The sequence below is a fragment of the Narcine bancroftii genome, chromosome 1 (genome assembly GCF_036971445.1).
Source record: "Narcine bancroftii isolate sNarBan1 chromosome 1, sNarBan1.hap1, whole genome shotgun sequence".
Lineage (NCBI taxonomy): Eukaryota > Metazoa > Chordata > Chondrichthyes > Torpediniformes > Narcinidae > Narcine > Narcine bancroftii.
In genome coordinates, this window is record NC_091469.1 from 120279199 (window position 1) to 120567556 (window position 288358).

Genomic DNA, 288358 nt, shown 5'->3' on the forward strand with positions numbered 1-288358 from the left:
TCCAAAACTTTGTCTCCAGAGTAGTGATTCTGAGCACGCTGTATTTCATACTTGTAACTTTATTAAAGGTAGATTACAAGATAGTGGCAAAATTGTTGGCAAATAGATTGTAAAACTTTTAACTGAAATTAATAAATATGGACCAAACTTGGTTTATTAAAAAAGAAAATCTGCAGATGATGCTACTCGGTTAATGAGTTATTCATCTAATATTTAAGCATTGCAGTAGCTTTAGATGCAGAAAAAGCATTCGACAGAGTCGAATGGGACTTGTTTAAATCACTTGTTAAATTTGGGTTAGGATCAACATTTATAAATTGGACAAAGGCGTTATATATTGAACCAAGAGCTAGAGTGGTAATGAACGGACAAATTTCAGATTATTTTCAATTAATGAGATCAACAAGACTGACATTGTCGCCAGCTCTGTTTGTATTAGTAATAGAACCATTGGCTGACTTAATTAAACAGATTTTAATATTAAAGATCTTAAAATAGGTGAAAGGTAACAAACACTAAGTAACGCACACACACACACACATTTAGAATTAGTTATTTTATATAAAAATAAAATATGTTTTAATTTTAAACTATATCTAGTGTATTCTCTATCTTTTCATTCTTTTGCTTTTTCTTTTAATCTCTTCTATCTGGGAGGGAAGGGGTGAAAATTGTTGAAAAAAGCATGTATTAATTTTGGTATATTTATTATATTTGTATGATTTTTAATACATGTAGCAATTAAATAATTTTTTTTAAAATGAAGCAAAGATATGTGACCAATGTTTCACGCCTGAGCCCTTTGTCAAGGTATAAACAAAAAGCAGCCAGGTGCCAGGATAAAATCATGAGTGGAGGGGCAGGGGGAGGAGTACAGGCCCACAGGCAAGAGGGCAGGAGAAAAAAGCTTGGAAGTGATGGGGAAAGGAGATGGCTTTCTGTATGGACATGAAGGGGGGGGGGGTAAGGAGCTAGAGAAAAGGAGGTGGGGTTAGGGAAAGAGGGAGATGGAAAAGGGGCCTAATGGAAACCAGAGAGATAGATGTTAATACGATTTGGTTGGAGAATGCCCAGACAATGTTTAGTGTAACTCCAATTTGCGGGTGCCCTCTTTTTGGCAGTGCATGAGGCCATGGACAGACATATCATTGGGCATTGAATTGAAATTGTTGGCCACTGAGAGGTCCCCGCTATTGCAGCAGACAGAGCAAAGGTAATCAACAAAACTCTGTCCCTGTTTGCATCTAGTGATACTCTCCAATGTAGAGGAAGCTACTATGGGAGCACCTGATGCAGTAGATAGAATACTTGCACATTTCAAAATTAATTATTTTAAAGTAGCTTCAAGATTAGAAGCTGCTCTTGGAAAATTGAGACTCCAATGTTTAATAGCTTGACATTAAGTGACTTTTCTTTCTATCTTGTAGACGGGGCATACCAGCTGAACCACTCTTTGTTGGCTATTGTGATTATGAATACCAGGGTTGCAAGGAATTCAATTGAATGCAGAATCCCTCTTGGTACAAGACATCAATGTTTTACCTTGATGGATTATTGAAACAAATTTTTATGTGGAGAATTGTTTTTTTTGATTAAGAATGAATGTTTGATTTTTAATTAAGATTGGCAAATATTGTACAATAAAGTTCAATATTTTTATTATCTAAAATACATTACCCGCTTTCTGGACCTTTCATTTTTATTCTTTCCAGCAATGTGGTAGAATGTTGTCAGCTTGAATTTACATGGCCTAAATGATCAACATTGGTGTTCAAATTTTACATTTGAAATGTTAACTTTTTTTTATTGAGCTTTCTACAATGAAAAAAATGTGAAAACCAACAATTTGGAATGCACTGCAGAAATGGTTTCTTTAATTAAATATGCATAATAAAATTTTATACCTTGATGCTTGGTGCTTAATGAGCATTATTCTTGGGCATTTTGTCCAAATGGTCTTTTGTCAGAATACTAAATAAGCATTTGGATCTAAAGGTGTTTTAGGACCATTTAACTGGGATAAATTAATATGGCATCTTTCTACTTTGTTACAAATCATGCTTTTTGCAGGGTGGTAATGGCAAATACCATGACTCTATGTCAAGTTTTCTTATTCAGGATTATTTTATTGTCATGTGATAAAACAGAAAATGTAATATTACATGAAATTTCCTTTACTCAGCTGTAAGGCAGATAGTGGCCATTACTATTGCCCTGTGCTTCTTTCAGAAAGAGAAGCAAAAGAATCCCTTCAGAGTCGGTGTATGTGGATTTGTCGCCAGCACTTATGCAGCCTCTGTAGCTGCACAGACCCATGTTGTATGTATTGGCAACCCAAGCTCCAGATCCAAACCTCCAATATGATGAGGAAGTCTTCAGCACCTGAGGCCCTCTGCATCCTCTCAAATCTTGGTTCCAATACATGGCTCCCATAAGCCAGTCTCCTACAGCCTGTAGCCTATGTGGGTCCTTTGACTGCAAGTCACCCACAGCCTGTGTGGGTCCTTCAGCTGCTAAGCCCCTCATAAGTCTGCTGCAATGGTCATAGTCCTGTTGGGTAGACTCCCATGCTTCTCAGTGGGAAGTATCTCTCCCCATTTCTGGTGCCCTCACCAGTCTGCTGCTCTTCCAGAGACTGCACAGACACTGCCATTTTGGGGACATACTCTGCAGTTGCAGGATTTGTAATACAGAGAGCTCCTTTATAGGTTACTCAGCCATTGCCTTTTCCTCAAGGACTGCCTCTGGTAGTCAATTTATTGTTGATTGCAGTGGATACTCCCACTCCACAAGAGATACTCACCCTAATGCATATTTTGGTCTCAGGAAGCCTTTTTCCTGAGATGAATATATCAAAACCCTCTGGAATGGATTTTTTTGCCACACTTTTCCTTACTGGTAGACTTGAAGAATCATCGTGTGATTGATTGCAGCACTTTTAAGTGAGCTGCATTCATCGCCCCACAATGATCATCACCCACCTGACCAGTCTCCAACCAAGCACCTGCCCGTTCCGGTGGTTATGCAAGCTGTTCCCTCTCATATCAGCCCAATGACATCAAACGTGCAATAAACCACCACGTAGGGATCCTGGTTGCAGTGCATGCTCATAAGCTACCCCCAAATTGGCTTAAAATTGTGAAGGCTGAGTTTGATCACATGCAGGAACTGAGGATAGTCCATAGATCTGACAGCTGCTGGGCATCACTGCTGAATATGGTCCTGAAGAAGTCTGCAGGTGATTGGCAGTGGTGTGGCGATTACTGTGGACTAGACTGATACAACATCCCAAATTTACAGCATTTCTCAGCAAATCTCAGTAAATGGGTAAGTCGGCTCAGTGTGTGCCCATTATCAGATTCTGGTTGAACCTGCAGATGTTTCTAAAAGGCACATTTGAATTTCTGTGATGGCTTTTTGGTTTATGAAACACAGCTCGGAAACTTTCCAGTGATTTATGGACCACATCCTCTCTGGTCTCAGTTTCATTTATACTTTTGTTCAAGTGAGTTACAAAGCAGTTTAAAGTGGAAGTTGGATTATGGGCACAGTCCTGCTTGCCATGTCAGCATTCTAAAGTCTCCAGACACATGAGATCCAGACTTAGAATTTTTTCTCTTCCAGATTCTCGTTCCGATCACGTCCACCTGGACTTGTTCGGTCTGCTGCCACCAATAAGAGTGTACACTTATTTACTCACGTGTGAGAACCAAGCTATCAGATGGCAGGAGGCCATTCCTGTTTCCAATATCTCTGGGAGGAGAGTCACTCAGGCGATCACTAACCATTGATTCCAGCCTTCGGTGTTGGTTTATGATGGCCCTTACAAGATCTTATAAAACCAACCTAAAGGTTTTGTCATCTGGTGGAACAGGAAGACTGACACTGTTTTGATTGACCATTGGAAGCCAGCATATGTTGTTCAGTTGTTTACATCACAACTCGTACCAAAGAAATCACAGGATATCATCCAAACTGATCACCCATTATCTGCATTATGGTACCGGACTAAGCCACCAGACCGTTATGCAATGGGACAGATCTAGACAGCTGCCACTTTGCACGACTCAGAGGTTGGGGGTGGGGGGGGGGTGGTTGGGCTGTCATGCCTGTATGCCTGCATAAGATTTTATTGTCTGGCATGCAAATTTCCCTTTTCTTCAAAAGGTAATTCTATACAGTGATGACCATCAACATGTTCAATAGATTTTGAAAGTAAACCCAGAAACTGCTTATCCTTCAAAGGTTCTTGAATATCTTTGTAACATTCAGGAATATCAATTTTATTTAACTGTTATTCCCGTAGATCATTAAGTTTGACAACTAAAATTCATTTGACATTTACATTTGATGACTCCTGATCATTATTAATTTTTCCTCCCAATAGTCCATAAATTGTCCATCTAAGCAACATTCTAAAGGCATAAGGTCCATTATTTTGACTCCTTATTAATTCTAAGGGTTCAAGTGCTTTTTGTACATCTAATCCAATTAACATCTCAATTTTGGCATCAATCTTGGGTAAGCAAATGACTTTTAGATGATCCCACGGTTTGATTTCATCCTAATATGGAATATTCTCCTTATTCACAGGAATAGTCTTCTGAGTATATACACTTGGAAGATCACAAAATTCATTGCTATTTAATCCAGCAATCTCTAAACCTGAAATTATATTAGTTTCAATGTTCCTTTCATCATTCACCGTCTTCAGCAAGATCTGAGATCTTTTACTATGAAGATTGTTTATTAATTAATTCAACAGTACAAAATGATGCAGTACTGCCTGGCACAAGTCTTCAGTATGAAAATTCTTTTTTTAGCCTTAACCTGTACAGGTACATGATCCTTTATCCGGAAAGCTCCAAAATCCGGCAAGTGGGGACCAACGGTCGGGGGAGGCGGCTGAGGGACCGCGGTCGGGTGAGACGACCAGGCAGTTGAGGGACCAGCGGTTGGGCGGCTGAGGGCCTGCAGTCAGGAGAGACCCCGGGCGGCGAGGGATCAGTGGTCGGGGGAGACATTTGGGCGGCCGAGGGACAGGTGGCTGGGTGGCCGAGGGAACACGGTAGGGGGAAGTGGCCGAGGGACTGCAGTTGGGGGAGGCGGCTGGGCTGCCGAGGAACCAGCGGTTGGGGAGACGGCAGCACAATTCGGGTGGGCTTTCTGAAATTAGGAAAAATCCAAAATTTGGAACACATTGTCCCCCAAGGGTTCCGTATAAAGGATCGTGTACAGGAACTATTGAGAGACCCTTGTCACTGGCCCCAGTAAGACTTTGTCTGAACCAAAGCTGAGGCATTCTCTTTGACTGTTTTTAGTCTTGGATTCAGATTGTTTGACTTCCTTCTCAACTTTACTTCATTGAGTATGTAGTAACATGGGATGTTTTAAACTGCGTATATCACAAATGAGTCGCTTGTTACAAGTTTTGCTGTTGTGACCTTTACACAAGCAACCAAAACATATTCCATTCTTTAAAAAGCTTTCAACTGGCCTTTATCACCAATTGTGAACATTTTTCTAAAGCATACTGATATTTGCAATTAAAACAGCTTTCCTGAACAGCCTGATCTTTTTCCATAGTTTCCTTGTTTTATCTTGTGCTTGTATTTGACACAGCCGAGATAGGTAAACTGGTTGACCGTTTTGAGTTTTGTGTGCCCGATGGAGATGTGGGGGGGCTGGTAGTCATGGTGGGGAGCTGGCTGATGGAGGACCTCAGTTTTCTTCAGGCTGACTTCCAGGCCAAACATTTTGGCAGTTTCCGCAAAGCAGGACGTCAAGCGCTGAAGAGCTGGCTCTGAATGGGCAACTAAAGCGGCATCATCTGCAAAGAGTAGTTCACGGACAAGTTTCTCTTGTGTCTTGGTGTGAGCTTGCAGGCGCCTCAGATTGAAGAGACTGCCATCCGTGCGGTACCGGATGTAAACAGCGTCTTCATTGTTGGGGTCTTTCATGGCTTGGTTCAGCATCATGCTGAAGAAGATTGAAAAGAGGGTTGGTGCGAGAACACAGCCTTGCTTCACGCCATTGTTAATGGAGAAGGGTTCAGAGAGCTCATTGCTGTATCTGACCCGACCTTGTTGGTTTTCGTGCAGTTGGATAATCATGTTGAGGAACTTTGGGGGACATCCGATGCGCTCTAGTATTTGCCAAAGCCCTTTCCTGCTCACGGTGTCGAAGGCTTTGGTGAGGTCAACAAAGGTGATGTAGAGTCCTTTGTTTTGTTCTCTGCACTTTTCTTGGAGCTGTCTGAGGGCAAAGACCATGTCAGTGGTTCCTCTATTTGCGCGAAAGCCGCACTGTGATTCTGGGAGAATATTCTCGGCGACACTAGGTATTATTCTATTTAGTAGAATCCTAGCGAAGATTTTGCCTGCAATGGAGAGCAACGTGATTCCCCTGTAGTTTGAGCAGTCTGATTTCTCGCCTTTGTTTTTGTACAGGGTGATGATGGTGGCATCACGAAGATCCTGAGGCAGTTTACCTTGGTCCCAACAAAGCTTGAAAAACTCATGCAGTTTGGCATGCAGAGTTTTGCCGCCAGCCTTCCAGACTGCACCATTTCATCAGATGCAAGGATCGACAATGAGATAGACAACAGACTCGCCAAGGCAAATAGCGCCTTTGGAAGACTACACAAAAGAGTCTGGAAAAACAACCAACTGAAAAACCTCACAAAGATAAGCGTATACAGAGCCGTTGTCATACCCACACTCCTGTTCGGCTCCGAATCATGGGTCCTCTACCGGCACCACCTACGGCTCCTAGAACGCTTCCACCAGCGTTGTCTCCGCTCCATCCTCAACATCCATTGGAGCGCTTACACCCCTAACGTCGAAGTACTCGAGATGGCAGAGGTCGACAGCATCGAGTCCACGCTGCTGAAGATCCAGCTGCGCTGGATGGGTCACGTCTCCAGAATGGAGGACCATCGCCTTCCCAAGATCGTGTTATATGGCGAGCTCTCCACTGGCCACCGTGACAGAGTTGCACCAAAGAAAAGGTACAAGGACTGCCTAAAGAAATCTCTTGGTGCCTGCCACATTGACCACCGCCAGTGGGCTGATAACGCCTCAAACCGTGCATCTTGGCGCCTCACAGTTTGGCGGGCAGCAACCTCCTTTGAAGAAGACCGCAGAGCCCACCTCACTGACAAAAGGCAAAGGAGGAAAAACCCAACACCCAACCCCAACCAACCAATTTTCCCTTGCAACCGCTGCAATCGTGTCTGCCTGTCCCGCATCGGACTTGTCAGCCACAAACGAGCCTGCAGCTGACGTGGACTTTTTACCCCCTCCATAAATCTTCGTCCGCGAAGCCAAGCCAAAGAGAAGAGATTTGACACAGCAGTAACAAAGGTACTTCCCTTTGATTTCTGTTGAGACAATGATTTAGACTTCTTTACATCCTTAGGAAGTATTGAAGTAGCCTTAATATTTCCCAATACTGGTATGGTATAAACATATACGTGCCATTCCAAATATTGAACAACATCCACAAAAATGTCATCCCTTCCAGAAATCATTTTAAGCTCTGCAACTTTGGTTCTCCATAAGTCCTCAGCTTATAAGGAAATTTGTGGACAATAATCAACAAATTAACAAGCAAATTCAGCTCTTACAAATGTACACTACTACCATATAACAATTACAGTATGGAAACAGGCCATCTCAGCCCCTATTAGTCTGCACCAATTTAAGTGATCTCCTTGAGTCCCACTTGCCTGCACCCTGCCCATACCCTCCAATCCCCTCACATCCATGCAGCTATCCAACTTTTCCTTAAATGACAAAATTGACCCTGCTGCAACCACCTCTTCCAGAAGGTCATTCCACTCAGCCACCACTCTGAGTGAAGAAGCTCCTTCTCATGTTACTTCTAAACTTTTGCCCCCATAACCCTTAACTCATAACCCGTTCGTCCAATCTCACCTACCCTCAAGGGGAAAAGTCTATTCACATCTACTCAATCTATCCCCCTCATAATTTTAAATACCTCTATCAAATCCCCCCTCAACCTTCTACGCTCCAATGAATAAAGACCCAGTTTACTCAATCTTTGTATTCTAGATACTGCAATCTTGGCAACATTTTAGTAAATTTTCTTTGCACCATCTCTACATTATTCTTCCTAATTTGGGGACCAGAATTGCACAGTATTCCAAATTTGACCTCCCCAATGCCTTGAATAGTCTCAACATCACTTCCCAACACCTATATTCTATGCTTTTATTTATAAAGGCCAGCATACCAAAAGCATTCTTTACTATTCTAACCACATGAAATTCCACTTTCAAAGAATGATGAACCGTTATTCCAAGATCTCTCTGTTCCTCTGCATCCCTCAATGCCGTCCCCTTCACTGCATAAGTCATATTTTGATTACTCTTCCCAAAATGAAGCACTTTACACTTATCTACATTAAACTCCATCTGCCATCTTCCAGCCCACTCTTCTAAACAGTCAAAATCCTTCTGCAGTCCCTGAAAACCATATTCACTATCCACAACTCCCCCTATTTTTGAATCGTCTGCATATTTACTAACCCAATTTACCACCCCATCATCCAAATCATTGATGTAAATGTTAAACAACAAGGGAGCCAACACTGATCCCTGAGGCACACTGCTCATCACCGGCCTCTATCCTGACACAGTTATCCACCATGACTCTCTGGCATCTACCTTCTAGCCACTGTTGAACCCATCTGACTATCTCAACATTAATACCTAGCACCTGAACCTTTCTTACCAACCTATGTGGAACCTTATTGAGGCCTTACTGAAATCCTTCTATGTGGAACCTTATCGAAGGCCTTACTGAAATCAATATAGAATACATCTACTGTTCTACCCTCATCAACCTTTCTAGTCATCTCCTCAAAAAATTCAACAAGATTTGTCAAACATCACCTTTCCTGCACAAACCCATGTTGGGTATCCCTGATCAGTCCCTCCTTCCTAAGAATACTTTCCATTAGTTTACCGACCACTGATGTCAAATTTACTGGCCTATAATTGCTTTTTTAACACAGGAACCACATTTGCGATACGCCAATCTACCTCCCATTGCTTGTAAAGCCTTTGCATCCTCTGATTTATTGCTGGCCAAGAAAGAATCTTGTCTATGTCGGCCCTTGCAATTTTCCGTTCATCCCCATAATGATGACGCAATAATTCTTTTGCTCTTTTAAAACCTTGACGATATATTGGCAACTTTTGACTAATTCCTTCACCTATCCTCCAGCATACTGTTCCAGGTATTGCAGATGATCATTGGCGATTTTAATCACACCTTCAATGTGATGTTCAAAGAAATTTAGGAATATCAGATATTGTAATGGATCTCCATTTAAAAACAGGAATTTTCTTCTTAGGTAGACCATATGAACCTTGTTGCTGCACTAACATAGCAGAAATTTCATTTTGTTTTGCTATGAGTGATACTATATTGTCTTGTCCACCATGGCTTGCGACTAGTTGTCTTGTCGTGAATGGAGCTTGTTGAACTTGAACTGGTGCCATAAGTGTAGGACCTTGGTAAGTGAGCTGTTACGAGCCCAGAGGACCCCAAAACCCAGCAGCAATAGATATTCACTAAGACAAATGGTTACTTAAACAAAAGTTGCTTTTAATTATCTTTAAACATGAAAGCAGGATCAAACTTTAACTTAACACTATTAACTTAACTAACCTAACTTAACCCTCTTCTAATTCTAAGCGCACGTGTATGCAAGTTTAGAAAAGTTCTTTAATTCACAGTCCAATCTCACTTTTTGCTCTTCCAGGTTCACTAGTTGCAGGCAATTCTTATACTGTGCACAGAATTTAACATTTATGAATTCCACCAGGCTTTGGTGCTTGAAAGGTAAATGGTTAATGCTAAGGATGGTTCTTGTTGGTTTTCAGAGAGAGATTTGTTGTTCCCGGACACAAACTGATCCCTTTTAATCAGCCACATCAGTGTCTTTCTGAAGAAACTTGCCCCCTCAGAGTTTTCCAGATGATAAACTCTTTCTTTCAGGTCACCACAGAGTTCCTTTCTGTTTCTCTTATTTCAAATGAAACATTAGGCAGCCAGTCCTCTCCTCTTGTATGGACCACAAGGGCCTTGACCAGGCTGAACTAAGCACTCACAACCCATCTGCAAAATGGGGTTTTCCACAAACTTGCCAGCTTGTCCTGTTCCAGTCCCAGCTGCTGCTGCTGACTGTGGAACTGCAGAACTGAATTCTCGCTCTCTCTCTGAGAAAAGCCTATTTTACTCTCTCTGCTTGGAAAACCACATGACCCTCTTAGGACAGCAAGCTGCACTCCAGACAGCCTGTGACCCTGAATTATTCCTCTGATCTCTTTCATCTGATGCTTTTCAAAACAACAATCCATCAGTGAAGTCTCTTGGACATTCTCCAAAGTTTTTGCAAAAGCCCCCAGGAGCTGCTCTGTCTGGCTTGAACAGAGCTCTGGTATTTTAAGTGAGGTTTTGAAGTGTTTGTATGTGAACTTCACTAAAAAAACTTGCCCCAATACATCTCCCCAAAACATATCTATATACAATACAAATACAACATAATTTGTCACAAAGCGATGGCATTGGCGGAGATCCTTGACCTGTCGCTGGTTCTTCAGCAACACAAAGAGACATCAATAGTTGCGCATGATCAACTTGCATGGTTGAACCTGGTTGAAATGCTCTTCTTTCAGGAAGATTCATAAATTGTGTGCTCGGAAAGGATAGAAAGTCACTAGCCCTTTCCACAGGGTTGGTCATTGACATTTGAGCACTAGTAGTGCCACCCGTGGCTCCTTGCTCGAGTACACTCGATTTTGTGGCTGTGGTAACCATTGACCTGCTGGAATGTTAGATGATATCCCTTTGGGCATTTCACTTTGAGTGATAGACCTTGCAGAAGCCCAAGCTAATGCTTTTACTCTGGCCATATTCTTAGCACGTTGTTCCTCAAGATCTACATTTTTCTTTTATCTATTCAATAATCTTTTTTGTTCTTCACTAACCATTTGTAACTTCAATTGTTGAATCTTCATTTCAGCTTCCATATTTTCCAGAGCATGTCTTTTCTCCAACTACTCATGTTATGTCTCGATACTAGATAAGTCTGCTAACAACTTAGCATGCATAGCAGATACGTATCAGTTTTTATATTTTGTGCTAATTTTTTTTCATAATCTACCTTCCCTCTATTGCACTCTCCATGGTTTTTTTGTTGCTTTTTTAAAAAAGGTTTCCCAATCTTATTTCCCACTAATGTTGGTGATTTTGTATACATGAACTTTTAGTTTGATGCCTTCCTTTATTTCCTTAGATATCCAAGGCTGTTACTGTCCTTGCTTTTAATTGGAACATACTTTTGTTGAGTACTGTATATAAAAAAAATCTCAGTCATCCTCAAGATCCAGGGTGGTAGATTTATGATGGAGATGAGGAAGAACTGCTTTTCATAGAGGTAGAATTTGCTGCCCATTGTATCAGTGGAGGCGACCTCAGAAATGTATTTAAGACAAGGTTGGATAGATTTTTATATAGTAGGGGAATTAAATGAAATGTGGAAAAGGCAGGTAGATGGAGACGAGCCTTGCCTCAGTTCAGCCATGATCTCATTAAAAGGCAGAGTAGGCTCGATAGGCCGGATGGCCTACTCCTGCTCCTAGTTTCCTAAATGAATACTTCTAGATTGCAGCTTCTATAATCAAAAAAAAAATCAACAAGTACAATGAAGACTACTTTGCTGGCTCGCAAAACTTGTTTTAAACAGACATGCCACTTCTTGGCTGTTTGAGAGAGAATTTTCAGTTATTCAATTAGAATTTTGGTCACAAGCAAAACTAAACCACTTTATGCATTTCTTTTCTAGGGTATAAGGCCTAGGGTATCTATCTCCAGGATCCATTGTGCAAATCAGTTAATTTAGAATATTTTTATCAATGCAGGTCACTATCAGTTAAACAAGTGTTTTTTTATTATTTGTCCAGTTCATTCACATTGTGGTATACAGGGAGGAAATTGAAAGGCAAAGTCTTTGTCAAATATATTTTGCTTCTCTTTTAAACTCCAAATGGATTGTTTCCATTCAGGTTTCTTGTGGCAGAACTACATCACATTTAGGAACTACTTGGACAAGTAGTTCTTTGTCGTACTTTGGGGTGAAACGTTAGCACAATCCTATTTATAGAGCCTGCAACCTGGATTCAAATCTGATGCTGTCTAAGAAATGTGTATGTTCTCCCTGTGCCAGCATGGGTTTACTCTGACCCTTCAAAACATACAGGGGTGACAGGTTAATTGGGGAATTTCGGGCTGTTACCATTCTGTATGTCTAAAATTTTAAAATAAATTTAATGACAGACATGCACATCTATTATCCTGAAAATAACACCTAATAGCAAGTAAATTCATATATAAAGACAGTTCTACAGCACAGAAACAGGCCCTTCAGCACAACTTGTCCATACTGACCAAGCCAGTTTCATTTGCCTGTTCTTGGCCCATATCCCTCTAAACCCTTCCTATCCATAAGTATACTTGTCTAAATGTTTCTTTTTTATCAAATGTTCCAATGGTCTCTGCTTCTGTCATTTCCTAACAACTTCTATCGGATAGAACATGCGTCCCTCGTGACCTTTCTAATTCTTTCCCCTTGAATGTATTTCAGTCAGGACTAACTTCCCATACTTACACCTTAGATGGAATAGGGAAAAAGGACAGGCAGAGACAAGAGAGTGGGAATGAGTTGGAATATTAAAGCTCAGTCAACTTAAGGACTGAATGGACATGTTCCTCAAGTACTTACTCAATCCCTGCCCAAGTCTAGAATATTTACATCCAGAGGAAATAATTCACCACTAACACCAAGAACTGTTCACTGATATAGTGACCATGTTGCAAGCATGACCCCTTCCCTGGTGATTAATTTCCATGAGTACTACCCTCTTTCAACTAAAATAGATAACATTGCAGGCAGTGTGATAGTAAAGTTCAAATAAATGTTAATCAATGAAGAATTCTTTGATGACAAGGGCAAAGTTATTCATAGAAGTATAAAACAGTACTTTATAAATATTGTAATAATGTTTAAGTAGTTGAATTCAAAAGAGAATGGACCGATGTGCAAGGACCATTTAAAATACCATGGATAGCTGCATGACTGAACAGCTCATATAGTGACGATAGAAACTACTTCTCTGGATGCAAATATTCTTCTTTGGCTTGGCTTCGCGGACGAAGATTTATGGAGGGGGTAAAAAGTCCACGTCAGCTGCAGGCTCGTTTGTGGCTGACAAGTCCGATGCGGGACAGGCAGACATGATTGCAGTGGTTGCAAGGGAAAATTGGTTGGTTGGAGTTGGGTGTTGGGTTTTTCCTCCTTTGCCTTTTGTCAGTGAGGTGGGCTCTGCGGTCTTCTTCAAAGGAGGTTGCTGCCCGCCAAACTGTGAGGCGCCAAGATGCACGGTTTGAGGCGTTATCAGCCCACTGGCGGTGGTCAATGTGGCAGGTGTAAGGTAAAAACATCATGAGATGGGACCGGAGAAGGAGTCACCCAGTACTAAGGAGTAACAGAATGCAGATGTGACCTTGTACACTCAAGATAAGCTTTGCACTAACAAGAATGATGAGCAGCAGACTAACAGAGAAGGGTAGCAACAGTTTATTCATTGGACAATGTCATGGTATGATAATTTACTAAGTACGTATCCTGAGGTATAAAAAAACACCATTTTGCTGATAACGGCAGAATGCATTCTCCGACTAACATGTTTAGTCGCAAGTGTTACAATCCGGTAATAAAGAACAAAGAACCCTGATTTCGACTCAGCCTGGTGTTTGTCTCACTCATTCATGAACAAAGCAGACCTAACACAGGCACCAAGAGATTTCTTTAGGCAGTCCTTGTACCTTTTCTTTGGTGCACCTCTGTCACGGTGGCCAGTGGAGAGCTCGCCATATAACACGATCTTGGGAAGGCGATGGTCCTCCATTCTGGAGACGTGACCCATCCAGCGCAGCTGGATCTTCAGCAGCGTGGACTCGATGCTGTCGACCTCTGCCATCTCGAGTACTTCGACGTTAGGGGTGTAAGCGCTCCAATGGATGTTGAGGATGGAGCGGAGACAACGCTGGTGGAAGCGTTCTAGGAGCCGTAGGTGGTGCCGGTAGAGGACCCATGATTCGGAGCCGAACAGGAGTGTGGGTATGACAACGGCTCTGTATACGCTTATCTTTGTGAGGTTTTTCAGTTGGTTGTTTTTAAACCTTCTACATAGAGAGGAGCGAGAGAGAGAGCTGGAATTCTGTGCCAAAGCTAGTAATTGATGCATGGCAATTGTTCATTTTAAATCTGATCCAGAAATAACTAGTTAACAAGATAGCAGGATGAAGGGCAAGCATCTGGTTCCTGATTAGAGGAAGATCAGTGGAATTTGACTACTAGGTTTAAAATCTGCTGCTTCATGTGATCTGTAGCTTTTGTGACAGCAGTCATCGAAAAATATCAAAATTCCCAATCTCACCATTACATGCCTTCATAAATAGCACAAAGAGAAGAAGAAACAGTTGCCCACTTACCTTTTTTCCTAAACTTTCCATCAAATTCTGGAATTTAAAACAGTTATTGCAACACCAAAGCGCTAAGTTATAGAACATGTTTGGCATAGCAAAAAGAATCCAGGAGATGGCAATACACAAAAGTGTTGGAGAAACTCAAAGTAACACAGCATTCATAGGAAGTAAAAGGCAATCAATATTTCGGGTCTGAGCCCTTCAATGGCTCAGGTACATATGAGCCATCCAGGAGGTTGCTCTTCATACCCTTAGAGTCCAAATGAGCAAAAAAACCTGAAATTCATGACCTTTTCCACTGTAATACATTTAAGTGTATAATTAAAATTGTACTTGGGTTTGAAATTAGACATTTACAACAATGTCTGAATTTTAATTAAATGGCATACAAACAGCCACAAAATAAATTTGGTGCTAATAGCATTGGATCAATCGATTAACTCAGGAATGTACTGAATCTTTCTGCCTCATGATTCCTCCTTTTTTGTTTTGTTTTTAGATTTTTATTTAAAAATTTTCCATACCTGTCATGATTCCTGACAGTACATTTTCCAACCAGGGTTTCCTTAACAGTTGATGATAATCTCAGTTAACATGATTATTGAATCATAGGTCTTTGCCTAAGGGCTGATCAATATACTCTGAAATTCTGTTCCAAGATGATTTTTCTCTTTTCCAATGGGATTTGAGGAATATCCCACAGACATTACTGAGTCAGTGTTCTGTGATACTGCAATTATTATGATCCAATATGAAATTGTACTTTTACAGTATAATTTACAGTTTCAACCTTTTATTCATCAGTTAATCAGTTTCTCCATTTGAGCAGACCTTAAATGCCACCCATCATCTTGTTGAAAAGTGTGCTTTGGTCCTGTGGACTCATCCGCTCATAGCTGGAGAGCTCCAAAGTGAAAGTAGCGTTTCCAGAGGTCAAAGTGCGAAGAATAGTTGAGTAACCCTGCACCAATCAAAAGGAATAGATTTGTTATTAATTGCAGCCATCTTAATAGCGTGCAAACAGTGAGCTATAGAACATGGAGCAAAATGCTTTAACATTTGAAATCATATATTTGATCAGTACTCAATTTATTTTTTTCATAATTAGGCAAGCTTACTAATGAGGCATAAATATACGAAGAAGAGACCATAAAAACGCTGAAGTGCAAGTTTCTCTCTCTATAGATACTGTCCTGACCTTCAGTTTCTACTCTTGCTTGGAACTGTTTGTGCTGCTTTGTGGGCTTGGTTGTAGTGCGAGGTTGGGATATGTGCTAGATATTAATGGGTGTATACCTTATTGGACAGTGTTCAAGAGGATAACAAAAATTTTGGATCCATCCAAGAGATACACAATATAGTTGAATTAAACAAAGTCTGCAGATCGGGTGCAATCCACAAATGTACTGGAGAAACTCAGCAGGTCATGCAGCATCTATACAAAGCAAAGGGGAACAATGTTAAGGGCCCAGGCCTGAAACATTGATTACTTTTTGCTTCCTCTGGTAGCTGTGTGACCTGCTGAATTTCTCCAGCACGTTTGAGTATTGTACAATATAGTTGAGTAGCCCTCCATGACAATTCTCGCCATTGTCTTTTGCATCCAATCTCATGATCTGCAGGTACAAGGCACAGGATGGAGTCTGGTTTATGCATGCAGCCAGTAGGGTATATGCCACCAGAATGAGAGGGTGTCCTACAACCCCAAATTGCTCTTCTGCAGCTGCACATCCTTTTGGCTACGATGATGTTTGGATTTGGGTGCTGCACCACCTCAAATGCTCACAGAATTACTTTTGTCACCTGTTAATCAAGGCTGATAAATAGCTTCCAATAATTTGGGAATTTGACAAGCAACCCCCATAAAGATTTTTTTTAAAAAGGTGACAAGTCAGTACAGCTAAACAGAGACAAAGGATTAAAGTGAATAGAGACAGAATGCTCAGATAATGCAGGCTGAACTTTAGCCTGAGACAGAACCAAGAACAAATGCACTGACGTGCAATACTGTTTACAAAACCAATGGAAAGCACAGGATCAAATGAAAAGATACTGGTTAGGCAATTGTCTGATAGAGCATTAGGTAGAAGACAGTGATAAATGTGTAAATGCCTGCTCAGATGGGACATGTAGCTGTATTTCCTGTATGAAAACCACAATCACTTCTAAGTCAATGGAAGAACCGTTGAGCCTTTATCACGCATGCATTTTGAGGTCAGACCACTAAGTGCTATTCTGTTGTTTAACAGTATGTACTTAGTTCAAAGGTCCAATCAGACTTTATTCTCGGAGACGATCAGTGCAGGCAATTGTGCACAAATTATTCCAACGAGTTAACAGTGGAAAACTGGGGCCACTGATAACTGCATTTCTGATTAACTAGTTCTGCTCTTTCTTAAACGGCACAAAATCTTTGATTACAATAGGATTCTGTGTGGAAGATCCCTTAAGGTTGCCGTGCTGTAAAAGAATGCAGTAAGACTATATAAAAGAAGTATGGACATCCTGTTTCTTGCCAGCCTGTCTCTACAGATACCACAAGGGAGGGAATATGTTGTAAAAACAGGAATTGCCAGTTGTGTGAAACTTATAGGGTTTCACACAGACCCCGGCTTGAAAAATGGGATGTTCTGTATGCTTTGAGTGGGGATCAGTTTAGAGAACGCTACTGAACTCTTTCTTTGTCCCCCTCGCTCCCGTGAGCATTAACAAGACTGAAAAAAGGAAACTGTTGTATGCTTAATTGGTTTTGCTATTTATTTTAAAACAGCATGGGCTGACTTTCACAGTGCAGGTTGATAGGGTAACCAAGGCTTATTGGACAGTGTAAAACTTTGGTAAAAAAAACCTTCAAATAACATAGGAACAATAAATCAGTAAATAAGTTTAGTTATATCAATATTCCCTCTTGTCTGACAGTGTACAGAGGCCATTGGCCTTCATGAGTTGGGGGATTGAGTTCAACAGTTATGAGTGAATGTTGCAGTTCTATAAAACTCTGGTTAGACCACACTTGGAATATTATGTTCAGTTCTGGTTACCTCATTATAGGAAGGGATGTGGAGACGGTGCAGAGAATATTTAGGATAATGCAGCCTGGATTGGAGAACGAGACTTATGAGGCAAGGTTACCAGAGCTAGGGTTTTCCTATTTGGAATAAAGAAGGATGAGAGTTGATTTAATAGATGTCTAAAAGATTAGGAGAGGCATAGATAGGGTTGGGAGCCAGCACCTCTTTAGTGGGATGACAGTAGCAAAAATCAGAGGACTTCTGTTTAAAGGTAAGGGAAAGAAAGTTCAGGGGAGATGTCAGTGGTAAGCTTTTTTTTCTATAAACGGAGTGGTGGGTGCCTGGATTGGATTGTCAGGGATAGTAGTGGAGGCTGTTACAATAGGGTCTCTTAGACAGGCACATGGTAGCAAGAGGAATAGGAGAGGTTGGGAAGGTTTTAGATTATTGAGTAGGTTTAAAAAATGTAGGTCATACAACATTGGGGGCTGAAGGGCCTGAACTGTGCTGTAATGTTCTATGTCTAATAAAATGTGAACTTCCTCAAAACTAGTTAACATGGTCATGCACACAGATGGATTTTTCTCCCAGTGTGACAATGAAATATTGCTGCAGAAAGCTTCAAGAAAATTAGACCAACAGTAAACTTATTTAGTCTCTTCCTAGTTTTGGTTTAAAATTTGACAAGTCCCTTCAATATTTAGCTCTGCTTATAACTTACCATCGTTTCTGCAAGTGGCACAGATGCTAATACAACTCTGTTTTCTAGCCGGTTTTGAATTTCTTGGATGGTTCCTCTTCGCTGAGCCAGATCTGCCAGCACGACACTCAGGTGATTCTCATTTACAGTGATTTCCAGGTTCATCACAGGCTCAAGCACCTGGATTCTAGACTTCTTTAATGCCTGGATGCAAATAAAACAGTGTTACATCGATCAATTGCAAAATCAGGCACTGGAAGTAGAAAAATATCTTGCTGAGTAGACATGGAAACTTGGGGGTCTTCATTTAACCAATCTGATTGAAGGATTTTAAAACTAACAGTACAATTACTGAAAAGAAAGGGTAAAACAGATTGTGAACAAATTGGGTTTAGAGAGATGGGCCAAATGCAGGCAGATAGGCCTTTCTATGTTGTACAAGATACAGATTATCGCCCCAGGAAAAAGATTGTATTGAAAGTTTAAAGGATAAAGGAACATAAAAGTCAATAACTATTCCTATTATTGATATAAAATCTCCAATCAATAAAGCCTAAAAGAATGAAAGTTCACACATGTAACAGTTGACTTCCAGTGCAAAAGAAGTTGAATGGCAGTAATTAATATGTGTGGGAGATCGAAGTGGAAAAAATGTGATCCTCTTTTTGCAAATTTGATTCTACCTATCATGGCTTTCAATACAAACATTAGGTACAGCCGAAGTAAAGCTGATGGTGAAGGGATACTGCAATCGGGGGATATTGGATTTTGTCCAATTATTTCCACCTCAATGGAAATTCTTGTACCATTTACACATTGCTATCATTTAATTTTGTGGACAAGATAAAAATAATCTTGTGACTACCACCATCAACTCAATGTCTTTAAAAACTATAATGCAGGCACATTGAATAAACAAGAGTACTTTGAGCTGCAATGAAAGAAAAAGATTTTGATTAAAATGGTGAGAAACCACTGTACAAATAGATTTGTGTGAACTTGTGCAGAAATCACATACATTTTATGTGATACAGACAGCCAATTTACGTTGGAGTCAAAAAACTGTAGGTCAGGCAGCATCTCTGCAGAGGGAGGGACGGTCAACATTTCTGGTTGAGACCCTATAATCTCGAGCCCTGATGCAGGGTTTGGACCTGAAATGTTGACCATTCCTCCATAGATGCTGTCTGAACCATTGGATTCCACCAGCAAATTGTTTTTTTGCTGCAGTTTACTGCATTTGCAGTTCCTCGTATCATCAAAAATAATACGTTAGGCTTTGGTGTAAATGATTTGGTGTGCAAGAGAAAGGAAGTCTTGCTGCCAGTTTTGCAACAAGTTCCCTTTTCACCCTATTTGTGAAATCTTCAGGCTTTAAAGTTTTATTTGACAAAGATGTGGCTCGCCCATGCTGAAATTAGAATCTCAGCTTGTGAAGCGGCCAGTTTTTTTCCTAATGGACAAAGGAATGGGACAAAACTTTGTGACTCTCAGGTACTCAGAGCAGCTGGTTTCACGGCGGCACCACAGCAGTTATGAAGCAGGTTGATCTTAAGGAGAAACCAGTTCTTCACAAGTCATTTTAAGTCTTGAACAATAAAACATTCTCCAAGGATCATCAGACAACTTTCACTATGGATTAAAATCTCTGTAATTATTTACTGCTGTAACAGCTGCTATTAACAATTATTCAAGATATTTTAAATTCTAACATTGAAGCTTGGTTTGCAGATGTTCATTCCTAATACAGAAATCTACACTTACATATATGCAGTCTAGAGGACTGAGCATGAACTTAATCTTAGAATTGTGCAAGCTTTGTAAACATAATCATTGTCCAGTTTCCCATGACACCTTCATATTGTGCCACGAAAACCAACAAGGTCGGGTTAGATACAGCAATGAGCTCTCTGAACCCTTCTCCATTAACAATGGCATGAAGCAAGGCTGTGTTCTCGCACCAACCCTCTTTTCAATCTTCTTCAGCATGATGCTGAACCAAGCCATGAAAGACCTCAACAATGAAGACGCTGTTTACATCCGGTACTGCACGGATGGCAGTCTCTTCAATCTGAGGCGCCTGCAAGCTCACACCAAGACACAAGAGAAACTTGTCCGTGAACTACTCTTTGCAGACGATGCTGCTTTAGTTGCCCATTCAGAGCCAGCTCTTCAGCGCTTGACGTCCTGTTTTGCGGAAACTGCCAAAATGTTTGGCCTGGAAGTCAGCCTGAAGAAAACTGAGGTCCTCCATCAGCCAGCTCCCCACCATGACTACCAGCCCCCCCCACATCTCCATCGGGCACACAAAACTCAAAACGGTCAACCAGTTTACCTATCTCGGCTGCACCATTTCATCAGATGCAAGGATCAACAACGAGATAGACAACAGACTCGCCAAGGCAAATAGCGCCTTTGGAAGACTACATAAAAGAGTCTGGAAAAACAACCAACTGAAAAACCTCACAAAGATAAGCGTATACAGATCCGTTGTCATACCCACACTCCTGTTCGGCTCTGAATCATGGGTCCTCTACCAGCATCACCTACGGCTCCTAGAACGCTTCCACCAACGTTGTCTACGCTCCATCCTCAACATTCATTGAAGCGCTTTCATCCCTAACGTCAAAGTACTCGAGATGGCAGAGGTCGACAGCATCAAGTCCATGCTGCTGAAGATCCAGCTGCACTGGGTGGGTCACGTCTCCAGAATGGAGGACCATCGCCTTCCCAAGATCGTGTTATATGGCGAGCTCTCCACTGGCCACCGTGACAGAGGTGCACCAAAGAAAAGGTACAACGACAGCCTAAAGGAATCTCTTGGTGCCTGCCACATTGACCACCGTCAGTGAGCTGATATCGCCTCAAACCGTGCATCTTGGCGCCTCACAGTTTGGCGGGCAGCAACCTCCTTTGAAGAAGACTGCAGAGCCCACCTCACTGACATAAGGCAAAGGAGGAAAAACCCAACACCCAACCCCAACCAACCAATTTTCCCCTGCAACCGCTGCAACCGTGTCTGCCTGTCCCGCATCGGACTTGTCAACCACAAACGAGCCTGCAGCTGACGTGGACATTTACCCCCTCCATAAATCTTCGTCCGCGAAGCCAAGCCAAAGAATAACACATCAACATTTTGATGACATGAACCAGGCAGAAAATGGAGGTGGTTCTCACTTCTTTCCTGCAATTAGAGTCTCAACAGGAACGTCAGAATATTCAGCACTAATGTTGAAAGGTGCAGCCACAACAATTAGGAAGTGTGTCGCTAACCAGATGGAGAACAATTTAGCAACTCAATCCATTACCTCAAAAGAAAAACAGAAGGCCCCATCAAACTGCTGTGTAAAATGGGATTTACTGGGCAATTTGCACGGTGAGCACCCCAGTTATGCAGCAGCTTGAAAGGGTCCAATCAGGCCCCTGATCTACCTCAGAGGTAGTCAGGGAACCCAGTAAAACTTATCTAGGTCTCAGCTGATTTGTAAAGGAAAATAGCCAACCCGTTTATTCTGGTGACATCAGGACTTGCATGTGTGCTTCACTGTGGCAGCCACCATCTGAATATCCTTCCCATTTCCCATTTGGACTTTTGATTCTTAACTTTCAGCAGCACTTCTATTGAATATGTGATGCACCATTCACCGTGTCATTCCCCCTTAAATTGGTGGGTTGGCAATTTAATGGGTAGATCCCCCTGTGATCCCCCTGTGTCCTAGCAGCGTCTTTGTCCCAGGAGGGCTACCCAGGTGCAGCAATTTGCAAGGTGCTAGACACTCCCTTCATCCTTCTCTACCCACTGTGCACTGTGGATTAGTCTGAAACCCATGCAGACATGGGGAGAATGTACTAAATCCTTATACAGACGGCACAGGATTTGAACCCCAGGCGCTGGCGCTGTAACAGAGATACACTAACCGCTATGCTATCCGTGCTACCCCAAATTTTTTATTATGTTTATTATTTTCCTCAATTGTCTAAATGAAACAACTGAGATAGATTTAAATCATTAAATTTGCAATTATAAAGAAACAGTTGGAAAGGGCTTTGAGCAGACCAGCTTTAGTTGCCTTAAGCCTTGAAAATATTGGAAACTGTGCAGCAATAAAATATTTTTGTGGCCTTGGAACAGGGTAAGAATATATAAAATGCCATTGAGACCCCTCACCTTTCAGTGCATGTGGATTACTAATAGATTTGACTCAAAAATGGTTCAATAGTCATGAATGATATCAAAGTTATTGTTACAAGCCCAAAGGACCCCAAAACCCAGCAGCAATAGATATTCACCACAACAAATGGTTACTTAAACAAAAGTTGTTTTTAATTATCTTTAAACATGAAAACAGAATCATACTTTAACTTATCTCTATTAACTTAACTAAACCCAACTTAACCCCCTTCTAATTCTAAGCGCACGTGTATGTGATGTGTGTGTAAATGTAAGAAAAGGTCTTTGGTTCACAGTTCAATCTCACGTCTCATTCTTCCAAGTTCTCTGGTTGCAGGCAATTCATATACTGTGCACAGAATTTAACGTGTATAAAGTTCACCAGGCTTTGGTGCTCGAAAGGTAAATGTTTACCGCTCAGGAAGGTTCTTTGGAGGTTTGCAGAGAGAGATTTGTTGTTCCAACATTTCTACAACTGAGGTGACACGATTAGTCACCTCAATGTCTTGCTTTTTTTAAATAAAAATAATTTTTTATTTTTCACACTGTGAACCATATCAACCAAAATATGTACAAATGTTTCTCATTAAATATACACAGTGGCATTTTCTTCCTTTTTCCCCCCCTTTCCCTCCCTCCCCTCTTCCCACCTCCCTCCAAAACCCAAAAATATTCAACATATACAACACAATAAAACCATCTTCACACAAAAGAAGATAAACAAGAAAAATGCATCATCTATTTGTTACACACTGAATCAAGTTGTTTTATCTTCTTATCAGTTTAGGGGATGGAGGTCCGAGGCAAGCCCTCTCTGTTATGTTCCATGTACGGTTCCCAAATTTGTTCAAACAATGTGACTTTATTTTTTAAATTATATGTTATTTTTTCCAATGGAATACATTTATTCATTTCCATTTACCATTGCTGTAATCTCAGGCTCTCTTCTGATTTCCAAGTTGACATTATACATTTTTTTGCTACAGCTAAGGTTATCATAATAAATCTTTTTTGCACTTCATCCAGTTTGAGGCCTATTTCTTTACTTCTTATATTACTTAGAAGAAAGATCTCTGGATTTTTTGGTATGTTGTTTTGTGTGATTTTATTTAATACCTGATTTAGATTTTCCCAAAACTTTTTCACTTTCTCACATGCCCAAATTGCATGTACTGTTCCCGTTTCCTTCTTACAGCAAAAACATCTATCTGATAATGCTGGATCCCATTTATTTAACTTTTGGGGTGTGATATATAGCCTGTGTAACCAATTATATTGCATCATGCGTAACCTCATGTTTATTGTATTCTTCATAGTTCCAGAGCATAACTTTTCTCATACTTCATTTTTTTATCTTAATGTTTAAATCCTTTTCCCACTTTTGTTTAGGTTTATAGTTTATTTCATCATTTTCCTTATCTAGCAGCTTAATGTACATGTTCGTTATAAATCTTTTAATTATCATTATGTCTGTAATCACATATTCAAAGCTGCTTCCTTCTGGTAATCTCAATCTGTTTCCCAATTTATCCTTTAAATAAGCTTTCAGTTGATGGTATGCAAACATTATACCATGAGTTATTCCATATTTGTACTTCAACTGTTCAAATGTTAATAAATTATTTCCCAAAAAACAATTTTCTATTCTTTTGATTCCTTTTCTCTCGTAATACTTTTGCTTTGTTTTCATTATGTTCTTCTCCACCTTATACGTTTGTAATGCTTTGTATTCTCTCTTTTTTGTTATATCATCCCTTTTTACTAGTTCCTTTTCTGTACTTACTATCTCCCTTTCCAACTGTTCTATTTCCAGATTGTAGTCCTTTTTCACCTTAGTTACATAGCTTATTATCTGCCCTCTAATGAAGGCTTTCATTGTGTCCCATAATATAAATTTGTCTTTCACTGATTCTGTGTTTATTTCAAAATATGTTTTAATTTGGCATTCAATAAACTCTCTAAATTCCTGCCCTTTAACATGTTCTTGGTGGAATGTCCTCCAGTTCTATTGCTAATAACAGGGGTGAATGATCTGATAGTAGTCTAGGTTTATACTCAGTTTTTCTAACTCTCCCTTCAATATGGGCCGACAACAGAAACATATCAATCCTTGAGTATGTTTTATGCCTACTCGAATAATATGAATATTCCTTCTCTCTTGGGTGTTACCTCCTCCATATATCCATGTTTCATTTCCTGCATTGATTTAACCATAAATTTGGCTACTTTATTCTTTTTGCTTGTCTTTTGTCCAGTTTCATCCAACATTGGATCCAAATTAAGGTTAAAATCCCCTCCTATCAATATATTTCCTTGTGTGTCTTCAAAAATCTTCAAAAAAATATCCTGCAGAAACTTTTGATCCTCCTCATTAGGTGCATATATATTGAGCAAGTTCCAAAATTCTCTGACACTTTATCATTACATACCTCCCTGCTGGATCTATTATTTCTTCCTCTATTTTGATTGGTACATTTTTGTTAACTAATATGGCTACACCTCTAGTTTTTGAATTATATGATGCTGTTGCTCCGTGTCCTACCCAGTCTCTCTTTAATTTGTTATGCTCCACTTCAGTTAGATGCGTTTCCTGCACAAATGCTATATCTATTTTTTCTTTCTTCAGTAAATTTAGTAGCTTCTTCCTTTGAATTTGGTTATGTATTCCGTTAATGTTTATACTCATATAGTTCAACATGGCCATCTTATATCTTGTTTACACCTCTTTTCCACTTCCTCGCCACCTCCATCCCCCTTTTTCCAATTTTCATCTCTTAGTTTTCCCTTATTAAACTCAACGTATGACACATTTAAAGCATAAAATACTCCCAACAATTCCCACACTCAATAATACCTTAACCCCAAATGCTCCCCCCCCCCCCCTCTGAGTTGCCCCTTATCCCTTGCCAGTCAAGCACAACTCCCCTTTCCATTTGGATTGCAATTTTGCTCAACTGATTTTGCAGTGACAGTTATTCCCTCTCCCCCCCCAGAAAACACTTTTTTAAAAACACATGTAACAAAGCTCTCTCTCTTTTTTCTCCCCTTCCTTCCTTCCCTTCACTTTTCCCTCTTTAGTTCTTTACATATACATTGTTTTTACATCTTTATATATACTTTATCGCCGTTCTTCATTCTTGTTACATCTCTTCTGTCCTGCAAATGTTTTGTGAACTCTTGTGCTTCCTCCGGATCTGAGAACAGTCTCCTTTGTTCCCCGGGATTAAATATTTTAGCCATGGCTGGATGTCTTAACATGAATTTATAACCTTTTTTCCATAAAATAGTTTTCGCTGTATTAAACTCCTTCCTCCTCTTTAAGAGTGCAAAACTTATGTCTGGGTAAAAATATATTTTTTGACCCTTGTATTCCAATGGCTTATTATCTTCTCTAACTTTATTCCTTGCCCGCTCCAGTATATTTTCTCTTGTCGTATATCTCAAAAATTTTACTAAGATGGATCTTGGTTTTTGATGTGTCTGCGGTTTCGGAGCTAGTGCTCTGTGTGCCCTTTCTATTTCCATTTCTTCCTGCATTTCTGTCATTCCCAGGACCTTCGGGGTCCATCTTTTTATAAATTGCTTCATGTCTGTGCCTTCTTTACCCTCCTTCAGGCCCATTATTTTTATGTTGTTTCACCTGCTATAATTTTCCAACGTATTAATTTTCTGTGATAACAACTCTTGTGTCTCTTTAATTTTTTTGTCACTTTCTTCCAATTTTTCTCTCAAGTCATTTACTTCAATTTCTACAGCCGTTTCCCGCTCTTCCACATTCTCTACTCTTTTCCCTATTTCTGTCATGACCAGTTCTAAACTTTGCATTTTATCTTCTGCTCTTTTCATTTTTCTTTTAATTCCACTAAATTCTAATGATAACCATTCTTTTAATGATCTTATTTGTTCTTCAAAAAAGGCTTTATCTATATCCTGTCCATCAGTTTTACCTTCTATTTCTCTGTGAAGATCTTGGTCTTCTTCCTCTTCTTCTGTGTCTGTACCTGTGTTTGTGTTTCTTCTGTTTTTCCTGATGAGCTGCTTATATCTCTTTGTCAGGCCTCTTGCTGTTGGTCCTCCCCTCCTGGGCTGCCCATCTGTCGGGCCTCCTGCCGTTGGACCTCTTGTCAGACGCCCCTCCGTCTTTCTCCCTCGTCTGTTTCCTTGCTCCCTCCCCTGCCACCATCCTCATCCTCCAGCTGAGTACCCTGGTGTCAGGTGTCCCTCAGCTGGTCACGCTGTGACTGCCCGCTCCTCTGCTGAGTGCCCCTCCTGTCTGTGTCTTCTTTTTCCTTTGATTGCGCAGTTGTGCACTTTTCTTTGGCTCCGAGAGCCATTTTTGAAGTCCACCGGTCAGGAGGTTGCGACTCCGCAGGGCAGGCACCAACCTTGGAGATCAGGCACTCCTCGCCACCATAGCTCCCTGTTCCTTTGTGCAGGTAAGGCCTTCTTCCTTCTCCGGTGGCTTTTCTTTTTTTTTCAGTTGTTTTTACTTTCTCCTTCATGGGTGCCATCTTCTTTCTCTTCTCTGTAACTTTATCTTCTATTTCTTATATTTTATTTTTGTTGTGCTTTGTCTTTTCCTAACTTTTTTTCTGGAGAGGGCTGGTTTTACCCAACCGGGTAAAACCAGGTGACTCCTCCACCTCAATGTCTTGCTGATGAAACTTGCCCCATCAGGGTTCTCCAGATGATAACCTCTTTCTTTCAGGCTACCACAGAGTTCCTTTCTGTTCCGCTTATTTCAAGAGAAACATTAGACAGATAGCACTTCCAGCCATCCGCCGCTCTGGAGCTTTTCTTCAGTTCCAACAAGCTTCCTGGCTTGCACTGTTCAGCTGCTTTCAGTGTCACACGCACTAGCTGAGAGAGCTTATTTCATCTCTCTCTCTCTCCAAATGAGACTGCTAGAAAGCCCATGTGACTCTCTCACTTGCCACAAAACCCACCACCTTTTTCAGCAAACCACAGGAGTTATCCTTCTGCTCCCGTCTGTTGTTTTAGGTAAACAAACCCCAGGTGTGACCTTTCTGTGATCACTCTGTAGATACTTGCAAACAGCCAGTGTCTCCAGTCCAAAACAAGGGTCAATTCATTTTATGACATCATTTAAATTAGCACCTACTTGTGAAATGTGCATAGCATTCTCCATAGTTTCTGTGAAGTCCACTGAATATGAATTCTTCAGTATTTCAAATAAGATCAGTTTTAAAATGTGTGTATGTATGTAATCTACTCTAATTTTACCAAATTTTATCCCAATATTTATCTACATTACATTATCAATAAAATAAACAGTGCATGTATGTGATGTTTCCAAAGAAAAAAAAAGAATCAAAATTTATTGTCATGAACAGGTCTTAAAATTTGTTGTTTTGCGGCAGCATCACGGTGCAAATGTTACATTTAAAAATAAATTAGTCCAAAAATACGAGAAAGTGAGGTAGTGTCTCTAGTTCATTAACCTTTCAGAATGTTGATGGCAGAGGGGAAGAAACTGTCTTTGTGGATGCTCATCTTCAGACTCCTGTACCTCCTTTCCAACAGTAGAGTGTGAAGAGGATGCTTGAGGATAAAGACGGCTTTCTTAAGACACTGCATCTTGTAGATGTCCTTGATGGAGTGAAGACACATGCCCATGATGGCACTGGCCAAGTTCACAACTCTCTCTAGTCTTTTCCTGTCCTGTGCTTTGGCACCTCCATACCAGATAATGATGCAACCAGTCAAAATGCTCTCCATGGTACTCCTGCAGAAATTTACAAGTCTTTGGTGACATTACTAAATCTCTTCAGACTCCTCATGAAGTATAGCTGCCAGTGATAGAGGCCCTAGGACAGATCCTCAGAGATGTTGTTACCCAGGAACTTAAAGCTCTTAACCCTTTCCACTGCTTACCAATCAATGAGGACTGAATCATGTCCTCCTGATTTTCCCTTCCTGAAGTCCACAATCAGCTCCTTGGTTTTGCTAAAGTCGAATGCAAAGTTGTTGTGCAGCACCACTCAATTAACTGATCTGTCTTCCTCCTGTACGCTACATTATTGCCGTCTGTATTCTATTGATGACCATAGTGTCATCGGCAAATTTGTAGATAGCATCGGAATTGCGTCTGGCCATACAGTCACGGGTATATCACGAGTAGAGCAGTGGGCTAAGCACACATCCTTGAGGGATGCCTGTGTTGAGACATTTCCAATTCATACTGACTGTGGTCTACCAATGAGGAAGTCGAGGATCAAGTTGTAGAGGCCCAGGCTTTGGAGCTTGCTGACCAGCACTGAGGGTAGGATGGTGTTGAAAGCTGATGTACGTGTTGCTGTAGTCTAGGTGATCCAACGCTGAGTGGAAAGCCAGTGATATTGCATCTGCTGTGAAGCAATTGTGATGGTAGGCAAACTTTACTTGGGTGTGAATTAATTCTGGCTAAGACCAACCTATCAAAGTTAAGTGGTAATTATAAACTACCCATCTATATTGATATTGTTGGAGCTGCTCAATCAACTAACAAACCCATGCAGCTATCTGTTGGTATCCACAAAAGCAACCGGATTAATTTCTCAAGGCTTTACCTTCTGCATGCAACGTGAAACACACGCAGAGATCATTGCCATCGATGTTCCAGGATGTACACTTAGAGACTGTAGGGTAACCGCCACATCCTGAACTGGGAACTGCAACAGAGGACCTACAAAAATCAGAAATAAAGAGACTTAAATGTCACCACTTCAAGGTTTAGACTTTGTCATTGAAATTTATAAATCCACATATTGCACAAGGATGAAACTTATCTGGCACCTTGAAGGCATGAGTTTTCGATTCCATTTTCTATAGCATGTTGAGTTTCTGTAGAAATTTGTTCCATTATGTGATCAGAAATCTCAATTACAGGTGTTGTCTTTGGCCCTTCTCCAAGCCGTGGATGGACTAAAAGCTCAGTTGTTACCAGGTTACGTTTATCCCTGATTGTTCTGTCAAGAGTATCTGAAAGAATAAACAATTACACAGTGTTTATGCCTGCAGTAATTGTTATAAAAGCAATGAAAAGTGGAAAGATAAGTGGACCAATGTGTGCACCCAAGACCAACATTGCCCGCCTGGAGACTTCAGTTCCAATCAGATGGCCAAGCTGGACAAACCACTCATTCAACATCAGACTCCAAATTAGAGGTTCTATTCCACACGCTGACAGGCAAATGGAAGAAAATAGTTAAGGATATGCTCAAAGTTGCATGAAGGAAATGCGACCAAAGGCTCCAGGAATTATCTGGCCCGTGACTGCTCAGTGAGGAGAAAGAGTATTTGGGATGGTATTGAGAACCTCAAGTTCATGCCTCAAGAGCTTGAGAGTCAAAAGAAGCACACCAGCTCGCAAATTATCCATCCATTTACTCCTTCGGCCACATCTGTGGAAGAGACTGCAGTTCCCACATTGATTTATAAATCCGCATAACTAGTAGAGAAATAGTGGCGGCGGAGTCGATTGTATTATTTAAGAAAAGGTTGGACAGGTCTATGGATGAGAAGAAGATGGAGGGTTATGGGCTTTGTGCAGGGAGGTGGGACTAGAGAGGGGTCTTTGGTTCGGTGCGGACTAGAAGGGCCTAATGGCCTGTTTCCGTGCTGTAAATTGTTATGTTATTTCATAAGCTATCTTAGACTGTGCAAAGCTAGAGAGGAAACAATTTATCTTCAACCCCAAGGAACTTAATAAACAAAGGAGTACACAGGAAAGTTTAACAATCAGAATTGACATTAAACAATAAGATAATATCTACCAGTGATACTGAAAGAAAAGTGATATTGGTCTGGACACCAAAGAAACTTCTCTTCAAACATTAACACCAAATTGAGAAAGAAGGTGAGGCCTCAGTTCAACAATTTATTCAGAAGAGAATAGTGCTGATGTATCAGCTTGGATTATGTACTTAATTCTCTGAAGCAAGGTCTTAGATATTCTTCCATCTTATTTTGATTGAGTTTAAAATAATATGTTGTGATTTTTACAGCACTGAGATTTCTGGAGTTTTTTTGCAGAATGCAAATTTCTGGGCTTCAATTACTGCCATTGACAGACTGCTTAGTACTTCTGTTTAACCCACTGCTCTGCACCCACGACTATGTGGTTAGACTCAATTCAAATGCCATCCACATATTTACCAATGACACCACAGTTGTCGCCAGGATAAGAGACAGCAATGAGGAATCGTACAGGAGTGAGATAGATCAGCTGGTTGAATAGTGCTACAGCAACCACCTTGCACTCAATGTTAGCAAAACTAAGGAACCGATTGTAGGCCTCAGGAAGGGGAAATCAGGAGAACACGAACCAGTCCTCATCAAGTGATCAGCAATGGAAAAGGTTAAGAACTCCAAATTCCTGGCTGTCAACATCTCTAATGATCTATCATGGAGCCTCCACGTCGATGCAATCACAACTAAGGCTCGCCAGCAGCTATACTTCACGAGGAATATGGGTTGGTATTGTTGGTGTAGCGGTTAGCGCTACGCCTTTACAGCACCAGTGATCGGGATTGGGGTTAAAATTCCATGCTGTCTCTAAGGAGTTTGTACATTCTCTCCATGTCTGCATGAATTTTCCCCGGGGGATCCATTTTCCCACCCACCATTCAAAATGTACCACGGATGTAGGTTAATTGGATGTAAATTGGGTGCCACTGACTCGTGGGCCAAAATGGCCCGTTAGCAAATTTTTTTTATTATTTTTTTTTAAAAACAGGTGGACCATGGAGACATTTTAGCTGGATGCATCACTGTCTGGCATGGAGATGCCAATGAACAGGACAGGAAAATACTAGAGAGAGTTGTGAACTTGGTCAGCACCATCGTGGGCATCAGTTTTCATTCATAAGAGGCAGTGTCCCAAGAAATCAGCCTCTATCCTCAAAGACCCTCACCACTCAGAACGTGCTCTCTTCACAATGTTACCATCAGGAGGGAGATGCAAGTGCCTGAAAAAAAAAACCACCCAATGGAATTGTAATAGAGGAGATAATTTGGGAGAATTTTGTAATATTAGAGTAGGTTACCACATTTTAAAACATATTATTTGAAATAGTGAAGAATTCATATTCAGGAACTTTACAGAAACTAGGGAGAATACTAAGCACATTTCACACGTAGGTGCTAATGGAAATGATGTCATGAAATTAATAGACCATTGTTTGGATTGGAGACAGGCTGGTTGGTTGAATAACTACAAGGGTTCTAACCTTACTACAAAGTGCTCACAGAAAGGTCACTCCTGGGTTTTGTTTACCTAAGACAACAGCTTGACCAAGAAGGACAACTCCTGTTGTTTGCTGAAGAAGGTGGGGGGTTTTTGCAAGTGAGAGAGTCACATGGGCTTTCTGGCAGTGGGAGTGAGTGAGAGAGAGAGAGAGAGAGAGAGAGAGAGAGAGAGAGAAAAAGAGAGAGAGAGAGAGAAAGAGAGAAAGGTGAGACAAGCTCTCTCAGCTAGTGTGTGTGACACTGAAAGAGAGTGGACAGTCACGACTGAAACAAACCAGGAGAAGCTGGTTGGAAACAGAAAGCGGCAGATGGCTGGAAGTGATATCTGTCTGATGTTTCTCTTGGAATAAGTAGAACAGAAAGGAACTCTGGTAGCCTGAAACAAAGTGGTTATCATCTGGAGAACCCTGATGGGGAAAGTTTCATCAGTGAGACGTTGAGGTGATTAATGGTGTTGTAGAAATCCTGGAACAACAAACTTCCCTGAGCGGTAAACATTTACCTTTCAAGCACCAAAGCCTGGTGAACTTTATACATGTTAAATTATGTGCACAGTATAAGAATTACCCGCAACCATTGAACTTGGAAGAATGAGAAATGAGATTAAACTGTGAACCAAAGAACTTTTCTTAAATTTTCACACACATAATACATGTGTGCTTAGAATTAGAAGGGGGTTAATTTGAGTTAGTTAAGTTAATAGAGATAAGTTAGTTTGATTCTGTTTTCATGTTTAAAGATAATTAAAAACTACTTTTGTTTAAATAACCCTGTATTGTGGTGCATATCCATTGCTGCTGGGTTTTGGGGTCCTCTGGGCTCTTAACAGTACAAAAACAGCTTCCTCCCTTCTGCCATCAGATGTCTCAATGGACAATGAACCACAGACACTACCTCACTTTCTCTTTTTTAATTATTAAAAATGTAATTAATAGCAATATTTTCACCTATAATGTTGCCACAAAACAACAAATTTCGTGACATGTTCATGACAATAAATTATGAAATTCTGACAAAGATGGATATAGTCATACAGTGTGGAAACAGGACCAAAATGTCCCACCCACATTAGCCCCACCAGCTTGTGTTGGGCCCATATCCCTCTTAATACAACCTATCCATCAATCTGTCAAAATTTTTCTTAAACGTCAGCATAGTACCTGCATCAACCCCCTCCTCTGGCAACACGTTCCATACCTTCTGTGTAAAAAATGTGCTGGGTTCTTAATTTCTGCTGGAGTTTGCCTGCAGAATAACTGGGGAACTAAAATAAATACAGACCATTCAACTGAAAACTTCTGGAGAATTGAATTACCTCTTTCTGCCACATTTTGAATGTTTGAAACAAACAATTGGCCGTTGGGTGTTTTACTGGTCGCCACAAGCAATAATACCACAGTTATTTCTGATGTGTGATATATCACACATCAGTTATATCTCCATTCACTTCCTGTATAAAATACCAAAAACAAACAGGGCCACATGAAACAAACAGATTTTCTGTCTGTTTGAACAACTAAACTTTTATTAATAGATATAATTTAGAATAAGTAACCAGTGATATTAAATTGCTTAAATATTATAGTGCAATAAGATCTTACCACTCGAGTTGGAAGACTCTATTATAGTTTCTCTATAGGCCACCTGGAGGGGTCCAAGATATGTCTCAATTCCATATTCTCTCTTGATTCGATCATGGATTATCTCAATGTGCAGTTCTCCCATTCCACATAAAATTGTCTATCAGCATGACAGATAACAGTTTTATATTTCAGATGGACAAACAGAGTTTCAGAACAAATCCATCATAATATTAAATGAAGCTCATACAAATTCACATCTTTAAATAGCTTATATTTGTTCTCTTGCAATGAATTAAGTTATCTGTATAAGTAGAAGGATTGGTTATCACTATTCTAATACTTATCAGTTTTGGCAACATTCTTAACTTTACATGAAACTGTTAACTCCATTTGGAAAAAAAAAATCAGCCTTTTCAACTAAGTAGTACAACATAAAGTCAAAATGGTAGGGAAAAGGAGACAATGCATGGATTTCCAACTTGCCATATACATTCATTTCAAGATTCTCAAAAGGACAAGTCTCTTTCGAAAGAGAATGAGAAGTTCAGACAAATAGGGACATAGTTTGCACCCTCCAAGTTGTCAGTTCAAATAACTGATGTAAAGTGAACATTCAATACCACACATTTTCATGTTCATTTTACAAGACCATATTCATGTAAATTTTCTTTTATGGGAGTAGGTCAAATTCAACACCTCTGGAGAATTAACCATTCACACGAGGAAACCAGCTTGTTATATAACAGAAGTACAGAACTTAAAGATAAGCACATCTTTAAAAAATAAACAAGTTTGAGTTTTTCTCCAGACAACGTGGCACACACGATACACAGCACATGGTAATCACATAGATACATACAAATGTAAATATATATACAAATATAAACTTATGATTGATGAGCAGATTTAAAATTTACCTGACCAGAATTTGAATCAATCTTCACCTTTAAACTGGGATCTTCCCGCTGGAGGCAGGCAAGAGCACGGTCCAGATCTATTGCAAATACAAGTTAACAAATATCAATTCGAAATATAACAAGAAAACTAAGTACTACAAATAGAGTCTCCTTACTTGACAATAAAACAGAGTTATACAGTAAAAGAACTTTGTACAACACCTGCTTGCTTTGCCATTGACGGTGGCTCAATTGTACAAAAGAAGACGGGTTCTGGAATTTCAACCGTAGCCAGCACTGGTCCCACTTGCTCAATGTGCCTCTTCCCAGAGCCCACTCGTGCTCGATGGGCTGCAGATGCTGCCATCGACTTTGATGAAACTAGAGTGTCACCAGTTGCTGTCTGCAAAAATAAAAGTAATGTAGATACTTCATATGCTGTTTAGTATGGTCCCTGCTTGTGATGGGCAATAGAGACTCAGTTCATACTCACAAACTGAGCTGTTGCTACCACCTTCCCACCTTCTCAATATTAATTTTTTTCCATTGTCTCAGTAAAAGTCAGGGGGAAAACTTCTAATCTAAGGGAAAGGTTAAAGATTGTTTTTAAACTCCAGTAAATCAATAAAGGGCTATTCTAACATTACTAGTTACTTGGGTCAAATGTATACACATTTAAATGGTATGCCATTTGGAGATCAAGTCTGACAAGAAATCCCGAGGATAAAGCTCAGAAAAATATATTTCAATTCATACTTAATCTTTCTTTTGCCACAAATCATTCCTCTGCAATGAGAAGTGTCATCAAATCTTCATTTCTCTTCTAAAATGCCTTCTACTCCTGATTTGACCACAGTAACAGCAAAGAACCATCCCTCCACACCCCCACGTCCCCAGGTGATCCTATCCTGTCCATATCAGAGGATGAGGAGAGTGAATCCAAGGAAAGCATTCAGTCCAGAATACCTGGCCGAGTATTAAGAATCTGTGCTGACCAACTTAACAGACTTCTTCAACATCTCACTCCGGCAAGGCGTGATTCCCACCTGTTTCAAACAGGCATAAATCAACCGATGCCCTTGAAGAGTGCAGTAACCTGCCTTAATGACTATCGACCAGTAGTACTTTTATCAATAGTGATGGAATTGTTTTGAAGGGTGGCTTTGAAGCATATCAGCTCCTGTCTGAGTGGCAACTTGAATACGTACCAGTTCCCTAACATACCAACAAGTCTATGGCAGATGCCATTTCACTGGTTCTACACAAAGCCCTGGAACACATGGACAGCAAAGATGCATCAAAATGCTCTTTATCGATATAGTTCAGCTTCTAACACCATAATCCCAAAATTGATCAGCAACTCCAAGACCTGGGACTTTCAACAACCCACTGTGTAATTAGATCATGGATTTCCTCACCTCCAGACTACAATTAGAAAGGATTGGTAAGAACATCTCCTCCACAATCTCCATCCGTACTGGAGGACCAGAGGGCTGTGTTCTTATCTCTCGGCTCTACTCACTTTTCACCTATGACTGTGTGATTCAGTATTACAATACCATCTATAAATTTGCCGCAATACCACAGTAGTGGGTTGTATAAAGAAAGATGATGAGTCAGCATAGAGGATGGAGATTGAAAACTTGGCTGAATGGTGCACCAACAACAACCTTACAATCAATGTCACCAAACCTAAGGAGCTGATTGTTGACTTCAGGAAGGGAAAACCAGAGATAAACTATCCAATGATCATTGGGGGATCAGAGGAGGAAAGGGTGAGCAAATTTAAGTTCTTGGCAATTACTATCTCGGAGGATCTTTCCCAGACCCAACACACTAATGGGATGGTGAAGAAAGCACATAGTGCCTCTACTTCCTCAGAGGTTTGGAATGACACCTGGCAAATTTCTACAGATGTGTAGTGGAAAGTATGTTGACAGGCTGCCTCACTGTCTGGTATGGAGACACCATTATCCCTGAGCGTAAAGCCCTCCAAAAGGTGATGGACATAGCCCAGGACTTCACAGGCAAAACTCTCCCCACTATTGAGAACGCCGCCATCGGGAAAGAGGTATAGATGTGACAATTCTCGCTCCACCAGGTTCAGGAACAGCTGGTACCCTTTCACCATCAGAATCCTCAACAACAAATTCAATCAGGGACTCATTTAAGGACTCTTACTTGTACACTTTATTGATTTTATTTATTCTCTCATTATTGCTGTTTGTTTACATTCATTATCAGTTTACAGATTTTTGTTTACATGTGTACGTTGTGTAGTTTTTTTTGCATTACCATTAAGTGGTAATTCCGCCTTGCCCGCAGGGAAAAGGATCTCAGCATTGCATGTGATCTCAGTAGAATCATAGAACATTACAGAACAGAAACATGCCCCTTTGGCCCTTCTAGTCTGTGCCGATCCATTTTTTTGCCTAGTCCCACTGAGCAGCTCCTGAACATCATCCATGCCTCTCCATCTACGTACCTGTCCAAATACTTCTTAAATGTTAAATTGAGCCCACATTCACCACTTCAGCTGGCAGCTTGTTCCACACTCCCACCACTCTCTGTAAGAAGAAATTCCCCCTCATGTTCCCCTAAACTTTTTCCCTTTCACCCTTAACCCATGTTGTTTTGATAGGTTTTAAAAATTGCAGATGTTTATAGCACTGAGTCCCACCCCTTCACTTACAGTTTCTATTCTGTGTCCAATGGGACCAAATGTACTCTGACAATAAATCTGAAAATGTGTTCATAGAGTTTTGGAAGAACATGGTACTGAACTAATCTCATCAATCCCTCATTGCTACCCGAGGTGATATTCACATCAAGTTCAAACTGGAATGAAAACAAGAAGTACACTAATAATGCAGGGTCTCAACATGAAATGATCTCCATTGTTATCCTTCCACATTTGTTGATCAATCTGTTGAGTTCTTCCTGAAGTTTGCTTTTACTCCACATTCTAGTATCTGCAAGCTCTTGAACCTTCAATATTATTCTGAAAGCTATCCAATTGCAATTGAAAATCCACAAGATTTTATTTTCAGTGGTAACAACAGATTTATCTCCTTTCAATAATCAATACATAGGCTCAAATCATGTTGAGTGAACAAAAGCAACTGTTTCATAAAGCTAAATAATGTTAAACATTGTGAAACAAAACAGTCAATAAAAAACAATTAATGTTCATCAGACTTGGGAAAACTGTAAAAATGCAGAAGATAAAGGCGGAAGAGAACTGAAGAAGGTGTTCATTAGCATACCTAAATTAATGACCAACTTCGCTGGATCAATTAATCTTTTCCCATTCCAATTTGTTACTCAATGTGCTCCTCTCTCTTTTCCTATTGTGTCTGCTGAGAATTTCCAGCATTACCTCTTCATTTCAAATTTTAGCAGCGTTTTTCATTTGTATTCGAGAAAATGGAATACACACCTGTTTGAGACCCACAGTTAGCGCAATGTTTCCAGCTTGTAGTGCAGAGATCTCAATTTGCTGATCCGCAAAAGGCAGTAAGAGACGGCTCATTCGTTCTCTAAGCAGAAAAGAGAAAAAAAAATCAAAAAACAATGGAAAATATTAGCTTTCAGAAACCACGCCTGTGATTTTTAAACCCACTGGTGAAGTCTGCTAATTATTGCATGCAATTAAGTACTATTCTACAATTGATGGACAGTTTAACAAATATAATTTAACATAATTATTTTTCAGAAGGCTCAAGAACCAGAGAATAAAAAATGAAGATGTTTAGCAAAACAACTCGGAGCAACATAAGCAAAATCTTTTTATATGCATCGCTGGGGGCAATAGTAGGGGAACTTTCCATGTAATATTAATAACTTTCATTCATATGAAGGTACTAACAGATACACCATGGTAAAGTCTTGATGAAGGGCTCAAGCCTGAAACATTGGTGATGTATCTTTCTTTTTCTTTTCTTTGGCTTGGCTTCGCGGACGAAGATTTATGGAGGGGTAAAGTCCACGTCAGCTGCAGGCTCGTTTGTGGCTCACAAGTCCGATGCAGGACAGGCAGACACGGTTGCAGCAGTTGCAAGGGAAAATTGGTTGGTTGGGGTTGGGTTTTTCCTCCTTTGTCTTTTGACAGTGAGGTGAGCTCTGCGGTCTTCTTCAAAGGAGGTTGCTGCCCGTCGAACTGTGAGGCGCCAAGATGCACGGTTTGAGGCGATATCAGCCCACTGGCGGTGGTCAATGTGGCAGGCACCAAGAGCTTTCTTTAGGCAGTCCTTGTACCTTTTCTTTGGTGCACCTCTGTCTCGGTGGCCAGTGGAGAGCTCGCCATATAACACGATCTTGGGAAGGCGATGATCCTCCATTCTGGAGACGTGACCTACCCAGCGCAGTTGGATCTTCAGCAGCGTGGATTCGATGCTGTCGGCCTCTGCCATCTGGCGTACTTCAATGTTGGTGATGAAGTCGCTCCAATGAATGTTGAGGATGGAGCAGAAACAACGCTGGTGGAAGCGTTCTAGGAGCCGTAGGTGATGCCGGTAAAGGACCCATGATTCAGAGCCGAACAGGAATGTGGGTATGACAACGGCTCTGTATATGCTAATCTTTGTGAGGTTTTTCAGTTGGTTGTTTTTCCAGACTCTTTTGTGTAGTCTTCCAAAAGTGCTATTTGCCTTGGCGAGTCTGTTGTCTATCTCGTTGTCGATCCTTGCATCTGATGAAATGGTGCAGCCGAGATAGGTAAACTGGTTGACCGTTTTGAATTTTGTGTAGCCGATGGAGATGTGGGGGGGCTGGTAGTCATGGTGGGGAGCTGGCTGATGGAGGACCTCAGTTTTCTTCAGGCTGACTTCCAGGCCAAACATTTTGGCAGTTTCCGCAAAACAGGACGTCAAGCGCTGAAGAGCTGGCTCTGAATGGGCAACTAAAGCAGCATCGTCTGCAAAGAGTAGTTCACGGACGTTGCTCTTGTGTCTTGGTGTGAGGTTGCAGGCGCCTCAGATTGAAGAGACTGCCATCCATGCGGTACCGGATGTAAACAGCGTCTTCATGGTTGAGGTCTTTCGTGGCTTGTTTCAGCATCATGCTGAAGAAGATTGAAAAGAGGGTTGGTGCGAGAACACAGCCTTGCTTCACACCATTGTTAATGGAGAAGGGTTCAGAGAGCTCATTGCTGTATCTGACCCGACCTTGTTGGTTTTCGTGCAGTTGGATAACCATGTCGTACAGTTGGATAACCATGTTGAGACATATAAGGCAATTGAACAACTGAAAAGTGGCAAAGCAGCAGGTATGGATGGAATCCCCCCCAGAGGTCTGGAAGGCTGGCAGCAAAACTCTGCATGCCAAACTGCATGAGCTTTTCAAGCTCTGCTGGGACCAAGGAAAGCTGCCTCAGGACCTTCGTGATGCCATCATCATCACCCTGTACAAAAACAAAGACGAGAAATCAGACTGCTCAAACTACAGGGGAATCACGCTGCTCTCCATTGCAAGCAAAATCTTCGCTAGGATTGTCCTAAATAGAATAATACCTAGTGTCGCCGAAAATGTTCTCCCAGAATCACAGAGCGGCTTTCGCGCAAACAGAGGAACTACTGACATGGTCTTTGCCCTCGGACAGCTCCAAGAAAAGTGCAGAGAACAAAACAAAGGACTCTACATCACCTTTGTTGACCTCACCAAAGCCTTCGACACCGTGAGTAGAAAAGGGCTTTGGCAAATACTAAAGCGCCTCGGATGCCCCCCAAAGATGTATCTTTACCGTTGCTATATAAAGGCACTGTTTGATCTGCTGAGTTTCTCCAGCATTTGTGTGTTTTTTTCGATATACCTTGGCAATCGGTTCAGAGAAGCATGTTCAAGTAAAAGAATTTGAGTGAAGTCATTAATTAGCAGGTTTCAAGAAGTCTCAAAAACAGGTAAAAGAGGTAAATAGGTCTTGTGAGAAGGCTCTACATTCAGCGGGGCCTCAGCAGCTGAAGACATGGCCCTGATGACAAAGTGATTAAATATAGGAATACAAGCGCCCATAACTGGAAGGTTGCATACACTGTATCCTGCGGGGTTGTTGCATTTGAAAAAGAGTGGGAGGAGGAAGAGAAAGAGAGAAAGAAAAAAAGCCTCTTAAACTTCGAAAATTTAAAAAACAATACATTGCTTTAACTGAGAAAAGGTAAGCGTCAGCAAACATAGAAGTATTGAGAAAACAGGGGTTAATGAGAAAAACAATATGGATGCAGAGTTTCAAATTACAAACTTACACAAGTATAAAAAGGCTACGCAAGATATTTTTCTGTGGTTAAGTGTGCAAATAATAAATGCACAGATGAACTCGATATGGATGCAGAGTTTCAAATTACAAACTTACACGAATATAAAAAGGCTACGCAAGATATTTTTCTGTGGTTAAGTGTGCAAATAAATGCACAGATGAACTCTTCAGCAGCTGATGAGTTAAGAAAATGACCAAGCCAGACGTTTTGGAAATTTAGGTAAACAATCTCAAAACTAGCATAGGTTCGAGGTTCAAAAGTCAATCTAAAAATGAATGTGTTACAAAATCTTCAGTTTTAGACATTTCTTCTGGTTTAGTATGCTCATTTATCTGTATTGCTGGGTAGAAGGTCATTAAATATATACGCACGTGCTATTTTTATTGACGTTATATACAGCTGACTGAGGTTTCAAAGTCCCAGAGTAGATACGGAGAAATACCAAAGGCCCACGCTGTTTATCATGAATAACTTTAAAGGCAAGAGCGCACAGGTCACTCCCATAATAATGACTGAAATTAAAATGGAATAGATATCAACACAAGAAAATCTTTAAAACAATTTACAGTTGCTTTCATTGCATTAAAATATACTTGAGAAATTAATTCATAAAACAAGTCAAAATGACACCGGACAAAGCAAAATTATGCAGTTGCAATGTGACATTTCCTGCAGCAGACAAAATTTGCAGGAGGAAAATTGACCTTTCTGCTCAATGGCCAGTTCGTCAGCACCAATTCATCAAAACCAGCATGCAGCTTGTTATCTAAATTGTTTTTCACAAACACAAGAACATGATATTGTAATATGATGCAATCAACTGCAAGATTTGATAATCATATCTTATTTTCCTCCTAACAAAGCATTTAACTGTCACATTCTGCTTGTGGATTAAGTCCACTGGCAAAACTTAACATTAACCAGAGATGTTAACAAGGAACAATAATTTCCAATCATATAGCACCTTTAACATAGTAAAAGCATTCCAGTCCTCTTCACAAAAGAATACCGAATAAAATGCAACTACTTACCAACATATTCTAGATCCGTTTTCTTGGATTTGAGGGTTGGTAATATGATACCATTTTTCAAGAAAAGAGGGAGAGAAACAAGGGAATTTTTGACCAGTTAGCCTGACTTTAGTGGTGGGGTAAATCCTGGAGACATAATTTAAAGCTGTAATTGCTATGCATATGGAGAAGAATGACAGGATTACTCCAGGTCAGTGTAGATTTAAGAAAGGGAACTTGAGTTTGACAAATCTAGAATTTTTTTGAGAATGTAACAATAGAAAGGGAGCGCTGCCACTGGTGTGGACCTGGGAGAGCAGAGAGTGGAGACACAGCACAGTTCCAAAGCGGTCAATCACCCAGTCCTAAAGCCAGTACAGGCATTAGGAGCTGACGGTGTTTTTGAACTAATATCTTGCAACCGTGGGTCTGTGCCCAAGTTGGTAGTGCCTGTGCTCGGCAGCAGCCATGAGGGGTTGCAGACTCTGGGGAGTAGAGGACCAGTGCATGGTACTACATAAAACAGGGAGAACACCTCTCCACCCCATTGAGGAGAAGCAGAGGAAACGACCCTACAGAACGGTGACCATGGCAGCGGACCAGCTCAGCAGCTGAAGGTTGCGTACAAGCTACGGGCGACTTGGGGTTTGGGGACCCGCTCAGGCTGCGGACTGCTGGAGACTGCTTCATGGGGACCACATATATGAGCCAGGATTCGAAAGAGTGCTGAAGGCAAGAAGTCTTCCCCACTCCCCCCCACCCCCATCCCCAGGGTCTTGGTGTTGAAGGCTTCCTGATTGCGTCGAAGATTTGGATCTGGAGCTTGGGTTGTCAATGGATCAAACAGGAGACTGTGTGCTTGCAGAGGTTGTGGTAGCGCCGGAGGTGAATCCACAGACACCCAGTGACTCTCACTTGCTTCTCGTTCTCTTGCACTGTCAGGGAAACTGGGTGACATTTATGGTGACTCTTTCTCTGGCAGACAGAAGGCAATTTTGTGTACTATTACATGTTCTATACTATGACAAATAAAAGAATCTTAAAACTAACCAATAGACTGAACATTTGAACCAGTTGATGAGGTGTATTTGGACTTTCAAAAGGCTTTTACAAGGTCTTGCTCAACAGATTGACATGCAAAATTAAAGTATGTGGTATTGGAAAATGGTTCTCAACCTTTTTTCCCTCCACACACATACCACCTTAAGTAATCCCTTACTAACCATGGAGCACCTAAGGTACTCAGTGGTTAGTAAGGGATTATTTAAATTGGATACATGAGTGGAAAAAATGTTGAGAACCACTGGTAGAGGAGTTAATATATTGACTTGGATAGAAAACTGGATGGCAGGGAGGAAGCAGACTGATAATGGGTCCTTTTTGGATTGGCAGAAAGTAACTAGTGGGGTATCATAAGGTTCATTGTTGGAATTCTAGCTTCTTACAATTCTTTCCCTAGATCATATTGTATTTAATATCTCTACATTTGTAGGAGACATTTAGCTGGGTGGCAGTTGAGTTGTGAAGAAAATTCCTCATGGCTGTAGGGGGGCTTAAACAGATTAGTAGTATGGAAAAGTGTAGGGAAATACAGTGTAATGTAGAAAAAATGTTCTTTGGGAAAGCACCTTATATGAATGATTGCAAATTAGGAGGTTAGAAGAAAGGGAAGATGCAACGAGACCTGGGTGTAATTGAAGGTTGAAATCCAGGTACAGCAGATGGTGAAGAATGCTAATGGCATGTTGACCTTTAAAGTGAGGTTTTGAATATAAACAGTGTGGTTTTCAACCTTTTTTAAAAAAAAACACTCATATACCACTTTAAGCAATCCCCTACTAACTACAGAGCAACTATGGCATAGGTGCTCTGTGGTTAGTAAAGGATTACTTAAGGTCAGAGGTGTCAAATTCAAATTCAGAGGGCCAAAATTAAAAACTTGGACTAAGTCGTGGGCCAAACTAAATATTTATTGAAAATTTTCAACAACATCTGCATGTTTTCTCTTCTTTCAACAGATGTAATGTTAAACTTTTTCTTATTAAAATAAATGTTTAATAATAGTTTTGGTTAAACTCTTTCCAGAAGAAGCATTAACAAATGACAAATAAAATATTCAATAATATTTCTCCATAGCCTTTAAGCTCCTTTTAAATTTTTTTTTTCCACAAGCCAATAAGTCAAAAAAATAACAACTTGCATCAATGACAAACAGGTTTGTCTTTTAAAATGATGAACATATAGTTTGCCTCCCATCTCTCTTGAAAGGTCCTGTTTTCTGTCTTTCGTTTGGCCATTTTTCGTAAGGGGTTTATTACATGTGAGTTGGGTGACAGGTCGCAGATGCTAATGAGAGTAAAGAGAGGAGGTGGGGTCGATTAGCGGGCTGAGGGGCTGGCGCCAATGCATTTGCAAAGCATTCTGGGATTTGTAGTATTAGCTGTGCATGCGCTATATTGGCGCGGCAGCCAGCGGGCCAGCTCTAATACATATTTGATATGATCTTGCGGGCCAAATATAATTATATCACGGGCCAAATTTGGCCCGCGGGCCTGAGTTTGACATGTGTGCTTAAAGTAGTATGTGAGTGGGAATAAAAGGTTGAGAACCACTGATATATTGAATGGAGGTCTCACTGCAGTTATATAGGGCTAACATAACAATTTATCAGAACCTGCAGGCAACTCGTTATTGAATAAAAAACACAATTAGTTCAAACAATCATTTTTTACAAACTAAGTTCTATGATTTACAGAAGACCAAAACAAATGGTAGATGCCAGAAATCTTATGCAAAACTAACAAAAATGCAGGAAACATTCCATAGTTCTGGTGAAGGGTCTTTGACACGAAGCCTTAACCCTTTTTCTCTTCCAGATCTTCCCTCTCTTCTGTTAAATCCACACATATTCGAGGCCCTTGAAGAAGGACCCTCACACCAAGCATTAAGACACAGCATTTGCATTCCTCCTCGAGCATGATTTTCATTTTAGTTTAATAGTACTAGTGTGAAGTTATGCTGCTGCATTCTTAAAAACCAAAATACTCACATAAAGTCACGCTGGCATTCATTTGGGGCGGGCAGGTACATTGTGATGGCATCCATTAACAGCTGCACGCCTTTATTTTTCAGTGCACTCCCACACAAAACCGGTACTGCCCTTTGTGCTAGCGTGACTCGGCGGATCGCTGCATTTAACTAAATTTAAAATATACAAGGTCAGTTCTCACCCTCACATTCTGGTTTCTTACTTTTAGTTTATCCATTAGAATATTGCAAATTCAAGATAAATAGACAAATAATTAACATTAATCTGGAGTAAAACACAAAAGTCTCCAGACACCATGGTTGAAATAAAAAACACAATCTACCTATTACCTCCTCCCTTTGAGACTGTGCTCCTCCCCACCCCCCAACCATTTTGGTTGGGCGTCTGTCTATATTTATTCATACCTTGATGAAGGGCTCAATGTTAGTTATGTATCTTTACCTTTGTTCTGTACCCTGTTTGACCCAATAACACTATGTATTTTTACTAATAAATTAATCTTTTAGTTTTCTGATTCATTAAAATACAGAACAACCAAATTTACTTTGATTCAATTTTCTAAATGTAACTGATCAATCTGCATCTTCCAGGGGAATTCACTCAGAATATTGATGTTTATTGATCTCAACCAGATCTTATTGACCTGACTTAATGTGTGGCCTTGAGTTACTAATACTCAGATGGCATGTGTTTCCTTCGCTGCAGAATGGCATTGTTGGATGAGGATCTTTCATTTACAAGGTTAAATCAAAGGCCAGGGTTTGATCACTCAGGCCAATGCAGAATAGACAAAGTTCTAGCTTTGCCAGGGATGTCCACATGTGAGAGAAAATGAAAAGGTGCAACACTAATTCACTGATCATGTGTTGCATTGAAGCATCCTTAGGATGTGAAAGGCACCATGTAAATATTTTTCCTTTTCCCTTTGTGAAGGAGGCATGGTAAAGTTCCATTTTGACAGGACTTTGTTGATGGAGTAAAACCAGCCTACCTTTCCCAAATGCACAGCCTTACAATATCTAGACTGAAGCCTTGCCTTTCATTTGTTCTCTAAGTGACGGCCAATACTGGCATAATCTACAAATAGGATTAAGAAACTCACATTTTCAGCTGAAACAGCATCCATGTTCTCACTTAATGTTTCCAAAACCAATTCTGCAAATTCATCATCCAAATCTGCTACCTGCATAGAAATCAGCACCCATCACATCCACGTCAAATAAATGCACTTTAAATTTTCTGGAACTTTTACATCTTCAAAGTAAAAAAATTAAAAAAAAGAAATCTATCAAGTTGCCTTCCAGGAAACAACAAGGATAGTTGCCATGGTCATACCATGATAAACATCTGAATCATTAATAATGTAGAAACAAACAAGTGTATTTTTTATTAATGTGTGGAAAAGATAACACCTTGTTACTGACAATTCAAGTTTACTATTCTGGCCAAGAATACAATTCATATTCTGAAGTCAATAATGCCAAAAGTAAGTCCAGATTCCTTAGCAGTTTGCCTAACTTATCCTTTTTTTCTTTCACCTTCAGTCCAACCATTTTAATTGGTTTGGAGGTGGAGCATTCAGCAATAACAAATGGATTGGGTTTTTTTGGCTATAGCCCCCTTAGGACTCTGCTCAAGGTGTATGGGCCCTCTTCCCTGTGAAGCAGTCAAGTTTAATTACTTTCTTCCATACTTCTCTCCTACCATCTATATAAAAAAACATTAAAAATATTTGTTATGTTAGATGAAAAGAAAACAAGGCTTTTACCCTGAGTGTAACAACTGTGGCCCCTGATTTCAGACCATAGGGACAAATAGGAAATAATTCTTATTGAACATGTAGGAAAGAAGAAAACATGAACATACAGATTACAAAAAAATTAAAGATTCTTAGAGGTTTGTACTCAAAAGTCATCAGGGAATCTTAAGAATAAACTCAAGGATATGAAAACTTAATAAAATAACTTTAAAAATTAATTCTTATAAAATGAAAATGTAAGTAAGATCCTTGAGCTTGATGTCCCTGTGAAAGGTTTTTGATGTCACAAATGGGATAGTCGTGATATCAAATCTGTTCCTGGATTTTGTCGAGGGCACTACCTTGCTGAATCCACATTCAACTAAGAATATTGAGGGAAAGGCAATTAAAATTTTTTTCGGCCTCTTCCCATAATTTTTGAAATCTTTTTGGCAGATCACTCTTAACCCAAAAAACATTTTTAAATTGATTGAACTTATAGCGTGCAAATATATCACTTTGAAGATCAAACAATCTTTCTTGAATTTCAAACATCAATTGATCATCAAATATCCAATATAAGATATTGAGGATTGTTTTTTTTAAATTTTATTTATCATTTACATCAGTGCAAAATATAAATTCAATAATACAGAAGTTATAACACAAAATTATACAATTAAAAAAGATTTCTCGCCCAACTCTCCTCCCCCCCAAAAGAAAAAAAAGCACATCTACTGCTACATATATATTATTAAGATATATAATATTTATTGACTTTTTTATAATTTCTAATTAAGAGGGGTGGGTAAGATGGAAGATGTGGATGGAATTTTATTCATAAAATCAATATATGGTTCCAAAATTTTATAAAAGTTTTCAATTAAATCCCTTAAACTATATGTAATTTTTTTCTGAAGGTATATAATTCTGCATTTCAATATTGCACCTCATTCTCAGTTTTCCATGCTACCGCTATACATTTATTTGTAGTTACTACTGCAATATTTAAAAATTTTCCTTGATATTTATCCAATTTCAGTTTTATATCTTTTTCATATATATTCCCAAGTAAAAATATTCTTGGATCTTTTTGTATCTTTATCTTCATAATTTGTCCTAACAATACATTCAAATTGTTCTACTTTCTCACAAGACCATACCGAAAGCAAAACAAGTCCTTATTTCCTTGTACATCGAAACAGTTATCCGGATAATTAGAATGAAGTCCATTCAATTTATGTGGAATATAATTGATGAAGAAAATTATGTTGAACCATTTGATATCTAGCATTAACTGTATTTTTAACACTTTCTTGATACAGTTTTGACCATATTTCCTCCTGAATTTGTATATTTAAATCTTTCCTCCATCATAATTTTGATTTATATAAATCTTATTTCCTTTTAATTTCTTGTAATTTATATACATATTAGTAATAAATTACTTAATAATAATAAATGTATGTTATTATATTTTCAAATTGACTTTGTTTGGAGACTCAAATATGTTCCTAATTTCTTTTTTAAATATGATTTTAATTGGTAATATACAAAAATTGCATTGATTTGTATATTATATTTATCTTTTAATTGTTCAAAAGCTAATCTCAAAAAACAATCTTTTATCCTCTGTATACCTTTACTATACCAATTATCAAATAAAGAATTATTTAAAGTGAAAGGAATAAATTGATTTTGTTTTAATTTTTAATCCTTCTCTCCATATGAATCCCATTCCATACTTTCAATTTATGTTTTAAAATTGATACTTCCATTTTTCATATAAACAATTCATTATTCCATTTATACAAAATTTGTTCTGGGATAGTTTCTCCAATTTTATTCATTTCAATCTGACCCCAAGCTGTTTTCTCACCCACTTGGTAATAGGAAGGCAAAAATCTTAATTGAGCTGCTTTAGAATAATTTTTAAAATTCGGTAATCTTAGTCCTTCCTGATCAAATTTCTATGTTTATTTTTCAAGACCAATTCTTGAAATTTTACATTTCCAAACAAATTCTTGTATAGTTTTATTCAAACTTTGAAAAAATATTTCTGGTACATGAATGGGTAATGATTGAAATAAATATTGTAATCTTGGAAAAATATTCACCTTAATACAATTCACCCATCCTATTATCATTATTGGTAAATGTTTCAATCTTCTATCTTTTTTAATAGTGGCAAAAAACTAATTTTTATGCTCTTTATTACTTACCTCATATCCCAAATTTCTTTATCAATTCTAATTATTTCTGCTAATGGCTCTATTGCTAATGTAAATAAAAAGGTGACAATGGACAACCTTATCAAGAGGACCTTTCTAACAAAATTTTTTTTTATATTTATTTGTCTATTCGTAACCACTTTTGCTTTTGGCTGATCATATAATGCTTTTATCCAATTTACAAAAGTATTTGGAATCCCAAAAGCATTAAGTGTTTTAAACAAAAAATCCCATTCCAATCTATCAAATGCTTTCTCTGCACCTAACACAACTGCTAAAATTGGTATCTTTCTATTTTGTGCTACATTTATCAAACTTAAAAATGTAACTATATTATCTGCCACTCTTCTATTTTTAATAAATCCAGTTTGATCCATATTTATTAATTTAAGTAAACGTTTAAATAAACGATTAGCCAATAATTTTGATACAATTTTATAATCTGTATTCAATCATGATATAGGTCTGTATGAAGAAGATTGTAAATAATCTTTCCTTTTATTCAAAATTACTGTTATTAATGCTGTTTTAAAAGATTCTGGTAGGTCATGCACCCCTTTCATTTGGTCCAATATCCCATTAATATAGGTACTAATAACTCCTTAAAATCTTTATAACATTCTGGTGGAAAACCATTTTCACCTGGTGTTTTATTATTCTGTAATGACATCAAGGTCTCATAGACTTCTATTTCACAACAGGTAATTTAACTTGTCGCAAATAATCTTATTTTATTATCATCTTTCAAAGATTCTGATTGATAAAGATTGGCATAGAATTCTTTAAAAATTATCATTTATTTCCTACATTTTATAGTTAATTTGATGATTATTTATCTCAGTGGCAATTATTGTCCTAGAAACTTGCTCTGCCTTTAATGAACATGCTAGTACTTTATGAGCCCTTTCACCTAATTCATAATATTTTTGTCACGATCTCATTATATCTCTCTCCATTCTGTAAGTTTGTATAGTATTAAATCTTAATTTTTTTTATTCTAACAATATCCTTTTCTCATTTTTTGCACTAGTATTTCCTTCTTTAATTTCATTATTTATTTTCCAACTGATCCACTTTTCATATATTCCTTCTTTACTTTGTTACGAGCCCAAAGGACCCCAAAACCCAGCAGCAATAGACATTCACCAAGACAAGTAGTTTTTAAAACAGAAGTTGTTTTTAATCAACTTTAAACATGAAAACAGAATAAAACTTTAACTTATCTCTATACTTAATCCAAATTAACCCCCTTCTAATTCTAAGCACACGTGTATGTAATGTGTGAGTAAATTTAAGAAAAGTTCTTAAATTCACAGTTCAATCTCACTTCTCCTTCTTCCAAGTTCTCTGGATGCAGGCATTTCTTATACTGTGCACAGAATTTAACATGTATAAAGTTCACCAGGCTTTAGTGCTCGAAAGATAAATGTTTACCGCTCAGGAAGGTTCTTGTAGAGTTTGCAGAGAGAGATTTGTTGTTTTAAGATTTCCACAGCTGAGGTACCACCATTAGTCTCCTCAATGTCTTGCTGATGAAACTTGCCCTTTCAGGGTTTTCCAGATGGTAGCCTCTTTCTTTCAGGCTACCAGAGTTCCTTTCTGATCCACTTATTCCAAGAGAAACATCAGACAGATAGCACTTCCACCCATCCACTGCTCTGGAACTTTCTGTTTCCAACCAGCTCTTCTCCATATGAATTCTTCTCCATATTCCACTAACCTCATTAAATCTATTGCTATTTTAGTTACTTTATTTTTCATAATTTTATCTCTTGATCTAGCTAAGTTAGGGTCTAAAGTAAAATTAAAATCTCCACCAATATGATTTTCCATTTTATGCATTTGATAATTGCATCTCTTCCATCAGCTCATTTCCATTCCAGAATACGACACAAGCACTGTTCTCTTGAAGACTGGATTCATCCAACTGTAAAGAGGATTTATTGGACTGTAATGAAATGACAAATCATTTTTCAATGTACGTTTTTCATGTCATCAATTCTTCCAAAAACAGTGGAATTACTCAGAATAATTCCCTGAATAGTTTCTTTAGGATTTATGTCAGATATTATTATGAACATGGAAAGCAACATAAGTGACTCAGTGATGTTATGAGCATTTCCACTTTTAGCAATCAATTCAATTATTGAATTATCTAATTTCTGTGACGTTTCAATAATCATCTATTTGCGCAATGGCCTTCTCTTGAAATTATCTGAAAGTGTTTTGAAGTATTCCAAGGGTTTATCTTTCTGCTTTATGTACAGTCTCTAAATGTTGTTTTATTTTGCTTGGCCTCATGCTTTTGTTTGAAAATGAATACAAACAAATCAATCACTTTGTCAGTGAAGGGTTTTGCAGAGATGTAAAAACAATAGGTATTCCACTAAATTCTGCCGACACTTTTTTTTGCTGAGGAATTCATGGGTAAAATCATTTCTGAAAGTAACAAAACATTGACTGTGTAGGTCCTTCCGATATTAGACATCCCAAAATACATTTCACATATCTGTGTTGATGATGCACCATTCTTCTTCCCACCTGCCAAAATGACTGGTGAAATCATGCAAGATCCTTATCATTTCATCTGGAGCTCACAAATTAAGCTAGTTTAAAGAACATCAATGTATAAACCTCCAGGAAAAGAAGAAAAAAATGACTCCGAATGGATCTCAAGCTGTACATTGACTGTAGATATGACATGCAAATGCAATTCATTATCATTTTCTTTTAACATACCGTAATGACGTTACCAGAATTAAGGCTGCATATTCTTCAAGTGTGTGTGTGTGAATTTTCTTTCCTTACCTGGAACTGTATAGTTACTCTTGATAATGGGGCTCAAATTTTGTCATGGTTTGTACTTAAACCATAGAACACTACAGCAAAGAAAAAGGTCTTTCAGCTGGTGTGTACCAAACTATTATTCTGCCTCTATTCCATGAAATTCCATGTTCCCCCACCAAGAGCAGCATTAGTGCTCAGATGTTGCACCAAGCATAGCAATTAGTGTTTATCTCATCCAAGAAATGTGCTCAAGTCAAATGTGGGACTCAAATCCAAAGTTTTCCAATTCAACACCTGACACCAAGATTCCCAAATACATTTTGGAAATTAACACAAAACATTTGAATTTTGTAGTACACCAAATTTCCATGCAAATTAAAGTAAGAAAGCTAATTTTAGCTGCTAATTAGAATCATGATCTACCTTTGACATCAGCTTGTTTACTGCTCCAATCCCATATCCCTCAATGCCTCAAATTCTAGCAATATCCAACTTGAATATACTTTTCAATTAAATGTTCACAAACTTCTGGTATATAGAATGAAAAAAAGTTATGAATAAAGTAAATGTTCCTTTTGACAGCAGGAAAGCAAGACTGCATATATTATTCCAAATCTGTCATTTAAACTGCAGCAAGATAGAATTTCAAATTTCTGGAAAGGACAATTGACCATATGCAAATATTTGTAAACTAAATTTGTGATGCTCAAGAGAACAACATTTAAAAGTTTTATCACTATGAACACCCAGGGACAGAATCAGTTTCTCAAACTGAGTAAGAAATTTGAGAACTAGTTCAACCACACAGCCTTTATCTTTTTTTTTAAACACAGCTTCCTTTATATTGTCAGTAGATTTTGTATACCAGTTTCGTTTTTCTTGCCTAACTGAATATATAAATGCTGAGTTTCAATCTAATGCATTGCCCACCATACCCACTAATGTTCACATCTCCCCACAAGCAAATTCATAAATCACAATTTTTTTAACCTCCAGTTAAAATAAGGATTTGCATCCTTTGCCATTTTATTAAATCAGGATTTTGTACTTTTACACCATCAGCAGTAAAAACTATTCAGGTCAAAGCAGATCACTTGATTGACATCTCATTCACCTCTCCCCCCCCCACCCCCCCCCCCCTCAACATTCCTTGTCTCTGTCACTGCTAAACCAAACTTGTAAAGTGTCCCATCTCCAAAATTCAATCCTCAGGCTACACTGACACCAACTGTCGAACATCTGACATCCACCACTAAGGTAAAGGACAGCAGAAACATGGAAACAGCAACAGCTCCAAATCACATACCATCCTGACTTGTAAATATACTGCTATTCTCTCATCAATATTAGACCTAAATCCTGGTGTTCCCTACCCAACACCATCACCTTCTCAGGGCATTTAGGAATGGGCAATAATTGCTGGCCTTACCAGTGAAGTCAAGATCCTGAAAATTTTATAAAGATAACATCTACTAATGGCTAATTAAAATTAAATAATGTCAATAACACTTCTACATTTAATTATATATGGACATAGTGCAAGTTCTTAAGTGCTTTAAATATTTACTTTAAAACTTTACTTGTTCAATGAGGTTATATCTCGCATCTCTAGCTTCCTTCAATAGTTCATGGCCATCTGTTGATGTCAAAGGATTTCGGATGAAGTCTGTGCCATCGTCATCATCAGTGGAGTTTGGGGACCAAATAACCTTTTCATTTGTGACTACATCAACTACTCCCTTAAATGTCTTCCCTGTTCCAATGGGAAGCTGAAATTAAAGACAAAATAAATATTGCAAAAAGCATCACAATATCATCAGCGACAAATCAAATTCTTCTTAATGCCTAAAACTAATTTTCTGCAAATCAAGGTTAAAGCAAACACACGAATAAGTGTAACATAGAAAGCATAATGAAAAATCTTGGTATGTACTCAATATATAAAACTGACACAATATTTTCTTTAAAAAGCTATTAAGAGAACCGAACAGATTTTCCACAACAAATTAATAGGAGAAAGATCAACCCATATCCTTTTGTCATAGTGCAAATTCCTGGAATTTACTCTGGTAATCCAACATTCACTCATGAAAATTACCTGTTAATTTGCTCATACTGTTGGATTTAAGAAGCATAATATTTTAATTTGATTCCTTCCTCTAACTCAATGATATTATCAAGATAGCATATGTACAAAATAAGTAAGTACATAAATATTTAATCACTGCAGAGATTATTTAGTCATTGAAGTGCAAAAAACTAAAATTAAACTCCCACACATATTTCCAGTATAGGATCCAAAATATTTCTGAGCACATCTTAAGGCAAAAGTCAGAAAGAAAAACAGAAACACACAAATGAAAAAAAAATGCAGACAAAACAGTTGCATTTTATATACAGTTAATAATGAAATTTTCTGATAAAATTAAGATCATTTATTTTCAATTAAATCGTTAAAGAGGGTACTGCATTGTAAAATCTATTATAGAATTTAAAAATATTACTGCTGCAGCTTCAACTAAAGGAGACAATACACAGATTATTGCTAAATACAGTATAGTGTTCCCTATTCAATGGTATCTACCATTTACTTCTCAAGAGAGCCCCCTGGAGAGTGAATGGCAAGTTGTAGCAGAATGAAATCCTAACATCAATTTTTAAATTTTTTTTTACACTAAACCATACTGACCAAAATACATGCAGACATTTTCCTCTTGAATATATAGTGTCATTTTCTCCCCTTTCCCCCCCTCCCTTCCCTCCCTCCCTCTCCCCCTTCCCATTTATTCAAAGCTCAATCTATAAGATACATTAAACCCGTTAAACAATGTCGTCACTTAATAAAATTAAACAAGAAATTTTTGACCTTTACTTTTATATACTGACATCAATTCAAGTTACAACTTACCTGTAGCAAAAGTGGCTCAACTTTCAGCTTCTCTTTAATGCTCTCAATGGAGTAGGAAAAACTGCAAGTCAAAATAACCTATATAATTATCTTCCCATCAAAAAAATGATTGAAGACCCATTCCATCCAGCACAGAGTATCTTTGACCTACAACTATCAAGAATAGATAGTATTTTATATAGATATGAAATGTGTGTGTGTGTGTGTGTGTGTGTGTGTGTGTGTGTGTGTGTGTGTGTGTGTGTGTGTGTGTGTGTGTGTGTGTGTGTGTCTCTCTCTCTCTCTCTCTCTCTCTATCTATAAAATACACACACATATATACGGGTTTGTGTGTGTCAGACACAGAAAGAGAGAGATAGGCAGACACATATCCAACACGTATAGTGCCATGCATATACTTGTGATTTTATATATATATGTTCAACTAAAATATTTTGAATATTTTCTGGACCAATGACATTTGTTAGGAATGAGGAATACATTAAAGGCTTTTCAGAGAAAGTATGTCACTGCCTATCTATGCCAATAACCCTTTTAAGGTTGTTAAGAATCAGTTTACAATATCATCTGTATTATCTACAAGATTTGTTAATATTCTATTTTATTCTCATGTACCCATGTAACATTTATATGAAGAAACTATTAATAATAAAAAACATTGAATAAAAAACACCAGTTTACTTACCTAGAAATTATAGTCACCAAAACCCACAAACATGTACTTCAGGAAAATGTTCTTAATTTATTAAAACCATTTAACAGACATTACCCAGATGGTCACCTTTCTCTATTTCATTAGTTGGTCATATTAATTCTATTAAAATGATTATTTTATCCAAACTTTTATACCTTTTTATGCAATTCCAGTCTTTTTTTCCCTTAACTTTATTATATCTTCCTATATTTGGCAAAACAAACAACCTTGGCTAAATAAGTTTCATTTGCAGAGATCTAAAGGAATGAAGTCTTGGCTTTGCTGAATTTTAGATACTATTACTGGGCAATCAATATACATTTTATCTTGTTTTATATTCAATATTTTAATAGATTGGACCGCCAAGTTTGGGTCTTTTTGGAATTGAAGTCGGCTGAGTTTTCCGTTTTATCCTTTTTAGAAATAGTACAATACTCGCCATCCCTTGACTCAGTGCAGGCATGGCTCTATGCTACTAGTACTAGAGACACTAATTAATTGCTCCAAACCCTTTAACAGTGCATATCTTACCAACAATTTCTCCAGTGCTGTTCCATGGGTCTAGGCCTGGAGTGAGGCAGGTTGGTCCCAAGATGGGAAAGAAGTTGGTTCATGTATACATGGCTTTATAGTGCTGGAGGGCTGGGCTGGGGTTGGGGGGAAGGGGGGGTGTCAGATCCACCCCAGGTAATTTACAGGGATCAATGGCTCAGTTCCAGCAAGGTTAAGCCAATTACAACAGCCAATGGCCCAAGGCCAAGTAATAGGCAGGCTGGGACTCCAGCACAGGTAATTTGCAGGGAGCCAATGGCTCGGTGCCATCAAGGTTAAACTGATTACAAAGGCCAATGGCCCAAGGCTAAGCACAAAGGGATTTAAATTGGCCACCGGTAAGGTGTTCACTAATGGGCAGAGCGGGGCCAAACTTTGATTGGCAAATAGTGGGTCTTCCAACCAATTAGTGGGCAGTGCTGTCACGCAACAGCCACAACCCTTTACAATAGTGGTGAAATGGTAATTCTTCAGATTATGCCTGTCGTATAGTACCTTTTTCACACACCAATACGCTTTTAATTCACGTTTTAAAGATGATGCACAGTGGTATAATACATTTTTCAGGGAAACAAGAGTTTATAGTTAGCATTGGAAACCGTGGCCCATTGAATTTCAAGTATGGTGGAAACAGGATCCCTGTGAATTTCAAGTGAGTGCAAGTAATAGGACCGCAGTTTAGTTCCAAAGGTAACAGCCCAATTAGTGAAGGAAACATGTGAATGGGGTTCTCAAAGAGTTTGGAGGGAGTTCTGTAAAAGTCCCTTTTCAACCATTTGCCAAACAATTAGCGGTTTGCAGAGTTTTCTTGTATCCCTTGCAAGTGGACAGGGAATGAAAACCACACAGGAGACTGTAGATGCTGTAATCTATATCAAAATACAATTTACTGGATGAACTCAGCAGGTTAAGTATCAGTGGGAAAAAATAATTGTTGACGTTTCAAAATGATGTTTCTATCATGACTCAAGTCTCAACACCAAAAGACTTGTACTCCTTCAATTGGCAAACTGATTATCAAGGAGCCTAAATTTAAAAAAGGCCAATGGAAAAAAAAAAATTGTTGAAGCCTGTCCCTTGGCTTCATTTTTTCTTTGAAATTGGTTTTTAAATTCACATTTTTTTATATATTGTTTTCAGTTTCTTTTATAATTCCATTATATGCACATTATTTTAAAAGTTATACTTTTATCAAATTTTCCACCTTTTTAAATTGAAAGTCTACCAAAGCTAACGACACACAGCTCGATCCTGTGGTGGTCGGTCGTCATCAGGAGATCAGGAGTTAGATTGTTGGTGGGGGGGGGGGTGGGGGGGAGTGACAGATAGGGATAGGTAGGATCAGCAAGGTCACGGGGAGGGGGAGGGACGGATGGCAGGGGCTAAGATCAGCAGGCAAAGCGAGGACATTGGAACTCCTCTTCATAGTGCCCAGAGCTTTATATCTAGATCATCAAGACTAATCTAGTGCATTTGGTATACTCGCTGTGTCCTCCTCAATGTCAGTGAGGTGAAACACAGATTGGGTGACTATTTTGCCGAACACCTGAGCTGTTTGTGGTCTACATTGGACTTTCCTGAAGCCACCCATCTTAAATCCCCCAATCATTCCTACAGTGACATGCACGTCCTCGTCCTCATCTGCTGTCAGGGCAATGCTAAAGATTCTGGACACCCTTGAACCCCATAGCATGAACAGTGATTTATCTAGAGCTCCAGTGGTGCAATCGGTTAGCACGCGGTACTTATACAACAGTGATTTATCTAATTTTAGAAACCACTACTTGATACCATAGTTTCCATCTCTTCTTTACCTACTCTTGTAGCTATTTTGTCTCTCTCACTTTCTTTCTTTTCTTTCCCCAATCCCCTTCCTAACGATTTCTCTCTTTACCACACCTTCTGCCTAAACTCTATTATCTCTGGGCTCTTCCCCTAGCATTTTTCCCCCTTTATAACAAATCTCAGTTGTTTGCTGCACTGAGACCTGGCTAAGAGTGAACACACCAGATGCTGAAAATCTGACCTGAGGATTTCACCATTCAGAGACTGGAATGGATTCTGGCAAAGAGAAGGGAGGGGATGGGGTGCATGAGTTTTTCAGTTAATACCAGGTGATGAATAGATATTGGAGACATGCTGACTTCCAGCTCCACTGCTGTAGAGCAAATCTTGATTACCCTGAGATTTCTCATCAAAGTTTATATTCCTCCAATGTCGATTGGCTGCATGATGTGGTAAACAAGAAACAAACTACAAATCATAGGTGGTGACTTTATCCAAGCCTTGATCAAAAAAACCCTGCACAATTATCACCAGCATGTAAACTGCTGCATCAGAGATCCCAGCACACTGTTACACCAAGATAAGGAAAGTCTATCGTTCTTTCGAGACCATATTTTGGCAAGTCTGATCACCTAGCTATGTTTCTTCACCTTCATACATACAGACAAAGCCTAAAAAAGAGAGGCTCCAGATATCAGGACAGCTGGAAGATGGTTGTGGCTGAAGAAGCAACAGGTCTGCCTCGTGTCAGTAGTCTGGGAGGTGTTCAATAACTCATCTGAGGACATGAATGATTACATCAAGGCTGATATAGGCTTTATCAAAACAGTTGTGGACGAGTGTGTTTCTCCCACCCCCCAAATCATTCCATCATTCAGGGATTTCCCCAACCAGAGTCCCTGGATGACCAATAAAATCCAGAACCAGCTGAGAGCCAGATCACAGGCATTTAAAATCAGGAAATCAAGATCACTACAGAAGGAGATGGTATGACCTACAAAAAGCCATCTCCCAGGCAAATAAGAGATTCCGGATGAGAATGGAAACAATGAAGGATTGTTGACATTCCTCGCTGAGGAGCTGGCAGAATCAATGGGCCAAACATATGCATTTTGTGCCAATGATTACATGTTATCTTCTTACTGTAGCTACTCAAAATATCTTACCTGGCTCTGGGCTTATCCATCTTGTTTAAGAAACATATACGAGGTACATGATGCTTGTCTGCCTGTCTCCATACTGTCAGGGTTTGCGCCTGAAACAGAAACATCCCCAATATATTTAATTAATAAATCACCGTGTGCTCCATTTATCAGATTTGAACAAGATCTGAACAGCAAGAGTTGCTACACATTTGGTATCTATTACACTTTTGCTTCAATAAAAACATTCCTCTTATCTGCAAGGACCTTCTTGGGATCACAGTTAGTGCAACAATATTATGCCAGTGATCTGTCTGTAAGAAGCTTATATGTTCTCCCTGTAACCTGCATTGGTTTTCTCCGGGTGCTCTAGTTTCCTCCCACCTTCCAAAAACGTACAAGATTATTAGGTTAATTGGGTGTAATTGGGCAGCATGGGTTTCAATGCCAGGATCAGCATTAACTGTAATGTAAACAAATAAAATATAAAAATAAACTGAGCAAGTCTCACTTTCACTCAGTTTAATTTTAATCCCTTCATAAATACATAGCGAAGTTGCAAATGAAGATAATGCTGTTGCATTTTAGTGCAGTTGTCAACCAGTTTAAATACTTTCAGTATTCAAATAATCAAATACACAAACTTTACAATTTAATAACACTCTAAATTTCATTTCCTGTTATTAGCTAATCCTAGCAAACTAAAAAAAAAATGCATTTTCCACAGTACACTAATTGGTCATATAAAAGTTGGATCTTTTAAAAGATTATATAAAACATTAGAGAAAGAATAGCATGGTGATCAAGACTGAAATAAAATATTTTAAGGTACAGTACTTGACAGTTAATAAGATATTTGATAAAGTATATAATGTATTTTAGTGGTTAAAATGTATTTCATGCTCACCAGTGGTCTGCTTGATAGTTTTCTTGTATAACATTTTTATGCTGTCTCCTAGCAACATCTTTGTTTCAGGGTCATAACTAGTTTTCTCTGCTTGCTTGGGAGGTAAGAGTTTAATTTTTGTTCTACAGAATGGACAGTAAGAGAATCTTCTAACATTTTCTATTGATTGTTTAACAACTTATAATAACTCTAACAATGTTTAATATCATTTAATAGATTTTGGGAAACTCAACTTTAGTACAAATTTGTTTGAACAAGTCATAGACAACAACATTCTCTTAGCATCCAAGAGACTATAATGGAAAGTAGTCACTACATGTTTGACACAAGGAAGAAAGAGGGGAATGAGTTTGGCTGAGAAGAACAGAAAGTGGAAGCAAAATGGATGAAGTGAAGTAACAGAAAGTTTTAAAAATCACTAATAGACTTGTATTTCACCTAATGGCCATGAGTATATTGTATTGCCTTGAAGAGAAAGTTAAATAAAGGGTTGAAAGAGAAGTGCTGGAATAGGCAAGCTATTTTACTGACTTTAAGCTGTTACTATCAAGACAAGGACTACATGAACCATGCATTTTATGAAATGAAATGACAGAGCATGTCCAAATTTGGCAAGGATAAGAAATTATTCTGTGCTGAGAATGCAGAGTCTAGAAAGGAATTATGGCCTAAGCTATTCTGTGGTGCACTTGTGCACCAACCCCAGCAAACTCAGATGACATTTGCTTCTTAAGGAAATATTACACACCTCTACACCAGCAGAAGCATCAAATACCGCCACTGCTCCATCAAGAACACGTAAAGAGCGTTCAACTTCGATTGTAAAATCCACATGTCCTGACAAAGTAAAAGATCCATTAAATATTCATTTACATTTAAACAATCTAGAAAACAATTTACTGAAGTGAGTTTTTGAAATGTGAATGGACATTATAATTTTTAAAGCATCAGCTGAATCCAATAGACACCCTCTCCATCACATATTTCTTTTATTTTTTAAAATCTTATTAGATATATAACAAGGTAACAGGCCCTTCTAGCCCACATCACCCAAATATATCAATGTGCCCAATTAACCTACTAACCTAGCATGTCTTTGGAACGTGGGAGGAAATGGAAAAATTTTTCCTGCCAAACCAACTGAATTTTTTTGAGGAACCCACAAGTAGGCTAGACAAAGGACATGTAGTGGATGTTGTCTATTTGGACTTTCAAAAGGCCTTTGAAAAGGTGCCGCACATAAAGCTGTTTCACAAAATGAGAGCCAATAAAAATTACAGGAAAGATACTTAAATGAATTGAGCACTGGCTGGTTGGCAGGAAACAGAGTGGAATAAAGGGATCCTATTCTGATTGGATACTGATAACCAGTGGTGTACTGCAGGGGCCAGTGTTGGGGCCACTTCGTTGTACATTATATGTTCATGATTTGGATTGTAGAATAAATGCCTTTGAGACTAAGCAAGCATAGGTGGAGGTGCAAGTAGTGAGGAGGAAATGGAGAGGCTGCAGAGACATAGAAATAGAAATGCTTCTATGAGGTTCCCCTCCCCCCCCATTCTTTTGAATACCAAGGAATGCAGTCCAAGAGCCATCAAACATTCCTCATATGCTAGGAAATGAGCATGACCAAAGAAGTGCCAAATGAAATACAATCTTGGAAAGTGTATGGTCATGAACTTTGGTAAAAGGAATAAAAGGGCACATTATTTTTTGGATGGGAAGATGATTCAAAATGAGGACCTGTAAAGGAACTTGGGAGTTAAAGTTAACCCTCAGGTTGAGTCAGTGATGAAGAAGGCGAATGCAATGTTACCATTTGTATCTAAAGGAATAAGATACAAGAGCAAAATTGTGATGTTAAGACTTTATACAACACTGGAGAGGCCTCACAGAACACAGGGTACAGTTTTGGGCTCCTTCTTTAAGGAGGGATGTGCTGGCATTGGAGAGGGCTCAAAGAAGATCCACAAGAATAATTCCTAGAATGAATGGATTGGTATATGAGGAATGTTTGACAGATCTTGGGCTGTACTCCTTCGAGTTCAAAAGAATGAGGGGAACTTCGTAGAAGCATTTTGAATGTTGAAAGGCTCGAACAGAGGAAATATGGAAAAGTGGCTTTCCTATGATAGAGGAGTCAAAGATAAGTAGGCACAACTTCAGAAATGAAGGGTGCCCATTTAAAACAGAGATGTGGAGAAATTTCTTTAGTCAGAGAGGTGAATCTCTGGAACTTGCTGCCATGGGCAGCTGTGGAGGCCAGGTCATTGGGTGCATTTAAAGCAGCGATTGATAGGTGTATGAATAGTCAGGATAGCAAAAGTTATGAAGAAAAGGTAGGGGAGTGGGAGAATAGATCAGTTCATGATGGAATGGTAGAGTCGACTTGACAGCCAAATAGCCTACTTTTGCTCCTTTATCTTATGATCTTATGGAAACCAGACCTCCTGGAGGAAACCCACACTGACAAGGGGAGAACATACAAACTCCTTATTGAAGGCAGCAGATACAAAATACCTGAATGATAATTATCAATCTTTTGGAAAATGGATGTGCATTTATTTAAATAACTAGGTTCTTAACTACCTCCTTTTACTTGGTATTAATGACTCAGTCATATGATCTTGAGTGCTTGAGGATGCTTTATTCACCTGGTGTATCTATCAAATTGATCCGATGGGTCTTCCAGTCAAAGGTGACTGCAGCTGATTGGATGGTAATCCCACGCTCCCGCTCCTGTGTCATGAAATCAGTCACTGTGTCACCATCATCAACATCTGGTTAAAAAATAAATAAAAAGGGCCTGCATATCAGAAAGATTAATTGGACAAATACTAACAACTCCAAAGACAATGGAAGAGAATAGGTAGGTATATATTACCAAGCAGTAATGTGATAAAATAGAACTATTTTTTTTCTAATCTCTCAATGAGAGATCCAAATCTAATTATAAGCTCTCGGTGTCAAGATCAAATATTTTAACATCGGATCGGTGAGTTTCATGGTCTGTCTAACTTAACTGAGCATTAGATAGTTTAACTCTGTTGGGCTACCAGATCATTCAAAGTTATTACTGAAGGCTCACAGGAGATGAAAGGTACAAGTATTTTCCACCATTTCCATTGGTAAACATGCACCAGTTTCATCAGTTCTTCAGTACCACATGAGAAGCAAAACATCACAGCAGCACAACACAGAGGACATATGAAACACAGGAACCATTTGAACAATAAAAAGCTCAAAATGACTGCTCTTAATATTTTCAATTGTTCCTGTACTTCGACCAGTATATAACTAAGGAAGATGACCAAAATGAGAGAATGGGCTAGCTAAGTCCATACAAATAGGAACCAACGTCATGATTTAAAAAGTGTAATCAACAGCAAGCTAAAAGATTATTGACTTTTAAAATTATATTTTAAATTCCATACATGCAGTAACTACAATCACTGTGATATATAAAAAAAAATTGTTGGGGAGGGAGAGAGGGAGGGGGAGGGGGAGAGAGAGAGAGAGATGTCATGCAGTACAACTCATCAGTTCTAACAGAAACACACAGAGGAGAATTCTGCAGCGCTAGAGGGACAGAAAAGCCATCACTACAAATTTAATCCCATTATTTGAATGTACAGGTGCCAAATTTGTAACGTAAGATATTTATTTCCTAAATTATAATTTTTTTCAAAGGAATACAAATTTGAATTTCAGCATGCCACCTTGACACAAATAAATATATTTCCTATCTCTGAGGGCTTGGCCATGCTAAGGAGCTGAGCAGTTGTGCTTTGAAGAGCTCTCCACAAAAAAGTATTAAATAGATGCTTAGAACGCTCAAAATCAGAATTTTAGCATCAAAGATGGATGAAACAAGTGCCAAATGACCAAGGCAACTAAAATCAAAAAGTAAAGAAACAGCAGTTCAGCCAGGAACATCGAGTGAAAGCCCAATGAGGAGTGACTCAGCTGGGGCCTTGGGACCGGGTGAACCCAGCATAGCTGGGGGGGGGGGGTCGGGGGTCGGCATAACATATAACTAACACCCTGAACAAAATGGAAATTTTATGCACTCATTTCACAAATATGGAATCAGTGATGAGAGACATATCGGAAAAGGTAACGGAAATCAAAGAAGACATGGAAGACTTAATGGAACTAATTACTCATTCGGCTGAGCTGGGCAAAAGACAGGCTAAAGGCACTGGAAGAAAAATCAAAAACTTGGGACACAGAAAAAAAAAGGATTGATGGACAAGATCGATCATATGGAAATTTTCAGCAGACATAACAATGTAAGAATCATTGGACTGAGAGAAGGAATAGAGGGAAAAGACCCAGTGAGTTTCTTTGAAATATGGATCCCACAAATGCTGGGAAAAAAACAAGTTAAATGCAAAGCTGCAAATTGAAAGGGCTCACTGAACCCTCAGGCCCAGAAGAACTGGTAAACACAAACCATGACCAGTCCTGATAAGACTTTTAAGTTACTGAGAGAGAGGTGTGATCTTGGGAGCAGCATATGAATATTTAAAAAATAATAATGGCCCATTAGTGGTGGGCAATGCAAAAGTATGTTTTTCCAGGACTTTAGCCCTGTCTTGGTTAATCAAAGAAAGGAATTTGACAAGGTAAAGAGACAACTCTAAAAACTTTAAATATTCAATAATTTATCCAGCAACGCTGAGGATGGATGTCTCAAAAGGCAATTAACGAATTTTCAAGAATAAAGAAGTGGAAGAATTTTTAAGCAAGCTGTGAAAAGATTAAAGTCGCCAGCTGAAAGGACTTAAAAGACCATTTCTAAATGGGGTGCATCTTTTATTTATATTTAGTAGTACTTAACCGTCTTGTTTTCACTGATAAAAGAAAAACTATTGTGGTTTATATGAAGAGCTCTAAAAAATATATAAAGGTGATAAGGAATGTAGCAAGACGGGACTCCAATTTAGGGGGGGGGGGGGTCGGGGGTGGGGAAGATGGCACTGAGAGAGGAGTGGTTTTAAAAGATGGTGCTAAAGGGAGGGTTTCTTTTTCAGAAGAAGAATCTATGATCTTTTATCACGGACTTCCAGGTACTATTGACAATGTCACCATCAGAACTAGGGATGTGTGTGTGTGCTTCTTAAAGGAGAAATGTAAGAGTTGAAAATTTCTCTTAAATGGGAATTATTACAACAGTATTTAAAAAATTGGAAGGAGGAAAAGGGCCACGACAGACGTAAGAAATTAAAAGTGGATATAATCTTTCTGCAGCAAATATATCTTACCAAATTGGAACATGATGAATTAAAAAGAGGATGGGTGGGACAAATAATGTTGTCTTCCTTTGGTTCAAAGGCAGGAGGGGTGGTGGTTCTAATTAATAAAAATACACCAGTATTAATAGAAAATGCTTCAATTGATCAAGCTGGAGGGTATGTAAAGGGCTCACCAGACCCTCAGGCCCAGAAGAACTGGTAAACACAAACCATGACCAGTCCTGATAAGACTTTTAAGTTACTGGGAGAGAGGTGCGATCTTGGGAGCTGTAAAATTTATGGAAAAGCATGGACATTTATGAATATTTATGCTCCAAATTATGACAATGAAGCCTTTATAAGGGATATCTTCCTAGAAACAGCAGAGGAAAGACCAAATATATTGGTTGGAGATTTTAATTTTTGCTTGGACCCAATACTAGATAAATTGGCAAAAATCACAATTTCATATATGAAAGATCTACATCTAATCAACGTATGGAGGGAATTAAATCCCACAGAGAGACACTGCTCTTTTTACTCAAGGCTTCATTACCTACATACAAGGATTGACTTACCGTAAATATTCATGCATGTGTTCCATGTATAACACGACCCCCTTCCATCCCTCATCTGCCTGAGTTGCACTGCTGTCTCTCACGACCCCCTTCCCCTCACCCGCCTGAGTTGCGCTGGCGTCTCTCCACCCACTCACCCGAGTCACGCTGCCGTCTCTCATATCCCCCCCTCCCCTCACCTGCCAAGTTGCGCTGGCGTCTCCCTGGCCCGAGTCGCGAGTTGCAGAAATAAAAAAATTTTTTTACTCCCATGTATAATGCGACCCCCCCCCCCCCCCCTATTTTTTGAGGGGAAAAAGGTGGAACATTTTTTCACATTATACTTGAATATTTACGGTATTGTTAATGTCTGCTCAGTTACAAAGTAGAGTGATAAAAACAGAATACCAGTGAGGGTTCTACCAGACCACTCTCCATTAATAGTAACTATAGCAATAATAGAAAAACAAGACAATATATACAGATGGTGTCACTACATTGCTTAAAAGAACAGAATTCTGCAAATTTATAAAGATAGAAATATTCTGTGAACAAATCTGCCATCTACTAATAATAGCTTTCTGATATGTTGCACGCTCAAAGCATATTTAAGGGGACAAATTATATCCTATACAAAGAATCTTAAGAAGGACATGTGGCAGAAGTAAACAGTTTGGAGAAAGATATTAAAGAATTAGAAAAAAAAAATCAAAGAACAGGACTACAAGAAGAATACAGATTACTGGAGTAAAAAGCTAAGATACAATACAATCATATAGGACAGAAAAAGCTATATTACAAAGAATAATACTATGAGTTAGGTGAACTGGCACAAAGTTTTAGCTTGGCAGATTAAAACATAAGAGTCATAAAGAATGATAAATACTGTAAAACAAAGACAGATACCCTAGTATACAAGCAAAAATAAATTAATGACATGTTTAGACAATATTACACAAAATTATACATTTTAGAATTACTAGGAGATGAAAATGAAAAGGAAGAATTTTTGTTGAGTGTCAAACTTCCAAAACTAGAAGAGAGAGAAAGAACAGAATTAGATACTCCCTTCAAAATAGAATAAATCAAAAATACCCTGGGCACCCTACAGGCTATTAAATCACTCGGGGAGGATGGATTTCCACCTGAATTTTATAGACAATTCAAAGAATTATTAATGCCCCTATTAATGGATGTCCTGGACCAAGCAGTGGAAATACAGACCCTCCATGAATCATTCTTAGCCACGATTATTACAGAATTCTCAAAAAATAGGGATGCACTAAAAACTTTGCTATACAGACCAATATCCCTGTTAAATGCTGATTATAAGATACCAGCGAAAGCATTGGCTAATTGTTAGGACAATACGTAGGAAGGCATTCCTCAAATAGTCCAGGAAGATTATTTAATATAATACACATGGATATATCTGAACAAAATCTAAGTATTACAGTCTCCTGAGAAGAATAAAAAGCATTTGGAATAGACCTTTTTATTTAAAACACTGGAAAAAAATTGATCTAGCAGAAGATTTATAAATTGGATAAAACTTTATACCATAAACAGCAAGCTAAAATAACAGCAAACAATCAGATGGTGGTGTTCCCCTTGAGTAGATCGAGCAGACAGGGATGCCTCCTGACCCCAGCACTTTTTATTTTAGCGATTGAACAGAGATAATAAGAAGGGATTTAGATATAAAAGGCTTCAAAGTTGGGCAAGAAGAACACAAAATCAGTCTATTCGCTGATTATATGCTATTTCACCTATCAGACCCAGCTAAATCTTTGGAAAAATGACAACACCAGAAAAATATGGAAGAATATCAAGATACAAAATAAATATTGATAAAAGTGAGATAATGCCATAAACACATTTTAAACATGAAAGATACCAAAAAGGAAGTAAATTTAAATGGAAGACAGATGGAATAAAATATCTGGGGATAGCAACTGACAATAACTTGCAAAATCTATACAAACTAAATTATGTTCCACTTCTTGGGAAGATAGAAAGAGACCTACAGAAATGGAGATATTTACCAATTACTTTAATGGGAAGGGTTAACTGCATCCAAATGAAAGTGATGCCAAGACTGCAATACTTTTTCCAATTGCTGCCTACTCCATTACCTAAAAACATTTTAAACTGCTAAACAACCTTATTAAACAGCTCCTATGGAATACTGATGTACCAAGAATTGCATTGGAAAGACATGGGACTGCGGGCTGGGAGGACTTAGACACCCAGATTTTTTTTTTTAAATTACCTCGCTGCACAGGCTAGATTTCTCACAGCCTTCTTCACTGAAGACAACCCCCCAATCTTGGGTTCAAATGGGAATGTACTCAATGGAGGAGGGGGAAGCAAAGGATTTTATCAAGAGAGCGTCAAATCACTAAAGAAAAAGACAGATAATCCCATTTTAATACATATGATAGAACATGGCAACAAATTAATGAATGTATAGGAAAAAAGTAGGGATATCAATAAAAGCACCATTGTGTAATGTGTTATTGCCTATGAACATGGGCAATGGAATATTAAATTTGTGTTATGACAAAGACACAATTAAGGACTGATACACGGAAGGAACTCGTGTCCTTTGAACAATTAAAACACAAATACTGAGTGGCCAATAGGACCTTCTGTTTTATCCAGCTTGGATTGAAAGATGGGGACCACCTGAAATTAGTGAAACTGAATGAAGGGTCTGAATGGGGAATACACTCAAATTTATAACAAAAATGTACTATGCTCTCCAGAGCAAAATTGCAAAACCAGAGTTGCAGAGGTCAAGGGAAAGAGGGGAGTCAGACTTGGGTGTGGTGATTTCAACAAACAACCTGGTCAGATTGGTTTAAGGATGACATGATGACACTTATAAATGCAAGATATGGATTGGTTCAGTACAATTTTTTTTACACACCAATTTATGTATTGCAATCACTTGGAAGTCTGACTCACTCTGCTTATAGCTCGATGGACTGCAGAAATGAACAGCTGTATATTTATGGGGAAAAAAAAAATCACATATAACTTAAAGAACAAATATGACACTTTTGTAAAGCTCTGGCAGCCATATCTGGACCACATAGGGGCCCAAATACAAAATAAAAAGGAAAACAAATTATAAAAGTAACTATTATACATACAAAAATGTAGTTTCTACATTTGTACTTTATATATTTAAAATATATGTAAGCTCTGACAGTGAACGGATCTGTATGTTTGGGGTGGGGGGGAAGGGAGGGACTGTTTTGTTTGTTGTGTTAGTAAGAAAAAGTTTAATATATTGTATATTTAAAATGTTACTATGTATAAAAATCAAGAATATTTTTAAAAAGATAGATTTCCAAGTAATTGCAATAGATTTTCTTGCTACCACTAATGGTATTTTAACAAATTTCAATTTATAAATTGATAGTTTCAATTTAGGATTTGTACATTCAGTATTTCCTAATGAAAATAAATTGGGATTTAGCAGAGAAACAACTCATGTAACTTGTTCCAAAAAATTACCTATATTCACCCAAAAATGTCTCACTTTGGGACAAGACCACATTGAATATATAAAAAATCCTACATCTTCACCACATTCAAAACATTGATCTGATAAATCTGATTTCAATCTGTTCAATTTCTGTGGTGCAAGATATAAATAATGTAAAAAAAATTGTATTGAACTAATCTATATCTTACTGCCTAGATCTATATAATCCTAATTTAGGAGTTCCTGCTTGAAATAATAAAAAGATCAAAGAAATATATATTTTTTTTAATAAACAGTCCCACTTTTAATAAGAAGTTCGATCTCAGTACAGCTAGTCTGAAACATTATTGGTCCGAACTTATCTCTCAAACATGCTCTTAAATGAAAATAACAAATGAATGATCAGACAAAATCCTCAGTTTATAATCAGCTTTAAAAATCCTAGTTTGTATTTGACCTGAGACCAAAAATAGATCAATTCTAGAATAAGAATCAAATATACTGGAATAAAATGAATAATCTTTCTCTCTAGGATGGATTATTCTTCATGCATCAATCAATTCAAATCTCTCATCAAACCCAATGCAGTCTTAGCAGTTTTTGTTCTTGTTGTTACCCGAGTAGACCTATCCAACAATGGATCGAAACAAAAATTGAAGTCCCCTCCTGTTAAAATATTTTCATGTGCCTCTGCTAAATTTAAAAAAGTGTCCTGAATATATTTCTCATTATCAATATTTGGAGTATACAAATTCAAAAAAAGTCCATATTTCTGAAAATATTTGACAATGTATAAAGGTACAAAGTTTGTATCTTTAACAATATAGAAAAACACCCTCCCACAACACTAACTCTCTCCATTTTACAGGTTGTGACCAGAGTCCCAACACACACATAATCCCACAGAAATCCACACCTCCCAAATCCCATGGTATTTTCAATATGTAAGCTTTAATCATTTAGTTAATAAAAATTAATTAATCACGATTAAAATTGTAATTCAAAAATCAAAAAAAAATTATTTTTAATAATAAAAAATGCATCAGGCAATTCGTCCATCTCAGTTATGAAGTTAAATTAAAAGAAAGAAAAAAGAGATAGTTCATTACATCAAGTTCGTAATAATTACTAAAAGGTGAGCATATTCTTCCACTTGACCGAAATTTGTAAAGAATCTATTCTGTCGTCCCAGACTAAAAATCTTCAAATTTGCAGGGTATCAAAGGACAAACTAGTAACCTTTATCATTAAAATTTTCTTAGCTGAATTAAATTCTTTCCTTCTTCTCAACAGGTTTTCACTCAAATCATGGTAAAACAAGATCCCATCCTCTTCCAATAACAAAGGACCTTGTTGTTCCTTCGCTCCTTTCACAAGATTTAAAACTTTTTCTCTATCTTGTTAACGCAGAAATGTTATGAATATAAGATAGTGGGTTTTAGTTAGAGAGAGCTTAGGTCTCAAGGCCCTATGGACTCTTTCATTTTCAACCTTGTTTTAAAAATGGTCTTCTCCCAATACTTTAGGAATCCAATCTTGAAAGAAGCATCTGGACTTTCTTTCCCTTCTGACAAACCTATTATTTTAATGGTATTTCTTCTACTAAGGTTCACCAAAATATCCATTTTATCAGAAAGCTTTTCATTTACTGTAATTAAATCAGTACTTTTATTTTCCACATCAGTCACCCTGTCTTCAACATGCTGTACATCATCCTGCACGGTTTCTTCCATTTTCTCTCATTTCTTTTTCATTTTATTTACAACTTCCATTATCTTATCAGCTTCTTCTTTCATCTCTTTAATTTCAGCCTTAACCTCCTGTAATCCTACTCTCATTTCCCCTTCATCCCTTTAACCTGTTTCATGATCGATAATGAGGATTAAATTTAATTTCTTCTATTATCTCTTCTTGAATCCCTTCTTCCTCCTCTTCAGCTGATGAGCCTCCTCTTGAGCCAGATTCTTCCTCCTACGGTGCTGAAGTCAATGTCCTTGACTTTTCTGTAAGAGGTTATTACACTCCCAGTAGTGCTTTAAGCTTCATTGTACCACGCATGCATGACTTCTCCACCGATGCTATCTCCCTGTGTTAGCGGCTGATAGGCGCCGGAAGGAGTCCCCTCTGAGAGCTCACCAGGTCGGAATGCAGAACTGAGTCCAGCACCCTGCTTCATCATTTCTTTTTTGTTTCTCGTCTTCTAATCAGGTTCTATTTGGTACTGCTTTATCTTTTTTGGAAGCATCATGAGAGTAAGGTAGGAGGGTTTAAATACACTTTAAAATGGTTTAAAATGTTTTTTTTTTCCTTTGCAACCGCTCGACCGTGTCTGCCTGTCCCGCATCGGACTTGTCAGCCACAAACGAACCTGTAGCTGACGTGGACATTTACCCCTCCATAAATCTTCGTCCACGAAGCCAAGCCAAAGAAGAAGAAAATGGTTTTTAAATGATAAACAGTATTTATTTAAAACTTTTAAAATTAATTTCCCAAGGAAGTCATGAGCCTGTGTGTCAATCCTACAGCATCATGTGAAGTCCCCCTGCCAAGATTACTGACTTGATTCAATTACGAAGTTAATGAAACAATCATTACAACAGATTTAAATTGGCAATTATCAATCTTTTTATTTTGAAAATTTTATTTAAAGATTTTATAGAGCATTACAAAACAGTACCCTCCCCTTCCCTCCCTCTACTGAACTATCTCAGCCCAACCCCTCCCCATCCCTTGGAGCCTTAAATTTTTTTTGGGTTATTTAAAATTAACTATTCGACGTGCCAACTCTGTACATATCATTTATTTAAGATCGATAGCTATATGTTCCAAATACAAACTCCACATTTTAACAAAAAAAGGATAATTATTTCACATATAAGAAGTTATTTTTTCCAAGTATAAATACGATTGTAATTTATTATGCAATCTTTGTATATTCAACTCTACCTTATTTTTCCATGTAACAGCTATACATTTTCTTGCTACTGCTAACCCTCATGGCAGAAAAACCAGTTGAGGTTTATCCACTCACAACCCTGCTATTAATACATTCATATAACCTAATAAACACATCATTGGATCCAATTGCAAATCAACTTTGAATAAATCTCTCAAAAATTTTATAACTTTTTTTCCAAAAAGGCTCAACTTTCCTACATGTCCAAACAGAATGCATAAAAGTACCTCTCTGCTCCCCACATCTGAAACACAAGTCTGATGTACTAAATCCATATTCCTTCAGCTTTTCAGGAGTTAAATTTGAAGTCATCTGCCACTAGTGGTATTGACCACATCCAGTCGACGAGGGAGGTACTGTTTTGCAGTTTTTTTTTGGTGGGGAGGATTTTTTTTTTGTAGGGAGGGTTTTTTAAATAAATTGGCAATTATCAATCTAATGAGAATCAAAATATATTGTGCACATTCAGTCAGAAAATTAATGTGAACAATTAGTTGCTGCAACTAAATATAGCTTTTGTATTAATTTTAGCAGGAACCAACATTCAATAAACTTTCATCCAGATTTCCACAAATGTTGATTTGAGTACAAAACCATATAGTGGAGAAAGCCTATTGTGCTTGTGCCTGCTTTTTGAAAGAGCCCCCAATATTACCTAAATTTAACTCTCCAACTCCCATAGCTACCTCGACTACACCTCTTTGCACCTGCCACCAGTAAAGATTCCATTCCATTCTCTCAATTCCTCTGTCTCCGTAGCATCTACACCCAGGAAGAAGACTTCCATATCAGGTCATCTGAGATGTCGTCCTTCTTCAAACAACATGGCTTTCCTTCTACTACCATCACCTGCATATCTTCCCTCCACCCCCATGAGTAACAAGGACAGAATTCCTCTTGCTCTCACCTACCACCCCACCAGCCTCTACATCCAACACATCCTCCTCTGCCATTTCCTCCACCTACTACGTGAACCCACCACTAGAATGAAGGCACTTTCAGGTGACCAAAATACCACGATTTAAAGCCGCATATTCTACCCCTATATAGCTGTCGGAAGTCCACCTGAAAGACCAGAAGGCGCCTCCAAGGCACACTTTCCAACCCTCCTCCGAGAGGGATAATCACCGGAGCACTGAAGTCCCCCTAGGCACCTGAATGCGGCTGCTAAGGGAATGACAATCAGCTGGCGAGCACCTGACAGCCCCCCTCCCCGCTGCCTCTTCCCCCCCCCCACCCCCGGCGCGGCACGTCAGGATTGGGGCGGGCGGCTGCCCCAACCCTGAAATCCCAAAGGGACAGGAGCCGGAGTGCGCTCCAAGGCGCCTCCCGTGCAGCTGTCCCTTTCAGGTGGCCAGCGCTGTGCTTTTAGTGCTGCCACCCGAACGACCATTCCACAGGTCTGAATCCGCTTCTGCAGGGGCATTCTTGGCTGAAAATGAACCTGAAAGCAGCTACATATTCCCCTCTCCTCCTTCCGCAGGGACCTCTCCCTCCATGACTCGAGTACATGCCCTCCATCCCCACCAATTTTCCCCTTGCTTATTCTTTGTTTACTCCTTGAAGAAGGGCTCAGGCCTGAAATGTCAGCAATACACCTTTATCTCCTATGGACGCTGCAAGACCATCCGAATTTCTCCAGCATTTTGGTGTCTTTTTATTACATCACAGCATCCGCAGATTTTTGTGTTCCTCCCACTTTGCCTCCTCCAGCATTATAAACTTTCCTCAACAAAGTATTTATCCAATCCTATTTTTAAAGTATTTACTGAATTTGGGTCTTCCTTGCTTAAAGAGTCTATTGCAGATCATAAACTGTGATTTTTTTTTTGCATGTGGCATCTCTAGTTCCTTTAAGAATCACCCAAAAATTACACCAAATTTTATGTAACTTTTTTTCCAGAAAAAGTATCCAAAAATCAATAAACAGAAAAAATGAATGTCAATTATTGACCAAATGAATAACTAATATTTCATGTAATGTGTTTCTCAATATTAGGTTTTGTTATCAACTGAAACAGTGTAATAAGTTTTCATCAAAAGAGAGCATATCCTTACCCCCAAGTGACCTGGTGTATCCTGCATAATAAAGTATCCTCTCCGTGGTTGTGGTTTTACCTGCATCAATATGTGCCATGATTCCAATGTTCCTTATTCTGTTAATGTTTATTAAAAAAGACATATTTATACCCTTTTCAAAATTTATTTTATCTACTACGTATCATAGATGAAGATTTTTTTCTGAACAGTTTTTTTTCCAATACAGCCAAAATTCAGTTTTATTTTCCTGTCAATCTGAATGACAGTAAATTCTGCACGCCAGTCACTACGAGTTTTAAACAAAATTGTAATGTAAACTGATGAAACCAACAAATGTACTGAGCTTTAACAGTAACATATAACCATAAAATAATTACAGTACGGAAACAGGCCATCTCAGCCCCTCTAGTCCGCACCGATTTAAGTGATCTCTTCTAGTTATACCTACCTGCTCCCTATACATAACCCTCCAATCCCCTCACATTCATGCACTTATCCAACCTTCTCTTAAGTGACAAAATTGACCCTGCTGCAGCCACCTCTTCCGGAAGGTCATTCCATTCAGCCACCACTCTCTGAGTGAAGAAGCCCCCTTTCAAGTTACTTCTAAACTTTTGTCCCCTAACCCTTAACTCATGAGCCTTCGTTCCAATCTCACCTACCCTCGAGGGGAAAAGTCTATTCATATCTACTCGATCTATCCCCCTCATAATTTTAACTACCTCTATCAAATCCCCCCTCAACCTTCTACACGTCAATGAATAAAGACCCAGTTTACTCAATCATTCTTTGTATTCTAGATACTGCAATCCAGGCAACATTTTAGTAAATCTTCTCTGCACCCTCTCTACCTTATTGATACTCTTCCTATAATTTGGGGACCAGAATTGCACAGAATATTCCAAATTTGACCTCAGCAATGCCTTGAACAGTCTCAACATCACCTCCCAGGTCCTATATTCTATGCTATATTTATAAAGGCCAGCATACCAAAGCCTTCTTTACCACTCTATCCACATGAGAATCCACTTTCAAAGAACGATTAACCATTATTCCAAGATCTCTCTGTTCCTCTGCATTCCTCAATGCCCTCCCATTCACTGCCTATGTTCTGTTTTGATTACTCTTCCCAAAATGAAGCACTTCACACTTATCAGTATTAAAATCCATCTGCCACCTTTCAGCCCACTCTTCTAAGTAGTCCAAATCCTTCTACAGTCTCCGAAAACTATCTTCACTGTCCACAACTCCCCCTTTTTTTGTATTGTCCGCATATTTACTCACCCAATTTACCACTCCATCATCCCAATCATTAATGTAAATGACGAACAACAAGGGACCCAACCAGGATCCCTGAGGCACACCGCTCGTCACTGGTCTCCATCCTGACAGACAGTTATCCACCATGATTCTCTGGCGCCCATCTTCTAGCCACCGTTGAACTCATCTAACTATCTCAACATTAATACCTAGTGCCTGAATCTTCCTTACCAACCTTCCAATGTGGAACCTTATCAAAGGCCTTACTGAAATCCACATAGACCTCATCTACTGCTCTACCCTCATCAACATTCCTAGTCACCTCCTCAAAAAATTCAACAAGATTTGTCGAACATGAACTTTCCCACACAAACCCACGTTGGGTCTCCCTGATCAGTCCCTGCCCCGCTAGATACTTATATACATTATCTCTAAGAATACTTTCCATTAGTTTACCAACCACCAACGTCAAATTTATTGGCCTAACCCTGGAACCCTTTTTAAAACAGAGGAACCATGATGATGACATGCCAATCCTACGTCACGTTGAAAAATCACAGTCAGAGCCTGCGTTATTTCCTCCCCGACTTCCCTCAAGGTCCTGGGGAAAATCCCGTTGGGACCTGGAGACTTATCCACCTTTATAAGCCTCAAAGGTTCAAATGCCCCCCTTTCTTTATCCCTACATTTTCCATAATCACCCCTTTTGCTTCTTTTATCCTATATGATTCCATATCCTTTTCCCTAGCAAATACCGAAGAGAAGAACTTATTCAATATCTCCCACATCCCATTTGGCTCCGCACACATTTGTCCACTCTGATTCTCTAAGGGACAGATTTTATCCTTCACTTTCCATTTGCTATTCACTTATCTGTAAAAACCCTTTGGATTTATTTTCACCCGGTTTGCTATAGAAACCTCATACCTTCTCTTTGCTATCCTAATTTCTTTCTTAAGCTTCTTTTTACAATCCATGTATTTTCAAAGCATCTTGTTCATACCTTGCTTCTTGTATTTAATGTAGGCCTCCCTTTTATTTCGAACCAACTTTCTAATCTCCCTTGAAAACTACGGCTCTCTTGAACTTTTGGCCCTGCCTTTTATCCTAACAGGAAGATAAAGATTCTGCACCCTCAAAATCTCACCTTTAAATGACCTCCAATTCTCCTCTACCTCCTTCCCATAAAACAAATCAACCTATTTTAATTTTATCAATTTCCATCTGATGAAATGAGAAGGTAAAGATGTTTGCAACGAATAGGCAAACAAGCAGAACATAAAACAGCTTTTATGTAAAACCATGCAAACTTGTTTAATTCCTTAATTCTTTTCAATACATTGCATTGTCAAGGAGGTATTGGTAAATAAACTGGTAAAGATTTATATTTAAAACAGTTTCTTCCCAACAAGATTTGCTGTTAATTGTAGAGACATTTATTTTAACCACTGTAAAATTTTATGTTAACCAAATTCATACTTACTTAGAAATGTCTGGGTTAATAATTGTACGCAATGACTTAACGTTTCCTGTAAAGTAGTGAAAACTAAAATTTATTTCTCTGAATTAATGTGATCAATGTACAATGTTCTTAACTTTTTTAAAAAAAGCTTTAATTATTCTTAGAAAGTATTGCAAAATTTAGTTCAATTGATCAACCTTTAAGAAAGATTGAACATTAGACTGTCATTTATATTAAGCACAAATTAGTAACATTTTCTAGAAAAATACAACATAAACATTACAAATAATGCACTTTTCATAATTAAATTTTAGTGTGATGCATTCTTCTAAATAATTCCCCATTGTGCTATTAAATTCTATTTTATTTATGAACGGATATGCATATGTAAAGAAGAAATAGCCTATTTTCAGTCACCATCAATTGACAATTGATGCCACAACACAAGACTTTAATGTAAATATGATTGGTTTGGTGCTTTGGAAGAACACAATGATCACCTTGTAAGTTTTCCAATTCAACAAAATTTTTGGCGGTGGATGCTGTAATTTGGCACATTCCAGTTTTCAGGAGTACATGCTAAAGACCACACTAAAGCTTAAGCCACTTTCAGATGGAATAGCTGTGAGAATGTGGCTCCGGAGCTGGCTGACATTCAGGTGGCAGCGCTGTTCTGGCATCTGAAAGGTCCACAGAGCAAACACCGGCTCCAGTCGACTGTTCCCGTAGTCCCGCCTGCTTTCAGGTGCCTAGGGGGAGTGACCAGAAGCGGAAAATACACTTACCCAAAGAGGGTTGGGTCAGGGTTCTCCGCTTTCAGGTGGCCTCCCAACAGCCGCATTCAGGTATTTTAGGCAGCTTTACGTTGGGGTATTCTGGCCACCTGAAAGCGGCTTTAGTGATGTAATTGCGGAGTACTACAATCTATAGTCTTATGACCACTTGACACTTAAGGACTGGGTTTCTTTGTTATGGCTTTTCAAGCAGATGAAGAGTCCATTGTTTAGACTCTAAACTTGAGAGTCACACAAACGGTAATATTGCATCATACATGATGACACTACAATCCAAATCTTCGTATTTTCATTTTTTTAAAAATAAGTTTACTTAAAAAATAAAATTAAGAAATTGATGGAATATTTTCATCTAAATGTATCCTGTATTCAAACTAAAACCTAATTTATCTTTTTTAGGTTATATGATGGGCATGAACTTACCAGGGGGAGTGCTATACTTCCTGTTGAAAATACTTTTTACATTTCTTCTGCTGCTATGTGCGACTTTGTACCACCAACATGGAAGACCCTGAAAGTACATAATCAGAGCTTGCAATTATTTTTAATGCATGCTAAAATACTATAGAGATCACTAAAAAGTTTCTCTTAAGATGCAAAAAAATTGAACTAAATGGGATCTGTAAATATTACAATCCTAATACGAGAATTGCAGTTTTCAAAGGGCAAGGAAAAGGACAATAAAAAAAAATCAAAATAAAGATGCAAGTTGAAAGGTTGTAGAAACTTGGTGAACCAACCGAATGGACTCTTTCTTTGGTGCAAATTTTGATAATTCTATGCAAACAAAAACTCTGTTAGAAAACATTAATATCAATTTAAATGGTAACATTTACCACATGACATCTTCTGGAACAAGTTCCAAATAATAGCAATTCCATTGCAAACCACTTCATTCTCCTCGTCTTTGATGAATATTTTCATATAGAAGATATCTAGAAAAGGCAGAGAATATTCATTAACTGAAATATATTCTACGATGACTTCCACTATTATAACACTGAGTTTTGATTCAGAGTATCAGGTAAAGAGCAAATAATTTTAACAAAGAAAGTGTGGCATCTTTTAGGCAGAGCTGCAAAGGAAAACACTTAATCAGCAAAGAACTGTTTTAATCTCTTTTTAGGCCACTTTTTAAGTCACTTCAGGTTTGGCCATTCTGAAACCAGAAGGGATGTCATAACACTCCTGACGCGTTTCTCAGCCCATGGGCTTCGTCCCCGAGGTGGAGGGGGTCCAGTGCCATCTCAGTGCAGGCCCCTGGGACTCGTGGTCAGCCGGCATTACAGGGGCGATTCAAACATTAAGCCCCACCCACCCAGCTTCTGCTACAGTACCACCACCGCCCCCCGCCCCCCACCCCCAAATCGTCCCCTAGTACGATCGTCTCAGCCTTAGGCTTTTTTTGGGGAGGGTGACCACGGCAACACGGAGGTGGAAACGGCACTGGCCTGGCTGAGTCCACGTGGGCGCCGAGTCGAGGTCTGCCAGAACGTGCTTGGGTGGTGAGCCATGTCTTTTGGCGGGGAATGGGACCAATTCCCCCAGATGGTGGCATAAGCATTGGAGTTCTTCCGATACAGTGGAATCAGCACCATTGGGCAAGGGTGGAATGTCAGATGGCACTAACTGGGACGTGCCATAAACCAGTTCAGCTGATGAAGCCTGCAAGTCCTCTTTTGGAGCAGTCCGTATTCCCAGCCTCACCCAGGGCAGTGCGTCCAACCACTGCAGTCCTGTGAGGTGTGCTTGCAAAGCCTGCTTCAGGTGCCAGTGAAAATGTCCCACTAGCCCGTTGGCTTGCGGGTGATAGGACGTGGTGAAATGGAGTAGTGTGCTGCAGAGGCGCGACAGTGCGGCCCAAAGTGCAGAAGTAAACTGTGCGTCTCTGTTAGAGGTGATATGCACAGGTACCCCAAAACGTGGCACCAGGTTAATAAAAATGTCCTGGCACAAATCTCAGTTGTTCTCAACCATGGGCAGCAGGTGAATCGATTGACCATGGTGAGAATATATTTGTGGCCAATGATGTCAATGTGTTGGAGGGAAATGCTGCACCAGGACCTTGGTAAGCTGATGGACTTTGGCTGTTTGAAAAGCCAGACGTCTTTGCCCAACCCATGCCAGACATATTTGGATGCTATAAGTTTGACAGTAGTGAGTGTTGAGGGGTGTAACATTCCGTGCATATGGTTGAAAAGTCTTTTGCGCCACGATGTGGGTACAAGGGGCTGGGATCTTCCCGTGGAAGCATCACAGAGTAGGGTAGTCCTATCTGGGCCCATTTCTGTTTTTTGCAGCTGAAGTCCTGTGACTGCAGTCCAGGAAGCTTGCACTTCCGCATTTTCTTGCTGGGCCTTGGCCAAAGTGTTCAAGTCCAGGCCCCCCAAAATGGAGCTGATCTCAGGTCTGGAGAGGGCATCTGCAACAACAATGTCTTTCCCCAACACATGCCGAATGTCCGAGGTGAACTCTGAGACGAAAGACAGATGTCGTTGTTGTCTCGCCATCCATGGGTCCGATATTTTTGATGGGGCAAAGGAGAGGGATTTGTAGTTGGTGAATGCAATGAACTGCCATCCCTCATGGTTTTTATTATCAGAAATTCATGATACAATAATGAAAGACAATAGGTGTATATACAGTTATCTCCAAGGGGAGTGTCCTTAACAGTAGAGATAATGCATAGCCAATGTTAGTACAGCAAGGCTTGCCAGAGGGGAGACGGGCAGCTTGGCAGACATTCACCACAGTATAGGCGTCCCTTTGGCATGGGTAAGTTGGTCTGCTTAGTCCAGGCTTCTAGTTCAAAGGTGTTCGATGGCAGAATGCTGCGTTCGGGTGCAATGTTGACTAAAAACCTTTGTCCAGAGATTCGGTCGACAGTGCAGAAGAGGCCTGTGTGTTCACCAACCGCCATGGCCATTACTGGCGGTTGGTGGTGCCATTTCCCTGGGTATCAGATGAGTAAGTGCAGGTGGGACGGACGCATTGGTGGGTGTTCTGGCCCCACCTCCTGTGGTAAAAACACCACTCGTCCTGTGCTTGCCTTTGGACACTCCTGCCTGTATCAGGGTTGTGGTGGTTGTCAAAATGGACTGTGTGACAGAATTTTTGGGAACTCAGTATATTCTGTCTGCTTTGTTTGCCATAGCCCGAGGGTCAGAAAAGTCTGCATCGGACAGGAACAAGGTGATATCATAAGGGAGGTGTTCTAAGAATCCAGCCTTGAACATTAGTCACTTGGAGTGAACGTCGGCTAGCGTGAGCATTTCGGTCATTAGCTCGGAGGGGGACCTGTCCCCAAGTTCATCTAGATATAGCTCTCCAGCTCGGTCATGGTGAAAGTTCATAGGAGGTGCACCTTGAAAGCCTCATACTGACCTTCTGTCAGAGGATTGCTAAGGAAAAGTTCAACTTAAGGGGCCGACTCCTCGTCTAGTGATGTGACGATGTGCCAAAATTTTGTAGCTTCGCTGATGATATCGTGGAGGTTGAATTGTGTCTCTGCCTGAATGAACCACGCGCATGGTCTGTGTGGCCAGAATGCTGGCAGCTTAATGGCCACCATGCTCAGCGCTGGTTCGTCGGCCATTGTGTTGGGTTCAGAGACATCTGAACCATCGGGATCACCAATGTGGCACATTTCAAGACAGAACTGCAAAGGAAAATATTGACTCACATTGTAATCAGCAAAGAACAGTTTTAATCTCTTTTTAGATCACTTTTTAAGTCACTTCTGGTTCAGCCATTCTGAAACTGGAAATGATATCAGAACACTCCCGACGCGTTTCTCAGCCTGTGGACTTCATCCCCAAGGTGGAAGAGGTCCAGTGCCATATCAGCACGGGCCCCCAGAACTTGTGGTTGACTGGCATTACAGGGGCGATTTGAATGTGAAGCCCCACACGTCCTCCCCCCCCCCCCACAGATGCCGCTACAGAAACCACATATCTACTTGACTGCCCTGAAATGTCTTGATAATTATTTTCATACTTTCCTGATTTCTTATTACAGTATTTCTTCTGAAGGTGATGAAAAATGCTTGCATGTGCTTTAACAGATGTACCTTGCAAAACCAGCCTATCTTCTCAACTACTATTCCTTATTTGTGCAATTTCCCACAAATATATCAAATTGAGCAAATGTGATTTTGCATTTATTCTTTTTAATCATATTCACTCCTTCAGGAATGAGGATGATTTTGGTTCCACTACAAATCTGGAGAACTTGAGATACAGAATCTGTACATGAAACTTCAGAGTGAGTAAATTATTTTAAACTCCTGCCTCTTTACTCTTGATCCCTAGTTGCTCCCACAGAAATTGAGAACACCTTGGCCCAAAGGTTTTGGGGCGGCACGGTGAGCCCAACGCTGTTACAGTGCTAGTGATCAGGACTGGGTCTCGATTCTGTAAGGAGTTTGTATGTTCTCCAGGTGTCTGTGTGTGTTGTTTCCCCCCCCCCCCCCCCCCCAAGGACTCTGGTTTCCTCCCACCGTTCAAAATGGCCTTCTCTTTCTTGGAGAGACTGGGCGCGAAATGGGAGATTGCTTCACTGAGTACCTTCACTCCATCCTCAACAGTAACAAAGTAGCCAACCATTTCAGATCTGTGACCACGGTGTCTGCAGATTTTCGTTTTTTACTTCTACATACCAGGGTTTGTAGGTCAATTAGGTGTAATTGGGCAGTAAGGGCATGTGGGCTGAAAAGGCTTGTTACCATGCTGTAGATCTAAATGTTTTAATTTTAAAAAAGTTGAAGGTGGCACTGTTTCTTTTTTCCCCCAATCAGGCTTTGAAGACTTCCTTGATGTATTTTCCCTGACCTGCTGGAAATCACTTGCTATGATGGAACTTAGAATAAAGTGCTTCCTCCATTCTGGATTTGGTTACAATGGTATATTTGTTTTGCTTTCCTGCTTCTTTTCTTCTACTGTTATCTAACTCCTTCCTCAATATTTTTAAACTCAAGTTTCATCCTTTCCCACTAACTTTGTTTTTTCCATTGGTATTTAAATTTAGATATACAGCACAATAACAGGCCCTTCTGGCCCACGAGCCCATGCTGCCCAATTACACCCAATTAACCTGCATTCCCTAAAATTGTCTTGAATGGTGGGAGTCCACGTGGAAAACCCACGCAATCAAAGGAAAAACAAATTCCTTATGGATAATGCAGGATGTAAATCCCCTGGCCCTGATCGCTGGCGCTGTAACATGCTGCACTAATTGTTATGCTAACCCAGTATAGATTACACAAAACCCTAAAAATGATGTAAATCTTCTTTATCCTGCTGTAACACATGGAATAAGAATAAGAGGTTACTTCATAATTTTGATTAATGTCAAATTACAGGAGCATCTATTTAACAACCCTATTGTCCTGGAAATCTGTTTGTATCATGTTCATTCTTATAAAAATTCTGTAAACTTCACTGTTTCCAAACCCATTGAGACACACGAGGAATGAAAATTATGATGCAGGTAGAAAGGGTGGTGAAGAAAGGCCTCTGGTACGTTTGCCTTAATCAATCAGGGCACTGAGTGGAGAAGCAGGATGCCATGTTACAATTGTACAAGATATTGGAGAGACCCACCCTTGGGAGTATCGTAAACAGTTTCAGGAAACGTTATTAAGCTGGAAAAGGTGTAGAAAAGATTCACAAGATATTACCAGAGGCTGGGACATTTCCCCCCCCGAAACATAGGAAGCTAAGCCTCGAAGAGGTATACAAATCACAAGGAGCATAGATAAGGTGAATAGTAATAGATTTTTTTTTAAAGGATAGGGGAATCTAAAACTAGGGGGTGTAGCGAGAGGTGCTGTGAACAACATACAGCTGAAATAGTCTGCCATCCAGCCTCTCTTTTGTCTCTCCTTACGATGATGCCTTCCCCGCCCCCCCCCCCAGCCGCCCAAACCAGAGTATTGGAGGTGGTTAGGTTATCGAGGTGAGGGTGGGCTTGGTCATAATGGTGGATGCCCTCTGTGGCCAGGTTGTGCTACCTCCACTGGTTGGTCAATGTCCAAGTGTGCCAGCTTGAGACGGTCACGAAGACAATCTCGTGTCTGCCACCCATGATAAATGTGGAACCAACATTCTGTACCACCTTTAAAGGACCTTCACATAGCCATTTCAATGGCATCCTGTGCACATGCCAGCACAGGAATACATAAAGGCAGTCCTTAAGAAGTCGTAAATCCATGCCAGGTGGCCAGGATAAGCACCAGTGTATCCACCTTCTCCTTTAAGTGTGTGAGTACCAAAGTGGGAGATTGCTGCTGTCCACGTGCTGCCAGAATGAAATCTGCTGGGACTGTTGGGGTGGGGGGGGAGGGGCTCCATACACCAGTTCTGCAGAGGACATAGCTAGATTTTCCTTGGTGTGGTGCAGACACCTAAAAGTACCCAAGGCAGTTTATTTATCCAATCCAGTCCCTTAAGACTTGCCATGAGAGCCGTTTTCACTAAGCCATTGGACTGGGGATGATAGGCCATCGACCAATGCAGTTGCAAGCCCAGCAACTGTGCAATTGTGGACTATAACCTGGATGTAAACTGAGCTCCTCTGTCAGAGGAATATGGATAGGTAATCCAAAACGCGCTACTCATCTGGCGACGAGGGCTCTCACACAAACTGAGGCGGAGGTGTCGGAGAGCGGGACAATCTCTGGCCATCTCGTGAACCTGCCTACTATTGTGAAGAGGTGAGTACCGCCCTTTGATTGGGGCAATGGGCTGATGATATCCACGTGGATGTGATCAAACCTGTGCTGCGTGGGTGCAAAAAAACTGTAGAAAAAACTGTAGGGGGGGCTTTGGTGGGGTGCTGAACTTTTGAGGTCTGGCACTGGATATGCGTCCTTGCCCAAACGCCAACTTGTTTGCGGAGGCCATGCCACATGAATTTGCCTGCCACGAGCCTTGTTGTCATCCTAATCGAAGGGTGAGTCAAATTGTGTATGGAGTAAAACACCCGACGTCAGCACGCAGCGAGTACAATGGGCCTCGGTTGGCCACTGGATACATTACAAAGCAGGGAGGCATTTACTGGACCAAAACCTATGCCCTCCAATTCCAATCCCGATATAGCATGTGATACACGGCCATCTCTTCTTCTTCCTACTGAGCTGCTGCCAAAGCCACGTAGTCTACACCAGGAGCAGTTGAATGGAGGGAAGTGATGGTGGTGGGAGACACCGTGAGGATGAAGAGATTGTTCTTCCCAGTGATGTTTTATCGTAGTCGTAAACTCTGAAATGTAGGAGAGTTGTCGTTGTTGACATACTGACATCAAGTCGTGGGTGGCTGAGTGGGTACTCACACACAAACACAGACCGGGTGACCCCAACCAAAAGCTTTGGATGAATCAAAAGATTTCCAACCTGCTGAGGACATGATCAAAGGCATTTAAGGCTGGTGATCGAGATCTCTACAAGACATCCAGGTATGATCTGCAGAAGACTCTCTCAGCAACAAAGAATCAATTCTGGGTGAAGCGAGAGACAAAGACTCCACAGCTATGGCAGGGATTGCAGGCCATTGCATCCTACAAAGAGGGGTTAAACACCATAACCTGTAATGCTTCATTACCGATGAGCTGAAAACTTTCTATGCTTGCTTTGAGAAGGAGCACTCAACATGAGTGGATATGAGAATTTCTGCAAAGACCCTGTGATATGTCTCTGAGGTTGATGTCAGAACATCATTCAAATGGGTGAACCCTCACAAGGCATCAGGCCCTAATGTCGTACCTGGCAGGGTACTGAAAATCTGTGCCAACCAACTAACCAGAGTGTTCATTGACATTTTTAATCTCTCACAGCTGCAGTCAAAAGGGCATCAACCATCCCAGTGCCAACAAGAGCAGTGTGAGCTATCTCAATGATTACTGCGCGGTGGTGAAATGCTTTGAGAGGTTGGTCATGACTGAAGTAAAGGACTGGACCCACTGCAATTTGCCTCCCATCACAATCACTCCACACTGGATGCAATATTACTGGCTCTCCACTCAACTCTGGATCTTCCCGACCACAGCAACTTCATCTCTTCATGGACTCCAGCTCAGCCTTCAACACCATCATTCCCTCAGTGCTGGTCAACAAGCTCCAATCCCTGGGGCTCTATGCTCATGGACCCCCACCACCCAAGCCACGTCCTCTTCACTCTGCTACCAGGATTTGAAATGGAGTTCATATGAATATTTGCACTGTAACGCTGCCGTAAAACCACGCATTTCAAGACACGTTCACGATCATAAACTCTGATTCTGACATCAACCCCTTCCATCCGGACCCCCCCCCCCCCCCCCCCACACACAGCACCGCCGTCTACCCCCTTCCCCTTCCCCCCGAGCACCGCCGTCTACCGTCTACCGTCTACCCCCTCCCCTCCCCTCCCCTCCCCTCCCCGCAACCTCTCTCTCACACGCAGACAGCATCGTTTCGGGTCCATGGAGATTTGGCACCGAGTGCCCTCCTGGATATTGTTAGTAATATTTAAAGTCTTACACAAACTCTCTCCCTTCAGCTGCTCCCGCCGGTCCTCCAGCCGGTCCTCCAGCCAGCCCTCCCGGCGATTGACAATCCCACAATGCAATACGAGCACCTCAATTCGAGAATCGAATTCTTAAAGTTCACTCAACTGAACATTAAACAGCTAATTTGATTTATATTCGGGACACGTATTCAATAGCAATTAACCCCTTTTGTTGACGAGCTTTTTCTTTGGACTAATTGTATGGTCGCTTCTTGTCGCGTGTATCGCTCTTTGGCTTCCTCTCAACCAAGATGGCGCTGGAATAGGGGCAGCGTTGACGCCAACAGTAGCAACAACGGCCGCAGCCGGACATCGCAGCCGAATTCTTTAGTTTCTGTGCTTTAAGGGTGAGGCCGACAGCCCCAAGATGGTGAGTGAGTGAGTTACTGGCGGAAGAACTAGGCGTCCGGTGAGAACGGGCGGTGGACACGCGGTTGTGGGGCCGAGAGAGGCCTCGGGCCTAGTCCGTGCGGCGCCAGTAGGAGAGTCCCGCCGCTCCGGGAGTCCGAGGCGTCCTTTCATCTGCTTAAAAGCCGGGACTTTATTTTTGTCCGTGACCCAAGTGATCGCAGGTTCGAGTCCCGCCGCGAAGTTCTGCGGGGTCAGAACCTTTTATTTTCAGACATGAAATCGCAGCGGACTCCGTCCTTCGAGTCTGTCGTTGTAGAGTTTACCCTTGCTGGGGAACATTTGGCAAAGTTAGATTAAATACAGATTGTCAGAAACACAAATTCTCACAAATGAGTCTCTTTAAGATCGGTGACACGACAAGCTTTATTCACAAGTCTGCAGAGTTGGACTCAACCGGCTTCTCGCCAAGTCAAGCCCCGATACATACAGTGCATTGTTTTTTATACAATTTGCTTGTCCTTCAGCATCTCCACTACACTGCTTTAATTGGTTAGTTTTTGCAAAATCATCCTGATTACTGTTAGTCACGCACACCACGATCATTCATGACCTCTGCTCACACCAAATCCTGTTTTTCACTCTTTATCAATCTTTGGCTCCTGCATGTCTCTCTGTAGTTAAATCTGTTGCAAGTCTTGTAACATTTTCCAGCTAAACTCCAGTGGTTAGCCCCCTTTTATGACTAATCATCACATTTTAACTTAAACCCTTTTTAACCCAAATTCTCTATCTATAACACAGATCAAATCTCACCATGGAGTAAATGATGGAGCAGTCGACGGTGTTCTGTACTAATCCAATTTGGTCTGTATCCCTCCCAAGTTCTTCGTGTTCCTGTATCTGCCCAAATTACTTTTGACCGTTGTTGTTTGCTTTTAGTTTCCTCTGGCAGCTCATTCCTGACTTGGACCACACTCTCACCTCTATACTCAAATGATTTACATTTAACCAAATTTTCCCTACTAACGAGGTTAAACCATACAATGGCAGAGCCGAAGGACAGATTCCACTTCGATGAGGACCACGATCCTCTCAGTTCCCTCCTAAATCTTGCCTCCCCCCTCCCCTCTGACCTTAAATCCATGTACTGTCGTTCTGGAATTATCTACACTGAGGAAAAGACTGAACATTCACTTTATCCACGCCCCTCATCGTTTTCTAACCCTCATGACCATTCAACTCCCTTTTGTAGAGGGAATATAAACCCAGTCTATCCAGCCTCTCTTTTAAACTGAATTTCCTCTCTCTTCCCCCTCCCCCTCCAAAGTTCTGGCAACATGTCAGTGATTGGAGGTGATGGAATCAGATAGTTACTATATTTAAGATGCATTTAGATAGATACTTAAATGTGCAAGGGTCCTAAATGGGATTAATGTAGATGGGGTGGGGGGGAAGGTCTGCATGGACATGGTGGGTCAAAGGGACCATTTTGACTGGTACCGTAATGCTATGAAAGCACATAGAGTGGATAGAAACTTCCCATTGGTGGAAGGGCCAGGAACTAAAGGACAAAGAATGAAGATAATTTCTGAAGGAAGCAACAATGGCATGAAAACTTTTTGTTGGACAGACAGTGGTAGAATATGCAATGCCTTGCTGGATGTACTGTTGTATTCAAAAAAAGTAGATAAATATCTGGAAGAGTGGGATTTGTAGGACTTTGGGGTAAAGGCATGGAACTGTTTACAACTGCTGCTGTAGATATGTGTATGGATTTTTATTCGGTTTTACTCTTGCATTTGAATTTGTCTTGATCTTTTCTCCTGTTCTTGCATCCAGCTATTAATTTTACACTGCTTTTTGAATTATTTTATTCATTTAAATTAAATTTAAGAGCAGCAGATACAGAAATGCCTACTGTAATCTTTGAGCACTCCAATACACTATAATGTCAACAGTTAAACTGTTCAGTAGTATGATTTTTCAGTGGCACTGGAGTTTTCTGGTCTAAAAAGCAGTTTTTTTTTCTTGCAATGTAACTGGTTGAAAACTGCCAGGCTTAATATTGTTAGGCCACCCCTGATATAGATGATCAACAGTTTGGCCAAAGGGGTAAATTTAAGGAGTGGTAAATCAGAGACAGGAAACAACAAATGCTGTAAACTTTAGCAAACTGAATGGCTCAGCAGGTTTTAGCAAACAGTGAAGTCAGCATTTTCAGGTTAGGATCCTTTTTAGAGGCTATGGTTTAAAGGGGAGATGGGAAACATGATATAAACATAACAACAATTACAGCACGGAAACAGGCCATTAGGCCCTTCTAGTCTGCACCGAACCAAACACCCCTTTCTAGTCCCACCTCCCTGCACAATGCCCATAACCCTCCATCTTCTTCTCATCCATATACCTGTCCAACCTTTTCTTAAATAATACAATTGACTCCGCCGCCACTATTTCTCCCGGAAGATCATTCCACACGGCTACCACTCTCTGAGTAAAGAAGTTCCCCCTCATGTTACCTCTAAACCTCTGCCCCTTAATTCTTAACTCATGTCCTCCTGTTTTAATCTTTCCTCCTCTTAACGGAAATAGTCTATCCACATCCACTCTGTCTATCCCTTTCATAATCTTAAATACTTCTATCAAATCCCCTCTCAACCTTCTACGCTCCAAAGAATAAAGACCTAATCTGTCCAATCTCTCCCTATACTCTAGATGCTTAAACCCAGGTAACATTCTGGTAAACCTTCTCTGCACTCTCTCCACTCTGTTTATATCCTTCCTATAATTAGGCGACCAGAACTGCACACAGAATTGTTTATTATTAAACTTTATGTACTATCCAGGCAAGACTACTTTTTTTTTTTACAATAAAACAAAAGTATAGGGTATACTTTGAAGAGAAATTTACAGGTAAACAGAACAAGGCAGTGTCACATTTGTGGCCCGAAATGTGAAGTTAATAATACATCGAACACAAGTTTTATCAGGTAAACTTCTCAGTGTCTTTATTTTCCAGTTTCCTTTGTTCTCCTGCTTGTGTTCTTATCTCCCTCTCATACTATGTGACTTCCGGTACATCTCATACATATTCATTATCATGACAGGCAGTATCTTTGTACCAATTCAAGACTCCAAAAGCCGAAGGAAAGAAACTCTCCTGAATACTGGACAGATGAAGGTGGGACAAGACAGGCAGGAGAGTAAGGATAGTGTCAGAATTAGAGAAAGGGAGGCAGCAATCTGATTTGGGAGAAAATTTCTGAGAAGCCTGTGGCAAGAGCATGCATGGTTACCAGTGATTAGAACTTAACCAAGAAAACAGGATAGCACAAAATAAGTTAGGGAATTGTATGGGTCTATTTATTTATTATCTACTTGTTTCATTTGAGCTTAACAAGAGAAATGTAGAATTTGGAAAATCTTGTATGGCAAATTGCATTGTTATTTTGAGTCTGAACAATGTATTGAGAATTTGGAATTGGCATTCGTACTTCCATTTCTTTGTTGGTGGGTGGGGGGGGGGGGGGGAAGGAAGAGAATAAATTTTTTTGCAGGATTCTGGGGTTCATGATGCTTGGTGCAATTCTGAGTGTGTATTATGAATGGGTTTTTTAATTCCATTATAGCCGCAGAACGAATATATCGAATTGCATCGTAAGCGATATGGATATCGTTTGGATTACCATGAGAAGAAAAGAAAAAAGGAGAGCCGTGAGCCACATGATCGATCACACAAAGCCAGAAAGATGATTGGTCTAAAGGCCAAATTATACCACAAACAACGCCATTCTGAAAAAATACAGATGAAGAAAACGTGAGTATTACAAACTACATTTTGATAAGTGCTGTAAAAAAAATAAATGTCTAGTAATTATGCAGATTAGTTGAACTCAAAATGCATAATTTAAAAAAAGTATAGAAAACGTAACATTTCCCATCAATATTCCCAAAATATAATTTGGGAATTTTTTTAAAGGAAGCAAATAACAGCTTTGTACCGCTACAAATATTCTCTTCTACATTTATAGCATTGTATTTGTTGTATCTTATCCTACTAAGTTGCAAGTAATGATTCAAAATCTCGTTTGCACAAGACCACAGAATGTTGTTTCGTCGGATGAGAAATAAATTAAAAGTTTTTGTAACTGATTTTCTGGAAAAAAATCTGAATGACACTAGAATTTCATCTCTTTAGTTAAATGGGGGGAAAGTAAAATAATTATTTGGTATATTTTTTTTATAAAATGACTTGGGCAGCTTGAGGTGAAGAAAAGGAATAAAAGTTGTTAGTCATGGAAATGGGGTCCAGTAATGTTTGTTTTTTGTTTTCTTAAAACCAAGAAAAACATAGTCTTTGCACACTCTTGGAATAATTCCATTCCTCCTTTGTAATAAATTTTCTCTAATATGTCATCTTGGATCTCATACCACCTAGCTATACTAGAGGTAATTTACAGTAACCAGTTAACCTACTAACCAGCATATTTTTGAAATGAGAGAGATCTGGGGGAACCCATGTAATCATGGCTAGGACATCTAAACTCCATACAGACATCACTGGATGTCACTGATTAAGCCAAAGTTACTGCAGCTGTGAGGTGGTATCTACTTCCTGCATCACTAGGCCACTTGTAGATCCTTGGGTAGATGCAAGGATGTGGAAGCTATGGAGAGAGTGCAGAGGAGATTTACCAGGATGCTGCCAAGATTGGAAAATGTATCTTATGAGGCAAGGTTAGCAGAGCTGGGACTTTTCTCTGTGGAGTACAAAAGAATGAGAGGGGTCTACAAGATTCTAAGAGGCATAGATAAGGTGGACAGCCGATGCCTTTTTCCCAGGGGAGGAATTGCAAACACCAGGGGACACCTCTACAAAGTGGAGGCTGAAACATTAGGAGAATTTGAGACTCTTATACAAGGTACATGGATAAAAGAAAAAGAGGATTATGTGGTGGGGGAAGGGGGGGGGTTAGTATTTTTATTTGGTAAGAATATGTAGGATGGCACAATTACCAAGGGCTGAAGGGCCTTTTCTTTGCTGTTACGTTCTATGGTTGGCTTAAATTAGTGTTGCTGTTTGTTAATTAGTTGAGGATTGCTTGACTTGTTTTAATTGTTTATTAGTACTGAGTGGAAAAACATTGTGTATTAATAACATTGTGTATTAATGTAACATTGTCATTGTTGATGTAGCATAATAATGATGCTCAATTTTTTTGTTAAAATGAAAGGATTCTCTTCAATTCAATTTCAATTTATTGTCATAGTAATAAAACAGCATCATATTACATGAAATTTCTTTTTGCCTGCTGCACGGCAGGCAAATTCACCACCAGCAGGAATTGCCTAAGCGCCTTTACAGTCAGACTTTCAGCGGCTCTGACAGTGCTCCCATCTTGCCTGTCCCTTCAACCTTTACCTGCACCTTGAAGGTCATATAATTTCTCATGAAGATTATATTGAACTTGGGAAGGGAATTTTAATGTTTTCTTTAATGCAGCATGTTGATTAATTTTTAAAAAATTCATGTATTTTATCCCTGTAGTATTAAAATGCATGAACAGAGAAACACAAAACAGAAGAATGATGAGAAAACACCAAAAGGGGCTGTTCCAGCCTATCTGCTTGACAGAGAAGGACAATCGCGTGCCAAAGTTCTGTCCAATATGATCAAACAGAAAAGAAAAGAGAAAGCTGTGAGTGAAAACTATTATATTTCTTTTGAGATGGATTCTTGAATCTGTATAATTTTTTTTTTTAAATTGGTTCTGTTTTCTGGTAACATTTTCCTAAATGTATTAAAGACAACATTTGGGTCAGCAGTTGCTCACTTTAGCCATTCGTGAATATATTTTACCATCTTTCCAGATCAGTTCTGAATCGGAGAATTATAAAACGGGTCCTTTGGCCCATCCAGCTATGACATCTATCTACACTGATCCTATTTGCTGACCGTAATCTTGTATTCCTTTATATTTTCCTATCTGAATACTTGCTCAAATGTCTTATAAATGCTCTAATGTGGTATAAAAATCTAAAATGCCTTTCTTTGCTTACATATATTCCAAAATAACCTTAACATGTTTTTTGGAACACGCTGAATTCATTTATCTGAGGAGCTCTTTGATCCGAATACTATTTTCCTTCCCTCTGACAATGCAATAAATGTGCATTCTTCCAGAATGCGCTCCTTTAAATCGAGGTAGTTATGTATATATATTTTTTTGGCCATTTCTGGATGTGGTATCAATGCAACTTGACTGGATATGTATTTTAGTTTCTTTTAGAGAAGAATTCTGATTTTTATTGATAATTGCTTGAGGTGCTACTTGGATCTGCATATAATATAATTTCACATTCCCATTCAGTGAAGTACTGGAGGTGATGCTTCCACCACAACCCACCCCCCAAGAGGTAAAACATAGTCATTGTGTGATAGTGTGCCATCGAGGAGGATAAAGTACCCAGTTATTTGAATTTTTGATGCGTCTTTGAGTGCAGGTTCATATAATGTATGTACTGTATACAGTACTCAAATATTTTCCTGTGATACAGCAGTGACTATGGTTTTTTTTTAAAAAAAAATCAGTCCTTAATTTGCTGTAAAGCACAATATGAAGTCTTTGGGAATTGAATTGATCATTCTCACATGTACTGCGATACAGTAAAAAGCTTTGTTTTGAGTACTCTCCAAGCAGGTAAGCAGGTCAACTCAAGGTGCAAGGGCATCATCTTTTGCCAATGAGGGATGACAGCCTGAAAGAAACTGTTCTTGAATCTAGAGGTTCATGCTTATAAGCTCATGTATCTTTTTCCTGATGGAACAGGGGAGAAAAGTGTGACCAGGGTGGGAAGAGTCCTTAATATGTTATTAGCTTTTCTGAGAAGGCAGGAGATATAGATGGAGATGACGGAGGGGAGATTGCTTTGTGTAACAGATTACAAAAGATGCTTGGTAAATATATTAATTTTCCCTTAAAAGTGTTAGAATTTTACACCAATTCATTTTAAGGCTCAAGTGATATGGCATTATTTATAAACACGTTATTCCTGTCAGGGGATACCAAAGATGAAAGGAAATATTGTACTGTTTTAAGTATAAAACTACATTTCATACCTTTATGACAAAAAGCAGAATTTTAACTTGTTGCCCTATAAAAATTTTCCATGACAGGGTAAATGGGAAGTACCTTTACCAAAAGTCCGTGCACAAGGTGAAACAGAAGTTCTAAAAGTCCTTCGCACAGGTAAAAGGAAAAAGAAGACATGGAAGAGAATGGTTACCAAAGTCTGCTTTGTGGGAGATGGATTCACTAGGAAACCACCCAAGTATGAACGATTTATCAGACCCACGGTGAGTTACAAGCACAGCTGGACAAGAAGGTAGAATATAAGAACGAGAGTCAATGATGGCCTGTAAAGTCCACTTCATGGAGTTGTATATTTTAAATTTGTATATATTGTAAAAGTGGATTCACTTAATAGGTTGATTAGAATAAACTTTTAAGTACAGTACTATAAAGCGCTCAGGATACTGAAGAGTGTTACACGAGGTAGGAAAAGAAATGAAGCAACTTTATTTGGAATTCCTGGACAGTTCAGGAAGTGAGTCTGATGAAGGATTTCGACCTGAAATGGCAACTGTCTCTCTTTCCATAGATGATGCCTGACTTGCTGAGTTCCTCCAACACTTTTTATTGGCTCCATGAATAGAGAGTATTATTTATGTGTCAGGTGGTTCAAATCCCGAGTGATATTCTTGTGGAGAGGAAGAAGTTGTTGAACGCTTTGAAATTTATAGACTTGTACAAAGGATGGAAGAAGTGGTCTGAAGACCTTTTCTTCGTGTCGCAAACCATATCACAGCACATTCACAAATGTAATAATTACTGTGCTTTTTGCTGAAAAATTCAGTTGAACTTTGTGAATGTATTGTATTCGTTGACCCTGAAAATTATAATAATGTTTGCTCCAGTTTCAGTATGTACAATGTGATTTTGTAAGAGAGATGGAAACTTTTTTTTCTTTAGGGTTTACGTTTTAAGAAGGCTCATGTAACCCATCCGGAGCTCAAGGCCACTTTCTACTTACCTATACTTGGTGTCAGGAAAAATCCATCTTCGCCACTGTATACAACATTAGGTAAGCAATCAAATCAAAACATTTAAATGTTGTTCCATTATCAACAATAAATATAATTCAGGCTGAGATTTTTTAAACCCCCTTCTAAAGATTCAGCAGTTTTTAAATCCAAGGAAATTTCCATAGATGACTCCTAATAGATCCTAGTTGTGAATATGTTTGTAAATATTTCTTCAATGCAAATAAGCTTCATTCTAATATTATAAGTTGGTTGTTTTTTTAATAAATGTTAATACATGTTAGAAACATTTTGAATTCAATTGACACAAACGTTTGCTTGTAAATTTCACAATAATGAATGTATTCTGTTCTATGACAGTTTAAAAGAATTGGTGGGAAATGGAAACAAAACTGGGTTGAACCTCGACTCCAGGCTCAACCTTTTTTGTCCATTTCCCTTATTCTGATAGAATTTTTTCCAAAAAATTCATTTGAGTCTATCCATATTTTCTCTGATACTCTTATCTTTCCACATGCCATATATGTATTTATAGTCGGAGTACATACATAACATCACGTACAACTCTGAGATTCCTTTTCCTGTGGGCCAGGCAGAATTTCCACTTAATGGCAGTCAATGTACACATATAAACAAAATAAAGAAATGTAAACAAAGTACAATAGAGAAATAAAGATCAATAAAGTGCAAAAGTAAGAGTCCTCAAATTAGTCCCTGATCGAGTTTGTTGTTGAGGACTCTGATCGTGGAGGGGTAGCAGCTGTTCCTGAACCTGGTGGTGCAAATCTTGTGGCGCAAATCTTATGGCACCTATACCTCTTGGTGGTAGCAGTGAGAAAGTGTGTGCTGGGTAGTGTGGATCCTTAATAATTGCTGCTACTCTTTGATGGCAGCATTCCCTGTAGCTGTTCTCGATGGTGGGGAGGATTTACCCATGATGTCTTGGGCTGTGTTCACCACTCTTTTTATAGGGCCTTATACTTGGGGGTATTGGTGTCCCCATACCAGACTGTGATGCAGCCAGTCAGCACACTTTCCTTTGCACATCAGTAGAAAATTGCCAGGGTTTCTGATGTCGTGCCCAACTTCCGCAAACTCCTGAGGAAGTAGAGGCACTGACGTACTTTCTTCACAATGCCATTTGTGTGTTGGGTCCAGGAAAGATCCTCTGAAATAGTGACTCACAGAACTTAAATTTGCTCACCTCTCCACCTCTGATTCCCCAAATAATCACTGGATCGTATATCTCTGGGTTTCCCTTCCTAAAGTCAACAATGAGCTCTTTCATTTTGGTGATAATGAGTGTGAGGTTGTTGTTGGTGCACCATTCAGCCAAGTTTTCAATCTCCCTCCTGTACACTGACTTATTGTCCCTTTTTATACAACCCACTATGTTGCATTGCCAGCGAACTTGTAGATGGTGTTGCTGTCGTACTGAGCCACACATTCGTAAGTATAAAATGAATAGAGCTTCCTTTGGACCAGAACAGATCCCTGTGAAACTCCATTAATCACTGACTTCTAGCAAAATAAGTTCTATCTACTGCCACCTTTTGTAGACAAACCAATTCCAGAACCAAGCAGCCAAGGTTCCACGGATCCCATGCCTCTGAATGAGCCAACCATGGGGGCCTTGTCAAATATTTTCTGAAATCCTTATACGCCACATCCTTCATCAGTATCCTTTGTCACCTCCTTGAGAAACTCATTTGGGCTCATGTGGCACAACCTGCCTATCTCTGAGAAGACTATGCTTTCTTAAATGCTTGGAATTCTTATCCCTAAGAATCCTCTTTAATACTTAGCACACCACTGAATTAATGCTCACTGGTCTTTCATTACAGGATTGTCCCTCTTGCCTTTCTTAAACATTTGCTACTTTACAATCTTCCAGTACTTTTCTTGTGGTCAGGGTGAACACAGATCATTGCCAATGCTACAGCAATCTCTTCCATTGCTTCCTATAATAATTTGCGGTGTAGTCCATTTGGTCCTGGAGAGTTACCAATCTGAATGCTTTTGAGAAGATCTGGCACTTCCTCTTTCTAAACCTCAACATGCTCCAGCAGATTAGCCTATTCTACACTGACTTTGCATTCACCAAGGTCCCTTTCTTTAATGAACCCTGGAGAAATTTAGGACCTCCTCTGCCTCCAGGCATGTGTTTCTCCACCTCCCCCCATCTCTAATCGATCCTTCTACCCTTACTCACATCATTCTTTTATCATGTATGCATACAATGCCTGAGAGTTTCCCTTAATCCTACTTGCCATGGTTTGCTCATTCCCTCTTCTAGCTCTCCTGGGTCCTTTTTGTTGAACCTCCTTCCTGGCTATTACATAATTCTCATGAGCCCTTCCTTAATTTTGCTTGACTAAACCTTATTTTACTTCCCTTTTCTTCCAGACTAGCTGCCCACCTCTGTTCACCAAGTGTCCTACTGTGGTGCACACATTTGTACTGGCAAACTGGCTCTGCTTCTTGCGCACGGTTAGCCAGAGCAACCGCAGCAAAGATGGTGTTGCGGGTCCTTCTCTTCCGGTTCAGACTGGAAGTACGCGTACGTGAGTGGCTGCAGCACGAAACTCAGTAAACTAGTTATCACCCTTTCAATCAAAAAGTTCCCCTTAAACATTTCACAGCAGATCTATGGAAGCTGCTTTTATGGATTACATGCATGGGGCGCTAGATAGGTCTGTATTGAGACAGGGAAAAGATGGTAGTGTGCGCACGAGCGCAGCAAGAAATGAGACAGCAGGCTGTGAGCTCGTTAAGCACATAAGGATGTAGAAAAGGTGGTGGATCAGAGTTTGATTTCAGTATTGAAGATTGTATTAGATAGGTACTTGGTCTTCGAGGAATCAAAAGTTTGGCATGGACTGAAGAACCTATTTCTGTGCTATAGTATACCATGGTTTTTCAGGATCTTGCTGGTATCCACCTTCTTTCTGGGTGCTGCAACATATATTCTCTGCCATTCCTAGTTATCGTGGTATAAATTATTTTCACTTGATTTTCAATTGTTTAGTTGTTAATTACAGCAGGTTGTGTAATTATTCCCTTGGTTTAAAATATTGCTCTATTTTAAGAGGAGAAAATGTTCTTGTGCCATTGCAATTTTTTTTTCAGAATAACACTGCTCCCCGTTTCACTCCATGCTTATTTTCTCACCTGCCCCCTCATCTAAACTTTGGCCTCGTCTTCTCACTCCATTTTAAATGCCCAGAGCATTTTTTCATTTGCCTCATTCTTTCCTGTCATATTACTCTTAGTTTGCTGACCTTCTGTTTGAACTTGCTCACCATCATGGTTTAAATTCTCTTTCTCTTTGGATTTCAGCCTGTTTTTTTTTTCACTTTAAACTTTTGATCTAAATGCTTTCTTAATATTGAACATGGCTGATAGTTATTTTGTGGTTATTTGCTCTCAGCAGATTTGTAAAGATAAAGTCGCCTTCAGAATTGGAACTAAAATAGCATCTCTATTCTTGGCAAGTCTGTTCAGAATCAGAATGCAACTTGAACTTGCTCCAAGCACTAATGTCTGGATGTACTTTTCTGTAGGTGTTATTACAAAAGGAACTGTCATTGAAGTGAATGTAAGTGAGCTTGGCTTGGTCACACAAGGAGGCAAAGTTGTCTGGGGTGAGTCCATGAACATCTGTATGTCTAAATTAAAAATAATCTGTTTTTCACTTTGTCCTTGGAACTTAAATTTTGTAGAGCTCATTGGTCTGTATCTGCAGGTAGCCTGTAGAGAAGTTTTGCTCCTGCAAAGGAATATTTTAAAGCAGTTACTTTGAAAGTCAGAATTTATTATTGAACCTCATGGATTTCCAACTACTCAAATTTATAAATAAATTCCTGTACAAGCTGCATTGTTGTAATTATTTTTGTCAGTTCCCTCCTTTTTCCAATTAACTTGCACATAATCTCAAAATAAATGGAAAATGCAGATAGATTAAGATGGGAAGCAAAGGAATTTGCTTTATAGATTGCATAGCCCTCATCCATGATTTGCCTTTCCACATCTTCCAACTTTTCTAACATTAATTCTAGGTTTCTCAGAGTAGATTGATGCTGGTTAGTCAGATTCTCATTTCTGATCTATCTTCAACTACAGATCCTGTAATAACTTTACATCTGGAATATTGCACTTTAGAGATGTTTTATAAAGATCTGTTCAGTATTGAATCCAATACAAAAGTACAGCACTTGAAATTGATTCCCAAAGTAGACTGCATCCACACAATCTTGCATTCTCTTTTCTAACTGCCAGTTTCTCTTACTACACCTAGTACTTTAAGCTCTCTAGCAACATGAATAATCAGTACAGCTTAGTATATCCCACATTCATTGTGTTATTAAATTGAACTTTTTAATATTTCAAGATTAACTGAATAGCTGTGCAGCTAGGTGTCCTTATTAGATTGGGGAAGTGTAGATTAGATGAACCAATTTCATGTGGTTCACATTTTCCTCAACCATCTGTGTAATGTGCTTGAATCCATGCAAGTTATGCTATATAATGTTGAAGAAAATAGGTGCTTGAGTTGAATTGACAAATGTTTTTTTTTTCTTTTTCCTCCAGGTAAATATGCGCAAGTAACAAATAATCCTGAAAATGATGGCTGCATTAATGCAATTCTGTTGGTTTAAATTGCCATCGAAAAGACTGGCAAGGACATTAAACACATTTGATTATTTAAGTCTGGTTACAAAAATATTGTTTTGACCCTTAAAACAAAATTAAACTTTTTTGAAAGATCCAGAAAAATATCCCATCATTTCAATCAGTTTTTTTTCCTTTTTTAATCTTCTGCAATAATTAAGGGCAATGGAAGATGAACAGAACTAGCTTTAATTGTCAATAATTTTAGCAAGATGCTAAAGTTAATAACTAGAATAATTTGTATCCAAGGATCTGCATATGGTGACAATTCAATGCAGTATGAAAATACTACTGTAGATGCCTTTCTAGTGAGATTTAAATGCTCTGCCTATTCCCATGACGCTTGAACTACAAACTTTGTACAGGGTGCTGATTAGCCCTTATCAGTAAAAACAGAGTGGCAGGCCATTCTGGAAGATTTTCTTTGTGAAGTGATTTTTAAGTTTTGTATACATTAAGTTCTGGTAGATTAGGGGATACAGTGTTTGATTATATTTTCATTTCCTCTATCAAAATTGACTATTTTTAACCCTTTGGACTCCATGTCCCTTTGTTTTCAAGGGCTACCATCAAGCACAAGTCCTCGAAAATGGGGACACTGGTTTTATGCCCAACCACTAGCTGGTTGGTAGTGTAGTTTACCCATGGACCCAGTCCAGAGTATATAATGAAAATGTCCAAAGGGTTAACTCTGGTATTGTAGGTTCTTGTGTTTGAAATTAGTTTAAAGGTCAAGTTGAACTGCATTATTTCTACATTATTAAAATTAAAATGTCAGGTAACTTCAGAATGATTTTAAATTTTCAGGCTTTCATTTGTATAATGCATTTCACAACATTTACAATGTAAATGTTTGACAATTAAAATGCTTAATGTTTCTTAGAAGTGACTTCATGGGAATGATTGGTTTGTGATTTTTGATTGAGTAAATTTCACCTGATACATTGTGGATAAATCCCTGAAATTTTCAAAATGGTGAAATATGTTGCAGAAACTCAGGTCATGCAACATTCATAGGAAGTAGCGGGTAACCAATGTTTTGCTCCTGGGCCATTATTTCAGGTATTAGGAAAAAACAGGCAAGTGTATGAATAAAAAGAGGGAGGGAGAAGGAAAGAAGAGGTATACAGTGTAAGGTGTAAGATGGATGGAAAGGAAGACTGCAGAATGGAAAAGTAGGTTACTGGAAATCAGAAGTCATCACAAAATACAAGGTAGTGCTCTTCCTATTTTACATGTCGCCTCAACTTGTTATGAAATAATGCAAAATGACAATAGTTTTGATTCTACCATAAACCATAATTGATAAAACTTTTGGATTGAATTTGTACTTTCTTGAATAGATAGATACCAATTTCTGGATTGTTCAGTAGATTCTGAAGTAAAACAAGGCTGGAGAAACTCAACAGGTCAAACAGGCCCTAGACTGTCCTTCGAAATGAAGCAACACTTCATTTGTGAATCTGCAAGTCATCTACACCGGTGCTCCTGCTGCAGCTTTCTCTACATCGCTGAGCACCTTCACTCTGTCCGCATCAATGCCAGGGATCTCGGAGTGACCAACTATTTCAATTTTGTGCCCATTCCTACGTTGACATATTTGTCTATGGCTTTGTGCACTGCCAGACTGACCACCTGCAAATTGGAGGAACAACCAACCGGAAGGCATTGGCATCAAACTGGTTTCTGTGAACCTTCTACCCATTCTCCCTCTTGTCTTTCCTCCAGCTGTCCATCCCTTCTCTCCTCCATTTCCTGTGGAACTATGCTCCTTTCCCTCTCCCCACCATTGTCATGCACCTGCCTGCATTTTGCTCATATCCTGAAGGACTCAAGACCAAAACGTTGGTTATGTATCTTTATATTTCCTATATCAAGTACTTTGTTTGATTTGCTGAGTTTATCTAGCATTGTTTTTACAGTAGATTCTTCATATTTAATATGGGTTAGACAAAATACTTTTAAATTATTGCATCAATTCCCTTTTCCAGGATACATAGGGAAATGTGAATTGACTTCATTTGCCATAAACCACACAACAGCAAAGCACATTTTCTAATTTTATTAATTAAACAAGTAGATACAAATTAGTACTAACAAAGTACTGGTTTGAGTAATCAAGTCACTGTATGGCAGTGAGAATCTGCTTCGTTAGAAAGTTTAAATACTGGGATAGATGATTATGCTCTTATAGACCTCTTCATACTTACAAACTCTTCTGCACCCCAATTTATTATACAATGGCTGCAGCCCATTCTCTGCACAAGAATATTTTGGATTATCAATTCTGAATAAAGAAATTAATTTGCCTGATGTTCACTTGTGACAAACAAGAATTGGTATAAAAATAATGTTTTTGGAGACTAAATTCAAAGTTAAGAAGATCAGTGGTGTACATGCCTTGGAATGGTATACTGACAATGTACACCACCTTAGAGTTCTTGTACATAATGGACATTTGTTCTATGCTTGTAAGGAGGATGCAACTTTGGTACTTTTTAAGCATTTTGCAGCGAATGGTAATAGTCTTTGAAGAGAAATATCACTGTGCTTTTGCAGACGAGCAAGAACAAAAATAATTACAAAAAATCTTTCCAAACCCTCAACTATGGTCCTGTACTTTTGTCAACTGTAGAAAACTTGATTACTGCACCAAAACAAATTCACCAAATTTGTGTAAACAATGAAAACTTGCCAAACATCTGTGGTCCAGGCTTGGTTTCCAGCCTTGGTGGAAACTCAACTTCTGAGCATATTTTAAATTGCTCCAATTTGTCATAATTATCTCTTGAACTCCTTTCAGATACTTCTTAAACCACTGCCCTTATCTACCCTAATCTCCTTATGTACTCGGTGTCAAATTTTGCGAATGCTCCCACAATACACTAGGTGGTAAAATTGTTTAAACACCAGAGATTTGTATGACTTCTCTAACCACCGTCTCACCTCAGTAAAAGAAAATGTATTAAAGTTTGTCAATGCTGATAAATGAATTCCTTTCATCGTGTTCTGGTTGATGCACGATAGTGGCGTACCTACAAGGAGACAAAACAAGTTGAAATTAAACCCTTGAAATGAATCATACTGGAAAAGGTTTGCAGATTGCTGCACAAATGCAGATAGATTTTCTGGAGGTGATGATAGACACATCTAGACTACTGCAAACAGAAAATGATGGCCAGTGTGAACACAATGTTCTAGTTCCCCTACTGAAGAACTTGACCTACCCCACTACCTGCAGGAAATCAAAGAAATACAAAAGGCACCCTAGGTCATTTGTGGATATTAGGTACCAGGCAATCTCATGGGAACTTGAGAGTCTGAAGAATTTCTTCAAGACCTCTGATCTTTGGTCCCCATCTGAGCACCAGCAGTGGAAGGTATGTTATGTGGAAAAGTGCATCCTGAATGGAAATTGTTAGTTGCTAGAAATCAAAATTAACATCAGAATGTTGGAAACTCCCAGCAAATCAAGCAGCCTCTGTGGAAATAGAAGCACCAACATTTCAGGTCAGAGGCTATTCTGATTAAACACTTTTCAAAGACATTGTCTTAGTGTTTTCTGCCTTTCTATTTCAGATTTACCTCAATGGATTTGATTGTGGATATTGCAACTACACTCATCTGGGCAATGAAACTTGATAGCGAGAGCAGCCATTTGTAACATCACCCTCTGCATAATTGATTTAGCTGGCTCCTTGTTTCTGGTCAATTGTAACTAAATGAGGTTGTTAGCGAGAACACTAAACAAAATTAAGGTTATTTTGCCTTATTAAGCCTGAAACTGAAGTGAGCAAATAATTTTGTACTGTGGTAACTGAAACATCATCTTCCCAACCCTGAATAAGAATGAACATCATACTGATAACAATCATTTCCATTTCTCACCTCATGATAGAAGAATGCCAATCTGAATTTCTGCAACCGTTCATGGGGATTGGTTGAATCTTTTTTTTATAAAAACACTGATCTTTTTATTTTAAAGTTGTATAAATGAACAAAAATGCAAGTTAAAGTTCATCTCTTTCATCTACTGCCCCCCACAGCAAAGTCATTGTATTTGATTTCATTTAAAAAGTGTCACATAGTATTTCATGGGCCCATATCCAAGGAAGGGTGTGCTGCTATTGGAGGGCCCAATGGAGATTTACAAAATGGTCCGAGTGACAAGAGGTTTACGTACTTGGAGTGTTTGATGGCTGAGAGCTTGTACTCGCAGGAGCTTAGGAGGATCTCATTGAAATAGAGTGGACATAAAGATGATGTTTCCTGTAGTGGGAGAGTCTTGAACCAGAAACTAATAGCCTCAGAATAAAAGGATGTCCCTTCAGAACAGATGAAACCTGGCATCTGTAATTTGTTGTGGAGGGCATAACAGTGGGTGCACCTCAACCATGATTTGAATGACAGAAGACTCTTCTGTTTCTATGCCTTTTTTTTTTAAATCACAAAGTTCAAAGAATAAATGTTTGCTCAGATATCCCACTTCATTTTCCTGCAAACTGTTCAGAAGTCCAGCAAGGTGTTACATTACAAACAAATTCCTGTACGGTGTTTGAAACAAGATTGGATTCCTGGTCTGATTCAACATCACATTAATTAAAATTCCCATTTTCACTAAATATCCTGCAGGCATAAAATATCTGTCAAAAAGATGGTTTTTAAGTGGGAGACAAATGGAGAGGAAAATTGCCACATGGTGAGCAACAATGGGGATATCTGATTGAGTAGGATGAGATTTTGGAATTTAGAGAAGACTGGTCGCAGTCAGAATGGATTAAGTGTTAGAAATTTAAACTGCAGTCCCTAATCCCTTGGCTCTTGCCCCCTAACTTAACGACAATGTTGTGATGTAAATATTCAAATTCTTCATCTCATTATCCAACATGTTGGATTAAATTAGATCAAAATCGGTCTGCATTTGCCACAATGCATATGGAAAGATTAAATCAGTGCTTTTTTTTTTAAAAGTGAGCTCTGTCTGGCTAATACTTTGTGATTGAATGGAATTTTGTTCAAGGTCAGCAAAATAGCTTATTTTGACAAAATCCAGCCAGAAGAAAAAAACCACATTTATTAAAACAGACTTCACTCTAAAAATGATACAACAGACAAAAAAAATAACATTTTAGCACTATCATTACATAAAAGGATCATCTATTCGATACAATTAAAATATATTCCCTTCCTAATAGGTGAGTTTTGTGCTGTGAAATTAAGTAAATAATTTTGCATTCCCTAATGAAAACAGACATTAGAAAGACAGTAATTGATGAAAGATGTAATCACAACGTGCACTTATTAATGTGCCTTGAAGCTGTGTGATAGGCAAGCAGCTTCAGATACCATACAAGAAGTTGTCAATTACATTTTATTGTGCATTTTAAAAATTCTGATGGTTTATTATACAAACTAGATGGCAAAAAAACTTAAAAGCACTCACAAAGTTAGTTTCCACACACGGTTAAAACTTTCAAAATAAAGGATCTGTGGTGTTTGACTTTAAAAAACTTTAATATTGTACAGTACTTCAGAAAATAGATATAGATTCTGGAGCACTGGTAATCAAGAAAAAAATTACCCCCGGAATTCACGAAACAAGACTTTTTGGAAACAATTTTGGTTATTGTAAAAGTTTTGCCAATTAACCTCAAGTGCCTCGCTCATTCCCTGTTAGAACAAAAAGTTAACTATTTTAACACTAGACATTTTGTGTCTGATCCAAACATGAAATTTCCACTTGTAATCATTCAGGAGCCAAGACATGCCTATTTGAAATTACAATAGACATTAATTGCTAATATTGTACCTGGACTCATTCTGAAGCATCAAAAAGACAAAACAATATAAAGGCCGTTCTTTGGATTAGCCATTGTTACTGAAGTAAAAGTAAAACTTATTAACAGGCTGAATTTTTGTATGTTAGTTACACAATAAAAGATTTTTGGAAAAAGAACTTTAAAAACTTCAACATTAAAACAAACTACAAATCAGCTTTTGATAAATTTGCTTTTATAAGTCACTCACTAAACATTTGTAGGATCATTTTATTCTATCATTCACATTCCAAAATTAACAAAATGAGGTTTATAAAACAACTTCCTCACAAATGGAGTTTTTTTTGCAACCTGTCAAAGATATAACATCAAAAATCTATATTAGATTTGAAATTTTGTTTAATAGCATTAATGAAATGGGTCTTAATGAAATACAGGAAAATAGGGATTGCATTATCCCACTATCATTCAATATAGCTGTCATTTAAAAAAAATCTGTAACACAGTGGATTACAATTAGTTACACATACATGGTGTAACTTGGACTTATGCTGCTACCTTGCTTCGTTTCTTGGGAGGTCCTTTGTTTCCCTTGACTTTCCTCCTCAGATTCCTCCTATCCACAACAGGTACTTCCGTTTCCATTTCCTCTGAGCTACTGTCGACACTCTTCTCAACCAAGGCTGGTGATGCTTGATCTTTCAGATCAATTTCTTTTGTTTCATCTTCTGGTGGATTGACAGTCGTAGCCTGTTTCAGTGAAACATCCTCCAGTTCAATCACAAGTAAAGGGCCAAGACTGAGATCTATCGGAGCATTGGATTCAACTGCTTCACCTTCCTGCTGTGCTGAGTCAGTCTTTGAAAAGTCTGAAGTTGCCTCACTCTCCATACCACTATGTTGAGATACATCTTCATTAACAGATTCATGACCATTATCAGGTGGCTTCTCAGTCGCTTGGTCATCCTCCAGTTCTGTGCTTTTGGATTCTGCAACTTTATTTGGATCAATTACATTGTGGTCAGAAGGGCTGCAGTTAATTGCTTCTCCCTGTTCTGGTTCATCTCTGCTGTCATTCTGCAGAGGGACATCTCCATCCTGAACAGAAAAGTAAAGAACTTTTAGCCACAATAATAATCCCAAATCAGAGTAAATACACAAAATCCCAACAAATTTAGTTCACCAACACATTTAATTGTTTCTGCTCTCGCTTATCAAAAACAAACATATGCTCAATTTGCAGAAAAAACATTGTAGACAACAGTTAGAATACTATTCCCACAAACAGCTTCTGCTACTACATTTTGTAGTTAAGTGGACCTGCTGCTAACTGGATAATTTAGCATGTCTCAGCAAATGTTCAGTCACAAACTGTACTCTTCAAATGTTGCCTATTTCAAGGAGATTGGATGAGATGACAGAATTTAATTTGCTCTTACTTGGAATATCACTTTTGAGTAGCACATTCTTGAAGGAGGCAGGTTGAAGATTTATCGGCAATATTCACCTTAAAAGAGCTGAAGAGGCTGCTCAAACCTTCTTATGGGGAGGGGGGGGGGGGGGCGGGGAAGAGAACAAGCAACCCGAAATAACAGTTCTTCCTAATCTGAATGTTGAGAATTTACTGCTTTTATTCCATACACTGTACATAGTTAACTTTATCAAATTTTCCAGACAATCAAAGACTCAAAATTTGATGGATGAATAAAAATAAATTTTCCCTTTGCACAGGAATCCAGTACAAACGGATGGAGGATGGCAGCTTTACAAATCTGAAATTTTCCACATATCTTTACATTTTTAATCTTCTCCAAATGACTGGATATTGGCTGGACTGAAATTTAAGGCCAAGAACAGGAATAGCCTTTCTAGAAAGGTGTACAAAATGTTGGTAAAGAAGTCTGAATCAAGATCAACCAGAAATGACCGAGCAGGCTTCAGCTAAATAGTTGTTCTTGTTTCAGTTAAGATTGGGTAGGCTGGGATCACAGCAAATCTTGGATCACCTTCTGCTTATGGGGAAATCAAAACACTGAAACCAATGCTACAAAACAGCACACACCATTGAAATTTAAAGCAGCCTTTTGAATCTACCATGATTCAAGATATTTAAAGTTCTAAAACTTCAGTACTTTGAATTACACTATTACAAAACTGAAGTTTAAAGTAACTACCGTTATGGGAAATCAACAACATGCAAGGGAAAGAAATCAATTCCAGGCATTCCAATATACAGAAACAAAGTTAGATATTGTTACAGGACAGTGCATTAAAAAACTGAAATAAAACATTATTTTAACCAGAAATAGAATACTGCAGGTGATTTACAATAACTATGACGTTGGCTGCATTATACTTATATATCCTTCAAAGATTTGACAGCATCTATTAATCTAGGTGGCCACTCCAATGTATTGTTCATCAAGGATATGCAATTAAAGGAATAAATGTACAGCTCTGCATTTTGAAAATTACAGGCAAAAGATTTATTTGCAATGTTCCAAAACAAAATACCTTAAATCTATAATTTGACAAAAAAATAACACTGGTGAAAATATAACCTCTCACCTAACCTTGCATCAAAAGTCTGCCAAGGTCATCACCTGATAAATTACCCATGTCCCTCTCTCCACTGAAGCTGCCTGACTTGAGTTTTATTATATTTATTTTATGCATTTTATTTCTATCCTTTAAAAGTCTGTTTACAGTAGTTTTGTTGCCAATTAACTCAAGTTATGATCCAAAGGCCAAGTAGATTTTCCACTATACAGTAGGAATACTCAAAAATTGTATGGCCATCATACCTGGGAAACAAATGTTACCAGTAAAGTGTACTCTTTCAATACGACTGCACAACATTTAAGGCAAGTGCTGATGGAATTGCTTTGAAAGTCTGTGAATTTTGAAAGGAAATTTATAAATGATCAATAATACCTTTTCCAGCCTGTGATCTTCATTGCATTCATTCAATTCTGCGCATTTAGATGCTTCAGGCTCATTCTCTGATCCATTAGCAGATTCATCTAGTGCCCCATTAGCAGATTCATTCATGATGACTTCCTCGCCTGTTTTGGTCAAATCATCAACGATCCCTTCCTTATCCTTCAATGCATTTTGAATAATTTCCTCTGGCTGTACGAAGGGTGGGGTAGCCTCTTCTCCAGTCTTTGATGGCTCCTGAACAATCTTTTCCTGCGTCTCGGAAGATTCTTGTGGAACAACCTCTTCGGAATTTGATGACCCACATTGAACGCTTTGCTCAATCTTTGATGTCGGCTGAGGCAATCCCTCCTCAGAACCTGAGGACTTTGGAGGAATCCCCTCTTCAGTCTCTGGATTCTCTTCAGAATCTAATGACTTTGAAACAACATCTTCTTCGGTCTTTGACTCTTGAGAGACAGAGTCTGTCATTTCAGAGTGCATTGGTTCAGGAACTGCTTCAGATGAAAAGTCCTTATCCTAAGTTTAAAGCAAATGGTTACAGATTAACCTACCACATAAATATTGATTAGGAAATAATGTTTGGCATCATGTCTTAGGTAATGTGATCTGAATGGTAACAACAAGCCACAATGAACATGCTGATGGAGCATTTAAATGAATTAAGATTATTGTCAAGGGTGGTCATCGGGATTGCTGTCTGTGCCACACACACCAGCGACAGAAGAGATTGGAAGTTATGGCAGATGAATGACTTAAGAGTTGGTGCAGGGGCCATGGGTTCAGATTAGTGTCTCTCTGGGGGAGGTATGGCCTGTACAAAAAGGACAAGTTGCACCTGAATGGAGGGGGAACTAATATCCTGGTGGACAGGTTTGCCTGAGCTATTGGAGAGGGTTTAGACTAATTTGGCAAGGGGACGAGAACCAGAACAGCAAGGCAGTGAATAGGGCAGAAGATACACAAGTAGATCCAACGGTGTAGCAAGATTCTGAGAAAGGATAGGCAGCCAAAAGGGCAAAGTTGCAAGCACAAGATGAAGGATTCAACTTGGTGTACTTTGGAAACAATTGAAAAGGTTGATGAATACAGCACTGAAGGTATTTTATTTAAATACTGTATACCTGTATATGTGTGTAATAGTGGAATTTTGTGCACTAACGTTTAGAGTAAAATTTAGGGGATCAACTATTATACGCATGCTACTTTTGACTGCGATAAGTACGTGTGTTGTTCAAGGCACTGGGTGCTCAGATGGCCGGGGCTGAGTGACAGTGGTAGGAGCTCAGATGGGAAGGTGGGCAGCCAGGACTGGGTGATAAGCCCATGGTCAAGGCGTCAGGAGCTCAGATGGGAGAACAGGCAGCTGGGACCTTGTGGTAAATCTGCGATCAGGGCGTCAGGAATTCAAATGGGCAGATAGCCAGGGCCTACGAGAGTCTGTGGTCAGGGCGTCGGTCAGGAGCTCTGGAGGGCAGGTGGCTGGGGCCTGGGCAAGAACAGTGGTAGGAGCAATGGTTAGGAACTCCAGTGGGTGGGCGGCCAGAGTGAGAAAAGGCAATCAGAGTGTCAGGATCTCTGGGCAGCCAGGATCAAAAATGTGGCCAGGGTTGGGGGGAAAGATGGTTGATTTTTACATGCAATGTATGGAAAATACAAGATTTTGGGGCAAAAAATAAGGGGTCAACTTTTACATGGAATGGATTAGTACACATGTATATACAGTACCAGCAGTGTAAGAAATAAGGTTGATGATCCAATAGCACACCTGAAAGTTTGTAGGCATGATATTGTACCCATCACAGAGTTGTGGCTGAAAGAAGACCAAAGCTGGGAACCAAGTATTTGTGGATACACAGTGTATTGGAAGCTCAGGAAGGTAATCAGAGGGGGTGGGGTGGTTCAGATGATTAATAATGGAATTAAATCTTTGGAGAGATTGGATCAAAAGATATAGAATGTCTGTGGGTAGAATTAAGAAACTGCAAAGGTAAAAATACCCTGATGGGAGTTGTTTACAGGCTTCCAAACAGTAATCAGGATGTGGCATGCAAACTACAGAGGAGATAGAGAAGGTATACAAAAAGGGCAATGTGTGGTGACATACAGTTATAATGGCGAATCAGCCCAGCTTGTTATGCATGGTCAGTGGAGCAGCCACAGCAAAGATAGTGTCATAAGACCGTCTCTTCTGGTCCAAAGCGGAAGGGCGCATTTGTACTTGCAAGGGGGGCGCAGTACACAGGGGGCAGGACCCGAGACAGCCTTAAAGGCTGCAACACAGAATTCAAAGTAAAGCAGTTGTGTTACTCAAGCTCAGCCTGATGTCTCAGTCTTTTTGCTGCACTTGTGCATAACCTGCTACCCTGGTGACTCAGCACAATGGAACCCGCAGTCGTAGGCAACATTGCGTTGAAGCTTCCAACGTTCTGGATGAACAGGCCCCGCACTTGGTTTGGCCAAGTGGATGGTCAGTTTCAGATCAAACAGATAACCTCAGAATTGACGAGATACTTCCATGTCATCAGCTCGCTCGAATAGGAAGCCTCCTGGTGGCCAGCAGCACGCCCAAGGAGCACATGACACACCTGCACAGGTTTTTCAACTGCCTTGCACAGTTCAGCTTCACCATTAACCCGGAGAAGTGCCAGTTTGGCCTCACGGAAATTGAGTTTCTGGGCCACAAAATTACCAAAGATGGCACAACTCCCCTACTCAACGAAGTGGAGGACATACGACAGTTCCCCAGGCCATCAACATTGAAAGGTTTACAAGAGTTCGTGGGAATTTTTACAATTGGCTCATCCCTACAGCAGCCAAGATTATGTGCCCTCTTTTCACTCTGATGTCAGGTAAGAAAAAAAGCTCACGTGGATGGATGAAGCTCTCAGCACTGTCGAGGAGACCAAAGAGGCCCTGTGCCTTACAACATTGCTAATTTACCCACGAATGGACATACCGACAGCCCTCACAGTCGATGCATCCAACACGGGAGAAGACAGTGTCCTAGAACAGTTCGTTAAAGACTCAAGGAGACCTCTCGCCTTTTTTAGTCATCACCTCGACTGCCCAAATTGAGTACAGCATGTTCTATAGAGAGCTGCTGGCCTTCTACCTGGCCTTCCGCCATTTCTGATACTTCCTGGAGAGGCAGCCGTTCTCTATCTACATGTACTACAAGCCGTTCACTTTTGCCTTCTCAAAGTCCTCCAGCCCATGGTCTGCCCAACAGCAGAGGCACTTATCCTACGTCTCTGAATTCACCATGGCCATCTCTCTGACATATTTGTCACCAACACACTCTCCACACCAACAGTCAATGCATTAGCCCAAGGCATCGATAATCACAATCTGGCTCATGCCCAGCAAGACGACCCTGAAACGCACATCTTCAGAACTGCGGTCACAGGATTGCAACTCCAGGACCTCCCACTTGATGCCAACAGCACTATGCTCCTCTGCAAAGTTTCCACAGGCCAATCCCGGCTGCTGGTCCTCACCCAATGGAGAAGAACAGTTTTTGACATAATCTACGGTTTGTCTCACCCCTCTATCTGCACAACAGTGCAGTTGGTATCCTCCAGATTTGTTTGGCACAGCCTACACAAGCAGATCACAGAGTTGACGAAAACCTGCACGGACTGCCAATCTGCAAAGGTCCAGTAGTTCAATGTTCCAACCCACAGGTTCAAGCACGTCCAACTCAACAAAGGCAGGCCCTTGCCAGTCTCTCAAGGGTCGCGTTACCTGCTCACAGTGGTGGACAGGTTCACTTGTTGGCCAGAGGCTATAGCCCTCCCAGACACCTCCACTGTAACATGTGCCAGGGCTTTCCTCTCTACCTGGGTTTCCTGTTTTGTTTTCCTAGCGGATATAACGACCGACCAAGGAGTGCAATTCACCTCTGCCCTGTGGAATGAGGTCTCCAAGCTCCTGGGCATCCAGCTGCATCACACCATGGCCTACCATCCCCAGGCCAACGGGCTGGTCGAACATTTCCAACGTCACTTCAATCAGCGCTGATGTCATGGCTCAAGAAGCCTAACTGGGTAGATGAACTGCCCTGGGTTCTCCTGGGGATATGTATTGCACCCAAGGATGACCTTGGAGCCTCCTCAACTGAACTAATCTATGGCAAGACCCTTGCAGTCCTGGGCCAGTTCCTTCCTCCAGCATCCAATCAAGCCACCAACAGCACAGTCATCTTCGACTGGGCTCCCTCGCACAACCATCGCAACACGGTCCGCCACCTGCAACTACTCCCCCCAGACTTATCCTCCTCCGAGTACATATTCGCATATTCGTGTGAAGGCACAAGCACAGGACTCCCCTTCAACACCCCTATGAAGGACCCTACAAGACGCTGCAAAGATACACATCCACTTTTACACTTGACATTGGGGGCAAGAAGGAATTATTCACACTGGACTGTTTGAAACCAGCCTACCTGGACTTCTCCCAACCAGTACAGATCTCCCCTCTCACCAGTATGTAGATGTTGGACACGGAGATGGCAGACCACACCCTCAACATATTGTGAGACCGGTGATGCTGGTTTGGGGGGTGGGGGGGGGTGGGGTTGCGGTTGAAGCGGTGAAGCACCCTGCTTGTCTTGCGTAGTCAGCGGGGCAGGCCCGGCAAAGATGGCATTGTGGGACCGTCTCTTCTTGTCCAGACCGGAAGAGCTTGAGTCATCGGGATGTAAATGCCAGAACGTGGGGGGAGGACCCGAGACAGCCTTAAAGGCTGCAGCGTGGAATTCAAAGTAAGGTAGTTGTGTTACTCGAGCTTTCAGCCTGTTGTCTCAGTGATGGTGCTGCGCTCGTGCACAACCCACTACAAATGTTTCAATACTCATGGGGAATTTCAAGATGCAGGTTGATTGTGAAAACTAGGATGGAGCTGGATCTCAAGAGAAGGAATAGATTGAATTAATTCTTAGAACAGCTTGTGGCTGAAACTTTAGGAGGCAGTGATCATAATATGACAGAATTCGCCCTGCAGTTTGAGAGGGAGCAACTGAAATCAGGGGTGTCAGTGTACCAGTGCAATAAAGAGGACTGCAGAGGTATGAAAGAGGAACTGGCCAAAGTTGATTGGAAAAACTCACTAGCAGAGCAGCAAAGGATGGAGTTTCTACAAGAAATAAGGTGCAGGACAGTTTTATTCCAAAAAACTAAATATTTGAATCGAAAAATGTCAGAACTGTGGTTGACCAGAGAAATCATAGCCAAAAGTAAAAGTAAAATAAACGGTATACAAGGAAGTTAAAATTAACGTGAAGATAAAGGAGTGGGAAGCTTACAGATTGTAACTAAGGAGGTCATTTGGAAGGAAAAGATTAACTTTGAACATAAGCTTGCAGCAAGTAATTATCTAAAAGGATACTAAAAGCTTTTTTAGTTCGATGAAGAATAAAAAAAAAGGTGACAGTAGATATAAAACCAATAAAAAATGATGCTGAAGAAATTGTAATGGCAGAAGAGATGGCAAAGAAACTGAATTAGTATTTTGCATCAGCCTTCACTGTGGAAAACATTACCAATACACCAAACTTTCAAAGGTGTAAGGGAAGAGAGGTGAGTGAAGTCATCACTACCAGAGAGAAGGTGCTTGAGAAGCTGAACTGTCTAAGGGGAGACAAGTCTTCTGGACCAGATGGAATGCACCCTCGGGTACCGAAAAAAAAGTAGCTGTAGAGTTTGTTGAGCCACTAGTAATGATCTTCCAAGAATCAATACATTCTGACGGTTTCAGAGGTCTGCGAAATTGCAATGGTCACTCTACTATTTAAAAAGGGAAGGAGGCAACAGAAATTATTGATCTGTTAGCCTAGTATCAGTGATTTGTATCTTGGAGTTGATTATCAAGGATAAGGTTACGGAGTACCTGGAAGTGTACAAGATAGGCAAGAGTCAGCATGGTCTCCTTACCTGACAAATCTGCAATTTTTTGAGGAAACCCCTAGCAGGTGAGAGAAAGGAGATGTAGTGGATGTTATATATTTGGATTTTCGAAAAGGCCTTTGATAGTGTTTAAGAAGAGAGCCCAAGGAATTACAGAAAAGATGCTAGCATGAGTAGAGCATTGGCTGATCAGCAGGAAACACAAGAGTGGGAATAAGGGATCCTATTCTGATTGGCTACCAATGGCATTCTGCAGGGGTCAGTTTAGGGCCACTTATTTTTTCATTGGACGTTAGTGATTTGGATTGAGGAATAAATGGCTTCATGGTTAAGTTTACAGGTGATACAAAGATAGGTGAAGGGCAGGTAGTGATGAGTAAACAGAGACTGCAGAAAGATTAGAAGAATGGGCAAAGAACTGACAAATTCATACACTGTCATACACTGTGGTAGAAAGAATAAAAAGGCAGACAATTATTTAGCTGGGGAGAAAATTCAAAATTCGGGGGAGCAAAAGGGACTCGGGAGTTATTATTCAGGATACCCTAAAGCACTGGTTTTCAAACTGCCCTCCTGAACTCAATTCTACCTTAAGGAATCCCAATGCTATCTGTGATTAGTAAGGGATTGGTTAAGGTGGTATGTGAGTGGGAAGGGAAGGTTGAGAATCACTGCTCTCGACCCAATTGTTACTGAAATATTTTGCCTGAGAAAAAATTGTCATTGGCCCATTTCCCTTGGAGTTATGAAACCGTGCACTTAATGAATCAATTAGGTACAATTAAAACAGTAGTTTTCAAACTTTTTCTTTCCACTCACATGCCACCTTAAACAATCCCTCACTTATGGCATGGGGATTGCTCAAGGTGGAATGAGAGTTTAGGGGGCAGTTTGAAAGTAACACAGAAGTATGCAAATACTGTGATTGCCTACAAAAGCAAATGCTGAAGAAACTCAGGTCTCGCAGTGTCCATTCAAGGTAAATATGTATAACCGACATTTCGGGCCTGACCCCCCTCTTCAAAGTACAAGTAAAAATCAGGTAGGCGCCCAAATTAAAAGAAAGGGCAGGGGGAGGACTACAGACCAAAAGACAAAAGGTGCTAATTGGATAAGAGGACAGGAGAGAGGAAAGATGAGATATGATTGTTGTGGAGGGGGGGTAAAGGTTGGCTCCATGAATGCAGAGCTTGGGTTCTTATTCAACAAAGGATGCGCTGGCATTGGAGAGGGTTCAGAGAACATTCACGAATGATTCCAGGAATGAAGGGATAAGCATATGAGGAACGTTTGACGGCTCTTGGACTGTAGTTCAGAAAAATGAGGGGGGACCTCAGAAACATTTTCAATGTTGAAAACCCTGGGCAGAGTACCGTATATTTTGGCATACAAGTCGAGTCGTGAAGCCCCAAAAAGTCTCTCAAAAAATGGAGGGGTCAACTTATACACAAGAGATTTTTGAGACCTTAAATTCAGCTCAAAATCCAATCTGCGCTGATCCGGCATTTAAGGTGACCCAGGAAAAACAAAATAAAACAATAAAACAGATTTTCATTGAGATTTTTATTGAAAACAACACAATTATCCCCCTTCAAAATTGTTATCATTGTCCAAAAACAACAACATATTTAGAACCCTTCAAAATCACTCTCGCTATCATCGTCTGAAGGAAAGCACGTCCATACTCTCGCTGTTTAAACAGTCTATATCTGATGAGGCAGTTTCAGCTTCTTCATCAGTGTCCCACAATAAATCATCTTCTGTGCCATCAAGTTTACAAAAGATACCGCACTTTTTAAACGATTTTAATCACAGTCTCTAACTTTGTCCCGTGTCTTAACCACGAAGTTACACAGCATTATCAAGTGATGCAGCAGGCATTGCCCCGCCTTTTGTCAACGACTTTTCTGCACTTGACATCCATGTATTCCATTCCTCACGCACATGGTCTTTGAATGGCTTGTTCAAGCAGACATCAAGAGGTTGCAATATAGACATCAAACCACCCAGAATAACTGCCATTTAAGTATTATATAATGCTAATCTACTTTTAGGGTTCCCAGTTAAGTGACATATCCCAGACCAGCAAACTCCGTTCTTTGCGTAAACTGCCTGGCTACATGTTCCACACATTTTCATCCATCCATCCATCGTTTTTCATTTTCGGTTTAATTTTGCTTTTGAAGATTACCATGGGTTTTAACTTTGTCCCATCAGCCATGCACGATAATTTTGCTTTTGTGGCCTGTACTTCTGGTCTGCACAGTTTTAATACCTTTCTATTACACTGTTCTATTGCTTATCATGTCAAAATTCATGGGGGCTTCGTCCATGTTTCGATATTTCCCAATGTAAACTGTTTTTTCTGCCGGTTCCATATAATAAACTGGTGAAAATTTACAACTTTATGATCAAGATCTTTTGGAAGTTTCTGTGCAATTATTGTTTTTTGGCGTAATACCAGATTTTTCCTGTTCATGAAACAATTGCACCAACCTACTGTCGTGTCAAGATCATCACTGAGGTCTGGGTGCAACTTGGCCCACTGCAGTCCAAATGTTCTAATTTTATTTCGGGTGACTATGTAGCCATCTTGCCTCTGTTCACATACCCATTCTGCAATGCGATTTTCCAACTCTGGCCAACGAGTGATTCCTTTTCTCAAAGAACTTTGCCTTTTTGGTATTTTTCTTAAAGTCTCTTCTTACTTCCTCCAATCTCTTGTACCTAATCTCTCATGGACATCAAATTTTCCTGCAGCACTGCAGTTGTTGGTTTTCTTGGCCATTTCTATCACTTTCAACTTTAAAGCTCACTTCATATTTTTGTTGTGTGCTTCGTTGTATCGATGGACCCTCCATAATAGCAATCACCTCCAGCCACGCCCAGCAGATCTATCGGGGTCGTCGTATACAACGGTCTCAGGCATCGCGAGCTTTGGAGGTCAACTTATATGCCAGTCAACAGGGCACCTCAGGCAGCCAGAAAATTGGGGTCGCCATTTGCTGGATATACCATAAAACCCTTAAAATGATGCTGAAAAAACGAGGGAGGTCAACTTATATGCCAGTCGACTTGTACACCGAAATATATGGAAGATGTGGCAAAGTTGTTTCCCATGATAGGGGAATCTAGGACATGGGAGCACAACCGAGAATTGAATCATTTAAAAGAAATGTGGTTGCTGTACACAGCTGTGGAGGCCAAGTCATTGGGTGTATTTGATAGGTATCTGAGTAGTCAGGGATTCAAAGGTTATGGGGAGAAAACAGGGGAATGGGACTGAGTGGGGAAATTGGATCAGCTCATAATGGAATGGCAGAGCTGACCCAATGGGGAGAATGGCCTGCTTCTGCTCCTGTATCTATGGTATTATGATCATTACTCAAGTACAATCTATAAACGTAATGAAAATCTGACTGCAGTTTCCCAGTTACAAAAAAAAACAAGATAAACAATATACAAGAGGAAAAGCAACTAAATATTTAGTTGGAAATAAGTCTCAATGGAAAAGAAATGCTGAATCAGCATTGAAGACACATCTGGTGGTCTTTGAAGTAGCATTATGATAAGGTTAGTACAAGAAGTTCAAGGGCTTCATAACATTTGGGAAAAAAGGTAAATGGATAAAAGTTTCAAGGTGTGCAGAGTGGTAGAAGCCTGGAATTTTTTGTTGTGGAAATACAAATTGATTGCAATATTGACAGTGAAAAGTTATAAAAATTGGGTGTATGAGGGGGGCTGTGGGTGGCATGGGCTCATGAGCTAGAAGGGCCTGTTACTGTGTTGTATTTCTAAATTTAAAAAAAAAACTATCTGATCCTACAACTAAACTGGTGAAAATCTTTAGTACCTTCTCATTCAAGAAAATGCAAAAACTCCCAACTACTTAGAAGAAAGTGACATTGAATTTTGAACTTCAACAAATTTAGATTCATCCTTGCAGAAAGTACGATTGGTGAAAACATTAGCAAATCTAGCCGACTGGTACTTACTGAATTATGCAATCTATGCTCTCTACTATACCTTTTCAACAACTTTTGCCGAGAAAAAAGATTGCAACTCTATCATGAATGGTTGATGCCATGTGCCTCAACTCCCTCTCCGAAGAATCTGGTCCTTACAGCTCCTATCCTCTTGATAACACACCAATTACCTCATCACCATCCTGTTCCAGAACTTTAATATGATAAAGCCCAACATCACTTGCTTCTTGTACTTCTATACAATCCTTTGAAATGGTGTTTGTTCCCTGGTTTTCAGTTGTTTGCAAGGCCTCTTCTGTTTCATCTGCTGTAGCTTCAGAACTGAAAAACATACATTTTGTGTCTCAAGATAGATGGCAAAATAAGTTGCTTTAACATTTTTATAAGTGCTACACATCATCAAACTAACATTCTCATTGGTATCAACTAATGCAAGAGGGATCCTGAATTCTGAAATCAAACATCAATGGAGTTCACATCCCAGTCTCACAACCCTGGAGGGGAAACACTATTTTTAGATAGTTCCACCTGGCACCACTTGTATATGAGAAATAAGAGAGAATAGATAAAGGGAAGTAAAGAACAATACATTCATAATTTTAACACTGAGGGATTTCTCTGGATGAGCAACACTGAAATAAGCACGCTTTTTCTTTCTTACAGATCCTCCCAATTTGTTGATCTCACTAGAATTCACTTATCTGATTACTCCAGTCCCTACTGTGAAAAGGAAAGGCTAAGTTTGGACTACAAGAAGATCATCAGATTTTTTTTTTGAACTATTAAATAGCATTTGTCCAAAGTGAATTGTAAAGAACAGATCAAAACTAGAGGGAACTAAAAAGTGTGAATTGATTAGATGTTATTTCATCACAAATAAATCTTTTCTTAACTGGTCAAGAGGTCTTTTTAAAAAGTTGAATGTCCAGGTTTATTTTTTCTGTTAAAACAGCGAAGTCCATTATCTGATTTAAATTTAAAAAAAAAATGAAAAGTACAATTTTGAATCTGTATGAAATTTAAAAAATATATCAAACTTGATTTTTATTGTCAAGTGGGGAGTTGAATATAGAAATTTACGACCACTTTAGTAGAAAACACTGGAAAAACTCAGCAAATCAGGCAACATCTCTGTTTCTCTTTCTGAATTCATGTTTCAGTCTGAAGATTTTGATCTTGAATGAAAGGATTTTAACCCGAAACTCTATTCCTCCATTGTCCTTATACAAAATAACTGAGCTGCATTGAACATGCAAATACCTGTTTTGTTCATCTTTAGGCTCTTCTTCACTAGTTAAACATCTTTGATCCAACTCAACGTGCCTCGTCTCAGCTTTAGGATGTTTGGATTGAACACTTCTTCCCCGTTTAGAAACAGGTGGCCTTGTTAGCTCTGGATGCCAAAATAAGTAAATAAAATATATAGAGGCCTTGCAAGAAGCATTTACCTCATAAGCAACAACCTATTAAAGATCCAAATTCCCTTCCAAGTAACATGGAAAACTAAAAACATGTTTCTTTTGGTGTCAATAATTCACAAGATTTATTTTGCATACCAATGCTCTTTCAGGAATGACTCATCAGTACAAGAATTTTGAAAGCTCTTCTTCAGTAATTCTGCATCAGTATCAACTGCTCCAAAGTTATTTTAACTCTGGTCTCAAGGCATTGTGGCCATCACCAAAACATGGCTGAATGAGGAATGTGATTGGGAACTGAATGTATAGGGTTACACCTTGTAATGGCATTACCTGATGGTAAACAATGCTATTAAATCACTTAACAGAAGGGACATAGGAACAGAAATTATGGAACCTTTATGGGTTGAAATAAGAAATGGCAAGGGTAAAAATACCTTACTAGCTGTAATTATACAGGCCCCCTAAACAATAGCCGGGATGTGGACTGTGAGATGCAACTGGAATTAGAAAAAGCACGTCAGAAGGAGAATAGCAAGATAATTATGGGAGATTTTAATATGTAAGGGGATTAGGAATATCAGGAAGGTACAGGATCTCAAGAGAAAGAGTTTATAGAACGCCTAAAGGATGGCTTTTTGGAACCGCTAGTCCATCAGCTCACTAGAGGATTGAAGGTTTTGGATTGGGTGATGTGTAATGAACCTGAGGTGATTAGGGATTTAAAGGCTGTGGAGCCCTTAGGAAGTAGTGATCACAACAAGATAGAGTTCAGCTTCCAATTTGAAATGGAAAAAATATTATCAGGTGTGTCGATATTTCAGTGGAACAAAGGCAATTACAGTGGTATGAGAGAGGAACTGGCCCATTGACTGGAAAAGTAAGCTAGATGGGGGAACAACAGAACAGAAATAAAGAAAGCACAGGATAGATATTTTCCAAGGAAAAGGAAAATTAGGAATGGTAAAATTATGCAGATATTGCCAACAAGAGAGGTTAAGCTAAAACAAAAGCAAAAGGGAGGACATACAGGATAGCAAAAATTATTGGAAAAGCAGAGGACTGGGAAATTTTTAAAAACAGAGAGACAAAGAAAGTCATTAAGAAAGAAAAGATGAATTATGAAATGAAATTGGCTAATAAGATACAAAAGGATACTAAGAGTTTCTTCAAATATATAAAAAGTAAAAGAGACAAGGGTTGATATTGGGCCGATTGAAAATGAAGCTGGAGAAATTATAATGGGTAACAAAGAGATGGCAGAGGAACTAAATGGATATTTTGCATCAGTCTTCACTGTGGAGGACATCAGCAATATACCTGATATTCAAAGGTCTCCGGGAATAGAATTAAGTACAATCAGGATTATAAGAGAGATAGTGCTTAGTAAGATGAAGAGTCTAAAAGTAGATAAGTCTCCGGGACTGGATGAGGTGCACCCATGGGTTCTGAAGGAGGTGGCCTTGGAGATTGTAGAGGCATTGGAATTGATTTTCTGGAAATCAATAGACTCATGTATGATTCCAGAGGATTGGAAGGTCGCAGAAAGGAGGGAGGCAGAAAAAGTGACAAGGGTTGATATTGGGCCGACTGAAAATCTAATAGGCCTATTAATTTGACTTTGGTAATTGGATATTGGAATCAATCCTCAAGGACAAGGTTATGCAATACCTTGAGATGCACGGCATAATAGGTCCAAGCCAGCATGGTTTCATGAAGGGAAGTTCCTGCCTGACCAACCTAATGGAATTTTTTGAGGAAATCTCAAGGAGGGTGGACAAGGGAGAGGCTGTGGATGTAATGTATTTCGATTTTCAAAAGGCTTTCGATAAGGTGCCGCATAAAAGGCTGCTTAATAAGATGAGAGCATGTGGAATTACCAGAAAAATAATAGATTGGTTCCTGCCTAATAGATATTGCTCTACCCAAAGGATGGGAATAAAGGGATCCTATTCTGGTTGGATGCTAGTTATTAGTGGTGTTCCGCAAGAGTCGGTGTTGGGGCTGGTTCATTTTACAATGTATATTGATGATTTAGATTGTGGATTAAATGGTTATGTGGCAAAGTTTGCAGATGATTCTAAGATAGGTGGTCGAGTATGCAATGTCGAAGAAATTGAAAGCTTGCAGAGAGACTTGGATAGCTTAGGAGAATAGGAGAAGAAATGGCAGATGTAATATAATGTTGAGAAATGTATGGTTGTGCATTATGGTAGAGGAAATAAACGGTTGCATTATTATTTGGATATGAAGAAAATTCAAATCTCAGAAGTACAAAGGGACTTGGGGGTTCTTGTGCAGGATATCCTGAAATTGTTGGATCAGCGGTAAAGAAGGTGAATGCTATGTTGGCATTCATTTCAAAGGGAATTGTGTATAAGAATAAAGACTTGTTGATGTGACTCCATTGGGCGCTGGTGAGACCTCATTTTGAGTACTGGGTATAGTTTTGGGCCCCATATCTTAGAAAGGATATAGTATGGTTTGAGAGGGTACAGAGAAGATTTACCAGAATTATTCCAGAAACGAGAAGGCTAACATATGAGGAATGCCTAGCGGCTCTTGGATGGACTCTATTCATTAAAATATAGAAGAATGAGAGGGGATCTCATAGAAACATTTTGAATAATGAATGGATTGGACAGAGTAGATGCAAATAAGATGTTACCCCTGCTGGGTGATTCCAGGACAAGAGGGCACAGTCTTAGAATTAAAAAGTACCAATTTACAACAGAAATTAGGAGAAATGTCTTTTGCCAGAGGGTAGTGGATTTATGGAATTTGTTGTCACATGCAGCTGTGGAGGCAGGATCTTTAGGGAATTTAAAGGGAAAAATGATAGGTATCTAATTAGTCAGGGTATCATGGGATACGGGGACAAGGCCAGAATTTGGAACTAGATGCAAGAACAGTTTAGCAAGAACAGGAAGGTTTCATAGTGCAGACTCGATGGACCAAATGTTTCTGTTCATTTTTCTTGTGATCTTGTGAGTACTATCTTGAATTCTTCCACTATCAGATTATAGCTTTCCTAAGTGGGATTAAAGGGTTGGGTAGACAAAGCGGGATTGCAATACAAGTGAAGCACAATAGACTGCAGACACTGTGATTGTAATAAACACACTGAAATGCTGGAGAACTCAGCCGGACTTTTCAACATCTATAGGAGACAAAGATATATTGCTAACATTTCAGGCCTAAGCCCTTCTTCAAGGAAATATCAGAAAAGGCAGAATTAGAATATATCAGGAAGTTTCAAACAATGAGGGAGGAATCCAGACCAACATAAGGTATTAATTGGATATGATAAGGGACTAGGTGAGAATTTATCATGTCTGAGCAAAAAGAGACAGGGAAAGGAGAGACGACAGGGCAAAGGAGGTGGGGTTTTTTTTTAAATAAAACCCAGAGAAGACTATATTAATGCCATCCAGTTGGAGGGTGCTTAGTCGGGTGTTCCTCCAATTTACGGGTGGTCTCAGTCTGGTAGTATGAGACCATGGACAGATACGTTTGCAAGGGAATGAGATGGAGAATTGAAATGGGTGGCCACTGGGAGATCCACACTATTATGATGGACAGGGCCGAGGTGCACAACAAAGCAATCTCCAAATCTGTGTCCAGTCTCTCCGATGTAGAGTAGACCATGACCGGCTGAGTTCCTCCAGCATTTTGGTATTTACACTACAGGGATTGTAATATAACAGGATCATGGAGCTGGGAAATAAAACGTGAAGGACAAGAGAGAGGAAAGAGGGGTCATAGATTATGCAATAGCAGACAGATTGGTGTTGAGGGAAGAGAACTAGCTCTTATCTCAAATCTGCCTGAGTAAACTGGAAAATGTGTGAAGAACCAATGTATAGAGGATGTGGCTGATGAGCTATGGGGGAAAACTGAGAATGGTGGAAAAAATTATACAGGTACACAATCCTTTATCCGGAACCGTAGGGGGACAGTGTGTTCCGAATTTCAGATTTTTCTGGATTTTGGAAAGCCCATCTGAATTGTGCTGCCATATCCACCCCCACCCCCTTCCAGTCGCCCTGCCGTCTCCCCCAACCCCAACCCCCCCTCGCCCAGCCCGACTCGCGCTGCCGCCTCTCTCCCCACTTGCCGGATTTTGGATCTTTCCAGATTTTAGATGTCCGGATAAAGGATTGTGTACCTGTGTGTGTATATATATATATAATATATATATATATATATGTAGGCAAAAAACATTTTTAAAATTCAAAATAGAGTTTCTGACTGTCAGGAAACTGATCTACCAAAAAAATTCGTCTGAGACATGACATCACAAGTTGAAAAAAGTTGAAATTTTTTTACCCACCATACTCAAGTGGGATGGGGGTGGGGGTCTGATGCGTGGTTAGCGCCATTTTGAATCAATGGAGCCCTTGTGTACTGTTCAAAGAGACAACTCTGTTGTTGCATTTGTATACAGAAGCCCTTTTCACACTTGCAAGTGGTTCCAGGAATTAAAACAGCCAATCGACCTAAAAAGGGTCTAGTGTGGAATGAATATAGACTCAATGCTGGCATGAAACGACATCATCTCACACCAGAGATAGACTGCCTCGACCCTTAGTGCAATCCCCGGCATCTGCAGACACCAGTATTGCAATCAGGCAAGTGTAGAACTGGCAAATTGCATTCTAGGACAGAAATGACCCAAGTTTTTGCGTGAGTACAGGAACGTGAAAGTTGTAGTGGGGGAGGGAAGGAAGGAGGGAGGGAGACAGAGGTAGCAATAGTAGGCAATTTATAAATAGCATGGGAATGTTGTCAGCACCATCAAGCACAATTTATAAAGATCATGGGGAAAAATGATGATGGACCTACTCTCCCAGAATTCAATGCAGCAGAGAAACCCCTCCTTGAGTGTTCTGTGCATGCAGCTGTGCATACAGTCCTTCCTCTGCTGCACAGAATTCTGGGAGAGCAGGTCTGCCATTGCTTTTCCCCCAGGGTCTTTATAAATTGTGCGTGATTGCCCTATCAACTTTCCCACGCTCTTTATAAATTGTCTGCTATTGCTATTTATTGCTAGCACTTTCCCACTGTCCCTTATAAATGTTTATATAGGTCGACACAACAACAATGGGTGGAAGAGCTCATACTGTGCTGGACATAAAGCTTAATTATGTTACAATTAGGCATGATTAATTTTGTTCAAATATAAGATCATATACATTGTTCAGGATTTAGGGCAGGTTCACCATCGCTCGATGCGTCACCTAACCCTGGGGATGGCTCCTTGCGAGAGTGAATGTGGGCAGTGTCTCAGTTAAAAGAGGTCGTATGAACAGCAAAAACGCCATGGGTCAATGAATGGCCGATTTAGTGGGATGCAAGTGTAAAAGGGGCTAGAGACACTTTTTTGGGGGGGTAAGAATTAAACATTATTTTATTATCTCATGCTTGAAAAACCTTCTGTTGTTATTTGTTGTTGTTTAACCGTGGATACAAGTGTTCTCCTGATGCTACTGGCTTATCCAAAAAATCCGGATAATAGAAATAGATCAGGTCCCAAGCATTTCAGATAATCAGAAATGACCTGTACTTTGCAAAGCTTCACTTATGACTATAGCAAATTATGAAATGTATCACTAAAATGTTTGAAGATTTCCTGGCGGTGAGGCCATAACAAATGCAAGGTCCAAATATATAATATTGTGAAGCCTTCTCTTTCTCAAATAAAAGCTGAAGTTTCACAGCTTCTGCCTCAAACAAATCTCGATTAAATGCAGATCCTTTAATTTACCTCAAGAGTTCTCATCAGTGATTCTCAATGGAGTTTATATCCCCCCCTTCAATGCCGATTACAAGCAGTACTTGCAAAGCTGCATGATGTAGTCAGTAAATAAGAGACAACATGTAGTGTCTTTAACCAGACCTGACTCAAGAAAACCCTGCCCAATTACCACCAGCACAAACCTGAACTAGAAGTCCCAGCACACTTGATCACTGCTTCACCAAAGTCCGCATTTTGGCAAATCAGATCACCTGGCTGTGCTCCTTCTGCCTGCATATAGACAGAGCTGAAAGAGGCTCCAGAGATCCGGAACAGTCAGATGGTGGTCACAGGAAGTTGAAGAACAGTTACAGGATGGCCTCAAGTCAGTGGATTGGCAAGTATTCAAGAAGTCTGTTGAGGATCTGAATGATTGCAACTGAGTCGTAACAGACTTTATCAAAACAGCTGTTGACAAGTGTGTTCCCCACCCCACCCCACTCCCAAATCATTCAAGGTTTACCAGAGCCAGAAGCCCTGGATGAACAAAAAATTCAGAAACCTGCTGAGAGCCAGATCACAGGCATTCAGGTCTGGAAATCCAGAACACTACACAAGGAGCAGGTATGACCAATGAAAAGCCATCTCCTGGGCAATTCCAGATGAAAATGGAAACAACGAAGGATACCCAACTAAATGACATAACCTGCTACAAAATCAAATCCACTACAGCAGGAGACATCAAAGCACAACTCCCAGATGAATTTGATGCTTTCTACACCTGATTTGACGACCAGAATAAGAAAGAGCCACTGCGCACCCTCATGTCCCCTGATTATCCTCTACTGTCAGTATCAGAGGACAAAAGTGCAGCCTGCCTTCAGGGGAGAGAAGCCAAGGAAAACATCTGATCCAGACAGAGTGGCCAACCAAGTATGGAAAACTTGTGCTGACTAACTTGCTAATGAATTCATTGATATCTTCAACACCTCAGTCCAGCTTGGCATTGTACCCACATATTTCAAACAAGCCTTAATTCTACCTGTGCCCAAGAAGAGTGTGGTAACCTGCCTGAATGGTTACTGACCAATGGCATTCATATCCACAGTGATGAAGTATTTTGAGTGGCTGGTGTTGAAGCACATCAGCTCTTGTCGGAGCAGTGACATGAATCCTTTCCAATTTGCCTACTATAGCAACATGAGAGCTCAATGGCTCTACACAAAGCCCTGGAACACTTGAACAGCAAAGAAGCATACATCAGGATACTCTTTATCAACTACAGTTCGACATTCAATGTCATCTCCTAAAAACTGGTCAGCAAACTCCAAGACCTGAACTTGCTCACCTCTAGAACCCAGAGGATTGTTAAAAACATGTATATAGAGCTACCTAGTGCAGAGAGTGCAAGACTGGATCTCCTATTAGGGAACAAGACAGAACAAGTGACAGAAATAAGTGTAGGGAAACATTTTGGGTCCAGTGATCATAATGCAATTAGTTTCAAGTTAATTATGGATAAGGATAGACCAGATTCTAGAGTTGAGTTTCTAAACTGGAGAAAGGCAAATTTTGAGGAAATGAGAAAGGATTTAGAAAGTGTGCATTGGGACAAGTTGTTTTCTGGTTTGGATGCGTTTGGTTAGTGGAGAACTTTCAAAGTCGTATGTTTGTATGTTCCTGTCAGGATTAAAACCAAAGTTAACAGTCATGGGGATCCTTGGTTTTCAAGGGATATTTTCAAGGGATTTGGTCAAGAGAGATGTGTATTGCAGACAGACAACAAGGAGCAAATAATGTACTTGAGAAGTATAAAAAATGCAAAAAAAAATTTAAGCAAATCAGGGGGGGGTGGGGAGAAGCCAAAAGACACGAGGTTGCTTTGGCAGACAATGTCAAAGAAAATCCCAAAGGTTTCTACAGAAATATTAATAGTAAGAGGAAAGCAAGGGACAAAATTTATCCCCTCAAAGATCAGAGTGGTCAACTATGTATGGAGCCAAAAGAGAAGGGAGATCTTAATTTTCTTTTTGCATCAGTATTTACTCAGGAAATTGGCACAGAATCTAGGGAAGTAAAAAAAAACAAGCAGTGAGATAACGTAGCAGCCGTAGCCTATACATAAAGAGGTGCTTGCTGTTTTAAAGCAAATACGGGTGTATAAATCCCCAGGGCCTGACAATCTGTGCTATATGTGATTCATAAAATTCAAAAAAAGTCTGACCTGCATTAATTTTCAAATGCAACCTACACAATTTGTCATTGCTTGAACAATTTGCACTTTATAGAAGACCATGCTCAGCAGTGCCTCTCAAATCTCACAATTAAGCTTCCAATTTTAGTAAACATTTTGGGTAATAATCTAAATTGTTTAATTCATTTGAGCAATAATTTAAACTGTTTAATCCATTGACTGTAACCCCGTTCCCTCAGAAAATGGTATAATACAAGACAATCTCCATCAGAACCTTCTGCCATCAGATTCCTGAATGAACAATGAACCTTACTTTGTCATTTTCTTTATCTTGCACTATTTTTTATTTATTTGATATGGTGATTCATATAAAGTTGTTTGCTGCTGCAAAACAATGTACTTTATTTCATTTTCACGATGATAAATACTGATGGTGAAAAAAAATCTAGATCCTTCAACCCCTCCACCATCGTATCAGACTCCTCAACAACAAACTCAAACAGGGACTCATTTAAAAACTTACTTGTACACTATTTTTTTTCCTTCTCTGTATTGCACAATTTGTTTACATTTGTACATTGTGTACAATTCTTTTAGCACTACCAATAAATGGTAATTCTACCTTGCCAGCAGAAAAAAAAACCTTCAGGGTTGTATGTGATATCATGTACGTACTCCAACAATAAATCTGAAATCAAATCGAAATTGAAATCAGATTCAGAAGTTTTCCAAATCAATAGTGGATTTTGGATGCAGATCACCATGCGAGATAATACACGAGCACCAGTGGTCTGTCTAACCGAGGTGTATGGCTGTGGCAGCAGTAAGAGAGCAGGAAACAGTTCATCCAATGGCTTACCCAGGAATAGCACATGCAATAAAGCGATCAGTATTTCACACAAGGAACTTTAAAAAAAGTTAATGGAATTTTTTCCCCCCATCCCAAATGGTTTCTAACAAGGCACCATTGTCCAGTCCAGCAATAGGCAAGTCATTTTGAATGTAGACATGTCCATTAACTCACCTTCTGAAATGATCGAAGAGGCTCCTAGCAATTCTTGGTTTGCAAGCGACTCCGTCTGGAGGAAAAAAATTTTGAACATCAATTTGTTTCATTGCCTATAAATTAACATAATTTAACATTTTTTCTTGTAGCTTATGTTTCCTCCTCCTACTGTACAACAAAATCAAAATTCTGTCTCTTTTTCATTCAAGCAATATAGGCTTTAAAGGATGATCCAGCATTTAATTCCCCATCCCTAAATAACATTGAGAATGTGGTGACCAGCCTTCTTGAACCGCCGTGTAGATATGTTGAGGTCTCTACAGGTCGGATGACAAGATAACATTAAGGTCAGCAAGGCTGAACTCTCCCGTGGAATCAGGGAGCCAGTCTGTCGTGCAGTCTGTCGTCCACTGGGCAGTACAATGGAATGGGATGCAGTACAGTACCTTTGGCCTACAATATTGTGCCAACCTACGTAAACCTACTCCAGAACAATCTAATTCGGGAGTCTTGCTGGCAGCAGATGGAGTAAGACGTTGAGGACATCGCTCCAACTTTTTTTGAATTTTTCCTTTTTTCTAACAGCCACCAAAGTTTAACTTTTCATTAGACTGGATCTCTCTGTAACAGTATTTTGTTTTATTCACAATGACATCGCCCAGAAGTGGAAAAACTTAACAGAAAGCTAAAAATGGTAACAATGGACAAACAGATGGAAACCCTACGAAAGATACTAAAGAAACTCTGCTATCAGTAGAAATAATTGTTGTACTTCTAGAAAAGATGCAATCTAAACTGGAAGATTTTTATGCTTAGAATCACTGTTCAGAGATTTTGAAATTGAACTGGCTGCCCTTAATTTGAACTCAAAGAAGCATAATGAACGGATCTCTGCATTGGAGCAGGGTGCAGTCGAGCGTGACCAAAGGCATGATGCTTTGGAGAAGATTTTAACTTTCACTATACAGCAAGTGGATAAGTAGAAAGAGAAAGTGATTGATTTGGAAAGTCAGAATCACAGATTGAATATGTGTATTATTGGTCTGCCTGAAGATAAAAAAAATCTGGCAATTTAATTATATTCCTTTCAAATTTTATGTTTGAGATATTTGAAGAAGATGTACTATAGAAGCCCCCTATTTTGGTCAGAGTACATCAAGCCTTAGGAGTGAAACCTTCCCCGGAGTTAAAGTCTTGACCATGATTCTGTTTCTGCATTACTTTCACACTGAGGCATTTATACTTCATGAAGCGCAACAGATATAAGGAATTTGAATTTCGCATTGTGGAGTACTACTGTCTTGAAGTTCTTAATGAGAGAGCACAATATAAAATAGTGATGGTCGAAATGTATAAACAAAAATTTCAATCTTCGTTATTGTTTCCTGCTCGTTTGAGAATTACGCCAAAAGAAAGTCCTTGTAACCCTCCTATTCCATTTTAATAGAATTGACTAATTTGACTGTGGGTGCTTTATCCTTGATGGATTTATTGGAGTCCTGAGATGAATTTCCTGCTAAAATGGACACTGTATGTTAACAGTTTCTGTTCGAGTTTGTGGTTTTCTGACAGAACGTCTTCTTGTTTTGCTATTTAATGTTGGATAGTCCCTGCTTGTTTTAACTATTTTACATTGGGAATTGATGTTTTCTTTTTGGAGCCAGGTCAGCTGGAGGCAATAGGGGTTGGAATGTTAGTTAGCATGCTATCCTACTATAGGTTAGTTTTTTTGGGTTGAGGGAGGGGGAGGCATATGTAGATTAGGTTTTTCTTTCTGGGCTGCCTTGGAATTCCAATCTTATCAGTTTAACTGTTTTGTTGCTTGATTCTTTCTGTGGTCTGTAGCTATCCCTTTGGACATTGTTTTCTCTTATTCAATATGCACTGTTCTGTAATACCTTCATTTTGTGTTCAGATATGATGGATGACAAGATCTTTAATCTAGTATTGCAGAATTTATATGGCCTGAACCATCCAATTAAATGGAAAAATGTTTTTTAATGTATTTAAAAGACTCCAGGGTAACATATTTGTGCAGAAGATAGATATGCAAGTGGATTTTGGAAGGAGCAACAATTTCATTCTACAACCCAAGACAAAATTAAAGGAATTTCAATTTTTAATCAATTCTTCCACTCAGTTTACATATTTTGATACTGTTGCAGACTCTAATGATAGATATTTAATTATAACTAGTTTCTTATGTAAAAAGGTTGTGCTGGTGAATAGTTATGCTCCTAACATTGACAATATAGAATTTCTTAATCCCATGTTTTCATTATTGCTGAATTTGAATGAATATATATTGTTCATGGGGGTGAGATAATGTATGAGACCCTTAGAAATCATTAGAATATTTGAACCCTTAGAAACTTTTTAATATTTATATTCAGTGTCTAAAAAGAGGTGAAAGGTTAGAAACAGTGTGATTTTTTTTGGGTCTCTCACTGACTGGTACTAATTGAAACAATCTTGTGGTACTAAGGAGGGAATCAAAGCTGAAAGTGCAGGAATGCATGAAGAAATATGGGAAGATAAGGGGTCCTGATGTTTTCTCTGAATCTGAACACTTTTGTTCTAAACAGCACTTTCTTAACCTTGATGTATAATCCATGAGACTACAAGTGGAGAGGAGAGGAGAGGAAATGGGAAGGGAGTTGCTGCTTGTCATACATGTAATGCTTTATTTTTAAATCAGGTTTAAAAGGTTTGCGACTGATGAAACCTTTTTTCTAACTTGCTTGAATGTATAAATACTTGACCCTACGCGATTGCTTCAAGTGCGACAGTAGAGATCTCTTCCAGGTAGTTACCTAATAAAGAGTTAACCCATAGATCTATGTGCTGCGCATATTTGCATTGGGAAGTGACAAAAACCAGAACCACAGGGAGATACTTTAATTGTTGTCTCAACCCTTGGATTAATAGATCAGCCTCCAACCAGATGTTCCCAAGTCAGCTACTTAATTTTTTTTGTTGGACTCAGGGTTTCTGGATATCTGAAGTATGCATCCAGACGATATTTTATGTTTACCATAAATATTCTATGATAGATTTGATACTCGGCTAGTATCATTTGTTACTGCTTGTGACTACGAAGCAATTGTAATATCTTATCATGCACCATTGAAGCTTTCAATTAATCTGTCTGAAGTAGCTTCCAGTTCTAGGCAATGGTGGTTTAATTCTACTTTGTTACAGGATGAAAAGTTCATTAACTTTAATAAAGAAATGGACTCTACTGAGGGAATTTCTACTTTGATGATACATTCAAGGTGTATCCTCGAGGTCAAATTGAGAAAGCAAACGAATGAAGAAAGAATGGTGTTGGTTAACACGATTTTTAAAAATTGATAGATTATACTCAGTAGCCTCTAATTCTAACCTTTGTAAGGAGAAAGTCAAACTCCAAATGTAACATGATCTCCTTTTAACTTACACGAATGAAAGTAATTTTCTCAAAACCAAAAGTCAGGGGAGAAATCAGGTAAGCTATTGGGTCGTCAATTGAAAGCTGCTTTGGTTAAAGGACAGATCACAAAAATTCGTAAGCCAGATGGGAGCCTAACTACTGATCATGATGAAACAAACAAGACGTTCCATGAATCTTATTCCAATTTATACAAATCTGATGTCCTGGGACAATTGAATATTCCCAAATTGTCTTATAATGATTGAGTATTGTGACAGATTATGTTATATTTTATATTGTATATATATATATGCTTTTGGAAGATAAATGGTGGGGATTTTAAGTGTAGGTCACATACAAACACTTCAAAACAAATCTCATTTAAAATGCCAGTGCTCTGCTCAAGCCAGACAGTCCAGGCTCCGAATGCCTTTGCAAAAACTTTGAAGAATGCCAAGAAGGACTTCACAAGTAGGGCATGCTGTGGAGTAAAGGATTATGGTTTTGGAAAGCAACAGATGAATGGACTCGAAAATTGGGTCCAGTGCCACAGTCTGTCTCAGTGCAGAGTGCTGTTCTAAGTGGGCCATGAGGTTTTTTCCTGGGAGAGGGAGAAAATTCAGTTCTACATTTCAGCCGCTGAGGCTGGGTCTGGAACATGACAAGTTGGCAAGCCTGTGGAAAAACCCCATTTTGAAGATGGGTTGTGAGTTCTTAGTTCAGCCTGTTCAAAGCCCTTGTGGTCCTTACAAGAGAAGATGGTTGGCTGTATAATGTTTCACTTGAAATAAGGGAAACAGAAAAGGATCTGAAAGAAAGTAGTAGTCTGGAAAAACCTGATGGGTCAAGTTTCTTTGGCAAGAAGGAATCAGTTGTGGGTGTCCAACAAGCGACAAATCTCTTTCTGAAAACCAACAAGAACCTTCCTGACCAGTAATCATTTACCTTTCAAGCACCGAAGCCCGGTGATATTCATAAATGTAAAATTCTGTGCATAGTATAAAAAATGCCTGCAAAAGTGAACATGGTGGAGTGAGAATGGACTGTGAATTAAAGAACTTTTCTCAACTTGTACACACATTACATACACGTGCGCTTAGAATTAGAAGGGGGTCAAGTTAACAGGATCAAACTCTAACATTATTATTTTCATGTTTAAAGATGATTAAAAGCTATTTTTATTTAAGTAACCATTTGTTTTGGTGAATTTCTATGGCTGCTGGGTTTTGGGGTCCTCTGGGACCATAACAGTATCTTTAGGGGAACCCATCTCTCAGGAAGAGATTTTTAAAGCTATTACTTCTCTTCAGTCAGACAAGGCACCTGGTCTAGATGGATACATGGTTTTTTTTTAAATTTTCTAACCTACTTTCCCCTTGATTATGTGTTAAAGTATTCCATTTCTTTGGGAAACTTGCCCCAGAATCAATTTCTTTAATTCTTAAAATGGATAAAGACTCTACCAATTGTGTCTTCTACAAACCAATATCACTATCAAATGTTGATTCAACAAACCCTAGGGGTGGGGGGGGGGGCAGGGTCATTGACCAGGCTAAAGACCACACTAGAAGATTAATGGGCAGGTCTCAGGGTATAAGGTAAATCTGGATAAAACTGAAATTATGCCTTTGACAAATGGAGATTTGTCAATTTAAATGGCCACAGGAAGACATCAAGTATATGGGGGTAAAAATATATAAAGGTTTATGTAACAAACTTAATTATCTCCTTTTGCTATAGAAGATTGAGGAGGACCTTGATAGATGGAGGACTCTGCCCATAACACTGGTGGGTAGAGTTAACTATGTCAGAATGAAGGTGATGCCAAGACTCCAGTTACCCATTTCATTGCCACATTTTCTTTAAACACTTGGTGAATGTGTCAGAAGGGTCCTGTGGAATGATAAGGTAGCTAGAATCCCCATGGAAAAGTTGAAGTGGATCAAAATGTATTGGGGTTAAAAATACCATATGTTTAAAAATACTATTGGGCAGCCAAGGCAAAATTCATCACCTCATTCTTTGAAGGGTCTCCCCCCCTCCTGGGCATAAATTGGACTAGATGCAATAGGTTAAAAGATGGCAGGAGAATTTATATACAAATGGGACACCAAATTCAATTCATTATTATTCTGATAAACTTGAACATCCATCATGGGTAAATCTGGAATTGAAATCAGTTGAGAAATTTTCAATCGTGTCTCTATTGGAGGCTGCCCTTCCTTTGTCCCTTCTCAATGTTAGTAAACTGCTAAGTAATCCTATACCCAGGCATTACGGTTATGGTTCCAGTTCCGGAGGTTTTTTTGATTTAATTTAAAAAAAATAAACTTTATCTGGCTTCATTTTATCTAATTATTTTTTTCAGCCATCTATGAATGATCGAGCTTTCTCTTTTTGGAAGGTCAAGGATATCATGTTTTCTGGATGTGTTCAAGGAGGGTTATCTTGTGTCCTTTGAACAACTTTCAAAAACAAATATGGTTTGCTAATTATTTAGATATTTTCAAATAAGACATTTTTTGAGTGCTTATATTACTTAATGTTCCCCTGCTGTATCAGTTGGATATGGTTGATGCTCTTTCTTGTTTAAATCCCTCTTTGAAGGGTTTAAATAGCAATCATTTATGATATTGTTACGGAGTAAAGAGGACCCCCAAAACCAGCAGCAATAGATATGCAACACAACATAAAGGGGCACTTGTTCAAATATAATTAAAACTACTTTTATTTAAGAAAACAGAATTAAACTTCAACTTATTACTATCCACTTACTTAACCTACTTAATCCCCCCCTCTAATACTAAGCACAGGTGTGTGTAGTGTGTATATAAGCTTAGAAAAGTTCTTTGGAACACAGTCCAATCTCACTGGTTCCAGACAATTCTTGGACTGTGCACAGAAGTTAGCATTAATAAAGTTCACCAGTCTCTGGTACTCAACGGACAAATGGTTACTACTCAGGAGGGTTCTGGTTGGTTTTCTGAGAGAGATTCCTTTTGTTCCGGTACATCCGCACCTGACTCCTTTCCAATCAGTCTTGCTGACGAAACTTGCCCTCTTCAGGGTTCTCCAGATGATCCTTTTTTCTTTCAGGTCACCTTTCAGATAGCTCGTCTTCTCCGTTGACAAGGCAGTCTTCCAAAGTTTGCCAGCTTGTCCCTCTGGAACCAATTTCTGTGTGTGTCTCTCTCTCTCTGAGAGCAAAGCTGTCCTTCTCTCCCAGCAAAGATCACATGCTCACCCAGGCATGCTGCTGAATGTTGCCATTTTGTTGCATTTTTTGCAAAAAGCACTCTGCAAAAATTCTATGTTTTCAAATGTTTGTGTGCAATCTGCTCTAACAATTCCTCCCAAACCACCTCTAAGTACTCTGTCACAATATATTATTAAAATTGTGACCAGTCTAGAATGAAAATTTTAAAAAGGGAGTGGGAGCAGGAGCTCCAAAAGTCATTACCTGCAGAGAGGTGGAAAAATGTTCTCAAAGTGAGCTAGACACTCTCTTATTCAATTTAAGGTAGTACAAGGACAATCTTTCCTAATTTTAACCCAAATTAAGGTGTAATTCACAAGTGGCTTCATTGACTCATATGTTTTGGCCCTGTCCAGATCTGGAAAGATACCTTTGGTGCTCTTTCAACAATCCTTGCAATTGATTTACAACCAAATGTGTGCCTCAAGGATCTGTATTGGGCCCATTGTTGTTCGTTATATACATTAATGATCTAGATGATGGGGTGGTGAATTGGATTAGTAAATATGCAGACGATACTAAGATAGGTGGAATAGTGGATAATGAAGAAGGTTTTCAAGGATTGCAGAGGGATTTGGGCTGCTTAGAAAAGTGGGCTGAAAAATGGCAGATGGAATTTAATGCTGATAAGTGTGAGGTGCTTCATTTTGGTAAGAAGAATCAGAATAGGACATACGTGGTAAATGGGAGAGCATTGAGGAATACAGAAGAGCAGAAAGATTTAGGAGTGACGGTACATCGTTCCCTGAAGGTAGAAACTCACGTGAATAGGGTAGTGAAGAAGGCTTTTAGTATGCTGGCCTTTATCAATCATTGCATGGAATATAGGAGTTGGGAGGTGATGTTGAGATTGTATAAGACGTTGGTGCGGCCTAATTTGGAGTTCTGTGTGCAGTTCTGGTCGCCTAATTATAGGAAGGATATAAACAGAGTGGAGAGAGTGCAGAGAAGGTTTACCAGAATGTTACCTGGGTTTAAGCATCTAGAGTATAGGGAGAGATTAGACAGATTAGGTCTTTATTCTTTGGAGCGTAGAAGGTTGAGGGGATTTGATAGCAGTATTTAAGATTATGAAAGGGATAGACAGAGTGGATGTGGATAGACTATTTCCGTTAAGAGGAGGAAAGATTAAAACAAGAGGACACGAGTTAAGAATTAAGGGGCAGAGGTTTAGAGGTAACATGAGGGGGAACTTCTTTACTCAGAGAGTGGTAGCTGTGTGGAATGATCTTCTGGGAGAAATAGTGGCGGCGGAGTCAATTGTATTATTTAAGAAAAGGTTGGACAGGCATATGGATGAGAAGAAGATGGAGGGTTATGGGCATTGTGCAGGGTGGTGGGACTAGAAAGGGGTGTTTGGTTCGGTGCGGACTAGAAGGGCCTAATGGCCTGTTTCCGTGCTGTAATTGTTATGTTATGTTAAATCCCTTAACTGCTCTCTTTTGGAATTTTAGGAGTAGATGAAGATCATTGTCCTGCTTCTGTTCATCGGATGAAGGTTTTTACTATTCTGATGGCTAGGAGAGCAATTCTTCTTAAATGCTAGGACCCCATTTTGCTTTCTATAGCTCAATGATTTTCTTAAACCATGGCCTATTTGAAATTGGAGAAAATTAGAAGTGTTACAATTGATCCCTCTTAAATTTGAGGAAATGGCAGCCATTCATACAATATTTTCATGATAGAATTTTTAACATTTTCTTTGATTTATTGTCCCTACCTGATATCATTAAGTTTCTCTTTTGGATGAGGACCAGGCTTCTTATGTTTGATAAAAGCTGATCCAAGGCTTTCCAGTTTTTTTTTGGTTTTCTCTTCATTAAATGAGTACAAGGGGTTTTACTATAATGTGATTTTTAAAAAATTTTCTTTGAGTATGCAGAGATGATACTATTATGTACTGACTGTTGTATATTATAATCTTTGTAATTATGTATCCTTATTCTTTCCATCCATTGTTTATTGTAAATGGCGTCGGCAAGTGCAACGACAATGGGCGCCTCCTGTTGGAGCTCTGCGCAGAACAGCGGCTTGTCATTACAAACACCCTTTTTCAGCAGAGGGACAGCCTTAAGACCACCTGGATGCATCCCCGATCCAAACACTGGCACCTCCTGGACTACATCCTGGTGCGAGAAAGTGACAAACAAGATGTGCTCCACACCAGGGTCATGCCTAGCGCGGAATGCCACACTGACCACCGGCTGGTTCGCTGCAAGCTCAACCTTCACTTCAAGCCAAAGCCCAGGAACAATAAAGCCCCCAGAAAGAGGTTCAATGTTGGAAAACTGCAGTCAGACGAGGCGAGAGGAAACTTCCAGGCAAACCTCAAAGCAAAGCTCGACGTTGCAACCCGCCTCACGGACCCGTCCCCTGAAACCCTCTGGGATCAGTTGAAGGCTACCATACTGCAATCCACTGAAGAGGTACTGGGCTTCTCCTCCAGGAAAAACAAGGACTGGTTTGACGAAAACAGCCAGGAAATCCAGGAGCTGCTGGCAAAGAAGCGAGCTGCCCACCAGGCTCACCTTACAAAGCCGTCCTGTCCAGAGAAGAAACAAGCCTTCCGTCGCGCATGCAGCCATCTTCAGCGCAAACTCCGGGAGATCCAAAATGAGTGGTGGACTAGCCTCGCCAAACGAACACAGCTCAGCGCGGACATTGGCGACTTCAGGGGTTTCTACGAGGCTCTAAAGGCTGTGTACGGCCCCTCACCCCAAGTCCAAAGCCCGCTGCGCAGCTCAGACGGCAAAGTCCTCCTCAGCGACAAGATCTCCATCCTCAACCGATGGTCAGAACACTTCCAATCTCTTTTCAGTACCAACCGCTCAGTCCAAGATTCCGCCCTGCTCCAGCTCCCTCAACAGCCCCTAAGGCTAGAGCTGGATGAGGTTCCCACCCTGGATGAGACATATAAGGCAATCGAACAACTGAAAAGTGGCAAAGCAGCAGGTATGGATGGAATCCCCCCAGAAGTCTGGAAGGCTGGCGGCAAAACTCTGCATGCCAAACTGCATGAGTTTTTCAAGCTTTGTTGGGACCAAGGTAAACTGCCTCAGGATCTTCGTGATGCCACCATCATCACCCTGTACAAAAACAAAGGCGAGAAATCAGACTGCTCAAACTACAGGGGAATCACGTTGCTCTCCATTGCAGGCAAAATCTTCGCTAGGATTCTACTAAATAGAATAATACCTAGTGTCGCTGAGAATATTCTCCCAGAATCACAGTGCGGCTTTCGCGCAAACAGAGGAACCACTGACATGGTCTTTGCCCTCAGACAGCTCCAAGAAAAGTGCAGAGAACAAAACAAAGGACTCTACATCACCTTTGTTGACCTCACCAAAGCCTTCGACACCGTGAGCAGGAAAGGGCTTTGGCAAATACTAGAGCGCATCGGATGTCCCCCAAAGTTCCTCAACATGATTATCCAACTGCACGAAAACCAACAAGGTCGGGTCAGATACAGCAATGAGCTCTCTGAACCCTTCTCCATTAACAATGGCGTGAAGCAAGGCTGTGTTCTCGCACCAACCCTCTTTTCAATCTTCTTCAGCATGATGCTGAACCAAGCCATGAAAGACCCCAACAATGAAGACGCTGTTTACATCCGGTACCGCACGGATGGCAGTCTCTTCAATCTGAGGCGCCTGCAAGCTCACACCAAGACACAAGAGAAACTTGTCCGTGAACTACTCTTTGCAGATGATGCCGCTTTAGTTGCCCATTCAGAGCCAGCTCTTCAGCGCTTGACGTCCTGCTTTGCGGAAACTGCCAAAATGTTTGGCCTGGAAGTCAGCCTGAAGAAAACTGAGGTCCTCCATCAGCCAGCTCCCCACCATGATTACCAGCCCCCCCACATCTCCATCGGGCACACAAAACTCAAAACGGTCAACCAGTTTACCTATCTCGGCTGCACCATTTCATCAGATACAAGGATCGACAATGAGATAGACAACAGACTCGCCAAGGCAAATAGCGCCTTTGGAAGACTACACAAAAGAGTCTGGAAAAACAACCAACTGAAAAACCTCACAAAGATAAGCGTATACAGAGCCGTTGTCATACCCACACTCCTGTTCGGCTCCGAATCATGGGTCCTCTACCGGCACCACCTACGGCTCCTAGAACGCTTCCACCAGCGTTGTCTCCGCTCCATCCTCAACATCCATTGGAGCGCTCACACCCCTAACGTCGAGGTACTCGAGATGGCAGAGGTCGACAGCATCGAGTCCACGCTGCTGAAGATCCAGCTGCGCTGGATGGGTCACGTCTCCAGAATGGAGGACCATCGCCTTCCCAAGATCGTATTATATGGCGAGCTCTCCACTGGCCACCGTGACAGAGGTGCACCAAAGAAAAGGTACAAGGACTGCCTAAAGAAATCTCTTGGTGCCTGCCACATTGACCACCGCCAGTGGGCTGATAACGCCTCAAACCGTGCATCTTGGCGCCTCACAGTTTGGCAGGCAGCAGCCTCCTTTGAAGAAGACCGCAGAGCCCACCTCACTGACAAAAGGCAAAGGAGGAAAAACCCAACACCCAACCCCAACCAACCAATTTTCCCTTGCAACCGCTGCAATCGTGTCTGCCTGTCCCGCATCGGACTTGTCAGCCACAAACGAGCCTGCAGCTGACGTGGACTTTTTACCCCCTCCATAAATCTTCGTCCGCGAAGCCAAGCCAAAGAAAAAAAAACCAATAAAAAGATTGAAAAAGGAACAATCTAATTCTTCCCTTCTTACATCCAAGAGTCTTTTAAATATCACTATTATATCAGAGAATTCACAGACACTTATGTGACATTGGCCACGCAAGGCACATGTGGCAGGGTACTCAAACCATAATGGGCTACAAGTCAACCAGGCAGGTCAGCATGTTACGAGGCCAGAGGACCCCAAAACCCAGCAGCAACAGATATTCTCCAAGACAAATGGTTACTTAAACAAAAGTTGCTTTTAATTATCTTTAAACATGAAAACAGAATAACACTTTAACTTATCACTAATGACTTAACTAACCTAACTTAACCCCCTTCTAATTCTAAGTGCACGTGTGTGTAAGTTCACTTCTCATTCTTCCAAGTTCATTGGTTGCAGGCAATTCTTATACAGTGCACAGCATTTAACATTTATAAAGTTCACCAGGCTTTGGTGCTTGAAAGGTAAATGGTTAAAGCTCCGGAAGGTTCTTGTCGGTTTTCAGAGAGATTTGTTGTTCTAAGACCTCCACAACGGATTCCTTTTTAATCAACCACTTCAGTGCCTTGTGGACAAAACATGCCCTGTCAGAGTTCTCCAGATGACAAAATCTTTTTTTTTAGGTCACTACAAAGTTCCTTTTTGTTTCTCTTATTCCAAGTGAAATATTAGACAGCCAGACCTCTCCTCTTGCACGACCCACAAGGGCTTTGACCAGGCCAAACCAAGAACTCCAACCCGTCTTCCAAATGGGGTTTTCCACAAGCTTGCCAACTTGCCCTGTTCCAGTCCCAGCTGCAACACTGTAAAACTGATCTCTCAGAGAAAAAGTCTGTTTGACTCTCTCCACTTGCAAAACCACATGATCCTCTTAGAACAGCTCTAGACAATCTGTGGCTCCAACAAGATCTTTCATCTGTTACCCTTTTGTAAACAACAATTAGTGAAGTATCTTGGGCAGTCTCCAAAGCTCTTGCCAAGGCTGTAAGGCCAACATATCTAGTATTAGCAGAGCTCCAATATTTCAAATAAGATCTGTTTTAAAGTGTTTGTATGTGACCTACTCTAACAAACCTTTCCCAATTTATCTCCCAAAAACATATCTCTATACTCTATCAGAAGCAACAATGTCTCCCTTTCTGAAATGTTGAATACCTTCTACGCATGGCTCGATGAGAAAAACAAGGTGGCACCAAAGAAATCCTCACCTCACTGAGAAACAGGGTAAGGAGGATCCTACAGAGGGTGAACTCACATAATGCAGGACCAGATAACACACCTGGTCAGATACTGAAGGTCTATGCAGCCCAGCTGACAGAAGTTCTAAAAGGTATCGTTGACATCTCACAACAGTAGTCTATTGACCCCACAGAATTCAAAGCAGCCATTATCAGCCCCATGCCCACAAGCATCTGCTGATGGAACATATCAAATAGCACGTTCCAGCAACATAGGACCCATTCCAATTTGCCTGCCATCCAAACTGGTTCACAGGTGATGCTATAGCCTTGACCCTCAACTCTGATCCACCCAGAGAAAGATGCCTCATACAACAGGATGTTTTTTTCATTGCAACCTGTTATTCAATACAATTGTACCCCAGAGGCTGGTAGATAAATTGTTCTTGCTGGGATCCTGTACTCTGCAACTGGATTCTAGATTTCTTGTCTGAAAGACCACAGTTAGTCTGGTCTGGGAACAAAAATTCATCCCATCACACTGAGCGCTGGCACATCTCAGGCCTGTGTGTTCAGCCTGCTATTTGTTCATGCTGCCAACTCACAACTGTACCACCAGGTTCAGTTCTAACAGAATTATTGTTTGTAGATGGCCTTATCAGCAACAAGGAGTCTACTTCTAGAGAAGAGTTTAAGCAGCTCAAAAAATGGAGTGAGAACAACACAAGTTTCAATGTGGACAAGACCAAGAAGATGATTGTGGACTTCAGTACTATGAAGGTCACCCATTCTCCATTGCACATCAATGGTTCTGCCATGGAGGCCACAATGTTCCTTAGTGTGCATATAAAAGATGACCCATCCTAGACTCACAACACCTCATTAGTCAGGAAGGTACAGCAGTGCCTTCACTTCCTCAAAAGGTTGAGGAAGGCAGGGCTATCGCTCCCTCCACCCCCCAGCATATTGAGCGTGTCCTGTCTGGTTGCATCATTATGTAGTAATACAGCAGATCATTAAAACAGCTGAGAAGATCACTGGAGGCTCCCTTTCCTCTAATGACCAGGAGTGTTGCGTAAATAGGGCTCAAAGAATTATGGAAGACCCTTTCCCCCTTTCTTTGACCCACTAGAATCAAGGTGGTGGTACAGGAGCATCAAAATCTGGTCTGCGAGGCTGAGAAATAGCTTTTTCCAGTAGACTGTCATATTGAAGAACAGTATTTTGTAACTGAATAAATCACCCCAAAATATTTATTTACTTTTAATTATATCTTTAAATACATGGGATTATTATGTACCGTGTATTGCATGTGTAGGCACCATGGTCTGGAGAAACTGTTCCATCAGGTTGTATATATACAGTCTGATGATAAATTTGAACTTTATATTCCCAATGCTGTTAAGGAGGGTATTCCAATATATTTCCAAATCATGGAGTGATACTTCCAGGTGAAGGTGTTATTATGCTTGGGTTTGGAAGGTGGTGCTTGTGAATCAGAAATGACTTTAAAGATAATTTTGACAAACCTGTTCAATGAGACTTTATTATTGAAGCTTTCCTCCAATTGTTCTCTGGAACTGGGCTTTCAAATACACTTTCTCCTAGGCCAGAAATGAAGAAGATTTGCTTCTCTTTCTCTTTTAGCTCAAGCTTTAATAAAGCTCATTTTTCCAACTAGTTGCAGTTCATATCTTTTCACCCAATCCATGTTAGCTGGAGTTGTTTAAGTTCATGATCGAGTTTACATTCAAAAGTGCATAATTGATTTAGTTGCCTACATGTACCTCTGTAGATCACTGTTTTTTAAAATTACAGATTGTGTGTTCATTTATTAAACTCCCTCTCTCTCTAAATAAGCACCTGAACTATCCACACCTTCAAAAAGCATGCGTCTCAATTAGCACCTCGCTTTTTATAAGCCATTAGCTTCAGGAGCATTTCAAGTTTAATCATTCAGCACGGTAACAGGCCCTTTCAGCCCACAAGCTTGTGCTGCCCAGTTACACCCAATTGATCGATAACCCCCATTTTGTTTTGAACATTGGGAGGAAACCAGAGAACTCAGAGCAAAACCACACAGACATAGGGAGAACGCAAAAAATCTCTACAGAAAATGCTGGATACGAACCCCAATCACTGACTCTGTAACAGCATTGTGGTAACCACTGTTACAGAACCAGCTAACTATACAGCCCTTCCATTACTTCTCTATTTGCAACAGCACACATGTCCCACCATCATATTCTCTCATCAATTCCTTTCTAATTTCCAATTAAATTAACAGAAGTTGATGTCTCCATAGCTCTACCATGAACCAATAAAATCCAAATTTCCTCATTTCTTCAAAGCTTCCACTGATCAACTCTGAAGGTTCTCTCTTCATTTAACATGGTTATTTCCTGCCAGCTCAAATGGATATCACGCATTTTGTCCAACACTAAAAACTACTTCAAAGAAGCACCATTTCCTCAAAACATTTAATTCTATGGAAAAGCTAACGCAGTCTAAAGATTTGAAAGATGATTTCATAGTTTATAAAATTGTTGGAACATCTCCACTGCATTCCTAAATAGGACATACAAAAAAATTACATTCTTTCAACTTCTAATCATTTTTGCTAATAGTACGATAGTGTGCTTTTTTTAAATTCCTCCTGACCCACAATTTTTCTGCACACCCTTTTTCCTTCAGTATGATTTTAAACATTGTTTGAGTCAAGTCCTCAAAGCTTTTAGTGGAGCACCACTCAACCCTATACCTGAAATTCTTCTGTTGCATTGTCATTTGCATAAATGCACATTAAACTTAAACAATTATCCCTTAAATTGAAATAAGGTAAGTGACCAATGAATCAATTTACATGTGGTTCTTCAAACAAGGTAGCAGCATCATCACTGGGTTTCTTTCTGAATATTGCAATGGGACTACAGATGGAATGGAATCTCCATTCATCTTCAGATAGAGCAGGACTAAAATGCTGGAATAGCTTCCAAACTAACCAACATGCACTTGATCATTGTCACAGCTTCCCTCACAAACTAATCAATAGTGGGAACATCTTGTTGATTCTGGCACCCCTTACACTTCAAATTTAGTGTTAATAAAATTATCTAATCGTTCATCCCACTGAATGCCATTTTTGCTCTGAATCCACATTTAGGGCAGTTGGCTTAAGATTTGTGGAATTTTACAGCAAACCAAATTTGGATGCTGAAGAAATACATTTCTGGAAGTTGCTACATTTATTTTGCACATGTAGAATTCAACTAGACTATGAACCTTTGTACAGTTGCTTCCTCAGGTTGGTGAATGAGGAATTGAATAATTGAGAAATTATTTAAAGTTAAAATGAGGAAAAGCACTTAGAAGACAAACTTCCACTCCAGGCAGTTCATAATTTTAAAAAGGTTTTTTTTGGGCCATACGTTTGATGAAGCGTACCTATGCCACCCCAGGCATTTGATGAAGCGTACCTATGCCACCCCAGGCATTTGATGAAGCGTACCTATGCCACCCCAGGCATTTGATGAAGCGTACCTATGCCACCCCATGCATTTGATGAAGCGTACCTATGCCACCCCAGGCATTTAATGAAGCGTACCTATGCCACCCCAGGCAGTTGATGAAGCGTACCTATGCCACCCCAGGCATTTGATGAAGCGTACCTATGCCACCCCAGGCATTTGATGAAGCGTACCTATGCCACCCCAGGCATTTGATGAAGCGTACCTATGCCACCCCAGGCATTTGATGAAGCGTACCTATGCCACCCCAGGCATCTGATGAAGCGTACCTATGCCACCCCATGCATTTGATGAAGCGTACCTATGCCACCCCAGGCATTTGATGAAGCGTACCTATGCCACCCCAGGCAGTTTATGAAGCGTACCTATGCCACCCCAGGCAGTTGATGAAGCGTACCTATGCCACCCCAGGCAGTTGATGAAGCTTACCTATGAAAGAATACCAGAAAAACAGAACATCTCCTACATGAGCATCACAATAGGATCACATGTCCAATTTGTCCCCGATGGTCAGCAGTGCACTGACAACCATCCCCACTTGAGAACCCATTCGTAAATGAGCCAATAAACCTCACTCAAACGTAATGGACAGCGGTCTTGCTGCCACAGAACAACCGCTCCAGATTTCCATCATTCAGACTCTCACATCAGCCCCATATAACTGTACAAAATGAAGCAGTTCAATGGAACCTACAGACTGTTCCGAGAGACCCAGCCGCTTCTTCACTTCTCCAAATGGTTGCTTTCCATTCTCAGTCTCTGCAAGGACTAGAGATGATGACTCTCCTCCTATAGTTCCATGCTCATCATCCTGGGAGATATCCATACCTTGAGGGAAACATATCAGTTGACCAGATAAATCAGAGAAGCAATACACAATTCTTCTGAAGAAAACACACTAGGGCAAAACCCCCTACCAGTGTACAGCAAGAAACTGTGCTCCTGCCTTTATTAACCATTAAAGCCAAAGGGAGTTATGAATGGATTACATTTGCCTGAGGAGGATTCTCAGATTTGTACTCTTTTATTTTTTTAAAAAGGCATAATCAGCAGTTTTATAACAGCAATGAACTCACCTTAACAAGATGCCCTCAAAACAATTTCACTTGCAAAAATTACTAACTGCCTTAGTCTGCATCCAAGTTTAGAACTAAATGGCCCCACAAGGAGAGCTCGCCTCAGAAATTCTTTGGATTTGGGAAAGCACTGCTGTCTGTTGTTTCTCTCTGGATCTAACAAGGTGGAAGCTTGTATTCCACACAACGTGTGCACAGCACAAACATTCGGCACATTTATAACATTTTGACGACGAGGTGACAATGTCAGTCACAATGGAACAGCTGCAAGCTGTCCTCAAGCAGCAGCAGAAAAACTGAAGAAACACAAGTGAAGCTAATTGACCAAATGGCAGGGAAAACGTCCGTTGGGATTCCAGTCGTTGTAGAAGGTGAGCCTGAAGTTTATTCAAATTTGGCAGATGCTTTAATGAGCTTTATCTCTGGGTTCTCATTTGATCCAGAGACAAGAACACTTGAAACTTGGTTTAAAAAGTATGAAAGCTTTTTTTCAGTTGACTTTGCCAAGTTCAATGATGCGTGGAAAATTAGGCTGTTGTTGCGGAAGTTAGGCATTCGAGAACACGAGCGCTATACAAACTTCATTCTGCCAAAACTTTCCCATGAGCTCAGCTTCAGGGAAGCACTTAACGTGTTGCCTGAGATAGTCGGTGAGCAAACATCACTGTTCAACATTCAGTATTAGTGCCTCAAAATGACTAAGAAAGATACCAAAGATTTTGTGACATACACGGGTATGGTAAATTGATAGTGTAAGCGTTTTAAACTCCCTACGCTGACTGAAGACCAGTTTAATTGTCTATTCTTTGTAGTGGGAATGCAGTCGCACCACGATGCTGACCTCAATGCGTTTGCAAGCAAAGCTTGAGCAGGAGTCAGATACGACTCTTCAAAGATTAACAGCCAAATGCCAACGCTTAATTAATTTGAAACACAACAGCAAAATGGTGAAAGTGACACGCCCATCTTCAAGCGGTTGTGTCCAGTCAAGTCAGCAGACCCCGCTAGACACAAGTATGACCTTCCCAGTGCCTGTTAAAACTTCAATGAGTGGCAGTAAGCTTGTGACTGCCCATACAGATGTCAGCGCTGATGTAAATACAAGCACCTGGGGCATAAAGCAGAATGCTGTAGAGCTGAAAGACGGCAAATACCTGATAAATTTGCTTCACCCTCAAAAGTGAAACCTATCACAGCGACTTTTAAGGTGACTAATGCCAAATACAGGAAAGTGCACATTAACGGCATCCCAGTGAGGCTTCAAATTGATACAGGGTCTGATATCACCCTAATATCAAAGAAAACGTGGAAAATGATTGGTCAACCAGAGGTGACTCCGACAGAAAACATGACACAGAATGCTTCTCGGGGGCAGGATCCTGGAGTTGTTTGGCTCAGTTGACTGTTCCGTCAGCTTAAACGGTGCAGAAGAAAAAGTAGAACGTGTCATCTTGTAAAATGTCTTAACCTCAATCTCATGGGTCTCAACTGGTTCAAAAGATTTAACCTTCTGGACTGGCCACTCAACAATATTTGCCACAAGTTGCAAGTGGCACAAATCCCACAAGCAGCAAACACCCCACACAAGGCCTCAGACGCACACCAAAATGAAGGCAAAACTCCGTCTTCTGCCAAACACGAAACCGACTTTCAAGCCAAAACAACCTGTCCCATATGCACCATTGCAAGAGAGAAGCAAGAATTGGAACGGCTGCAACATGGAGTAATTAAGCAGGTTAGCTACTCATCAGGGGCTGAACCTATCGTGGTGGTTTTAAAATACATTGAATGGCTCCAAATAACCATGTGCTGATTTCTCAACTGGTCTGAATGCAGCATTGGACACCCATCAATACCCACTGCCATTGCCTCTTTGCTAAGCTGAATGGTGGCAAGATCTTTGTGAAGATCAACTTAGCAGAGGCTTATCTGCAGGTGGAGGTTCATGATGAATCCAAAGAATTGCTAACCATCAACACGCACCATGGACTGTTCAGATACATACGTCTACCATTCGGAGTGAAGACTGCTCCAGTTATCTTTCAACAGATCATAGACACAATGCTAAACAATGTTTGAGGAGTTGTAGTGGACATAGATGACATCCTGCTAATGGGAGCACATGCTCGAGAATTGTTTGATCGTTTTGTGTTCTGTCCTGCATCAAAGACTAGTTTTCGAGGGCATCCAGAAAAATACCCATTTTTTATGAAGTCCGTGAAATATCTTGGTTTCATCATTGACAAACATGGACGACAACTCGATCCACAAAACACTGATGCTATCAAACGCACGCCGACACCCACAGATGTGAGCACACTACGTTCATTCCTGGGTCTTATCCATCACTACAATTCATTTCTGCCAGAGATGCATAAACTCCATGATCCACTCAACAAGCTCCTTACAATGAGTAGCAAATGGAAATGAACATCAAAATGTCAAGAGTCGTTCAATTGAATTAAGTCAATGCTAAACTCAAATCCAAACTTGGAGATTGTCGTAGCTTCAGATGCATCACAGTCTGGGGTGGGAGCAGTCATTTCTCATATATTCCCAGAGGGGAATCAAAAGGCCATAGCATACGCAGCATGGTCTCTCACAGCAGCAGAGCGTAACTATGGACAAATTGAAAAGGAAGCTCTCGCAATCATTTTTGCAGTGAAGAAATTCCATAAAATGCTCAATTCACTCTTCACAAGCCCCTCTTAGTAGTATTTGGTCAAAGAAAGGAATTCCAATTACACGGCAAACCATCTGCAAAGATGGGCAACCAAGCTACTTGGTTATTACTTCAAAATTAAATACCTGCCAAACACAAGTATCAGGCAAGCTGATGCATTGTCACCACTCATTAGCGAGCAGGAAGTTCTTCTTATCATGGAACTCTCCGTAGAGGCAGAGATCAACCAGGTATTGAAAGATGTTATTAACTCACTGCCTGTCATAGCAGAAAGAGGCAGACAAGCAACGAGCGAAGACGACCTCCTACAAGAGATGATGCATCAACAACATTCATGGTGGCCAAAAACTTGTCCATGATTCGTCAAAAGACGAGAATCATTAACAATCTTTAATGGCTGTCTTTTGCTTGCAGAAAGGATTGTGATTCCCAAAGCTCTGCGATCTACAATCCTCAAACAGTTTCAGTGGACATCCTGGAACAAATAGAGGGAAAGCAATTGCACAAAGCTACGTTTATTGGCCTCTGATGGATGACCAGATTGAACAACTGACACGGTCATGCATCCGATGAGCCTCGACTTCAAAATATCCTGTTAAGATGAATCCACATTCTTGGCCTCAACCAAGCGGACCATGGAATCAACTTCGTATTGACTGTGCAGGACAGATTAATGGGGAATACTTTTTCTTTGGCTTGGCTTCGCGGACTAAAATTTATGGAGGGGTAATGTCCACGTCACCTGCAGGCTCGTTTGTGGCTGACAAGTCCGATGCGGGACAGGCAGACACGGTTGCAGCGGTTGCAAGGGAAAATTGGTTGGTTGAGGTTGGGTGTTGGGTTTTATCTCCTTTGTCTTTTGACAGTGAGGTGGGCTCTGTGGTCTTCTTCAAAGGAGGTTGCTGCCCGCCGAACTGTGAGGCGCCAAGATGCACGGTTTGAGGTGATATCAGCCCACTGGCGGTGGTCAATGTGGCAGGCACCAAGAGATTTCTTTAGGCAGTCCTTGTACCTCTTCTTTGGTGCACCTCTCTCTCGGTGGCCAGTGGAGAGCTCGCCATATAACACGATCTTGGGAAGGCGATGGTCCTCCATTCTGAAGACGTGACCTACCCAGCGCAGTTTGAACTTCAGCAGTGTGGATTCGATGCTGTCAGCCTCTACCATCTCGAGTACTTCGATGTTGGAGATGAAGTCGCTCCAATTAATGTTGAGGATGGAGTGGAGACAACGCTGGTGGAAGCGTTCTAGGAGCCGTAGGTGATGCCGGTAAAGGACCATGATTCGGAACCGAACAGGAGTGTGGGTATGACAACAGCTCTGTATACGCTAATCTTTGCAAGGTTTTTCAGTTGGTTGTTTTTCCAGACTCTTTTGTGTAGTCTTCCAAAGGCGCTATTTGCCTTGGCGAGTCTGTTGTCTATCTCGTTGTCGATCCTTCCATCCAATGAAATGGTGCAGCCGAGATAGGTAAACTGGTTGACCGTTTTGAGTTTTGTGTACCTGATGGAGATGTGGGGGGGGCTGGTAGTCATGGTGGGGAGCTGGCTGATGGAGGACCTCAGTTTTCTTCAGGCTGACTTCCAGGCCAAACATTTTGGCAGTTTCCACAAAACAGGACGTCAATCGCTGAAGAGCTGGCTCTGAATGGGGAATACTACCTTATCATAATGAACACAAACTCCAAATGGTCTGAGATCAAAGTAGCCCGACCATCTGTATCGGCTCCAATCATGGAACTCAAGTCCATATTCAATCGCTTTGGTTCACCTGTAACATTAGTTTTAGAAAATGAGTCAGTTCACTGCAGGCGGCTTAGATTTTTTTTTCTCCAGGCAATGTGGCATCACACATTCACTTGCCTCCATATCATCCTCAGTCCAATGGTCAAGTACAACATTTTGTGGATACATTCAAACTAGCTGTGCACAAGGCCAAGGGAGAGGGTCCAATGGAGGAGATCCTGTAGACATTCTTCCCAATAACTCCAGGTGGCATTTCACCTGCTGAAAACCTTTTTGGTAAGAAAATATGAGCACCAAAGACCAGAATCTGGACCAAGAGATTGTGATATGAAATAACAGTACAATCACTGGCATGAATCCAAAGAAAACACATTGCATGATGGTCAACATGTGTTGGTGTGGAAATACAGAGATAAGACAGATGTATGGCAGCTGGGGAGAACCCCAAGAAAAATTGGAGATGATCTCTACCATACAAGTTGGACTAGACATGCCAACCAGTTGCAACCAACAGAATGCAACCTCACTGAAACAACACTTGCGCAACTCAGCCTGGATGTCTTGTTGGAACATATGAACTTCAGAATCAATTGAACCACCAATCACACAGAAATGAGCCTATACTTTCAATGTCACTGGAACCCGCAAGGAAGTCTCAGAGTTCGGAGACCAGTGAAGCCTTTCCAAGTGGATCCCAGACTCCACTCATGAGTAACCAGCACAAGGGGGAAGGTGCAAGGACACCCTACTCCACCTTTGCCAGGAGTGGGTGATACCAGTTCTCAGAACTTGAGCCATCAATCAACTAATCCAGTCACATGTGTGAAATGGCTTGCGAGAGTGGCCTCGGGACCAAGATACTATAAATAGTTTTCTAATTCTAAATAAAGAGGGTTCGTTCTTTGGATTTGGGAAAACATTGGTGTCTGTCATTTCTCTCTGGGTCTAATGAAGTGGAAACTTGTATTCCACACAATGCTTGCACAGCACAAACATTCAGCACATTTATAATAAACTGTTTTGAAACAGTTAGCGTAGCGGTTAGTGCAATGTTGTTACAATAGACAATAGGAGCTGGAGTAGGCCCTTCGGCCCGTCGAGCCAGCACCGCCATTTTACAGCTCATGGCTGATCACTACCATCAGTATCCCTTTCCAGCCTTATCCCCATAACCTATTGGGTCAAGGGATCAAATCCCACACTGTAAGGAGTTTGTACGTTCTCCCCATATCTGTATTTTTCCCTGGGTGCTCTGGTTTCTTCCCACCGTGCAAAAATATACCAGGGTGCAGGTCAATTGGGTGTAATTAGGAGGCATGGACTTGTGGACAAAAAGGGCCTGTTACCATGTTGTATGTCTAAATTTAAACATTTAAAAAAAAATCAAGGTGTCAAATAGGAGTGGATTCTTAGAGTTTAGATGGATGAACAGAGGGGATTTGGTAGCCTCTGATAGAGCTTACTGGATTACCTTTTATAGGTGATATGCGTGTTAGTATCTTGTCTGCAATTCGACTTCGCTGGAACAGGTGTCCAACACCTTCAACCTCCCAGAGAAGGTCACAATCATCAGGATAATTATTCAAATACTTCTGGCAGACTGAAGAAAATATAAATAGGCAAATGAGTCTTGGAAGTACAACCAGTTTAGATGCAGATTATATTCACCAACTTGCTTTAATAGAGCTCAAGTTATTGAATTAATATAACAATAAAAAGCAAATCAAATTAATCATTAGGTCTGTGGTCACAGGCCAACAATGCCTCAAGTTTAAGTTCATTCTCCAGTTCCCATTTTATCATACTCTCAACCCTCCTTTGGTTCTCTTTATTGCCACATCCATGATTCAAGCCTGAGAGCTCATTTCACCTTTAATGTACTCCTTGTGTCCCTCACCTCATTGTTATGGATGTCCATTTTTGTCTCAAGACCAATTCCTGGAAATCCAACCTACTTCAAGAAGTTGGGACTAAAACTCATCCAGACAAGTTCACCCTACACTGATTCACCCTAGACCAATCCCTGGAAATCAAACCTACTTCAAGAAGTTGGGAGTAAAACTCATCCAGACAAGTTCACCCTACACTGATTCACCCTAGACCAATCCCTGGAAATCAAGCCTACTTCAAGAAGTTGGGAGTAAAACTCATCCAGACAAGTTCACCCTACACCGATGATAATCATGGTAGCTTTGATGTGAACATTGTTGGTAAAATGGGCTGTCAAAACCAGAGATTCTTAAGATAATCTACTTTATTATAACATTTTGGGGCTCTCCGATTTCCCCCCAACCAAATTTCCATTGTGGATTTGCTGTATACAATGTTTGATTCAGTAATACATTAGATAGTTAAAGAAGTTCCCCAAAAATCAATATGTCAAAGATTTTATCATATTCCTTTCTACCTGTCTTTTTTTTAAATTACCTCCATACATAGATGGTGAGAGTGGATATCTCAAACCCAGTGCATCCTCTGTGAAACAGTCAACAAAATCTTCCAGCATCTGAAGACCATATCCCTTTCCACGATGTTTCTTCCTCACAAAGATGGTGTCCATGATTGGCAGCTGGTAACATTGAGTCAAGAAGGCATGACACTTGCTTCCTACAGAAGAAAAAAAATAATGGAATCTTCAAGATGAAAAGCAAGGCAGGAACACAAAGAAAATACACTGCTTTATTATGTGCAATTGTTAATCAAGCAAATGACTGCATGATGTGATGAAGTATTGAAGCCTTTGGGTTAAAGTCATGAATGTTCCTTTCCTAACATCTAATCATCCTACTTGTAGAAAGGGTTGAGTCAACAAAAAGTGAAAAGAAAACATTAGATTTCTATTTTGTCACACAAAATAGAAACACGCATATGCACCCACACACATACATGTCCACGCACATGCACGCCAACCCGACTGTCCACATTTATTTTTGTGGTGTTCAATATAGCTGGTGGGGAAAATCGTACTGCACCAGCCTATACAGCGCATTATTAATCTCAGTTATGTTGCGCTGACACAGGTCCAACATCCCTTCAGTTCTACCTACCCCTTTCCTTTCTCTCTAGTTTTCATATCTCCACTGTTCCTATAACCCGCCCCCAGCTGCTAGAAATTAGGTAGGATCTGGTTGCCATGGTCATTATCTTTGTCTTCTTCTGCATCATAACCCCAGTTGTTCTTTTGAGCCCTGGTTGCTGAGCTAAGATCATTCTGAACCAGCTGTTGGAAAACCAAGGGTATTTTCAGCTACATCTACCGACAGGCAAGGAAGTGAGAGCATCACTGCAACTAAATCTGTGATACTGAACACTAATCCTGAGCAGCATCAACACTTAAGTCTCTGGCACTTCAGCTACAAAGGGAAGGGGGCAGAGGAGGAGTGCAATAGTGATTAGGGATTCAATGCTTAGGCAGTCAGGAGGTTCTGTGAACAGAGTTGACACTCCCAGATGACAAGATGCCTTCCAGGTGCCAGGGTCAAGGTCGTCTCTGATAGAGTCCACAGCATTCTCAAGCAGAAGAGTGAAAAGCCAGATGTCGCTGTCCATGTTGGTGCCAATGACAATGGAAAGGAGTAGAGATGAGGTCTTAAGGAACACAGGGAGTTAGGAAAGAAACTGAAAAACAGGATCTCAAGGGTGGTAATCTCAGGATTGCTGCCTATGCCACGCACCAAATGAGGGAAGGGAAAGGAAGTTATGGTAGATGAATGCAAGGAGCAGGGGTTCAGATTTGTGGATCATTAGAATCTCTTCTGGGGAAGGTCTGGCCTGTACAAAAAGGACATGTTATATCTGAAGTGAAGAACTAATATCCTGGCAGAAAGGTTTTCTAGAGCTGTTGGGGAGGGTTTAAACTAGTTTGGCAGGGGGATGGGAACCAGAATGTGAGTGCAGAAAATTGGGCAGAAGGTGGAAAGAATGATTCTACATGTTCAGAGTTTGTAAGGAAGGGAAGGCAGGGGAGGAAGCATAAATGCAGTCAGTTGGGGGATTTGAAATGTGTCCTTTTCAATGCAAGGAGTATTAGGAACAAAGGAGAAGAACTTAGAGCATGGATCACGACATTGAATTATGATGTTGTGGCTTTTACAGAGACTTGTTTGACAGAAGGACAACATTAGCTGATGCAGATTTAGGAGTTTTAATAGGGATAGAATGGGAGGTTAAAGAGTGGGGGAGGGGGAGTAGCATTTCTGGTCAGGGACAGCATCACAGCTGTAGAAAGGGAGGATGCCATAGAGGGGGTGTCTACTGAGTCAGGGTGAGTGAAAGTCAGGATTTTCTGGGAGCAAATCACTGTACTGGGAGAAGTCAAAAAGCCCCCCCAAATAGTCCTCTGGATACGGAGGAAAATTAGGCAGATTTTGGAACGGTGCAGAAATTAAAGGGTCATTGTTATGAGAGACTTCAACTTCCCAAATACTGACTGGTACCTCCTGACTGCAAGAGGGATAGATGGGGCTGAATTTGTCAGGTGTGTCCAAGAAGGACCAGTTGACTAGAGGACAGGCCATACTGGATCTAGTACTGGGTAATAAACCTGGTCAGGTGACAGACCTCTTAGTGGGGGAGCTTTTCATTGATATTGACCTCCCTGAGTTTTAGCATAGTTATGGACAAGGATAAAAGAAGACAGAAAGGGATAGTGTTTAATTGGGGAAGAGCTAATTACAATGGGATGAGGCAGGAATTAGGGGGAGTAAATTGGAAACAGATGTTCTCAGGAAAAAAAAACACATGTGGAGGATGTTTATGAACCACTTTCTCGGGGTTCTCAATAGGTTTGTCCCACTGAGAAAGGGAAAAGATGGTAGGTAAAGAGAATTATGGTTGACAAAACAGGTGAGACAGTTAGTTAAGAGGAAGAAGGATGTAAACATTAGATTCAATAGCAAAAATAAAAGGAATAGCTCATAAGAATTATATTATAGCCAGGAAGTAACTTAAGAAAGGACTTAGGAGAGCTTGAAGGGGGCATGAGAAGGTCTTGGCATGTAGGATTATTGTGAACCCCAAGGCATTATTTGCATGCATGAAGAACAGAAGGATTACAAGAGTGAAGGTAGGGCTACTTAATAAAGGAGGCAACATTTTCCTGGAGGCAGAGAAGGTGGGGGAGGTCCTAAATTAACATTTGGTTCAGTATTCACCAGAGAAAATGACCTCGATCAAGGCAAGGTCTGAATAGAACAAGCTTGTGTGCTAGACCATGTGGAAATGAGGAAAGAGGAAATTATTGATCTTAAAAATATTAAGATTGATAAGTCCCATCAGTCAGACAAGAGATAACCCAGGTTGCTATGGGAAGGGTGGAAAGAGAAAGCTGAGGTATTGGTGATGATATTTGCCATAGGGGAGGTGCCGGAGGATTGGAGAATGGCAAATGTGGTCCCCTTGATTAAAAAAAAGCTAATAGGGAGAATCCTTGGAATTATAGACCGGTGAGTCTTATGTCAGTGGTGTGCAAACTATTGGAGAGGCAGATTTCTGAGCATTTGGACAAGTCAACTTCTCAGGGATAGTCAGCATGGCTTTGTGAGGGGAAGGTCATCCCACAAAAGCCTGATTGAATTTTTTTGAGGAGCTAATAAAATAAATTGGAAGTAGGGCAGTAGATGTGGTGATACAGATTTCAGTAAGGCATTTGACAAGATTCCCCATAACAGACTCGTTCAGAAAGTCATGAAGCATGGGATCCATGAAACCTTGGCTGTGTGGATTCAGAATTGGCTTGCCTGTAGAAAGCACAGTAGTAGTGGATGGAATGTATTCTGCTTGAAGGTCAATGACTAGTGGAGTTCCACAGGAAACTGTTCTGGGACCCCTGCTCTTTGTGATTTTTATAAATAACCTAGAAGGGGAAGGACGAGTCAGTACGTTTGTGGATGATACGAAGGTTAGAAGAGTTGTGGAGAGTGTTAAAGGTCATCGTAGGTTACAAAAGGATATAGACAGATGCAGAGTTTGGCAGAGAAGTGGGAGATGGAGTTCGATCTGGATAAGTGTGAGGTGATGCATTTTGGAATGTCAAACTAGAAGGCTGAGTATAGAATCAATGGACAGATACTAACAGTGTGGAAGAACAGAGGGACCTTGGGGTCCAAATCCATACATCTTTTCAAGTTCCAGCACAGGTTAGTTAATTGGATAGTTAAGGTGGCTTACAGGATGCTGGGCTTCATTAGTCAGGGGATTAAAAGAGGTCATGTTGTAACCCTACAAAGCTCTGATGAGTCATACTTAGCATATTGTGGTCAGTTCTGGTCATCTCATTAGAGGGAAGATGTGGAAACTATGGAGAAGGTACAGAGAAGAATTACCAGGATGCTTCCTAGATTGGAAAATGTCTTATTAGGCAAGGTTATCAGAGCTCGGGCTTTTCTCTTTGGACCATAGAAGGATGAAATGTGACTTGATCAAGATCTACAAGATACTGAGAGGTATAGATAGGGTAGGACAGCCAGTACCTTTTACTCAGGCCAGGAGTAGCAAACACTAGAAGATATCTGAACAAAGTGAAGGGAGGAAAGTTTAGGGGAGACATCAGGGATAAGGTTTTTTTTTTAAAAAGCCGTGGATGCTTGCCAGGGATGGTGGAGGAGAATGAAACTTTAGGGGTGTTTCAAAGACTATTAGACAGGGGCATGGATGAAAAAAAGAGGCTAACAAGGTAGGAAGGGTTTAGATTTTTTACATTTTGATTTCAGATTTATTGTCAGAGTACATACTTGACAACACGTACAACCATGAGATTCTTTTTCCTGCGGAAAAGGCAGAATTACCATTTATTGGTAATGCAAAAAAACTATGCACAATGTACATGTGTAAACAAATAAAGAAATGTAAACAAGTGATGTGCAATACAGAGAGGAAAAGATAAAATGCAAAAGTAAGAGTCCTTGAATGAGTCCCTGATTGAGTAAAAGTCCTTACTTTTTTGATAGGAATACATGGATCTGCACAACATTGAGGGCCTGTACTCTGCTGTGGTATTCTAGCTCGTTCCCATCTCTATGTCATAACTCCCTGCAACCCAGCAAGCATCTCCTTTCCACGATATACTGAAATCTCTTTTGGAAGTCAGTATGACAACTGGATTCCTCCTTTCCAGATAGGACAATCTAAATCACAACAATACTGCACAAAAAAACCCATCTCCTCAGGTTTTTCAGTCAATTTTCCAGACTCTGGGTCCTGTCGAAATCCTTCTCACGATTATCCTGGTTTACCTTTCTTTATTCAGTTAAAACATTTGAACGCATTTTCTATTAAATCTATCATTAATCTGCTCTTCTTCAGGGAGAACAATCCCAGCAGCTCTAGCCTTTCTACAAAAGTGAAGACCTTGGTACTGTTCTGAGAAATCTCACCTACACACTTCACAGTAGCCAATCCAACCATGTGTTACATACCAGTGGGTTTGATGGAGTAGAAGCCAATTGCTTTCCCAGACTTCCAGAGAATTTTAGCGTACTCTGTGGCACCATGACAAAGGAAAGGAAGCTCATCAGCCTTCATTTCCTGTGCTCTGTAAATAATGCGATTCAAGACGTATAGAACAATACGCTCCCCAAGTGAAGTTACCTATGGAGACAAACATGTCAGTAAGTCATCATTGTTGAAAAAGACAACAATATGAAAAGCAGTGTGGAAAGCATACTGTGCCATACAGGCAGCTCACAAAAATGTTGCCACACTCTACAAAAAAGTTCAGAATTATTAATTAGCAAAGAAAAAGTAGATAGATAGGCAAGACCATTTGTCAACTCAAATACTGTAGTAATTACAACTGTACCAAATCACCAGCTATTATCCTGGTTCTTTAAAGTACAAAACTTTGACATACTTTAAGATTAGAGTTGCCCTGAGAGACTCGCCAATGGAATGCCTGCTTGCCAAGGTTACTTTCACTGCCACATAATAAAAATTCAATATTTAAATAAAAGTTTAAAAGGTTCTGCAAAGCAACACTCAACCCAGTGAAGGTGGGAGAAAAAATTCAGCCAACAGAGTAATGCCCTGCCCTTAGCAGCTGTTTGAATAAAGTTTCATTGGAAAGAAATGGCAGTGCCCACCATGGGGGTGACTCTCCCAAAGTGTCTCCCTATCCCTGCCTCAGAGTCTTTATTTTTATTACTATTAAGTACATTAGTAAGGCTTTATCTGTAGTTACAAGTCTAGAGGACCCCAAAACCCAGCAGCAATAGAAATTCACCAAGGCAAATGGCTACTTCAAAGAAAATTAAAGCAATTTTTATTAAAAGTTTGATCCTGTTTTAGGATCAAACTTTAATAAACTTATTTCTATTAACTTAACCCCCGCCTAATTCAAAGAGCACATGTACGTAATGTGTACATGTTCGGGAAAGTTCTTTGTTTCACAGTCCAATCTCACTTCTCACTCCAAGTTCAGGTGTCAGGCAATTCTTATACTAATTTAACATTTATGAATTTTCACCAAGCTCTGGTGCTTAAAGGTAAATGGTTACTGCTCAGTTGGTTTCAGAGAGATTTGTTGCTCGTTGGACACAAACCGATCTCCCACGATCAGTCACTTCAGTGTCTTGCCGAAGAAACTTGCCCCATCATGGGTTTTCCAAAGTGATAACCTTTTCTTCCAGGTCACCAGAGTTCCTTTTGCTTTCCTTATTTCAGGAGAAATACTCTAGCCATTTCCTCTTGTAAGGACCACAAGGGTTTACAACAGGCTGAACTCAGAACTCTCAACCAGTCTTCAAAATGGAGTTTTCAACAAGCCTCAAAAGCCACTGTAGAACTCAGTTCTCCCCCTCTCTCTATAGAATCCTATCCTGTTTGTTCTTTCCTCTCTCCGCTTGTAAAAACCTGAACTTCTTGCAGGGCTAACCAAACCCTTGAAAGATCTTTATCAGTATTTGAACCCAGACTCTTCCATTTGCACCTGCTTTTTGAAATTCCTTCCAAAACAATTTCATGGTCTTTGCAAAGGTACTTGGACCCTGGATGTCGAGCCTTAGCAAAGCTCTGGCATTTTAAATGAGGTGTGAAGTGTAAGTATCTGTTTGTGAAGTGACCTACACTCAACTCCCACAATCTAACTCTTTTAAAGACATATTAATACAAAATATAATATACCCATAACAGTAAACTTGGAGGGGAGGGGGTCTATTATGACGGTACAGAGAGTGCAGCAGCCAAGGCAACACAATTACAGTGCCAACGACAGGGGTTCGAATTTAAATCAAGTTTTATAAGTTATGGTAACAGGTCATTATTGCCATGTAATACTACAGTTAGAATGTAACATACACGAATTTTTTTAACTTTTCTCTACTGTAAGGCAGAGTCACCACTTTGCCCAGCACCCCTCACAGAAACCTGGTGTTCCTAGGTGGTCTCCCTTCCAAGTTCTGACCAGTTCAGAGTCTGCTTAGCATCCAAGATCAGGCAAACTCTTTAATAAAGTACTTACTTTATTAAAGTGAACTTTGCATAATTAAAGGCTACAATATTGATTTTTTTTTTCAAATTACATTTTGCAACATCTTTTAAGCTGTTTATTTTTAATGCAAATGTATTAGTTAGACATTGCAAGAGTGTGTCTCAAGCAACCAGAAAATTTGTATATATGGCATTAGCAATCCCCTTAGGTGCCACATACCAGGGATTTTATTGTACATTAAAAATGTAACCTAGGTGTACTTCAACCTTTACCTGCTGCAAGGAGTCTCTGTTAGTATTGCCTGGCGCCCCTTACACCACGAGGGGAAAAGCAGCAAAAGAAAGGGCCTTCAGAGTTACTGAGTCCGTGGATTCACCAACAGTGCTCCCAGAGTCTCTACAGCCACACAGACTCCTGTTCAATTCATCAGCAATCCAAGGTCCAGATCCAAACATCAAACAATCAGGAAGCCTACAGCCCCAAAAGGTCTCTTAGGAGTGCCCTCTGCACCCTTTCGAATCGCAGACCTGATACCAGGTTCCCATGAGCCAGTGTCCAACAGCCCACAGCCTGTGCAGGTTCGCCTGACTACAAGTTCCCCACATCCCGTGTGGGTTTCTTAGCTGCTAATTGGTCTGCCTTTCTGGGCCATGAGCTCGTGCTACCCAATTACACTCAATTGGCCTACAACCCTTGTATGCTTTGAACAGTGGGAGGAAACCAGAGCACTTGAAGGAAACCCATGCAGACACAGTGAGAAAGTACAAACTCCTTACAGACAGTGCTGGAAAGCACTGTAGTTAGTTTGATAGAGAAACATCCAAATAGTATAATCACCCTTTGAGCCCATTTAGTTTCTTTATAGCCCTGCCAAACTAGTTTAAACCCTCCCCATTAGCTAGCAAGCTACTGGCATATTGGTCTCAATCACATTGAAGTCCAACTCATTTGACCTCTACATATCCCACCTCTTGCACAATCACTTTTTAAAAAAATGCAAAGCTATTCATCCTACACCCTCTTTCCAGCCAGATATTTACCTGCTCCATCCTCCCATGTACAGTAATAGAACCAGCATTCTACTGTACAAGAACACTGAGTCTTAGGGATCACTACTTATATTTCTGCCAGTCTGGAGACCATTCATTGTTACCCTTTAAGGCAGGGGTTCCCAACCTGGGGTACATGTACTCCCAGTGGTACATTTGCACTTTTCAGGGGGTACATTGGGTCTGAGAGAATAACCACTACTGTACAATACATGGTGTTGTAAGCCGCAGTCAGATTGCACAATGTCGTGTTTTTTTTAAAAATCTTTAATTTTTAGGGGTACACGGGAACCTATAAAAACGCCCAAGGGGTACAGAGGAACAAAAAGGTTGGGAACCCCTGCTTTAAGATATGAATACAAGTTACCCCTGCCCATTTAATTCCATGGGCTTAAAATAAGCCAAATCTACAACACATATAAAAAAAATGCAAGCTTAAGTATGAACAGAATTCGTTTACCTGCTGAAGTCCCTGCCGGGAGGACTCAACAGTTTTGATGACATCATCAATTGCCCACCACCGATCCACTAGATACAATGCCACAGCTTGAAAGGACAGCAAGAGAAATTTTAAATGAGTGTTGGCTTCATAACAACCTGTTACTTTTGTACATAAGGAGTTTAATGGAATTTGGTCAAAGGGAATCAAGTAGTGAACATGTGTCCTTTCATGCATCATGGATACTTCATCTTTGTATATTAACAGATCTATTAGAGGTCTCCAAGTCTGACATAATTGGTAGAAGCAAATAAACATTCACGATGTTTGCCAGGTAATGTCAGTTTTTTTTTATATATAAATCAAAAACTTACAAGTAGTCAAAGATAAAATGTTATTGACCAAAGTTATATACAGAGGCAGTATTTTTTAATTTTTTTTTACAAGAGTAATTTTATATGCATGGATGAAATAACGAAGTTTCCTATTGATTGGAAAATTGTTTTAGAAAGAGGCAGCACTAACCTGTGAATTGACTTTCCGGAGCAAACAAGGCCAGGATTTTATACATCACATCACCACCATAGAGTGGAACAAAAGCAATGGAGGACAGACTTATTGGAATCTGTGTACAAGAAACACACATCAATTAGTTGCTATTAAATACAACCTTTTCTCACAAACCATTCGTACTCAGATTAAATCGATCAAAATCTTCTTGCTTAATACCTGCCAGTAGAAGTCAAGCCCATAAAGCACCCAGGGAGGCAGATGTTGCACTAACATCAAACATTCTACATAAATGAGAAGGATCTGATGTAAAACAAAATCGTCATCACAGACCTTTCCTTCTAGTTTCCTTTTTTTTTTAAAAATAAACCTTTCTTTGCATCTATTCTACAAACATTTTGTTTCTGATGACCAATCATCAACCTGAAGCATTAAATTTGTTTCTCTCTTCCAGAAATTTCAAGCACTTTAATAATATTTTAAATTTACAGAATCTACATAGAGTCTCTTGCTTTTGGACCCTTTAAAAAATTCTCAGAACATCTTTGGAGTGATACAATTTGTCGCCAAGGGATTCAAATCATACTAACAGAAGTAGTATGTGGATTACAACAGCTAAAATATAGAAAATGCTCAGCTCCAAAATTGGAAGCTACTAAAAGAGAAAGATGATAAAAAGTTTGCTCCAAAACCTCATTGATGCAGAAAGGCTAGGGAAATAACTTTATAACCAAAATCAACTGTGTGTCATTTAAGAAGCTATTCTTCATGTAATTACAGGCAATTTCCCCCAGGTGGAGGTTGGGAAATTATCTGCTTTTGAAGCATTTATCCAGATTCTGAATCATATTTCCATTTCAACATCTCCAAATCACTGGAGGTAGAAGCACATAACCATTGTGACAAATACACCATATTCCTTCGAACAGCAGTGTTTTCTCAATAATTGAATTGTCAGCCATGGAAATGTTTTCAAATGGTCTTTAAATTTATAGAAATTACACTTTGGCGGATGAGCCCCTGCCATCCAATTACCACCAAGTGACCTACACTTGAGCAATGGAAAACCCACACAGATATGGGGAGAATGCACAAACTCCTTACAGACAGCACAAGATTCAAACCTCAGTTGCTGGCACTGTAATAGCGTTGCGCTAATTACTAGTTAACATCCTGATGGCCCATCCCTCTTCCATGCAAGAAACAATCTCTAACTATTACCTGATAGAAAGACTGCAGATATTGCAAAAAGATTACAGACTCAAAACATCAACCATTTTTTTCTCCAAAAAAGCTGCCTCTCCTGAGAACTTTCAGGATTTTTCCTACCTTTCTTCTGTTGGGTAGTGTGAAATATTCCAGCTTGTCAGGGTCACCGTACAGCAGACTAGACATGTATTCCTCTGCAGTTTGCTCAATATCTTCATGCTCCAGGTCAGCAAGCAAATCCACTGGGAATGCCATCACTGCCACATACACATAAAAGACAATAAATATAGAGCTTTCTTTCTTCAGCACCTCCTGAGATACTTCAATGATTTCTTTCCAGTACTGAGCTATACAAGTGCAGCCTAATCAAAGTCATATGGTGTTGTTGCATTACAGGAAGGATGTGGAGAATTTGGAATGTATGCAGAAGAGATTTGCTAGGATTGTAGCTGCAGTAATTTACCCAGTATACACACAATTTAAAGAAAGCACTCACTTGCTTTTTCAGTGCAAAATGAAATCAACTCTTTATCCCGCTCAAACACTCATCCAAACCCCTATGAATTTTTCAGTGGCTCTCCACCACACAGGTGATCTCGATGTTCTCAACCTCCTCCCCTTGCATGCGTGATCCATCACAACGCATGCAGCCTGCTGAATGAACCCACACGTGCACTTTATTACTGCCGTGTCACGTCAAATACATCAACAGCAATTGGCACCGTTCCCGACACAGGAAAATACATGATTGTGACAGAATGTCAGATTTACTCAAATTCAAATCTGAATTATCAGACAGATGTTTTCAATGTGGTCAAGAAATAGGTACTTTCTTGCATTCATGCCCTAAAGTGAAGGCCTCTTTTGGAAGATTTGGGTAATCCCCATGAAAAAAATTTACAGGAATTTGATACCCTCAAGAACCAGAATTATTTTTATTGAGAAATTTAGAAGACGCAAGACCTAAAATGAGACTGTCAAAACATCAATCAAAATTTGTTAAGCTCGCTATAGTAGTGGCCAGGAAATGCATAGCGGTTACTTGGAAATCTGATTCCCAAATAGGTTCAACCTGCTGGAAGACAGAAATAATGAATTGTGTTCCCCTGGAGAAGATCACCTATGATAGGTGATATATTTATGATACGTGATATATTTTTAAGAATATGGAATTCATATCCAAGGTACATCAGGATAAATCTGATTCCTCCCTCCTGTTTCTAACCCCCCACCCCTCTCCCCCAAAGTGCTCGCAGCGGTGAGGACTCTAGATGAGTCAGGTTATTTGTCCCTTGATGGGAGTGGGGTTGAAGTAAAGCCATTCTTTTCTTTTTATTATTCTCTTTTTTTAACTTTTTCTTGTTTCTTGGAGGGTTCGAGGGTTCTTCTTTCTCTATTATCTATTATCTTATTCTCCCTTTGATTCAACATGGACATTGAATTTGCATTTTTCCAGTATTATTGTAATTTTTCTTTTATAATAATTGAATTGATTCTTTTCCTCATTTTCTTTAATATTGACATGTGGATCAATATTGTATTATTTTGTTAATATTATTGAAATTGATGTTTTTTTTCCTTTTTGATTATTCTTCATTTTGACTGCACAGTGATTGAAAATGCTCAAAATAAAATATTCAAAAAAGGATGTCTGAATTTGGGGTGGTGGGTGGAGGAAAGAGCTATGAAGAGATTGGACAACTTGGGTTGTTTTCTTTGAAGCATCAAAAGCTACTGGGAGATATTTATAAAATTAGAGGCACTGAGAGTGGGCAGTCAGAATGCTTATCAGAAGGTAAAAACATCATAGACCAGAGGTGTTTTAAGGTGAAGAGTTCAAATTCAGAGATGGGCAGGGCAAGTTTGTTTAAAAAAAAAGTGGAAGGTGCCTGGAATGGGCTGCCAGGAGCAGTGATGGAAGCAGATGCAAAACCATTTAAGGTTTCTATATAGACATACAAATCTGCAGGAAATAAAGGATATACATCATGTGCAGAGTTCTAGTTTAATTTGGGTATCATGCTTGGTGAAGACATGTGGGCCGAAGGGCCTGTTCATGATCGATGCTCTAATTGTTTTCTTGCTGCTAATGGCTCAAGCTACAATTTGCTGTTTTATTAAAATTTAGTCCAAAAAAAGGGACAGAAAGTCAATAACATTTCCTGGTGATCTGTATCTGAGCATTTTGTAGCACACAGCTGTAGAAATAGTGGCTGTACTCGTTCTCACACAAGTTGATTGGTGCTTTTGGACTTTCTGAAAAGGATTTAACTAAGGTGCCATGTAAGAGAAGTAAACAAGAGTGGGTAGTTTTCAGGTAATACATCAACTTCTTTCCAGGCTTAGTTATTGGAAAGAAACATCTGGAATAAATGGAGCATTTTCAGTTAAAGATCAGCACTGGGGCCTCAGATGACAACCAATACCAATGGCAATTCAGAAAAACAGTTCCAAGTGTGTGATATCTATATTTGTTGCTGATACAAACAAATTGCATCAAGAATTCGATATTGTGGGGGGGCATGCCATATGATGACGTGCGGTTAGACTGAATCCTTGCTCTCCTCAAAAAAGAGAAAAAGTGACAAAAAAGTGACAAAAAAGTGTTAGAATCCCAGAAGACCCCAAAACCCAGCAGCAATAGATATTCACCAAGACAAATGGTTACTTAAACAAAAGTTGCTTTTAATTAGCTTTAAACATGAAAACAGGATCAAACTTTATCTTATCACTATTAACTTAACTAACCAAACCTTCTAATTCTAAGCGCATGTATATATGTAATGCAAATTCAGAAAAGTTTTTTTTGATTCAGAGTCCAATCTCATTTCTCACTCCTCCAAGTTTACTGGTTGCAGGCAATTCTTAAAGTGTGCACAGAATTTAACATTTTAAAGTTCACCAGGCTTTAGTGATTGAAAAGTAAATCGTTACCGCTCATGAAAGTTCTTGTCAGTTTTCAGAGAGAGATTTGTTGTTCGCTGGACACCCACACTGATTCCTTGTAACCAGCCACTTCAGTGTCTTAACATAACATAACAATTACAGCACGGAAACAGGCCATTAGGCCCTTCTAGTCCGCACCGAACCAAACACCCTTTTCTAGTCCCACCTCCCTGCACAATGCCCATAACCCTCCATCTTCTTCTCATCCATATACCTGTCCAACCTTTTCTTAAATAATACAATTGACTCCGCCGCCACTATTTCTCCCGGAAGCTCATTCCACACGGCTACCACTCTCTGAGTAAAGAAGTTCCCCCTCATGTTACCTCTAAACCTCTGCCCCTTAATTCTTAACTCATGTCCTCTTGTTTTAATCTTTCCTCCTCTTAATGGAAATAGTCTATCCACATCCACTCTGTCTATCCCTTTCATAATCTTAAATACTTCTATCAAATCCCCTCTCAACCTTCTACGCTCCAAAGAATAAAGACCTAATCTGTCCAATCTCTCCCTATACTCTAGATGCTTAAACCCAGGTAACATTCTGGTAAACCTTCTCTGCACTCTCTCCACTCTGTTTATATCCTTCCTATAATTAGGCGACCAGAACTGCACACAGAACTCCAAATTAGGCCGCACCAACGTCTTATACAATCTCAACATCACCTCCCAACTCCTATATTCCATGCAATGATTGATAAAGGCCAGCATACTAAAAGCCTTCTTCACCACCCTATTCACGTGAGTTTCTACCTTCAGGGAACGATGTACCGTTACTCCTAAATCTTTCTGCTCTTCTGTATTCATTAATGCTCTCCCATTTACCACGTATGTCCTATTCTGATTCTTCTTACCAAAATGAAGCACCTCACACTTATCAGCATTAAATTCCATCTGCCATTTTTCAGCCCACTTTTCTAAGCAGCCCAAATCCCTCTGCAATCCTTGAAAACCTTCTTCATTATCCACTATTCCACCTATCTTAGTATCGTCTGCATATTTACTAATCCAATTCACCACCCCATCATCTAGATCATTAATGTATATAACGAACAACAATGGGCCCAATACAGATCCTTGAGGCACACCACTGGTCACCGGCCTCCAACCTGACAGACAATTATCCACTACCACTCTCTGGCCTCTCCCTTTCAGCCAATGTTCAATCCATTTGACTATCTCGAAATTTATACCTAAAGACTGCACCTTCCCATGTGGTACCTTATCGAAGGCCTTATGAAGTCCATATAGACAACATCCACTGCGCTACCCTCATCCACATTCTTAGTTACCTCTTCAAAAAATTCAATCAGATTGGTCAAACATGACCTTCCTCCCACAAATCCATGTTGAGTGCTCCTGATCAGACCCTGTCTATCCAGATGTTTATAAGTACTATCTCTAAGAATTTTCTCCATTAATTTACCTACCACAGACGTCAAACTTACAGGCCGATAGTTGCCAGGCTTCTTCCTTGAACCCTTTTTAAATAACGGAACCACATGCGCAATGCGCCAATCCTCCGGCACTATCCCCATATCTAATGACATTTGGAAAATTACCGCCAGAGCCTCTGCTATTTCCTCCTTCACTTCTCTCAATGTCCTGGGGAAGATCCCGTCTGGTCCCGGAGACCTATCCGCCTTTATATTCTTCAAAAGCCTTAAAACTACACCTTTTGTAATCTCTATATTCCCCATATTTACCCAATTTGCTTTTTTTTATCTCACATCTCCCAATATCCTTCTCCTTAGTGAATACCGAAGAAAAGAAACTGTTCAATATCTCCCCCATTTCTCTAGGCTCCACACACAGTTTTCCGCTCTGATTCTCTAAGGGACCAATTTTGTCTCTAGCTTTCCTCTTACCATTAACATATTTGTAGAACTCTTTTGGATTAGTTTTCACCCTGCTTGCCATAGTTTCCTCGTACCTTCTTTTAGCTTTCCTAATTCCTCTCTTAAGATTCCTCTTACATTCAATGTATCTTTCAAACATCTCCTTAACTCCATGCTTCTTATATCTAATGTACGCCTCCCTTTTTCTTCGAACCAAGTTTCCAATATTCCTTGAAAACCACAGCTCTCTCAAACCTTTTGCCCCTCCTTTTAACCTAACAGGAAAATAAAGCTTTTGCACTCTCAAAATCTGATCTTTAAAAGACTTCCATCTCTCTACTACATCCTGCCCATAAAACAAATTGTCCCAATGCACACCGTGCAAGTCCTTTCGCATCTCCTCAAATCTAGCTTTTCCCCAATCAAAAACCTCAACCTTTCTTCTTGAAGAAGAAACTTGCCCCAACAGGGTTTTCCAGATGATAACCTCTTTCTTTCAGGTCACCACAGAGTTCCTTTTTGTTTTACTTATTTCAAGTGAAACATTAGGCAGCTAGTCCTCTCCTCTTAATATGAACCATAGGGCTTTGACCAGGCTGAACTAAGCACTCACAACTCTTCTTCCAAATGAAATTTTTCTCCAAGCTTTCCAGCTTGTCCTGTTCCAGTTCCTGCTGACTGTAGCATTGCAGAACTGATTTATTTTCTCTCTCTCGCTGAGAAAAAGCTGTTTTTACTCTGATTGCAAAACCACATGACCCTCTTAGAATAGCAAGTTCCACTCCAGACAGCCTGTGGCTCCGATGAGTTCTTTCATTTGTTGCCTTTTTGTAAACAACAATGCATTTGTGAAGACTCTTGGGCGCTCTCCAAAGCTTCTACAAAGGCCCTGGGTGCCGACATGTCTAGCATGAGCAGAGTTCCAGTATTTTAAATAAGATCTGTTTTAAAGTATTTGTATGTGACCTACACTAAAAAACCTGCACCAATTTATCTCCCAAAAACATATCTAATCTGTCACAAAATTTATAGAAGATATGAAAGAACTGTCTGAAGACACATAGAAGACATCAACAATGCCACCAAAGAAGGATAAAGGACTTACTGTTGCACAAGAAACTGAGCAAGAAAAGAAACAAGGAAGAGAGGCCTACCTGAAGGATCCTGGAGCTGTCCATAAGGTAGTATCCAAAGGAGAGAGGCCAGAAGCCGGGGAGACCTTGGACACTGCTTCACCCGACATCGGATGAAGAAGTGACTACGAATGCGCGATTCCTCGTGCATGTGCAGAGCACAGATAAAGCAAAATTTTAAAAGATTCCAGACATTCACAGCTCCAGCGATCAAGACCTGGAAAAGCAAAGGAAGGAGCAAGAACGACCTACAATCAAGAAAAAAGTAGAAAATGGTGCAGAAGCTTCTTTATCTTCTGTGATTTAAAGCAAATGTTAGATTTTTTTCTACAATCCATGGAAGTGTTAACTGATGAAGCAAGAAGAATGGTGATAAGATGGAAAGATTAATACAACAGGTGGGCACTAGCTTTGAAATAGTGGATGGAAAAATTAAAGGGAGGAATTTGAGATTCAAAGCCTTAAAAATCAAGTGAAGAAAGCAGAAGCAGCTGCAAAGCATGATCAGTTAATGCAAAAGATAGACTTTTGGAAAATTTCAGTAGACAGAATAATATCAAGATTGTTGGACTTAAGAAGGGGACAAGGGTCAAGACTTGAAAAAATTTCTGCAACGGTGGATACCGGAATCTTTGGGTCAGGCTGCATTTCAAGGTGATTTGGAGATAGAACGAGCCCATAGGGCATTGAGACCTAAACCTCAGCCTGACCAAAAGTCCTGTCCAATACTTGTCAGATTCCTTTGATATGAAGTAAGAGAAAAGATATTGGAGCTGTCAGTGAAACAAGCTAAAGAAAGATAATTACCTTGGATTTATAATGGAAATAAGATTTTTAAAATCCAGATACAAGTTTTGATTTGTTGAAAAAGAGAAAGGAATTTAATCCATTTAAAGATGTTGTGTGGAAAAAAGGCTGTGCCTTTGTTTTGAGATATGCAGCAGATTGGAAAGTATTCGTCCCAGGAGGGAGGAATAGGTTTTTTACTAAGCCAAATGAAGCAAAGGTATATGCCGATTCATTGCCTGTTAAAGATCAGCAGATGGTTGTTGACACTTGAATTCATTATATGACTGAGACATTTTGCTGTAACTGAAAATACAGTTTTGAGAGAGTTTAAAAGGGGATGAAGGTTTAACCTATATTGTGCGTGATCTAATAAACTGGGTAAGATTAATGGATTAAAAGGTCTATTGATAAGTTTATAGTAAAGGATGGTATGATGTTTCGAGTGAGTGAGTGGGGAATGTGATGCTGACCACAATGCTATCATGGGCACTAATGCGACTAGTTTTGCATCCCGTACAGATAAGGGTGATAGAGACACCTTAACATCACGTGCTTCAGGAGTTTTTCCTTATCTTTCTTCTGGTTCTTAGCCTGGATTGTTTATAGATGCAGGATATCATATGGGGAGGGATATAGGTTTTAATTTCAATGTCTGATGGCAGGGAAATTGTCATTTATGAGTATTAATATTAATGGAATTCAGAATCTGATAAAGAGAAGACAATTATTGAATTATATGAAAAGAATCTAAAGTAGATGTGGCTTTTTTTAAATACAAGAAACTAATTTAACAGAAATAGGACATGAAATTAAAGAGAGATTGGGTAGGAGGGGTATTCTCTTCATTTAATTCTAAAGCTAGAGGAGTAGCGATATTAATAAATAAAAGTTTACCAATTGAAATACTGGATGTAATGACTGATAAAGTGGAGAGGTATGTGAGATAAATTGCAAAATTTATTCTGAATATTGGATCTTGAATATATATACATCGAATGTAGATGATGGAAAATTTATACAAGATTTTTTTTTAAAATACAGTTAGCTAATGCAAAAGGGAAAATAATTATGGAAGGAGACTTTAATTTTACTTTTGATTGCAAGTTGAATAAATCAGGAGGAATTATGGTTAAAAATAAGGTGACAAACGATGTGAAAAATTTTATGAATGAAATTAAATGTTAATAGTTGGAGAAAGAGGCATCCTGGTGTTAAGGATTATTCATTTTATTCTTCTAGGCACAAGACATATTCCTGTATAGATATGTTTTTAATTGCCTCTCAACTCTCAACAAGAGTTCACAGTATTGAATATCAGGCAAAGATATTGTCTGACCATTCACCTTTAGTTATGTCAGTATTAGCAAAATAAAGGTTATAGATGGAGATTTAATGCAGCATTGTTGAAAAGGAAAAGATTTTTGTGACTTTATAAGGTAACAGATAAAAAGATTTTATGGACCTGAATGAACATTCTGTAACTAATAAGTTATACCACCAAGGTTATAAAAGAATACATATTTGAAGTTAATTTTTTGGAAAAGGAAATAATAAAGATGGAAAAAGGATTGCAAAATAGAGGAATAGTGAACAAAGGAAAATATTGGATTTAAAGAAATTGAATTTTAAATACAAAACGAACATATAGAGTAGAGAGGGATACAAGACAAACCCAACAAAAATATAGTTCAAAGTTTTAGCATGGCAATTGAAGACTGAACAAGTATCGAGAACAATTGTAGCTGTAAAAGAAAATTCGGGTCATCTTACTTACAAAACACAAGGTATTAATGATGTGTTTATTAAATTCTATATGAAATTATATAAATCGGAATCTTTGAAGGATAGGGATAAAATAGACAAATATTAGTTCACAATTACTTTTCCAAAGTGTAGAAGAGAAGACAGAATTAATAACTCCATTTACAGTTACAGAATTATGATATATTGATTTATTTACTAAACAATAAGGCTCCAGGGGAGGATGGTTTCTCTCCAGAGTTTTATAAAGAATTATTAATTCCGATATTTATGGGGTTGTTAGATCAAATGAAAGATCTTTGGGACTTACCCAAGTCATTTAAAAGTGCATTAATAAGTTAATCCAACAAAAAAAGGAAGAACCCTTTGCTTCCATCTTCATATAGACCAATTTCACTACTGAATAGTGATTTTAAAATTGTATCCAAACTAATAGCTAATAGACTAGCTAAATGTTTACCCAAATTGATTAATATGGACCAAACAGGTTTTATTAAAAATAGAAGATCAGTGGGTAATATTATTAGATTTTTAAGTTTAATAAATATGGCTCAGAAAAGAAAAATGCCATCAGCGGCTTTAGTTTTAGATGCAGAAAAGGCGTTTGATAGGTTACAATGGGATTATTCATTTAAAGTACTGAAGGTTTTAGGAATTCTGACAAATTTTATAAACTGGATAAGAGCATTATATAATTTTCCAAAGACTAAAGTGATTACAAATAGCAAATTTTTTTGTTGGAAAGATCATCTAGACAAGGATGTCCATTACCTACTTTTTTTTAAATTTTATTTGCTTTAGCTATAGAACTTTTAATTGAAGTGATTAAAAGTGATAATGAGATTGAGGCCTTTAAGATACATGATAAAGAACATAAAATTAGTCTTTTTGCAGATGATGTAATATTAGATCTTAAAATCCTGAAACCTCATTACAAAAAGTAAATGATCGATTGTAACCTGATACTAACCCATACTCCACCAAAGTAAATATTGATAAAAGTGAAGTGATGCCAATGATCAAGACAGACTATGTTCAAGTTAAGAAAAAGACAAAATTTGAATGGCAGATTAGTGCAATTAAATATTTAAAAATGTATGTTGATTAGAATTTAAATAATTTATTTAATTAAATTACATACTTCATTAAGAAAAATTAAAGAAGATTTATTTAAGATGGAAAGATTTGCCAATTTCTTTAATAAGGAGGATTAATTGTTTGAAGATGAATATCTTTCCTAGAATACAATACCTTTTTCAATCTTTACAAATTTTTGTTCCAATAATGTTTTTTTTTCAGGGTTAAATAAAAGTGTAAGAAGATTTATTTGGAGGGATAAAATGCCTCAGATGACATTGGAAAAATTAACATGGAAATTTGATCAAGGGGGACTTCGATTGTCTAATTTTAAAAATTAAAATCAACTTAGATTTTTGTCATCTTATTATCAGATTGATGAAAAGGTTGCATGGGTGCAACTTGAAATGAGTAAAATAGGATAAAGTAATCCTAAACATATTTTATATAAATGGCATGAGGGGTTATTAAAAGGAAAATCAGATCCACCAGTTCTGAAGCATATACTTAAAGTATGGAATGGAGAACGGTGGACAAAATATTAAATCAAAATTCTTTAATTCCTTTTATGGTTAATAATCATTATTTCGATGTTTGGTATAATTGTGGAATAAAATAATAAGGGATTATTTTTTGGGATCCATTTTTTTGACTTTGGATCAATTGAAAGTATAATACACCACATAATTCTATATTTTCTCATTAACAACTTAACTCATATTTAAAAAGAAAATTAGGGAGGAATTTTAAATTACCAGAACAAAATCCATTTGAATATCTAATAATGGATATGTTTATTAAAAGATTTATTACTAATATGTATATCAAATTACAAGAAACAATTCAGAAAAAGGATTCATTAAAATCCAAATTTAGACAGGAAAAAAATTTAAATATAGATTCATGAAGTATGATCAAAATTATGCTATGAAAGTGAAACTAATATAATTAATGTTAGATATCAAATGGTACAATTTAATTTTTTTACATCAGTTATATTATACTCCAAACAAATTGCATGCATTTCATTTTAACTGTTCTGATCAATGTTTTAGACGTAATAAAGAAGTAGGATCTTTCTTTCATGCAGTCTGGCAATGTGAAAAAGATAAGTTTTGGAAGGATATAAGTATTTTATTGGGAAGAGTTTTGAAGACACAAATTTTGAAGGATCCCAGGATATTTTTTATTGGGAGATATTTCTCAATTGAAGTTAGATATTTATCAAAAGTTTGAGTGTAGCAACAGAAACGAAATTTATAGCTGTAACATGGAACTCTGGTGATATTGTGGAGTTCAATAGATGGGGAACAGAAATATTAAATTGTACACCATTAGAGAGAATAACTTACAATTTACTAGAAAACCAGAAAAATTTGATAAGATTTGGAAACCCTACATGGATTTTATTGCTGCGACTTTACCTGCAGTGTCCACCACACCCCCATACAACCTACCCTAATTAGTTATGGTTTAAGATTGTTATGTAAACTGCAATTAATTAAAGGATATAGGTTTATTAGACACACTTTTCTTTCCCTACTTTTTTTTTAAGGGAGGAAGGGGGTGTGCAGAAAATACAAAAACTATTAATTTTGTGTTGTAGTTTTTATTATTGATAAATACTGTATATGTTTTGATGCAAATGGAAACTAAAAATTTTAAAAATAATTCTATATTGCATTGGCTATACTTTACAGCATACTTAATAGCTCTGAAATCTTTTAGAACATTCAATGGGAGAAGGCACAAGTGTCATATTATAGACAGTCGTCATCTCTACTGCTTTTGCACAATACCAAACAAGCATAAATTGCTAGAAATACTTAGGCCAGGAACATCTTGAAAGATAAACCGTTAACATTTCAGAACAAAGACTTGTCTATGAAATTAAAATAGTAAAAAAGGGAAACAAAGGGCCAACATTTCAAGGAACCAGAAAATTATTGGATCCTCATGTTAAAAAAACTCACTTTAACTTCTGAATTCATACAAATAAACTATGCCAGAGAGGAGCAAGGCCCACACTCAACACCTCCACTGTCCAACTATGGAACCATCCCTCAATTCAGACCTTCAGTTCAAGTTGTATAGCCAACTCAAAGGTCCCAGTCTAGTCAGCGATGTGAATACAACTGCCTTGAAACAAAAAGGTAGCACTTTGGCTTCTGTAAATTATAGCATACAGCTACTAATTTAGTCATTCTGCCTCACATCCTGGTTGGAATCTAGCAAGGAGAAAAAGATCAAGCCCTGAAATGTCAGTTATGCATCTTTATCTTTACTACTGCGCCCTACACTCCATCCGCTCCCTCCCATGTACCGCAACCAATGCCACCCCCCATGAAAAGATGTTCTCTTTCCCGAGAAAATCCGAATCAGGAACAACCATACCAGCATGGCTCACAGTTCCCAGGCCGGTCCTCCTACAATGCCACATCTGGTACTCAAAGAACAACCCTTGGTTGACCGATTGACCCTGCTCCATGCAAACCCGCGTCATGCCTACGTTGAGTACCCGGAGGGGTGGGAGGACACAGTCTCAGTAAGGGACCTAACCCAAGCTAGATCAGGCGCAGCAATGCTTTCAACCCAATCTCCCCCAATTCCTTCTCCCCCAATTCCTTCTCCCCCAATTCCTTCTCCCCCAATTCCTTCTCCCCCAATTCCTTCTCCCCCAATTCCTTCTCCCCCAATTCCTTCTCCCCCAATTCCTTCTCCCCCAATTCCTTCTCCCCCAATTCCTTCTCCCCCAATTCCTTCTCCCCCAATTCCTTCTCCCCCAATTCCTTCTCCCCCAATTCCTTCTCCCCCAATTCCTTCTCCCCCAATTCCTTCTCCCCCAATTCCTTCTCCCCCAATTCCTTCTCCCCCAATTCCTTCTCCCCCAATTCCTTCTCCCCCAATTCCTTCTCCCCCAATTCCTTCTCCCCCAATTCCTTCTCCCCCAATTCCTTCTCCCCCAATTCCTTCTCCCCCAATTCCTTCTCCCCCAATTCCTTCTCCCCCAATTCCTTCTCCCCCAATTCCTTCTCCCCCAATTCCTTCTCCCCCAATTCCTTCTCCCCCAATTCCTTCTCCCCCAATTCCTTCTCCCCCAATTCCTTCTCCCCCAATTCCTTCTCCCCCAATTCCTTCTCCCCCAATTCCTTCTCCCCCAGGTCATGTGCTTAAACAGAGGGACCAGCATCACCCCACCAGCTCAGGCCAGACTATTGACAACGCAGTGGGGAATTGAGCGAAGCAGTGGCCGCACCCTATGAGCCTGCCGGTGACACGATTCCAGCGACACCAATCCCGACACCACGGTGGTCATGCCGGATGGTCAGGCCCCCTGACCAGTACAGCCCCTAACCTCCACCAGGCCCTTTTATAAAAAATTTTCTTTTTTTTTTTTAAATACAGCCCTCCATCCACCCCAGGGTCAGTTCTCAAAGAAGGGGTGAATGTGATAGAATCTGTACTATCACCAATGTGTACATGTACATATGTACAGAATTGTAGTGTAGGATGACTGTGATTGGCTGAGATTGTAGCCACACCTACTGGCAAGTCTTAAAGGATTGCTCCTAGCAATCTGGACTGGTCATTCTGGACTGGTCGACCTACATGCGATATGCTCCAATCTTTTAATTAATAAAAGCCTTAGTTTGGATCAACAAGTCTTTGGTTCTTTCAACGCACTCTACAGTGACCAGCTGAGTTTCTTCGTCATTGTGTTGTTACTACAATTGCAGCATCGCCACTTTCACATTTCAGACCAAAACCCCTCCCCACCCACCCACCTCTTCCTGCCACCCACCTTTCCCTTGTCAGAGGGCATCTTTCTCAGCCCTCTGCCCCTTCCAATGTTCCCTCTAATTTTTTTTTAAGTCAGCAGTGTGCACAAAAATCTTTTGTCCAGTTCCCCCAACCACCCCCTCCATGATAAAAAGTATGTGTGCTCTGAATACTTGTGCAAAAGTAAACTTGAAATTTGTTTCAAGATAACTTTGGCACAGCCTCTCTTGTGGCTAATAAAATTGTATTAGCACGTTTTAATATACTAAATATTATTGCATTCTATGAAGTAACATTTATGCAAGATTTCATTCTATACCTTGAACTGCTTTGTTCCATTCTGTGCGTATATTCATTCCCTTTGTGCACTGGATGCAGAACATGTGTGCACGCGTAACTTAGAGGGAACAGCGCCTTCCACCCATCATTTCTTAGCTACTCTCTTTTCTTCCCCCCTCCACCTGTATTCAAATCCACCTGCCAGCACATGCTCCCCTCCATTCTACACTCCCCCACCTCCCCACATCATCATCTTCAAGCTATTACAAAAGTCTTGGTATTCCTGATGAAGGGTTCCGGTCCATAAGGTCTACTGTCTGTCCTTTCATGGATGCTGCCTGACTGGAGTTCCTCCAGTATTTTGTGTTCCTCCTTTTTCTTTTTCTTTGGCTTGGCTTCGCGGACGAAGATTTATGGAGGGGGTAAAAAGTCCACGTCAGCTGCAGGCTCGTTTGTGGCTGACAAGTCCGATGCGGGACAGGCAGACACGGTTGCAGCGGTTGCAGGGGAAAATTGGTTGGTTGGGGTTGGGTGTTGGGTTTTTCCTCCTTTGCCTTTTGTCAGTGAGGTGGGCTCTGCGGTCTTCTTCAAAGGAGGTTGCTGCCCGCCAAACTGTGAGGCGCCAAGATGCACGGTTTGAGGCGTTATCAGCCCACTGGCGGTGGTCAATGTGGCAGGCACCAAGAGATTTCTTTAGGCAGTCCTTGTACCTTTTCTTTGGTGCACCTCTGTCACGGTGGCCAGTGGAGAGCTCGCCATATAACATGATCTTGGGAAGGCAATGGTCCTCCATTCAGGAGACGTGACCCATCCAGCGCAGCTGGATCTTCAGCAGCGTGGACTCGATGCTGTCGACCACTGCCATCTCGAGTACTTCGACGTTAGGGATGAAAGCACTCCAATGGATGTTGAGGATGGAGCGGAGACAACGCTGGTGGAAGCGTTCTAGGAGCCGTAGGTGGTGCCAGTAGAGGACCCATGATTCGGGCCCGAACAGGAGTGTGGGTATGACAACGGCTCTGTATACGCTTATCTTTGTGAGGTTTTTCAGTTGGTTGTTTTTCCAGACTCTTTTGTGTAGTCTTCCAAAGGCGCTATTTGCCTTGGCGAGTCTGTTGTCTATCTCATTGTCGATCCTTGCATCTGATGATTCCTCCAGTTTACTAGCATCTGCAGACTTTTTGTTTACCTCAATTCCTCGCCAGAATCTCTCTAGGCAAACAATGAGAGTGTTCACAAATTTCATTTTGGCTCAACCTCGGCACTAGAGTTTTTAAAAAAAATATAAATCAGAAGATTAAGACCTCAAGTTCCCCTCCAATATCCAAAGCATATTCTTGTTACAAATATTGAGGAAAATTCAAAATTCTATTATTTTTTAAGAAATAAAACAGAAAATGTACTACACAAAAATGTCCTCAAGGCAGACAAAGAGTCACCATTAGTTTTGCCCAGCGCCCCTTACCGTGAGAAAGAAAAGCAAAAGAGAGTCCCCTCAGTCTCTACAGCCCCACAGACCCCTGTTCAATCCACTGGCAATTTGAGCTTCAGTTCCAAACCTCTGATACAAACAGGAAGCCTTCAGTGATCAAGGGCCTGGGGGACCCCCTTTTGCTCTCAGCACCCTCTCGAATCCCAGTTTCAATACCTGGTTCCCATGAGCCAGACTCCAGCAGCCCGCAATCAGTGTTGGTTCTTTGACTCCAATTTGCTTACAGACTGCAGGGGGTGCTTCAGCTGCTGAGCCCCTTGCCATGGTCACTGTCCTATAAAGGTATCCCCTATGCTTCTCCACATGGGATTTGGTGGGGAGGGGGGGGGAAGTGTTTCTCCCATTTCTGATGCCCTGTGCCAGTCTGCTACTTCCCCAGAGTCTGCAACTCCGAGGCCACTGCCAGCACAAGTGCCACCATCTTGGGCACAGACCCAGACATTGCAGGATTTTAAACAAAAACAGTTAGCTCTAAAAACAGGCCATTTAAAGTTTGTACATAGTAGAGGACTGAGCAAATGGACCCAGCAGAGCAGCACTGTCTCTATTCCCCATTCACCCCAGGTCAATGCCAGTGGCAGTTCTGCCATTACAGCATCTATGGCAGCATAGCCATTCTTTGTATTGTTGAGTGTACATCTCTTTCACAAATTATTACATTTAAATCCTCTGTACATTTAGGAAGATTCCACAACATTTAACTTCAGAAAATAGAAGTTCTTCTTTAATCAGCATTAAAGAAGCTTTTCATCACTATCCAAGAAACTGTGGGCAGAAAGCAAACACCAGCTACATTTTTCACATTAAACCATTGCAAGATGAACAAGCCTTTTACATTTAAAAAAAATGCTACCTCCCCATGACCTCAGTTTTCCCTGGGTCATTGCAGAGGTTGTCACAGGAAATTTTTGCAGTAGGATCCCACAATCAGAACCGTGATAAATGACCAGAAAGCAGTTTTCACTGGTATCCATCGAATACAAATATTGATAAGGGTATCCTGGGAGAGCTCCTCAGCTGTTCATTAAACAATCTCGAGTCATCTGATTTCCTCTTTAGCAAATGCCTCACCTGAAAGTCAGCATTGGTATAGTATTCATACATTTTGTATTCCCTTTTAATTTAAAAAAATTGAATTTGAGGAAATGCACAACCCACAGTGGAACATAGTGCTGGGAAAATGAACAGCTTTTCTTTACTTGATCTAAAAAAAATTCTTGCCACCCTCAAGAGGTATGCTAGTGGTACAAAATTAAAGCAAGGGGGTCAGGAGGTGTGTGCGAGTGCGTGGTTACTCCTGTTGTTCGGAATGCTTCACAGGTTTAAAGTTAAGCTTCAGAGAAAAAAGGTCAAGATGCAAATCTGGAGGAAGGATTATTAGATCCTAACTTCTTATCACTACATTTTAAACAAACAGCTATGGGGTATTCCAAGCAACCCAGGAAGAATCCAAGCCTCTTAGGTTGCAATTTCCTCACTCAATTTAAAGCAAGTCCTGATGCTCTGCTCATGCAGTCCATACAACTGTAAATTTAAAGATATCACCTATTCAAATCCACTCAAGTTTCAGCTTCCATCAGTTCAAAGATCTCTGAGCCGAGTAGGGTGATTGCTGCCAGAGGCACAAATGCAGGCCACAATCAGTCAGAGGGAAAACCTGCGTGCAGTCGGACACTTGGCAACAGCCTGCTAGAAACTACAAAAGTAAAAATAAACATAGGACCTGATATTTATGGACAACAAGAAGAGTTTCTAAAAATCAGTGTCTGAATGTCATCAGGTTCAGTCTGTACAGGGACATTTTAAGTCCGGCTGAAAACTATCCATTCACCAATGCTGGCAATCTGCTGTTTCATCTGCAGTACTTAAAAGTCTGCAATCACTGACACAAAAAGATGCAGGCAATCAAGGAGACTTGACACAGGGATGAAGACAGAATAATGAAGTTACAGTTGAGTGTTCCATGAAAGAGTCGCTTGAGGTATAGTGTACTGCCCTTTTCACAAGTCAATTTTGCTCACAGAGTCTATGATGGATCTTCCTCTCATCTTTCCACATTACCTTTTCAATCATAAACCATTCCCTAAACTTTGTGTTCCCCACTTACAAAAGGGGCAGCTTACAACAGCTAATTAATTTCCAGCCTGTCCTTATGATGTGGCAGAAAACTAGGGCACCCAGAGGAATCTTAAGCGGTCCTAGGGAGAATGCACAAACTTCACACGGACAGTATGTCAAGATTGAACCAGGTCACCTAAAGCCATGCATTAGCTGCATTAACTGTGCAACACAAGAGTGAATCCAAGGAAAGCATCTGGTCTGGACAGTGTACTAGCAGAGTACCCAGTGCTGACCAATTGGCAAATGTTTTCGTGGTAATCTTCAACAATATTTCACTCTGAGAGGGTGTGGTACAGACCTCAATCATACCAGTGCCCAAAATGAGTGTGGTAACCTGCCTAAATGATGACCAACTAGTTGCATTCATCCAGTGATGAAGTATTTTGAGAGGTTGGTGTTGAACCATATTAGCTCCTGTCTGAGTGGTGGCATGGATCCATTCCAATTTGCCTACCGCAGAAACTGATCGTTGGCAGATGCCATTTCACTAGCTCTATGTGCATTTATTTTGGATCATTATGTAGACTTCTCTGCAGGATGTACTGTGTGCAAGCGCGCCCTGTTATAAGTGAGGAAACAGGTTTGGTGGATCTTAAAGCCAAGGACTACAGACACAGTTTTGGTGTAAAGGATTTTATTTACAGAAGGCAAATGTAGGAAAATGGCAACGGAGGAACTCACACACAATGTACAGCAGCAGTGGGAAAATCAGATTGGCAATAAAACAGCACAGACAATTAATAACGCATGTGGGAAAAAGTCGGTAAGGCAATAAGCAACACACAGTTTAATAGCAATCATGGGGAAAAAAAATCACATCAGCAATAAACAACACGCATGGTTTAATAGCAAGTATGTGAAAAGTAATAGCACCAATGAAACACACATACAATTAATAACAAACATGGAGAGGGAGGAGAGAGAGAGCGAAAAAATTTGCATGGGAACGAAGTACAGACACAAATGAACTGGGGGAAAAAAAATCAATATGATGCCCCACCACTAACTCAGTGGAGGCATGGCTCTATGCTACTAGTGCCAGGAATACTAATTAAATGCTCCCAACCCTTTTATACAGTGCACATCTTACCAAGAATTTCTCCAGCGCCCTTCCACAGTTCTAGGTCTGGAGTGAAGCAAGCTGGCAAAGAGGGAGAACAAAGCACACGTGGCACCTTTATGGTGCTTTCAGGTCCAGCCCAGATAGTAAGCAGGGCTCCAGGAAGGTTAATCCAATTACAACAGCCAATGGCCCCAAGGACAAGTACAAAGGAAAGGAATTTAAATTGACCAATGGCAAAGTGTGCAGGAGCTAAACCTTGATTGGCAGGTGGTGTGTCTTCCAATTAGGTAGGAGGCAATGCTGTCACGTGACAGCCTCGATCCTTCCCAACGCACTCAACCTGTTTCATCAGGTTGTGTATGTATAATCAAATCATAATAAACTTGAACTCCACACAAAACCCTAGAACATCTGGATAGGCAACATAGTTGACATAGCAATTAGAGCAATGTCTTTACAGCGCCCGCCATCAGGAACAGGGTTCTAATCCCATGCTGTATGTCAGGAGTTGGTACATTCTCCCTGTGTCTGGGTGAATTTTCCCTGTGGGCTCCAGTTTCCTCCCACCGTTCAAAACTTATGGGAGGTGTTGATTAATTTGGTGGTACGGACTTGCGGGCCAGAATAGCCTGCTATTGTACTGTATGTCTAAATTTATAAATTCAAAAGACTCACATGGAGTATCCAGAGATGGCATATGGAGTTTAGGTCTTGTATTCCATTGGAAAAGATAACATAATTTACATGATAATTATATTTTAATTATAAAACTTGGTTGGAGCCCATATTTGGATTATATGGGGTTAAATTACTAAATTCCCTTCCCGCATGTTAGTGGGTTGCTCCAAATCAATAATAAACTGATTATGAATTTTGATGTTCTGTGATCTCCTCTCCCCTTTTTTTGGGGGTAGATTAGAGGGGGATGGGGGGTGGCAGGGGATTAATTTTCAAAATATCATGTATGTACTGTGTCTTTTTTAAGTTTTATTCATTAATTGTATGTTTTAATATATACATCATGATTTAATAAATAAAATTTTCAAAAAAAGACTCCTATGAACTACAGTTCAGCATTCAACACCATCGTCCCCTCAAAACTGATCAACTGGCCCTCAATATCCCACTGTGCAATTGGATCCCAGATTTTCACACACTGAGCAAGTCCTGTGAATTTGGAGATTTGAAAAATTCACTCATTAAAGTCAGATTAGTTTGCAGAATCCCAGATAATAGACCTAAAAAAAAATTGACTCTGAAAAAGGCTGTGAATTTGAGGTGGAAAGGTGGGCAGAGCACTGGGAGTTTTTCAAAGCAACAACAAAGCAAAGTAGTAACCTCAAACAGCAAATGCAGCAGGTGCGGAAGTAGTCATATTCCGAAGAGGTGTTCTGCCTATGGAAAGTCCTGCTACAAATATGGGAAGAAGAATCGTTTTGCAAAGTGCTGCAAACCAGGGGCTACCAAGAGAAAAGTGCATACAGTGGATAATTCTTCGTGGATTTGCTGCAGACTCCTGCTGCCTGGTGAAACAAAATAGATCATTCCAGTGACTGAATGAAAAAAAGCAATTTAAAAAAAAATGTAGCTCTAAGAATGGAGTTTATGGAGGTCCAGAAGTTTGAAACAATGGAAAAAATGACACAAGATACTTCGAGTCTGAAATTGTCTACCAGAAAGAGAAATTACCCTTCTATTAATGAATATGAAACACATTAAACAAGAAATGGAAACCCAAATGGTCCAAGCAAATATCAACATTGATAATTTAACAGAGGAGAAAATACTTGAGATGCAAGTGACTGAAAATCAATCTGAAGTGACGACATTGAAGAAACAAGAGAAAGAAAATCAGCATCTCACTGAGTGTCTCTTCTTTTCTTCTTTGGCTTGGCTTCGCGGACGAAGATTTATGGAGGGGGTAAAAAGTCCACGTCAGCTGCAGGCTCGTTTGTGGCTGACAAGTCCGATGCGGGACAGGCAGACACGATTGCAGCGGTTGCAAGGGAAAATTGGTTGGTTGGGGTTGGGTGTTGGGTTTTTCCTCCTTTGCCTTTTGTCAGTGAGGTGGGCTCTGCGGTCTTCTTCAAAGGAGGTTGCTGCCCGCCAAACTGTGAGGCGCCGAATCATGGGTCCTCTACCGGCACCACCTACGGCTCCTAGAACGCTTCCACCAGCGTTGTCTCCGCTCCATCCTCAACATCCATTGGAGCGCTTTCATCCCTAACGTCGAAGTACTCGAGATGGCAGAGGTCGACAGCATCGAGTCCACGCTGCTGAAGATCCAGCTGCGCTGGGTGGGTCACGTCTCCAGAATGGAGGACCATCGCCTTCCCAAGATCGTGTTATATGGCGAGCTCTCCACTGGCCACCGTGACAGAGGTGCACCAAAGAAAAGGTACAAGGACTGCCTAAAGAAATCTCTTGGTGCCTGCCACATTGACCACCGCCAGTGGGCTGATAACTGAGTGTCTAGCAACCCTGGAAGATCAGCAGTCCAGTGTGGAGCATTATAGGATGAACTACAGCATAGCTATGATGCCAGCTCTTAAAATTACAGGCGGCCGTCATGCTGCTTGAGACTAAATATTCTCAAGTTCAACTGGTATTGGAACAAAAGAAAAAAGATTTTGCCTTAACCATTATATCATGTGATGAAGCGCTTCGTGAAAAACAAATGTTGAAAGTGTAGAAATGATAGAAAAAAAATCAGAAGATTGCAAATTTTCAACAGCATTTAATAGATTAAGTAACAGTCAAATGGCAGCAACTCTAGAGCATGTGTTAATGTCATACAAAAGTTCAGTAGACAGTACAGAAACTACAAATAGAACTTATCAAAAGAATCACTCAGCCAAACAAAACAAATCACATGCCCAAATAATTCTACAGAAACTCCATGTTGAGCTAGAAGATTTACAGGGTAAACTGGCCATCATGGAAGCATAGTATTCAAGGGGTACCACTCCATAAAAGGTACCATGAAAATGCTGGTATCTGGTGCTAGAGATAGAGCTTACCAAAGATGGTAATGTGCCGATACAAGAAATGCAAATACAGCTTCCAAATGCAAATACAGCATGCCTCTTTAATAGAGCTAAAGATCACGATTGTTGACAGCACCACATCCATTGTGTTTATCATTGATGTGAGCTGTTGAAACCAGCTGATCTCTACAGTTGAGACAGAGGGTTGGCATCCCAGAATTGTAACTGAAGGGTTTGAAGCAGCAAAAGAAATGCTGCAGCAGGTGAAAATATCCCAAGAATGGGTAGAGAGCTGGATCTGTCAGTCCACCTACAGTGCCAAGGGAGGACATTGTTTCATCAGTCCAAGCAAGAAGTCCATAACCCAGATAAAAGGACAAGTTCTGCTACAAAATGTCTCTGCTTCAGAGTTTGAGTGACGGGCTAACATTTTTGCTGGTGTGAAATTCATCCCCGTCAAACCTCAAAAAAAAGTAATATCATTTTAAGAATGGTCTTGTCTGTTAAATAAAGATATATTTTGTAACTGTTGCAAAACCAATGCAGACAGGCAATAGTTGTCCAGTCTCCTGTATCTTGTACATACTCTATTAATACATTTGTTATATAGACATAGTATTGTGTTTTTTTTAAAAAAAGGGAAAGATGTGCTGTTATGTGTATTGTGTAGAACTGCATTCCCCAGCATGTAATGTACATGGCTGGGCAGAAACAGCAGATGACATTTGAAGGGCCGTCAGTGGTAGAGTCAGCTGAGTGGGAAATCCACAAGAGTTGTTATTCTTGAAAGGACAACCATAACATTCCCTATGCCTCCTAACCTTACCTTAAATCCTGACAGGAACATACAAACTCTGCATTCTCAACACTGCACCTTTGAAGGTCCTCTACATTGTAGGTGGTGGAAACTGTGAAGGATAATACGTTAGATGCAGAGACTGGTGGAGTGGTAGGTGAGGACAAAAGGAATCCTGTCCTTGTTGAGTCTAGGGGCAGAAGGAGCCACAGTAGATGTGTGGAAAATAGAGATATAGGCAAGGGCTGAGTTAAATGGCAGTAGAGGGGAGGTAGTGTTTTTTTGAAGGACGACATCTCTGAAGCTCTGTAAGTAGAAGACCTCATCTTGGGAGGAGACATGTCAGAGAAATTGAAAGAATAGAATCCTTATAGGGAAGGTGTAGTCAAGGTATCTGGGAATTGATAGGTTTATGGAAGGTAGAGAGTTTGTCTCCCAAGATGGAGGCAGAGGGATTGAGAAAGGGGAAAGCATTGCCAGAGATAGACCAAGTGAATCTGAGGTCAGGTTGAAAATTAGCTGCAAAGTGGATAAAGTTAACAAAGCTTATTGTAGGTGCATGACAGAATGCCAGTGTAGTGGAGGAAGAGTTGAGGAGCTTTGCCTGTGTAGGCTAGTAAACAAAACAGCTTCCATCATCAAAGACTCCCACCACCCAGGCCACGCAGTCTTCACTCTGTTACCATGGGGAAGGAGGTACAGGAGCCTAAAGACAAGCACTCAGTGGCACACAGACAGCTTCTTCCCCACCCCCCCCCCCCCCCCCGCCATCAGATTTCTGAATAATCAAAGACACTCCCTTACATTCCATACACTTATTTTTATATATTGTTACAAAACAGTTCATAATATGAATGTTTGCATTGTGATGCTACCGCAAAACACCAAATTCCATGACATGTTCATGATAATAAGTTCTGATACATCCACGATTTAGATGGGGCGGTCAGGTTCATAGATGTATGGAGAGGGGGAATGGACCAGGGGGACAAAATTGAGTGAAGGCAAAGTGATTTATGTCAGTTTGGTGGGCAGGGACATGAATAAACAATGCATCTCCCAAGGACAATTGCATTTGTGGATGTAGAGCAGGAGATAGAACCGGGCAGTTAGGGTTGGGGAAACAATGACATTTGAGGCTGTGGAAGGAAGATGACCAGCAACTGCCCGGTCAGAGATGGTGTGCAATACCATGGCTGGATGCATTTTGAGGGGGGGGGGGGGGGGTCCTGTTCAAGGGATAAGTAAGAGGTGTCTGAGAGCTGTCATTGGATTCAGCAAGGTAGAAGTCTGTGCACCAGTCCATAACAGCAACAGTTGTTGTCTGCCGGTTGGATAGCAAGGTTAGGATTGGTGCAGAAAGTTCAGTGTGCTGCAAGGTGGTGTGAAAAGAACAAGTGAGGGGAGTGAAGAAGTAGAGACCATTGATGTTGGAAATACAAAGGTTCAGAAGGCCAAGTGGTGAAGATGTCTAATCCCTCTGCTCAGGTTCTTTCATCTAGTAAAGAATTCCATATGCCACAAATCAGGTATACTTGAAAATGTACTCACTCATTGGTTGCATCATGGCCTGGTTTGGTCATTCAAGTGCCGAAGAATATACAAGGCATAAAACATAAGCAAGTCCATCGAAGGCTTCAACTTCTCATCCACTGAAACATCTAATTTGAGGCAATTCCTCAAGAAGGCAGCCAACATCATGAAGGACCCAATCACCTTAGTCACAATCTCCTCTCATTGCTATCGTCAAGAAGAATGTACAAAAGTCCAATGTTCAGCACATTTAGGTTCAACATCAGTTGGATTCTTCCCTTCCCTTCCCTCCCCTCACCCCCCCATCCAGTAGTGTGGATGGTGGAGGGCCACGTGACCTCCATCTGGAACCTAATCTGAAGTTGCATCACCTGTCAATCAAGGTTGGATTCTGTCCATCCATTGGTGCACACCTGACCATTGGCCCCTTTAATCACCTAGTGATTACCTGGTGCCATACCCTCCAGCTTTCTGCACCATAAAAGTCCACCACGAGCAGTAGCTCTTCCTCTTTGGTTCTGAGAAGAACCCTGTTGCGAACTGTGGATAACGCTAGAGGAGTCATTGGTAAGGCGTGCACAGTTAAAGTCTGCTCGCACTGTCAGACAACCAACAGCAGAAAACAGAACCAAGCATACAACAGTTTCTTTATTTAACCCTTGGTAATGGAAGCAGGAATGTGGGGATGATAAGAGTTTAGTCATTTGTTCTCTACACTGAACCCATGCACTCAAAGCATCAGAGTGTTCATCATTCTGTTATACATCTTTCGGGCAGGGGTCCTCATGAGACCCTTACAAGTTTCACATGAGTTACACTCACCTGGCAATACTGTTCACAATAATATGTCACCATGTGATACCTACATATTGTCTGGAAAAGTCAGTATCCCTATCCCAAGGCAAATTGACATTCTTGTGGAGATAGCTACCATCTTAAAATGGCACAGATGTTAAGAAGGCAATTAGGTTCCCACCAACTTGCAAGTAGCTACTGTATTTTCCTACTTAATTCATTAACCCTTTGTTATGCACATTTGTTAAACATTCTTCCACAGCACTACACATGGATCAGGGCTGTTAGAGAGCAATGGAGCCATGCCCACTTTAGACAAGGAACAACAGGTAGTGATTTGCTGTTACAAGTCTGTACACAGTTGCTAGCATCAGTAGTGTTGTCCAATGTTACGGATAACCCTGTTTATGAATGTCAGCAGTTGCTAGTATTGGCAAGTCAATGTGACTGATTGTTTTGTGGTGGATAGCATTAGTGTAGGTTGGTGCGAGAAAAGACCTCAACAATGAAGACGCTGTTTACATCCGGGTCCGCACGGATGGCAGTCTCTTCAATCTGAGGCGCCTGCAAGCTCACACCAAGACACAAGAGAAACTTGTCCGTGAACTACTCTTTGCAGACGATGCCGCTTTAGTTGCCCATTCAGAGCCAGCTCTTCAGCGCTTGACGTCCTGTTTTGCGGAAACTGCCAAAATGTTTGGCCTGGAAGTCAGCCTGAAGAAAACTGAGGTCCTCCATCAGCCAGCTCCCCACCATGACTACCAGCCCCCCCACATCTCCATCGGGCACACAAAACTCAAAACGGTCAACCAGTTTACCTATCTCGGCTGCACCATTTCATCGGATGCAAGGATCGACAACGACATAGACAACAGACTCGCCAAGGCAAATAGCGCCTTTGGATCACTACACAAAAGAGTCTGGAAAAACAACCAACTGAAAAACCTCACAAAGATAAGCGTATACAGAGCCGTTGTCATACCCACACTCCTGTTCGGCTCCGAATCATGGGTCCTCTACCGGCATCACCTATGGCTCCTAGAACGCTTCCACCAGCGTTGTCTCCGCTCCATCCTCAACATTCACTGGAGCGCTTTCATCCCTAACGTCGAAGTACTTGAGATGGCAGAGGTCGACAGCATCGAGTCCACGCTGCTGAAGATCCAGCTGCACTGGGTGGGTCACGTCTCCAGAATGGAGGACCATCGCCTTCCCAAGATCGTGTTATATGGCGAGCTCTCCACTGGCCACCGTGACAGAGGTGCACCAAAGAAAAGGTACAAGGACTGCCTAAAGAAATCTCTTGGTGCCTGCCACATTGACCACCGCCAGTGGGCTGATATCGCCTCAAACCGTGCATCTTGGCGCCTCACAGTTCGGCGGGCAGCAACCTCCTTTGAAGAAGACCGCAGAGCCCACCTCACTGACAAAAGGCAAAGGAGGAAAAACCCAACACCCAACCCCAACCAACCAATTTTCCGCTGCAACCGTGTCTGCCTGTCCCGCATCGGACTTGTCAGCCACAAACGAGCCTGCAGCTGACGTGGACATTTACCCCCTCCATAAATCTTCGTCCGCGAAGCCAAGCCAAAGAAGAAGAGATTATCCAATTGTAACCCCCCCCCCCCCCACACAGGTTTTAATAAAGATTCTTCCTATGTTCAGCCTATGAGCAGACACTCTTCTTTGAGCCCACTGGATGTTTCCCTTCCCATACAACACCTCCTACCCCACCCTCCCAATCAGCTTTTGAATCTCTCCTTACTATACAAATCATAAACTACTCTAGGACCAACTAAAGACATCTCTGCACCAATGAAACATCACTTTTTCTTACACTAACTGCAACTCTGAATATTTCTAATCTCTTTCAAAAATGATGCAATGTATAATATTATAGTTTTATTTAATTACTATCTGGCTGCAGCAAGTAAATATTTTGGTATCTGTCTATTTATTTATGTTTATCTATCGATCTATCTATTAATTAATTGATTAGATTGTCACACACTAGTGTGATTGGGTAGAATTTGTTTGCGGACATGTTTAAGCAGAAACCAGAGAAATAACAAATTGTTTAAATATTGCTCTGGTGAGCAGTTAAACAAAGTTATATTTTTAACCATTGAGGAATGGCAGAAACAAATAGAAATGTGAAACAGCATTTTCCAAAACCATTTCTTGAAAGAAACAAGAGATCCAATGGAATTTTGAGTGCATTGCACAAAGGTCCTCAAAAATCCAGATGCTTGGGGTACGATGAGAATACCAAAAAAAAATTTAAACGACTTAGGAGGAACAATGTACAATATCTGATGTGAACCAAATATGCAAAGGCAATTGCAAAATTATGTCAAAAATCAAACAGCAAACATATCAATAGGGCATTCTACACCTAGGATTTGTAGGATTCTCTGGTACCTGTTACTGGAGAAGCTCAGCATTCTTCAAAGATAATAATACATAACCAAAAGAGCCCTTCATCAAAATATAAACAAAATGCAGGCAGGTGCCTGAATAAAATGGTGGTGGTGGTGGGGGTGGTGAAAGGGATTGTCCCACCAGGCAAGAGAGCATAGGTGGATATGAGTAGGAGGGCTCAAGAGTAAAAAGCTAAATGATGGGGGTGGGCGGGGGGGGAGGAAAGGAAGGGAGGGAAGGGGATAGTTCTCTGAAGGGGGCGTAGAGCCAGAGGATAGAGGGATGGGAAAGAGAGGGAGAGAGAGGAGTGGCCCAACAGAAACCAGAAGTTTATGCTAATGCCATCTGGTTGGAGAGTGCCCAGACAGAAATATTAGGTGTTGCTCCTCCAATTTATGAGCAGCCTTGGTTCGGCAACACACAAGGTCATAGACAGACATGTCAGAATGGGGCACAGAATTGAAAATGGTTGGCCACTTGGAGGTCCCCACCACTGCTGCAAACAAAGAGAAGGAATATTTAAACTTTTCTATTTATACACCAAATTTCAGAAGAAAGATCTCTGCAATTCTTTCATATTAGAATACATCAAAATTGGCATCAACTTCAATTGAAATAATTCTACTTGAGGCTAAGTACCAGATTTAAGGCAGGAAATTTGACAAGGCTGAAAAGGAAAATGCATTAATAAAAGCCTGGACGATCAGTAAACAATGAAAGGAAATCATTGTTAGACAAAAAGTAGTTGAAAAACTTTCTCAAACTTTGAAGTTGGGAATGAACACCATTGAAACATTTAATGAACTATTAAAAAGTTTGCAGAACCAACTCTAGGGGTCACAAATATAAATCAACTAGCTGGGGAGGAAATCCAGTTTCTTTCTGAATCCAGAGTTAATTTGATCCCCAATTATCAATCTTGAATGGTCTCCTGCTTCATAGCTATAACATCATACCAAAGCTCAGTTCCAGAATTATGTTGATGAAACCAAAGCCCACCTCACTACTATTTATCTTGGCCTCTTCACCATTTCCAAACCATCAGAAAGTCCAAGTACTGAAAGAGTGACATTCCCACCCAACTAAGTATAGAGAAGGTTTTTTAAAAAAAAATCCAAATTTGTGATCCCAGTCTCCCACAACTCCATCCTGTTCTTTTAAACTGTCTGAAATTAAAACTGCATTTGTTGCAAATAAAAAGCTAAAGAAATCATGCATGCAGGTCAGGCACCATCTGTGGAGGCAAAAGAATACTCAAGATTTTGGGTCGAACATCTGCATCTTGACCATCATTTTATCTCTTCAGAAACTGCCTGACCTACTGGAGTCTCTCTAGCAGCTTGCTTTACAGCTCCACATCTGCAGCCTTGCATTTGCAAACTATTTGATTAAGTTGTTTTTAGAGCTAAAGTCCAAGCCATCAGCATGACCACTAGTCCCACTTCAATAATCTCATTCAGCTCCACCCCTTCTTCAGTTTACCTGCTAATGAAACCATTTGCCATGGTCCTCTAGAGTGACCTTTTCCATTTACCTAAATGCAATTCATCAACAAATTCCTGCATCAATTCTGTTTACTATTGTTTCCAGACTTTTTCTCCCAGTTAAGGACATCCAGATCTTCAAATCCCTTCTTCTGGCTCAAATGGCTGAATTTTGAGACTGATCTCTGACCAGGACACTTCAACCAGAGAAAATGCCATCCTTGCATCTCTCCTGTCAAACTTTCAAATAATTTTGCATGTTTCCACAACTTTTTATTCTTCCAAGCTCAGGAACAAAGTCCTATTCCAGGAAACTCTATTGCACTCACGCCATCACAGGAGCATCCTTCATTACAAAGAGTGAGCAGTTACATATTCCAAATATAGTCTCCCCAGGACTTGTACAATTTCAGTAAGTTGTCTTTAATCTTTTACTCATATCCTGTCAAAGTAAAGATCAAAATACTTTTTTTTTTTAAAAATCACCACTTTTCTACCAAAGTGGATGCCTCACAATTTTCTTCATTATATTTTTATGTACATCCTTATAGATTTATATCCCCTGAAAATCCTTTGCATCTTCTTCATGCAACTCCCAGGACAACAAACCGGAGTGGGTAGAAGCTGGGGCATCATCAGACCAACAAGCCCTAAAATGGCATTGGTCAAGCTGCCCAGCTAAGGCAGCAGAAACAGGCTGGGGAAGAAGGACATTAATATGCATGGATGTTCCCACCCGCTATTGTTATTCATATGGATGACTCAGTCAATCAGGAAAAACGGCGGGAACTTGATCAGTATAAAAGCAGCCTTTCCAGCCCTAATAAAGAAGTGGTGTGTGAGTGTGTAAGTGTCTGTGTGAGTGTCTGTGTGAGTGTCTGTGTGAGTGTCTGTGTGAGTGTCTGTGTGAGTGTCTGTGTGAGTGTCTGTGTGAGTGTCTGTGTGAGTGTCTGTGTGAGTGTCTGTGTGAGTGTCTGTGTGAGTGTCTGTGTAAGTGAGTGTCTGTGTAAGTGAGTGTCTGTGTAAGTGAGTGTCTGTGTAAGTGAGTGTCTGTGTAAGTGAGTGTCTGTGTAAGTGAGTGTCTGTGTAAGTGAGTGTCTGTGTAAGTGAGTGTGTGTGTAAGTGAGTGTGTGTGTAAGTGTGTGTGTGTGTAAGTGTGTGTGTGTGTGTAAGTGCGTGTGTGTAAGTGCGTGTGTGTAAGTGCGTGTGTAAGTGTGTGTGTGTAAGTGCGTGTGTGTAAGTGCGTGTGTGTAAGTGCGTGTGTGTAAGTGCGTGTGTGTGTGTAAGTGTGTGTGTGTAAGTGTGTGTGTGTAAGTGTGTGTGTGTGAGCGCGCGCGCGCGTGTGTGTGTAAGAGTGTGTGTGAGCGCGCGCGCGTGTGTGTGAGCGCGCGCGTGTGTGTGAGCGCGCGCGTGTGTGTGAGCGCGCGCGTGTGTGAGCGCGCGCGTGTGTGAGCGCGCGCGTGTGTGTGAGCGCGCGTGTAAGTGTGTGTGTGTGTGTGTAAGTGTGTGTGTGTGTGTGTGTGTAAGTGTGTAAGTGTGTGTGTGTGTGTGTGTAAGTGTGTAAGTGTGTGTGTGTGTGTGTGTGTATATAAGTGCTGGAGAGAAACAAATAACCTTTAATAACAATAAGCTTCATACTGCAGCATTTTCCATTTTTATCATTTTAGGTTTCTAAAATTTTTTCCTATCTAGCAATCCTGGTAATACTGCAGATTAAGGCCTGACTAATTCAAAAGCCCATATATCACGCAGATCAAATATGGTAAACATTTCAAATAATATCTTTATTTGCTGCATCCAAATTCTCTCCCCACAACTTTAAACTTAATTTTCTTTACCTATTGATTTTGACCAATTTTTTTTTAACTGGTTGCTTGAATTCCGGTTAATGGGGATTTTACTGTATTAGGGATGCATGCAAGTGATACCATTAAATAATCATCCATTTAAGAAAAAAAGGGTTATAGGTGTGAGGTAAGGAAAAATGTGATTTTTGTGGACTAGGTTTCCATAGGTTGACACATATTACGGGCTGAAGTGCCTTCTATAATATTCTATGTAAATAGTAGAACAGACCTGAAGTGTTCACGTGTGCATATGACATCATCATGCCTGACAAGACAACATTATCACTCATATACTGTGTGCTATGGGAAACCACATTAGATTTGCATTAAACAATGAATGTATCGTCACATCTCCACATGTAGTGGATTTCGAAACCTAGAATACATAAAAGGTTGGCGACGAGAATTGAAGCAGACCTCCTCTATGTGCCAAACATTGACGTTAAGTTTTAAAAAGGCTACCGCAACAGTGAACCCCACAAGCTCAGAGAACAAAGGAAAATAGACTCAAAATGGCAGAGGGATAGTTTGGAAAATTCATGGAGTCAGAAGGCGGCTGGTATTGTGGCAATTATGTTGTGTTTATATTGTATATAGATATGTTTTGGGAGAATAAATTGGGGGAGTCTTTTTTTTTTTAAGTGTAGGTCACCTACAACTGATCTTATTTAAAATACAGGTACATGATCCTTTATCTGGACATCTAAAATCCGGAAACCTCCAAAATCCGGTAAGTGGGGAGAGAGGCAGCTGGAGCTTGGGGGAGCCGGCAGCACAATTTGGGTGGGCTTTCCAAAATCCGGAAAAATCCGAAATTTGGAACACACTGCCCCCCAAGGGTTCCAGATAAAGGATTGTGTACCTGTACTGGAGCTTGCTCATGCTAGACATGTCAGTGCCAAGAGCCTTTGCAAAAGCTTTGGAGAGTACCCAAGAGACTTCACAAAAAGGCAATAGATGAAAGAGCTTGTCGGAGCCGCGGACTGTATGGAGTGGAACTTGCTATTCTAAGAGGGTCATGTGGTTTGGGGGGAGGGGAGGGGGGATTCTGCAGTTTTACAGTCAGCAACAGCAGCTGGGACTGGAACAGGACAAGCTGGCAAGCTTGTGGAAAACCCCATTTGGAAGACAGGTTGTGAGTGCTTAGATCAGCCTGGTCAAAGCCCTTGTGATTCATGCAAGAGGAGAGGACTGGCTGTCTCATGTTTTATTTGGAATAAGAGAAACAAAAAGGCACTCTGTGGTGACCTGGAAGAAAGAGTTTATCATCTGGAGAACCCCGAGGGGGAAAGTTTCTTCAGAAAGTCACTGATTAAAAAAGGCATCAGTTGTGGGTGTCCAGCGAGTAACCAATCTCTCTCTGAAAACTGAGAAGAACTTTTCTGAGTGGTAACCATTTACCTTTCTAACACCAAAGCCTGGTGAACTTTATAAAGGTTAAATTCTGTGCACAGCATAAGAATTGCCTGCAACCAGTGAACTTGGAGGAATGAGATTGAACTATGAATCAAATAACTTTTCTGAACTTACACACACATTAAATACACGTGCGCTTCAAATTAGAAGGGGGTTAAGTTGGGTTAGTTCAGTCAATAGTGATTAAGTGTGATTCTGTTTTCATGTTTAAAGATAATTGAAAGCAACTTTTGTTTAAGTAACCATTTGTCTTGGTGAATATCTACTGCTGCTGGGTTTTGGGGTCCTCTTGCTCGTAACAGTATGACAATGTTGAAAGATATGATGAACACTATCTTGCCCATCATATTAGACATACACCTGTTTTGAACCAAAAACAACTGCTATTTCTGAGCCAAGTGGGAATCAAGACATTTAAACTGATGAAATCTCAGTTAGCACCTGAAAGACCCAATACAAAATCTTATGCTGAGTTGTGTGCTGTAATTGGATTCCATCTAAATCTTAAACCATTAGTTATGGCAGAAATATAAAAATTTAATCTCAGAAAGCAGAAAACAGGCAAATCTGTAAGCAAATTTTTGGCTGAATCGCATAGACGGTCAGAAAACTGCGAGTTTAGTGCATTCTTGAATGAAGCATTAAGAGACCACTTAGTAATGGGTTTAGCAGACCACAGTGCCAGACAGCAATTACTAAGTTCAAAAGATGTAACACAGCCTTGAGTTTCAAGATGGCCGATAACAACTTGGACGTTGGTCAAGGCGAACCACAGGAGATAGGTAAATTTTCCTATAGGAATACTGCTGCAGAAAAACCAACCACAGTCCGGATTAATTATTATTTCAGAAAAGCTAGATGCCATCTAGATTACAAAAAGGGTCACATCAGAGCCAGGTGTCCAAGAAAGAGACAGTGCCACTAAGGGGAGAAAAAGTGAGGACCCAGATATGGAAAACAGCCCTCTGGAGTGGAAACTATGGAGGAGAAGAACAAAAGCCCTAGCAGTCCAAATAACGACTCAGAGGAAGGTAAGGCACTGGAAGCAATGTATATTCGCAAATTAAAGGATAAGAAATCTGAAATCTATATCCATGTGAAAATCAACAACTAACCTCTTCGAATGGAGTTGGAGTCAATAATACCACCAAGGCTAAAAACACAACTGTTACCTTACCTTGCATTAGAGGCTAACATGGTGTTTAAAAAGGGAAGAAAGTCAAGGTGTTTGGAAAATGCAAAGTAAACATGGAAAATAAAGGACAGACAATGAAAAGATTACCCCTCTACATTGTGGACACCATGGAGCCGACATTGTACAGAAGAAATTGGTTATCAGACATTCGACTAGATTGGATGGAAATTGGATCCATAATGAGCATATGTCTGGAGGATAAGGACAAGCCTAAACTGGAACAAGTGCTTCAGAAATATCAGACAGTTTCCAAGAAAAACCTGGGGAAAATCCAAGGAGCCCAGGTGAAGTTACACTTGAAATCAGGTGTTGAACCCAAATTCTACAAGCCCAGAATAGTATCGTTTCCAATAAAGGGAAAGACTGAATCAAAACTGAAAAACAAAGGAATCCTGGAAAGAATCCAATACAGTGACTGGGCAGCTCCCATTGTGCAAGTGCGAAAAGCCAATGGAGAAATCCAAATTTGTTGTGATTACAAAGTCACCATTAATCAGGCTCCACAAATATCAGAACATCCTATGCCCAAGACAGAGGAACTATTCCAGCCCCGAATGCAGAAAACAAATTCACAAAGCTGGACTTGTCCTAAGCATACCTTTGGCTTGGCTTCGCGGACGAAGATTTATGGAGGGGTAATGTCCACGTCAGCTGCAGGCTCGTTTGTGGCTGACAAGTCTGATGCGGGACAGGCAGACACGGTTACAGCGGTTGCAAGGGAAAATTGGTTGGTTGGGGTTGGGTGCCCTTCTTCAAAGGAGGTTGCTGCCCGCTGAACTGTGAGGCGCCAAGATACACGGTTTGAGGCGATATCAGCCCACTGGCGATGGTCAATGTGGAGGCACCAAGAGCTTTCTTTAGGCAGTCCTTGTACCTCTTCTTTGGTGCACCTCTGTCTCGGTGGCCAGTGGAGAGCTCGCCATATAAAATGATCTTGGGAAGGCGATGGTCCTCCATTCTGGAGGCATGACCTACCCAGCGCAGTTTGATCTTCAGCAGCGTGGATTCGATGCTGACGGCCTCTGCCATCTCAAGAACTTCGATGTTGAGGATGAATTCGCTCCAATGAATGTTGAGGATGGAGCGGGGACTATAGCAGACCTAAGCATATAAGCAAGTAGAATTGGATGAGCTCTCAAATAAATGTGTGGCAATCCATACTCATTTGGGGTTATTTACCTATATGCAAATGCTATATGGAATATCAGCAGGCCCTAGCAATATTTCAAGCAGTCATGGACAAATCACTGAATGGCATAAATGTAGGATGCTACCGCGATGACATCATAACTAGAGGTTGAGACTATTCAGCATGCATCTCACTTAGAAAGGGTCCTAAACCGACTGCTCGCCTGCGCCAGGAAAAGTATGCATTTATGGTACCTTCATAACATATTTGGGCTTCACAATTAATAGAGAAGGTGTCTGTCATGATAATGAATATGTATGAGATGTACTGGAAATCACGAGGTATGAGAGAGATAAGAACACAAGCAGGAGAACAAAGGAAACGGGAAAATAAAAAGACTCGGAGAAGTTTACCTGATAAAACTTGTGTTTAATGTTTCATTAATTTCACATTTCGGGCCACAAATGTGACATTGGCGACGAGGATGAAAGAAGCTTGAAGAAAATTAAAGACTAAACAAGATTACAGAGGATTACAGACAACTTCAAGGTGATAAGAATTTTCTCTTTCACTCAGTACTTTTGGGGCTGGAATATTTCCTCATGGCTGGTGCAAACGGTGACTTTCTAACACATAGTGGAATTGCTCATTTTGACCCGACTGGTAATACAAGCACTGTAAGTGTGAAGTGGAAGGCATGGCTGGAAGAATTTGAATCCTACGCCGACAGTCGTGGCCTATTTCTAGATACCGGTACGGTTGAACAAAAAGCGCAGAGGAGGGCGTTACATCTTTTCACTGCAGGACCCTCAGTTCGGGAAACATTTAAGACACTTTTGAATACTGGAAGAAAGGATGAGTACCGGAAAGCGGTAGATGCATTAAATGCACACTATGTAGTGACACCGAATGCTACATTTCAACGCCATTTGTTTCGGAGAACGAGACAAGAAGATGGCCAGACAATTGCTCAATACGTGACGAGACTACGCCAGCTAGCTGTTGGATGCAATTACATGCCAGCTGATTTGGACAACCAATTATTGGATCAAGTCGTACAGCACTGCAGATCAGATAAACTCAGAAGACGTCTACTGGAAAGAGGGAGTGAGTTGGAACTCACCGATGCTTTAACCATTGCTGCTGTATTAGAGGCTGTTGAAGGGCAATTTCATACCATGACCCTGATAGACAACTCAAGCCAGCAAATTAAGAGGCTCTCACATCGCCATAACCAGCCAAGATATACGTTGACACATGACGTGGAGTGTTATAGATGTGGAAACCGAGGTCACTTTGGAAAAGACCCATATTGCCCGGCCAAAGGCAAAGTTTGCAGAAAGTGTGGAGGTACGGACCACTTTGCAAAGAAGTGCAAAAGCAAGTCCAATGCAGACCAGAAGAGGAAGAGTACAACTTCCAAAGGCAAAGCCTGGGGGAAAGGAAAGTATCCTGGAAAGAAAGATACCATTCGCCAGATAGACGGTGACGATGATGATACCCAGGAGGGACAGAGTTGTTACCAATTCACGTTGAATGAAGTACATCATGAGAAGGTCCCAGTGATCATTGGTGGAGTGACAGTGCAGGTCATTGTAGACTCAGGCAGTGACAGTAATGTGATTGATCGACATTTAATAGAGAACCTCCAGGTCCAGTATTTTCTTCAAATATGGAGACCAAACTGCACACAATACTCCAGGTACTGCCTCATCAGTACCTTGACAGATGCTCTTGAATTCAATTCCTCTAGCGATGAAGGCCAACATTGCATTTGCCTTCTTAATAACTTGTTACAAACCAGGTTTTTTGCGATTCATGCATAAGCACTCCCAAATCCTTCTGCACAACAGCATGCTGCAGTTTTTCACAATTTAAATAATATGCACTTCTATTTTTCCTGCCAAAGTGGATGACCTCACATTTACTAACGCTGTACTCCAACTGCCAACTTTTGCCAACTCACCCAACAACTATATCCTTCTGCAGCCTCTCCACATACTCTGTACAATTTGCTTTACCACTCAATTTAGTATCAAACTTGACTATGCTACACTGTCCCCTCTTCCAAATCATCATTTTAAATGGTGAATAGCTACTGGCCCAGCAGTGACTCCTGTGGCACACCACTTAACACTGTCTGCCAAAATTATCCTGACTCTCTGCCTCTGTCAGTTATCCAATACTCAATTCATGCCAATATACTTAACCCTACTCCATTCATCTCTATCTTGTTGATAAGTCTCTTGTGCGGCACCTCATCAAACCCCTTCTGGAAATCCAAATATACCACACCAACCCGTTCCCCTTGTACTACTGCTCCCATTGTATCCTCAAAGAACTCCAGCAAGTTTATCAAACAAGACCTATCCTTTCTGAATCCATACTGCATCTGCCTGATGGACCCTCTTTATTCTAAATGTCTCGCTATTTCATCCATAATGACAGCTTCAAGCATTTTTCCCAACTACTGACGTTAAGCTAACTGGCCAATAGTTACCCGTCTTCTGCCTACATCCTTTTTTAAAAAAGTGGCATGACATTTGCTGTCTTCCAGTCTGCCAGAACCTGTCCAGAATCCAGAAAATGTTAGTAAATGACTATCAACATATCAACTATAATTTCCACCATTTTCTTCAGTACCCTGGGAACCATCCCATCAGGGCCAGGGGATTTGCCTGCCTTTGGGCCCATTAGTTTGCTCATCATTATCTATTTTGTAACAATTATTTTAATGAAGGCCCTCACCTCCCTTCTCATCCCTAACACCACTCTTTGGCATGCTAGATGGGTCTTCCACTGTGAATTCTGACAAAAATATCTGTTCAATGCCTCAGCCATTTCCTCATTACTCAAAATCAATTTTCTTTTCTCATCTTCCAAGAGAGACATGATAACTCTAGCCACCCTCTTCCATTTTATATATTTATAATTTTTTTGCTATGTTTTTATATTTTGTACTAATTTACCTTCATAATCCTTCTTTTCCCTTTCCTTATTTCTCATTTAGTTGTCCTTTGTCACCTTTTAAAGTTTTCCTAGTCCTTCAGTTTCCCACTACTATTGGCTACTTTGGACTCAAGCTTTTAATTTTATATTTTCCTTTATTTCCTCAGTTAGCCAAGGCTGACTCTTCCCTCTCTTATTGCCCTTATTTTTAAAAACAGGAATACATTTTTGTTGTGCACAGTGAAACATCTCTTTATAAGTCTTCCATTATTCCTCAACTGTTCTGCCTGTGCTCCCAATCCACGCTGACCAATTCTTACCTCATCCTGTTGTAGTCTCCCCTGTTCAAGCACAATATATTAGTTTTTGATCTAATTATTGCACCCTCCATCTTTATGAGAAATTCAATCATACCATGATTGCTTTTTCCAAGGGGGTCCCTAACTACTAGATCGTTATATATCATTGCACAATACTTATTAACATGCTGCTCAAGAAAGCCATCATGGATCCATTCAATGAAGTCATCCTCCACAGACTGCCTTGACCAACTTGATTTTGTCAATCTACGTGGAAGTTGAATTCCAGCACGACATCTGCCATTCCGTTCTCACATGCCTCAGCTATCTCTCAGTTAATTGCCTGTATCACTTGTGCTATTGTTATTTGGTGGGTGATACACCACTCACACCAGTGTTTTTTTTTTCTTCCTTTTACTATTCTTAACCTCGATCAGATGGACTCAACACTTTGCTCCTTCGATCTTGTATCGTCTCACTATTGCCTTGATCTTATCCTTAATTAAGAGCACCACCCCACCTTTACCTTTCTAACATAACAATTACAGCACGGAAACAGGCCATTAGGCCCTTCTAGTCCGCACCGAACCAAACACCCCTTTCTAGTCCCACCTCCCTGCACAATGCCCATAACCCTCCAACTTCTTCTCATCCATATACCTATCCAACCTTTTCTTAAATAATACAATTGACTCCGCCGCCACTATTTCTCCCGGAAGATGATTCCACACAGCTACCACTCTCTGAGTAAAGAAGTTCCCCCTCATGTTACCTCTAAACCTCTGCCCTTTAATTCTTAACTCATGTCCTCTTGTTTTAATCTTTCCTCCTCTTAACGGAAATAGTCTATCCACATCCATTCTGTCTATCCCTTTCATAATCTTAAATACTTCTATCAAATCCCCTCTCAACCTTCTACGCTCCAAAGAATAAAGACCCAATCTCTCCCCATACTCCAGATGCTTAAACCCAGGCAACATTCTGGTAAACCTTCTCTGCACTCTCTCCACTCTGTTTATATCCTTCCTATAATTAGGCGACCAGAACTGCACACAGAACTCCAAATTAGGCCGCACCAACGTCTTATACAATCTCAACATCACCTCCCAACTCCTATATTCCATGCAATGATTGATAAAGGCCAGCATACTAAAAGCCTTCTTCACCACCCTATTCACGTGAGTTTCTACCTTCAGGGAACGATGTACCGTCACTCCTAAATCTTTCTGCTCTTCTGTATTCATTAATGCTCTCCCATTTACCACGTATGTCCTATTCTGATTCTTCTTACCAAAATGAAGCACCTCACACTTATCAGCATTAAATTCCATCTGCCATTTTTCAGCCCACTTTTCTAAGCAGCCCAAATCCCTCTGCAATCCTTGAAAACCTTCTTCATTATCCACTATTCCACCTATCTTAGTATCGTCTGCATATTTACTAATCCAATTCACCACCCCATCATCTAGATCATTAATGTATATAACGAACAACAATGGGCCCAATACAGATCCTTGAGGCACACCACTGGTCACCGGCCTCCAACCTGACAGACAATTATCCACTACCACTCTCTGGCCTCTCCCTTTCAGCCAATGTTCAATCCATTTGACTATCTTAAAATTTCTACCTAAAGACTGCACCTTCCTAACTAACCTTCCATGTGGTACCTTATCGAAGGCCTTACTGAAGTCCATATAGACAACATCCACTGCGCTACCCTCATCCACATTCCTAGTCACCTCTTCAAAAAATTCAATCAGATTGGTCAAACATGACCTTCCTCCCACAAATCCATGTTGAGTGCTCCTGATCAGACCCTGTCTATCCAGATGTTTATAAGTACTATCTCTAAGAATTTTCTCCATTAATTTACCTACCACAGACGTCAAACTTACAGGCCGATAGTTGCCAGGCTTCTTCCTTGAACCCTTTTTAAATAACGGAACCACATGCGCAATGCGCCAATCCTCCGGCACTATCCCCATATCTAATGACATTTGGAAAATTACCGCCAGAGCCTCTGCTATTTCCTCCTTCACTTCTCTCAATGTCCTGGGGAAGATCCCGTCTGGTCCCGGAGACTTATCCACCTTTATATTCTTCAAAAGCCTTAAAACTACACCTTTTGTAATCTCTATATTCCCCATATTTACCCAATTTGCTTTTTTTATCCCACATCTCCCAATATCCTTCTCCTTAGTGAACACCGAAGAAAAGAAACTGTTCAATATCTCCCCCATTTCTCTAGGTTCCACACACAGTTTTCCACTCTGATTTTCTAAGGGACCAATTTTGTCTCTAGCTTTCCTCTTACCATTAACATATTTGTAGAACTCTTTTGGATTAGTTTTCACCCTGCTTGCCATAGTTTTCTCGTACCTTCTTTTAGCTTTCCTAATTCCTCTCTTAAGATTCCTCTTACATTCAATGTATCTTTCAAGCATCTCCTTAACTCCATGCTTCTTATATCTAATGTACGCCTCCCTTTTTCTTCGAACCAAGTTTCCAATATTCCTTGAAAACCACGGCTCTCTCAAACCTTTTGCCCCTCCTTTTAACCTAACAGGAACATAAAGCTTTTGCACTCTCAAAATCTGATCTTTAAAAGACTTCCATCTCTCTACTACATCCTGCCCATAAAACAAATTGTCCCAATGCACACCCTGCAAGTCCTTTCGCATCTCCTCAAATCTAGCTTTTCCCCAATCAAAAACCTCAATCCTTGGCCCTGATTTCTCTCTTCCCATAATGACATTGAAGCTGATGGCATTATGATCACTGGACCCGAAGTGTTCGCCAACACTAACCTCCGTCACTTGACCCATCCCATTTGCCAACAGTAGATCTAACACTGCTCCTTCTCTGGTTGGCACCTCTACATATTGTTGTAAAAAACTATCTTGCACACATTTCACAAACTCTAACCCATCCAGTCCTTTCACAGAATGTGTTTCCCAATCTATATGTGGAAAAATAAAATTTCCCATAATTACAACCCTGTGCTTATCACAAATATCTACTATCTCCCTACAGATTTGCTCCTCTAGGTCTCGGTCTGCTCCTTTATGGTAGCAGTGAGAACAGAGCATGTGTTGGATGATGTGGATCCCTGATGATTGCTCTCCAACAGCAGCATTCTCTGCATATGTTCTCTATTGGGAGAGATTAGCCTAGGCTGTGACCATTGCCTGTGATGTGCTGGGCTGTGACCACAACCTTTTGCAGGCTTTATGCTCAGGGGACCCCTACCAGAATGTTATGCACACTTTCCACCATACACATGTAGAAACTTGCGAAGGTTTCCAATGTCATACTAAACCGCCGCAAACTCCTGAGGAAGGAGAAGTACTGGCGAGCTTTCTCCATAATGCCATTTGTGTGTTGGGTCCAGAAATGATCCTCCAAGATAATGACTCCCAACAACTTAAATTTGCTCATCCTCGCCAGTTCTGATCCCCAATGATCACAAACCTCTGGTTTTCCCTTCCTGAAATCAACAATCAGCTTCTTGGTTTTGGTTACTGTGAGTGCAAGGTTGTTGTTGGTGCACCATTCAGCTAAGTTTTCATACCTCCGACACATTGATTCATCACCCCTTTTTAATTACAAACCACCACCATGGTATTGTCAGAAAATTTGAGGATGGTGTTGTCATACTAAGCCAGTGTCACAGGTGTACAGCAAATCGAATGAGGGGCTAAGTATACAGCCCGATGATGCTCCAGCTTTGTTATGGATAAACTTTTCCCAACTTGATTGAATTTTGAGAACTAATGTGCATCAATGAAGGTGATGAAGTTGATGCAAACTGAATGGGCTTCAGCAAGACTTTTGAAATGATCTAATGAGAGGGGCTAGTCCAAAAACAAAAAGGGAGCAGACTTTCAGTGCAATTAGGATCAAAATCGACTTGGTGATAGAAAGCAGATGGTGCTAAGTGAGGGTGATTATTATAATTGGAACCTAGTGATATTTCTGCAGAGATCCTTGGGACCCTAGTTGATTGTTCTATACATTAATGATACAAGTTCAAATGTAGGAGGTATGACCAGCAAATTCACAGGATGAATGGTGATGTATTGGGGAGGGGGCAGTCTTTAGATTTATTGACTCTTTGAAGTGATAGATGGCCGATACGAGTTTACTCCTGAAAACATGAGGCATAAACATTTTGCATGGGCTGATATTGGAAGGATATATCTCATGAATGAGGGGGCCTTAGGAAGTACTGAGAAACAGAGCAACATGTCCAAGAATCCATAAAGGCACCATACATAAGACAACATGGTCACATAGGCATTTGGAACACTTGCTTCATTAGTTGCTTCATCAAGGATAAAAATAATCTGGAAAATAGTGTGCAATTCTGTTCACCACACAATATGAACAATGATATTGTCCTGTAGAGGGTGTACAGGAGATTGACCAAGATTTTATATGGGATGGAGCATTGCAGGTAAGTGATTGGATAGGCTGGGTTTGTTTTCATTGGAATGGGGGGGGGGGGGGGGGGGGGAGAAATGTCAAGGGGGACCTGACAGAGGTATACAATATTTGAAGGGGCATGGGAAAAATGTAGTGAGGGCACAGGCTTAAGGTAAGGAATTCGGAGGGAACTCGAGTTTCTTTCCCCACACCCCAGTACACAGAGGATAGTTGAAATTTGGAACATTGTGCCTGAAGTAGTGGTGGAGGCAAGTATTTAGATGAGCACTTGAAAATACCAAGGAATAAAAGGAAACCAAATGCTGAAAAATTAGATTGGTGCTTAATGGCTGGCATGGGCAGCAAGGCCAGTTTCCAATTTAGGACAATTACTTCCAATTTGAACATAATGCACCTCTTCTCAAAGATTTGCAGTTTATACATTTATTGGCTTTTGTAAATTATTCCTAGTGTTCAGATGGCTGGTGGAATCAAGATGGAGGTGAGAGATGAATTGATGGCACAATACAAGGAGCGTAAAGTGGTTTAGTGCATACAAGTGCTTGATAATCAGGGCAAATTCAGTGTGTCTGTTTCTACGTTGTGTGGCAATGAATAATTTGGTGACAGTGGGATAACTAACCAAAATAACAGTGCTGGAGGAACTCAGGCAGTATTCAAAGGGAAATGGACAGTCAATGTTTTTGGTTAAAACAATCCTTCAGGATTCTGGTCAGTCTGTTTTGACTTTTTAAAAAAATAGAATACTGTGGCCACTGGAATTGCAGTGACATGATGAATTAACCACACAAGGCATTTCTTCAATGAATCAAAATGATTTACTGATCAGAATGCGTGCAACCTTTTAGAAGCCTGAATCACGACCTGATGCACATTGACATCATCACGCACCGACATCACGTAGCCAGTTCGATGTCTTCTAGGAATTGTAGTGCCGCAATAGCACCGCTACATGTGTCTCTCCTCCTCCCCCCCCCCCCCAACCAATAGAAAGGTTTGTGTCTTTAATTGGTCAACCCCTGCAACAGATTGTTGCTTGCTGCAGAGGGGAAGGCTCGACCACATAAGCTGTTTTAACCCTGTCAATAGTGAAAGACTGACTTCCCTCCAATATCCAAAATACAGGTCAACCTAGTTTGTCTGAGTCTCTTACAAGGTTCTTCGTCTTTTTTTTTTCTTTTCTTTGGCTTGGCTTTGCGGACGAAGATTTATGGAGGGGGTAAATGTCCACGTCAGTTGCAGGCTCGTTTGTTGCTGACAAGTCCAATGCGGGACAGGCAGACACGGTTGCAGCAGTTGGAGGGGAAAATTGGTTGGTTGGGGTTGGGTGTTGGGTTTTTCCTCCTTTGCCTTTTGTCAGTGAGGTGGGCTCTGCGGTCTTCTTCAAAGGAGGTTGCTGCCTGCCAAACTGTGAGGTGCCAAGATGCACGGTTTGAGGCGATATCAGCCCACTGGCGGTGTCTGGAAAGGGCAACCAGCTGTTCGTTCCTCTACAGACTGACATATTTACAGTTTTTAAGGTCTTCTGGCAAAAAGGAAGAGTGTTCTCCATGCAAAGATGGTGGTATAGGGGTCAATTTTCCTACCGTCTCTTAGCCTGCTCAACAATTCCTTAGGATCATTGTTGGAGTTGAAATGGGAGGGGACAAACTCTTCTGGGACCACCAACGGTGTGCCATAGAAACATAGAAGATATGACCTACTCCTGCTCCTTCGACCCTGCTCCGCCATTCAATGAGATCATGGCTGATCTTAAAGTTCAGTACCCCATCCCCACTTTCTCTCCGTAACCTTTAATACCCTTATACTGAAGAAATAGATCTAATTCCCTCTTAAATATATTTAATGAACCTGCCTCTACTGCCCTCTGTGGCAATGAATTCCACAGATTCACCAACCTCTGGGTAAAGAAATTCCTCCTCATCTCGGTCCTAAATGGTTTGCCTATTATCCTCAAACCATGGCCCCGGGTTCTGGATTTTCCCATCATTGGAAACATCCCATCTGCATCCATTCTGTCCAGTCCTGCCAGAATTTTATATGTCTCTATGAGATCCCCTCTCAATCTTCTAAACTCCAGGGAGCACAATCCCAATTTGCGCAATCTTTCCTCATAAGTCATTCCTGCCATTCCAGGTATCAGCCTGCTGAATTGCCTCTGCACTCCCTCCATTGCAAGAACATCCTTCCTTAGATAAGGTGACCAAAACTGCACACAATGCTCCAGGTGGGGTCTCACCAAGGCCCTGTACAGCTGCAGTAAGAAATCCTTGTTCCTATACTCAAACCCTCTTGATATGAAGGCCAACATACCATTTGCCTTTTTAACTGCCTGCTGTACCTGCATGCTCGCCTTCAGAGACTGGTGTACTAGGTCTCTCTGCACTTCCCCATCTCAATCTATTGCCATTCAAATAGTAATCTGCCCTCCAGTTTGTATTACCAAAGTGGATAACCTCACATTTATCCACATTGTAGTGCATTTCCCATGTATCTGCCCAGTCCCTCAATTTATCCAAATCACACTGGAGGTTCCTGACCCCCTCTTCTGTGCACACAACCCCTCCTAGCTTAGTGTCATCTGCAAATTTGGAGATATTACATCCAATCCCCTCATCCAGATCATTAATGTAAATTGTGAACAGCTGGGGTCCCAGTACAGATGCCGGTGGTCACCGCCTGCCACTCAGAAAACGAGCCATTTATCCCAACTCTCTGTCTTCTACCTGCCAGCCAGTTCTCAATCCACATCAATACTTTGCCCCCAATCCCACGAGCCTTGATTTTGGAAGCCAGTTGTTTATGCGGGACCTTATCGAAGGCCTTTTGGAAGTCCAGGTACACCACATCCACTGGCTCTCCCCCATCTATTTTACCTGTCACCATCTCAAAGAATTCCAATAGATTTGTCAAGCACGATTTACCTTTTGTAAATCCATGTTGACTCCGTCCGATCGCTTCTCTGCTAGTCATATGTTCCGCTATTACATCCTTAATAATGGATTCCATCATTTTGCCCACTACTGATGTAAGGCTCACCGGCCTATAATTCCCCGCTTTTTCTCTGCCCCCCTTTTTAAATAGTGGGGTAACATTAGCTACCCTCCAATCCATGGGTACTGATCCTGAGTCTATCGAGTTCTGGAAAATAATTCTTAAAGCATCTGCTATCTGAATGGCCACTTCCTTGAGTACCCTAGGATGTAGATTATCAGGCCCTTGGGATTTATCTGCCTTCAATCCCATCAATTTCCCCAAGACCATGTCCTTAGAGATACTGATTTCTTTCAGTTCCTCCCTTGCATTAGTCTCTATGTTTCCCAACATCCTTGGGAGGTTATTTGTATCCTCTCTTGTAAAAACAGAACTAAAGTAAGAATTTAACTGGTCTGCCATTTCCTTATTCCCCATTATATATTCCCCTGATTCCAACTGCAAAGGACCTACTCTGGATTTCACCAATCTTTTCCTCTTGACATATTTATAAAAGCTTTTGCAGTCGGTTTTTATATTTACCACAAGCTTACTTTTGTAATTTATTTTTGCTCTCTTGATTAATCCCTTTGTCCTCCTTTGGTGCATCTTGAACTGCTCCCAGTCTTCGGTTGTGATACTTTTTTTGGCCAATTGATATGCTCTCTCTTTGGACCTAATGCTGTCTCTAATTTCCCTTGTTATCCACGGTTGAGTCACCTTTTTTGGTTTATTTTTATGCCAAACCGGTATAAATGATTTTTGCAATTTCTCCATTAGATCTGTGAATGTTTTCCATTGTCTATCCACAGTCAACTCCCCCATAAACACCACCCAATCAATCTTACTCTCAACTCCTGTCTCATACCATCATAATTCCCTTTATTTAAATTCAGGACCTTAGTCTCAGTTTTAATTTCATCACTCTCCACGTCGAGTGAGAATTCGATCATGTTGTGATCGCTCCTACCCAAAGGGCCTCGAACAACAAGAATGTTGATTAGCCCCTTATCATTGCATAATACCCAATCTAAAATGGCCTGCTCCCGAGTTGGTTCCTCGACATATTGGTCTAGATAACCGTCCCTTAAACATTCAAGGAATTCCTCCTCCTCAGTATTTTTACTAATTTGGCTAGTCAAATCTATATGCAAATTAAAGTCTCCCATGATGACAGCTGTTCCCTTATTGCACGCTTTTCTAATTTCTCTTTTAATGCCTTTCCTCACCTCTACACTACTATTTGGAGGCCTATATACCACCCCCACTAACGTTTGGCAGATGAAGCTTTGAGGTCCTCCTTTGGAGTTGGTCTAATGCTCAGTAATACCCAGGGAAGCTCATCAGCCCAGTTCGGGCCGTCTAACCAAGCCATCAAGGCAGACTTGAGATGTCAATGAATCTTTCCACCATTCCATTAGCCTGGGGATGATAGACATTTGTATAATGAATTGTTATATTGAGTAAGCAAGACAAGGTTGTCCACATTGAGGAAGTGTGGTCCTCAATCCAAATACATGACAGTAAACCAAAATGAGACACCCAGGAACTGAGGAAAGCATGAGCATAAGTGTCTGCAGTAGCATCTACCATAGCCCCGGCCTCAGACCACCATGCAAACCTGTCTATTACTGTAAAAAGATAACAGTATCCTCTTGAAACAGGAAGCGGATCAACAATGTCCATGTTGGACATGAGCAAAACAATGAGCAACTGCTGAGAAGGACTACAGTGGTGCCTTAGTAGGTCACTGAACTGGAAGGCAATGCATGACTTTGCCATTTGTGTAACATTTTAAGATTGTGCCGCACAAACTTGTCGGAAACCAGAGGAACGGTCAATCTAGTTGATGGATGTGAGAAACCATGCACAAAGTCAAATACTCAACATTTCCATGATGGTGTAACTACTGGGCGTGTGTCCCATTGATACATCACAAGGAGTAGTTTGCCATCAACTCCAAACTGGATATCCTTCAATTGCAGGTTTGAGATTGCACTCCAATAAGTATTCGTCTCAAGGTCAAGTTCTTGGGCTGCAGCCTAAGCTGCATAGTCAATAACTTGATCTACGGGGGGAGTGGCAAGATGGCATAAGGATCAGACGTGCCTTCCAGTCCTCTCCTGACTCTATCTTATTGTTTTGTCTAGAAATGCCCGTTAAAATTCTTTAAAACTTTAGATAACTTCAGTGCTGTTAATTTAACTTCTGATGGTACAATTGGTGAAAAAGAGCAAATATAAAAACGACAACAGATCATCAAAAAACTACATTTTCCAAAAGTTCAAGTTTCGGAGCCTATCTGTAAGAAAAGGACCGGGACTCAGCATGAAATGGATCCCTGGAGAGAGGTACAGTGTTAGGATGCAGAGCTCTATGTTACATCGGTAGAGCCCCCTAAAGAGGGCGCCAAACAGCCTTTTGAACAAAGAGTTACTCAGGTTCGCACATGCGCAGTAGCATCTGACGGCAATGTTATGAATGAACCGCTTGTAGTATCATCAGCTGAAGTATTACCAGCTGAAACACCGGCTGGGGAAAGGAATTTGTCAACTGTAGTGGTGGCGCTGCAAACTGCACCTATTGAGATAGAAGAACCTATACAACTTGATGTACTGGGAGAACTTAATACATTATGGACTGGGGAAAACCCCGGCCAGCGTCCTCCAGTCACTGCTGGAGAGGCTGTGGCTGGGGTTTCCACATGCAGTCATACTACAAGGAAGGCAACAAGAATGAAGGAAGGAACAGAAGATCCTTTGGTTATGCAGAAGAAGCAGGAATCTGTTGAGCCAGAATCTCTTCCAATTGAAAAGATTCTTGTGAATCTTGAATCTAAATTATCTTATACAATGCAGGGATTATCCAAGATTATGACTGAACTTGGTACTAGGTTTAATACCCTGGTGAAAATACATTCTCAACAGATAGCTGAGTTTGGAGCTTTTAAGCTTGAAGTGAGAGATAAATTTAATTCGTGTGAAGATGATATAGACGAAACACGGGATCAAGTTCTTGATGTGACCAAAATGGTTGAAGACTTACAAACTCAAAATAAAAATTTGGTGAAAAAGATTGATTATTTGGAAAACCAATCCAGACGGAACAATATAAAGATTATTGGTTTGCCGGAAGGTATGGAGGGACCAGACCCAAGAAAATTTTTTAGTGAATGGATTCCGCAGGTGTTGGGTCAAGAACATTTCCCGGAAGGTATAATACTGGAACGTGCTCACAGAGCTTTGCGTAGAAGACCTATTTCAGGTCAAAGTCCAAGACCTGTTTTGGTTCATTGCTTGAATTATTATGACAGAGAAATAATTTTACGAGTGGCTATTAGAAACGCACAACAGAGAAAATCACCCTTGATGATTCAAAATAATCGAGTTTTCTTCTATGCGGATTTGAGTCAAGAGGTTATGTTCCAACGACGGGAATCAACTCTGCTAAAGAGTTGTTGTGGAAGAAAGGTTATAAGGCAACCTTTAGATATCCAGCTGTTTTGAAGGTTTTTCAAGATGGTTACCAACCAAAGTTCTTTGATTCTCCAAAGGAAGCTATAGCATTTGCTCAAGAGTTGCCAATCACTCAGTTTCAACAGAGATATAGTCCGCCGCGATCTCCAAGGAGACAAGAGATGGAAAAAAAGAGCCGTGCTCCAAGAAGGAATAGTCGTAATGGTGACTCGGCAGTTGGAGCTGATTAAAAGAAGAGCTGTCCTTTTTTTTTTCCTAATGCTTTTTTTTCCAAAAAAAAGATATTAAATAATGATGATGTTAGTTTAAGATGAAGTGAGAGTTGGGGGAGAGAACTGGATAGGCACTATTTTCTGAAAGTCATCTTCTACGTGTGAGTTATCTCACACCCATATTTTTTTTGGGAGTTACCGCATTGCACGGTTTAGACGGGAGGGGGTACTTTTAACCTCCTACCCATTTTTTTTTCTTTTTTTGTATTATTAGATTAAAGAGTGAAGGGGTTTTTTTTGTTTAAATAATTTTTTTTTAATTTTTTTCCTTTTTTTTCTCTTCTTTCTTTTTCTTCTTTTTTTTGATCGTATTAAGAGAGGGTAAGGGGGTAAGAGTTGGGGTTTTTTTTTCTAACTGTTGTAAGACATGTTGAAATTTAAATTTGCTTCTCTTAATGTTCAGGGTTTGAATAATCCTATAGAGCGTAAGAAAGTACTTGCTTATTTAAAAAAATTTAAAGTAGATGTGGCCTTTTTACAGGAAACTCATTTGACAGATAAAGAACATTTGAAACTTAAGCGGGACTGGGTTGGACAAGTCTTCTATTTTTCATTTAATTCAAAGGCAAAAGGAGTTGCAGTTTTGGTACATAAGAATTTACTGTTTCAATTGCAAGATGAGGAGAAAAATGGAGGAAGACTACTTAAGTTGAATTGTATGATCTCTAATGAAGCCTGGACTTTGATTGATGTTTTTGAGAAATATGTGCTCTCATTTCCAAAAAAGGGTTATATATCAGGTTTGTATCGTATTTTGTTGGAAAGTGAAAGTAAAATAGATTGGGATAAAGATAAAATGAAATGGGAAAAAGATTTAAGTTTAACAATAACTGAAGAAGATTGGTCTGAAATCTGCCGTAATAGTGTTCGAAAATTGATTAATGCTAGATTGGCGATGATTAATTATAGTTTTATACATCAATTATATTTAACACCCAAAAAATTTAAAAAATTTGGTTTTAGTAAGTCAGATCTTTGTTTTCGTTGTGATCAGGTTTCTGGTACTTTTTTTTTTATACATGCTGTTTGGTTGTGTGATTGGTTTCAACAATTTTGGAAAGGTATTCAATCTGTATTTAATAATCAATATAATCTTCATATTGTATTAGACCCTGATATATTTTTATTAGGGAATATGCAACCGTTGATTGATTTAGAATTAGATAATTACCAGATCTCTTTTATTTACTTAGTGCTGGCAGTAGCCAAGAAATGTATAGCGATTACTTGGAAGAATAGAAATGTATCGTCTTTAGACAGGTGGTATTCAGAGATGAAGTTTTGTTTGGTTATCGAAAGAATATCTTTTTCTATACAAGATAAGATGTCTTTTTATGAGTTAAAGTCGACCCCATTTATTGATTATATACAATTTAAATAAGTTTGAATTAATCATTTTTTTTCTTTTAAAAAAACTTTATTATATATTTTTTCTATATATATGTTTTCTTTTTCTTTTTTCTTTTTTCTCTTTTTTTAGTTTTTTTTATTAGTTGGTTTTTTTGTTTAAGTTCTTTTTGTTTGTTTTTTCATATATATTCTTATATAATAAAAAAATTTTGGATTAATAATTAATACTTAATTAATATTTTTTGTTTTTTTAATATATAATCGATCTTTTTTTAAGATATATATTTTCTATTTTTTTATTTTTTTTTAATTATACTAATAGTATTAATTCTTCACTCTTTATTGTGGGGGTGGAGAGGGGGGGTTTAGGGGTTAAAAATAGTTTTTTTTAGTCTTAGTTTTTAGTTGTTAGGGGGAGATGCCGAGATTGGTATTGTATTAACTATGTTACTTTGTACTTGTATTACTTTATTTTGTATTTTTTCTGTACGTGAATTACTTACTTTCTTCATATGTTAAAATTAATAAATAAAGTTTTGAAAAAAAAAATAACTTGATCTACAGACGAAACCACAAGTGGAGTTGAGCGGGAAAGTGCATCAGCTACTACATGGCGTTTTCCAGAAATATATACAAATATTGTGGAAAATTCTGAAATGATCATTGCCGTTGTTGTCACGCTGGCCAAGGCTCTGCAACCTTGGGAAAACGCAAATGTTAAAAGCTTGTGGTCAGTGTATGTAGTAAATTCTCTGTCCTCCAACAAAAAAAGTGTCAAGCAGACAAGCAAAAGTCCAAAAGCTCTTTATCAAAAGCACTGTACTACTTCTCTGCTTCATGACAATGACTGAAAAATGCTAATAGCTTCCACTGTTGTTGACATATTGATGAAGTGAACCTCCTACAGCCATATTGGAAGTGTCTGTAGCTGCATTTAGAACTGGGTAGCTAAGCATAGTGGCACGAGTCAGAAAATCTTTCATCTTCAACTCTTCAGTCGAATGGAGAGTTTTTACGTTACTGGACAGTAAATCAAAAAGAGGCTTCGTGATCGGAGCTGCTCCCGGAAAAAACAGACGATAAAAATTAACAATTCTTAAGAATTCCTGTAGGCTTTTAACCATAACAGGTTTTGAATATTTGGTAATGGCCTCAATTTTGTATGGTAACACAGGTCACGCCCTCCAGAGTATTTCTATGCCCCCCCCCCCCAAAAAGTTTCTTGTGCAAAAACGCATTTATCTGGATTGATTGTCAGTCCAAATTCTTGAAGACTGATTAAAAAAAGTGTACAAAGATGTTCCAAATTATCCTCCTTGGTCCCACTGGCCTCTAAAATGTCGTCGCAGTAAATGAAGACATTGGTCATACCATCTAAAATGTCCATTACCCGTTGATTGAGCAGCATTCTTAAAAATTCTAACAACCCAAACAGGGTAATTATTGCTGTTTTTGGAATGTCTTTTGGCTCTACTGGCACTTGGTGATGGCCACACGCTGTTTATTTTGGAGAAGATTTTTGCTCATGCAAATTAGCGAAGAAAACTTGAATACGAGTTATCGGATAATGATCCAGAATGGTGGTGGTGTTAAGCTGCCTGTAATATCCACAAGGTCGCCAACCTCCAACTTGTTTTGGGACCAAGTGTAATGGGAATGACCGGGGCTGTTGGATCTACTAATTATGACTACCTCCACCTTGGCAAACTAGTCCTTGGCTAAACAGTTTCTCTAGTGGCAAGCGACGCGCTTTCGAATGGATAGGTGGGCCCTTAGTAAAATGTGGTGAATAACACAGTGCTTTGCAGCAGAGGCAGAAAATTGTAGAGTAGCAATTTCAGGGAAATCTTCCAAAGGCTTGAAGAATTCAACCACTGGTCTACTTAATATTTGGAGGCGCAGAGCAGGGGTATAGGCATCTGCCAGCGAAATGGTCTGAAAAGTAGTTCCATCTTTTAGCCAAAACCCTTTTAAGTCAACGAGGAATGAATGCGCCCAAGAAAATCTGCAAGGGTCAGGATACTGCTGTGTAAGTGTAGTATTACCATCCACGAATGGCCAAGTGTAAAGATGATTCTCAAACTTGACATTCATCTTCGTGGTGCCAAAGTTCAGAACGCTGGAACTGTTAACTGCATGTAGTTGCAGGTCCAGGTGTCCCAAAAAAAAAAAAACCCTGGTGAGTGGAAATACACCAACTTCTGAACTAGTGTCCACCAGAAATTTTCACTGGAAGAGTTGGTCCCATACATACTTGCAGGTTTTTTTTGCCAACCGCCGCAGCCCTTACTGGTGGTTGGCCTCAGCATTTCCTGCAAACAAGCAGGGTGGAAGGCACTTGCTGGCATTTACTCCCCAAAGCCTGTGATATGATAACACCAAGATGACGTGTCCACAGGCTGCTTTCCCGTTTTGGAGCATTGTTTGTTTGTACAGAGTTCTGTGTTAAGAGCACTAGAGTGTGACACAGGGTCAAGACTAGAGGGGTTGGTTGTGTAGACTTGTCTTTACTTGCTGTCTTTTTTAGCCAGCCATAGAACATCTGCCTCCAAATGAACATTTGGATAACAAGACTCTAATATCGTCTGGAATCATTCTAAAAAGGGCTGCTCAAATAGCAGATTGGAACTTTCACTGGATGCTAGGAATAGCATTTCACCCATTAGTTCTGAAAGGATGTAGTCTCCCAACCCATTGAGGTGTAATAGTTTGGCTGCTCTTTCCCTACGGGACATAGCCACAATAAGTATTTAAAGCGCCATATTTGCTGGAACATGGTGGATCCCGTAGGAAATCGTCGACCCTCTTAGCAACAGCCTGGACCATGACACGGACAAGATGGTAATAACAAGTGGTGTCCAACTCGACTTTGCGAAGGTGAAATTCTGATTCACCCTTCAGGCTCAGCTGTCCAAAAAGGTGGCAGCTTCACAGTAATGGCTGCAGAGTCGATGTTTGTCCAAAAATACGTTTTTGGACTCATCAGGGTCACCAATTGTGGCCACTGGAATCGCAGTGGACACAATGAATTAACCACACAAAGCATTTCTTCAGTAAATCAAACGGATTTACAGTTCAGAACATGCACAACGTTTTAAAAGCCCGTACCATGTGCCCGACATACACTAACGTCATCGCGCACTGATGTCACATCACTGGTTCAATGCCTTCTGGGAGTTGAAGTGGAGCCATAGTGCCGCAACAATACAATATTTACAGCTCACATACAACTCCTCCAGTTTCAGTCAACAGTCACAATTAAAATCCAGTTTCCCTTTCAGTTCTGGAACCAGTGAAATGTGGCGGCACACCATTAGGCAGGCGAACCGGCCACGCTTGTCATGCATGCAGCAGGGCAGCCGGCCAAAATGGCGCCGTCGGGGGTTTCCTCCCGACCTCGGCACCGGGCTCAGAAGCCCGCGCTTGGTGACCAGTGACGCCCTGGTGACGTCGGGGCCACCCCAGCGTGGTTCTCAGCCAGGTCCAGGCTGGGAGTACAAGACTCCAGTCAAAAATGAGTTTTGCCCACTGAACTCAGCCGGTCTGGTTATAACTGCCACTATAATTGGTGACCCCCAACAGGTTCAAACGTCTTTGAACCTGACATGAACGACCCTTTGATCAATGCTATAGCCATCAAGCTTCCTGACTTCTGGGTTCAGGAGCCAGAGACCTGGATCAGCCACACAGAGGCTCAGTTTCACCTCCGCCAGATTACATCAGATTCCACCTCAACATGTGGTCACTGCCCTGGACCAGGCCACCACCAAATGAGTTCTGCACCTTGTTCAGCACCCACCTGCAGAAGATAAGTACGGGACCATCAAGCAGGTGCTCACCGGCTCCCTCGGCCTCTCCAGGCGCCAGTGTGCCGCTCGGATGCTGCACCTCGACGCTTTGGGGGGGGGGGGGAAACAGAACTCCAATAGAGTTGATGGATGAGATGCTCGCACTCATGAGTGATCACACCAACTGCCCACTCTTCCAGCGCATCTTCCTCGACCATCTGCCTGAAGACATCCTGCCGTTACTGTCCCAGGAGAACTTGGTCAACCCTAGGAAGATCGCTCAAAAGGCTCAGGAGCTATGGCTTGAACGATTCCCAGCAGGCTCAGTAGTCCAGCAGGTTACGAGTCACGGGCATGACCAAGCCAAGCCTTCCTCTAGCACTGCGGTGGAACACCCAGCCCCTGAAGGGACCTCAAAGAGCATAGCGAGAAAGAAGCAAGCCATCCACTTCAGGCCTCTGCTTCGCCCATCTTTGCCTTTAATTTCAATGATGGGTCTGGTGATGAAAACTGCATACAGTATGTAGGCCATGAAGAACGGCATTGCAATGGCAACTTCTGAATTTCCAGACGTGTATAGACAGCACAAGTTGCTATTGGCCTTGCCAAAAATTAGAAATAAAATGAACTTCATGGTCTTAAAGCTAGCTTATTAACAGCAATTTAATTCATTGCTTTTGCATGAGGAATAGAGACCTCATTTAATATCCAATATATTGAATATCATTCAAATATAAATTAGTTTCTGGAATGGATAGTTGGCCCTTGAAATTCAGAGCTGCTCCCATTCCAAGGGCATCAATTTGTGTGGTAGAAATGGTTAAAACGAGGGAACAATAGGATACTTGACCATTTAGAAGCAAGCTGAATTTAAAAATGCTGATGCTAAATGAGAGTAGCCTTGAGTGATACACTGCAGTGCCAAGAGACTCAGGCAACTGCGGGAGCTGGTGTCTGGATTAACCCCTGGGTCCTGATAATACAGAACTGTGAGAATTAGTAAAATATGATCAAATACTAATTGGAACATCTACTGAAAGATTTATTAGACACTGAATGGGAGAATGTAAGAAAGAATCATACCAGTTTATGTTTTCCTGTATAAATATGAACCTTATAACTGCTAAATTTTAGAGTTCTAATGGTGATGAATGCTACTGCAGACTCTGGGACACCATGTGTGGTAAACCACTTAGGCGATGATTGGCTGCTGTCGGCTGGACACTCCGGAGACCAATCCTACCCATAATCCCTTGCATGCTCCCCATTCATCCTGACATGATTGGTCTTGGGCACAACAATCCATGAGCGGTGCTGGTCAGACTGGTGTCTGGACAGCATGGCAGCAGTCATTAATATCAGGTACAGATTGTGCAATACAATTTCCTGCATTAACTATACATCATACCACAAAAACTACACAAATCTAAATTAGAAATTTTGGAAATGTGCTTTAGGTGTGGTGTGTGGTGTGTAGATTGAAACCTTTATTCATTCAACCTGAATGTGTACAAAGGTGAGATCCTTCTGGAAGGACCTGGGAGACATTCTGAAAAAAGTTACAAAGGTGGATTTTTCACAGGATCCAATATTGTACCTTCTGGGAAACATTATGGACATTAATTTTAAACTCTCCAGATACCAAATTCAGTTTGTGATGGTCACCTGGTCTTTAGCCAGGAAGTGTATAGCGGTTACATGGAAGTCCAGCTCCCAACTAATTACATGATGGAATATGGAAATGCAAGAGTTGAATTTCCTTGGAGAAATATCACATACAATTTAAGAAGGAAATATTGGCAACCTAATCTGCAACACTGGTACACAGATATAATTAATAAAGGAATAAAGGAAATGCAACAATCCATCCCAATAATGAAATGGCGCAGATGACATGCTTTTGTATTTTGTTCTTCATCTTTGTTTTAGTTTTTTTTTAAATTTTTCTCAAGTTCCCTTAAGGGTTCGTGATTTTACTGATATTTGGTTCTTTGTTTTGCTTTGTTGTACAGTATTAAGGCATGGGAGGGAAGGGAGATGGGTAGGGGAAAATATAGACTGTATTTTGCATACTATTGTTGAAAGAAATTGGGTTGTTTGGATTTGTAGGAGTCTTTGAAAATCAAAATATTCAAAAAATAATGACTCATGGGGAACATGGATACACCCAAGAAAAATTAAATATTTCCACGAAAAAATATCTTGGCATGCCACAACTTTGTGAAATTAAAGTCACTCTGGTGTCAAATAATTGTTGAGACATTCTGTCAGGAGCAATTGTACAGTATTGTGATTTTCAACAATGATAAATTACTACAAACCAACAATTTGCACTACGTCAATTACAATTACTCTCCCATTCCATTGCACACAAGCAACAGGACTGTTCTGTCAACATTTTGCATTGAGAACCAGATATTTTGACTTCTCCAAAACTTGAAAAGTCAAATGATCCAGGAATACAATCAATTCCAGGGGTATTCATCTTTTAATTAGCGTGTGGACATTCATGATCTTTCTGAGACAAATTAAATTTGGCTTTCACTGTAGTTACACTTTTGCTGTGACAACAACATATATTTTTTAAATCACAATACTACTTTTTAAATAAACATCCACCATTTTCGACAACTACATCAGTGCTACCTCATGCAGCCATGATGAGTTTGTCAATTTCATCCACTTCACAGCCAACGTCCACCCTGATCTCAAACTCACCCGGTCCATCCCAGGAGACAACCCGGTCCATCCCAGGAGACAACCCGGTCCATCCCAGGAGACAACCCGGTCCATCCCAGGAGACAACCCGGTCCATCCCAGGAGACAACCCGGTCCATCCCAGGAGACAACCCGGTCCATCCCAGGAGACAACCCGGTCCATCCCAGGAGACAACCCGGTCCATCCCAGGAGACAACCCGGTCCATCCCAGGAGACAACCCGGTCCATCCCAGGAGACAACCCGGTCCATCCCAGGAGACAACCCGGTCCATCCCAGGAGACAACCCGGTCCATCCCAGGAGACAACCCGGTCCATCCCAGGAGACAACCCGGTCCATCCCAGGAGACAACCCGGTCCATCCCAGGAGACAACCCGGTCCATCCCAGGAGACAACCCGGTCCATCCCAGGAGACAACCCGGTCCATCCCAGGAGACAACCCGGTCCATCCCAGGAGACAACCCGGTCCATCCCAGGAGACAACCCGGTCCATCCCAGGAGACAACCCGGTCCATCCCAGGAGACAACCCGGTCCATCCCAGGAGACAACCCGGTCCATCCCAGGAGACAACCCGGTCCATCCCAGGAGACAACCCGGTCCATCCCAGGAGACAACCCGGTCCATCCCAGGAGACAACCCGGTCCATCCCAGGAGACAACCCGGTCCATCCCAGGAGACAACCCGGTCCATCCCAGGAGACAACCCGGTCCATCCCAGGAGACAACCCGGTCCATCCCAGGAGACAACCCGGTCCATCCCAGGAGACAACCCGGTCCATCCCAGGAGACAACCCGGTCCATCCCAGGAGACAACCCGGTCCATCCCAGGAGACAACCCGGTCCATCCCAGGAGACAACCCGGTCCATCCCAGGAGACAACCCGGTCCATCCCAGGAGACAACCCGGTCCATCCCAGGAGACAACCCGGTCCATCCCAGGAGACAACCCGGTCCATCCCAGGAGACAACCCGGTCCATCCCAGGAGACAACCCGGTCCATCCCAGGAGACAACCCGGTCCATCCCAGGAGACAACCCGGTCCATCCCAGGAGACAACCCGGTCCATCCCAGGAGACAACCCGGTCCATCCCAGGAGACAACCCGGTCCATCCCAGGAGACAACCCGGTCCATCCCAGGAGACAACCCGGTCCATCCCAGGAGACAACCCGGTCCATCCCAGGAGACAACCCGGTCCATCCCAGGAGACAACCCGGTCCATCCCAGGAGACAACCCGGTCCATCCCAGGAGACAACCCGGTCCATCCCAGGAGACAACCCGGTCCATCCCAGGAGACAACCCGGTCCATCCCAGGAGACAACCCGGTCCATCCCAGGAGACAACCCGGTCCATCCCAGGAGACAACCCGGTCCATCCCAGGAGACAACCCGGTCCATCCCAGGAGACAACCCGGTCCATCCCAGGAGACAACCCGGTCCATCCCAGGAGACAACCCGGTCCATCCCAGGAGACAACCCGGTCCATCCCAGGAGACAACCCGGTCCATCCCAGGAGACAACCCGGTCCATCCCAGGAGACAACCCGGTCCATCCCAGGAGACAACCCGGTCCATCCCAGGAGACAACCCGGTCCATCCCAGGAGACAACCCGGTCCATCCCAGGAGACAACCCGGTCCATCCCAGGAGACAACCCGGTCCATCCCAGGAGACAACCCGGTCCATCCCAGGAGACAACCCGGTCCATCCCAGGAGACAACCCGGTCCATCCCAGGAGACAACCCGGTCCATCCCAGGAGACAACCCGGTCCATCCCAGGAGACAACCCGGTCCATCCCAGGAGACAACCCGGTCCATCCCAGGAGACAACCCGGTCCATCCCAGGAGACAACCCGGTCCATCCCAGGAGACAACCCGGTCCATCCCAGGAGACAACCCGGTCCATCCCAGGAGACAACCCGGTCCATCCCAGGAGACAACCCGGTCCATCCCAGGAGACAACCCGGTCCATCCCAGGAGACAACCCGGTCCATCCCAGGAGACAACCCGGTCCATCCCAGGAGACAACCCGGTCCATCCCAGGAGACAACCCGGTCCATCCCAGGAGACAACCCGGTCCATCCCAGGAGACAACCCGGTCCATCCCAGGAGACAACCCGGTCCATCCCAGGAGACAACCCGGTCCATCCCAGGAGACAACCCGGTCCATCCCAGGAGACAACCCGGTCCATCCCAGGAGACAACCCGGTCCATCCCAGGAGACAACCCGGTCCATCCCAGGAGACAACCCGGTCCATCCCAGGAGACAACCCGGTCCATCCCAGGAGACAACCCGGTCCATCCCAGGAGACAACCCGGTCCATCCCAGGAGACAACCCGGTCCATCCCAGGAGACAACCCGGTCCATCCCAGGAGACAACCCGGTCCATCCCAGGAGACAACCCGGTCCATCCCAGGAGACAACCCGGTCCATCCCAGGAGACAACCCGGTCCATCCCAGGAGACAACCCGGTCCATCCCAGGAGACAACCCGGTCCATCCCAGGAGACAACCCGGTCCATCCCAGGAGACAACCCGGTCCATCCCAGGAGACAACCCGGTCCATCCCAGGAGACAACCCGGTCCATCCCAGGAGACAACCCGGTCCATCCCAGGAGACAACCCGGTCCATCCCAGGAGACAACCCGGTCCATCCCAGGAGACAACCCGGTCCATCCCAGGAGACAACCCGGTCCATCCCAGGAGACAACCCGGTCCATCCCAGGAGACAACCCGGTCCATCCCAGGAGACAACCCGGTCCATCCCAGGAGACAACCCGGTCCATCCCAGGAGACAACCCGGTCCATCCCAGGAGACAACCCGGTCCATCCCAGGAGACAACCCGGTCCATCCCAGGAGACAACCCGGTCCATCCCAGGAGACAACCCGGTCCATCCCAGGAGACAACCCGGTCCATCCCAGGAGACAACCCGGTCCATCCCAGGAGACAACCCGGTCCATCCCAGGAGACAACCCGGTCCATCCCAGGAGACAACCCGGTCCATCCCAGGAGACAACCCGGTCCATCCCAGGAGACAACCCGGTCCATCCCAGGAGACAACCCGGTCCATCCCAGGAGACAACCCGGTCCATCCCAGGAGACAACCCGGTCCATCCCAGGAGACAACCCGGTCCATCCCAGGAGACAACCCGGTCCATCCCAGGAGACAACCCGGTCCATCCCAGGAGACAACCCGGTCCATCCCAGGAGACAACCCGGTCCATCCCAGGAGACAACCCGGTCCATCCCAGGAGACAACCCGGTCCATCCCAGGAGACAACCCGGTCCATCCCAGGAGACAACCCGGTCCATCCCAGGAGACAACCCGGTCCATCCCAGGAGACAACCCGGTCCATCCCAGGAGACAACCCGGTCCATCCCAGGAGACAACCCGGTCCATCCCAGGAGACAACCCGGTCCATCCCAGGAGACAACCCGGTCCATCCCAGGAGACAACCCGGTCCATCCCAGGAGACAACCCGGTCCATCCCAGGAGACAACCCGGTCCATCCCAGGAGACAACCCGGTCCATCCCAGGAGACAACCCGGTCCATCCCAGGAGACAACCCGGTCCATCCCAGGAGACAACCCGGTCCATCCCAGGAGACAACCCGGTCCATCCCAGGAGACAACCCGGTCCATCCCAGGAGACAACCCGGTCCATCCCAGGAGACAACCCGGTCCATCCCAGGAGACAACCCGGTCCATCCCAGGAGACAACCCGGTCCATCCCAGGAGACAACCCGGTCCATCCCAGGAGACAACCCGGTCCATCCCAGGAGACAACCCGGTCCATCCCAGGAGACAACCCGGTCCATCCCAGGAGACAACCCGGTCCATCCCAGGAGACAACCCGGTCCATCCCAGGAGACAACCCGGTCCATCCCAGGAGACAACCCGGTCCATCCCAGGAGACAACCCGGTCCATCCCAGGAGACAACCCGGTCCATCCCAGGAGACAACCCGGTCCATCCCAGGAGACAACCCGGTCCATCCCAGGAGACAACCCGGTCCATCCCAGGAGACAACCCGGTCCATCCCAGGAGACAACCCGGTCCATCCCAGGAGACAACCCGGTCCATCCCAGGAGACAACCCGGTCCATCCCAGGAGACAACCCGGTCCATCCCAGGAGACAACCCGGTCCATCCCAGGAGACAACCCGGTCCATCCCAGGAGACAACCCGGTCCATCCCAGGAGACAACCCGGTCCATCCCAGGAGACAACCCGGTCCATCCCAGGAGACAACCCGGTCCATCCCAGGAGACAACCCGGTCCATCCCAGGAGACAACCCGGTCCATCCCAGGAGACAACCCGGTCCATCCCAGGAGACAACCCGGTCCATCCCAGGAGACAACCCGGTCCATCCCAGGAGACAACCCGGTCCATCCCAGGAGACAACCCGGTCCATCCCAGGAGACAACCCGGTCCATCCCAGGAGACAACCCGGTCCATCCCAGGAGACAACCCGGTCCATCCCAGGAGACAACCCGGTCCATCCCAGGAGACAACCCGGTCCATCCCAGGAGACAACCCGGTCCATCCCAGGAGACAACCCGGTCCATCCCAGGAGACAACCCGGTCCATCCCAGGAGACAACCCGGTCCATCCCAGGAGACAACCCGGTCCATCCCAGGAGACAACCCGGTCCATCCCAGGAGACAACCCGGTCCATCCCAGGAGACAACCCGGTCCATCCCAGGAGACAACCCGGTCCATCCCAGGAGACAACCCGGTCCATCCCAGGAGACAACCCGGTCCATCCCAGGAGACAACCCGGTCCATCCCAGGAGACAACCCGGTCCATCCCAGGAGACAACCCGGTCCATCCCAGGAGACAACCCGGTCCATCCCAGGAGACAACCCGGTCCATCCCAGGAGACAACCCGGTCCATCCCAGGAGACAACCCGGTCCATCCCAGGAGACAACCCGGTCCATCCCAGGAGACAACCCGGTCCATCCCAGGAGACAACCCGGTCCATCCCAGGAGACAACCCGGTCCATCCCAGGAGACAACCCGGTCCATCCCAGGAGACAACCCGGTCCATCCCAGGAGACAACCCGGTCCATCCCAGGAGACAACCCGGTCCATCCCAGGAGACAACCCGGTCCATCCCAGGAGACAACCCGGTCCATCCCAGGAGACAACCCGGTCCATCCCAGGAGACAACCCGGTCCATCCCAGGAGACAACCCGGTCCATCCCAGGAGACAACCCGGTCCATCCCAGGAGACAACCCGGTCCATCCCAGGAGACAACCCGGTCCATCCCAGGAGACAACCCGGTCCATCCCAGGAGACAACCCGGTCCATCCCAGGAGACAACCCGGTCCATCCCAGGAGACAACCCGGTCCATCCCAGGAGACAACCCGGTCCATCCCAGGAGACAACCCGGTCCATCCCAGGAGACAACCCGGTCCATCCCAGGAGACAACCCGGTCCATCCCAGGAGACAACCCGGTCCATCCCAGGAGACAACCCGGTCCATCCCAGGAGACAACCCGGTCCATCCCAGGAGACAACCCGGTCCATCCCAGGAGACAACCCGGTCCATCCCAGGAGACAACCCGGTCCATCCCAGGAGACAACCCGGTCCATCCCAGGAGACAACCCGGTCCATCCCAGGAGACAACCCGGTCCATCCCAGGAGACAACCCGGTCCATCCCAGGAGACAACCCGGTCCATCCCAGGAGACAACCCGGTCCATCCCAGGAGACAACCCGGTCCATCCCAGGAGACAACCCGGTCCATCCCAGGAGACAACCCGGTCCATCCCAGGAGACAACCCGGTCCATCCCAGGAGACAACCCGGTCCATCCCAGGAGACAACCCGGTCCATCCCAGGAGACAACCCGGTCCATCCCAGGAGACAACCCGGTCCATCCCAGGAGACAACCCGGTCCATCCCAGGAGACAACCCGGTCCATCCCAGGAGACAACCCGGTCCATCCCAGGAGACAACCCGGTCCATCCCAGGAGACAACCCGGTCCATCCCAGGAGACAACCCGGTCCATCCCAGGAGACAACCCGGTCCATCCCAGGAGACAACCCGGTCCATCCCAGGAGACAACCCGGTCCATCCCAGGAGACAACCCGGTCCATCCCAGGAGACAACCCGGTCCATCCCAGGAGACAACCCGGTCCATCCCAGGAGACAACCCGGTCCATCCCAGGAGACAACCCGGTCCATCCCAGGAGACAACCCGGTCCATCCCAGGAGACAACCCGGTCCATCCCAGGAGACAACCCGGTCCATCCCAGGAGACAACCCGGTCCATCCCAGGAGACAACCCGGTCCATCCCAGGAGACAACCCGGTCCATCCCAGGAGACAACCCGGTCCATCCCAGGAGACAACCCGGTCCATCCCAGGAGACAACCCGGTCCATCCCAGGAGACAACCCGGTCCATCCCAGGAGACAACCCGGTCCATCCCAGGAGACAACCCGGTCCATCCCAGGAGACAACCCGGTCCATCCCAGGAGACAACCCGGTCCATCCCAGGAGACAACCCGGTCCATCCCAGGAGACAACCCGGTCCATCCCAGGAGACAACCCGGTCCATCCCAGGAGACAACCCGGTCCATCCCAGGAGACAACCCGGTCCATCCCAGGAGACAACCCGGTCCATCCCAGGAGACAACCCGGTCCATCCCAGGAGACAACCCGGTCCATCCCAGGAGACAACCCGGTCCATCCCAGGAGACAACCCGGTCCATCCCAGGAGACAACCCGGTCCATCCCAGGAGACAACCCGGTCCATCCCAGGAGACAACCCGGTCCATCCCAGGAGACAACCGGTCCATCCCAGGAGACAACCCGGTCCATCCCAGGAGACAACCCGGTCCATCCCAGGAGACAACCCGGTCCATCCCAGGAGACAACCCGGTCCATCCCAGGAGACAACCCGGTCCATCCCAGGAGACAACCCGGTCCATCCCAGGAGACAACCCGGTCCATCCCAGGAGACAACCCGGTCCATCCCAGGAGACAACCCGGTCCATCCCAGGAGACAACCCGGTCCATCCCAGGAGACAACCCGGTCCATCCCAGGAGACAACCCGGTCCATCCCAGGAGACAACCCGGTCCATCCCAGGAGACAACCCGGTCCATCCCAGGAGACAACCCGGTCCATCCCAGGAGACAACCCGGTCCATCCCAGGAGACAACCCGGTCCATCCCAGGAGACAACCCGGTCCATCCCAGGAGACAACCCGGTCCATCCCAGGAGACAACCCGGTCCATCCAAGGAGACAACCCGGTCCATCCCAGGAGACAACCCGGTCCATCCCAGGAGACAACCCGGTCCATCCCAGGAGACAACCCGGTCCATCCCAGGAGACAACCCGGTCCATCCCAGGAGACAACCCGGTCCATCCCAGGAGACAACCCGGTCCATCCCAGGAGACAACCCGGTCCATCCCAGGAGACAACCCGGTCCATCCCAGGAGACAACCCGGTCCATCCCAGGAGACAACCCGGTCCATCCCAGGAGACAACCCGGTCCATCCCAGGAGACAACCCGGTCCATCCCAGGAGACAACCCGGTCCATCCCAGGAGACAACCCGGTCCATCCCAGGAGACAACCCGGTCCATCCCAGGAGACAACCCGGTCCATCCCAGGAGACAACCCGGTCCATCCCAGGAGACAACCCGGTCCATCCAGGAGACAACCCGGTCCATCCCAGGAGACAACCCGGTCCATCCCAGGAGACAACCCGGTCCATCCCAGGAGACAACCCGGTCCATCCCAGGAGACAACCCGGTCCATCCCAGGAGACAACCCGGTCCATCCCAGGAGACAACCCGGTCCATCCCAGGAGACAACCCGGTCCATCCCAGGAGACAACCCGGTCCATCCCAGGAGACAACCCGGTCCATCCCAGGAGACAACCCGGTCCATCCCAGGAGACAACCCGGTCCATCCCAGGAGACAACCCGGTCCATCCCAGGAGACAACCCGGTCCATCCCAGGAGACAACCCGGTCCATCCCAGGAGACAACCCGGTCCATCCCAGGAGACAACCCGGTCCATCCCAGGAGACAACCCGGTCCATCCCAGGAGACAACCCGGTCCATCCCAGGAGACAACCCGGTCCATCCCAGGAGACAACCCGGTCCATCCCAGGAGACAACCCGGTCCATCCCAGGAGACAACCCGGTCCATCCCAGGAGACAACCCGGTCCATCCCAGGAGACAACCCGGTCCATCCCAGGAGACAACCCGGTCCATCCCAGGAGACAACCCGGTCCATCCCAGGAGACAACCCGGTCCATCCCAGGAGACAACCCGGTCCATCCCAGGAGACAACCCGGTCCATCCCAGGAGACAACCCGGTCCATCCCAGGAGACAACCCGGTCCATCCCAGGAGACAACCCGGTCCATCCCAGGAGACAACCCGGTCCATCCCAGGAGACAACCCGGTCCATCCCAGGAGACAACCCGGTCCATCCCAGGAGACAACCCGGTCCATCCCAGGAGACAACCCGGTCCATCCCAGGAGACAACCCGGTCCATCCCAGGAGACAACCCGGTCCATCCCAGGAGACAACCCGGTCCATCCCAGGAGACAACCCGGTCCATCCCAGGAGACAACCCGGTCCATCCCAGGAGACAACCCGGTCCATCCCAGGAGACAACCCGGTCCATCCCAGGAGACAACCCGGTCCATCCCAGGAGACAACCCGGTCCATCCCAGGAGACAACCCGGTCCATCCCAGGAGACAACCCGGTCCATCCCAGGAGACAACCCGGTCCATCCCAGGAGACAACCCGGTCCATCCCAGGAGACAACCCGGTCCATCCCAGGAGACAACCCGGTCCATCCCAGGAGACAACCCGGTCCATCCCAGGAGACAACCCGGTCCATCCCAGGAGACAACCCGGTCCATCCCAGGAGACAACCCGGTCCATCCCAGGAGACAACCCGGTCCATCCCAGGAGACAACCCGGTCCATCCCAGGAGACAACCCGGTCCATCCCAGGAGACAACCCGGTCCATCCCAGGAGACAACCCGGTCCATCCCAGGAGACAACCCGGTCCATCCCAGGAGACAACCCGGTCCATCCCAGGAGACAACCCGGTCCATCCCAGGAGACAACCCGGTCCATCCCAGGAGACAACCCGGTCCATCCCAGGAGACAACCCGGTCCATCCCAGGAGACAACCCGGTCCATCCCAGGAGACAACCCGGTCCATCCCAGGAGACAACCCGGTCCATCCCAGGAGACAACCCGGTCCATCCCAGGAGACAACCCGGTCCATCCCAGGAGACAACCCGGTCCATCCCAGGAGACAACCCGGTCCATCCCAGGAGACAACCCGGTCCATCCCAGGAGACAACCCGGTCCATCCCAGGAGACAACCCGGTCCATCCCAGGAGACAACCCGGTCCATCCCAGGAGACAACCCGGTCCATCCCAGGAGACAACCCGGTCCATCCCAGGAGACAACCCGGTCCATCCCAGGAGACAACCCGGTCCATCCCAGGAGACAACCCGGTCCATCCCAGGAGACAACCCGGTCCATCCCAGGAGACAACCCGGTCCATCCCAGGAGACAACCCGGTCCATCCCAGGAGACAACCCGGTCCATCCCAGGAGACAACCCGGTCCATCCCAGGAGACAACCCGGTCCATCCCAGGAGACAACCCGGTCCATCCCAGGAGACAACCCGGTCCATCCCAGGAGACAACCCGGTCCAACCCAGGAGACAACCCGGTCCAACCCAGGAGACAACCCGGTCCAACCCAGGAGACAACCCGGTCCAACCCAGGAGACAACCCGGTCCAACCCAGGAGACAACCCGGTCCAACCCAGGAGACAACCCGGTCCAACCCAGGAGACAACCCGGTCCAACCCAGGAGACAACCCGGTCCAACCCAGGAGACAACCCGGTCCAACCCAGGAGACAACCCGGTCCAACCCAGGAGACAACCCGGTCCAACCCAGGAGACAACCCGGTCCAACCCAGGAGACAACCCGGTCCATCCCAGGAGACAACCCGGTCCATCCCAGGAGACAACCCGGTCCATCCCAGGAGACAACCCGGTCCATCCCAGGAGACAACCCGGTCCATCCCAGGAGACAACCCGGTCCATCCCAGGAGACAACCCGGTCCATCCCAGGAGACAACCCGGTCCATCCCAGGAGACAACCCGGTCCATCCCAGGAGACAACCCGGTCCATCCCAGGAGACAACCCGGTCCATCCCAGGAGACAACCCGGTCCATCCCAGGAGACAACCCGGTCCATCCCAGGAGACAACCCGGTCCATCCCAGGAGACAACCCGGTCCATCCCAGGAGACAACCCGGTCCATCCCAGGAGACAACCCGGTCCATCCCAGGAGACAACCCGGTCCATCCCAGGAGACAACCCGGTCCATCCCAGGAGACAACCCGGTCCATCCCAGGAGACAACCCGGTCCATCCCAGGAGACAACCCGGTCCATCCCAGGAGACAACCCGGTCCATCCCAGGAGACAACCCGGTCCATCCCAGGAGACAACCCGGTCCATCCCAGGAGACAACCCGGTCCATCCCAGGAGACAACCCGGTCCATCCAGGAGACAACCCGGTCCATCCCAGGAGACAACCCGGTCCATCCCAGGAGACAACCCGGTCCATCCCAGGAGACAACCCGGTCCATCCCAGGAGACAACCCGGTCCATCCCAGGAGACAACCCGGTCCATCCCAGGAGACAACCCGGTCCATCCCAGGAGACAACCCGGTCCATCCCAGGAGACAACCCGGTCCATCCCAGGAGACAACCCGGTCCATCCCAGGAGACAACCCGGTCCATCCCAGGAGACAACCCGGTCCATCCCAGGAGACAACCCGGTCCATCCCAGGAGACAACCCGGTCCATCCCAGGAGACAACCCGGTCCATCCCAGGAGACAACCCGGTCCATCCCAGGAGACAACCCGGTCCATCCCAGGAGACAACCCGGTCCATCCCAGGAGACAACCCGGTCCATCCCAGGAGACAACCCGGTCCATCCCAGGAGACAACCCGGTCCATCCCAGGAGACAACCCGGTCCATCCCAGGAGACAACCCGGTCCATCCCAGGAGACAACCCGGTCCATCCCAGGAGACAACCCGGTCCATCCCAGGAGACAACCCGGTCCATCCCAGGAGACAACCCGGTCCATCCCAGGAGACAACCCGGTCCATCCCAGGAGACAACCCGGTCCATCCCAGGAGACAACCCGGTCCATCCCAGGAGACAACCCGGTCCATCCCAGGAGACAACCCGGTCCATCCCAGGAGACAACCCGGTCCATCCCAGGAGACAACCCGGTCCATCCCAGGAGACAACCCGGTCCATCCCAGGAGACAACCCGGTCCATCCCAGGAGACAACCCGGTCCATCCCAGGAGACAACCCGGTCCATCCCAGGAGACAACCCGGTCCATCCCAGGAGACAACCCGGTCCATCCCAGGAGACAACCCGGTCCATCCCAGGAGACAACCCGGTCCATCCCAGGAGACAACCCGGTCCATCCCAGGAGACAACCCGGTCCATCCCAGGAGACAACCCGGTCCATCCCAGGAGACAACCCGGTCCATCCCAGGAGACAACCCGGTCCATCCCAGGAGACAACCCGGTCCATCCCAGGAGACAACCCGGTCCATCCCAGGAGACAACCCGGTCCATCCCAGGAGACAACCCGGTCCATCCCAGGAGACAACCCGGTCCATCCCAGGAGACAACCCGGTCCATCCCAGGAGACAACCCGGTCCATCCCAGGAGACAACCCGGTCCATCCCAGGAGACAACCCGGTCCATCCCAGGAGACAACCCGGTCCATCCCAGGAGACAACCCGGTCCATCCCAGGAGACAACCCGGTCCATCCCAGGAGACAACCCGGTCCATCCCAGGAGACAACCCGGTCCATCCCAGGAGACAACCCGGTCCATCCCAGGAGACAACCCATTCCATCCCAGGAGACAACCCATTCCATCCCAGGAGACAACCCATTCCATCCCAGGAGACAACCCATTCCATCCCAGGAGACAACCCAATCACCAACATATACTACAAATCCTCTAACTCCCACGACTACCTAGACTACACTTCATTACATCCTGTCCCCTGCAAAGATTTCATCTCCTTCTCTCAATTTCTCCATCGCATCTGTTCCCAAGATGAAGTCTTCCAGTCTAGATCTTCTGAAATGTCTGTCTTTTTCCTCAAATGTGGTTTCTCTTCCACTACTAATCAACTCTGCTCTCAAGCACATCTCATCCATTTCCTGCTCATCTGCCCTGGCCCCCTGTCCCCAGACGCAACAAACATAGAATCCCCCTCACCTACCACCCCACCAGCCTCTGCATCCAACAAATTATCTGCCAGACTTTCTGGCACTTGCTATAAGATCACACCACCAGACATTTTTCCTTCTCCTCCCCTCTCGGCCTTCCACAGGGTCCGCTCCCTCTGTGATTCCCAGCCACCCATCGAACCAACGGCACCTTCCCAAGGCACCCATACTTCCTCCCTCATCATGGTCCAGGGCCTCAAACAGGCCTTTCAAGTGAAGCAACACTTGTAACCATAGAAATGATTTACTGCATCCAGTGCACCCTTTGTGGCATTCTCTACATTGGAGAGACCAGTCGCAGACAGGGAGATCACTTCGCTCAGCACCTCTGCTCTATTTGCAACCACAACGACCTTCCAGTGGCCAACCATTTCAATTCTGAGTCACACTCCCACACTCACATGTTTGTCCATATGCACTATCCCACCCTGACCACCCACAGATTGGAGGAACAGCATCTTATCTTTCATCTGGGCACTCTCCAGCCACATGGCATCAACTTTACTGCTCTCCATAAAATTGTTTGTCCTTTCTTTCCCCGATTTTCCAGTTCACCCACCCAACCTCCTCATTGCTACAGTCCCTTCCTCCACCTATCACCTCCTGCTTTTGCCACCCCTTTTTCCCTCCCCACTCTTTTGTTCAGACACTTGCTGGCATTTTCTCATACTCTGATAGACTCAAACCCAAAACATCGCCTTTGCTACACAAAGGACACTGTTTGACCTGCTGAGTTTCTCCAGCATTGTTTTTTAAAAAAAAAACCTTTTCTCATTCACATGTTTGTTGCACACAATACATGCATTAATAACCTGAACAAGATTCAAGATTCTTTTATGGTCATGTAATAAAACAGTGCAATATTACATGAAATTTCCTTTAGTTTGCCATAAAGCAGAGATGCCATCAGCAGAAATTGCTGGACACCTCAAAGTCAGAGAAACCAAAGCAAAACAATCTTTCTTTTTCTCCCCTCTCCCACCCCCACAGCTGCTACAGACATGGAGTGACAAAGATCTAAATTTTCAGTGATCCTGTTCACGCACATCCAATTCTGCAATACAGTTCACTGTCTTGCAATTTTCCAGTAACACCACAAGATATCAGATCACATTCTTGCCACAACACCTTTAACTATTTCCATACTTTTCATTAGAAAAAGAATTGCTGATCACAGGAAATTCCCATATAAGTAATCCAAAAAAAATTACAGTAGTTAACACAACTGCTTTGTTTAATTCTGCAAAACTCGTCATGGTTTGCCAACATTAGTTTTATTTGGAAATGCATTTCTTTGTGGGATCAGTACATGCAACTAGTGTTGTTCTCCTTCAATAGGATCGCGTTTACAGCTTCAAACAAGCTAGAATGTACAATCTTTCTTTTATACAGCTGACATAGCCCAGTTATAGTTTGTTTTATAGATTGTTTATGACTAGTTATACTAGACTACTATAAACCCTGAAAACCCTATTGAAAGAGTGTCTTAGGAGTCAATTGATCGAGCATTGTGAATGGTTTAAAAATCAGTGGTTCTCAACCTTTTTCTTTCCACTCACATCTTTAATCTTTGGCTTGGCTTCGCGGACGAAGATTTATGGAGGGGGTAAAAAGTCCATGTCAGCTGCAGGCTCGTTTGTGGCTGACAAGTCCGATGCGGGACAGGCAGACACGGTTGCAGCGGAAAATTGGTTGGTTGGGGTTGGGTGTTGGGTTTTTCCTCCTTTGCCTTTTGTCAGTGAGGTGGGCTCTGCGGACTTCTTCAAAGGAGGTTGCTGCCCGCCAAACTGTGAGGCGCCAAGATGCACGGTTTGAGGCGATATCAGCCCACTGGCGGTGGTCAATGTGGCAGGCACCAAGAGATTTCTTTAGGCAGTCCTTGTACCTTTTCTTTGGTGCACCTCTGACACGGTGGCCAGTGGAGAGCTCGCCATATAACACGATCTTGGGTATGGCGATGGTCCTCCATTCTGGAGACGTGACCCATCCAGCGCAGCTGGATCTTCAGCAGCGTGGATTCAATGCTGTCGACCTCTGCCATCTCGAGTACTTCGACGTTAGGGATGAAAGCGCTCCAATGGATGTTGAGGATGGAGCGGAGACAACGCTGGTGGAAGCGTTCTAGGAGCCGTAGGTGGTGCCGGTAGAGGACCCATGATTCGGAGCCGAACAGGAGTGTGGGTATGACAACGGCTCTGTATACGCTTATCTTTGTGAGGTTTTTCAGTTGGTTGTTTTTCCAGACTCTTTTGTGTAGTCTTCCAAAGGCGCTATTTGCCTTGGCGAGTCTGTTGTCTATCTCATTGTCGATCCTTGCATCTGATGAAATGGTGCAGCCGAGATAGGTAAACTGGCTGACCGTTTTGAGTTTTGTGTGCCCGATGGAGATGTGGGGGGGCTGGTAGTCATGGTGGGGAGCTGGCTGATGGAGGACCTCAGTTTTCTTCAGGCTGACTTCCAGGCCAAACATTTTGGCAGTTTCCGCAAAGCAGGACGTCAAGCGCTGAAGAGCTGGCTCTGAATGGGCAACTAAAGCGGCATCGTCTGCAAAGAGTAGTTCACGGACAAGTTTCTCTTGTGTCTTGGTGTGAGCTTGCAGAGCTCACATACCACTTTAAGTATTCCCTATGCCATAGGTGTACTGATTAGAAAGGGATTGCTTAAAGTGGTATTAACAAAGTTTGAAAAACACTTTAATTGTACCTAATTGACTTGTTATGTGTACAGTTTCTTAACTCCAAAGGAAATGAGCCAATGACAATTTTTCTCATGCAAAATATTTCAGTAACAATAGGGACTAGAACAGAGATTCTCAACCTTCCCTTCCCACTCATATCCCACCTTAAGCAATACTTTACTAATCACAGAGCACCAAAGGGATAGGGATTACTTAAAGTGGTATGTAAGTGAAAAGAAAAAGGTTGAGAACCGCTGGTTTAAATGGAATCAAAGTTCCAAAAGAGAAGCAGAGCACAACAAAACAGATGAATCTTTACTTTCCATAGATCCACCTGCTCTTTCCAAATTTGTTACACATACCACACACTATGGCTCTGTGACAGAATTGTGTTATTATTAATCTTTAGTTATATATACACATACAAATACACAATTTCTTAATTATTTTGAGGGTCAGATTCAAGGACACACAACTACACACTCAGAATCCTTTGAAATGGCAGCTGGCAGATCAGACACCATTTGTCTGCTTATTCATTGTTCTGCTGGAAGCCTGTTAGCTTAAAGAAACAGTACGACTGCTAATTCAAACCTGTAAACAGTCATAAAAGTCTTTTGACTCTTCTCCATTGAAAACTCAAACCAGTGCTCAGAAGCACTGCCATTCTGCTGGCTGGTCTCAGCAGACAATTCATAGTCATTTCCTCTCATACTTTTGGAAGTGATGAAACTTCAAAGACAGCAATGATGTCATGTCACATAACAAAAGATATTTTCAGAGAGCACATTACTGAAACAGATATTCTAAAACCAGAAGAGGGTACTTCACCATCCTTAAAGTCACACAGGATTGAAATGCAGCAACAATCCTTTGGAAAAGGAAGGCTGCCTGTGGTCTCCTTGTGAAAAGGAGGAACACCAAAAAAAAAGTTTTGAAGAATTTAGCCACTTCAGCAGTCTCTTTGAAAAAAGGACAGATTTATCGTGACCATTTCTATATGGGCACTTCATGAAACCTTTGCCTGGGTTTGTGAAATAATCGTGGAAGAAAAACAAGTTTTGAAATTTCCTTGCAAGAGTGGAAAATCATTCATATAAAGAAACAATTCTACAAGAAATGCATGATTTTTGAGAAGTCTGATGCCTCACACTCACTCCATAATTTCTTTTGAACAGCAGTAAAGACTTTGAGCTTCAAATCAAAACTGACTGAAATTTAAAATCATCTCTTCAGAATTATGCCCGAATTGTAATGGTTTTCACATACAGTGTGTAAGTTAGAGTTAATAAGTGTTGTTATTAATAAAAATAAATCATTGTTTTGAAGAAACCATTGACTTGGTGAATTTCTATTGCTGTTGGTCTAATACACAAAAGGCTTAAATAATTATTTAGATTTTTTTCTGATTATCATCTTTCATATTCTGCAACCAAATTCAAGTTCAGTTCAAATAGACAAAATTAAAAATAGCTTGTCTACAAAGCAAGACTATTTGGCATCAAGTTTGAATTACCTAGACATCCACTGCAATATATCAACAGTCACACTCATTAACTTAGAGGATTGACAGACATAAAGAAATTAGTCCAATGAGAGTCACAAGAGCGTAGTGAAGATTGGGGCTCCAGCTCAGGAACATTTTGAGAAAAGACATCGAGGATGTTTCCACAGATCAACACCAGAGCATTAAAATACAACTCCTTTTCTTGAGAGAAAGAAAAGTTAAAAATCAGGCTATGGAAGTACTCTTCCCCTTTGTCTGAGGACCTGCACTTTTAAAAGAAAAAAAGCAAATATTCCAACCCTCATCTCTGCAGTCACATTGGCAGGGCAACCATGAGCTAATAAAGAAACAAAAAATCTTTGCATCCTTCCAACATGTAATTGAGCAATCATCACCAGGAAGGAGTCCGAGGAAACTCTGCTCTACCTCTTACCCACATTCTTCAAGTCAATTTTATGGTCATCTGATTGCACAAGTACAACCTGACAAAACCGTGTTCTCCAATCCTTGGTGCAAAACAACCAAACACATACAAATGGACAAATATTCATAGATTATAAATAAATAGATAGATTGTTTTTCAGAAATCAGAGTCTCAGATGGTTAGCGTGAGCAGTTCCTTTTGTCATTCAGAAGTCACACAAGGAGTACATCGGAAAGCAGCAGCAAATCATCAAGGATCCACACTACCTGGGACATGCTCAGTCCTCTCTGCTGCTGTCAGGAAATAGGTGCCTCAAGACTCCTACCACCTGGTTCAGGAACAGTTGCTACTCCTCCACCATCAGACTCCTCAACAACAAACTCAGACTAATTTAAAGACACTTACTTTGCATGTTATTTATTAATGAATGCGTATTGCACACTATTTACCATTTCTTTCTTTGTTTAAATTTCTCTTTTGTATAGATATCTTTTCAGATTTTATTTTGCATGACCAATAATTAGAAATTCTGCCTGGCCCACAGGAAGAATCTCAACATTGTATGTGTACTCTGACAATAAATCTGATCAGTCAGTTCTTGAGATCCTTCCATTAAACTGGGTTTTAAAATGAAGAATTAGCCTGATGGATTTCAGAGTCTAATCAAGTCATTTGACTAGGACACAATATTAGGTCTTTAACAGCAATTGGCTAATAGGATCAACTTTTAAGAAACGTTTACCAGTTTCAATAATAATAGGAATATTTTGAAAAGCAGCGGCTACTTTCAGTTTGTTTACATTTATTATCTGTTTACAGTTCTGTGTTTCTATGTTTACACTGTAAAAAATTTGTGATAATTAGTGATAATTCTGCTACATCCGCAGGAAAAAAGGATCTCAGGGTTATATGTGATGTCATGTATGTACTCTGACAATAAAATCTGAATTCCCACCCACGCTTGCTTCCCCAGCAGTTGGAGCTGAACCTGGAAATAACTTTGCTTTGTTTCTCTCAACCCTCAATAATCTTTGATTCCAGCTGTTTCACAAGAAAAGAAAGTTCTCTCTTTCCACTAGCCTCTACAAGAAAAAGTGCTTTCTGATATCACTTGGGGGGGTTATGTAGCACAGAAACCCTCCAAGTCCATTAATACATATCAATTGCCAGAAGTCTGTCATGACCTTCAGCACCATGGCATTTCCAGCACTCCCTGGAGATGGATTTCAACCAATCACGCAGTATTTTTTTTTAAATCTTACTTTAGGTGGCAAGATGCAATCAACTTTGAAAGAATGATGGAGAAAGCCCTTTTCAACAGATTATACTCAGACCAGTTTAAAACAAGCTACTTCAAGTAGAGCACATACGTGCGAAAGTGTCGAAAGATCAGCTGCAAATTTTCTCAGATTTTGAAGTAGCAAAGGCATTAATAATTGAATTACTTTCACAATGATGAAACAAAAACATAGGCCAGAAACAAAAACAGAACATACCAAAATTGAAAGGGGGATTATTTTTTCAGGTCAGTAACTCCATTGTTCTCTCCACAGATGCTGCCTGAATGTTTCTACCACCATCATTTTTAATCCCCCCCCCCCCCCCATGGAATTGTTTGCACAAATTACTCAGAACCTTGATTTCTTTTCAGACAAAAAGAAAAGTTGTCTGACTTGGGCTCCTTAGCCATTTGCTGTGGTGAATATTACCTGGATCAGGTTGTGAAGCCACAGAAAGGCCAGAGCCCACGATGAAGCCACCGCGCTCAATCCCATCCCCCCCCCCCCAACCCAACCCAGGAGACCATCGTCCACCTGAGGCAATTCTCTCCATTTCCACCTCCTCCATCTTCTGATGGGAGTCCTCCTCCTCCTCCATCATTAGCCACCCCAAGGGCAGACCCATTTTCTGCTCCAAAATGGACAAGACGAGGTTGGGAGCCGGTCGGTTTTTTTTTTAAAGCCTAATTCGCTGGGATAATTCCCCAAAATGTTCTCGAGTCGCTTCATACCTTCACAATTAAACGCTTTTCTTTAGAGCGCGGCCGAATCCTGCTCCGTTCACCTGCTCGTCCGAGCCGAGCCGAGCCGGGCTGGGTTGCCTCGCTCCTCCCCCCGCCCCGGCCCGTCCCTCCCTCCCAGCGCATGCTCCGATGCCGCTTCGCAGATCAATCCCGAAAGCCAATCACTCGCCCCCTCCCGAACATTTACACCCGGGGCCCCTCCAATTTCCACCTGCAACTGCTAACCTTCGAATTTCGCCAACCCGGGGGGGGGGGGGGGGGGAGAGAGGGGGAGGGGGGGAGGGGGAAACCTTACTGGGTATCAGGCGCCCGAGACCCGCTGCCTCCCGATGTGATGCGCAGACACCGCGAGCGCCGGGGCTCCAGCTCCCAAACGGTGCACTCGCTCCTGCTCAGAGAGCTGACGCACGCAATGCGACGCCGGCTCTTTAAATTAAAGGGACCCGCTGCAATGTTTGGATTTCAACGTGCTTCTCCATCCGTTTCATCTGATGTGCACTTTGCACCAAAGAAATTCAGAGAGCCCTTTTTCCAGCAGACAGTGCAAAGGCAAAAACGGTGATTCCTTAATTAATTTTTCTTTTTGACTGTAGTCATTTCTTCCCCCGGAAAGTTTTCAAGAACATTACCTTCCCCTCCTTTTATTGGTCACGATGGGGTGCACAAAGCAGGGATCGTCAAGATACGAATGAGCCAATAATTAACGTATTGCCTTTCATCAGAATGTTTGTGTTTGAGTTAATTTTATAAACTGTAGACACCAACGCCTCGAGCAAAAAGCAATGTTTACTTATTTAATTTTTAAACAAATCTCCTAGCTTTCTAATAAGCTTCGGGACTCAGCTCTGTGCACCACTCTTGGATGCACATGGGATAGTGTCTTGGCTGAAATCTAAATGGGTCACATCCAGAGTTTCTAGTGCACAAAATCCATCATTTGATGATCTCAGCTGAAAATCATGCAGGTTCCTTTTAACTTGTCTGGTCATTTGAATGTTCTATTGCTTTTAAGAATACAGAGCCAACAATATTTGTAATGTATTAGCCTGTAGTTTAAGAGAAGACCACCACATGGCAGAGAGAGGACAATGTGAGTTTATGAACTTTGGGATGAGAACCAGCAAAAGTGGGTATTTTTTTTAATGTTAACGATTAGGGAACTGTTGATGTACAAAGTACCTGGGTATTTTTATACACACACTGATGAAAGCAATCATGAAATGGAGCAGACAGTTGGGTTTAATTGCAAGAAGATTTGAATGCAGGAGTCAAGCCTGTTAGTATTTTGTTTTTTGGCTACTCTACTCCTTGATCTCAAATAAACCATAACAACCCCTATAATATCTGAACTTTCAAAGCAATGTTTACCTGATATGGCAGCACTGTGATGCATCTTCTTACCCCCAATAGCATGTTTACAAAAAGAAGAATTTAGAAATAGTAAATATTCACTTTCTTCTTTGCCTTGGCTTCGCGGACGAAGATTTATGGAGGGGTATGTCCACGTCTGCTGCAGGCTCGTTGGTGACTGACAAGTCCGATGCGGGACAGGCAGGCACGGTTGCAGTGGTTGCAAGGGTGTAATGGAAGATTAAAACCAAGTGCCCAGACGCTTGTTTGCTTATGTGGAACTAACGACACTGGGGCCACACGCAGGTCACCTTACTTTCAGAACTAGCAGATGTAATTAAACTCAGGCATGGGGATTTATCTGAAGATACACTTTGAAATGGAATTCCACTGTGAGGCCCAGGGAAAGCAGTTGTCAAATGCGACACTCTGAAATTGACGAATTGGTCACAACCTGTCTTGCTCAAGAAGTTTTAATAAGTCTTTGTATCTACGAGATAAACCAGGAGATCATAGCATCCTGGTTCCATAATAATTAATCTTCTAAATTGTGGAATAGTATGTTCAGCTTTGATTTTGACTGACAAATGGTAGAGGGAGTGGGCGCATGATTAATTGTTCTTTCCTAAATGTAGGATAGCATAGCATTGCAAAGCCTGAGAAGTTTCAATAAGTCTTTGTATCTACGAGATAAACCAGGAGATCATAGCATCCTGGTTCCATAATAATTAATCTTCTAAATTGTAGAATAGTATGTTCAGCTATGATTTTGACTGACAAATGTTAGAGGCAGTGGGTGCATGATTAATTGTTTTTGGAGTATATAAGCCTGTGGTCCTGCTGCTGAAGTTTAGACTCTCCGAGGGGTGGGAACACCCCTTGTCAAGAAGGAAGAACAGCCAGAGTCCAAGCAACGTCCCGGTCGGGGGAGGTGAAGAAGCTGCTACCGGCGCCCTGGCAACCTACTACAAGTGTGCCGTCCTTGCCTCGCTTTGGCGGTTGGGACCAATCCAGGCATTGTTAAGTATGATTAGGGAGGGCTTGCATATTGTAGTTTGAAATCTGCTTAAGACTTTGTAATAAAGATTTGTGTAAACTGAAGTGCTCTCAGTGTGTGTCTCTGTTTTCTTTCGGTAGCTCAAACACTGTGACCAATCTAAAACGAACAAAGTGAAAGGTACAAGTTTACCCAGAACAATTGGCGCTGCAAGCAGGATTGGTCTCAAGATGTTTCGCCGAAAGAAAGAGGTGAGCCCTGAGGAGTTTTTGATTCCGGGATGGACTTCCAAAGATGATAGGTTTGGCAGGCTGGCTAATACCCTGTCTTCGTTGGTACCACCCATCAGTTGGGATGAAAGGTTAGATCCCTTAAGTGCGCCTCTGGGTTGCCACTCTCCTTCGAGAAAGTAAGATTCCAAAAAAAAGGGGGACGCTGACGGACGGTTTTTGGCTGCTGGCCACAGCCTTACGCCGCACCGTTCAGCGTGAAGTAGAATTAGTTCAGCAGCAAGTGGAGTCTGAACATAAGAGAAAACAACTAGAGGAGGAAGTAGAGACTATGCGACAATGCTGCTCGATGATGAGCGAAATTGTTAGCACCAATCAGGACTGAGCCAAAGAATGGGAGGATAAGCATATTCAAACGATCTGCCATAATATTAAACTCCGGCAGCAGCTCTGTGCGAATAGGGAAAAGCAAGTGATAGAACCTGATCCACATCGTATTCGTGCCATGATAAGGAATGGCGACGATCCTGATGTAATTGATGATTGGGACGGGAATATCTGGTATGATGATAATGGTAATAATGCAGACACCCCTCGGCATGTGCCTGACATACTCCCCTCTCCCTCCGTTGTTCAAGCCCGCCCCGTAAGGCAGCGGACTTCCCAAGCAGACAAAGGCGAAAGAGGGGATGATGTAAGTGTAGAAACTGAAGGAACAGGTGCCCCAATCTCCCAAGCAGACCCAGGGGAAGGCTCCCAAACCCCTGCTTATGCTCAGTGGGCTCCCCCCTCAACGGGATGGCCTCAGCAGCCTCCCGTCCATTGGGTAGAGGGCCCTATGGGCCAGAGTGGGAACAGGGGTCGGGAACAGTTAACAACAATACGTGACTTCACTATAAAAGAGCTGGCTGCCATTGGAGATCGATTTAGGCAAACAACAGGAGAAACTTTGGCGGCCTGGCTCCTGTGTGTTTGGGAGCAAGGGGGAGGTAGTATATACCTGACCCCTGAGGAATTATTGGGATTAGGATCATTAACTACTGATTGGTTGGGGTTGGGTGTTGGGTTTTTCCTCCTTTGTCTTTTGTCAGTGAAGTGGGCTCTGCGGTCTTCTTCAAAGGAGGTTGCTGCCCGCCGAACTGTGAGGCGCCAAGATGCACGATTGGAGGCGATATCAGCCCACTGGCGGTGGTCAATGTGGCAGGCACCAAGCGATTTCTTTAAGCAGTCCTTGTACCTCTTCTTTGGTGCACCTCTGTCTCGGTGGCCAGTGGAGAGCTCACCATAGAACACGATCTTGGGAAGGCGATGGTCCTCCATTCTGGAGACGTGACCCACCCAGGGCAGTTGGGTCTTCAGCAGCATGGATTCGATGCTTGCGGACTCTGCCAGCTCAAGTACTTCGATGTTGGTGATTAAGTCATTCCAATGAATGTTGAGGATGGAGCGGACACAGCGCTGATGGAAGCGTTCTAGGAGCCGTAGGTGATGCCGGTAGAGGACCCATGATTCGGAGCCGAACAGGAGCGTGGGTATGACAACGGCTCTGTACACGCTGATCTTTGTGTGTTTCTTCAGGTGGTTGTTTTTCCAGACTCTTTTGTGTCGTCTTCCAAAGGCGCTATTTGCCTTGGCGAGTCTGTTGTCTATCTCTTTGTCGATCCTTGGATCAGATGAAATGGTGCAGCCGAGGTAGGTAAACTGGTTGACCGTTTTGAGTTCAGTATGCCCGATGGAGATGTGGAGGGGCTGGTAGTCATGGTGGGGAGCTGGCTGATGGAGCTGGCTTGCAGAGTGATGACTGTATAAAATACTGGAACTGTTACTGTGCACAAGGAGGCTATTTGGCTCTTCAAGTCTGTACGAACTCCTAGTAGACCAATCTCATCATATCCATTCCCTATCTCTTTATCTATAATTTTCCAAATTATTATACCTCAAGCTATCCATTCCTCATTTTTAAGACCAGATTTGATTCCCCCACGCCTACTGGTTACAATTTCCAGGACATATTTATTTCCAGAACAGAAAAGATTGTTTATTCAAATCCCACTTGCATCTTTTCCCCTGACAACAGTGTGCCCTACTATTCTTGAACTATCGACCAAAGGAAGGCTTCCTTCTCCCCACCAGCTATATTCAATATATTTTGCTAGTTCTGTTCTCAAACTTTTTCGAGTTAAGGTTTAACCTTGCAACTGAAATCCCAAATTTCTGCTCTGCATTTCGTGATTTTGTAACACTCAAGGACTTTTTAAAAGCTGCACTTTGAGAAACATTTAGGCCAGATTCTTAATCAGGATGATCTGTGCCAGGACTATTATAGAATGATATATTAAGTGCTCTGACCCCAAATGTTTGTGTGATTTTGTTTGTTCTATCATACACAGTTACCTACCACAGCAGAAGGCTGTCAAGGATATTTAGGAACAAAGCTGTTAATCAAATTAGATTAGCCTCTATTTCTCACAAGGAACTAAGTGATCTCCTTCAATCTCTTATTACAAGTGGTGTCACAGGATTATCAACTAGGTCAATCATCTTCCCCAGGAAAATTACGAAAGTAAGCTTGCGGTGAATATAAAAACCGACTGCAAAAGCTTTTATAAATATGTCAAGAGGAAAAGATTGGTGAAATCCAGAGTAGGTCCTTTGCAGTCGGAATCAGGGGAATATATAATGGGGAATAAGGAAATGGCAGACCAATTAAATTCTTACTTTAGTTCTGTTTTTACAAGAGAGGATACAAATAACCTCCCAAGGATGTTGGGAAACATAGAGACTAATGCAAGGGAGGAACTGAAAGAAATCAGTATCTCTAAGGACATGGTCTTGGGGAAATTGATGGGATTGAAGGCAGATAAACCCCAAGGGCCTGATAATCTACATCCTAGGGTACTCAAGGAAGTGGCCATTCAGATAGCAGATGCTTTAAGAATTATTTTCCAGAACTCGATAGACTCAGGATCAGTACCCATGGATTGGAGGGTAGCTAATGTTACCCCACTATTTAAAAAGTGGGGTAGAGAAAAAGCGGGGAATTATCGGCCGGTGAGCCTTACATCAGTAGTGGACAAAATGATGGAATCCATTATTAAGGATGTAATAGCGGAACATATGACTAGCAGAGAAGGGATCGGACGGAGTCAACATGGATTTACAAAAGGTAAATCGTGCTTGACAAATCTATTGGAATTCTTTGAGATGGTGACAGGTAAAATGATGGGGGAGAGCCAGTGGATGTGGTGTACCTGGACTTCCAAAAGGCCTTCGATAAGGTCCCGCATAAACGACTGGCTTCCAAAATCAAGGCTCATGGGATTGGGGGCAAAGTATTGATGTGGATTGAGAACTGGCTGGCAGGTAGAAGACAGAAAGTTGGGATAAATGGCTCGTTTTCTGAGTGGCAGGCAGTGACCAGTGGGGTACCACAGGGATCTGTACTGGGACCCCAGCTGTTCACAATTTACATTAATGATCTGGATGAGGGGATTGGATGTAATATCTCCAAATTTGCAGATGACACTAAGCTAGGAGGGGTTGTGTGCACGGAAGAGGGGGTCAGGAAGCTCCAGTGTGATTTGGATAAATTGGGGGACTGGGCAGATACATGGGAAATGCACTACAATGTGGATAAATGTGAGGTTATCCACTTTGGTAATACAAACCGGAGGGCAGATTACTATTTGAATGGCAATAGATTAAGAGATGGGGAAGTGCAGAGAGACCTAGGGGTACTTGTACATCAGTCTCTGAAGGCGAGCATGCAGGTACATCAGGCGGTTAAAAAGGCAAATGGTATGTTGGCCTTCATATCAAGAGGGTTTGAGTATAGGAACAAGGATACCTTACTGCAGCTGTACAGGGCCTTGGTGAGACCCTACCTGGAGTATTGTGTGCAGTTTTGGTCACCTTATCTAAGGAAGGATGTTCTTGCAATGGAGGGAGTGCAGAGGCGATTCAGCAGGCTGATACCTGGAATGGCAGGAATGACTTATGAGGAAAGATTGCGCAAATTGGGATTGTGCTCCCTGGAGTTTAGAAGATTGAGAGGGGATCTCATAGAGACAAATAAAATTCTGGCAGGACTGGACAGAATGGATGCAGATGGGATGTTTCTAATGATGGGAAAATCCAGAACCCAGGGCCATGGCTTGAGGATAATAGGCAAACCATTTAGGACCGAGATGAGGAGGAATTTCTATACCTAGAGGTGGTGAATCTGTGGAATTCATTGCCACAGAGGGCAGTAGAGGCAGGTTCATTAAATATATTTAAGAGGGAATTAGATATATTTCTTCAGTATAAGGGTATTAAAGGTTACAGAGAGAAGGCGGGGACGGGGTACTGAACTTTAAGATCAGCCATGATCTCGTTGAATGGCGGAGCAGGCTCAAAGGGTCGAATGACCTACTCCTGCTCCTATCTTCTATGTTTCTATTAAAGGAATTCTGGCATCCATCTGCCTATATATGACTCCACGCACGCCAATGTAATTGCTTCTTAACTACTTACTGAAATTGCCCAGCAAGTATTCAGTTTGGAGACAGTAATGCATGTTCAATTTTTTAAATTACCTATTTTAATTGACCTGCAACATTAACTCATTTTCCCATTCCGCAGATGCTGTTTGACCTGCTAAGCATTTCCAGTATTTTCCGTTGCTTTTTTCAATAAATGTAGGCTTAGAACATCTTTTGAACATGATTTGTTAGGACAGCATGATAAACATAACGGTTAACCTGACGCTATTACAGCACCAGCCACCCAGGTTCGAATTTGGTGCTATCTAAGGAGTTTGTATGTTCTACCTCGTGCCTGCATGGGTTTCCTCTGCATGCTCCAGTTCCATAGCACCCTCCAAAGATACAGGGGTCATAGGTTAATTTTGGAGTAATTGGGCGGCATGGGTTTAAATAGCTGGAATTGGCTTTTACCATGTGGTAAATAAAATGTAAAATAGATAAAAAGAACTCAGCTCTTTTGACACCACTTCAGGATTACCTATGTCGTTTATTTCTCTTCATTTGTGAAAATATATACATTCATGTTGGATTTAATTTTTAATCCTTCTGTCCATTTAAATACTTAATCCAATATATCCTGAGGTATTTGGCTTCAATGGGTCTCTCGCTCTTCCCAGCTCGTTCCCCTACTCTTGCTGAAGTAATTTGCATGAAACCTGACAAAAAGTGCCCAGAAGCAGAGGCCAGATTTTTCAGCAATCCTACATGCAAGGCATATTTCTAGAACAAGTTGACAGGACTAATTGAACCCTGTTGTAACAGTGGGACATGTCCTACATGGAATAAAAAAATATATTACAATAGCAAGATTATTATAGGGAATAAATGGTGGACATACAATTAAAGGCCAGTACACTTGGATTGTGGTGCAATGCTCATGAAGGACATAATGGCTGGTGCCCGTATGGAATGCTAACAGTGAGTAATCAACTACCCAAAGAAGCAAGTGAGTACATTCAATCACTGGTTAATATTTCTGATTGACGTTGAACCTCAACACTCAAAACCAAAAAAATTGCCATTTCAAATACTCGAAGCAAAGTTGGTGCAGAATGTAACATTCATTAATTATACATGTAGTATAAATGTAATATTATACATTATCTTGAACTGGTTCTCTCAATACTTGCACATTTCTTGTTAAAAATAGAACCTATTTTCATGCAAAAAAAACCCAACAGGTAGAGCAGCATCAATGGTCAACATTTTGGCCCAGAACACTTCAAGTCTCACACTGTTCAACCCATTGAATTCCTTCACTTGATTGACTTTTGCTCTGGATTTTAGCATCTGGAATCCACAATCAAAGATGTTCCTTGGTATCAGGACATTGAAAAGTACTTCAGACCCACTGAATTGAGTTTGAATAATAATCATGGATGAAATGGAGAAAAAGTGGAGCACGATAAGATTTCACAAAGTGCAATAAGTAGGAAGGAGCTCAGTACTATAGCGATTCAATTACAAGTCTATTCATTTGGAGATGTTTGGTCAAATCCTTCAATATCTGGTGAAAATGAAATTGAAATAAAATGCCACTCTTGGTCATGGTGATGTTAAAATGATAAGATTGTAATTAAGATCCGTCTGCTTCATTACAGTCCTTACCCAGATTGGCCTAGATATAACTCCAGAACTACAGTTGACTTTTAAATAATAAAAAAAAATAATAAATACTGGCCATGCCAGCAAAGCTTGTGTCTGAAAAAAAATCCAGTCACTTAGACTAAACATACAATCAAATGCTGGCTAGATATTGCAGTTTACTACAGTCATAAGATGGGGAAAATGTGGGCATTTAATTCTGAAATAAGCAACAAAGAGATTTCCTTCTTAAAACCCCATTTCCATTGGAATTTGGGAAGAATTCCATTAAAAATCTGATGCAGCCTTCTAATTTCTACAAGCCCCCACCAAACTATGGAATCTCAAGCCAAGACCCTAAGGCTGAAATTCCAGTCAAACTAGTTCCATCAGTTTCTCATCACAACTCTAACACAAGCCTGGCAGAAAACAGTTACCCTATGGTACTTCCCAGTAGCAAAATCTCTGTGGAAGTTCAAAGGTTCCTTTTATTGTCACTAAGTTGTCAAAATGTAATATACAGAGCATACTTGAAATTTTTCTGCCATAAGCATTGCCAGGAAAAGGCGAAGCAAAAGAGAGTGAGTGTCTGTGGATTCGCCTCCAGTGCTCCTGTCCCATTTAACAGCAACCTGAGCACCATGTTCAAACCTCCGATGTGATCTGGAAGTCTTCATCACCTGGAACCCTTCAGGAGCCCTTCTTGCCATCAGAACCCTCTCAAATCCCTGGCCTGCAGCCTGTGGTGGTCCTTCGATCGTAAGCCGTCAGCAGCTCGCAGCCTGTCTGAGTTCTTTGAGAGTATATGGCCAAGTCTACAGCCTGTGTGGGTCCTTCAGCCACTGAGCCTCTTTCGCTGTCCTTTAAGGTTGCCTCCTATGCTTCTTCTCAATAGGGGCAGTGGGAAATTCACAAAGCATTTGATATTGAAATATCAATACCCAAGTGATGAACAGTAGTAGGAAGGACAGCATCCATGCCGATAAAATCACGAAGAAGGTGGGCCTCTAAAGGATAATGGAGGCAACGTGTGCCTGGAGGCAGAGGAGGTTGGGGAGGTGCTAAATGAATACTTTGCTTCAGTAGTCACGCTGCTACTGTCCAGAAGGTACAGGAGCCTGAAAGACAAACACCCAGTGGCACAAGGACAACGTCTCCCCCTCTGCCATCAGATTCCTGAATGATCAATGAACCACAGACACAACCTCACTTTTTCTTACTTTTGCACAATCTATTTATTTTAAAATATCATGTTATAGCAATAATGCTGCTGCTAAATAATGAATTTTGTGACATGTTCATAACAGTAAATTCTGATTCTGAGGCCTCTCCTCATTCTTGATTATAATTTACTGATCAAAAATTTTAGCTGACAATATGAGGTCATTTTAGCAGCTGTGTTTATACATTCTGCATATTATTTGCATTGAAACAATGATTTTGGAGGGAAGTATACACAACTCTCATCAAAATTAAAGTCAGTTATGACTGGTCAACCATCTTTGGCTGTTGCATCATTCTCTGGTTTCTATGCAGCTCTCAGCAGAGTGATCTGGTAGCACTACCACCTTTATTCTAATGCATCATGTGTTCCACAGCTGTTTCCAATCCATGGAATCGTTTGGCCTGACCTTGCTGATATTCAATTGATAGACAAGCAACTGATATTTTGGCAGCACAGTTAACTCTCTCACAACTCCAATGAACTAAGTTTGAAGCTGATCCACAAAAGCTGCAGATACTAGAATCTTGAACAAAGACTTGCAGGAGGAACTCAGTAAGTCAGAGAACAACATGGTTAGAAATGGTCAGTCAACATTCCAGGTCTTGAACCTTTATGGAGTTTGTATATTCTCCCTATGACTTTATGGGTTTCACCAAATGTTCTTGTTTCCTCTCACGTACCAAAGATGGAAGGGATGGTAGAGTAATTTTTCATTCTTGTCAGTGACTGTGAATTAGAGGAGAAGCATTAGAGAAGTAGGTGCCAGTTTAAATTTCTCCATTTAAATCTCATCAGAGATGAGGTGCAGTCACTAATGGACTGGTGCAAAGCCAACAACCCTTATCTGAACGTTAATAAAATAAAAGAGATGGTAAACGACTTCAGGAGGATCTGGGGGGGACCATGCTCCACTGACCATTGACAGCTTGACTGTTGAGGTCATCAAGAGTATCAAGTTCCTTGGAGTGCACTTGGCAGAGAATCTCTCCTGGTCCCCTAGCACCAGCTCCACAGCCAAGAAAGCCCAGTAGCACCTCTACATCCTATGAAGGCTGTGGAAAGTTCATTTCCCACCCTCCATCCTCAATACATTCTACAGAGGATGTAATGAGAACATCCTGTGCAAATCCATCACCACCTGGTTTGGAAGCTCTACCACCTTGGACAGCAAGGCCTAGGAGAGGATAGTGAAGTCAATGGAAGAGATCATTGGGGCCTTTCTTTCTACTGTTACAAGCCCAGAGGACCCATAAACCCTGCAGCAAAAGATATTCACCAAGACAAATGGTTTCTTAAACAAAAGTTGCTTTTAATTTTCTTTAAACATGAAAACAGAATCAAACTTTAACTTATCTATTATTAAATTAACCCCCTTCTAATTCTAAGCACATGCATATGTAATGTGTGTATAAGTTCAGAAAATTCTTTGGTTCACAGTCCAATCTTACTTCTCATTCCTCCAAGTTCACTGGTTGCAGGCAATTCTTATACTGTGCACTGAATTTAACATGTATAAAGTTCACCAGGCTTTGGTGCTCGAAAGGTAAATGTTTACCACTCAAGAAGGTTCTTGTAGGGTTTGCAGAGAGAGATTTGTTGTTCCAGGACATCCACAACTGATGTATTTCCAATAGTCACCTCAGTGTCTTGCTGACAAAACCTGCCCTGTCAGGGTTCTCCCAATGATAACCTCTTTCTTTCAGGTCATCACAGAGTTCCTTTCTGTTTCACTTATTCCAATTGAAACATTAGACAGCCAGTCCTCTCCTCTTGTATGAACCACAAGGGCTTTGACTAGGCCACCTTCCAAAATGGGACTTCTTGCCAGCTTTTCCTGTTCAACACTGTACAAGTGATCTCTCTCTCTCTCTCTCTCTCTCTCTCTCTCTGACTGAGACAGAGAGAGCCTATTTGATTCTCTCTGCTTACAAAACCACATGACCCTCTTACAACAGCAAATTCTCCTTTCAGACAGCAGCACCTCCAGTCTGCTCTTTCATCTGTTGCCTTGATAAACAATAATCCATTAGTGACTTCTCTTGAGCACTCTTCAAAGCTCTTGCAAAAAGGTGTGAGAAGCCACTATGTCTCCAATATTTCAAATAAGATCTGTTTTGAAGTGTTTGCATGTGACCTACTCTAACAAACCTTTCCCAATTTATCTCCCAAAAACATTTCTATATACTCTGTTACACTACCATGAAGGACATCTACAACACTCAATGCAGGCGAAAGACAATAAATATTGTTAAGGACTCCACACATTCCTCAAGTTAACTGTTCTCCCTTCTGGCATCTGGTAGGAGGTACCATACATCCAGATTGGACAATAGTTTTTGTTCCCCAAGCCTGAATTCCCAGAACATATGTGGATAGTGTACCATGGACTTTTACTGTATACATTTTAATATTTCAATATTTCAATGTGTTTAACTTTCTCACCTATATTTATGTAAATATGCTCCTTTGTACTGGAGAAATGCTATCTCATCTTTACCATGCAAGCATGGTATGAACGAAAGATAAAGGTGGCTTTACTTGAGCAGCAGCAGACATATTGGTACAAATGACATAGTCAGGAATGGGGTAGATGCTCTGCAAAATAAGTTTAGGGAGTTGGGAAAGAAGCCAAAGAACAGGACCTTCAAGGTGGTAATTTCTGGATTTCTCATGGTATCATAAACTCTGGAAGTTCAGAACAGGAAGACAAAGGTGTGGCTGAAGAGATGGTGTAGGAGGCAATGTTTAAAGTTCTTAGATCATTGGAACCTGTACAAATGGGAAGGATTGTACCTGAACTGGAGGGGAACCAACAGCGTGGCAGGGTGGTTTGCTAATGTTGGTGGTGGGGGGGAGGGGGGGTTGTTTAAACTAGATTTTAATGGGGTGGGAGGGGTGAGAACCAAAGTTAAGAGGAAGAATAGGTTCAGCTGGTAAGGAATTTATGCGGATGGACAGGCAGATAATGCAAAATTGCAGCCAGTTGTATAAATGCAACAAGTACACAGATTCAGAAGTAACAAATTAAGGGATAAAGGTTTTGTATTAAATCATTCAATACAAGAAATAAAGGGTATGTCTTTGTAGTATAGCAGCTCATTGACCTTCACAGAGTCATGGCTAAAGGATGGATATTATTGGGAGCTTGCTGTATCAAAAGAATAGGCAGGTAAGCAGAAAAGGTGGCGTGGCTCTGTGGGTAAGAAACAACATTAAATCAATGGAGGTGACAGCATCAGAAGATATAGAATCATTGTGGATTGTGTAGTGCCCATTGAAAGAATCAAAGACTTGTTGATCCAAACCAAGGCTTTTATTAACAAAAGACTGGAGCGTATCACTTGTAGGTCAACCAGTCCAGAATGATCTGGGTCTGGCTAGGAGCAACCCTTTAAGACCTGCCAGTAGGCATGGCTACACTCTCAGCCAATCACAGCCATCCTATACTACAATATACACATATATACATGGGTAATAGAATCTGTCCTATCACATTCACCCCTTCTTTGAGAACTGACCCCGGGGAGAATGGAGAGCTGTACAAAAAAAGGGGAGGAGAGAGAAAGACTGGGGGGGTGGTTAGGGGCTGTAACAGTCGGGGGGCCTGATCGTCTGGCGCGACCGCTGTGGTGCTAGGATTGGGGCCGCTGGAGTTGTGTTGCTGGCGGGATCGTTAGGTGCGTACACCACCTTGCTCAATTCCCCAATGGTGTTGTTGACAGGCTGGCCCAAGATGTTGCCACTGCCACTGGTGGGGTGGTGCTGATCCCTCTGTTCAAGCACGTGACCTTGGGGAGAAGGATTTGGAGGAGGTTGGGTTGGGAGCAATGCCGGGTCTGATCTGACTTGAGCTAGGTCCCTTACCGAGACCGTGTCCTCCTGCCCATTCGGGTACTCAATGTATGCATAATGCAGGTTCGCATGGAGTAGTGTCACCCAGTCAACCAGAGGGTCATTCTTTGAGTACCGGATGTGGCGTTGCAGGAGGACAGGTCCAGGACCCGTGAGCCACGCCGGCATGGTTGTTCCCAATTCGGATTTCCTCGGGAAAGAGAACATCCTTTATTATGGAGTGGCGTTCATTGCGGTCCATAGGAGGGAGCGGATGGAATGTAGGGCACTAGTGACTACGTCATGCCAGCGAGCAGTGGGGAGGCCTTTGGACCAGAGGGAAAGCGTGACTGCTTTCCAGATGGTGGCATTGTCTCTTTCGACCTGCCCATTACCACGTGGGTTATAGCTGGTGGTCCTGCTCAAAGCAATACCACGCTCCAGGAGGTACTGCCACAGCTCAGCGCTCATAAACAAGGATCCCTGGTCACTGTGGATGTAACCGGGGTATCCAAAGGTGGCGAAGATGCTATGCAAGGCCTCTATGACTGAGCAGGTGGTCATGTCCAAGCAGGGCACAGTGAATGGAAAGCGAGAGTACTCGTTGATCACTGTAAGAATGTAGGTGTTACAGTTGGTCGACAGTAGAGGCCCCTTGAAGTCCACGCTTAGATGTTCAAATGGCTGGGTGGCTTTGATGACGTGACTGATCTCCGGGCGGAAGAAATGGGGCTTGCACTCAGCGCACACCAGGCAGGCTTGTGTCATGGTCATGTAGGGCAAGTTGTGGGCCTTAATGAAGTGCGCGAACCTAGTGACCCCGGATGACAGAGCTCCTCGTGGAGTCTCTGCAGCCTGTCCAGTTGTATGTTGGCACAAGTTCCCTGGAGAGCGCGTTTGGCGGGTCATTGAGCTTACCAGGCCAGTACAGTATGTCGTAATTGAAGGTGGAGAGTTTGATTCTCCACCTAGCGATCTTGTCGTTCTTGATCTTAGCTCGCTGGGTGTTGCTAAACATGAACGAGACCATGCATTGGTCGGTCAGGTGTGTAAAGCACCTGCCAGAGAAGTAGTGCCTCCAATGACGTACCGCTTCGACTATGGCCTGGGCCTTCTTCTCGACAGAAGAGTGTCGGCTCTCCGAACCCTGGAGGGTCCTGAAAAAGAAGGCTACCGGCCGCCTGGCCTGGTTCAAAGTGGCCAATAGTGCAAAATCAGATGCATCGCTCTCTACTTGGAACGGAATGGACTTGTCGATGGCATGCAGCGTTGCAGCAGCGATGTCCAATTTGATGTGGTCGAAGGCCGCTCTGGCTTCGGTTGACAGGGGGAAGGAGGTGGTCTTGATAAGTGGCTGTGCTTTGTCGGCGTAGTGTGGAACCCATTGAGCGTAGTACGAAAAGAAGCCCAGGCAGCGTCTGAGTGCCTTTTGGGTATGGGGGGGGGGCCATTAGAGGATGCATTACCACCCTGTTCTCTACCACGTAACCTAGAATTGCGAGCCGAGCTGTCCGGAAGACACACTTGTCGAAATTGTAGGTTAAGTTCAGCCGAATCGCTGTCTGAAAAAATTTATCGAGGTTGGCATCATGTGTCTACGTGTCATGGCCGCAGATGGTGACATTGTCCAGATACGGGAAAGTAGCTGTTAGCCCATTCTGGTCTACCATCCAGTCCATTTCCCGCTGGAAAATCGCAATGTCATTCGTGACCCCAAAGGGTACCCTGAGAAATTGGTACAGCTACCCGTTCGCTTCGATGGCCGTGAAAGGTCGGTCTTCTTGGCGGATCGGAAGCTGATGATAGGGCGAACGTAGGTCAATGGTGGAGAACACACGATATCGGGCGATCTGATTCACCACATCCGTGATCTGTGGGAGGGGGTATGCATCCAGAAGTATGAAACGGTTGACTGCCTGGCTGTAGTCAACCACCATCCGCAGCTTCTCCCCGTTTTTAACAACCATCACCTGAGCCCTCCAGGGATTTGAACTGGGTTCGATAATGCCCTCATCCAGCAGTCTGCACACCCCTCTTGTGATGAATTTCCTGTCTTCGTAACTATACCACCAGCTTTTGGTGGCCACTGGTTTCCAGCCAGAGGTGAGATTTGCGAAGAGTGCTAGAAGAGTGACACGAAGGGTGGAGAGGCTACAAGTGGAGTGCCGGGTCGCAGGGGCTGGTGGTGTGGGCTGTCGCTGGCAGGAGGCCTCTGGGGTGGAGTGGTTACAGACAGAGAGTGGGGAGTGGGGCCCCCTCATAGTGCAGGGAAACAGTTCGGAACTGGCACTTGTAAGGTAAAAACATCATGAGTTGGGACCAGTGAAGGAGTCACCCAGTACTAAGGAGTAACAGGATGCAGGTGTGACCTTGTACGCTCAAGATAAGTGTGGCAATAACAGGATGATGTGTAGCAGACTAATAGAGAAGGGTAGCAACAGCTTATTCATTGGACAATGTAATGGTATGATAATTTACTAAGTGCATGTCCTGAGGTATAAAAAAAACACCACTTGCTGATATCGGGAGAATGCACCTTCTTCAACTAACACTGTTAGTTGCAAGTGTTACAATCCGGTAATAAAGAACCTTGATTTCGACTCAGTCTGGTGTCTGACTCACTCATTCTCGAACAAAGCAGACCTAACAATTTGGTGACCCCGACGTGATCGGTGAGTGGGCACTAGACGACGGTTTCTGTTTTTCTTGACAATCATCTCAGCCGGCTGACAAAAAAGGTCCAGAGAAGCCTGTTTTAACAAAATTCTCTCTCTTAAAATCTTTATGATTGTCAGTAAGAACTGGAGATCGGACAAATTAGACGATCATAATTGAAGGTCGTCACCTGCCAGGATTGTAACATGTAAGTGTTTACAGACAAAACTATAAAAGTCCTTAAGGTGTTTTAGTGACATTTGATAAGTGCTTTGCCGACAAACTACTAGAGTTTAAAAAGTCTTTATTGTGACATTGCAAAGTCCAATAGAGTGAGAAGGTGGTCTAAGAACAATTGGGGGCTTGAGTTTTTTGCCCTAAACCGGTTATTAAGAGGAAAAATCTCCCATGTAAAGGTTGGGCTTTGAAAGAAAACAAAGGTTCAGGCTTATTGGTCTCCATTGTATAAGACTCGCTTATAAATGTCCGGTAGGTATGATAATGTCTGTACACTTGAAAACTTAAGAATTTATTTCCCAAATTCACCGTGGTGGAATACCACAGCGGACATTAGAGACCTTGAGACAACAAAAAGAGTACTCAGAGATGCCTGCCTGGTGAACAAGGGCGACGACCAAAGACTGCAAAAGCTGTGTCTGGATCAGTTTCACAACAGGTGGCGAATGCAAATAAGGAGAACCCAGACACTGAAGGAGTTCCAGTGAAGGAGGGAGACCTGGTGTATATCCGTAAACCTGGGAAGGTACATTGGACTGAAATTAGATGGACTGGACCATACACTGTTACTGCCGTGACAGATAGGTCGGTAAGAATTGACAAACCAGGGGATAATAATTGGCATCATTTTGCCTTTTGCTCCAAGGCAAAACAACAAGTAGCGAGTATTGGAAAATATGATGAGACTCATGTGGACAATGCCAAGGGCCCTATGGGCATTCCTGCTGATGGGTTGCCAAACAAGCCAACAGAGTAGTTCGGATCCATGCGGGGCCAAAGTTATTCTGAAGATAGATAAAGACAAGGATAGCACCTTCCAGTTCGATCTATGCAGTGTAATAGCGTGTGGTAGGAATGAGGCGTCCTGGAGTGGATATGATGTTTACATGTGTAACTTTCAGAGAGGATATCCGGAGTGGAGCCTACATGTATGTCCGTCCTGGGGTGAGGTTTGGTGTTGAACAGGACCCGACACTAGATGGATAAGAAAGCCCCTTAACAAAGGGTCCAGCAGACCCCTTTATAATTTTTTCACTAAGGTCTCCCTGATACATGGTGCCGTTACCCATACTATGAAAGGCAAAAATCCCCTGATTTTGGCAGTAAAAGCGGGGCTGAACAACCCATGGAATATGAAGGGATGGAGCTCTAAGACATGCGAGGGGCAACAAAGAGAGAACCTGGAGTCGGAGATCTCCTCTACCTAATGATTGGAGTGTCTGTAAGTGGAAAAGACCCTTGGGGAGTGGTGAGGTTTGACTTACAAACCTACACAAAGGACATACCCAAACACACTTCTACAGAGGAGGTAGTGCGAAAATTTGATAGTAAGAAGCTGTCCAGGGGAGAGAAGATAGCAATTGAGACAGGTATAGATGAGACAAACTCCTGGATAGAACAGATGGGTAAATATGCGGATCAGGCAAGGTATGGAAACTGCTGGATCTGTGCCCGGGGAAGGCCAACGTTACGGATGAGCAGATCGATTTTTGAGGAGACAGATCCTATGGACTGCGCCTTGAACCTAATGTCAGAGTCTAACCCACTGAATAGGTGTCTGACATGGGAACAGGCTTTTCCCATAGCTCCGGCCAATGTGACCCCCCCTATCTTTAGATCCACGGGCATAAGTAATGTTACTTGCTTCGCCAATAACAACACAGCGGCAGACGCTTTCCACATGGGTTGGCTACCCAGTGACTCGTGCAGGACTCATGTTGATCTCACGGGCAGCAGAAATGCTACCCGATTGACCCAGGCTAGGGCAGATATTTGGTGGTTTTGTGGAGGTAGAGTGCTGTATAACTGGCTCCCCTCTAACTGGAATGGTCGGTGTGCTTTAGTAACGCTTAATGCGGCAGTCCTGATTGTGGAAAGGCAGGAGGGGGACGAGGATGCCCTAGATCTACACCACACAGGGGGTTGGATGTGGAGAAGAAGAAGGAGTGTTGGACTCCTGGGGCCAGAAGGAAGGAACCCTGACGAGGTGTGGATTGATGCAATTGGCCAAGCCCGGAATATACCGGACGAATTTAAACTAGCTGATGAGATTGCAGCTGGGTTTGAAAACTTTCCTATATTTAGTGCAATCTTTCCCATCACAGTAAATAAAAACATAAATAGGATCAACCTAATTCACTATAATGTCCAGCGCCTTACAAATCTGACCAGGGACGTTGTTGAGACAGTACACCAACAACTGTCAGAAACTTCCCTTATGACGCTTCAGAATAGGATAGCGATTGATATGGTCCTGGCGGAAAAAGGCGGAGTGTGTGCCATGTTTGGAGATCTATGCTGCACTTCTATCTCTAATAACACAGGGCCAGATGGGTCACTCACTAAGGGGCTGACAAAACTTAAGGCATTGGCGAAGGAATTAAAAGCCCAATCTGGAGTCTCTAACCCTGTTTTGTCCAGGTTACATGGAGTGTTTGGGAAATGGGGCACAATGTTGGGACAATTTTTCCTAGGATTGTTCATTTCTGTATCCATTTTTATCACTTGTGGCTGTTGTTGTATTCCATGCATTCGAACGCTGGTCACGAGGACCATTGAGAGAGCCTTTGCCAACCGCAATGAGCTGCCTCCAAAATATCAAGCTCTACAAGTTACGGAGCGGGACTATCTCACGTCACAGGAGGCGTCAAAAAATGCTGAGATCGATACGGAGTCTGATGGAGAATGCGACAGGGAGGAGGGATTATAAAATAGATTGTAGCACAAATGTTAACTTTTATCTTAACTAATTACAAATGCTCAGAAGGGATAGCCAGTTATTTGCTTGGGGGCAAACAGGGAGGAAACTTGTAAACGGGCAATGGGATCGGGGAAACGGATGGGGGGTATACGCAAAAGAGGGTTGGGGGGAGCCCTCGCCCACCAGCTGAAAAACCCCATGAACAGAACCCGTATAGAGCTTGGCAATAATAGGCGAACTAATGTAATGCGGTGGTAGCATAGTCAGGGCAAGATTGTCCTCTAAAGAGGACAAAGGAGGGATTGTAAGGTAAAAACATCATGAGTTGGGACTGGAGAAGGAGTCACCCAGTACTAAGGAGTAACAGGATGCAGGTGTGACTTTGTACGCTCAAGATAAGTGTGGCAATAACAAGATGATGTGCAGCAGACTAACAGAGAAGGGTAGCAACAGCTTATTCATTGGACAATGTAATGGTATGATAATTTACTAAGTGCGTGTCCTGAGGTATAAAAAAACACCACTTGCTGATATCGGGAGAATGCGCCTTCTCCAACTAACACCGTTAGTTGCAAGTGTTACAATCCGGTAATAAAGAACCTTGATTTCGACTCAGTCTGGTGTCTGACTCACTCATTCTCGAACAAAGCAGACCTAACACACTGAAAATCCAATCCCAGCAATATGGGTGCGCACAGTTGAGGGAGGACTAACAGTTTAAAATCGGTAAATGTGATGCCCTGGACTTTCAGGGTCACCATGCAATACCCTTTTACCCCAGTCGAGTGTGATCTGGTCGCTAATGAAATCTTTTGGTCAGTGGGGAGAATGACCAGTCCGCAACATTGGGCCAGGTCAGGATGGATAAAACTCTCGGTTGACCCCAAGTCAAATAAGCAATTAGTACAGTGTCTGTGCACTTTAATCAGTTCAATCGCTTTTGTGAGGGGATGGGGCCAGTCCTGGTCCAGGGTCACTGATGCAGCGACCTGTGCTGGGGACTGTGGAGTCTTGCATGATGACATCACGCAGCATCAGGCCTGAAGTGCACCACGTGTGCATGGTGACGTCACTGGAGCAGTCGGGCTGGAGCTGTCGGCGAATGGCTGGGACTGCTGCTTGCAGTCTCTCTGGGGCTGTCGGGCTGCCAACAGTAAGTGCTGGGAGCCACTGCTTGCAGTCAGTGGTGGGACAGTCGGTCAGGAAGTCATTGGCAGAAGTGGTGGCAGGTATCTGGTCGGTGGCGGCGGTGGGTACCTGGTCAGTGATGGCGGTAGCTACAGCAGCAGTTGCTGAAGTCAGGGCCGGGGTCGGAGCTGAGGCAGTCGACAATGAGGTCAGAGCTGGAGCCGAGGTGGTTGTCTCTTGAGTCAGAGGTGGGGCGGCCATTATCGGGTTCGGGGCCAGGGCCTGGGCAGCCCTTGCTTCATGTCAGCGGTCCAAGCGGGCCAACGTCATCGCGGCAAGGGTAAAGTGCCCCTTCTGCATTTGGCGCCTGCGCTGTGATGTCAGGCGCTGCCGCGCGATCGAGCCCTCGCTCTCATTGGACGAGTGCTCTGATGAAGAGAAGTTTGAATGAGAGGATGGTGGTTGGGCCTCACATGAGGCACTGTGTTTGGTGGCGGCCATTTTGGAGCGACAGACTACAGCACTTCTGGCACCTGGCTTTCCTTGCAGGACACTGGGACCTGCTTTGCTTGTCCCTGCCACATAAGTAGCACTTCAGGGTTGCATCAGGCAGGTTAGCGGTGGCGGCCAGGCCATCGGAGGGCCGTGGGGTAGTAGGGTTAAGAGCAGGCATCCTACTCACTTCGTGGGGTCCAGCCCTGAGAGTAAGCATCCATACTTAAGACCGCAGCCTCCATCGTCTCTATGATCCGGATCATGTCTCTAGGTTTTCTCCCCCATACTCTAGCAGTCGCTGCTTCACCTCATTCGATCGGACCCCGGCCACATAAGCATCCAAATTAGATCATCGGTGATCTCAGCTGCAGTTTTGTCTGTGCAGGCACAGGCTCTGCCCAGTAACCTTAGTGCTTGGAAGTAAGCTCTACAGGACTCCTGGTCGCTAGCTTATACCGGGAGTGGACCCTGTTCAAAGGTCACTTGTAGAGTCCTCTCAGCACCTTCATGGCTGCTGTGTAGGTGGCTGGATCCTGGATGCTCTCGTAGACCCTCAGGGTCACCAAAGACATTAATACTAGCAGTTGATGGCCGTCCTCCTCCACGGTAGGTAAGCCTTGAAACACCTCACACAATGCTTTAATTCATTTGGGGCAGTAGCTGACTGTAGGTGGATGTTGAGGCGTTCCATTTGCTGCATACGCTCCATCCCTAGAAAAGCTTTTGTTAATAAAATTGTAGTGCATGTTGAAAGAAAGACTTGTTGATCCAAACCAAGGCTTTTATTAACAAAAGACATGTAGGTCGACCAGTTCAGAATGATCTGGGTCTGGCTAGGAGCAACCCTTTAAGACCTGCCAGTAGGTGTGGCTACGTTCTCAGCCAATCACAGCCATCCTATACTACAATATACACATATATACATCGGTGATAGAATCCGTACTATCACAGGTTGAGTAAAGAAATGGCAAGGGTGAATAGACAGCATTCACAGTTATATACAGATCTCCAAATAGTAGCCAGGATGTGGACAAAAAAATTACAACAGCAAATATTATAGATGAGTCAAAAGGGCAATGTTATGAGAGTCATTGAGAATTTTAATATGCAAGTAGTTTGGGAAAGCCAAGTTGGGACTGGATCTCAAGAGAGTAAAAAGCCTACAAGATATCTTTCTAGAGCAGTTTGTTTATGATCACTCTAGGGGGACCAGCTATACTGGATTGGGTGTTATGTAATGCACCAGAGGTGATTAGAAAACTTAGAGTAAAGGAACCATTTGGGGCTGGTGATCACAGTATGACTGAGTTCAATTTGAGATTTAACAAGGAGAAACTAAAGTCAGATGTGTCAGAACTTCAGTGGAATGAGAGAGAAACTCGTTAAAGTTGATTGGAAAGGGGCCCTAGAAGGGAAGGCGGCAGAGCAGAAATGGATGGAGTTTCTGCAAGAAATGAGGAAGGTGTAGGATAAATAGACAATTGGAAAAAATGTCACAACTGTGGCTGACAAGAGAAGTCAAAGTCAAAGTCAAGCAAGGAGAGTGCAAACAAGGAAGCAAAAATTAGTGGGAAGATCGAGATTGAGAAGTTTTAAGAAATTTTCAGAAGGTAATTTTAAAAAATCATAAGGGAAAATATGAAAGTAAACTAACAAATAATATCAAAGAGGATACAAAAAGTTTCTTCAAGTATATAAAGAGTAAAAGAGAAGTGTGAATAGTACCATTAGAAAAATAATGCTGGATAAATAATAATGAGAGACAAGGAGATGGCAGAGGAACTTAATGAGTATTTTGTATCAGTCTTCACTGTGGAAGACATGAGCAGTGTGCTAGATGTTGAAGGGTATCAGGGAAGGGAAGTAGGTGCAGGTACTACTTCAAGGGAGAAGGAGCTCAGAAAGCTGAATGGCCTGAGGGTGGATGTCTCCCAAACCAGGTGGATTGCACTCTTGGGTTCTGAAAGAAGAAATGGTAATAATCTTTCAGGAATCAATAAATTATGATGTGCTCCCAGAGGACTGTAAAATTGCAAATGTCACCCAACTATTCAAGAAGGAAGCAAGATAGCAGAAAGGAAAGTATAGGCCAGTTAAGTCAATTGAAAAGAATGAGGTGACAGAGTACTTGGAGGCACATGATACGATAGATGAAGAAGTGGCAAACAGGCTAAATAAAAGAGATGCAATGGATGTTGTGTACTTGGATTTTTAGAAGGCCTTTGACAAAGTGGTGGCCATGAGGCTACTTAACGAAATAAGAGCCTGAGGAAACATATTAGCATGAGTAGAGGACTGGCTGATTGGCAGAAAGCAGAGAGCCAGATATAGGGATTATATTCTGGTTGTCTGCCAGTTGTTAGTAATGTTTCACAGAAGTCGATGTTGGGATCATTTTTTTTTATGATGTATATTAATGATTTGGATCATTGGAATGAATGGATTTGTTGCCAGATTTGCAGATGATATGAAACTAGGTGGACGAGCTAGTAGTGTTGAGGAAACAGGGCAACTGCAGACTGATTTAGACAGATTAGGAGAATGGATAGAAAAGTGGCAAATGAAATACAATGTTGGAAACAAACACTTTGGCAGAAAAAAATAAATGGGCTATTTTTCAAATGGGTAAAATATTGAAAATACCCAGATACAAAGGGACCTGATAATCCTCATGCAGGATAGCCTGAAGGTAAACTTGCATGTTGAGGCAGTAATAAAGAAGGCAAATGCAATGATGGCATTCATTTCAACAGGAATAGAATATAAGCACAGGGATGTGATGTTGAGGCTTTATAAGGCACTGGGTATGGTTTTTTATTGTAATAAATAAACAGGTTCTTTTATAACAACAATACTTTATTATCTACAGTACTCACGACCTCATGGAGGCATCCATTTTGAATTTATTCCTTGCTGCAACAATCTGTCTCTGACTCCCTCCAGTGGTCAGGATTATCACTAGTATGACACACTAATACAGTATTAATTTCAATTTAAAGTTCCACACAAACATACCACAAACAACAGCAGCATAAACTTTGTAAGTGTACAGTTGTTTTTCATTTAGAGATTCAGTCTCTCAGATGCTTCGATAACACATGTGAATCATCTCAACACAGGTGCTTGTGTCGGCTCTGCTGGTCCACTGCTGTCTAGCACTAGTGTTGTTTCCTCTGTTGCTGTGGAAGCTGGATACTCCGCATTTGTCTGTTCCTGCAGTGTATCTTGCATTTTAAGCAGGCTCTTTCAATTTCTCCTCAGCATTTGACCATTGTCTGTGATGACATTGTAGGATTTTTGATTTATTGCCTCCAGTACAGAGGCCTTTTTGCCCCAAGTGTCAGAATCTCTGAGTCTCACTGTGTCATGTTGTGCCAAAATGGCCCTAAGCTTCTTGCTGACTTGTCACTGTTTGCTTTTTGTCTCCAGTACAGACATTTTTGTTTCCATTCGACGTCTTTAACAGCTCAATTCTTGTTTGAGTCTGCAGAGTAGAGAAATGTGGTGCGTAGTCTAAGTCCCATCAGAAGCTCAGCATGTGACATACCATGTTTAAGTGGTGAAGCTCTGTAACCCCTTTGAGCTAGATAAGGATCTGAGCCACTGCCTTGTGCTTTCTTTCCTTTTAATATACTTTTATTAGTTTGAAAATATTACATGTTACATATTGAACATGCAATAATTACACAGCTTAATACAATAAAATACAGAATATGAATTGTAAATAATTTATATATTGTCTTGAATACAATTTCAAATATAATAAGAATTCCTTAAGAAAACGTCAGCTCATATTCTATTATTGAAATATTTATGGTGAATTGTCTAATTAAAGTGATTTCTTCTAATTATAAAGAAATTAGAGAAAAAAAGAAAAGAAAAAAGAAACAAAGAAAAAGAGACACACCCCCCATGCTAATCCTACCCCTCCCACTAAACACAGTCACCAACAAAGAGTATATGAAGAGCTGAATCTCAGCTTCTGGATAATGGGCAGTTGTGCTTTCTTGAGCAACTATTTAACTATGTGAACTCCTTTCTCCACTTTACCGTTTGACTGTGGATGCAAAGAACTTAAATCACAAGTTGAAAATCAAACTCTTCTGCATTCTCTACAACTGTAGCATGGCCCATTGTCACTTTAGACAATTTGAGGAATTCCATGTTTTGCAAAGATCATTTTCATATATTTGATCACACAAGCAGCAGACATGTTAGGAAGCAGTGCAATCTCCAAATAGTTCAATAGATAGTCAATAACCAGCAAATAATTATTTCCATCCATGTGGAACAGATCAGTCCCAACTTTCTGCCATGGATCCACTGATAAGTCAGTTACGATCATCGGTTCCTTTGCCTTCTTTGTGTTATGTTTCAAACAGGTCTCACAGTTTAAAATCATTCTGTCAATGTCAGTGTTTATCCCTGGTCAATAAGGGCAGTTCTGGCCCTCTTCTTACATTTTTCCATTACAAGATGTCCCTCATGCACCCTTTTCAGCATCTCTTGTTGCAGTGATTGAGGAATGATAATTCTGCTCTGTCTGAATAGAAGCCCATTGACAACACTCAGCTCAACTCTGATTTTGTAGTATGGCTGATGTTTACCTCTAGGCCATCCTTCATTCAGATTCTAAGTTCCAGATGATCTTCTGTAGAACTGTCCTTTTCTGTTTCAGCTGTGATCTGCTTGGATTTCATGTCAGATATGGGAAGAGATTCAGTGATCAGGTTCATGTGGAGATTCACATCAGTCTCTGTGGAACTCTCATTGTGCGGTTGACTCCTGTCAGTGTCCTGAGAGTTAACACAACAATTTTCCAAGGTGTGCACTCCAATTCAAAGTCATAACATTGTAGCTTCATCATCAGTCTTTGGATTCACAGTGACATTTCACTGAGATTTTCTTGATTGTGGCTATTAATGGCTTATGTTCTGTTTCTGCCATGAATTTTTAAAAAAATATTTTATTTATAATAAACACATGCAAAAATATAGTTTTCATATATCACAATATTACAAAAGCTTAACTAGATATGTGTTGATTTTATATAAAGAGAAAAAGAAATAAAAAAGAAAACAAACAATCTTCCCTTTCAACTCCCATTCACCCCCAACCACCTACCATCTACCAAAAAAATCTAAATTAAAACTACAAAAATATATAAAAACACTAAAAATGCTAAAGGAAATAAATATATGTCAATAGATCAGCAGATTTGGCATATATTTAAAAAGAAGTATAATATTAAGTTGGTTTGCTCTTGGAAACACTTGAAGATCTCACGTAATAATATTTTCACAAAAAACATAATTTATTGAGGGAAGATGTCATGGAACTGGATGAATCAAAGAAATTATTCATAAATTCAATCCTAATGTTTGAGCATACGGGCTCCAAATCTGCAAAAAGATAGGATATCTGCCTCTCAAATTATATGTGATTTTTTTCTAATAGAGTACGTTTGAATTTCTGTTTGCCACCTTCCTAATGTTAAAGAAACCTCAGACTTCCAAGTAACAGTGATACACTTCCTCGCTATCACCAGGGCTAATTTAACAAATTTCAGTTTGGAATCTGATAAATCTAATTTAGAAGTTATATTCTCAAAATTCCCCATCAAAAATAGCTCAGGCTTCAATGGAAAAGCAATACCTGTAATTTGTTGCAAAAATTTACTAATAGAAATCCCAAATGGTTTAACTTTTAAACAAGACCAAGTAGAACGATGAAAAGTTCCAATATCCATCTATTCAATTTTTGAGGCGTAAGGTATAATTGATTTTTTTAAATTATACTGAAGTAATTTATATCTCACATTAATTGTATCTGTCATTGCATCCTTACATAAATTTTGCCAAATCTGCTGATCTATTGATATATTTAAATCATGTTCCCATCTTTGCTTTGACCTAAAATCAGTGGTCCTCAACCTTTCTCTTTCTATTCACATACCACTTTAAGTAATCTCTATGCTAGGGTTTCCCAACCAGGGGTGCTCGCACCCCTTGGCGGTGCTTGATAACATTTCAGCTTTTTTTTATAATTCCATACTCCTTCAATTTGGATAATATGTCAGATGATGAAGAGCTGAAGGAAGATCTTATTGAACTGCGCACAAATCGTGTCCTTGAAATGCAGTTTGAAAGCAAAACTTTGGAACAATATTGGTGTTCGGCAATGGACATGTTTCCAAGACTTTATGAAAAAGCACTAACTGTGCTCATTCCATTTGCGACGACATACTTATGTGAATCTGGATTTAGTGCCCTTTTGTCAATCAAGACAAAATCTAGAAATCTCTTGGGTGCACAGGCAGACGTGCGGATTATTATCAGCAACAAAGTGCCACGTTTTGAAAAACTCTTAAGCAATAAACAGGAACAAAAGAGTCATTAAATTTAAATTGGCTTATGAACATTTGAACATTAGTTCTTTAATTTTTTAAAAGAAATTTCATGCATGGATGAAAATTAAATTTTTTTAGGGTTTATGCAAATTTTAATTTGTTGTAATATTTTTTCTTTTCCATATGTTTCATTTTTGTTTATATATTATTAAAAATTGATTATACAAATTTGTTATGGTCACCTTCTCCTTTTTTCTTAAATAAATGGGGTGTGAGAACATATTAAAACTTTTTTAGTGCTGCGGGGCATAAAAAAGGTTGGGAACCACTGCTCTATGCCATCAGTGCTCTGTGATTAGTAAAGGATTGCTTAAGGTGGTATGTGAGTGGGAAGGGAAGGTTGAGGACCACTGACCTAAATAAACCTAATTTAGGCATTTTCTCCTTTAATTTCACATATATCAATGAACTAAATTTCTTAACAATTCCATCAGCAACTAATTGTTCTAAATCAGTAAAATTCATTAATATCATTCACGGTCTTAATTTATCTCTCAAATATGCTCTCAATTGAAAATAACAAAAAAGGCTATTATGTGGAATATCATATTTAATTCTCAGTTGATCAAATGACATCAATCGACCACTCTCAATGCAATTCCCTATTTTACAAATTCCTTTATGACACAATATATTTAAAAAAGGATTTTTGAGAAAGTTATTAGAGGATTGACTAATGGCATTTTTGGTGACAGAGAGCCTCCATCGTTTTCTAAATTAATCTTATTCCAAATATTAATCAAATGTTTCAATAATGAGGCATTCCTGTCAGCAGTCATCAACCTTGGTTCCTAGTTATAAATACATTCTTCAGCTATACCTTCTCCAATTTTATTTAACTCAATTTCCACCCATGCTGGTTTAATGTTTCCAAATAAAGAAGCAAGAAACTTCAATTGTGCTCCTTTATAATAATTCTTAAAATAGGAAGTTGTAACCCTGTTCATATCTCTATGTTAATTTTTTCATCGGTACTGTCAGCATCTTATCTTACCAAAGAAATTTCCTAACTTGTTTATTTAATTCCTGAGGAACAAAAATTGGTAAGTTTTGAAACAAACATTGAATTCTCGGAAACATATTTATTTTAATTCAATTAACTCTTCCAATTAAAGTTATAGATAAATTTACCTATTTCTTCAAATCTCATTTATTTTCTTAAGTAACAGAATATAATTTAATTTATATAAATATTTAAAATTGTTATCTATATGTATCTCTAAGTACTTAATTCCATCATTAGGCCATCCCTTTGACATTGTGAATAATCACCTTGTACTAATTCCATAACTTCACTTTTATCTCAATTAATTTTATAACCAGAAACTCTTCCATATTCTGTCAATTGACCATAGAGTCTAGGTAACGACAACTGTGGTTGAGTCAAATATACTAAAACATCATCCACAAACAAGCTAATCTTATGTTCAACTTGGTTTATCATAAAACCCTTTAACTGCTTATCTGTATGAATAATTTATGCAAGATGCTCTATAGCCAATACAAATAGAGCTGGAGATAAAGGGCATCCTTGCCTACTTGATCTAGTTAAATTAAATGATTGCGATATCTGCCCATTAGTTATTACTTTAGCTTTAGGATTTTTATAAAGTGCTTTAATCCAATTTATAAAATTAGATCCAAAACCAAATTTACCAAAAATTTTAAATTAAAAAAATCCCATTCTAATCTATCAAAAGCATTTTCTGCATCTAATGCTACTATTATACATAAATCTCCTCTTTTTTGTTCTAAATGAATTATATTTCATAATTTTTCTACATTTTAAGAAGATTGTCTATTTTTAACAAAACCAGTTTGATCTATGTTTATTAATTCAGGTAAATAATTATTAATTCTATTTGCTAATATCTTCACTATAATTTTTTTATAATCAATATTCAAGAATGAAATAGGTCTATATGAAGCTGGATTTAATGGAACTCTATCTTTTTTTAGGAATAACCATGATTATAGCTTTCAAAAAAGTCTCTGGAGGAACATGTAAACAAGAAACTTATTCTATTACATGCATAATCAAAGGAATTATCAAGTCTTTAAATTCTTTGTATAATTTCACAGGAAAACCATCTTCTCCTAGAGATTTATTATTCTGTAAACAATTTAGTTCTTTAACTTCTTATTCAGTAAATGGTCTATCAAGCTTATTCTTATCTAATTCAGTTAATCTAAATAAAATTATGCATAACAAATAATTATTTATATTAATAACATAATGTAATGATTCTGAAGTATATAAATTTTCATAAAATTCCGTAAAAGTTTAATTTATTTCTTGAGGTTTAAATGTCACATTATTGTTATCCTGTTCTACTGCATTAATTATTTTCAAAGCTTGTTCTGCTTTTAATTGCCAAGCTAGATCTCTCACCTAATTCATAATATTTTTGTTTAGATCGAAGAATCAATTTTTCTGTTCTATATGTCAATATTGTATTGTACTGTAACTTTGTATTAATCTTCCAATGGTGATTTTTGAATATCTTTTTCCAATACAGTTATTTCTGTCTCTAATATATTTATATCCCTCATATAGTCTTTCTTAATTTTCAAAGTAAAACTTATTATCTGGCCTCTTAAATGTGCTTTCAACAGATCCCAAATAATAAACATTATCCATTTATTGTAAATTAGTATCACAAAATAATTTAATATTATGTCTTACAAAATCATAAGTTTTTTTTCCATTTTAATATCATAGAATTTAATCTCCTTCTACATACTGACTGATGTTTTTCAGAAAATTCCATTACCATCAATAATGGGGAATGATCAGACATTATTCTTGCTTTATAATCAATATTCAAAACTCTTAATTGATTTTGAGCTGAAAGTAAAAAATAAGTCAATTCTAGAGCATGAATGATATCTATTAGAATAAAAAGAATAACCCCTATCTCTAGGATGAACTCTCCTCCACATATCCACTAAGTTTAAATCCTTCATCAAATATAACATAGCTTTAGCTGCTTTAGATCTAATTAATGTCCTTGAAGACCTATAAACAAAGGGTCTAAGGAAAAGTTAAAATCACCTCCTATTAAAACATTCTCATGTACATCCACCAAATTAAAAAAAGATATCCTGAATAAATTTTTCATCATCTAAGTTAAGTGCATAAATATTCAAAAAGGTCCACATTTCAGAAAATACCTGGCAATTCACCATTATATATCTACCTGCAGGGTCAGTAACCACATTAAGAACTTTAATTGGCAAATTTTTCTTAATTAAAATTGCTACTCCCCTATCTTTATAATTAAATGAAGAACAAAATTACTTGACCTACCCAATCCATTTTCAATTCTAAATGTTCTTTTTCAGTTAAATGAGTTTCTTGTAGAAAACTATATCCACCCCTAATTTGTTTATATAAAGTAATAACTTATTTCTTTTTATTTCCCTGTTCATCCCATTAATATTAAAACTAACAATCTTAATTGCTTTATTCATTTTTCCTAATTTTTAAATCCCTTTTCATCCCTCCTGTCCAGGAAGAATTCCCATACGATCTCAAGCTATGCCACTTGCAATCCAAAAAAGACATCAAAAAGATTAAATATAATGCATTTAATTACTACTAGAAAGAAAATAAGAAAAAAAATCAAAAAACCCTACCCAACAAGTGCCATAGGATACAGTATTATCTCCCTCCACCTTACGGGTCATGGTAATACCACAAAAACACATTTAAACCACAGGAAATCAACATAAACACAACTCCTGACCCACATGAATGGACATTAACTAATCAAAACATCAGTTTTCATCTAATGAAAAAAGAACAACAATGATGTCGCTTCAATACTCATATCTGTCAGCGAAATTCAAAAGATAAACAAAAAAATAAAGAAAAGAAATTCATTGTAACAAATCAATACTTTTATGACTGAATATTAGGCAAATTCTAAACATTATCTTCAACTTGAGCAAAATTTGTAAAAAAAAAAGGCATTCTGTTGACCTGCTACAAAAATGTTCAAAGAAGCAGGATCACAACACATATTTATAACCTTTATCATACAAATCTTTTTAAACAGGATTAAATTCTTCCCTTCTCTTTAATAAAGATTAACTCAAATCTGGATAAAAGAAAATTTTATGGAACATATTCCTTAGCCCTTTTCATGGCCAAACCCAGAATCCTGATAATTCAAAAATCTAACTAGAATAGATCAAGGTCTCTGGTTCCAAAATGGCTTGGCTCTTTCAATTAAAATCTTATCTTCAAAATGTTCTTCTCCAAATATTTTCAGAATCCACTCTTAAGAAAAGCAAATCACGTCAGATCCTTCTTTGCCTTCACATAATCCTACTACTAAAATTTTCCAAAGTGTTTTCTTTATCCAACAGTTCCTCATTCATTGCAATTAAACTGGTCATCAAATCTTCATATACAATGGATCTTTCTTCAATATGTTGCACATCACCTTGAAAAATTTCAACTTTATTTTCCAATTTATCCATTCTCTGTGTAATATCATTCATCATAATCAAAGCTTTATTTACTTTAACTGTCAGATCTTCTTTAACTTGTTTCAATTCCTTTGAGATTTTACCTATTGCTCATTTAATAACTTGAAATTATTTTCCAAAGTTGTATTAAGTTGAATTTGAAATTTATAAATTTCTGATTCATTCTTGCTTACTTCTTTCTTAGAAACCATTTTCATGCTTCCTGTTTGTACAACTTCTGAACTTTTTTCTACTGGGCTAGTATCACCTTCATGTTCTGAAACTGACAGGCCAGACTGTCCCTTTAAGATTCACTGGATTTTTTTCATAGCTTGGTGTTCAGCTACACCGCGGATGCATGAAGCACTTCTTGGTCTTCCACCGGCACCATCTTTGCGACTCAACGCTAGGATGGCTCTGGAGGACATTCCCTCACCTGGACCTTCACCAGTGGATCCCGAAGGTAACTCAGCAGCCTGCTTCGGGGTCAAGGTAGGCCCAGGTTCTTTCTTTTTCTTATCTTTGGCTCTGGTAGTTGTAGTCAATGTAGAAGCTTTTTTGTTCTTCGGTGACATAGTTGAAAAGTAGTTAATGACTGTATACCTACTTTAATAGTGTTTTGATTTATAAAACTTTTCTAATTAGGTACTTTTTAAAAATTAAATCCTGCAGGAGTCGTAAGACTGCGTGTCATCTCTCACAGCATCACATAACGCCCCCATCTGCCATGAATGTGATAGGCCATACATATAACTGTGGAATTTCTCAATTCCATAGACCAGACCTAGACACTCTTCCTCTGTCTGAGCATATCAATATTCAATTGGTGTCATCATCCTTAATGCATATGATACTGGCTTCCAAACTTCTCCCACAGCCTTTAGTAGTATGGGACTTATTCCAACTTTTGAAGCGTCCATAGATATTTTTGTTTTTCTGAATGCGTCAAAGAACATCAAAAGCACTGGTTCTGTAGTTAGAATGGTCTTCAATCATCTCCATTCATCATTGTGGCTGTCTGTCCACTTGAATTCATATTTGTCCTGTAACAAGTTGTATCGATGTTCTGTCCACTGTAGGTGCATTATTTTAGAAGAACAGGTTGGTATGAATTTACCAATGAAATTGATCATTCCCAATACTCTCAATACTCTTTTTTTTTGTCAGTGGGTCTGGGCATCCCTAAAATTGCTTTCACCTTGCCCTTGTCTGGCTCCACACCTGCCTCCGACAGTTTATCTTCCAGAAATGTGATTTTCTTCACACCAAACTGACATTTTGCTCTGTTTCACTTTAATCCATACTTCTGGATGAGTTGTAACATTTTGATGAGCCTCTTGTGTTGTTCTTGTGTGGATCCCCATAGGAACATGTCATCCATGTACACATGTACCACATTTATGTCTTCTATATTGTGCTCTATTGTCCTGTGGAACACTTCCTGAAGAAATTCCAAAAGGCATCCTCAGACAGGAATATCAGCCAAACAATGTATTAAATGTACAGTATTTTGTGCTCTCATTCTTCTTCTTTCTCTTCTTTGGCTTGGCTTCGCGGACGAAGATTAATGGAGGGGTAATGTCCACATCAGCATCGAATTTAGTGAAAAACTTTGCACGGGCATCTCACTTGTAATTTCATCCCTGGTTAGAATATGATAATATTCTTTCTTTATATTGGCATTCATGTCTTTTGGATCCATGCACACACATAGGTCACCATTCTTCTTTTTGACACACACCATTAAATTCACCTTTTCTGTGGGTTCCTCCCACTTTCTTTATGACTCATCATTCAGTCAAGTTCCTGCTTGAGCTTCTCTTTTAGTGGCACTGGAACCCATCTCGGGGTGTGCACTACTGACTGTGCATCCTCTTTTAACTCTATCTTATAGGTGAATGGTAGAACTCCAAACCCCTTGAAGATGTCTGGAAATTGATCCAGTATTTCCTCTATGCTGTTCCGTGCATTATTGCTTTTAATGTGGTACACCATCTTGTCGAGGCTTAAGTTTTCACATGCTTCGTCACCAAGCAGATTTCATGTCCGTCTGGGACTACTGTGAACCTGAGGTGGTGCTCTTTATCTTTAACTTTCATCTTGAGTTTACATGTAGCTTTTGTGTCGATGCTCTGTCCATTGTAGGCTTTGAGCTGCACAGGATTTGAATGGATGTATAGCTTTATCCTCTTTGCCCTGATGTCGCACTCATAGATCAAATTGACCTTTGCCCCTGTGTCCAGCTTGAAAGGAATATTTGTTCCATTTATTTGCAATGACACAGTCCACATATCCTGCTCAACTCTGTTCATGCTTGTCTGTTCAGTGTCTGTTTGTTTATAGTCGTTCTGCATTTCCATGCCAACGAAGAGTGCATCAGTGAGAGCAGTTTCTTCTATAGTGTGTATAGTGTGCAAGGTTTCACTTCTGTTTTGTTTCCCTTTGGAAAAACATTGCTTTGTGTAATGATTCTGCCCTTTGCACTTATTCCAGACTTTTCCATAGGCTGGGCATTGTTTTGGTGCATGGTGAGTGCTACATCATTTATAATTGAATGTCTCGTCACCTTTTTGCTTCCTATACCTTGATTTTTGTGTGTGTGTGTGTGTGTGTGTGTGTGTGTCCAGACACTGTGCCTACAGCTATGCCTTCATTTTCACTGGCTTTTGCACCATCACCAAACTTTTTCATGTGCTGCAGAGCTAATTCACAGCTCCAGCTAAGGTCAGCTCTGTCTCTTGAAGTAACCTCTCTCTCACTTTTGTTTTTCAAACTTTATTTATAATATTAAAAAAAGATAATGCAGTCAAACAAGAACATAAAAAACCCATAATAACAAAAATATATTAATAAAATAGATAATCTTAAATTAGTAAATTAATAACCAACCTCAACCACCACCCCCCAACCCCTCTAAAAAAGACCCCCAAACTATCCCTATTTCATCAAACTACTGGAGCCTTATACAAAGATAAAAATACCTCAATACAACATAGATGAAAATTAATTTAAAATAATGAAAATATCGTAATTAACATATACTATGACCTATATATTTTAAATATGGATCCCACATTTTAATAAAAAAGGAATAATTATGATGTAATCTATATGTTATTTTTTCCAAATAGATATAAGATTTCAACTCATTTTGCCACCTCTGGATACTAATCTCTACATCATCTTTCCATGTTACTGCAATACATTTTCTCGCAACAGCTAAAGTTAAACGAATAAAAGCAATTTGAAATTTATCCAATATCAAACCCCTTAAATCTGTCATAAACCCTAATAAAAATAATAAAGGGTCACACAATAATTGAATATTATATAAACATTCTAAAAATTGTCCAATTTTTAACCAAAAATTTGGTACCTTTTCACATAACCAAACTGAGTGTAAAAAAGTCCCTTTTTGTCCTCCACACTGGAAACATAAATCTGAATCCCTAAATCCATATCTTTTCAACTTCTCTGATGTCAAATATAACTGATATACAAAATTATAAATAACTAAATTATACCTTACATTAATTAACTTAGTTACCACATTCTTTAACCAATCTTCTGATATAATAAGTTGTAAATCTTTCTCCCATTTACTTTTTAATTCTAAAAAGACCAAGTTTCTTCATCTTCTCTTGCAACAAACTATACATTTCTGATATAACTTTTTTCAAAGATTCTGTTATTAATTTTTCAAATCTAGACAGATTGGGGAGTTTAATTTCATGTCCAATTTTTTCTTTAAAAACGGCTCATATTTGATAATAAGCAATTATTGAATTCATTGAAATATGATTTTTTCTTGTAATTGATTAAAAGAAAGAAAACCTCCTTTCTCAAAAAGATCCTCTACCCTTTGAATACCTTTTGAATCCCATTCCTTTAAAAAATAACTTGTGGCGGTACGCCATTAGGCAGGCGAACTGGCTCCGCTTGTCATGCATGCAGCGGGGCAGCAGGCCAAAATGGCACCATCGGGGGTTTCCTCCCGACCTCGGCACCGGGCTCAGAAGCCTGTGCTTGGGGACCCATGTGACTTCACGGTGACATCGGGGTCCCCCAGCGCGGTTCTCAGCCAGGTCCGGGCTGGGCGTATAAGACCAGCCAGACAGGCTGTAATAAATAAGTTTTTGCTCACTGAACTCAACCCGTCTGGTCGTGCGATCCTTCAGTTAGCAGTGTAGCTGGCGCTACAATTAGTGACCCCGACAGGTTCAAATGTCTTTGAACCCAACATGAACAACCCTTCGATCATCGCTATAGCCATCAAGCTTCTTGACTTCTGGGTTCAAGAGCCAGAGACCTGCTTCAGCCACACAGAGGCTCAGTTTCACCTCCACCAGATTTCATCGGATTCGACCAAATTTTACCATGTGGTCGCCACCCTGGACCAGGCCACTGCCAAACATGTGCTGCACCTCATTCAGCACCCACCCGTGGAAGATAAGTATGGGACCATCAAGCAGGTGCTCACCGGCTCCCTCAGCCTCTCCAGGTGCCAGCGTGCTGCTCGGATGCTGCTCCTTGATGTCTTGGGGGACAGAACTCCAATAGATTTGATGGACGAGATGCTTACACTCATGGGGGATCTCACCAACTGCCCACTCTTTGAGCACATCTTCCTTGACCATCTGCCTGAAAACATCTGGCCGTTACTGTCCCAGGAGAGCTTCATCGACCCTAGGAAGGTCGCTCAAAAGGGTCAGGAGTGATGGCTCAAACGATTCCCAGAGAGCTCAGCAATCCAGCAGGTTACGAGTCACGGGCATGACCACGCCAAACCTTCCTTTAGCGCTGCGGTGGAACACCTGGCCCCTGCAGGGGCCTCAAAGAGCATAGCCAGAAGCAAGTCATCCACTTCAGGCCTTGCTTCTTCCACCAGTGCTGGGGAGCCAAGGCTCGGAAGTGTCGTCAGCCCTGCTCGTTCCAGGGAAATGAGCAGGCCGGCCGCAGTTAATGGCTGCAGCGGCTGGCCAAGAACACAACCTTCTCTACTTGCGGGATTCAGTCAGCGGCCAACACTTCCTCATCGACATCAGGGCCAAGATCAGTGTCATCCTGCCCACAGCCATCGAGTCCCGGAACCAGTCTCGAGCCCCTCCCTTCCATGCAGCCAATTCGACGGAGATCCAAACGTATGGAGACAAGACCGTCCACTTCCAAATCAGCCAGCGGAAGTTTTCGTGGAGGTTCACTGTTTTGTCCCTTCCAGCCGCCATCCTGGATGTCGACTTCCTCTTTGCCCACGTACTCCTCGTTGACATTCGAGGTAGGCAACTGGTAGATGCCCATGCTTTCCAATCTGTTCACCTCAATGCCTCCTGCACAGAGCAGCCACAGATGGCCATGGTTAGCACACCCAAGAATGAGTTTCAACGTATCCTGAACAAATTCCCATCCCTCCTCAAGCCACAGTTCTCCGCCACCTCACCATGCCACAGGGTGTTTCATTACATCCCCACCCAAGGCCTGTCGGTCCACGTCAAGGCATGCTGGCTCCCATCGGATAAGCTCCAGATAGCAAAGGAAGAGTTCTCGCATCTGCAGGGGTTGGGGATCATTCGACGCTCCGACAGTCCTTGGGCCTCACCACTCCACCTGGTCCCGAAATTCTCCAAGGTCAACCTCGTGCGCGGGTATCACCAAATCCCGGTGCACCCCCCTTCAACTTGTTCGAGTTCCTACGCCTGCCGATCAGGCTCAAGAACACCGCCCAGACCTTCCAGCGCCTCATGGACACAGTGGGCAGGGATTTGAATTTCATATTAATTTACCTAGATGACATCCTTGTCACCAGCAGAGACCGGGCACAACACAATTCTCACCTGCGTACCCCCTTCTCCTGACTGGCTGACTTCAGCCTAATGATCAATCTAGCCAAGTGCCAGTTCGGGAAAGAGAGTACGTTTTTATCAGGCGGGGCCCATCCACAGCGCCTCCACAAAGACCATATGAAGGGCTGTACAAAGTCATCCAGCCTTCAGGATCCACTTTCGCACTGGACATTGGTGGTAAGAGGGAACTGTTTATGGTGGACAGGTTAAAGCCAGCCCACCTCAACCCCACCAAACCAGTAGTTGTGGCCCAACCCAAGAAGTGAAGCCACCTGGCAAAAAAGGACATTGGCGCCAGTTCTGGGGGGGGGGTGGCTGTGTGGCAGTATGCCATTAGTCAGGCAAACCAGCCTCGCTTATCAAGCACGTGGTAGGTCAGCTGGCCAAAATGGCGCCGTTGGGGGTTTCCTCCCGATATCAGCACCGGGCTCAGAAGCCAGCACTTGGGGACCCATGTGATGCCCCGGTGATGTTGGGGACTCCCAGCACGGTTCTCAGCCAGGTCCAGGCTGAGAGTATAAGACCAGCCAGGCAGCCTGCAATAAATTAGTGAACTCAACCTGTCTGGTTGTGCGATCCTTCAGTTAACAGTGTAGCCACCGCTACAAACTGTCTGTTGAAAATGGTATAATCCTATTTCTATATATAGGGGTCCAACCAGTAATTGTACCCTTAGATCCAATTATACAATCTCTCTTATACCAAATATAAATTAAGTGGCAGAGTACAGGAAGACTATAACACTTCAAAAAACTTGGTCTCCACCCATATATAAAATAATTTACATCACTTTCTGAAAGTTGACTTAATTCTACTCTAGCCCATACAGGAGTTTGGACCCTATAATAATTTTCAATTGTGCTGCATCATAATAATTTTCAAAATTAGGTAACTGAAAGCCTCCTAATTCATATCTCCTAGGCAATTTTTGCAATGAAATGCTATATAGTTTACTCTTCCACAAAAATAAATGAATGGCCAAATTTAATTCTTTAAAAAAGGATTTTGGTAAAAAACAAGGAATGGACTGAAAAAAATACTGTATTCATGGAAAAACATTCATCTTAATACAATTCACCCTTCCTATTAAAGATAAAAGTAAATCTTTCAATTTCTTCAAATCTGCTTTGACTTTTCTAACAACAGTATATAATTCAACTGATATAGCTGATTATAATCCACATTTATTATAACTCCTAAATACTTTATCTTTTCAGATCAACAAAATTGAGTAATTTGTTTACACTCTGAATAATCATCCTTTGAAATAGGTAATAATTCACTCTTCTCCCAATTAATTTTATATCCAGACATCTTTCCATATTGTTGCAAACATGTCTGTAGATAAAATAAATTGTTTAGGGTTTGTTAAATAAATTAATACATCATCCACGGATAAATCAATTTTATATTCATCTTCCTCAACAGTAATGCCTTTAATATTAACATTTTGTCTAAAAAATTGAGCTAAAGGTTCAATCATTAAAGCAAATAAAGCTGGGGACAATGGACAACCCTGTCTCATTGATCTTGATGAAGGAAATGATGAAAAAAATTACTCCATTTGTTATTACCCTAGCTGAAGAGTTATTATATAGGGCTTTTACCCATCCAATAAAAACAGGACCAAATTTAAAATGTTCTAAAACTTTGAATAAAAAATGCCATTCAACACGATCAAATGCTTTTTCTGCATCTAAAGCCACTACCAAAGGTAAATGACATCCTTCTCTTGAAGCATTAATTAATGTAATTAATTTAACAACATTATTAGCTGAATAATGATTTGCAATAAATCCTGCTTGATCTACATGAATTAACTTTGGTAAATATTTTGCTATCCTATTGGCCAATACTTTAGCTACAATTTTATAATCTACATTTAGCAAAGAAATTGGTTATATGAAGCTACTTTTAATGGAACTCTATCTTTTTTTAGAATAACTATAATCAATGCTCTAGAAAAAGATTCCGGAAGAGAGGACATTTCTTCTGCTTGTTCTAATATTTATCAAAATATCAGAAGTAATAAATCATAAAATTCCTTATAAAATTCCAACATAAATCCATTCTCTCCTGGAAATTTCACATTTGGCATCATTTGTAACACTTCTTTAATTTCCATATCCGTGAAGGAAGAATCTAACTCTTGAATTTCTAAATCATTCAAAAACAGAAGATCTAGCTCTGCCAAAAAAGATTCTGGAAAGTCTGAGATGTATTTTTTAACCTGAAGGGCATGCGGAAGAATTGAAACAATCCAAAGGGGGTTATGATGGCTGTCTTTGGGATGTCATCTGGGTGAACCGGGATCTGGGTATTACCCCTGATGAGGTCCACCTTTGAAAATATCTGTGTCCCCTGTAAGTTTGCAATCAACAACCTGTTTTACCTCTGATGTACATAAATCCTGATAAAAAGAACAAAATTCATCATTAATTTCTTGAGGTTTTTTAGTAATTTTTGTACCTTTTTTAACAGCATTTACTGTTCTAGAAGCTTGTTCCGTTTTCAACTGCCAAGCTAAAACCTTATGCACTCTTTCTCCCAATTCATAATGCCACTGTTTAGATCTTTGAATTAACTTCTCATACTGATATGTTTGTAAAGTATTATAACGCATTTAGATAACTATCATTTTTATCTTCAGAAACATTCCTCTGCAGATTTTTCTCCAAAGTTTTAATCTCTTCCTCAAGCCTATTACTTTAGCAGTACAACTAATAATTTGACCTCTTAAATATGCTTTCAAAGCATCCCATAACACAAATTTACTTTGCACTGAATTCTCATTTAATTGTAAAAATGTAGTAATTTGATCTCTAATAAAGGAAATAAATTCCGACTGTTTCGATAATGTAATATTAAATCTCCGATAAATAATTGGAACCATGTCAGAACGAACACATGGAATCAATAAAAGTGAATGATCTGACAACATTCAGCTTTTATAATCAGCACTAGCTATTCTCCCTTGTAATTGAGCCGACACTAAAAAAAAAGTCAATTCTTGAAAAAGGTTCATGTCTCGCTGAATAAAATGAGGAGTCTTTTTCCGTCGGATTGCTCCTCCTCCAAATGTCGACCAAATTTAAACCCTTCATAACTTCTGCCAGATGATCTGCCATCATTAATTTTCTTACAGACTTTGGGGATTTATCCAGTAAAGGTTTTAAACAACAATTAAAATCTCATCCCACCAATATAGTAACATTTTCCTGATTTAATCCCAAAAGAACTTCAGTAATAAATTTTTCATCATCTACATTAAGAGCATAAACATTTAACAATGTCCATAATTCAGAAAAAATCTTACAATTAACTATCAATACCCTACCCTTCTTTTCCAACACTGAGTCCAGTGTAAAAGACAAGTTTTTATGAATTAAAATAGCAACTTCACACACTTGATGAAATAACTTGGCCAACCCAGTCCCTTTTCAATTTTGTGTTCTTTTTCCATCAAATTTGTTTCTTGCAAAAAAAGCAATATCCACTTACCCACTTTCATTTTCTTAATATAAGCTAATACACGTTTCCTTTTTATCTGATTATTCAAACCTTTAACAATAAAAGTTGCAAAATTTAGCTTAGGCATTACAACAAATACACAGTAAAAATACTAATACAGCTAAGGCTCCAAACTACTACTAAATATATATTAAAAAACCTTCCCCCAACAACAAAAAAGAAAAATAAACACAACCCCCCACTCCCCCCCAAAGAAAAACAAAGCACCCCTCCCCTCTCTAAAATAACTCCCCTAAAAAAAATGCAAAGGCAGTACCCCCCTCTATTAACCGGGTGCGGTTAATACCAACAGTGGCTGATGACGTCGGTAATAACTGGGTCGTCATCTTCTCCCCAACCAGACAACTCCAGAATAAAGTACATAGTTCCATCAAGATTCAGATGTAGTCGGAACTTCCACCTCCAAATTCACCAATTGTTCAGTTTCTAGCTTTCTACCTCCACGTCCATTTCCAGCTTTATTTATAGTCACAAGAGGTTTTGAGGAAAGATTTTGAGTCAACTTGGAATCTGGCAAAGAATTAGCAAAAGTTAATGTGTCTTGTGCCCTTTCAAAAAATTGAGACTGGTACTGTCCATAAAACACCTTCAAAATTGCTGGAGATCGAAAAGCAGAACAATATCCCTTCTTCCACAAAACTGCTTTAGCCACATTAAACTCCTTCCATCTCAAAATAACCTCCTGGCTCAAATCTCCATAAAAAAGGACCTTACTACCCTGTACCATCATTGGGTTTTGATTCATATGAGCTTGCTGAATTGCTGCACGTAAAATCACTCCCGATCCTGATACCTAAGAAATCTAATCAAAACTGCCCATGGCAGTTGACCTGGCAAAGGTTTCCTTCTCTAAGCACGATGGGCTCTATCTAATTCCAAACCCACAGGCAAATATTCAGAACCAAGAACATCAGGAATCCATTCTTTAAAAAAAACCTTGTAGGATTCTCTCCTTCAATACCCTCAGGTAAACCCACTATTTTAATATTATTGGACCCGCTCAAGGGTATCACGCATGCATGCTCTAGTGTGCATACTAGCAGCGGCAGTCACGCAGGAGCAAGTCTCTAAAGAAGACACATTGGCACGCGCACCCTGAACACCCCCCCACACTCGGTCACACTACCAGAAGTGCTCAGCGTGGTGCTCCCGTGCCCCTCTTGGAGCGTTGCCAGAGAGGCAGTGGTGGCACCATCTTTATGTAGCTTTTCTTCAAGAAACACATCTAACCGTGGTTCTGAATTCTATTGTATCATGTGAGTATTTGTGATTTGGGTCACAGCCCACAAAATAGAGGGAGGTGGTGTTGGATTATATTATTACAACACCTATTGTGGGGATTTTTTTGATTTATATATAGTTATATGTATTGTTATAAGTATATTTTGAAAATATTTTTCTTTCTTTCTTCTTTTTTCTATCTTTTTATCTGGATTGCTGAAAGAGAAGTGAGTAAGCACGATGGGTTGAGAGTCATGGGAGGAAGGTATACAGGCAGAGGTGGAAGAAAGAATTAACTAGTAGGATGAGTAATACAGTTAAATTCATAACTTATAACGTTAATGATTTAAACGGGCCCATGAAGAGGAAAAGAGTATTTACATAACTTAAGAAAATGGGTGTAGATAGAGCTTTTTTTTGCAAGAAACTCACTTAACTGAAAAAGAACATTTGAAATTAAAGAGAGATTGGGTTGAATATATAGTTGTTTTTTCTTTTAATTCTAAGGCAAGAGGTGTGGTTATTTTGATTTTAAAATATTCCAATCGGGGGGTATGGCGTGATGGCGTAGGGAGAAGCTGTGGAAAACACCTCTTTGAGCAGAATTAATTAATACCTGTCTTTAAATTTTTTCTTTAAGTTTAATTGGTTTTAGAAATATCTGAGAGGTCACAAAATATGGCTACAAAAAAATAATCCAGAATTCAAACTGCAAAATAATCGGCTGTAACTGAAGTTACTTTGATGGAAGAAACTGGGCCAACCTTGAAGACTCAGCCTCCGATCCTGGTTCCTCTCCAGCCCTGACCAATGAAGGTTCCACGGGTAAGATTTCAGGCTCCAGCGCCACCTTCTTGGGGAGTTGGGGAAGATGGCGCTTGAGCAGAGAAGAAAACTGCGGAGGTGATTGTAGAAACAATACGCATGTGGGCTATGGAAGTGATCGAGTCAGAGTTTGTGGACCCGAGTCCGTCAGTGATTGCAGGTCAAACAAGGGCTAAGCAAAAAGTCCATCTGCAATTTCGACCTTTGGCAACTCCAACAGAGGTCGAAGAAGAAGAACCAGGAGTAGAAGAAGAAAGTCTTTTGCCACAGTCACAAGGAGAGGAATCAGAAGATCAATACATTGAAGGTAAAATGGGTGCATGTTATGTTACCCCAAAACCTCACAGATTTTTGAGAAGATTGTTGAAAAAATGGATTCAATTAAACAGAAAATGGATGCAAATTTTGCTGAAGTGAAAACAATTTTACTACCCATTTGGGAGCTATTCTTTCTTTTCTTCTTTGGCTTGGCTTCGCGGACGAAGATTTATGGAGGGGGTAAAAAGTCCACGTCAGCTGCAGGCTCGTTTGTGGCTGACAAGTCCGATGCGGGACAGGCAGACACGGTTGCAGCGGCTGCAGGGGAAAATTGGTTGGTTGGGGTTGGGTGTTGGGTTTTTCCTCCTTTGCCTTTTGTCAGTGAGGTGGGCTCTGCGGTCTTCTTCAAAGGAGGTTGCTGCCCGCCAAACTGTGAGGCGCCAAGATGCACGGTTTGAGGCGTTATCAGCCCACTGGCGGTGGTCAATGTGGCAGGCACCAAGAGATTTCTTTAGGCAGTCCTTGTACCTCTTCTTTGGTGCACCTCTGTCTCGGTGGCCAGTGGAGAGCTCGCCATATAACACGATCTTGGGAAGGCGATGGTCCTCCATTAGAAATGTAATAAAACTGCTGATAAAATTAAAATTAAAGTTCAAAAATGTGAAAAAGATTTCCAGGAATGTAATATGGAGATGGAAGAATGAAAAGATACAGTTAATAAGATAGAAGATTCCTTTATGGCATGGGAAATTCAGAAGAAAGATTTATTGGAAAATGTTAATATGTTGGAGAATTGAGTAGAAGAAATACTGTGAAATTGTTGGTTTGCCTGAGGACTTTGAAGGCAATAATATAGTAAATTTTTTTCAAAATTGGCTGCCTGAAATTTTAGGACCAGAGAATTTTCCAATTGGATTGGAACTTGATAGAGCACATAGCGCTCTAAGGAAAAAAATGTATCCGGGACAACCACCACGCTCTATCTTGATTAAATGTCTACATTACTAAGATAGAGAAATGATTTTAAAAATCACAGTTCAAGAGGCTAGGGAACAACAAAGCCCTTTAATGACTCAGAATAATTGATTATTTTTCTATGCTGATTTGAGTAATGAAATTGTCAAAAGAAGAAAATAATTTAATCGAGCAATATCAGTTTTGTGGATAAAGGGATATAGATTCGCTTTTTGATACCCAGCAGTTCTTAAAAAGATTTTATGGACAATATCAAATTCAATTTTTTGCTAATGAGTCTGAAGTTTTGGAATTTGTCAATTCATTACCAATATTAAGCAGAATGGAGGCAACCTTCAATATCTCAACTAATGGAAAGGAATCAAGAAAAATCAAAAGGAAGGATTTCACCGGGAAGACAGCCGACTGAAGCTCAAGTTGAAATTGATGATGATCCAGTTAATAGAGACCTTGAAGAAGCTTACCATACTTGACTGATTGAAATTAAATTTTGATATTCTGTCTGGAGGACGCGGGTTCTCTTTTTTCTGCTTTCCTCTTCCAAGGCCTCATGCCACTAGTGGCGAGGACCATTTCTCATTATTAAGGGAGTTAGCGCCGACATAATTGCTGTTTTTAGGGTTTCTATTTTTTATTAATTTAAAACAATTTTTTTAACTTTGGGGTTTCTTACTTTCTATTTTTGGAGATTGTATGTCTTGAAAATTGGCCGTGGAGCTGGGACCACCCAGGGTGGAGAGGAGAGTTGAATATTTTTTAGATTAAAATATGGTAAACCGAGGTTCGAATTATGTAATGCTAAATGTGAATGGGCTCATAACCAAATTAAAAGAAATAGAGTTTTAGCCCATATTAAAAAGTTGAAAGTAGATTTCTTTTTCCGGGAAACTCGTTTAACAGAGAAATAACATCAAAAGTTAAAAAGGAATGGGTTGGTCAGGTTATAGCTTTGTCTCTTAATTCTAAAACACGAGGAGTAACTATTTTAATTAATAAAAAATTGCCATTTAAATTACAATCAACGATTATTGATCCTTTTGGTAGATTTTTGTTGGTAAATTATCAAATTTACTCAGAATCTTGGATTTTTATGAATGTGTATGCTCCTAATAAAGACACTGAAAAATTTATTCAAGATGCTTTTCTTAACTTGGCACAAGTAGATGGATATATAATATAAATGGTGGAGACTTTAATTGTTGTTTGGATCCAATTTTCAATAAATCTACAAAATCTTTAATGAAAATGAAAATGGCTAAAAGAATATTGATATTAATGGAAGAGTTAAACTTGGTAGATATTTGGAGGAAATTAAATCCTAGAGAGAGAGAGAGAGATTCTTCATTTTATTCTTATCAGTTTGACACTTACTCTAGAGTATTTTTTTTTCTTAATTGCAGCTCATTACAAGGAAGGATTGAGTATGTACAATATAAACCTAGAATTGTTATTGATGTTATGTTCAAATTCTGATGGAATTGAAACAGTTTATAGATGGAGATTTAATTTATCGCTATTAAGAAATGTCAATACAGATGTATTTAGATAGAAATGTTAATTTAGTTAATAATAAATTTGTTTTATAGGATGCATTAAAAGCTTATTTAAGAGGCCAAATAATAAGTTATTCAACTAAAATTAAGAAAATGTATCTTAAGGAAGTAGATAAATTAGAGAAAGAAATTATGATTTTGGAAAAAAATTTACAACAATACCATCTGTAAAAAAGGTTAGAATTGCTAAATTAAAAATTACATTATAATTCAATTCAGACTTTTTGGACTGAAATTAAATGATAGAACTAAACACAAATACTATGAATTAGGAGAACAGCACATAAGGTTTTTGCTTGGTAATTGAAAACAGCAAGCATCAAGGGTTATCAATGTTGTCATGAAGAATGCAAAAATTGCGTATAAACCACAGGATATAAACAATTCTTTTAGAATTACACTAAGTGATATTCATCTTAATCATTGAATAATGAAGAAGAAATTAGAATTTTTTTTTACAGAAGCTTCAACTAACATCTTTGAATTGCCAAGCTCAGAAAGATTTAGATTCTCCATTTATGTTAAAAGAAGTTTTTAAGGCTTTAAATTCTCTGCAAAATGGGAAATCTCCTGGTGAAGATGGGTTTACGTCTGAATTTTATAAAAAATGTAAAGCTCTATTGATGCCTTTATTAATGGAAGTATTAAAACAAGTGACTGTAACTTGTTATTTACTTGAATCTTTTCAAATGCTGTAATAACAGTAATACCTAAGAAAGATAAAGATTAATTAAAAACTGAGTCTTATGGACCTATATTGTCATTAAAAGTTGATTATAAAATTGTTGCTAAAGTTTTGGCTAATAGAGTAAATGAATATTTACCTGAGCTGATTCATTTAGATCAAACTGGATTTATTAAGAAAAGATATTCACCTGATAATATAGCTAAATTAATTAGTTTAATACATAGCTCTCAGGGACAATTGGATAATTGGATTTAGCATTAGTTTTATTGTTAGATGCAGAAAATCCTTTTGATAGATTAAAATGAAATTATTTATTTAAGATTTTACAAAAATTTCAATTGGGTCAAAATTTATTAATTGGATTGAAGCTTTATATGGAAATCCTTTGGTTAAAGTAGTTACTAATGGACAACTTTCTCCTTTTTCATTAACTTGATTGGCTAGACTAGGTTGTCTTTTATCTCCTGCATTGTTTGTTTCAGCGATTGAACTGTTGACACAATCAATAAGACAAGATGTTGGTATTAAACCAAAGAAAGTGAATAAAGAGGAATATAAAATTAATTTGTTTGGAGGTGATGTATTGATTTATATAACAGATCCTGAAAATTCTTTAGTTTCTTTATATAAAAAGTTACAAGATTATGGATAAATATCTGGTTATAAAATTAATTGGGATAAAAGTGAAGTTATGCTGTTAGAAGAAAGAGTTTATGATCGTTGTAAACGTGTAGCTCAATTTAGGTGGACATATAATCCAATTAAATATTTATGTATTAGAATTGATTTAATAAATAGATAATTTGTATGCTAAATTATGTTTCATTATTTAATAAAATTAAAGATGATTTAAATAGGTGGAATGACTTACCTCTTACTTAATAGGCAGAGTGAATTGTATTAATATGAATATTTTTCAAAGGAATCAATATCTTTTTCAATGTAATCCTTGTTTTCTACCCCAATTTTTTTAAAAGACCTTAACTTAATTGTAAGGAAATTTTTATGGAAGGAGAAAATGAATAGGGCATCTTTGTGGAAATTAACAGAAATTTGAATTACGTGGCTTACAACTTCCACATTTTCAGAATTATTATAAGGCTTTGCAATTGAAATTTATTAATACAATGCTTGGTTTAAAAAACCTTCGAATTGGGCGAATATAGAGATAGATAAAATTGATGAGAAGTTTATGTCAGAATTTAGTTATGTGAAATTCAAAATTGTTAATTGGTAAGGATCCACCAATTTTAAAACATTTAATTGAAATATGGGATAAAATTGATTATCAGATAGGTGGAAATGGAAAGATTTAAACGAAAATGCCTTTATATCAAAATAAACATTTTCATTTTACTGTCAATAATCAGTTTTTATAGATATGGAATCAATTGGGGATTTAAAAAGTTGAAGATTGTTTTGAAGCAGGGAAGTTTTTATCTTTCAAACAAATGAAGAAGTTGTTTCAAGTTCATAGTAATACATTTTTTGTTATTATCAGGTTAAAAAAATTATTGGAAAATTAGGTCATAGTTTAAAATTACTTACACAATCTGCTTTAGAATTATTGTTCATGAAGGAAGAAACAAATAAATTTATTTCTGAGATGTATAAGTTATTACAAAATAAAATGGCTAAGTTGAATGTTCATAAATCAAGAATGAAATGGGAACTTGATTTAAATAGAAAGATAGATGAAAATGTTTGGATAAACTTATGTTAGTATAGTATGATTAAGGTTATAAATGTAAGATATAATTTTTACATCAATTGTTTTCACTCCTCAGAAATTAAAGAAATTTGAATTAATTTCTTCAGATGTATGTTTTAGATGTGGACAAGAAATAGGTCCTTTTTTCATTCGACTTGGACTTGTTCTAAGGTTAAGAATTTTTGGATACAAATTAAATCGTTTTTGGAGCGAGTATTAAAAGTAAGTTTACCATTTGATCCAATATTATTTTTATTAGGGGACATTAAGTTGATTGCTTTAGGATTGAGATTGACTATGTATCAAATTGAATTTTTACATTTGGCTTTGGCAATTTCTAAAATAATGTTTGACTATTACTTGGAAATCTGATTTAGTTTTAGGAATGCAAAGATGGTATACTGAAATGGAATCCCGTATTCTTTGAGAAAAGATAACATATAATTTGAGGGATAAATATCATTGTTTTGTAAAAGTATGGAGCCCATATTTAAAAATTCTTGGTATTAAAATTTAATCTCCCAGTCTGCTCCAGTAGATTCCTTGGTCTCTGTGGCTAAAAAGTTGATTATTTGTTGTCTTTAGTGATGATCTCCTTTTTTCTTTCTTTGTAGGTGGGTAGGGGAGGAGGGAGTGTTTATTTGGGAGGATGAGGGAGATTTTATTCAATTATATAATGTTTGTATCAATATGTTATAATTAATATCATATGACATAAAATCATAAATAAAATATTTTTAAAATTCCATTTAAAATACAAAATGCTATGACAGATCTTGCTAGAAGATATGTGATGGTACATTGTCAAATATTTTCAGAATTATGGACACTTCTAAATCTGTATGCACCAAACATAGTTGATGAGATATTTATTCAAAATTGAGCAGAAGCACACTATAATATTTTGATAGGAGGAATTTTAATTTTTGCTTCGACCCAACTTTAGATAGAACTACAAGAGGAGCAGTAAGAACTAAAGCAGCAAAAGCAACTTTGGATTTAATGAGAGATTTAAATTTGATAGATGTTTGGAGAAAAGTTCATCCCAGGGAAAGAGACTACTCTTTTTATTCAAAGATACAAGATTCTTTTTCTAGAATATAATTATTTTTAACATCTGCACAAATACAAAGGAGGATATTGGATGTTGAATACGTCGGATCATTCACCATTGCTAATACTACAATGATGCCGGTGAAGGAAAAATATAATATTAGTCATATATCTTAGGTATATAGATGGAGATTGAATTCAACATTATTAAAAAGGCAAGATTTTTGTGATTTGATGAGAAGACATATTCAGTTATTTTGTGATACAAATCTGAACTTGGTGAATTATAAATTTATAATTTGAGATGCCTTGAAAGCTTTTCTGAGAGGGCAAATTATAAGCTTCAGTGCAAAAATTAAGAAGGATTATATGAAAGAAGTAGATCAGTTGGAGCAAGAAATAAAAATATTGGAAAAATATCTTCAGAAGCGAAGCTCAGAAGATTAACATAGGCAACTGATTAATAAAAAAAAATTATAATATAATACAGTACAAATTTATAGAAATGAAAAATGATTACAAGGACTAAACAGATATTATGAATTGGAGGAATGAGTACATAAAGTACATGAACTCTGAGCAGGCCTCAAGAACAATTAATGCAGTTAAAAATTATTTGAATGTTATTTGTTATAAACTTTGAGAAATAAATGAAATTTTCAAAAACTTTTATTCTAAACTATTTATCTCAGAATCTTTAAAAGACAATAACAAAATAGGTAGATATTTATCAAGAATAAATCAACCCACATTAGACTTGGAAGAACAAATAGAAATAAGTGCACAAATTACACAATTATAGGTAAAAGAATCAATAAGTTCATTACAAAGTAACAAATCTCTGGGGGAAGATGGTTTTCCACCTAAATTTTGCAAAGAATTCAAAGACAAATGATTCCTATTTTCATGGAAATGTTGGATCAAGCATCAAGAATCTATACTCTTCCAAATTCATTTTCAACAGTGAAAATTATTGTATTACCAAAAAAAGATAGAGATCCTTTGAAACTCTTTCTTACAGACCAATTTCATTATTGAATGCAGATTATAAAATACTGTCTAAAATTTTGGTGAACAGAGTTACTAAATTATTGCTTAAATTAATAAACATGGATCAGTCAAGATTTGTTTAAAAAGAGGCAGTTAGTGGATAATGTAGCCAGATTAATTGGTATCATACACCAGATTTACAAATTAAGGCATTCAAGGTAGGTCAAGAAGAACATAAAATAAGTTTATTTGCAGATGACATTCTAATATATTTGACTAACCCTGAGACATCTTTATGAAGATTATATGTTCAATTGGAAGAATATGGAAAAATTTTGGGTTATAAAATAAATAGGGAGAAAAGTGAAATTATGCCATTAACAGAAGGTGATTAATCTCATTGTCAAAGGGACACTCAAGTTAAATGGCCAAAAGAAGGTATTAAATATTTGGAATGTGTACAGATAGAAATTTGAAGAATTTATATAAAGTGATTTTTTTTATAATTATTTAAAAAGATTGAGGAAGATTTGAAACATTTACCTATAATTTTAGCTGGAAGGGTTAATTGAATAAAGATGAATATATTTCCAAGAATTCAATATCTTTTCCAAACATTACCTATTTTAATACCTCAAAGCATTTTTCAAAAATTATATAAACATATAAGGAAATTTGTTTGGCAAGGTAAAATGTCAAGAGTTTCTGTAGAAAAGTTAACATGGAAATATGAACTGGGAGGTCTGCAGCTTCCAAATTTTCAAATTATTACTGAGCAGCACAAATGAGATTTCTTACTTCTTTTTCTTAAGTAAAAAATCAACATTGATTAATATAGAACTGAATAAAATAGGAGAGAGGA

General features: G+C 41.0%; 4 protein-coding genes across 9 annotated transcripts in view; 2 read left to right on the forward strand and 2 right to left on the reverse strand.

The window, feature by feature from the left end:
• hexb (hexosaminidase B (beta polypeptide)) overlaps positions 1-1909 on the forward strand; it is an 86705-nt gene extending 84796 nt beyond the window's left edge. For both annotated transcript variants that reach the window (XM_069937283.1, XM_069937275.1), the window contains exon 13: positions 1428-1909. In XM_069937283.1, the coding sequence (XP_069793384.1) occupies positions 1428-1503 (76 nt within the window). In that variant the 3' untranslated portion in view covers positions 1504-1909. The remainder of the gene's footprint in view (positions 1-1427) is intronic.
• Positions 1910-14175: 12266 nt separating this feature from the next.
• gfm2 (GTP dependent ribosome recycling factor mitochondrial 2) lies at positions 14176-85998 on the reverse strand. 2 transcript variants are annotated; one of them, XM_069937332.1, is made up of 21 exons: positions 85561-85998; positions 77882-77980; positions 77469-77556; positions 76273-76318; positions 73608-73645; positions 61898-62023; positions 59992-60080; positions 58361-58449; positions 54164-54224; positions 52836-53024; positions 45602-45682; positions 44500-44648; positions 40812-40952; positions 37629-37728; positions 34412-34592; positions 34211-34287; positions 33312-33450; positions 29257-29442; positions 29031-29146; positions 18312-18494; positions 14176-15540 (listed from the first exon to the last, which is right to left on the reverse strand). In XM_069937332.1, the coding sequence occupies exons 2-21, from the start codon at positions 77939-77941 to the stop codon at positions 15412-15414; spliced, it is 2268 nt and encodes a 755-aa protein (XP_069793433.1). In that variant the 5' UTR covers positions 77942-77980; positions 85561-85998; the 3' UTR covers positions 14176-15411. The 2 variants fall into 2 exon arrangements, with proteins under 2 accessions (XP_069793433.1, XP_069793427.1); XM_069937326.1 differs by having other exon boundaries at positions 73548-73645; positions 85561-85995.
• nsa2 (NSA2 ribosome biogenesis homolog (S. cerevisiae)) lies at positions 85811-98821 on the forward strand. The gene is made up of 7 exons (XM_069937344.1): positions 85811-85958; positions 89569-89756; positions 91488-91638; positions 93117-93296; positions 93973-94084; positions 97607-97687; positions 98634-98821. The coding sequence occupies exons 1-7, from the start codon at positions 85956-85958 to the stop codon at positions 98699-98701; spliced, it is 783 nt and encodes a 260-aa protein (XP_069793445.1). The 5' UTR covers positions 85811-85955; the 3' UTR covers positions 98702-98821.
• A 1958-nt stretch (positions 98822-100779) lies between these two features.
• Positions 100780-237391, reverse strand: LOC138763332 (soluble lamin-associated protein of 75 kDa-like). 4 transcript variants are annotated; one of them, XM_069937321.1, is made up of 14 exons: positions 237303-237391; positions 162007-162143; positions 160693-160792; positions 160189-160274; positions 156671-156842; positions 151683-151862; positions 150727-150855; positions 144446-144579; positions 127697-127751; positions 118584-118716; positions 117494-117644; positions 107426-107950; positions 105022-105589; positions 100780-101749 (listed from the first exon to the last, which is right to left on the reverse strand). In XM_069937321.1, coding segments are annotated over exons 1-13 (2355 nt in total). In that variant the 5' UTR covers positions 237304-237391; the 3' UTR covers positions 100780-101749; positions 105022-105037. The 4 variants fall into 4 exon arrangements, with proteins under 4 accessions (XP_069793422.1, XP_069793395.1, XP_069793404.1 ...); XM_069937294.1 differs by having other exon boundaries at positions 100781-101749; positions 105050-105589; XM_069937303.1 differs by lacking the exon at positions 237303-237391 and adding an exon at positions 236996-237148 and having other exon boundaries at positions 100781-101749; positions 105050-105589.
• Positions 237392-288358: the final 50967 nt, after the last annotated feature.

What these genes read in the sequence shown, in the direction of transcription:
- LOC138763332 (XM_069937294.1), bottom strand. An exon ending in CTACTCCATCAAACCCACTG is followed by an intron (nt 151,863 to 156,670) that starts GTATGTAACACA and finishes TTTCTTCTGTAG; the next exon opens with GAAGCAAGTGTCATGCCTTC. An exon ending in ACGCATATCACCTATAAAAG is followed by an intron (nt 144,580 to 150,726) that starts GTAATCCAGTAA and finishes GTTTCCCTCAAG; the next exon opens with GTATGGATATCTCCCAGGAT.
- gfm2 (XM_069937326.1), bottom strand. Translation starts at nt 77,941, where the DNA reads ATGAAGTGGTTTGCAATGGAATTGCTATTATTTGGAACTTGTTCCAGA. An exon ending in ATTAACCCAGACATTTCTAA is followed by an intron (nt 73,646 to 76,272) that starts GTAAGTATGAAT and finishes AAACATTAACAG; the next exon opens with AATAAGGAACATTGGAATCA. An exon ending in CAATTTGATAGATACACCAG is followed by an intron (nt 60,081 to 61,897) that starts GTGAATAAAGCA and finishes TTACTTTGTCAG; the next exon opens with GACATGTGGATTTTACAATC.
- nsa2 (XM_069937344.1), top strand. An exon ending in AAAATACAGATGAAGAAAAC is followed by an intron (nt 89,757 to 91,487) that starts GTGAGTATTACA and finishes TTATCCCTGTAG; the next exon opens with TATTAAAATGCATGAACAGA. An exon ending in AGGAGGCAAAGTTGTCTGGG is followed by an intron (nt 97,688 to 98,633) that starts GTGAGTCCATGA and finishes TTTTTCCTCCAG; the next exon opens with GTAAATATGCGCAAGTAACA.